Source organism: Sarcophilus harrisii, chromosome 3 (genome assembly GCF_902635505.1).
Source record: "Sarcophilus harrisii chromosome 3, mSarHar1.11, whole genome shotgun sequence".
Taxonomy (NCBI): Eukaryota; Metazoa; Chordata; class Mammalia; order Dasyuromorphia; family Dasyuridae; genus Sarcophilus; species Sarcophilus harrisii.
In genome coordinates, this window is record NC_045428.1 from 437,113,929 (window position 1) to 437,402,286 (window position 288,358).

At 35.9% G+C, this 288,358-nt stretch overlaps 4 protein-coding genes across 6 annotated transcripts; 3 read left to right on the top strand and 1 right to left on the bottom strand.

Annotated features, from left to right (window-relative positions):
• The first annotated feature begins 23,937 nt into the window (after nucleotides 1-23,937).
• FLT3 (fms related receptor tyrosine kinase 3) lies at nucleotides 23,938-148,700 on the top strand. Of its 3 annotated transcripts, none has more exons than XM_031960750.1 (24): nucleotides 23,938-24,039; nucleotides 76,180-76,301; nucleotides 79,985-80,190; nucleotides 87,670-87,785; nucleotides 91,253-91,370; nucleotides 105,507-105,634; nucleotides 106,371-106,510; nucleotides 106,610-106,763; nucleotides 108,119-108,287; nucleotides 121,526-121,632; nucleotides 122,286-122,385; nucleotides 124,019-124,194; nucleotides 126,968-127,074; nucleotides 127,171-127,303; nucleotides 127,395-127,499; nucleotides 130,572-130,682; nucleotides 132,239-132,386; nucleotides 134,955-135,037; nucleotides 136,605-136,732; nucleotides 139,962-140,084; nucleotides 143,684-143,795; nucleotides 144,737-144,836; nucleotides 145,825-145,930; nucleotides 148,354-148,700. In XM_031960750.1, the coding sequence occupies exons 2-24, from the start codon at nucleotides 76,194-76,196 to the stop codon at nucleotides 148,477-148,479; spliced, it is 2,904 nt and encodes a 967-aa protein (XP_031816610.1). In that variant the 5' UTR covers nucleotides 23,938-24,039; nucleotides 76,180-76,193; the 3' UTR covers nucleotides 148,480-148,700. The 3 variants fall into 3 exon arrangements, with proteins under 3 accessions (XP_031816610.1, XP_031816608.1, XP_031816609.1); XM_031960748.1 differs by lacking the exon at nucleotides 23,938-24,039 and adding an exon at nucleotides 71,735-72,075; XM_031960749.1 differs by lacking the exon at nucleotides 23,938-24,039 and adding an exon at nucleotides 71,735-72,075 and having other exon boundaries at nucleotides 121,529-121,632.
• Nucleotides 148,701-156,400: 7,700 nt separating this feature from the next.
• Nucleotides 156,401-168,701, top strand: URAD (ureidoimidazoline (2-oxo-4-hydroxy-4-carboxy-5-) decarboxylase). The gene is made up of 2 exons (XM_003764473.3): nucleotides 156,401-156,697; nucleotides 167,469-168,701. The coding sequence occupies exons 1-2, from the start codon at nucleotides 156,523-156,525 to the stop codon at nucleotides 167,819-167,821; spliced, it is 528 nt and encodes a 175-aa protein (XP_003764521.1). The 5' UTR covers nucleotides 156,401-156,522; the 3' UTR covers nucleotides 167,822-168,701.
• An 11,797-nt stretch (nucleotides 168,702-180,498) lies between these two features.
• CDX2 (caudal type homeobox 2) lies at nucleotides 180,499-186,087 on the top strand. The gene is made up of 3 exons (XM_003764472.4): nucleotides 180,499-181,012; nucleotides 184,735-184,880; nucleotides 185,851-186,087. Exons 1-3 carry the CDS (start codon nucleotides 180,499-180,501, stop codon nucleotides 186,085-186,087), a joined length of 897 nt encoding a protein of 298 aa, XP_003764520.1.
• A 37,327-nt stretch (nucleotides 186,088-223,414) lies between these two features.
• Nucleotides 223,415-229,554, bottom strand: PDX1 (pancreatic and duodenal homeobox 1). The gene is made up of 2 exons (XM_003764484.2): nucleotides 228,883-229,554; nucleotides 223,415-224,284 (listed from the first exon to the last, which is right to left on the bottom strand). The coding sequence occupies exons 1-2, from the start codon at nucleotides 229,277-229,279 to the stop codon at nucleotides 223,818-223,820; spliced, it is 864 nt and encodes a 287-aa protein (XP_003764532.1). The 5' UTR covers nucleotides 229,280-229,554; the 3' UTR covers nucleotides 223,415-223,817.
• Between the last annotated feature and the right edge of the window lie 58,804 nt (nucleotides 229,555-288,358).

Here is a 288,358-nt window from a genome sequence, read left to right on the forward strand (position 1 = left end):
TAAGACAACTCTGAGACATTACTTCACACCTTTGAGATTGGCTAAAATGACAGGAAAAGATAACGATAAATGTTGGAGGATATATGGGAAAACTGGGACACTAATACATTGTTGGTGGAACTGTGAACAGATCCAACCATTCTGGAAAGGAATTTGGAACTGTGCTCAAAAAGTTATCAAACTGTGCATACCTTTGATCCAGCAGTATTTCTACTGGGACTATATCCCAAAGAGATCTTAAAAGAGGGAAAGGGACTCAGTGTGCAAATATTTGTGGCAGCCCTTTTTGTAGTGGCTAGAAACTGGAAACTGAGATGATGCCCATCATTTGAAGAATGGTTGAATAAGTTATAGTTTATAAAGGTAATGGAATATTATTATTCTATAAGAAACAATCAGGATGACGATTTCAGAGATGCCTGGAGAGACTTACATGAACTGATGAGAAATGAAATGAGCAAAAGCAGGAGATCATTGTACACAACTATATCAATATTATACAATGTCTGATGGATGTGACTCTTTCCAACAATGAGATGATTGATGCCAGTTCCAATGATCTTGTAAAGAAGAGAGTCATCTACACCCAGAGAGAAGACTGTGGGAACTGAGTGTGATTCACAACATAACATTCTCATCTTTTTTGATGTTGTTCACTTGCATTTTATTTTCTTACTCATTTTTCTTTCCTTTTTGATCTGATTTTTCTTGTGCAAAAAGAGAACTGTATAAATGTTTACACATATTGGACTTAACATTTTAACACATATAATATATATTGGATTGCTTGCCATCTAGGGGAGAGAGTGGGAAAGGAGGGAAAAATCTGAAACACAAAACTACTTAAAGGTCAATGTTGAAAAATTATCCATACATATGTTTTGAAAATAAAAGGCTTTAAAAAAAAAAAAAAAAGAGGTTATCCAACTCCAAGTGTAATGCCCTTAAATTTTATTACACTTATATTTAGCAAATCCAGAAGACATTTCACATTAAGAATCAAAAAATTTTATTGACTGGTTATGAGATTAGGGTGAGGGCAAGAGGAGGACTACAAAAGAGAAAAGATAATTGTAGAGGGCTGGAACTCTGGAGAAATATACTTGAAACAAGGTGTTAACTCAGTGGTATAGATGAGATGATGGTTTTTCTAATTCACATACATACTTAGTACTTAGTATGGTGATGTAATGGCTCTGTAGTTCACACATATTCAGTATGCTGTAATGATGTAATTGTACTAAGGGCTGAGAAGGACTAGAAATGAAACATTCTATCTTTGCCCCTCCTCCTGGTGGCTCTCTCGCCTCCTACACTCTTCCACTAAGATCAAGACTGGGTCAGACTGTGACAGACACAGACAGTGAAGGAGACAGACTGTGAAAGAGACAATAAAAATTTTAAACTTTATTCCTGTCTATCCCTGTAGTGACATTCCTGTCCATCCAAAGGACCTCCAGAAAGTTAGCCCAGACATTACAGATAATCAAGATAATTTTAAAAATACAAACTTGGCCAAAAAAAGGCCAATGGTGATGTTACTAATAGTAAAAATAACCCACTATGAAACATGCTGCCTGAAAGAGAGGTGATAGACTCAGAGTACAGATTGAAAATAGCCACATTTGCCCCAAAAGGCAAAATTTTGAAAATGATCAAACTGCAAATTTGTTTTGCTCAACCACACCAATTTGTAAAAAGGATTTTTTTGTTGTTTTCTCAAAGGGGGTAGAAAGAAAAAAAAAACAAGAGAGAATACAAGATATTCATTTGAAAGTGAAATAAAATTTAATTTTTTAAAAAAGAAGTAAAACACAGTGCTTTTTGAAGGAGAAGAGATCATTTGTTCAGTATCAAGTAAAATTAGGGCATCTAAATCCTCAAAGCAGCTAAAAGTATGAGACCAAAAAACAGGGTAAAAGATTTAAGATTTAAGAATAATTAGCATTGAGGTAGGAGTTGTAGTTCACTAAAATGGGGACACTTCACATACAGTTCTATGAATTTTAATCTCTAAAGGCAGATTGCAGTTATCAGACAGCAAAGTTACAGTATTACTGATAAATTCTCAGAGTCTATAGAAAAGCTACTTTATCTGATTCATTTCACTCATCAAACTGCTCCTCTATTCAATGGACTTAAAATAATTCTATTTTCATCGTATATCTAAATTCAACCACAAATATTTATTTAGTGACTATTTATGGCACAATAATAGAGCTGAGAGATGCAAAGATTAGAAAATGGTACAATCTTGATTCTCAGTTTATATTCTACTAAAATAACACATCAAATAGATAGATACATATATGTGGAAAGAGAGAGAGAGAGAGAAAGATGGATAGATGGATAGATAGAATACATAGTAGGAAATCTTGAATGTGCTTATGATTTCATTGACATGGGGAGTTCCCAGTAATTTTTCTCTACCAGTGCAGGTTGTCACCTTCTTCTTTGTAACTTAGTCATTGAAAACAACTATGAAGAGAAGGAAATAATGACATTGATAGTCAATACAGCTTTATCAAGAACAGGTCATGTTATATAGCAACCCTCTTGTAATAGGGTTATTTAACTGCCAGACTTTAAGGATGGCATAGTTAAATTTCAGAAAACCAAAAAAGTTTCTCATTTTACCTCTCTGTACAACATAGAAACAGGAATAACCAGTGTGGATAAACAATAGATTTGGAATCAGTATAATCACCAGACTAAAAGACTAATCATTAATGGATTGATGTCACATTGGAGACAGGCCTCACTCCTGTTGAGTATTTTAGATATTTGTGATTGGTGCTGTAGTGCTAAACATCTGTGTGAATATTTTGGATAAAGTAATAAATGGAATATTTATCAGTTTAAGAGATAATAAAAAGTTAGGAGGCATGCATGGTTAACCAGGGAAGAAAAATTAATATTTAAGGGTAATTATTATCTGAGGCTGTGTCATAGAATATTAGTCAGTATACTAAATATGCTGGGAATTATATAGAACTTACAATTACATTTGTATTTAGAAGTCTACCAGTTCTCTTATAGTGTGTCTTGATTAATCATGGCAAAGAATAATACTGTGCCATGAGTCACAATAAATTTGAGATATAAGGATTAGAATGTTGCACCAATCAAATTTTAATAGAGATAAATGTAAAGACTTTTTACTTGGGTTCAAAAGCATCATCTTCACAAATGCCATGGCTAGACATCAGTTTATCTAAGATCTGATGGCTTTACGGGATTTCAAGTTCAATGTGATTTTAAACTGCATTAAGAGAGGCAGATGGTCCAGAAGAAGAAAAGTCATTTCTACCACACTCTATTTTGATCAAACCATAGCTGGAATGTTATAGTTAACTTTAGGAATCACATTTCAGAAAGGACATTAATAAACTAGAAAACATATGTAAAGAACAACCAGTATGATTAAAATTGTTGAGAACATGCCATATGAGGATCAACTTAAAATTGGGAATGTTTAGCCTTGGCAAGAAACTATTGAGAGGATATATATATGGTAGTTGACTTCAAATATCTGAAAGGCTTTCATGTGGAATAATAATAAGCCTTTTTCTTCACCCTGGAGAACAGAACTAGGAGCAAAGAGTAAAAGTTGGCAATGAGGCAGATTTAAGCTTTATGTAAGGAGAAAGTTCCTAAGAGAAATCTGAAAGTAGAATAGACTTATCTCAGTGGACTTCTCTTTCATGTAAAGTTTTTAGTGAAAGGCTGTATCATCACTTATTGGGGATATTGAAGAGAAAATTCTTGATTAGGTACAATTTAGATTAATTGATTTGTGAGAATCCTTTGAATTCTTGAGATTCATTGTGATTCTGAGTTGAATCGTGAAATAGTGAGTGGGTATCAGCAAGTATTCTTTCTAGATGTTTGGAGATAAAGAAAAAAAATCATATGGGATTAATAGCTTCAGGGAATATGAGGGTCAAGAGAAGGTTTTTGAAGAATACAAACAGAACATCTTTGAGAATCTCAGGGAAGAATTAGTATATATGAAGATACTGAAGATGAGAGAGAAAATGACCAACTTCATGAGAGAGCCAAAAAGAGGTGAGAACAAATGAAGAGGTTGAAAATCAGCTTTAGCAAATTAAAAAAAAATTACACTATTATCTCAGAGGAGTAAATAAAAAGAGGGTAGATAATGGTGATAAGAGATCTGCTCATTTCTCAGTAAAATTAAAAGTGAGAGGGGAAGGATGTTAGGGTGGTAGTTATGGATTAAACATAGAAAATATTTGAGATCCCTGTAAAGAATGTGATGAGTCAGAGGTGAATAAAAGGATTTCCATATAGTAATTAGTGAACTGTTGAGGTTGAATAGGATGAATTTGTGGTAGACTGTTTAAATTTTGTCATTTCCTCTAAGAGGATCCCTTGTGGTGACCAGTGTTAAAAACTTAGCCAGATATATATATGAATGGAAGGATAGGACTCAAGAAATTCAAAGGTAAAGCAAGTGCTTTATTGAACTGATTAACTAAAGAATCAAAGCTGTGAAGGAAAGAAAGTGAGAATAGGATTGATGGATTGATATCATAGAGAAGTACTTATTAAAGTGAAGTTCATGACAATGACAAATGACAAAATAAAATTTTGAAGTAGTGAGCCCATAGTAAAGAAATTGTGCTAAAAGAGGAGAATTTTCAAGTAGCGGTAGAACAAAGTCATAATGAATCATAAAGTAAGACTGCCCTTGTGGGTAGCTGAAAGAGTGGACGTGAAAATATTGGAATTAAGTTTTGTGAGCTGGGAGACCAAAATAATAATTTAAAGGGTTGTCAATATAAATATTAAAAGAATTAAGAATGAAGTCAATAGGAGGCTAAGATGGAAGGATGTGCCAAGCTTATTGAAGAAGAAAACAAAGTGAATTAGAAGTCAGAGTATATCAATAAAGATATGAACAAACTGATGCAGTTCATGGGTGTGAATGATCTTCAAAGGTGAAGTTGCTGAGTGATGATGAAAGGCTTAGAAGAGTCAGTGGGAAGCAAAAATATATTCTGATTTTTCCTGCCATTTGTATCAGGGTATGAAAAATGTGTCAGTTTTTAAGAGAATGGCAAGAGACTGGCTATCTTCAGGAGAAAGTCAGGTTTCATTGAAAACCAGAAAATTAAAAAAATAAGCGTGTAGAAGAGATCTAAAGATCACAGTGGGTTAGATCTAAAATTCCAGAAGGCACAGTGAAAGAAGGGTGAGGTGAGGAGGTGGAAAGGAGATTGGGGCAGATAGACTGGGGTAGGATAAACGAGATGGCAATGGGAGTGAAAGAAGGGAAAAATAGGTGTGGAGAGGGGATTTTTACAAAGGCTAAGAAGTTTTCCCTAGCTGAACCCTAAAGCAGCAGATAAAAGGTAGAGCTCACCTTGCCATTTTTCATGTTTCTGAGAGTTATTTGACATTTCAGTAATTGCTTACTTGGAAAAAGGTAGAAAGTTTGCTAAGTATGACTACCTAGAACATGGATAAGAAAGAATATAAACAAAACGTGAATTTGGAGAAATAATTTCAAAATCTTAATATTTTGAAAACATTAAAACCTCATGTTCAAGAAAATTAACTATTAAACTTAAATTCCCCCTCCCTCCAATTTTAGTTCTTTTGCCCAAGTAGTTTGAATCTGGGCATATATTATTTTTTTTTTCATTTTTGTGAGGCAATTGGGGGTTAAGTGACTTGTCCAGGATTACCCAGCTAATTAAGTGTTGAGTGTCTGAGGTCAAATTTGAACTCAGATCCTTCTGACTTCAGGGCTGATGCTCTATCCATTAAGCCATCTAGCTGCTCCCAACCAATTTTCAAAATTACTTTAAACATGTTATTCATTTCATCTTATAGGTGACTTATGTCCTAGATCATTAGACAAGTCTTTAGGTGCTCATTCCTAATAACCATATTTTATATTGTTTTTTATAATATTTTTATTTTATAATAACCATAATAATAGCTAAACATTTATATAGCATTTAAAAGTTTGCAAAGAACTTTGTGTTTTGTTTATATGGTAGGCTTTCAGTAGTTGATTTGTATTGGAAAAAGTAATGGGGGCCATGAGTATTGAACCTTGCATATATTTTCAGATTTTTCTTGACTCATTAATTGCCTTTACTGATTTTTTTTCTGTTTAGCTTTTCTTTTTCTTTTTAAAAAATTTCTGATATGTGAGATGGCTCTGTGAAGAGTGAGAGGAGAGGAATATAAGGAAAAATGTAGACAATAGAAAAACAAAAAAAATCAACAAAATTTATTTTTAAAAATGGTTGAATCGAATTATTCTGATATAGTTCTCCTTTTCCTATGTGTAGGTGATCTTATTTTATGCATGTATGTAAAAATTTGTATATATACACACAATATATACTCACACACATACATGTACACATGTGTGTATAATTATATTTGTAATTATAGTTATAGTATTACTTTTATAAGGAAGCTAGGTGACATAGAAAATAGAGTGCTGGGACTGAAATCAGGAAGAAACATCTTTCTGAGTTCAAATCCAGCTTTATACATTTACTATGTACCTCAGGGCAATTTATTTAATCCTATTTGCCTCAGTCTCCTCATCTATAAAATGAGCTGAAAAAGGAAAAGGCAAACCACTCTGATCTTTGGCAAGAAAACCCCAAATGAGGTCACAAAAAGTTAAGCACAACTGACACAACTGAAGAAGAAAATAGTTATAGTTTATAAACTATACATATACATATATACATATAAAACAAATATATACTTTATAAAGAAATGTATAGTTCCTATATATAACATATATATTTATATCCTAACTGTAAATCTAATGACCCAATACATATTTTTATTTGTTGTTCAGTATTGTTCCAATGCAATTTCCTGATACTTGTAAGAAAGGATTGTGTCTTTTGAACAATCTGTAAAATCTTATAATCTTGAATAATTTCATGCAAAAAGATGCTAAAGAAATGTTTGTTACAAGTTGATGTTAAAATGATATCTACTTTTTTAAAAAATACAGGCTCGAATATTTAAAATAAATAATGTAATCCATAGTTCTTATCTTTTTTTCTCAAAGAAAATATTTTTCAGTGAAATAGTTTTTTCTCATCATATGTCATCTTGAATTGGTAGTTATTAAGAGGATAATTGTTTTAATCTAGTGATCTCACTACTAGAATTGTTTCCTAATTGACAGGAAGGGAAAAGATTATTTGTTTAAAAAATTCTTGATATTTTTTGTAAAGGTAAAAAACTCAAAACAATTTATGTATCCAAGAATTGGAGAAATGACAATAAATTGAGGTATGGAAATGTAATGGAATACTATTGGAATGACAAATATGAAGCATTCTAAGAAACATGGGAAGATTTTCGTAAAATTATTCACTCTGATGAATTCTAATGGACATGGCTCTTTTCAACAGTGAGGTGATTCAGGCTAATTCCAACAGACTTAGGTTGGAGAGAGTTATCTTCATCCAGAAACAGGAATATGGAGTTTGAATGTGGATCACAAATAGTATTTTCACCTTTTTTGTGTGTTCTTGTTTGCTTGCTTTTTTTCCCTTTCTCATTTTTCCCCTTTTTGATCTGATTTTTTAAAATTAAACCTTTTTATTCACAAAGCATATGCATGGGTAATTTTTCCAACATTGACCCTTGCATAACCCCCTGCCACAAATTTTCCCCTTCTTCCCCCATCCCCTCCCCCACCTGACAGGCAATTCAATACATGCCAAATATGCAGGAATACACGCCAGATCCAATATGTGTATACATATTCACATAGCCATCTGGTTGCACAAGAAAAATCAGATCAAGAAGGAAGAAAAAGAAAAACTGAGAAAAAAGAAACAAAATGCAAGCAAATAATAGCAGAGAGAGTGAGAATGCTGATCTCTGTTCCACTCTCTCTCTCTGGGTGTAGATTGTTCTCATCACTGCACAAGTGGAACTGATGTCATTGTTGAAGAGAGCCACTTCCATCAGAATTGATCATCATATAGTTGTCTTGTTGCTGTGTATGATGATCTCCTGGTTCTGCTCATTTCACTCAGCATCAGTTCATGTAAGTCTCTCCAGGCCTCTTTGAAATCATTCTGCTGGTCATTTCTTATAGAACAATAGTATTCCATAACATTCATACGCCATCATTTATTCAGCCATTCTCCAGTTGATGGGCATCCATCCAGTTTCCAGTTTCTTGCCACTACAAAAAGGGCTGCCACAAACATTTTTGCACCTGTGAATCCCTTTCCTTCCTTTAAGATCTCTGGGATATAAACCTAGTAGAAACACTGCTGGATCAAAGGGTATGCACAGTTTGATAACTTTTTGAACAAAGTTCCAAACTGCTCTCCAAAATGGCTGGATCCATTCACAACTCCACCAAACAATGTTGATCTGATTTTGTGTGTGTGTGCAGTATGATACATGTGGAAATATGGTTAGAAGAATTATGTGTAATCTATATTGGATTACTTGCTGTCTAGGGGAAGGGATGGGAAGAAGGAAAGGAGAAAAATCTGGACACAAAGTTTTGCAAGGGTAAATGTTGAAAACTGTCTTTGCATGTTTTTTTAAAATAAAAAATATTATTAATAAAATAAAATATTTAATATTTTAAAATTTTTAATATTTAAATAAAATTATTAAATAAATAAATATAACAAAGAAAATGAATCACTCAAGACAAAATAGCATCTGCACTTGACTACAAACATATAATTAACTACCAATATCACAATAATAAAATTTTAAAAGTCTTAAAAATTTTTGAAGGGTATGCAGAAACAGAATAATTTTGATACTGTCCTATAAAAATATTTTAAATGTGTTAATAAACTATAAATAGTACATGTTTATATTTTCATATGTAGTCCATCTTCTTTTTAAGATGCATATTTTAACTTTTGTTTTTATTGAAGGTCACTAAATTATTTGTCAATTCATTAATGCATCCATGATTTTCATTATTTGTTTTCTCTCTACCAATGCAGATTATAATTCAACCTTTCCTTTTAAAAATTTTTCTTTTTCAGATTTTTTCTCCTTCTACATTCTCTCTACCCACTAAGAATTCATTTCTTTTTTTCTATGTAATTCTTGTTCACATTTTTCCATAAATCCTCAGTAGTTATCTACCCAGTTCACTAGAGGCGGTCTAAGTTTTTTTTTTTTTTTAAACACTCCATGGATAACATCAAAGAACTCAGATTGTCCATCCATTACCCTTTGTTATGTGGCTAGCTTACTTCTAGCCTACTCTTTACCTTAATAACTCAAGGGTTTTTGGTGAATAAGAATCCAGCTATCCACTCTCCACTCTCAAAAAGAGTAGCTAGACAAGTTCCTAGGCAGGTTTTAAGTCTTTATCTTTTAAACTCTTTATCTCTTTCTGTCTTAAGATTCATTAGCCTGATTTATGATTCAAAATTCCTTTTTAATTACTATTGTATCCAAAGATGATTAGTCTGTTGTTTAGTGATGCTCAATTTGCCAGAGTACTCATGCCCTCATTTCTCGTTTCTCTGGCAGAAATACTGGAGTGGTTTGCCATTTCTTTCTCCATTTACAGATGAAGAAACTGAGTCAAATAGGGTTGAATGATTTACCCAGATCACATAATAGCATCTGAGGGCAGAATTGAACTCGGAAAGATGAGTCTTCCTAACTTTCGGCTCAGAACTTTATGTCTACATCTAGCTGAGTAGCCTGGGTCATTTTCAAATCATTTCAAGATAAATGATTGTAAAACAACCAGTGAGGTACAAAATATTCTGAGAATCTAGGTTCAAATACCGTCTCTGGAACTTCCTACCTGTGCGATTTTGAGAAGCGACAATCTCACTGAGCCTCAGTTTTTTTCTCTGCAAAATGAGTGTAAAATGAGTTGGATTCCCAGCTCTTATCATCCATGATTCTATTATGGCATAATTGCATTGTTTCAGAATGTAAGATTGACAGGTTGAAAGAACCATTGATATATTGATGCTAATTTGGAATAACATGGAATTTAGGAGATATGATGTGCTTTTCAACATTTAAAAAAAATTGACAAAATCCCCCTTGTCCAATCCAATTCTAACAACCTATTATATTCCAGGCGCTGGGCCAAAACCAAAGATACAATTTTTAAAAAGAAAGAGTCTCTGCCCTCAAGGAGTTCGTTCACAATTTAGTGGGGAGGAGTAGTAACAACATAGAAAAGATTAGGAAAAATATTATTACATGGAGTTGAAACCAGGTAAAACTGCAGGTATAGAGTGGAGTGAGCCTGAATAATCCAGTTTTTGCCCTCTATAAAGAACGGTTTTGAGAAGAGTTTAAGAAGAGATGACTGACATCACCTCCCTGATGTCATGGTCCTCTTTGAGAACAAGGAAAAACATCTTCTGTGAGTAAAGATGATCCACAAACTGGCACTGGTTAACTTGAAGACTTACTTCCTCCCTCTCTCTCCTTTTCCCTCCTCACCTCTCTTCTTTTCTTCCATACCTTTCTTCCTTCCCTTCCTCCCTCTCTTCTTTCTTCTCTCCCTCTCTCCTTCCCTCCCTTCCTCCTTCTCTTCTTTCATTCCCTCCATCCTCCTTCCTCTTTTCCTTCCTCTGTTCTTTCCTCCCTCCTTCCCTTCCTTCCTCTATTCTTTCTTCCCTCTCCCTTCCTCTTTCCTTCCCTTCTTTTTTCCTCCCTTCTTCTTTCCATCCCTCCTTCCCTCCCTCTCTTCCTTTTTTCTCTCCTTTCCTCTGTCCACATATCATACCCTTACCTACAGATGCTCTTAAAAACATTTTTTTTCCTCTTTTGCACTTTTAAATCTTCCCAAGATATCTTGAGGTATACTGGCTGGATGTCTTTCTTAAGGACCAGGTCCTAAACCAAAACTAATCTGTTTCTAATTGGCCATCAATAGATCCTAGAACAAGCCCATTAGGTCATTGTTTAGGACCTGATTGACTCAGATTAAATGTAAATAACACATATTTCTGCTTAGACCGAAAACCCTGAGGGTCTTCCTGTCCCAGATTAAGTAATTAATTAATTTAGATTTTTTTCTCAAATAAGTGAAAGGAGATTCTTTGCCTCATTTGCTACCTAGACTTAATCACTGAATAGGTAGGGCCTCAGAAAAAAATTGAGACCTATTGAAGACCTAATCTTAAAAAAAAACCAATCAGAGAACTTGGTCTCTTCCAGAGAATGGATCAAACAGAATTCGGTGACCCTTAAGATGAAAAAAAAAAAAAAAAAAAAAAATAGAACAAAATGAAAAGATTGAAAAAATATAAAATACCTCCTGCCCAAACCAACTGATCTGGAAAACAGGCCAAATAGATAAAATCTAAGAATCTATGGATTCCCTGAAAACAAAGAAAATCTTTGTCACAGACTTCAAGTAATCATAAATGGAAACTTCCCAAATTTACTAGATAAGATGGCAAAGTAAAAATAGAAAAACCTCACCTCTTGAAATAATTGTAAAATGAAAACTTCCAGCAATGTTGTAACCAAAATCCAGGACCTCCATATAAAGAAAAAACTCCAAGAAACAAAGAATTTGAGTACCAATTGGTCATAGAATCATACAAGAATTGACAGCAGCAAACAAAATGAAAGGAAAATTCGAAATAGATTATTTAAGCTTGCTTTTGAACATATATAGTTTAGCTAAATTGGAGCTTCTTTCAACCCACAAACCACCCTTGATTGGTTGCTTGTGCCTTCTGCCATCTTTTTGGCTGTGCTCCTGGCTGCTATTCCCAGTGTGGACACCATAAACTGATCAGGCAAAAGGGAGAAGTGACTGGCCTGCTTTAAACTGTTTATGTGTCTTTTTAAACCCAGGCTCCAACTTCTAGTCTTGTGGTAATTACTTCCAGTACCTGAAATTGAGAACAAACAATACAGAATAAAAGCAATTACCTCCAAGTCCATTTTTGGGTGGGGTAAAAGCAGGGGAAGGGCAAATCTCTTTTTCTTCTCTACAATGGGTCTACAATGGGAGCAGCAATTAGAAAAAAGATGACAGAAAGATAGCATAAAACTCTTTCTCTGCCACTTTTTAAAGATAAGTATACTCCAAATTAGACAAACTGGACATACTCAAAAGTTAGCTTACATTTCAAAGGCAAAAGATTAAAATTTACCATTAAGAATTACTTATGGTCAAGACTGAGTATAATATGTAGGAATAAGGTGACTTTTAATGAATCTGTAGCTTCAAAACTTCTTGATGAAAAGAGTAGTAACTTTATAGTTACTAGAGTAGTAGTAACTTTGTAGTTACTAGAGTGGTAACTTTGTAGTTTTGTAGTTACTAGAGTAGTAACTTTGAATTGTAAGCACTTAATTCAATAGAAACCTAGAAAGGTAAATCTATTTGAACAATTGGAGGGAACCAAACATTGATGAAGTGCTTACATTTTCACAAGGTGAAACAAAATAAATGTCCCTTCAAAATTTCAATATGTTCAAGAGTCACATAGATAATTAAGGCAAACAGAAAGGTTGAAAGTGGTTTTGTTCTGTTTTTATCATATAAAGAGAAGAAACAAAAAAATACACTTGAGAAGAAATGTGGAGGAAGGGGACTGATCTTATTATTTTTCATAATTATGTAAATGAAAAATGTAAAAAGGTGGAACATTGTATGAACCATATTCTTTTCTTTTTCTGAACCAGACAAATAAATGTTGAACACAAGTACACAAAGGTCTTTCTATGTTAATATATTAAATTCAATAGGGAAACAATTGGGAATAGGGAAATAGGAGAGTGGGCAAAATAGCAAGAAGATGGGGGAAGAAAATAGTCACAAGTAAAACAAACTTTAATTTCAGAGGGTAGATTTTAAAGAGATTAAAAGGAAAGGAAGTATAAGCACTAATCACGTATTTATTATTATGTACTAGGCACTATGCTAAGGATGAACCAGTGACTCGGGTCTAGGTAGATGGAAGAAAGAAAAAGTAATGATGAAATGAAAGTTTATCATTTCAGTTACAAATCACATTCCTTTTCTTTTACGATTGTCTTCTTCATAAAGAGTAGAACAGAAGCCAGAGGAAAGAAAAAGCACATGATATGGAGGAAAATAACAATAAACAGTTACAAGTGTATGAGTAGGATATCTCATTCTGAATTTTTGAGTCCATCACCATTCTCTGAAATGATCTTTGTTCATTGTGTTGATCAGTTCACAATGCTTTAAAAGCACTATCAATATGTTGAGATGAAATATACTTGAAATATCAAGATTCACACAGAGTTTGAATGAGGACCATACCAGCATTTTGCTTTGATAAACTCTAAAAAGGATTATAATGTCAAACAATAAAAATAGATAGCTGGCAGAAATAAAGAAACTATCTTACGTTTGAAGGCACAATGGAATGCCATGTTCAGGGAACAGCAGGTAAATCAGAGTAGCTGTAGAATTTGTGGAAGAAAGTAAGTACAAGAAAACTGAAAACAAAGAAGGGAACATGTTGTGAAGGGTTTTAAAAGCCAGAGGATTTTATATTTTATCCAGGTTGAAATAAGGAGCCACTGAAAATTATTGAAAAGGAGTGGGAGTGGAGGTGACATGTTCAGACCTGTCATTAAGGAAGATTACTTTAACACCTTTATGGAGAATGGATTGGTTTGGGGAAAGAATTGAGACAGAGAAACCAACCAGAAGTCTATTTCAGTAGTCCTGGCATAAAATGATGAGGACCCATACTAGGGCAGTTGCAATGCCAGAGGAGAGAGGAATTAATGATTTTTTTTTAAAGAAAATTTGATAAACTGAATGGATGTCCATCAGTTGGAGAATGGCTGAATAAATTGTGGTATATGAAAATTATGGAATATTACTGTTCTGTAAGAAATGACCAACAGGATGATTTCAGAAAGGCCTGGAGAGACTTACACGAACTGATGCTAAGTGAAATGAGCAGGACCAGGAGATCATTATATACTTCAACAACAATACTAGATGATGACCAGTCCTGATGGATCAGGCCATCCTCAGCAACGAGATCAACCAAATCATTTCTAATGGAGCAGTAATGAACTGAACTAGCTATACCCAGAAAAAGAACTCTGGGAGATGACTAAAAACCATTACATTGAATTCCCAGTCCCTATATTTATACACACCTGCATCTTTGATTTCCTTCACAAGCTAATTGTACAATAATTCAGAGTCTGATTCTTTTTGTACAGCAAAATAATGTTGTGGTCATGTATACTTATTGTGTATCTAAGTTATATTTTAATATATTTAACATCTACTGGTCATCCTGCCATTTAGGGGAGGGGGGGGGGGTAAGAGGTGAAAAATTGGAACAAGAGGTTTGGCAATTGTTAATGCTGTAAAGTTACCCATGTATATATATCCTGTAAATTAAAGGCTATTAAATAAAAAAATAAAAAAAAAAAAAAAAAAAAAAAAGAAAATTTGATAACACTCTAGATATGTAGGGTGAATGAAAGTGGGAAGTTTAGTTTGGTCATTTAGATTGAAAAATTGAGTGATTGGGAAGATAGTAGTGCTCTTGGCAGGGTCAGGAAAGTTGGAAAGAAAGGAGGGGTTGGTTGGAAGGTAATTGGTAATTTAAGACCTGAATTGAAGAGAGAGATTAGAACTAGATATATAAATGTAGGAATCATCTGAATAGAGATTATAGTTGAACCTATGATTGCTGATGGAGATCAATAAGCAAGAAAGTTATAGAAGAAAAGAGTAGAGGGAAGACAGAGCCAAGATGGTGGAATAAAAGCAAGGACTTGCCTGACCTCTCCCCTAAACTTTTCCAAATATCTTTCTAGACCTCTTAGCTCATACATAATAAAGGGATAGAAGGAGATTTATAAGGGTCCCTTTCCTGCCACTTGGGCAAGACTCTGTTGTGTTGCCTATACTCGGTTCTGGATCATAGTCCTAGATTTTACTTCCAGTTTGAGGAGGACCACTACCCCAGCAGAGCTTGCAGCTGCAGGAGAGCAGAGACTCTCATTATAGCTCCACAACTGAAAAGACTACTTGTGGATGCTCACAAACCAGTGCATAGTACAGGAGAGTAGTAAGCACATCTCTTCTTAGAACCTGCCATCTTGGAAGACCCAAAAACTTATAAATCCCAAAAATTACTTCTGAAAACAGCTGCACAAAAAACCCCAGAAGTTTGGTGCCTTCTTCACATCAGAAGCAAAGCCCCATTTTAACATAGTTAAAAGTTAGGAAATAGGTTGGAAAATGAGCTAACACAAAAAAATTCTGACCATAGGAAGTTAACATGCTGACAAAGAGGATCAAAACACACACTCAGAGGAACCAAATCAATTCCAATTGTTCAATAATGAAAACAACCTGCTACACCCAGTGAAAGAACTATGGGAAATGAATGTGGAGCCCAACATAGCATTTACACTTCTTCTGTTTTTGTCTTCTTACATTTTTGTTTTCCTTCTCAGATTATTTTTACCTTATTTCTAAATCCGATTTTTCTTGTGTAGCAAGATAACTGTATAAATGTGTATACATATATTACATTTAACATATACTTAAACATATTTAACATGTATTGGACTACCTGTCATCTAGAGGAAGGGGTAGGGATAAAGAGGGGAAAAGTTGGAACAGAAGGTTTTGCAAGGGTCAATGCTGAAAAATTACCCATGCATATGCTTTGTAAATAAAAAGCTAAAAAACAAAAACAAAACACGCTCAGAAAACAAAGCCAAAATTCCTGCATACAAAGTCTCAATAAAAAATATGAATTGGTCTCAGGCCATGGGAGAGCTCAAAAAGGATTGAAAAAATTATGTAAGAGAGGTATAGAAAAAATTGGGGAGAGAAATGAGATTGATGCAAGAAAATCATAAAAAGAAAAAAGAATCATCAGTAGTAGGCAAAAAAGTAGGCAAAAAAAATATATTGAAAAAAATAACACCTTAAAAAACAGAATAGACCAATGGTCAAAGAGTCAGAGAAGAGAATAATCCAAGCAGAATTGGCCAAATTGAAAAACATATACAAAAATTTACTGAAGAGAACTTTTTAAAAAGTAGAATTGACCAAATAGAAAAGGAAGTATAAAAGCTCATTGAAGAAAATAATTCCTTAAAAGTCAGAATTGGGCAAGTGGGAGTTAATGACTTTATGAAGCATCAAGAAACAATCAAATAAAATCAAAAGAATGAAAAAAATAGAAGAAAATGTGAAATACCCCGTTGGAAAAACAATTGGCCTGGTAAATAGATCTAGGAGAAATCATTTAAAAATTATTGGACTACCTGAATGTCATGGATATTTTAAAAAGGAGCCTCGTTGTTATCCTTTAAGAAATAATGAAGGAAAACTATCCTGATATTCTAGAACTAGACAGTAAAATAGAAATTGAAAGAATTTACTGGTCATATCCAAGACAATTTTATAGGACTTATGATGAAAAAGTTCTATTCATCACCAGAGAAGACACTGGTAGAGTTGAATGCAGATCAAAAATACTTTTTCTTTACTTGCTTTATTTTTCTTTTTGTGTGTGTGTGTTTTCTTTATCAATTGTTTTTCATGACTACATATGTATTACTTAAGTCAAATTGCTTGTCTTCTCAGTTGCATGCCCCCTCAATTTGAGGGGGGATAGAGGGAGAGAATTTGGAACTCAAAATTGGAAAGAAAAGCCTGCTAAAATTGTTTTTACATGTTGTTATGGGCCAGAATTCTGTACTTGAAACAAGGATTCTTACAAGGTGCTAAGTGGAATTGATAATACAATGGTTATCTATCTAGTTTAGCATGGTGATTAATAGTTCTCTAGTTCAGTACATGTACTTAGTACTTAATATAGTTCCACAAGATTGATGCCTATTCTATAAGATTCACATCTATGATAATGTAATTATAATAGAGCATATAAACTGTAACAAACTCAGCCAGGGTCAGACTCAGAGAAGACAGAGGACTTGAGGCAGGAGCTCAAGCTCGTGGAGCCAAGGAGACAGATTCACTCCATCTCACACCACTGTGGTGGCTGGCCTCCTGCGTTTCTCCACTGAGACCAAGGCCCTTCTGAAGGCTATAAGAAAGCTAGCTGGGCCCCAGGCAAAGAAATTAGACAGGCAAGGTGACAATAAAGAATTTGGACTTTATTCTCTGACTATTCCTCTGGTGATTACTCTGCTAAAATGAAAGCTGGTCCCAAGACCTCCAGAAAACCAACCAGAACACTACAACATATAATTGGGAAAAATAAAATATTAAATAAGAAAAAGAAAAGAAAAGAGGGTCAAAAACAGAATTATTCTATTTCATTAAATGTCATTACCCCCTTTTAGTAAATACATAATCTTATAGTATAAAATATTCTTGGTTGCAGAATTTGATCATCTTTTTGCCTTTTGAAATAAGTATGAATGACTAGAAAGATCTAGTAAAGTAAACTGACAAGAAGCAGTCAGACAGGTAGGAAAAACAGGAGAGTGGTATCATGATAGCCTAGAGACAAGAAAGTACCCAGGAGGAGAGATTGATAGTGTCAAAATGCAAAAAAGTTACTTTAAAAAAAGATAAACATTGAGGGAAAAGTCATTAGATTTGACAATTAAGAAATAATTGGTAATTTTGTGAAAAATAGTTACAGTTGAAAGATGAGATCCAAAGTTTTTTGCACTTATAAAGGATTTATGAGTGAATGAAAGGAAAGGAAATAGAGGCAACAAGGAGTTTAGCCAAGGAGAGGAAAGATATAGGTAATTGTGATGGTTGACTCAAGAAATTGGGGGGGGGGATGTTTTTTCAAAATTTTTAGGATTTTAGGATGAGAGACAGGGACATAGTCTACTAGAGAAAATGGAAGAAAAAGAGATCAAGGATACAGATATAAGGGTTTCCTTGCCTTGGCTCTCTTCATGGGAGACAGGAGTAATGAAGGAGATCTGAGAAAGATTCTGAGAGCTGTGCAAAGAGAATGAAGGGAAAAAAGGGAAGTCTTGGTAAATGATCTCCATTTTTTCAATGAAGTGTGAGTCAAGATTCTCATCTGAAAGAGTGAAAGGAGAAGATGCTATGGGAAGCTTGAGAAAAAATGAAATGGTTTGAAATAGTGGCTGTTGTGACTGGGATAATGAATCAATTACCAAGATATGTAAGTATTGTCTTGCTGCATTGGGGTCCAGCTGAGATTAAATAGCATAAAATTGTCCAAAAAATGAAAAAAAGAGACCATATTAATATTTTTTAGATGTAGCCAAAGCATTTATTAGGGGAAAATCATATATATCTAATCACTTTTATCAATAAAAGAAAGGAAAAACAAAATATTGAATTGGTCATTCAATAAACAAAATCAGAACAGCAGAAAAATTACAAAAAAGGAAGAAAGAAGGAAGAAAAGAAAGATGAAAATAGCAATCTTAAAAATCATGAGACAAAAATTGAAATCAAAAAAAGTTGATAAACAAAACTAAGAACTTTTTTGAGGAAAACTAATAAGATAATTTGTTAATTTGATTTTGAAAAGAAAGAGGAAAATCAGATGATCCATATAAAAAGGAAAAAATTTATAGGAAATTATTAGAAACTCTTTCATTCTATTACATGCCAACACAAACCAATCATGTTATCGAAACCAACAAATAATGGAATAGAAATTACCCAAATAGAATAAGAAATTAAAAGATCAAACAACCTAATCTTAGGGGGGAAAAACCTTAAAAAGTCATAAATGAAACCATCACCACCGTAAAGGGTGGAACTTTGGAGGAGTAAACTTGAAACAAGCATAATTGAAACAAGGTGTTAACTTAGTGGAATTGATGAGATGATTGTTCTCTAGTTCACATATATATTTAGTACTTAGCAACGTGATGGAATAGTTCTCTAAGTTCACACATAATCAGTATGCTGTAATGATGTAATTACAATAAGGTATATAAAGGCAAACAAGGACTGGAAGATAGACATTCCATCTTTGACCAGCCTCATGGTGGCTGTCCTGTCTCCTGCACTTACATACTAAGATCAAGACTGGTCTCGAGGTCCTCCAGAAAGCTACCCCAAATATTACATATCACCATACCTCCTTCTCTTCATCAAAAACTCTCCAAGTCAGATTGACTTAAAAGTGAATTTTATCAAATATTCAAAGAACAATTAATTCTAGTTTGACAAAACAGAGAAAAGAAGGAGTCCTACCAAATTATTTCGTCTAGGGAAAGATAAAACAGCAAAGAAAAATTAGTGATCAAGATTTTTTGAACACCTACCTACAAATGATTAGTAAAATATTACTAAAGAGGTTTCAGCAACGTATGTATACTAAGAATGCAGAGTTGATTCAATATCAAGAAAACTGTAACTAGATCATATTGATAAACAAAATCACATAATTTTACTTAAAGATGCCAAAGAGACTTTAACAACATACAATACCCATTTTTGTTGCCACTTCAGTCCATATCTACTATTCAGTCAAAATTCTGGTAGGTGTTATCTGATGACCTATACGAGAATTCATTTCTTTCCTCAGTGAGTTCAGTATCCGGTTTACAATCTTTCTCTTTTCCCAAAATTCTGCCCTCAAATTGAAAGAGAAATAGCATTCAGATTGAAATGCCCTCAAACACCCTACCCTCCCAGTCCTTCAACTTATTCATTTCCTTGTGATCTAATCTTCTACCCCATCTGAGCTACACAGAGATGGTACTCCTGCTCTTGATATCACCCCCCAGATATTCCATTTTCATAGTCATAAATCCTGAAAGTCCCTTATCACAATCTGTTTTCATTCTTTCTCTTCCTCTGCCTTTCAAATACAAACTTTTCCCCTGTCACTCTTACCCTTAATCCCTCAACCCCTTAGCTCTTTCTCTGGCCATCACCCTTACCCTACCTATATAGTCCTCTCTTTCCCATTATGACCCCTTAATGAAACATTTCAATTATATACTATCCTCTTCTTTCAAATCATTTGCCCCTTAATACTTTCAAGGATCCATATCCTACCAAACTTCAGTTTTGGATTACTCCAACTATATACTACCTTTCCTCCTACTCAGAAGCTGTAGAAAATCTTGAAATTGTGCTGAGTCCACTATAAATTTATGTTACATGGTCTCAACTAGATTTGCATTGTGGAAAAGTAACTCTTATATCTCTCCAGATGACTCACTTCCCATCCCAATCAGCAGCTTTTCCAAACTCTTTCATCCCTCATTAAACTTCTCATAATTACCTCTACCCTGAGAGTTTCATATCATATTTTACTAAAAAAAACTTTGGCCATGTCCTGATATCTACTTTTCTCCTCTTCAGCTCATCTCAAAAACACTTAGATGATTTCTTTAATGAGCTCTTTCAAACATATCTCACATGAAGAAGTGGTCAATGTCTTGGCCAAAGCAAGTATCTTTACATAAACACGTTATCCCATTCCACAGTATTTTCTCCAACATGTCCCCTTTATCATTCTTAGTCTCTTTTATATTTTTATTTAAATCATTTTAGTTTTTAAAAATATGTGTTTATAATGTTAAAAATGTTTTAATGTTCCCAATTTTCTCCCTCTTTCTACCCCCTCTCTTACCCATTGAGAAGACAAGCAATATGACATCAATTATACACAGGACATCATCCAAAACATACTTGCATATTAGCCATGTTCCCAAAAAAGCAAGAAAAATAAAGTGGAAAAATGGTACTTCAATTTGTACTCAGAATTCATCATCAGTTGTCTTTCTGGAGGTAGATAGAATCTTTCACCTCAGTTCTTCAGAATTGTCTTGAATTATGTTTTGATCAGAGTAACAAAGTCTTTCATAGTACTGTTACTATGTATAATCATCTGATTCTGCTCACTTTACTCTGCATCAATTTATATAGATCTATGCAGGTTTTTCTGAAGTTACCTCTCTTGTCATTTTTTTTAATAGCATAATAGTATTCCATCACAATCAGCCATTCCCCAATTGACAGGCATTCCTTTGATTTCCAATTCTGAGTATCATGAACTCTGTAGAATACAAGCCCAATGAAATAGGCAATCTGGAGTTAATACATGATATGCCATGAAATTAATAGTTTCTATTTGCCAAATTACACTTTTGAGTTTTTGTGAGACTACTGGGGGTAAGTAACTTTCCCAGGGTCACAGAGCTAGCAAATGTCAAATGTCTGATTCTGAATTTGAACTCGGGTCCTAATGTCTCCAAGGTCAATGCTCTATCCACTGCAAATTATAGTTTTTAAGGAATTATTTTCCTCAGTAAGTTTATGTGCCTCTTTTTTCAATTGTCTAATTCTGATTTTTAAGGAGTTTTTTTTTCAGTGAAATTCTGTGCCTATTTTACTATTTAGGAAATTATACTTTTTAAGATCTTATGTTTTTCAATGTTTTTATGCCTATTTCACTAAGTTGTTCATTCTTTTTTTTATATAATTTCTTGCATCACTCATTTCTTTTTCTAATTTTCTAATTTCTCTAATTTCTTTAACTCTTCCAGGAATTCATGTTAGGCTTCTGTCCAATTTGCAGTTTTCTTTGAGATTTTGTTTGGAAATGTTTTCATATTGCTTATCTTCTGAATTTGTGTCTTGATTTTCCCTACCACCTTTACTATATACTTTTTATGGAGATGTTCTTTTATTGTTGTTGTTAGCTCACTTTATTAGCCTATTTCTTATCTTGAATTTTATGTGAAAGTTAGAATCTATTCATTTCTGAGTCAGGAGATGTTATCCCAAACTTTAGGATTTTTCATACTTCTGATTTCAAAGCTACCAATGGGAGTCTACAAATTTTTGGTCTTTCCAAGGTGTTGTGATCCTAGAGGGGTATGGTCACTGCCCTCCTGATCTGCACTTGAGTCTTAATCCAGAAAGGACTCCTGATACTCTTCAAAAAACTAATGTTTTATTCTGTGATTATTTGCATTTTTTCTCTTGACATATTTTGTTTATAAACATTGATTGTATGTTATCTAGTCAATTAGGGTATAGTACATGAGAACAGGGACTGTTTTTTTTTTTTTCCTTTCCCTTTTTATCCTCCATGCTTAGCTTAGTACATGGCACATAATAGGTGCTTAAATAAATGTTTGTTTACTGACTAACTTATTAAAATATATTAAAAGAATAAGAATAAGCACACCTTTCCTTAGTATAATAAGCAGTATCTATTTAAAACCAAGGACAATATAGTAGCATAACAATTAAGCTTACCAAAGGATCACTTCATAAAGACAAAAAAAAAAAAAAATCATCTAGAGGGAAAAAAAGTATTATAAATCTCTAGAGAAATAACGAAAAAAAATTAGAAGGGGCCTATCAGTATCAAATCTCAAGCTTCATTAAAAATAACTATTAAAAACTCATACTTGTTTCAAAATGAGAAAACTGATCAGTGAAAGAGATGAAGAACACATGATTCTGAAGCAAACAAGTATATTGGCCTAGTGTTTGATAAATCCCAAAACCATAAATTCTTGAGGTAAAGATTCACTGTTGGACAAAAACTGAAAAGTATAATAAATAATAACTAGCATTTATATAGTACTAACTATGTGCCAGGCATTGTGCCAAAAACTTTACTAATATTATCTCATTTTGGTTCTCATAACAATGCTGGAAGGTAGATGCTATTATATCCTAATTTTATAGCTAAGGAAACTGAGGTAAAAAGAAGTTAAATAACTTGCTTGAGGTTACATAGCTAAGTGCCTGAATATGAATTTGAACTCAGGTCTTCCTGATTCCAGACCGAATGCTCTGTCTACACTATCATTTAGCTATATCAAAAACAGTCTAGCAGAAGTTAGATTTAGACCAACATCTATATACTATAACATCAATAATTTCCAAATGCATACATAATCCCAATACAAAATATCACATGATAAAGAAATCAGAGGAACAGAGGATATATCTTTCATAACTATAGATAGGAGAAGATTTCCTGACCAAACAAGGGATGTAGAAGATCGCAGGAAATAAAATGGGTAATTTTGATAACAAAGTTAAAAAAATTTTGAACAAACAAAAATAATGCAAATAAAATTACAAAAAGAAATCCTTAACTAAGAAGCAGTGCTTCATTATAGCAAATTTCCCCAAGATATATAGGTATCTAATTCAATTATGAAAGAACAAAAACCATACCTCATTAGAGAATTGGTGAAAGAATATAAATAAACAATTCTCAAAAGAATAAAAGCAAGTTACCATTAAATTTGTGAAAAAATACCTCAAATCACTAATAATAGCAGAAAGGCAAATTAAAAGAACAGCAAAATACCACTTCAGATTGGCCCCAAAAAAAGAAGGAAAAGGAAATTACAATTATCAGAAAAAATGTGGGAGAACAGGCACTTTAATACATTGTTAACGGAACTATAAATTGATCCAAACATCTTGGAAAACAATTTGGGACTATAATGAAAACATTAAAATACCTTCTCATTCAGTATTCCTATTGCTATGAATAAATCTCAAAGAGAGAAAGTTCTCATATATAACAAAATATTTTTAGTAGCACATTTATTTTAGCAAAGAACTAAAATTTAAAGGTATCCAACAATTGGGTAATGGTTGATAAATGATATATGAATATTACAGAGAATTATTATACCAAAGGATTGGTTTTGGGAAATAAGAATATTTATATTAATAGATATAAAATGAGATGAGCAACAATAAGGAAACAGTTTATATAATTATAACAACATTGCAAAATCAAATGACATTGAAAGACTTATGAATTTTGATCAATTCAATGACCAGTCATGATTCCAAAGGACTGATGATGAAACCATCATCTTATCTCTTAACAAAAAGGTGGAAGAATAGAGTTGTATAGTGAGACATATTTTTGGACATGACCAATGTGTGGTTTTGTTTGTTTGTTTTTACTTTTCTATGATAACTTGTTACAAGGCAGATTTTTTTTTCAGGACATGAGAAGAGGGAGTTCATGAAAGTGATATCAAACAAGAAAAAAGAAAAAAGTTTCAATTTAAAGAAGACATGCAGAAGAATCCAGAGTGTAACATAAACAAGTGAGATAACTTTGGAACTAGCTTTAATGTATTACACAACTTATGAGATTTGTGGTTTCATATATAATCTTTTAAAAATTAATTTAATTTTGTATTACATTTTAAATTCTGAACTGTTTCCCTTTTTCCCTCCTCCCCTCCTCATCACACCATAGAGAAGGTCATCATTTGATATATAAATAGATGGGTAGACAGATAAATAGATAGGTAAATGATAGATATATGTGTATATGTATGTATGCATATAAAACCATACTATGCATTCTTCTATTTATCAATTCTTTCTTTGGAGGTGGTTAGCATCTTCCCTTATAGGTTCTTTGTAGTTGATTTGAACATTTGCAATGTTCAATTTAACTTAGTTATTCACCATTATTCTTTGAAAAATATTGCTGTTCAGCCCTATTTATAGTGGCTAGAAACTGGAAAATGAATGGATGCCCATCAATTGGAGAATGGTTGGGTAAATTGTGGTATATAAATGTTATGGAATATTATTGTTCTGTAAGAAATGACCAGCAGGATGAAAACAGAGGCTTGGAGAGACTTACATGAACTGATGCTAAGTGAAATGAGCAGAACCAGGAGATCATTATATACTTCTACAACAATACTGTATGAGGATGTATTCTGCTGAAAGTGGATTTCTTTGACAAAGAGAAGATCTAACTCAGTTTCAATTGATCAATGATGGACAGAAGTACCTAAACCCAAAGAAAGAACACTGGGAAACGAATGTAAACTGTTTGCATTTTTGTTTTTCTTCCCAGGTTATTTTTACCTTCTGAATCCAATTCTTCCTGTGCAACAAGTGAACTGTTCGGTTCTGCACACATATATTGTATCTAGGATACACTGTGACCTATTTAACATGTATAGGACAGCTTGCCATCTGGGAGAGGGGGTGGAGGGAGGGAGGGGAAAAATCGGAACAGAAGTGAGTGCAAGGGATAATGTAAAAAATTACCCTGGCATGGGTTCTGTCAATAAAAAGTTATTAAAAAATTAAAAAAGGAAAAAAAGAAAAATATTGCTATTACTATATACAACATTTTTTGTGGTTCTGCTCATTTCACTCTTCTTTATTTAATGGAAGTCTTTCCAGGTTTTTCTAAAATCAATTTGCTTGAAAAACCTTAAGAGACTTGCATGAATTGATACTGAATGGAATGAGCAAAATCAGAGCATTGTACTTCATAATAACAACATTGTGTGATTATCAATGATGATAAACTTAGCTCTTTTCAGCAATACAGAAATCCAGGACAATTCTAAAAGACTTGTGATAGAAAATGTCATCTGCATCCAGAAAAAGAACTATGGAATCTGAGTGCCAATCAAAGCATACTATTTTTGCTTTTTTAAAATTTGGGGTTTTTGTTTGTTTTTCTTTCTCCTGGTTTTCCCCTTATTTTCTAATTCTTCTTTCATAACAAGACTAATATGGAAAGATGTTTAATATCATTGTATATGTATAGCTGATAATGCATTGCTTGCTGTCTTGGGAATAGGGAAGGAAGGAAGGAAGGAAGGGCAAGAGAAAAATTTGGAACTCAAAATTTAAAAAAAAATGAATGTTGAAAACTATCTTTTTATGTAATGGAAAAAACCCTATTAAATGAAAAAAAATCAGTCTGTTCATCATTTCTTATAGCACAGTAATATTTCAATATTTCAATTCAATTCAATTCAAATAATTTCAATCATATACCAAAATTGTTTAGTCATTCCCTAATTGATGGACATCTCCTTAATTTCTAGTTCTTTGCCACTACAAAGAGAATAGTGATATATATCTTATCCTTTTTCTCTGATCACTTTGGGAAACAGGCATAATAGTGGTATTGCTACATCAAAGGGTGCATACTTTTATAACTCTTTGCGCATCATTTCAGATTGCTATCCAAAATAGTTGGAACAGTTCACAAATTCCACAATAGTGCATCAATGTCCCATTTTTTGCATATCCCCTCCAACATTTGTTATATTGTCTTTCTATCATTTTAGCCAATCTGATATGTATGAAATGACATCTCAAAGTTGTTTTAATTTGCATTTCTCTAATCAATAATTATTTAGAGCATTTTTCATATGACCATTTGTAGCTTTGATTTCTTTATCCAGAAGTTGTCTGTTTATATTCTTGGACCATTTATCAATTGGATTACACCTCTTATTCTTATAAATTTGACACATTTTATCTGAGAAGCTGTCTATAAATCCTCCTCTTTTCCTTTTGCCAATATTTTGCTTTCTTTTTCATCTTGGCTACATTGATTTCATTTATACAAAACCTTTCAATGGGCAGCTAGTTGGTGCAGTGGATAGAGCACCAGCCCTAAAGTCAGTAGGACCTGAGTTCAAATCTGACCTTAGACACTAAATACTTCCTAGCTGTGTGATCCTGGGCAAGTCACTTAATCCCAATATCCTCGGGGGAAGAAATTTAAAATAATCGAATATATAATCTTTCCCTCCCATATTCTTTGCATATAAAAACATTCAGATTTATTAGTGTTTGTCAAATTTAGAAACAGTTTTAAATCAATGAAAGTTTTAAAATAAAAAGTGATATTGTTTTGGCTTCTTTGTGGAAGATAGGTTGGAAAAGAGAAGTCATGGAGACCAAGTTGAAGGCTATAATAATAGACCAGATGAGGATTTTAAGAACCTAAACTAACTTTCCCACTTCTGATATTTATGATTTGGGGATCTTACTTTTTTTATACCTTCCAATCTTTTGTATGACTGGAAAGGATAGTTTGATTTAGCAGTTTTGCCTTCTTAAACTTTGAAGAAGAACATAATTCAGTACAAAACTTGGCATGAGACCTAAGCCAAATTTCTTCAAAACATTTATTTATTTCAAAAATGGAAGGAGGATAACAAAAATGACTCCCTTTGAGTCACAGTCACAATATTGGACATTCCTATTCCGAAGCCTTGTGAGCCTGAATGTTTTTAAGAGGACTCACAAAAACTCATTGGTAATCTAGTTCAACCCACAACAAACAAGAATTTCTGCTATAACACATCTAAGGCATAGTTATTCAATCTTTGCTTGAAGTAGCCCCATTGATGATGGATCCAAAACCTCTGAAAGCAGCCCATTCCTCTTTTGCACAACTAATTGTTATGAAATCTTCCCTATATCAAGCATAAAATTTTCACTTTGTGTCTTCTACCCATCACTCCTTGTTCTACCATCTGGAATCAAACAGAACAAGCTTTATCCTTTTTCTACATGGTCTTTCATGTTTTCAAGAAAAACAGTTATCCTATCTTTCCTGAGACTTCTCTTCCTAATTTCCTTCAACCACTTTCCTATGGCATGGACAATTGAATCCCTTTATCTTATTTTTTAGCTAGTGGCTAGGTTAAGAAGATTATCAAACACTGGAGTTTCCAGGGTCCATATAAGTGAACAGCAACTAGCAGGAGAAAAATTAAAGGGTCCTAAAGTGCATCCAAGCCCTTGATGTTAGAAGGAAATATCTCCTACTAGGGTTACATTTCAGGGGTTTAATTTTTATCTATTTTTATTTTTTTAAAAAATTTTTATTATAACTTTTTGTTTACAAGTTATATGCATGGATAATTTTACAGCATTGACAATTGCCAAACCCTTTGTTCCAATTTTTCCTCTCCTTATCCCCACCTCCTCCCGCAGATGGCAGGTTGACCACATATGTTAAATATGTTAAAGTATAAATTAAATACAATATAAGTATACATGTCCAAACAGTTATTTTGCTGTACAAAGAGAATCGGACTTTGAAATAGTGTACAATTAGCCTGTGATCTATTTTTATTTTTAACTTGAGCTTTCCTCACTAGCAATAGTTTCCAAGGAGCAAGGAACAACTCAGGGATGATCCCACAGAGTATTGTACAATTACACATTGTACAATGTAGAGGGTGGGAGAGGTGAACAATGACATAGCTCCCCATTTATTACATAGAGATGAGTATCTGTCCTCACAAAGGACTATTGATTAGGGGGTGTCAATGAAGTGTGATAAGGGTACAATTGTAAGATCTGTTGATTGCTTTAGACTCTGTATGAGTATAAAGAACAAGAGAAGTATTCATGAAGGGAGACAGACAATGCAGCTGCTGCTTTGTATGAGCTGCCTGAAACTGGTGAACCTTCCTATATCTCTAGAGAGATACCTGAATAAGAAGGCTTAGAAATTTGATTTATAAACTACCTATTCTTGGCAAGATTTTTCATCAAAACACGAAAAAGACTGATATATAAAAGAAGATATGATATGACTGCTGAGATGTCAGACATCCTATTTTCAAAACTGTGCCAAGAGAGCCATGAGTGTAGGTTGTGGGACAAACCCTAAAGCAAGTAGTGCATCTGGAGGTAATCTAAAAACAGTTATGAATATTCTCAGGAAAGAATTTTCATTTACCTAAGGAGAAAGTCTTTGAACTATGTTTGGACATGTCACTGAAATATTATAAAAATGGCAGATACTTAGTACAGAAAAATGAAGGTACTTACAGCAGAGTTCACAGGATCCTGCCTTTGATGTTCTCTGTACTTTAAATATGGGATGCCCCTCTGCTAATTACTTGAGTGCATGTGGGCACTGAATGGCTAACTCACTGGTATAAAAAGCATAGAAATAATTTGTGTTAACACCTAATTTCCTTCCTAGAGGAGAGTGAGAAGATTTTAGTTTTATAAAAAGATTGTAGAGAATTTACAGAAAATAGCAATCAAAGGAAAATGGATGCGGGGTGTGTCAACTATTATAGGCTGGCCTAAGGGTTTAGGTGTACTCATGATGACAAACTTATTCTGACAACTACAGATGACTTAGTAGGGAGAATGTTCCCCCACTTTCTCTGAAATGATCTGGCTGGTCACAAAGGAAGAGACAAAACATATGGAACAAAAATAATCACACTATGAAAATCCAGTATCTTGGATCGCTGGGCAATTTGTTTAGATATAAACAACCAAGACCAAAAAGAAGGCCTTACTAGAGATATCCAGTTCAAAACTGCTGTCTTTCTTAATGCTATTCAGTTTCATAATTACCTCAATGATCAAGAGATGCTTAACCCAAGTTAAGATAATTTAGTCAAATAATTTAGTTTTGGTACTGTTATACAAAAGTCAGCATCTGAGGGAATGAGGTAGTCATTTTATGTCTTGCTGACTATAGATATTTACATGTTGTCTCCTCCATTGAACTGTGAGTTCTGTAAGAGAAGGAAACTTTTTTGTAACCTTGCTTTGTAGTTTCGGTGCTTAGCACAGTGCCTGAAACATAGTAGGTATTTAACAAATACTCATTTATTTTATTTGACTTGAATTATGGACAAAAATGGGAATATGTGTTCTGAGTGCATTCAAGAGTATAATCCATCATTGGTCTTCCAGATGGTAAAACTCACAGGGCCATAATCAAAAAACAGATTTTGATCGGGACAAAGGCTACTCCCTACCTATGAAAAAATAATCCTTATCCTAGTAATGTTTCCTGGGTCAATTTCACATAGATTCACAGGATCTTATACTACAGTAACAGTGAAAATTATGAATGTAATATTTTGCAGGTCTCGTCAGTGGATTCTGAACCATAATTATATTCTAGTTTTATGAATAACAAAGTATCACATACCTTTAAAAGACCTGAGAGGAATCAAAAAAGACTGCCCAAATTAGTGCCATGTCATTATACATCTGGAATACATTTAGATTATGCTCATAACTTAAAAAAAAAAAAGGAAATTATGTCCCTGTAGAGTTCAGTTCTAACCAATATTTCTATAGTGACTGCTGGAAGGAAAGCTTTCCCCGGTGACTTTGGACACTAAGATCAAGAGAAACCTCACTATCTTGAGGAATATAAGTTCTGTTTGATCTCAAGTCAAAGATTTATTTGAAAAGTCCAGAATCCATACCCAATGTATTTAAAGCCATTGCTGCCATTGCAAATTGCTTACTTGGAGAGTTTAAGTAGTGATAAATATTTGGCCAATGGCAATTTAATGGAAGACCAGTCAAGTGATATACAGTAGGAACTTTTTGTACTCTGAGAGTAGTATGGTAGTTGTAAAGATCTAGCAGGAACTTTGAAAGTGCTTGCTAGTTAAGTTCTGGCAATATCATGGTTTAGGTTGGCATCCATATCAGTGGTGAAACCATTCTTGTGAATCTAAGAAATAGATGGGTATGCATAAGGTTGTAGTCTGGCCTATTTGAAACCATAATGATGATTGTTTTGACAAAAGGAAAGTAAACTGAGTAGTACATAAGATAACAGAAAATATCTTAGTAAATCAGATACCAACATCCTTGCCTGATGGAAATGTGTAGGTATAGATGGTACTGACTATTTAAGTGGGGAAAACTCAGTGTGCAAAAAAGACCTGAAGATGTAAATGCTTTCATTATGTATCAGTACTGTGTTAAGTGAATAAGTGTTTATTAAGTGGTAATGTGTGCTTAACATTGTTCTGAGTACTAGGATTACCAAAAAAAAGACAAAAATAGTTCTTGTTCTCATGGGGTGCAAGTGGGAGGGAGGAGGGCAACATGTAAACAACAAAGGGCAAACACCATACATACAGTATAGGATAAATTGAAGATAATTTCAGAGGGAAGGTATTATCACTAAAGAGGACTGGGAAAGGTTTCCTGCAGATGCTGGGATTTTTTCCTCCTGGGGCTAAAGAGATACAGTCTTTTAAGGACCATTCTGCTCACCTTATAGTGTGAAGAAGAGACTAGAAAGAATATCTAAAATTATCTGCTTATCCAACTCTGGCCTGTTTACCACAGGAGGCAGGGATACCACCCTGTGGTCAAAACACAAAAAATGTACAAAAACTTTTACAAAGATGACTCTATTTACCATTCATACATGGAATGTATACACACAGACAAAACAAAATCCAGTAGAGTTAAAAAACAAACACCTCTAAGTATGAGAGAACTTATCAGATATCACATCTAAATAACAGCTCTAAGTGAAACAAGACTGGCAAATGAAAGCTAGTTTACTGAAGTTGGAACTGGATACACATTTTTCTGGAGTGAGTACAGTGATAGGGAGTACCAAGAAGTTGACATAGGGTTTGCAATTAAAGTCAAGCTAGTCAAAACTTGTATTCGTACAAAAAAAAAAAAAAAAAGGTTGAGTGACAGGTTCATGATTATGTGATTGCCATTTGCAGGTGATTCATGCCACTATCATCATCAGTGCCTGTTTTTCCATCATGACGTACCTTGATGAAACCAAAGAAAACTTATATGAAGACCTGGCCACCTTATTCTCAATGTGCCAAAAGAGTGCCCAGGTTTACAGTTCTTGGTGACTAGAGTAATCTCAGATTACTAGACTTGGCAAGGAGTCCCCAGGGAGAATGAAGTTGGAAACAGCAACACTAATGGTCATTTACTACTGAAGACTTATGCACCTTATGACCTTCTTATCGCCATTACTGTCTTCCCTTTACTTAAATACAATATAACTTTAAGGTTGCCTTCACTAAAAACTGGAAATTATACTCCTAGGGTCTGAGCTGCAAAGCTAGCAGATTTGCTTCTATTTGATATACAAACTAAAACCCTTGAACTCTGTTTACACTGAAATGCTAACCCTAGGTATAGGTATTATCCTTAGTCTGTCTTTGATCTATGTCTCAGTCATGAGTGACAGAACCATGACAGAGCTGCTAGTTGGTATCAGTCCCCATGTCCTCCATAGGTTTAGATTCCTATATGCTGGATTTGGAACCTATTCTTACAATAATTTCTTGCTCTGGAATGCTCTTTATATCTCATCTCCAGTGTCTGTAGACCTTTCTGTCTGAATCTCAATGCTGGCCTGGGCTTAAAAAAAATACTGTCATTATTTTTTCTAGGATTTATGAAAAATTGGTTGAGGTATGTTTTCTAGATTTTAATGGGTTATATTTCTTTTAGCTAATTTGCTGTCTTGACTCCACTCTTTGTCTATGCCTGTCAGTTCACCATAACTAGAAATAGGTGTTTTCCTTTCTTTTCAATGCTATGCTATTGATTCATAAGAATGCTCATAGAATAGTTGAAATAATTAAACAATAAAAATTATTTTTATTATCATTTATATAAAGCCTTAAGGTCTGTAAAAGGCTTTAGATATTATCTCATTTAACAAAGCAATCCCAATCCAATTATGATTCATTTTATAGGTGGGGAAAACATTAGGAGATTTTTTTTTTTAACTGAGGCAATTGGGGTTAAGTGACCTGCCCAGAGTCACACAGCTAGGAAGTCTTTAGTATCTGAGACCAAGTTTGAACTCAGATCCTCCTGACTTCAGGCTGGTGCTCTATCCACTGCGCCACCTAGCTGCTCTAGGAGATTTTTTTTTTTTTTTTTAAGGTTTTTAGAATGCATTTTATTAAGTCATTCATTCAGCAGTGAAAAGAACTGGAAAAAGGCATGGCTTCTTCTTTTTAGTTTTACTTTATAAAGAGATCAAAACAAGGACATTGCTTGTAAGTTGTTTCCAGAACACAAGTTTGCAACTGCTGCAGCAGGCAGTTTCCAGATAAGACATGAGGATTTTTTGAGATGTATATCAGCAGTTAAGTTTATACATTCAATAAAATTTAGGCTAAGTCAAAACACAATCCTAATGAGAATCCAACATAAGATCTGAATAGGATTCAAACATTTCTTATAGTAAAGTCCAGTTCAACTGCTAGGAGATATTAAGTGACTTGCCTAGAATCACAGTTAGATATTATCTGGGGTAGAATTTAAATGCAGGTTTCACCTACTCCAAATCCAGTACTTCATGTAGTGAGTCAACTAAATGCCTAATTCAATCCAATCATGTAACATAAAATGAGCAATATGTATTCTTCATCCTCTTGGTTTTTCTTTTGTGAAGTCATAGGCTAATATCTTTTCCATAATCATACTTCTCATTAAGGAAATTAATATTTTAGGACTTTGGTTTGCAAATGGAACTGTGCTAATTCTATCAAGCCCTAGAACAAGAATATTAGTGAACCTCACTATGTGTAGTGAATTCTTCTTCTATTTGAACTTTGCACAGGGCATTCTTCTTTGATGAGCATACATTTTCCTAATGTTTGTTTCATCTTTTTTGTTTCGGTACTCACTGGACATCATTTACCAACATCAATGATTAATTACTTTATTATGTTTTGTATTTTCTTAACATATGCAGGGCAGACATCTAACTGAAAAAAAACTTTTTAAAGCTTCTTTTAAAAAATTTTAGGTTATACGTTTAAATTCATTTTTGCATGTTTTCATGATTTGTGTTGGGAGAGAAAAATCAGAACAAAATGGAAAAAAACCATTTGAAAAGGTGAAAATAGTATGTTCTGATCTGCATAGAATCTCTCTAGTTCTCTCTCTGGAGGTGGATGGCATATAGTTATTGGAATTGTTTTGGATCATTGAATTGCTGAGAAGAGTCAAGTCTATCATAGTTGATCATCATACAATCTTATTGCTGTGTATAATGTTTTCCTGGTTCTGTTTGTTTCACTCAGCATCAGTTCATGTGAATCTTTCCAACTTTTATATATACATAGATCATTTTGATAAAGATTTCCTACATAAAGGCATTTGCTTTCCTAAGTTATAGATGTTTGAAAGATTTCCCATGATGTCTCCAAAGTAATTGCTAAGTCTTAGAGATTTTCTTAAGCTTCAGATAAATAAAGTGATTTGTCCATGGTCAAAACACAGCTGGAAATTAAATTCAAATTTTTTATCTGTAAATCTATCTTTCTGCCCAAGTCATGTCAATAACAACCTCTGACAGCATCACAACCTCTTGTTGTGTCCTAGGTACCATGCTAGAGCTGGGAATGCAAATACATACAAAATAACAATCTTCAAAAATACTTACATTCTAACAGGGGAAGACATATATAAAAGGGACATGGAAAGTATGCAATAAAAGGGGGTCCTAGGTTTTTTCTGAAACTATCCCATTCATCATTTCTTATGACACAATAGTATTCTTATCACATTTATATATTATAATTGGCTCAGTTATTCCCTACTTGATTTCCCCTCAATTTTTTGCCAACACACAAAAAAATGATTCTATAAATATTGCTATACATATGTATCCTTTTCTTTGATCTCTTTGGGGTATAAATTTAGTAGCTGTATTGTTGAGTCAAAGGGTATTCACAGTTTAATAGCTTTGGGGGCATAGTTCCAAATTGCTTTCCAGAATAAGTAGACTAGTTCTTAACTCTGCTGATGGTACATTAATAAACCTCTATTCTCACAACCCCTAAAGCATTTGTTATTTTCTTTTTTAGTTACCTTGGCCAATCTGATAGGTGTAAAGTGATAACTCAGAGTTGTTTTAGCTTTAGCTTTCATTGCTCTTGTTATTAGTGATTCGGAACTCTTTTTTTTCTCACATGGCTTTGAAAATTGCCTATTCTCCTTTAACCATTAAAATTTTTTTTTTTCTTTCGTGAGACAATTGGGCAAGTGTTAAGTGTCTGTGGCTGAATTTGAACTCAAATCCTCCTGACTCCAGGGCTAGTGCTATTTCAACTGCACCATTTAGCTAACCCAATTTTTTTTTCAATTCGGAAATAACTCTTATTCTTATAAATTTGATTCAATTTCCTATATATCTTATAAATTAATCCTTCATTCTTAAAAAAAAAAATTCCCATTTCCACTTAACTAACATTAGATCTCTCCTCTTCCACTCAGGTAAACTTAAAAAAAAAAAAAGCCTATACCATGTGAACTTCATTTTCTCTTGCTATCTATTTTCCAACTTTATCACGTAATCGAACATTTTCTCTCTACGGTTGCAAAGGTCTCTTAATTATAAAATATAATGACTTTAATTACTCATCATTTTTTACCTCTCTGTAGAATTTTACATTTTCTTTCTATGTCTTTTAAATATTTAAACAACTTTGTTAACATTCACATCTGTTATGACACATCATATAAATGTAAGCACAGAATTATATAGTACAATATATATTTTCTGCATGATCCAAAATATTTGGTGGCCCCAAAAAACTTTCCTCTTTTTAAGGGCACAAAATAATTTATTAGAATAAGGAAACGAGTTTCAGGCTTACTTTGGGGAACATTTGTCCCCAAAATGAACTTTTTATTATTATTATTATTTATTTATTTTTAATATACATTACTTAATGAATTATATTGGGAGAAAAAAATCAGAACAAAATGGAAAAACCAGGGGAGAGGAAAAAAACAGAAAAAAGAAGTGAACATAGCATGTGTTGATTTGCATTCAATCTCCATAATTCTTTTTCTGGCTGCAGATGGCATTTTCTATGCAAAGTCTATTGGAATTGCCTTGGACCCAAAAAACTTTCTTTAAAATTCAACAGCTTATCAAAAATTAAAATCATATTCTATTTAAAATGAACTGTTAGCACAGAGTCAGACTTCAAAATATATAAATTTAGTATAGCTTGAAAAGTTGCACGAAGATGTTTGAAGATAATCTAATACTGTGCAACAGATACAAGAAACATTAGATTTTAAAGCTTTTAAGCATAACTCATATAACAAAAGTTGTCGGGAGGATCCAGGGAAAATGACAGAGTAGATTGGTAAATTTGGGGCTCTCCAGATTTCCCCCACAAATAGAACAAATTTATGCCTCAAGGCAAACATAGACTGGTAAAAAATCAAGATTGGGGAAGAGCAGAGGTCCTCCTAGTGCAACCCAACAAGATCTGAAGAAAGACCCCCAAGCCAGGGTAACCTGAATTGGCAAAGAAAAAAGAACCCCAACTTAGAAATTTACTATGGGAATAGGGAAGACTGGGGTTCATCTTCAGAAGACATAAATAATAATAATAATAATAATATTGAAAGCTTCAACCCCAAAGAGTGATGTGAAATATCTCCTTGCCCAGAGAGAATTTATAGAAGAATTCAAAAAAGAATTTAAAAATGAAATTAGAGACACTGAGGAAAAAAATTTTAAAAATCCAAGAAAAACAAGAGATTATGAAAAAAAAAAGTTAAGCAACTAGAAAAGGAATATAGAGTCTCAAAGATGAAAATAATTCTTTGAAAATTATAATGAGGCAAGGGGAAGCCAGTAAAACTTTGAGAGATGAAAAAATAACAAAACAGATTATAAAGAATGAGAAAACAGAACAGAATGTGAAATATAAGAAAAATGACAGATCTGGAGAACAGATTAAGAAAAGAAAATGTAAAAATAATTGGACTGCCAGAAAGTTGTGACCAATAAGAGAACCTTGGCACAATAATGCAGGAAATAATCCAAGAAAATTGTCCTGAAGTGATAGAACATTAGGGGAAAATAAAAATAGAAAAAAAAAAATCCATCAATCACTGTCTCAAAAAAAATCCTTTGTGGAAACACATAGAAATATTATTGCCAAATTTTGAAACCTTCAGATCAAAGAGAAAATTTTGTGAGAACCAAGAAAAAAAAGCACAATTCAAATATGCCAGATACAATTAGAACTGTACAAAACTTATCAGCAGCTACAATAAAAGACTGCAGGTCCTGGAATCATATCTAGTGAAAATTAGAAAAACTAGGCCTGCAACCAAAAATATCATATACAGCAAAATTATCTATAATATTGAATGAAAAAAAATGGACATTCAATGAACTTGCATATTTTCAGGACTTTCTATCAACCAAATCTGAACTTAATAGAAAATTTAGCATATAAGAGCCAATATTAAAGCTCAGTTTCAAGAAACTCAACAAACAAAATGTCTAAAAATGGTCAAAATATTCATTTTTTTTTCATGGCAAATATATACTTTATGTTTAAGATTCACATCAACAATAGGGTAGTTCAGAATTAAGATAAAATTTATATTATATAAATGAGGTGCAGAGGAAAAATACACAGAATCATTAGAGGGGAAGGGGAGAGCTTCTAGTTATGAAAACCTACTCACATCAGTAATGGGCTTAATAGGAAACACTACATATATACTATGAAGGGTATAGCACCCTCCAAAATCTATAAAGAAATAAGGGGAAGGGATGGGCAGATGGGGAAGCAAAGGGTGAGGAAAGAAAACTAGGGAGGGATCCTTGGATCAGGGAGAGGTCATGTAATAGCAAGGCAAGCTATGGAGCAGAATTTAAGCAAAGAGTAAGGATGGGAAAGACGTGTGTGTGTGTGTGTGTGTGTGTGTGTGTGTGTCTGTGTCTGTGTGTATGTGGGTGTGTATGTGTTTACATTTGGATACATAAATATATCTTTTCTTAACTATAGCTTGCCTGGGAGTGATGGAGGGATGAAAGGGGAGAAAGAATAAAATAAATAAGATGCACAGCAGAGAACAAAAGAACAATTCACAAGGAAGTAAAGAAGAAATGGATATTCATGAATATAATATTCTTCAAATATATAATGAATATTATATATATACTTTCTTGATTTGGTAATTTGTTATATATTGTGAATCCTCCCTGATGTTCTTTTGGGCATATGATAATATTCTCTTTTGTGTTGTTTTATTTTGTTTTGTATTCCTTTTCTGTTTTTCTTTTTTTCTCATTGTGTTTTTTTTTAAATAAAATAAAAATAACAAATCCCCCTCCAAAACAAAAATCATTTAAAAAGAAGAAAAAAAAAACAAAATAAATTTTTAAAAAGGAAAAAAAACCCTAAGTTGTCAACAGAAAGATCAATTGTTTTCACTAATGCTAAACTATTAAATTATTGAGTCCAATGTTAACAAAGTGTTAAATTGAAAATTTTTAATATTAATTTTACAATTTTCAACTTATTTATTCTTGCAAGTGACAATATTTAAATTTAAATAGTACCAAATAAACTTAATTACACATCATTTTCTTATTTCTGCTTTCATAAAATTATCTACACCCTTAGTTTAGTTATATACTCAGAAGAAAAACAATAAAAACTATGGTGAAAGTACAGTGGTACCATTTTATAATGCTGGTATAAGGGAGCCTTTCTGTATTTTTTGACATGTTTCTCTTGCCATTCCTTTTATCTGTTTGATTACTTTTTCTCAAGTTCCCTTTTGGAATCTTTCAGAGTGGATTTAGCTCAGTACTTGGCATATAATATGTACTTGACATATTCTGTTGATTAAATAATTTAATTGTCACAAAAATGCTATAATTAATATTTTGGTATATATGTGACATTTCTGTCTCTAACCTTTTTTTGGGGGAAGGAGGAAACAAGCATTTATTAGGTGACTTCTGTGTTCAAGGCCCTGACTGTATGTCATTTGTTTACAAATATCATTCCATTTGATCCTCACAACAACCCTGTATTATTCTTATTTTATAGATGAGGGATATAGAGATTAAGTAATTTAGCCAGGGACACGCAGCTAGCAAGTATCTATGGCCAATTTCAAACTCGGGTCTTCCTGACTCCAGTTCCAACATTCTATCCACTGTATTATTTAGATACCTCTATCTTCTTGCAGCATATACATAGCTTTCATATTTTTGGCTTAAAAGGCATGAATATTTTAGTCATTTTAAAAAAACACAATTTCAAATTGCTTTCCAGAATGAATGGACCAATTCATAGTCCTAAAAAACAATATGTTAATGTTCCTGTGTTCCCGAAATTACTCCAACATACACTATTTTCATCTTTTATTATATTTGCCAATTTGTAAGCTCAAAATTGTTAGATTTGTATTTTTCTTATCATTAGTTATTTGGTACAATATTTCATATGGTTATATATCTTTTGCAACTCACCTTTTCAAATCTGTTAGTCCATAAACTTTGACCATCTGCCTATGGCTCTCTTGATAATGATAGCATCTCAGTGAAGTATGAATAAATAATGTGCTCACTTTTTTTTTTTCTAGAACCATATGGGTTCAGTAGCAAGAAAAAGATGAGGATAATTGGAGACATCCCTGGAGGCAGTGAGAGACATTGGTATTTTTTTCCCATTATATTTTTTCCCCCAATTACATGTAAAAATAGTTTTCAACATTAATTTTTGTAAGATTTTGAGTTCCAATTTTTTCTCTTTCCTTCCCTTCTCCCCTCCTCTCCATAACAGCAAGAAAATATGATATAGGCTATACATGTACAATCATGTTAATATTTCCATATTAGACATGTAAAAGAAGAATCAGAACAAAAGGTAAAAATCACAAGAAATTTTTAAAAAATGAAATAGTATGTTTCAAGCTGTATTCAGAGTCTAGAGTTCTTCCTCTGGATTTGTATTACATCTTCTATTGCAACTCTTTTGGAATTATCTTGGATCATTGTATTTCTGAGAAGACCTAAGTTTATTCATAGTTGATCATTGCACAATGTTGCATCACATGATGTTGCTGTCATTGTGTTCACTGTTTTCCTGTTTTGTTCACTTCACTCAATATTTGTTATTTTTTTGTGGGGGGGGGTCTTTTTTCCCTTTCTTATGATCTTTTTGGGATTTAGATGCAGCAGTGGTATTGCTGGATCAAAAAAGGTATACATAGCTTGGTTGCTATTTGGACATAGTTGTAAATTGTCTCCAGATTGGTTGAATCAGTTCACAATTTCACCAACAATGCATAAATATTCCAATTTTCCCATACCATCTCTAATATTTATCATTTCCCTCTTCTGTCATCTTAGCCATTATGATAGGTGTGAAGTGGTATCTCAAAGTTGTTTTAATGTGCATTTCTCTAATCAATAGTGATTTAAAAATTATTTTCATATGACTACAAATAGCTTCAATTTCTTTATCTGAAAACTGTTCATATCCTTTGACCATTTATCAATTGGGAAAGGGCTTATATTCTTGTAAATTTAATTCAATTTTCTATATATCTTAGAAATGAGGCCTTTATCAAAAATACTGACTATAAAAATTATTTCCTAGCTTTCTGCTTCCCTTCTAATCTTGATTTCATTGGTTTTGTGCGAACTAAAATTTTTAAATTTAATACAATCAAAATTATCCACTTTGCATTTCATAATACTATTTCTTATTTGGTATAAATTCTTCCCTTCTCCATAAAATAGGTAATCTATTCTTTCCTCTCATAATTTGCTTATGGTATTACTCTGTATGTCTAAATCATGTGCCCATTTTGACCTTATCTTGAACTAGTATATCAGTCTATTCCTAGTTTCTGCCATACTAATTTCTAGTTTTCCCAGTAGTTTTTGTTAACTAGTGAATTCTTATCCCAGAAGCTAGAATCTTTGGGTTTATCAAATAGTAGATCACTATAGTCATTTGCTACTTGTGTTTTATATACCTAATATATTCCACTGATGTACCTTTCTATTTCTTAGCTAGTACCAAATAGTTTTGATGATTGCTGCTTTACAATATAGTTTTAGACCTAGTATGACTAAGCCACCTTCCTTTGTATTTTCCCCCCATTAATTCCCTTATTATTCTTGACCTTTTATTCTTCCAAATGAATTTTGTTATTTTTTTCTATCTCTATAAAATAATTTTTAGTAGTTTGGTATGGCACTGAATAAGCATGCTAATTTAGATGGAATTGTGACTTATCCATGAACAAATGAAACTTTTCCAGTTGTTTAGATCTGACTTAATTTGTGTGAAAAGTGTTTTTGTAACTGTGTTAATATAGTTTGCTTTATTTTGGCAATGTTTATTAATGTTATTAATATTGTTTAATTATTTAATTAATTAAATTAATAATATTAATATAATTTTATTAATAATATTTGGCGTATTTATTAATATAAAATTAAATATTTTATATTGTCTATAGTTATTTTAAGTGGAATCTTTCTTTCCATCTCTTGCTGCTGGGCCTTGTTGGTAATTTATAGAAATGCTGATGATTTGTGTGGGTTTATTTTGTATTCTGAAACTTTGCTAAAGTTATTAATTGTTTCAAGTACTTTTTTAGTTGATTCTCTGGAATTCTCTAAGTATACCATCATATCAAATACAAAGAATAATAATTTTGTTTCTTCATTGCCTATTCTAATTCTTTAAATTTATTTTTCTTCTCTTAATGCTAAAGCTACATTTCTAGTGCAATATTGAATAATAGTGATGATCATGGGCTTCCTTCTTTTATCCTTGATCCTATTGGGAATGTTTCTAGCATATCCCTGTTATTGTAATATTTGCTACTGTTTCAGATAGATATTACTTATTATTTTAAGGAAAACTCCATTTATTCCTGTCTTACTAGTGTTTTTAATAGGAATGGATGCTGAATTTTGTTGAAGGCTTTTTCTGCATCTATTGAGATAATGATATGATTTCTGTTAGCTTTGTTATTGATATTATCAATTATGCTAATTATTTTCCTAATATTGAACCCTTTATTCCTGGTACAAATCCTACCTGGTCAAAGTGCATTATCCTTGTGAAAATTGATGTAATCTCTTTGCTGAAATTTTTGCAACAATATCCATTAGAGAAATGAATCTATAATTTTCTTCCTCTGTTCTCTTCTTGCTTTAGGTATCAGCACCATATTTGTGGCAAGGCTTTTGATACTGTTAGTTGTGAGGACTTATGGAAAATTATGTCAAAATTTGGTTGCTCAGAGAAATTCATCAACATAGTATGTCAATTTCATGATGGCATGCTTGCCAGGATTCTGAACAATGGACAATGCTCAGTCACCAGTGGAGTAAAACAAAATGGTGTACTTGCTCCCATGCTGTTTAGCATGATGTTTTCAGCCATGTTGTCAAATGCCTTCATTGAGGACAAACATGAAATCAAATTTAGCTATCACACTGATGATAAGTTCTTGAAAAAGCTATAAGCTAAAACTAAAGAGAAGAGAATGTTGGGGCATGATTTTTTTATTTGCAGATGATTGTACACTCAATGCATTGTCCAATTCATCAATATCCTCTTTCTTCAATTTATTTATGTAAGCATTTAGAGATATAAAATTTCTCATAAGAACTGCTTTAGCTGCATCTCATAGATTTTGGCATGTTATTTCATTAATGTTATTCTCTTTGATTAAATTAATTTTTAAAATTTTTATTTAGGATGTACATGTTTAACCTATAAGGTTGCTTGCTATCTTGGGGAGGAAAGAGAGAAAGAAGGAGGGAAAAATTTTTGGAATACAAAATCTTAAAAAAAATGAATGTTGAAAACTATCTTTACATATACTTGGAAAATAAAATAGAATTGAGAAAAAAATCAACAAACAAACAAAATGTATAAATAAATATATTTTTAATTTTAACAATATATCATTTTTCCAATTACAAATGTATTTTTCTTTTTTAAAATTAGTTAATTAATTTATTGATTGATTTATTTTAACATACATTGATTTATGAATCATGTTGGAAGAGAAAAATCAGAACAAAAGGGAAAAACCATGAGAGAGATTAAATAACAGAAAAAAAGAAGTGAACACAGCATGTGTTGATTGACATTCAATCTCCTTAGTTCTTTTTCTGAATGCAGATGGCATTTTCTCTCCAAAGTCTATTAGGATTGCTTTGAATCACTGAACCACTGAGAAGAACCATGTCTTTCATGTTAATCGTCACACATTCTATTTTATTTGTTTGTTTGCTTGTTTGTTTATTATAGCTTTTTATTTACAAAACATATGCATGGGTAATTTTTCAACACTGACTCTTGCAAAACTTTTTGTTCCAACTTTTCCGTTCTAACTTTTCCCTTCCCCCTTACCTAGATGGCAGATAGTCCAATACATGTTAAATATGTTTAACTATATATTAAATCCAATATAAGTATACATATTTATACAGTTATCTTGCTGCACAAGAAAAATTGGATCTAGAAAGAAAGAAAAAAATAAACCTGAGAAAGAAAATAAAAAACCAAGCCAACAGTAACAGAAAGAGTGGAAATGCTATGTTGGATCATCACACATTCTTGCTGTTATTGGGTAGAATGTATTTCTGGTTTTGCTTGTTTCACTCAGCATCAGTTCACATGAATCTTTCCAGGTCTTTCTAAAATTAGTTTGTTCATCATTTTTTATAGAACAATAATATTTCATTAATTTCATATACCACAACTTACTCAACTATTCCCCAATTGATGGGCATTTATTCATTTTCCAATTCTTTGCTACCACAAAAAGAGCTTTTGCAAACATTTTTGCATGTATTTTTCCTTCCATAAAAATGATTTTCAACATTGATTTTTTTCTAAGATTTTGGGTTCCAAATTTTTTGCCCTTTCTCTTTTACTTCCTTTGTCTCTAAAGATAGCAAGCAAACTGATATAGATTATAAAATTTTTAACATATTTCCATATAAGTCTTCTTGTGAAAATCAGAACAAAAGGTAAAACCACGAGAAAACAAGAATAATAATAAAAAAGGTGAAAATAGTATATTTTGATCCACATTCAGTTTCCATGGTGCTTTCTCTGGATTCAGATGACATTTTACATCCAAACTCTATTAGACTTGTCTTAGATCACCATATTGCTGAGAAGACTTATATTTATCATAGTTGATCTCCTTGATGAAATTATTGACTGCTCATACACGTTGTTTGACTCATTCTTTAGGATTGGATTATTTAGTTTCCAATTAATTTTTAGTTTATCTTACCATGGCCTTTTATTACATGTAATTTTTATTGTATCATGATCTAAAAAAGGATGCATTTAATATTTCTGTCTTCCTGCATTTGACTGTAAATTTTTATGTCTAAAATATGGTTAATTATTTTGTAAGTGCCATGTACTGCTGAGAAAAAGATATATTCATTTCTATCCCTATTCAATTTTCTCTTAAGGTTGATCATATCTAACTTTTTCTATTCACCTTTTTAACTCCTTTTAATTTGTTTTGTGGTTAGATTTATCTAGTTCTGAAAGGAGGAATTTGGTATCTCCTACTAATATAATTTTGTTACCTATTTCTTCCTATAACTCACTTGATTTTTTCTCTAAGTATCTGGAACCTATTCCACTTGGCACATATATGTTTAATATTAATATTATTTCATTGTCTTTGATGCCTTTTATCAAACTGATTGTCTTTTAACAAATTGTAGGTTCTTTCTTTATGTCTTTGAATTAGATTTATGTTTGCTTTTGCTTTGTCTGAGATCAGAATTTCTTCCCCTGCTTTTTTTTTTCTTACTTCAGCTGAAGAACAATATATTCTGCTTTAGATTTTTACATTTACTCTGTATGTGTCTCTGCTTCAAATGTGTTTCTTGTAAACAAGATATTGTAGGATTCTGGGTTTTAATCCACTCTGTTATCTGGTTTCATTTTATGGAAAAGGTCATCCCATTCACATTCACATTCACAATCATGTGTGTAGTTCCCTTCATCCTAGTTTCCCTTCCTTCTGACCACCACCTCCTTCAAGCTGTCCTCCCTTTTATTAGCACCCACTTTTCTTTCCCCTATCCCATACTACTTCCCTATAGGGCAAGATAAATTTTTATATCTAACTGAATGCATATGTTATTCCCTCTTTAAACCAAATTAGATGAGAGTAAGATTCAAAAAATGCTCATCCCCTCCTTTTTTTTCCTGTACTGTAATGGATCTTTTATTCCTTTCTGTGTATCACAACAAAGTCAACTTATGCCCATACTCTCTATCTAGGGATACTTCTTTTAACTGTCCTAAAAGAGAAACTATTCCCAGAAGTTAAAGTATTACCTTCCTATGTGAAGATGTAAACAGTGAAATCTTGCTGAAAAACATATTTGTTTTTTCTGTTTACCTTTTTTTTTTATGCTTCTCTTGAGTCTTGTATTTGGAGATCAAATTTTCTGTTCAGCTCTGGTCTTTTCATCAGGAAAGATTGAAAGTCCCTTATTTCATTGAATGTGCCCTGAAAGATTATGCCTTATGGGTCAGAACTCTGAACTTGAAACAAGGATTCTTACAAGGTGTAAGTCAGTGGAATTGATAAAGACAATGGTCTAGTTTAGCATGGTGCTTAATAGTTCTCCAAATTCAGTATGATTGATTTAATCTTACAACAAATAATGGTTTCCTAGTGATATAATGATTGGTTTATACTCAGTGTAGAGCATATAAGCTGGGAGATCAAGCTCTTGGAGGGAAGGATAGAGAGATTCAATTTCATCTTCCATCAGGCTCCTGGTGGCTGACCTGGCCTCCTACACTTCTCCACTGAAACCAAGACTCCTGAAGGATCTCAAAAAAGCTAGCTGGGCCCTAGGCAAGGAGACAAGATTTTGAAGGAGACAATAAAAGATTTGGACTTTAATACCTGGCTATTCTCATGGTGATTACTCTATTGAAATGAAGGCTGCTTCCAAGACCTCCAGAAATCCAAAAAGAACACTACAATACCCAGTTTTGCTAGATAATTCATTCTTGGTTGTAATTGAAGCTCCTTTGCCTTCTCGAATATCATATTCCAACTCCTCTGATCCTTTCGTGTAGAATCTGCTAAACTTTGTGTTAATCCTGACTGTGACCCCTTGATATTGGAGTTTTTTTCTAAGTGATTGCAGTTTTTTCTCCTTAACCTAATAATTGTGGAATTTGGCTAAAATATTCCTTGGAATTTTAATTTTAGGATCTCTTTCAGGAAGGGATCACTGGATCCTTTTTTATGTCTGTGTGAACAGAACTTTTATTGAATGAGAATGGTATCATGCGACAATTTGCATGGAAATAAATGAAAATAACAAAAACTGAAACTTAATGCAGTGTAATTATAATTACCAAGAAGAAATTGTACTTCCCTCCCTTCTTTGCAGAGCTGGGAGAGTATGAATGTAGAATTATGCTTACACTGTCATTCTCAGTTGATGGTGATTTTTCTAAAATACTTTTTCCTTTCTTTTTCTTTTTTTATTGTTCCTTTTTGCTCATGATCTTGCAAGATTGGGTGTCTGGAAGCAGGCACCATCTTGTTCCTTTTTGTAAAGGAGATGGCTTCTTTGTAAAGGCTCCTTTTGTAAAGGAGATGGCCATCTTGCTTGGTGGAGGAGCAAATATTAAGTTGAAAATTACAGTGATATAAAAACAAAAGACAATAATTTTTAAGGTTTCAATCTGTATTCAAATATCATCAATTTTCCTCTGGGTATGAATAGCATTTTTTATCATAAGCCCTTCAGAATTGTCTTGGATCATTGTATTGCTAAAAATAGATAAGTCATTCACAGTTGATACAGAAGATTCTTTGAATGGCTACTTTACCTTCTTGTTTTAAGATATGAGGTCAGTTTTCCCTGATAATTTATTGAAAGATGCTGTGCAGGCTCTTTTTTTTTTTAATCATGACTTTCAGGTAGTCAAATAATTCTTAAATTATCTCTCCTAGATCTATTTGTGCTCGGGTGGCCTAACCCAGTCAAGCTTATTGTACCTGGGTCCTTGGGCTGACAAGTTTGCCTTCTGCATTGGAACTGGAGGCCTCTCAGCTGACCTACTGTTCCAACTAGTTTGTTGAGCTAGGACCAAAGAGCCTCAGTTGCTGATCCACTGTGCTGTGACTGAGCCTTCCACTGGTTTGTTCAGATACCATCTGTGCTGGGCTCTGCTCCCTTTTTACCCAAGTGAGACAGACCTTTCCTGAAGTCTTTCTAGTTATTTTAAACTGAAAAACTATTTCACTTTTGTCTTTTTGTGAATTCTGTTGCTCCAGAATCTATTCAGAGGCTTGATTTAAGTGGGGAGAGCTCTGAAGACTGATCTTTATTGTTCTTTTGGAAACTTTCCAACTTCAAAAATTAATCTCTAAATGCTTTTTAAATTGTAGTATTCATACTTATATAACCAATCTTCCTAAGATTATTTTCTTAATTGTTATTTCCACTTCCTACATAACACATTGGAAACTGATGTGATAAAATTCAAACATGATTTTATTTCCACTAATAATAAGAATAGATCACTGTAGAAATCCTTAGCTTTTTTAAAAATTTCATATTATTTATTATTTTCTTGGTGTGACATGTGCTATCAAATTTTTTGAAGTCTCATTTTCCATTTAGTCTTTTTTTTTGTTATTTATGAGGTAATATTACTCATATTCTTTCATCATTCTTCTCTGTAATGGTTTCTAAATGAATTTGTATTCTAAACCACAGTTGCCTTTGCCTGCTGTGTCTCTGTTTGGTGAGGGCATCAAGTGTTTCTTAGTTATGATAGTTTCTGAACTCTCTCTCTCTTTTTTCTTAATAATGACAAATGTTTTACACTAGTTATATACTTTTCTAAGAAATGTAGTTAACAAAGTTAGTATCTATTTTTAACTCAAATTTTTTATGAAGAGTTACATAGTTCAGGTTGGGCCTATTTTAAATTTAAGGCAATGTCTTATTATCAATTCATTATTCTTGATATTGATTTCAATCTTTGTTTTCATTTCAGTTATAGTACACACAAATTTGATTCAGAAATGACTCCCATGTGAGAAATATAGCATTTCTTTGTCAAGATATAGTTAAGTTCATTTTTGGTAAAATTATTTGGTGCTTACCATATTAATCACCTTCCATCTCGGCATTATCTCCCCCCTGAAAATTATTTCTCCTCCTAACTTCTCCTTTTCTGCCAAAGACATCATCATTCTTCCTATCATTTATATTTCCAACCTTGGAGTCATCTGTAGTCTTTACTATTCCTCACTTTGCCCTTTCCATACCAATCATTTGCTGTGCTTTGCTCATTCTATTTCTATTACATCTTTTCTATCTGTCTTCTCCTCTCCAATCTCATGGTCACTACCCTAATTTTGACATTTATCTCTTATTTGGATTCTTTCAATAATCATCAAGTGGATTTACCTACTTCCAGTATCTTTCCTTTTTAGTGCATCCTTTACAGTTACCAAAGTTATATTCAAAGAGTGTGGGTCTTTCCATAATACTTCCCTACTCAATTATGCTCTTGGGAAGAAATGTATACTTCTATATACTTTTACTTGGATTTTAAAGACTGTAATAATATAGACACATTTTTCTTTCTGGAGTGATTTCCCATTACTTGTCTTCATGCTTTCTCTATTCCAAACAAATTGGTTTACTTCCTGTTCCCTATCCATATAATATGCATTTCTTGCCTATATGCTTATATGAGCTACATGTATGAGCTATCTTCAATTTGCCTGGAATACACTCCTTCCTCACTTCCAAATCTTAGAGCCCCTAGCTCCCTTCAAAGTTCAACTCTATTTCCACACACTAAGCCTTTCCTTATTTCCCCAGTAATTAATCTTCTCTTCTCTTCATCCCCAAATTCCTTTGATAAGATAGATCTTTTGCATTTATATCATATATATTATGTCATTTCCTCTCCAGTAGAATATGAGTTACTTGAGGACAAAAATGTTTTTTTCTCTTATTTTTATGTTCCCAGCATCTGGTTGGGGTAACAGTAAGTGCTTAATAAATGCTTGTTGAATAGAATTTAATTTCTACTAAAAATTATACGCCTTATACCTCTACTTTGTTTTGGATCTAAGTTTGTTATGATCATACTAATTCTCTTTTAGTCTCTCTTCTCCACCCCTTGCCCTCACCACAAGGACAGAAATAGCTTTAGCTTCAGCAAAGTAATTTAAGTAACTGGTAAGATGTACTTTCTGTACTTCCCTATTGTACCTCAATACAATGCCAAAGACCCAGAAATAGCTTCTGTTTACCAACTTCTGAAAGACTATTCTACCCAGTCTTCTGCAAACTCCCAAAGTGAAAAAACATACTCCAATTTTAAGCTTAACTTGATTTTTTATTTTATTACAGCTATATAATAGATGAAATACCTGAAACAAATGTGCATACTTGGCATAGGATGTTATGTTTCCATGACTTTGGAATTTTCATGAAGACTTCTAAAGCTGAAAGGAAAAAAAAAATTAGATGCCTTTATTCCATTGTGATACAATTATCATCATCATTACCACCATATTATCATTCTTGTACCAATTTATCAATTATTTTGGTAATAGGTATTCCTAGAGAATTCTAATTGCCCAAAGTATAATACAAGCATCAAACACAAGCTTGTCATCAAAAAAGGTAAAAAGTTGTAGGGACTTTTCTATGATTCAGGCAGTGAAAAAAATCACTCAAAACAAAACTTAGGGATATTACACTTCTTAACAAAACTAGATTTGGAAGAACCCCGAGAAATTTTTTAGTACAACCCCAACCAATAATAACAATAACAATAAGAAGTACACTCAACGATGTGTTAATAGCCTATGTGAATTCTTCATGGGATTAGAGCCAGGGAAATCATACTGGCCTCATCTTCCTGTTTGTTCTTGTTTTGGAAGGATTCATAGACCATTGGCTTTGGCTTTGTTATTCATCCTGTGACCAGGTGATTCAGTTGTTGACAGTAGACTGCAATGGGAGCTAAGGGCATGGCTCCAATTTCCCAAGGCTGGTTTACTTCATTTCTTTCTTTGGGCACCCAAGTGTACCCCCGGTTCCAGTTAGTGGGTTTACAAATATGTACCTTTGGTTAAGCCTTAGGACACTTGGTAACTAAGAATGAATCAGCCCTGATGCCAACAATAACATAAGGGTATCAGAGTAGATGAATCTTTCTGGATTTGGTATTCAATTTCTATGTGAACCAGTATTACAAAAATAAATCCAAACAACAACAAACAACTCATGGGAAATGCCCTATTAATGTTGGATGAGTAATACTCTTTGTTTATATATGAATGCAAATCATCAAGGCTAATCTGTTTAGCTTACTCCTTCTGTCCTTACAGAATTTGTTTTCCTTAGCAAAATTAGGTCAATGTATTTCTTTATGCTTACAATTCCTTCTTGTCTTAGACTACCTGTAAGTTTTTCCTTGTAAAAACTACAAAAAGTTATATGGGATAACAAAATTAAGAAATAATTCTAATTTTTCCATGAATATACCTTAATTTAATGTTTAAAGCTAATTCACATAATATTTAGGTTTCAATAACAGCTAAGTGAAAAAATAAAGTTGAAAGTGGGATTATTTTCACTTTTTCTTCTCTTGTGTCAAAGTCTGGATTTTCTGGATTTTAAATATTTAAAAGGAGAATCATTGTATCTATTTAAGTTAGTCATTTATGTACAACCCATATTTAATGTTGACAAAATAATCTTTTTATACAAAGATCATTACAATGCTTTCTAAATGAGATCTATGATTATTCCAAAATGTGGTATATAGATATATGTATATATATATATATAAACAAAAAAAACCCAATAGCAATAATATCAAACCAACCCAAATGATTGAAGATTGTCTATTATCTTTATAGAAGAGCAGTACAAGATAGACAGCCACTGATGCCTTGCCATCTTCTTCACTGAAGGTGTTACCCTTTGATCAGGGCACTCCTCTACTCAGCAAACCAAAATGTCTATTTATTCCACTTAATGAACAAAGTTCAAATTCTCTTGTCTGAAATTCAAGGCTCTCCCATTAGCCTACTTTCCTTGCAATATTTACGGCATAATTTTTGTGCTCCAATCAAAGAAAACTATTTTGTGTTTCCTTGAATATGCCTTGCATTCTCTATGCCTTTACTCATAATTTCTAATGCCATAATCTTCCATCCTCTAACTTCTTTGTTTGATGAATTCCTAAATCTTTTAAAATCCAACCTAAATATCATTCCTTCATAAAGCCTTTTCTTGATATTTATTCCTTTTTAAATGAAAGTTAATTCACTTAGACTTCATGTATCACTTTCTTTTCATTTTTTTTTTTAATAACTTTTTATTAACATAACACATGCCTGGGTAATTTTTTATATTATCCCTTGCACTCACTTCTGTTCCGACTTTTCCCTTCACTCCCTCCACCCCCTCCCCTAGATGGCAAGCAGTCTTATACTTGTTAAATATGTTACAGTATATCCTAGATACAATATATGTGTATCACTTTATTTTCAACTTTTTAATGCAGGGATTCTCAATGTGTAGGCTTTGGGTCCCTGGAAAAGTCAAATTTATTGCAAGGGGTCTTGCAATCTATAAGCTCACAAAACTTTGTTATTATTTATTTTATTTTATATAATATAATATTTATTATTATGCATTTTCCCAATCAACAGTGACTAATAGTTCCAGTATTACTATATTAGGATCTAAAAAGTTTATTTATGTTTAAAAGGGTCCTCATACTTGAAAATGCTGGGAACAATTGTTCTTTTTTTTTTTTTAATAATGGCTTTTTGTTTTTCAAAATACATGCAAAGATAGTTTTCAACATTCATCCTTGCAAAACCTTGTGTTCCAAATGTGTATCCCTCCTTGTCTACCTCTCTCCTCCCTTTGATAGCAAGTCACCCAATATAAGCTAAACGTGTAATTCTTCTAAACATATTTTCACATTTATCATGCTGCACAAGAAAAATCAGATCAAAAAGGGAAAAAATGAGAAAGGAAAAAAAAAACAACCAAGCAAACAACAACAACAAAAGGTGAAAATACTATGTTGTGATCCACATTCAGTCCCTATAGTCCTTTCTCTGGATACAAATGGCTCTCTCCATCACAAGTATATTGGTATTGGTCTGAATCACTTCATTGTTGAAAAGAGCCAAGTCCATCACAGCTGGTCATCAAATGATCTTGTTGTTGTTGTGCACAATGTTTTCTTGGTTCTACTCACTTCACTTAGCATAAGTTCATTTAAGTCTCCAGGCCTTTCTGAAATCGGCCTGCTGATTGTTTCTTATAGAACAATATTCACATACAATAATTTATTCAACTGGAATTGATGGATCCACTCAGTTTCTAGTTCCTTGCCCCTACAAAAAGGGTTGCTTCAAACATTTTTGCACATGTGGATCCTTTTCCCTTTTTTATGATCTTTTTGGACTACAGACCCAATAGAGAAACTGCTGGATTAAAAGGTGTGTATGCACAGTTTTATAGCCCTTTGGGCATAGTTCCAAATTGTTTTCCAGAATGATTGGATCAATTCACAACTCCACTAACAATGTATTAGTGTCCCAATTTCCCCATATTTTCTCCAACATTTATCATTATTTTTTCCTGTCTTCTTAGCCAATCTGAGAGGTATGAAGTGGTACCTCCGATTTTTCTTAATTGCATTTCTCTAATCAATAGTGATTTAGAAAATTTTTTCCATATGACTAGAAATGGCTTTAATTTCTTCATCTGAAAATTGTCTGTATGTTTTGAGCATTTATCAATTGGAGAATGACTTGTATTCTTATAAATTTGAATCAATTCTCAATATATTTTAGAAATGAAGTCTTTAGCAGAACCCTTGGATGTAAATTTTTTCCTCAGTTTTCTGCTTCCCTTCTAATCTTAGATGCAATGGTTTTGTTTTTTAAAATTTTTAAATTTAATATAATCAAAATTATCCATTTTGCATTTTATAATATTTTATAATTTCTTTTGGCCACAAATTCTTTTCTTCTCCACAGATCTGAGAGATAGACTGTCCCTTGTTCTCCTAATTATAGTATTACCTTTTATGTCTAAACCATGAATCCATTTTGACCTTATCTTGGTATAGAGTGTATAGAGAGGTATTGGTCAATGCCTAGTTTCTGCCATATTATTTTTCAATTTCCCCAGCAATGTTTGTCAAATAGTGAGTTTTTAATCCCAGAAGTTCGAGTCTTTGGGTTTATCAAATACTAGATTATTAAAATAATTGACTATTGTGTCTTGTGAACCTAACCTATTCCATTGATCAACTACTCTTATTTCTTAGCCAGTACCAAATAATTTTGATGACTTCTGTTTTATAATATAATTTTAGGTCTGGTACAGCTAAACCACCTTTGTTTGCATTTTTTTTTTCATTAATTCCCTTGAAATTTTTGACTTTTTGTTCTTCCAGATGAATTTTATTACTTTTTCTAGCTTTATGAAGTAATTTCTTAGCAGTTTGATTGGGATGGTCCTGAATAAGTAGATTAACTTAGAATTGTCATTTTTATTATATGGGAACTATTGTTCTAATATATTCATGTAGTACTATATACTGTAGTTATCTCTGTTCCTATCTATCCCATTCTGGATTATAAGTACCATTCTCTGCTGAACTGTAACCTCCATGAACTTTGTTTCTTTCTGTTGAACCTAATGTCATACTCTGCACACAGTAAATGTTTAATAAATGTTTGTGCAATAAATGAATGAATGATCTCTGGATATTATAGGAAGGGCTATCTTACAAGATATTACTAACAAGTAGAACATTTCAGCAAGAGACAACATGAAGTAATGAATACAGAGCTAGCCTTGGACTCAAGTTCAAGTTCTGTCACTGATATATATTGTGTATTGCACTAGAACCAGTCTTTAACCTGTGAGTGACTGGAGCCTAACAGAGCAGGATAGTGAAAGGAGAGTCAGGGATCAAACAGAAGTTTAACACATTTCAAAGTGAGGAAAACACTTGTCCAAGGAAGTCCTCCTGAGAAGAAGGGCTTAAATTGCTGGGGCAAAAGCAATGCTTTATATACATAAAAGGGAGGTGGACTATGACAATAATTCTTTTTTTTTTATAATTATAACTTTTTATTGACAGAACCCATGCCAGGGTAATTTTTTACCACATTACCCCTTGCACTCATTTTTCCCCTCCCTCCCTCCACCCCCTCTCTTAGATAGCAAGCAGTCTTATACATGTTAAATATGTATGACAATCATTCTTAGTTTTGAATAGCACTTCTCCCAACAATCTCATGTATGAAAAATGCAGTCGTTTCTGGTACATGTGGAAACAATCTACAAGTTGATTGTGTCATAGTTAGGTACAGAACCAGAGTTAGTGTGACAGTATTTGATTTGGTTCACTAAGCAATAGCTCAGTGAATTATTAGAAATAGGGACTGTGAACAATTAAGAAATGTGATGGATCACCTGCTTCTGGCTCCCAAGTCCCTGGGAAATAGTGTAAACTCCCTTAGTGAATACCTGGTTTTGGTCAAAGCAATATAGTTTTGGAAGAGGATGAAATCATCCAGAGTGCAAAGAATTATTATGTCAAGCTCAGGGCACAGCCTGCTTGCTGGCTCTAACTCTGGAAAACAGAGTATCTCTAAAATGTTTTGACAATATTAACTGGTATGATCCTGAACATGTTATTTTATCTCTTAAGGCTGTGGTCAACTCTTTAAGATTATTGACTATATATAAATTGCTAATCTGTATCATTTCTAGTCCAATAAAAGACAATTTCAGCACTTTAATTTTCCCTATTCTTCTATCCATAAGCACTTTATTAAAAAGTTGGGTAAAAAATAGTTAAATGGCTAAGAGAGAAAATAACAAAAAGAACCAAAGGACCTAAGATTCAAGATAAACCTTGAATAATTTAAAGTTGATTGTAAATAGAGAAGAACTATAATCAAATTTCTTAGTACTTCCCAGTTTCAAGCTCTGAAATAAAAAGTATCCAAGAATAATTCTGATCATGGGTACTGCAAGTATTACCTTTAGGTAATTGATAAGGCTTGGTACCATTAACCACCTATTTGTAAATGATAAATACCAATCTGCATTGTTCCAATAGGTCATCCAATGATCTTTTACAATTAAAACCCTTCTGTCAACTTGTCACCCCCAACCCATCACCACTAATTTAACTGCCTTCATTTATTATTATAGACTTTAGGGAATTCCTTATTTCAACCAAATACCATGAAAAAAAAGATTTCTTATTTCCCTATTTAACCTATCCTCCCCTACATTCTCATTTCCCTGTGATAAGACATCTTGTTCATTCTCCTTTAACTCTGCTAAAACTGTCCCAAGTGGAAAAATTTCTCATATTTTGTCATCCTATTCACTCCAATAATCAATGACCAATGAATCCACCAGTCTTTTCAACTTTTCCAGTTAGTACTATTGTAAATGTCTATTTTTTTTTAAAGTCTTGTTAGCCATAGGGCAAGGGAAGAGCAAATATGGTAAATATGTAATTAGATTGCAGCCTATTGAAAGTATATCACCCTCTATGGACTACTCTCCCAGTTTACAGTTTACATTCACACTAGTGAATGTGAAATGGTGAATGATACTTCTGATTCTAGAATACCTATGGGTGTCTATTTCTTACACAATAGCTTGAGCACTCACCAATGTGCTTTTCAATAGTCAATAGCTCTTAAGGAATTACTTAAATGGCATAGTAAGAACATTAGCTATAAAAACATTCGTTCCAGAAACCTAGGATGCACTTTCCTACTAAATAAACAGAGAACCCTTGAGAAGAATGAACATATACTTAGAATGCAGCAGTAGTAAACTACATGCTTTGGGAATATATATGGCCAAAGCTACTGAGTTGATTGTCTTCCAAGTCTTTTCTCTCTTCATACAATGCCTTTTGCTGCTTAACTCTCAATTGCCTTTAATTGAATATAGCCAATTCTTTTGCTTCTTGCCAGAGGTCTCATTTTAAGTGATAATCTCTCTGTCTTAATATTCACCTGAAACATGTATCTTTGTTCCTTCCATTGTTCTTTATATTCTTCAAAGTTTCTCTTTCTGCTATATAAAGTTTTTTTTTTTTTTAATATGCAATAACTCCATTGATAGATGTATGACCATTAAGGAGGATGTAAGGAAAATCCCTATTCTCTCCTCTCCTTCAATGGTGTCCTCCACAGACTGCACACAGTTTGAGTTCACCCAAATTACCAAAATTTCTAACCTTTGACTGTTCTCTAAGATTATTTAACTATTTAAAGGTTTAACTATTTTAAAACATCAGAGGGTATGACCACTTGATGGCCCACCCTACTGCCCCTTCTGTATCAATTAAAGAGTCTCTGAGTTATGCTCATACACTGTCACCATGTCAAAACCTTGCTATCTATGACTATACTTGATGAGTACATTATATGAGCTGATTTGGGTTTGAGAGGATGGAAATCAAATCTCCCTTCTTTAGAAAGAATTACAAAGTACAGGCTATATAAAGGAAGTTATCAAAAAAATGTATGAGTGAAAGAAGTAAAAAGTGAAAAGAAGAAATGAAAGAAGATGAAAATGTGGTCTTACAGTCAGGAGCAAGGCATAATCAATACACAGTCCATGTAATTCATTGGTATTGAGCTGTTAAAAGAAAGCCCACAATCCTCTCCCCTGCTCCCCAACATAATAGATAGATGTTTTATTGTGAATATATGAAGTATGGGGATGTTTGAAGAAGTGATGAACAAGAGTTGTACAAGGTGCATAGGTACAGATGACTCATAATCTGAATCATTATATAATTACATCAGTGTGATTGGATCACAGATGTAGCTGAGTACATATTTTAATAATTATTTCTCATTTACATATATTTATATTTCCATATATTTCTTTTGTTTGTCTTGTCTTTTATAGTATAAATTTAAACTCCTTAAGTGAAAACAAAAAAACAAATTTTTTTCTTTGTTTTGTCTTAGGTGGTTTTTAGCACTGGGGCTGGCTCTGATTTAGAGGAACATCAAAAGACCATTTTACCCAAAAATATTCTTCCCATTAGTCTACCTCAGTGATTAAAATGTCCACTAATTTTGTGTTTTTAAATGCCCACTATTTAAAATATTATTTTGGATTGCTATTGTTTTTTCCCTTCAACAGCATTTTATTTTTCCAAATACACATAAAGATAGTTTCTGACATTCATTGTTGTAAGATGTTGTATTCCAAATTTTTCTCCCTCCTTCTCAAGACAGCAAGCAGTCTGATATAGGTTAAAGATGTACAATTCTATTATACACATTTGTCATGTTGTGCAAGAAAAACTAGGCCAAAAGGGAAAAAAAGAGAAAGAAAAAGCAAACAAATAAACAAAAAAAGGTGAAAATATTATGCTTCAATCCATATTCAGTCTCCATAGTTCTCTTGTGTATATGGATAGCATTTTCCATCCCAAATTTACTGGAATTGTCTTCAATCACCACATTAAAGAAAAGAGCCAAATCCATCAGAATTGATCATCACATAATCTTGCTGTAACTGTTATATACAATGTTTTCTTTGTTCTGCTCACTTAGCATTAGTTCATGTAAGTCTTTCCAAGCTTTTCTGAAATCAGCCTGCTCATTATTTCTTATAGAACAATAATACTCCATTACATTCATATACCATAATTCATCCATTCCCAAACTGATGGGCATTCACTTAATTTCCAATTCCTTGCTACTACAAAAAGGGCTGTTATAAACATTTTTTATTATTTGTGGGTCTTTTATGGTCTCTCTGAGGTACAAACCTAGTAGTGACAGTGCTGAATCAAAGGGTATTGTTTGGGCATAGTTGCAAATGGACAGATCATTTCACAACTCCATCAACAATACTTTAGTGTCCCAGCTTTTTGTTATTGTTTTTTAAGTATTATGAAAATATTACCTATTGAAAAACTTGGATACCATTGATTAGATCAGCTAAATGTCATCTAACCCAGAATGAAGTGGGGCCCAATATTAATAAGTTAATTGGAAGGAGACTACTGAAGAGAAAAGAATACTGAGAAGTGAGGAGTGGTAGAAGATCCCGCATATATATACAAGGGGCAGTATGAATATTCTAAATGTCTAACTAGAAGAGAAAAGGAATGAAATAGTAAACCAAAGTCTAGATAATGAGAACAATGGAAGTAAATTTCATCTACTTAGCATTTTGCCTTGGGTCTAACAAGTACAGGCAATAATCCAATTAGAAATAACTGACTTACAAGTGAGCCATACATAGGGATAGTTATTGCTGCTTTACATTATTTCTAGAAACCTTTCCCCAAAAGCAATGCCCCTATTTACTCTAGCTCTTTCCTTTCATCAATGTCTCTTTCCCCTGATGTGATCCACCTCAGTCCTTCCTCAGATCCAGACCCATGCCTCTTCCTTCTTTCTTGTTTCTAGAGCCCATACCTGTACATATTGCTCATTCGCTAATGTCTTGATCACCTCTTTTCCTTGATCTACCTCCTTGCATAAAAGGACACAAAAGAGCTTGGAATTCAGAAGAACACAAAGCTTAGGATCATGAACAAATTTTCTAAGGGCACATGGGGTTTAGAGTTAGTTTTAGCATTATTTTAATTAAATTACATATTTAAAGACTTTTGCAGGTTAGCATAACAATTCAGTCGTCATTTCTAATTTTATTTCTAGGGGAAAATGCATTCAGAATTCCAAATAGACCTTAAACAATGAAGTTTTAGAGAGTAACTTTTGGTAAGCAGGAGACTGATATAGTTAGTATCTGTGTATAAGCATCCAAAGAGTATTCTAAGAACATTATAAATTGTCCTAATTAAATTTTTTTTTTCTGACAGAACTTTCTGAATGCTAAATCAATAACACCTATGATTCCATTGATATATAAAAAATACCTCTCTCTACCTCAAATTCTTTGGAATTTATATTAATTCTATAATTAATTCAATATTAATTCTAAGTTTATGTGAAAGCAACAATTAGAATATTTCAAGTATAATTGGAAATTTCGGCACTCGGGACAAATTCATTTGGGAAGGTAAATAAGGAAGAACAGTATTTTTCCTTTTTTTTATAATAGCATTTATAACAATGTCTAGAACATAATAAGTACTTTAAAATTCAGACTTAGAGGCAATGAGATGACATTGGAAAAAAGTCCCCATCTTTTTATCATGTTAAAAAAAAATTCCATTCAAATTTACTTGACTAAATAAACTGAACAATATCCATAGGAGGACAACCAGGAGTGTAAGGATGTTAAAGTCACACAATATTGAGATTCAGATGAGGGAACTGAAGATGTTTATTTTAGAGAAGACAAAATTTAGGAGTGACATAATAGTTATCCTTGAATATTTGACAGGCTACCATGTAGAAGAGAGAGCATATTGTTATTTTTGTGGTGGTTGTTATATTATGTTTTTGTTTGGTTTGGGGGGCAATCAGGGTTAAGTGACTTGCTAATGGTCACATAGCTAGTAAATGTCTGAAGATGGATTTGAACTCAGGTCTTCCTAACTCCTGCTCCATTCACTATGTCAGCCACTAGCTGCCTCTCTGAGTATACTTGTTCTATTTGGCCTCCAAAAGGCAAAACTGGAGGAAGATGATGAGAAGCAGTTTTAGACCTCATAAAAGGAAGAACTTCACAAGAAATAGAAATAATTGTCCCAAACAGGAACAGACTGCTTCAAGAGGTGGTGTTTCTTCTCACAAGCATATTTGGATAACTAGAACTCCAAATCAAATGGAGATGTATCTGCTGGGTCCTGAGGGTGAAGCACTGGGAAGGAATGGTCCCTCTCCAATATCCTTCCTAGCCCCATGTCACAGTTCACTTTATTGCAGGTTATTCCTGCTGTGTTTCCTGGCCCTGGAATGCCACCCCTGAGAACTTTATTGCTACTTGTTAGGGTCTTTATTGCTACTTGTTAGGTTAGAGCCTTTCCTCTAAAATTACTTTCCATCTACTCTGTAGATATCTTATATGTATGTATTAACTTAAATGTGGGCTCTCCCATTAACTTGTTAGCTCCTTATGGGAAGGAACAGTATTTTTCCTTTCTTTATAAAGCATTTATAACAATACCCAGCACATTGTAAGCACTTAACAAATACTTGTTATTATTGCTGTTGATTATCCCAGGAATTAGAATTTCTAGTTGCAGCTCTAATTATTCATGTACTTCCTAAAGTATGATGTACAAAACTGGACACTCATCATACAACTTTGCTACAGCTATGGGCAATGTTTTTCTGGTTCTGCTTATTTCATTTTTCATTAATTTGCACAAGTTCCAGAATGGTTGAATCAGTTCAAAATTCTCCCAGCAGTGCATTAGTGTCTCAATTTTCTAATATCCTCTCCCATGTTTATCATTTTCCTTTTTTTTTTCATATTAGCCAATCTAATAGTATAAGGTGATACCTTAGAGTTGTTTTAATGTGCATTTTTCTAATCAAAAGTGATTTAGAGCACTTCTTTATGTGACCATAGATAGCTTTGATTTCTTCATTTTAAAACTACCTGTTCATATTATTTGACCACTTAACAATTGGGGAATGACTTGTATTCTTATAAATTTGGCTCACTTCTCTATATTTCAGAAATCAAATTTATAACAATACAAGTCATTCTCTAATTGATAAATGTTTTAACGAGTTTGAGGAAGATATTCAGTCTCTGCCATTGGCTTAAGCCTTCACTAATCGTATTCTATTAGTTTTGGGGTTCCTTGCACCTCAATTCCATTCAACCATTTAGCAGCCAGATTGGATTTATGGAAAGTATATTTACATCAAAAGTATAGCAAGAATAAAGAGAGAAACATTCCCTCAATACCTAGAAAACTAATTCATCCCTTCATCTCAATCTCTGGTGAAAGGAAGGATTAGCTTCACAATTTAGCTTAGTTCCATTTAGTTTCTAGTCCAAAATTCTCTTTGAGTTTGAGTCTAGGAACCTTGACTTCTCAAGACTTTCTTGCTGGCCTGACAGCAATACCCAGCCTCAACTCTTTCCTTTAAGGTCACCATGGCTGGAATCCAGGTCCAGTGGGGATTTTCCTGCCTTTGTCTAAAACTAAAAAAGACAAATAAAACAGAGTAAAACAAAACTTTATGCTCACTTTTCAGGCTATGGAGCAAAAGGGAAAGAAGGTTCCCCCCTCCCCTACCCCTTACTAGTTCAATTAATAGTATTCATACTGTGGGTAAACAGGACTTTCACTCTTTCTGGATAGGCAATGAAATTTTGAGGGGACCTCAGGAAAAGTGACTGTTGTAGTTCCATTTTTTTTTTTAAGCAAAGCCTGTTCTGGTTATGTTGCCAGTGGGAAAAGGCTATTCCTATATGGTAGAGGAAGGCAGAACATCTCCCAGAAGCAGGGTGCTCCCAGGATTTGTTGCATTGTTAAACCAAGCTTCCACTGATTCAATGACTGGGACTTTTAGAGCTGCCATCACTCCATGATTCAGTCTAACTCAGGGATCAGAGCAACTTCAGTAAACTGAAGAAGCAGATATTTTACAGGGGAGAGAGGGGCCTCAGTCACATGCATCTGATAAGTTTCTGAATATCGATGTCACAGAAAGGAAACACCAATTAATTTGAAAATCTGCAAATATATAATCTGGAAGTTTTCAGACATAGATAGTTCTGAAATGAGAAGTGGAAGTGTATGTCTATGGGGAGGAGGGTTGGGGTACTCAAAAAAGGGAATAAATACTAAGAGAAAAAGAAGGCATGTTTAAAGAAGAGACAACTTGTTGCTAGAAAGATTAGTCTTAAAAGACCAGAGAGTTTTCTGAACTACAGAAGTACATTCCTTGACATACTATTTCTGTAAACAATTTTAGAATTAAATACAACCATGTACAGACTCACCTGGGCACACTGCTCCTGTGTTTTATCAAAATGACTTTTGCCAAAATGATGAAGTTAAGAGAATACATAACCTGTCATGAAAACTCAGTAAAGTGAAACATTCCAACAGAGAGCAGGAAGTAAGTCTCCCCCTCAGAATATCATCATTATTCAAGCATGGGATAGTGAATTCAAGATTACAAACTCCCTGCTTAATTAGTTGTGGAATATGGAAGAAGAAAAAAAATTAGGCCAGATGATATCTTTTAGGTTCATAGTAGTGAAGATATACAGTCAAAAAGAGGTCTTTGAATTCATTTAAATAGTCTCCAGAGAAAAGCATCCCATCACTAAAATCTTTGTTGGTCAACATTATTTCACTATTGGGACTTTTGTCTCATTTCCATTGGATTGATTACCACAGGGTCAGGTGCTGCTAGAGTGTCCATCTAGATTGGAGGTTCTTAATATTTTTTTGTGTCATGGACACCTTTGGCAAACCTATAGACCCCTTCTCTGAATGATGTCTGAGATACATAAAATACAACATGTAGACTTGTAAAGGAAAACTTTTGAAAAATATTGAAGGACAGTTATCAAAATAGTTTTATAAATCACAACCCCCTTGAAATTTATCTACAGCCCCTCAAAGGAAGACCCCATGATAAAAATCTCTGCTTTAGTCATATATCATTACATTGGACCTAATTTCTCTTAAGATTCTTCTGAGTCTAGAAAAAGTTTGGATTAAGAAAACCTAAATCTAGAACAGTCCACTGAGGACAAAAGGGTCTTCTGTCTGCCAGATCAGGACTGCCCCTTCAAGGGGGTACAAAAATGGGAAATGAAGCATAAGTTATTAGATGACTTCTGCCTCAGGCTTTGAACCCCTATATAGACTGCCTCTACAACAATAATTTCTTTTAATAATAGCGTTTTATTTTCAAAATATATTCAAATATAGTTTTCAACATTCACCTTCCAACTTTTTTTCCCTCACTTCCCCCCCTAGACAGCAAGTAATTCAATATATGTTAAACATGTGTAATTTTTCTATACATATTTTCATATTTATCATGCTGCACAAGAAAAATTAGATCAAAAAGGAAAAAAAATGAGAAAGAAAAAAAGGCAAACAACAAAAAAGGTGAAACTAGTATGTTGTGATTTACATTCAGTTCCCACAGTCCTCTTTCTGGATACAGATGGCTCTCTCCATCACAAGTCTATTGGAATTGGCTTGAATCACCTCATTACAGTAATACAATAATTCTTATCTATAATTTGATCTTTTAAAATAGGACTGTTTAATGCAACATATGATACTTAGATAAAAACAAAATCACATACACCACAAACTTACATCCTATTCCCATGAGTTGACAACAAATGATTTATTCCTTTTAGTCTGTCAAGCAGAAAATGAAAGCTCACACAGGTGCAATAGTATTAGGTTGGGTACATTGAACTAAGATGGAAACTCAGAACTTCTTACTCTAAAGTGAGTGCTCTTTTCTATTTTATTTCTTTCTATATCTGCCTCCTTCCCATAACAGCTACATTATAGGGACAAAAATTACAGATAGGGTTTGAAAACTGCATGGAGAGCAGGGAGAAGGGTGAGAGAGGAGAATTTTTACATTGGGAGTTCTTTGCACTGATGAAATCACAGGTACAATCCAAAATAAATACTATCTATGGGCTTCTTTTTGTAATCTCTGACTTTATTTGGAATTTTATTCCTTCTTTTATCTGTATTCATTTAATTTGTTATTTGTCGTTATTACATGAAAAGTATTGAGGGAGACATCTGTGTAAATGGATAAACTAATAGCCTCTGTCTTCAATACAGTCAATAAGTATTTCTAAATCCACCTTAAATACATGATCAGCTATCAGTAATTATGATTGTCTTAATTCATTGGAGTTATTCTTGGACTTTATTGTACCAGAAAGGAGATAGAGAGAAATAGTCAAAGACAATATGACTTCACTGTCCCCTTCCTTTCTTAGCTTTCATTTAAAAATTTTCTCCTTCAAAATTTATTTTCTTCTAGCTATATTTAGCAAGAAATTTCACTTTTACTGTTTGCTCTTTATTCTGTCAGAAAGATTATCCTTCAGGCTTAGGAAAAAGTAGAAATAAGAGATCATGCGAAGGAATAACTATCAAATAAGCTCTTCATAGGTAATAATTACCTAGTTACAGTTGTATGCCAGCCTAAATTCTTTGCTGTTAAGAATCCAAATAGAACAGAATCCTCATAGGGCCATTATAAGGTTCTTATTGAAATCAGTATGCAAAAAGAGGGAAAAGGATGTTTTTCAATCTCACTCTTGTTGTCTTGCCTTTTTTTTTTTTTTACATCTCATCTGATATTCCCTTCTTTATTTCTTCATCTTGCATTCCCATTCCAAGAATTATCCCATTCCTGCTCTTGTAAGAAGTGATTGCATTTTATAGAATCTCTCTTTTCTGATATATGTCATTTACCATCACAGTGATTTTAGCATCTACTCTATAAAGAACACTTTTAACCTCTGAAGAAAGTTCAATGACAAATATAAAGCCCATTCTTAAGTCTCATGGAGAATACAAATTAATAACTAGTACAAATAGTATAGTTCCATAGAGTCTTCCCTATCTGAGTTTCTTTGAAGATAAAAAATCTGGCTGATTCTTTGAAACTTATTCAGGGCTAACATGAAGAAAGCAAGAGAGAGACTACAGGGTCTATATCCCAAAGAGATCATAAAAAAGAGAAAAGCACTCATATAGGCAAAAATGTTTATAACATCCCTTTTTGCAGTGGCAAGGAACTAGAAACTGAGTGGATGCTCATCAGTTGGGGAATGGCTGAATAAGTTATAGTATATGAATGCTATAGAATATTATTGTAGTATAAGGAACGATCAGCAGATGATTTCAGAAAGACCTGGAGAAACTTATATGAACTGATGTTAAGTGAAGTGAGTAGAATCAAGAAAACATTTACACAGCAATATTATGTGATGATCAACTCAGATAAAATTGACTCTTTAACACTGAGGTGATTCAGGTCAATTCCAACAGACTTGTGATGGTGAGAGTCATGTGCATGCAGAGAAAGGTCCATGGGAACTGAATGTGGACCACAACATGGTATTTTCACCTTTTTAATTATTGTTTGCTTGCTTTTTTTCTTTTTTTCATTTTTTCTCTTTTTGATCTGATTTTTCTTGTGCAGCATGATAAATGTAGAAATATGTATAAAAGAATTGTACATGTTTAACATATATTGTATTACTTGTTATCTAGAGGAGAGGGTAGGAAGTTGTAAGGGAGAAAAATTTGGAATACAAGGTTTTTGCAAAGGTGAATGTTAAAAACTATCTTTGTATATATTTTGAAAATAAAAAGCTGTTATTGAGAGAGAGAAAGAGACAGAGACAGAGAGAAAAAGACAGAGACAGAGACAGAGGGGGGGGGGGGGAGGGAGGGAAGCAGGGAGGGAAAGAATGAGGGATGGAGGGAGGAAAGAAGGAAGAAGAAGCAGGAGGAAGTAAGGAAGGGAGGGAAGAAGAAAGAGAAAGTGGGAGGAAGGGAGTAAGAGAAGAAGGAAGAGAAGGAGGAAGGGAAGGGATGAAAGAAGGGAGGGAAGAGGGAAGGAAAGAAGAAGGAACAAGGGAAGGAAGAAGGGAAAAAGAGAAAGGAAGGAAATAGGGAAGGAGGGAAGAAAGGAAAGAAGGAAAGAGGGAAGGAAGGAAGAAGGGAAGGAAGGAAGGAAGAAGGAAAGAGGAAGAAAAGAGGGAGGGAGGAAAGTAGAGAGGAAGAAATGAAGGAAAGAAGGTTGCCCAGTCATCAGTGGGACAGATCCTACTCACAGAAGTTATTGTTTGTCCTCTGTTCTCAAAGAACATAACATCATGACATGCAAGTGAGTTGGATTTAAGTGAGGGAGAGCTATGCAAGGTCACCAGCCTCACTTTCTCCTCCAGAGCCATCTGGGCCCAGTGGCCAGATATAGATCAGGATTACTGGAGTTGGCCCTGGATGCAGGGAGACCTGGGGGTTGGGACTTGCTTCACATACTGTCCTTTAGCAAGGCATTTTGTTTTACCTGGTGTTAGGTCTGAAGAATCCAGACTTGTCCATAAGGTAAGTAGGTTTAACATTTTCTCTTAGTCTCATTACCTTTCTCCCTGTCTCTTATTCTACTCCAGGGATAATTCTACTCTTGGCTCTAGCCCAAGATTTACCCCAAAGGGAGAAAGTAAAAGAGATACTCAGTATACAAAAAGGAATAGGGTTTAAGACAGGTGATTTATTACTATTTGAAGAAAGCAATTATAAGCTGAAGAAAATCATAACATGCCGCAAAGAATTAATAGAACAAAATTCAGTAGCTTGATTTATTACAAGTAAAGTTGAATAAACTTAGAGGCTAATATTCAAATTTCTTTGGAACTTAATATCCCCTCCCCAATACTAATTAGTGATGATACATTCCACTCTTCACTGTCAGATTAAACACAGTGAGGGCCTGGAGGGACAAGGGGAAGAAAAAGAAAAAGTTTCTCTCCCTGATAGAAGGCCATACTATTTAGGCATGTTTTAGCTTCTCCTATCCCTGTCTTTCCCTAGAAGTGTTATCTTAGCTGATTTTTCAAACTCTCCTCAGCCCCAGAGTTTAAGAGTTGGGCAAAAAAATTATGTTGAAAGAATGGCAAGTCATCCTGTGAAGGAACGGAAATCAATCAATAATCAATAAACATTTATTAAGCATTTTCCATATTCTAGGCACTGTCTTAATTGCTGAAGATACCAAAAAAAAAAAAAAAAAAAAAAAAAGCAAAAGATAGTCCCTGCCCTTAAGGAATTTACAGTTGAATAGAGGAGACAACATACAGAGAAATATACTGAAAGCAAGCTTTATATGAGATAAATAGGTAATAATTAACAGTACTAGAATTAAGAGAGATTGGGAAAGGTTTCCTATAAAAGGTAGGATTTTTAGCTAGGACTTAAAACCAGAAAGGTCAGTAGTTGGAATGGAGGAGGGAGAGTGTTCCAGGTATGAGGAACAGCCAGATAGAATATCAGCAGTTGAGAAATTGAGTGTTGAGTGTCTTGTTTATGAAACAGTTAGAAGCCCAGTGTCTTTGGATCAAAGAGTATGTGTCAGAGAGTAAGACATTAGAAGATTGGAAAGGAAGGAGGAGGTTAGATTATGAAGGGTTTTGAATAGTAAATATAAGATTTTAAAATTTGTTCTTAGACGCAATAGAAAACCATTATATTTTATTGGCGGGTGGAAAGGGAAATATGATTAGACCTGTATTTTAGGAAAGTTACAGTAGGTACTAAATGGAGAATGCACTAGAGTGAGAAGAGAATTGAGGCAGGGAGACCCATCAGCAGGTTATACCAGTAATCAAGGCATGTGATAATGAGGGCCTGCTCTGGAATACAAAGACTATTTTAGGAACCCTATGAAAACAGACTGGTCTGGGGAAGAAAAAAATGCTTCCTTAGGTCCCAGAGTTTTCCATATCCTCTCAGACTTCTTTAACTTAAGTAGAATTAAATGGTAGTGATGGGGATCAGGAGTTTGAATCCCCCAAATATATTGGGGTTCTAGGTTGGTGTCATGAGGTGTCTCAAAAGGATTTGTAGGCTTAGACCATCTTTAAATCAACAAAGATTTTATTATTTTGCCATTGACTGATTAACAAAGGGGAGGATGCCATAAGGCAGGCAAAAGTTCTAGACTGCACTTTAACAATTCCGTTTTTTTTTTAATAATTATAACTTTTTATTGACAGAATGCATGCTTGGGTAATTTGTTACAATATTATCCCTTGCACTCACTACTGTTCCGACTTCTTCCTTCCCTCTCTCCTCCCCCTCCCCCAGATGGCAAGCAGTCCTATACATTCACTTTAACAATTCCTAATGAACCCAGCTATAACTAGGAGGAGGGAGAGAATGACCTGATGCCATAAGATAGCTAGATTTCTAATGAACTAGATATAAGATGAGCAGTTTCTGATGAACTGGGAGATTTGAGTTCTTTATAAAAGTAGCCATAACAAAGAAAAAGACAGCATAAGACAGGCAAAGTCCCCAGAGATCTTGCTGCCATAATATAGATGGTTCCTAATGAATCTGCAATGAAGAATAAGTAAGAAATGAAGAGAGAAATAACCTGGGGGGGGGGAGGGGAAGGAGGGAGTTTGCCATCATAGCTTAGTCTTCTGATTGGATATAGTAATTGTGGAATCACAATTTTGTCAAGGCAAGTAATTCAACAAGGGCCCACTGCAGCAAAAGCCTATTTAAGGACAACAAAAATTCACTTAAAGACAAAATAATCCTGTCAATCCTCTATCTACTTGCCTTGGAGATTAAAGGTGGAAATTCAACTAGGGCCCAAAAGCCCACTTAAATTCCATTTAAATTCAAGGAAGGCCCTCTCCTGTTAAAGCCTGGCCTATAAGGAGGGGCACAGGAATGCATCTGAATGCAGATGGCTCTCTTCATCATCACAAACATCAATATTTTCCCATTTTTTAAAATAAAACTTTTTTTGTTAACATGTACATTTATTTTTTTAAAACATATTTCCATATGAATCATATTGGGAGAGAAAAATCAGAACAAAAGAGAAAAATCAGAAGGAAAAAACAAAAGTGAAAATAGTATGCATTGATCCATATTCAGTGTCTATAATTCTATCTCTCAATGCCTAACGAAGGAGGGCACTGGAATGCACCTAGGTACAGATGGCTCTCTCCATCATAACAAATATGTTATTATTTCCCCAGTTTTTTTTTATAAAACTTTTTTGTTATACATGTACATTTATTATTTTTTACATATTTCCATATGAATCATATTGGGAGGGAAAAATCAGAAGAAAAAACAAAAGTGAAAATAGTATGCATTGATCCATATTCAGTGTCTATAGTTCTGTCTTTGAATATACAAGTCAGTACTTTTTCAATGCTTTTTGGGTGGAAAACACCCAAAGTTTATTGGGATTTCCTTGGATTATGAACCTCTGAGAAGAGTCAAGTCTATCATAGTTGATCTTTGTACGATCCCACTGTTGTTGTGTACAATGTTTTTTTGATTCTGCCTGCTTCACTCAACATTAGTTCATGTAAACTTTTCCAGATCTTTCTAAAAACTGCCTGTTCATCATTTTTTATAGAAAAATAATATCCCATTACTTATTGTTTCTTCAGCCATTCTCCAACTGATGGGTATCTACTCAGTTTCCAATTCCACAAAAAGAACTGCTACATTTTTGCATATGTGGCTTCTTTTCCCTTTTTTATGATCTTTTTAGAATACAGATCCAGTAATGACACTTTGATATCCCTTTTGGCATAGTTCCAAATTGCTTTCCAGAATTATTGGATCAGTCCACAACTCCACCAATAGTTGGGAGGACCTGGTCTTTTTGCTGGTCATTCACACTATCAGCAAGGACATTTGAGAAAAGTCAAGGTAGAGGAGGAATCTAGTCCCTCAAGCTCTGCTAGAAAACTTTTTTCTTGGAAATGCTTTTGTCTTTCTATTCCCAAGAACTTTTCTTTTTCTCAAAACTTTGAACTCCCAAGACACTTAAGTTTTCCCTACTAATGGAGGGGAGGGGATTCAAGTTCAGGAGCCAGTGTACACCTTGGAAGACTAAATGAATTTTGTCCACAGGTATAGAGGTTATAGGCATGTGCCATCCTATTTAAGATATAATAACTTAAAAAAAAAAAAGGTTTTATTGCTTATTTTTACACCACTATTTTTTGATCTAATTTCACTCTCTCCACTAAGTTCTCCTTTATAATAAAGAAAAACAATAAAACAGTAAGCTAAACTATTTGATACAATGATCAAGTCTGTAATTCCATATTTACTACCATAGTGTTGCTTCCTATTACTGAGTAGGAAGGAGGATCAGTTCATTGGAATCTCTGAAATTAATATTGATCACCATTTTATCTGACTTTAGCTTCTTTTTAGTGTTGTCTTCATTTATGTTATTGTCATAAAAATGTATATTATTCTCTTGATTTTGTTTTTTCCCTTGCATCATTTCCCCTAATTCTGCCTGTTTCTCCCATAATTCTGTACATGTTTCTCTGATTTCCATCATTTCTTATAATCCATTAATATACAACAACTTCCTCATCCATTTCACAATCCATGGACATTTAATTTGCTTCCAGGTTTTTGTTACCACAAGAATATAGTATGAATGTGTGTGTGTGTGTGTGTGTGTGTGTGTGTGTACTTACACCTTCAAAAATACAAGAGAGAATTTGGCTTCTCAACAATCCATGTGCAAAAGACCTATTTGACTTCTAGTCGAACTTGCTCAATGAGGCAACAATGGGACTTAATCATAGGTTACATTTACAAAATTGTAGAGTCTAGAATAAGGAAAGCTATATTTCTTTTGTCTTCTGCCTTAATCAAACCAAATCTCCAGTGTTTTGTTCAGTTTGGTGTATTTTAGAGAGGATGTTGACAATCTGTAGCATGTCCAGAGGAAGGTAACCAGAAGGGTAAGGGGGACTTGAAACCATGCCCTACAAGGATCAGTTTAAGGAACTGAGAAAAGGCTTATGGGGACATGACAGCTGTCTTCAAGTATTTGAAGGGGTGTCACATTGAGTGATGGAAGAGCTAGGAGTAGGAGATTTGAGCTCAATGTAAGGAAAATTTAGAGCTAAGCAGAAGTAGATTGAACTTTGTCTGGACCTTTTTTTGGAGATAGTAAGGTTCCCATCATTGGAAGTCTTCAGCAGTTTAAGTGACCAGTTGTATGAGGATTTCTACTTATGTATAGGTTGGACTGAGTGACCTCTGAGATTTCTTCTATCTCAGATTTTATGTTTCTGTGATGTTTTGAGACAATGTTTATAGATTTCCCATGTCTAATTTTTATACTTCTCGAATATCTGAACAAAAGTATTATACAAATTAGAACACCACCAATGTTGTATGAGAAAAAAAAATAATGTAGGAAATTGGATTTTTAGAGCCAGAAAGGACTTTATAATTCATGGAAAGAATATTAGATTTAGACTCAGAAGCTCTGATTTTAAATTCTAGCTCTTACATTTCTTACTTCTGTGACCTTGGACATGGTATTTTGAACTAGTTTGTTCATATTTAAAATGAGGGGCTTGAACTAATAGTCTTTAACATAACCTTCCATTTCTTCGTCTGTGGTTCTATGATGCCATGAACCTCTAATTTTATAGATAAGTAAACTGAGACCCAGAGAGATTTAATTCTACTTGGCTTGGAACTCCATGTGGATAGAGATTGAATTTTTTCTAAGTTTTTGTGTCTTACCCAGTGCTTAGATCGGTGGTCTGTAGATATTGAACACTTAATGCATTTTTTTCTCCCATTTATACAACTGCATAGTGAAGGTGTGGTGTTCTTGTTCTTTAAAATATAATGGTTCTCTCTGGGGGAGCAGGTTTCTTGGGGAGGTTTTCTGGAGTTAACATTTTGTAAGGATTCCAACATGAAAGAACCAGAATTATACCATATATTTATCTGCTATACCATGTATTGAATTCTCATACAAATTAGAAAAATAATACTCAGATGAGTTGTCTGATGCCACAGCATAGCATAGATTACTATGATTTCTAATTTACTTTGGAATGTATGAAGATCAGGACTTTGATTTTTTTTTGGGGGGGGGGGCGGGGCGGAGAAAGGGTAAAGATTTCCCTTTTTGATCATACTTAGCTGTATCACTTGAGTACTTCTCTTCCTAGTAGCCCAGAGGGTAGTAGGAACAGTAGAAGGAACACAGGCTCTGAAGTCAGAGATCCTGCATGGGAAGTTTAATGCCCCTGTGATCTTGTGCAAATTGTTTCAATTCCCTTAGCCTCAGTTTTCTTTGAAAAGCGTTTTACATACATTATTTAATTTTAGCCTCACAACAACTCTTTGAGGTAGATAACATAGATACTTTAAAGGTGAAGAAAATGCGTCTCAGGGCGGTTGAGATTATAGTTACAGTTAGTAAGTATCCAAAGTATGATTTTAGACTTAGATTTTCCTGACTCCAAATCCATCATTAGATCCATTGTGACAGGCTAAATATTCACTCTACCTTGCCCACCTTAAGTACCAGCTTTCTAACAGAGAAACCAGAAACAGTAGTGTAATGCATAGTGATGGATTGGAAGTCAAAAAAATTTAGTTTCAAATCCTGTCATAGACATTATCCGTGCGACATTGGTAAGCCCCTTTGTATGTATGCCTCCGTTTCCTCATTTGTAAAATGGAGATAATCAATACCTATCAAGAAATTATTATAAGACACTTCTGGGATACTGTAAGATGTATGCAAACTTTAAAGCCGCGCCCACAGGCTTCCCATGCCAGCGCCACTTTCTTTGCACTTGAGGCTCTGCCGGGCAGGTCGGACACTTCCCCCAACAAAGTATTTTCAACTTCCAACTCCAGCAGTATCCCTCCTGGCCCAGCCCCTGGCCTCTGCACGCGGTCATTACAAGGAGCCACACCGAAGAAGGGTTTCCCCCGCTCTTTTACTCTGCCGCAGTTACGAGGGAATTTGTGGTTGGTGACGCGCAGCCTTAAGAGCCACCTGCAGCGCTTGGCGCGCCAGACTGGGGAGGGATCTGCGGGCTCCAGGCCCGCAGCCGCTGGCCTGGGGGACCCCTGTGGCACGGGAGGCCATGCTGATGTTTTGGCTCCTAGGCGGCCGCGGCCAGCTCCGACTTCTCGGTAAGAACCTCCCCTACCAGAGCCACGCTCCCAATCTCCTTTCTTAGCTCTCCCTTCTTCATTCACTCCACCTCCGCCAGGTCTCCTTTCTTTCTCTCCTGCCTACTTTTTGCCTGCCGCCCCAGTCCCCATGCGCACTCTCTATCCAGCTCCATTTTGCGCTTTCTTTCAAGCGTTCTGCCCCTCTTCTTTGCCTTCCTTTCTTCCCAGATTTTCAGGCGTCTTCCTTGCCCCTCCTCTTTTCATCTGACCCTCCTCATCCGGCCTTCTCCTTTCCCCTCCAATCGCTTCGAACTTTTCCTCCATTTCTTATTTTTTCCTCTCGTTCATTCCCTTTCCTTCCTTTGAAACTCACTCATCTTGCTCTTTCCTCCATCCCAAAGCGGAGTACTCTGATTCCCGGCCATCTCCTCCCAAGTCCCATTCTGTTTAACACCGCCCCCTCCTCCCCATCCTCGTCAGTCCCCTGAGAGACTTCCATCTCTCTCGGTTCCATACCCGCCTGGGGGCACTGTGTGGCCGCGGGAGTTTGGCATCCGGAGTCTGGTAGGAGAAATCGGACTCCGATGTCAGGGTGAGATAGAGCGAACTGTCTCGCTATGGACTTCATGGGAGAGTACAATCGGGAATTGCGTAGGGGCATTCATCCCTCCCTGATGATTTTGGTAATGGAACGAACTGTGGGGAAAAACGTGCTCCTAGAACTCTTTCACCCCAGACCAAAAAAAAAAAAAAAAAAAAAAAAAAAACTTCCCTCAAAAGATTTAAAAAAACAATTATCAGTGAAAACGCTTTGTATACATAGAAATAAAACATACAATTATAATTTAAATATTAAATTATTGTTTCTCCAAATCTCAGTAGTTTCACTCGAATAAGATGAAGCAGCTGTAATGGAAGGGGTTTGGAATTGAGAATTTGGTTTTGAATTGTCTACTATCTGACTGAAAGACTCTTAATTTTCCTGGACCTCAGTTTCCTCATCTGTAAAATAAGGAGGTTAGACTATACTATTTCCAAGTCTTTTCCAGTTTTAAAATGCAGATTTTAGATGGAGAATTCTTTTAAAGAACTGAATTTAAAAAAAAAAAAACTTTCTTTCTCTCATTTTCCTCAGAAAACGGTGTAAATTGCTAAAATCTTTTTTTCTAATCTACTCCAAATCTCAGGAGTTAACTCAAATTGAGACCCTAGGGAAGAGAGATAATGATAAGCCCTGCTCTCAAAGTTAAGTTGGGGGAGGGCACCCTGTATTCATTTAAAAATCTGCTGAATTAAATGATTCTTGGGAATGAGATGAATTAATTCTTCTGTAACATCTGGATTCAATTCAACAATTGTTAAGTGATTATTAAGAGGTTATGTTATAGTGTGGATAAGAGGCCTGTTTTGTTCTGAAGATCTTTCTATTCAATCCTGATATAGTGGAAAGAGTGTTTGTTCAGAAAGCATTGATTCAGTCCTACCTCTAACTCATGAATTAATTGTGTAACCATGGGAAAGTAATTTAATTTCTTAATACTCTAATATTCCTGAAAATCCTCTTAAAAAAAAAAAAAAAACCCTTACTAAATAAGAGATGAATTACCAATCTTCATAGATGGATAGAACTTCCACACTGGGATTTAGCCACATTAATGAATTAGGTCCAGACTAAGTAACTGCTGCTGCTGCTGCTGCTGCTATTGTTACTGCTACTGCTACTGTTGCTGTAACTGCTACTGCTACTACTACTACTATTACTACTGCTTCTACTAGTACTCCTATTGATCCTCTTCTTCCTCTTTCTACTTCTGCTGTTGCTGCTGCTGCTGCTGCTGCTACTACTACTAATACTATTACTACATTCAAGCCTTTGTGATCCTTTTGTGGAGGTTCAATATAGTAGCTCTTGTCCTCAAGGATCTTAAAAAATCTAGTCTGGAAGGAGATATTCATAAAATCTTAATTTAGAAAAATGATAAAGTACATTACAGAATGGATTGTGATTTAAGGAAGGATCACTTCTAGTTGAACCAAGACATGGAATGTAAGCAATCCAAGAGGTAAACATGGAGGAATATTACATTTAATCTTGAGCTGGGGCCTTGAAGAAGGCTTTCAATAGTTGGAGATGGGGGAAATTACATAAAGCTATAAGGTAAATTGTAACCAAATTGTAATGTAGGGCAAAATAATTTTATATTTTATCTACAGAATTGTAGAATATTAGAGGTAGAAGGGGTCTTAGATCATTTACATCCTCACTTTATAAATGAATAAACTAAGAAAAATAAAGTGATTTCTTAAGGTCATCCAGGTAATACATGGTAGAGCCTTCCATATAGGTCTTTGGTTGCTGTTCTGGTTCTTTTTCCACAGTAGCAGAATTGAGTAGGTAGGTCTTGGTAAACTGCTGAAAGGCTTTGATCTAGGGAGTTATGTGATCTTACCAATGCATTTAAAAGATTTGGAGACTATGTAGAATTCTTGGGAATAAGTCTTTTATAGGAAGTTTTCCTTGAATAAATTAATTGGCTATCTTTTCCTTCTACAGAGTAAAAATGAGTTGAAATCTAACCTTAGATATTTCATAGTTGTATGATTCTGGCAAGTAATTTAACCCCTATTACCTTCAGTTCCTTCAATTGAAAAATGAGACACCTGAAAAGTTTAAGTTGGAAGGTATTTCTAAAGGTTATCTAGTCCAAGAGTATCATTTTTATTTGCTTTAGAAGGATCAGTCTAACAAATTATTTTACATTATTTACATTTCTATTTTTTTTTTTTTTTTTTTTGTGCAAGCAAGACTTGTCTTTGGTAGATTGGTGTGATATCAGGGGCACCATTTTATTTTTCTTCAAAATACCTTCTACACCATAATAGCTGTAATTTCACCTGTAGTGCTTCAATTCTTAGATCAAAGCTTTGGCTTCCCAATTAAATATTAATTCCCCTGGGAAGAGGCAGGTCTGTTATTAGATGTTTATGCCTTTATCTGAGTGCAGGAAAGCCGAGCAGATTGGAGAGGCTATAGGATACTGAAGACTAGTTTTACTTACTAAGCATATTTTTCTAGTATCTAGTTTGATTGCTAGGTAGATAATGCTTTGATTTCTCTTCAATCCAAAATACCAAGTGACTATAAGATTCCAACACAAAAGATACATCTGAAAAAAAAAACCATAACTTTTCAACTACAGACCTTGTGGTTGCCTAGAAGAGACTTTCCCCCTCTCCCCTTCCCTCCTCTACCCCCTTCAGCTTCCATCAAATCTTTAGCAAATAATCAATTAAATAACCCTCTTTGGCCCAAAAGTTCTCTTGATTTCATGTACTCAGTGATGGAATGCATGAAATTATCATAAGTGTTGGAGTCTGATCACTATCTTGAGTATCTGCAAATATCAATAGCTTTTGGAAAATTTTCAACTGTTTTATAAGACTTAGTGGGACCAGAGTAAATTAGGGAGAAAAATATCTCCAGCATTCATCCTAAACATCATTATCATTAACAGCAGAAATTTGGAACTTGCCTCAATCTCTCCTCTTATCTGTTTCTTATACTATAGCCAGATTAGCCAAATGTGTTACTCATCCTGGTCTTCATAACAAATCAATCAATCAACAAGTATTATTTGGTACTTATGATATGTAAAGACAAAAAAAATTTAGTCTGCTCTCAAGGAACTTACATTCTAACAGGAATCTATAGTTCTATATTTTATGTCTTATATAAGGCATAAAAACATACAGAATAAATACAAGAATTTGGAAAGGGACTTCACAATGGTGTTTATTGGTGCTAGTGGAACTATTTAATATTCTAAATTGAGGAACTAGTCAACCTAATAGTAAAAATATCTTTTATTTTGCTGTTATGATCATCAGGTAATCTGTTTCTATAAGTTAGTTAACATGCCTTTCATGAAAAAATTTTCTATCTAGATTCCTTTTGTGTGTGTCAATAATCATTAGTAATATTGGTCTATAGTTCTTTTTGCTTTACTCTTTTATGTTTTAAGTATCAATACTATATTTTTCTCAAAAATAATTAGGTAGAGTGCTTTCAGTTTTTGTGTGTCATAGTTATGAATTTTAATGCTTTTAAGTTTTATTTTGCAGTTATTATTTCAACAATGGCATTTGGATCCACTGCAAACCAAGATCTACCTGTGATAAAATGTGTGTTAAATAATCACAAGATCAATGATTCCTCAATAAGGACATCATCAACAACATTTATGGTAAAATAATATTAATAGTTTTTTTAAAAATCAGACAATAGAAGACATTATTCCAGAGACTCTGTTTAGGCTCTGTTCAGCTCCAAAAGCTGTATGGATTTGATCTGTACCTAGACCTAATACCTTTGCATATTAGTTGTTAAGTATGTCATCATGGCACTGTGGAAAGAGAACTACCTCTGGATATAGAGGACTTGGGTTCAAATCCCATCTCTGACAATTATTACCTGTGAGACCTTGTACCAATTATTTAACCTATCTAATCCTCATCTGTAAAATGAACAAAATCACTTTTAAGACCCTTCACAGTTCTAGAATATGAAGTTCTATAGGCACCTGAAATTCAACAGATACAAAACGAGCTAATTATCTTTTTTCTGCTCAGCTTTCCTATTAAGCTAGAGGGTACCAATATCCTTCCAGTTGCCTAGACTGAAGAACTTGATGTCATCCTCAACTCCTCAGTTTGCACTTACCTCACATAATGCAATCTGTGGTCAACTCTTTTTGTTTCTACTATCATGTTTCCCATCTACATTCTACACTCACACTAGAACAAACCCTTAAGACCTCTTGCCTGGATTGTTGAAAGAGATTTTTAATCAGGCTCTTTGCTTCAAGTCTCACCTCACCCTAATCTATCCTCCATTTAATTGTCAATTGATTTTCCTAAATCCCAGATCTGACTCTGTCCTCTAATTAGTGAACTACAGTGACATCTATTCCCTCAGGATCAAATACAAAGTCTGTTGAGCATTTAAAGGCCTTCACAGCTTTGCCCTTTCCTACATTCCCAGTCTTCTTATTACTACCTGCTCTGAATATTGCAGTCTAGCTGGAATAGTTTTCATTGCTTCTTTCTTTTCCATAGTTTTTTAACTGACTAAAGTTTCTCCAACCCTAGAATGTTCTGCTCCCTCATTTCAGCTTCTTCTCTTTCTTGGGTTCCTTCAAGTTTCAGCTCAAATATTACATTTTCTAGAGGACTTTCCCTCTCCTCACTTAGTGATTTCTTTCTACCTTGTATATATCTTTTATATATGTGGTTATTTACATCTTTTCTCCTTGAGGACAGGGACAGTATTTTGTTTTTATTTATATTGATAGGAGTTAGCTCACAGTGCCTGGCATCTAATAAGCTTAGTAAATGTTTCTTGATCTTCAAATTAATCCTATAATGCTGTAGTCATTACTTGAATGAGTGAGAGAGATACATTTGGTTTCATTTATGAAGTATAACATTCAATTAATCTGTAGAATTTAAAAAAAAAAAACACCTGTTTAGTTGTGCCCAACTTTTTAACATCCTATTTGGGATTTTCTTGGCAAAGATACTAAAGTGGTTTGCCAACTTATTTTACAGGTGAGAAAACCAAGATAAACAGGGTTAAATAACTTATCTGGGGTCACATAGCTGGTAAGTATCTGAGGATAGATTTGTACAATGGTCTAACTGACTCTAAGACCAGAATCAATCCACTGAGTCATGTAGTTGTCCCCCAAAAAACACTATATTAAAAAATTCATTAATACATTGGTGACATTGCAAATTCAGACCTATAAAACCACTTGGAAATTCAAACATTAATATTGAGTCCCTTCTCTTACATTGAGAAGAGTAGCTAAGAAAAGATAAAGATAAAAACTCAGAATTTTAGAGGTACTAGAGTCTTCTCTCCCCTCTTTATCTCTCTGTATCTGAATCTGTTTGTCTGTTTCTTCAGTCAAATATTTCCATCTAGCTGGGAGAATGTGTTCTATGAATCCAGAAGCCTGGGTTGTTGGGGGGTGAGGATAATCGTCCCTGCCACAGAACGAACATAGGTCCACTACTTTTCTAGAACAAAGATTAATAAATGAGACAAATGATGGAACTACATATAGTCTTAGACAGTAGCCTGGATCAGTGAAAAGCTAAATTATTTGTCTAGGGTCATACAGTGTGTCAGAGATGGGACTTGAATCTAGATCTTTCTCTCAGACCAGCTCACTATCTTCTTCTATACCTAGCTGCTTCATGTACATATATATATATATATATATATATATATACATATATATATATATATGTATATATATATATATATATACATACTTAAATAACTGAGTGAAAAAAAATTATTACAAAGATAACTTTTCCTTTAAAAAATTGAACCATATAAAGGACAAACCTCAGAATCAGGAAAATCTGGGCTCAAATTCAGTCTCTGGAACATATTGACTCTATGCAAGTTCCTTAATCTTGGGCAAGCACTTAACTTTTAAATGCTCTAGAGTACTCTCTTAAGGCCATCATTTTCAGAATTCACTCATCTAAATTGGTAGAGGGCTCCGGAATTCTTGGTTCTTTTTTAAAAAAAAGATGTTATTTAAACTAATAAAATTAGAGATTAAAAACAAATAGTAACAGATAATAGTGAGACCTGATGTCCTGAGCAGCTATTTCTGATAGACTAAATATTAAATTATCTAGTTCTTGAACCAGGATAAAATGTAGAAAGAATTCTGTTCTTGCCCTTGCTTCTAGAACGGGGCCATTTGTATACCAGTAAGACAGCCTGCTCTGTTTTTGGATTGTTTGCCCTGGTCAGGCTTATTCTGGACCTCACTGACTTTAGCCCTTATACAAGCCCTATAAAAGAGCAATTGCTGTTGAGAAGCAGAAAGAGAAGCATATGTTGATCAAGTACAAATGTTAAACAAAAAACTTAGGCAACTTACGAGAAGCCAAGGTAAATGGAGTTAAGTAAGTTCTCCAAAATAAGACAGCTAGTAAATGTCTAAGGCCAGGTTTGAACTCAGAAGGAGAAATTTTCCTGACTTAGATGTGACATTCTATCCATTGTACAACTTATCTGCCCCAAGATATTTTACAGACATGATGAGAACATAAAACTACAGATATATGTTACCATATATCCATACCAAAATACACATCCAGCCCGTGTTCAAGAAAAAAGAGATCCAACCTTTTTTTTTTTTTTTTTTAAATGAAGTGTTTCTTTGCTCCATACCATAAGGAATAAATATAATATATTTGAAGCCAGAGACATGGATTCAACTTCTGACCCTTTTACAAATTTGTTGATTAGCAAATCACTTAACCTCTCTGGTTTTTATTTCCTCATCTCTAATAGAAGTCACTTGAAATGATTCATTCAGAGATAGCAATCCATGAATTTATGAAGCCTCTTTCAGCCTTGAATCTCATGATTCCGTGAGACTTGACAGTGGATGCATTGTAGGTAGTATAAAACAGAAACTACTGCTTCACCCACTTTCATTGCCCTCACTAACATCTGTGACAGCAAAATATTAGATCCAAGAAATTATTATAGATTTCTAATTCTTGTTGACTCGGTTTCCATGCTATTCTTAAGCACTGTAGTGTGTGTTTCTTATCAATAAACTACCATTTGTTTACCTCTTTTGAATATTGTAATAATTAATTAATGCTTATGAAATTATTTGAAGATGCAATTAAAAGTAGTTTTTAAACTTTTTAGCTTTTTATTATATTACATACATGTTATATATTATACTATATGCATATATATTCTAGACAATGAGGCTAAGTGTTTTGTGATATGAAAAATTTAAGTATTCAATACAATTGTTGTTTAAGATATGGCCATAGTCTTAACTACTGCCATTTGTATGAATTTGTTTATTTTGCAATGCAGGCATCAAATCTAATGAAAGACCTTGGATGTTCCTTGAGACCTGAAAGCCCAGGAATTGTATATGAAGCATCTGAGAGAGTTGAAGTAGATATTTTTGCAGCCATTACATTGCAAGTGATTTTGAGTATCCCAGGGAACATTTCATGTACTTGGTTCTTTAAGAATAGCTCAACTGATTGCCAACCTCAGTTTGATTTACAAAACAGGTAAGCAGAGAGATAAACACACAAGAACAGCCTTTCTTGCCCCCAAATGTAGTTCATTTGTAATTTCTTAAAGTTTCTTTTAATACCTGCATGAAACTATTTCACTGGAGGGAGGAATGAAATAGAAAGTCCCTACACCAAACAGTGATCTCTATATAAATTAATAAAAAGTATTATGGAATTTCCTGGTATTCAGAAAGATTAAGCAATATATCTATGGTCAGTCATAAAGTTAGTGTCAGAAGCAGAATCTGAACCCAGGTCTTCTTTATTTTCTTTGAATCTGAGTCCAGAAGTCTACCTATTACTCTATTGCCTCTCATTGAATAAAAAGTGATATATAAATTTAAATTCTAGAAAACTAGTGCATGATCTAGACAAATTTAAACTTGTATACACTTTATAAAAAACCTTCCAGATTGGCCAAGAGCTGGAGGCAAGAGCTTTCCATGGAGTAGACTTCAGGCCAGCAGGGCTTAATAATTGTTCATTACTTTAGATTTGTCTGTATGTGTAGTGAGTGGTGTGAACCTATTCAATTTCAGTGCTAACTGAAGTGAGAAAGTGAGTCAAGTGAAGTAGCGAGGAGCCAGAAGCAAGTGGATGGTTGGATGAAACTAAAGGAGAAACTTAGGGCCACAGAGGCAAGAGGCTTATCCAGAGAATATCATCAGTGCAGTAATATTAAAATCCAAAGGACAGAATAAACAAGCCTCGACTAAGGTCTGTCGAGAGCTCAAGAAACTGGATCTCCAAATGGTTACAAGACTTTGAAGGCCATTTAGTTCTCATTTTACTGATGAAGAGACTCAGGACAAAGACCATTTTGTCCTTTTCAGTCCTATATTCTAGAGCTAACAACACGTTTCCAGTCTTGACTATTTCAGCACATGCAGATTTCGTATGTGGACAGCTCCCCACCACTGCTGAGGTTTTCTGTATTGGAAACACCTATATTTGTATAGTGGCTGACAAACTAAAAGTTGATAAAAGAAGACTCTCTGGTTTGTTCAGAGAATGTGCTGGAATATCTTATTTTTTTAAGTGATTGTTGTCCCTAAGTGACAAATATTTGCAACCCTTCATTTTAGTTACATTCATAGGTAACTCCAAAGGATAAGGCTACTGCTGTTTAAATCTTTTGTAATATATGATTTTTTTTTTTTTTTTTACAATATGTCAGGAAGGATTTGGACTCTCTGTGACAAACTTTTCATTTTTATTCTTCCTCTAAACCAAAATTTAATTGTTTCAGAGATTATTTTCCAATTGAAATGTAACTTGCTGTAGTGGAAAATATCCCTCAGAAAGAGTTAAAAGACTGCTTCCATCTAGCTGTGTGAATTTGGGCAAATCCCTTCATATCTCTAGTCCTCTGATTCTTCATTTGTAAAATGAGAATTACAAGATGATCCCTAAGATCCTTTTCATCTCTAAAATTCTTTGAGTTTTACTTCCCTTTTCTCCCCATTACTGCTGTCACTCCTTAAAGACCAATTGTGACAGATGTGAAGGACCGATAGGATCCAATCCATCTGTATCATCTTATTAGTACTAACTACTCCACCTCCCTCTCCAAACACATAGGGAACTATTTGGTGTATTACAGCAATCATTCTATAGAGAAGAAAATACTTTTGTAGGAGTACAATGCTCAATAGTGATCTAATGACTTGAGAAAGGAAAAGAGCTTCCATCTCTGAAATGTATTATTATCCACAAGGGAACAACCTAGACAGCAGAATGTGTGTGTGTACACACATACATACATACATTAACATTTTCATATATATGTATGTATAAATATATATTGTGGTTGTGAATTGCATGTAGAGAAGAGGTCAATCAGTGTTCAAGGTAAATTAAATCAGTAACTTTTTCAGGCCAGTGCACATGCTTTTGAAGTTTTGTTCCAGATCTTTGGACACATTCACTTTCTTTTCCTCTTTTGAAGTACTTTTCAGATTGATGTGGCATAGTTACTTTTTTAAAATTTGAGTTAAAATGAAGAACTTTATTAACATCTGAAGGCTTATTGCTTAAAGGCATGCTACTAAAAAATCTTACTGACATGTCCACAATCTTTTCATCAGATTATGGTGAAAAGCAAAAAAGAAAACTGAGAGTTCTTTCCCTTAGTGTGTGTGTGTGTGTGTGTGTGTTTGGGTGGTGAAATGTTTACCTGAGAGAAACTACCTGCATTAATTCTTGACATTGACTTCAGTTGGATTGAATTGAGTGCTTTTTCTTTACACATAGACACACAAACACAGACACACACACACACACACACACACACACACACAATTTTACTTTGTTAAAAAACAAACTAGTGGAATCAAAGAATTTTAGAATTAGCTTTTATTTCATAGTTACTGGACTAGTCTTAGAGATATTCATAATCTGTTCATGAGTTCACAAAGAGTTCTCCTTGTAGGACTGCAAAACATCCTGGGGGGGTATGGATGACTCAAACCCAGAACATCACCACTACATGATAAAACACATGTCCTACTGACTTACTAGCAACATCATTTTTGAATATAAATGTCAGTCTATAATAATTTTGCATGTATATTTATGTATGTGTAGTGCATGATGTGGATGTCCTAAAGACCAAATAGAGTGAGTGCAATTCCAAGTTTATTTAATTTACTACTAAGGAATAACTTGAGAGTCACCACTGACTCTGCAACAATACTCTTCTTTTAAAATTCACTCAAGATAATAATCACCACTGCTAGTTTTGAAAAGGTGAGACTACTTGGACTAATTCTTAAGAAATGTCAGACAAATGTCAGAAAAGGAATAAAGAAAAAGGAACAAAAGGAGCAGTGAGAAGAGACAGAAAAGTAAAACAAAAGTGAGGACTTTATTATTTCATAATGACTGTCATCTATAATATCTCCCTACTTAATTTCTAGTGGTTTGTGTCTAGGGATCAAGAAACTTTAAAAACTTATTTTATGTTAATAGCAATTCTATTCTGTGACTAAGGAGTTGTAGTTAAGATTAAGGAGCTAGTGGCAATGATTCTTTTGGACAAGGAACAGCTAGGTGGTGCACCAAATAGAACACTAAACTAGAACTGTAGTCAAGAAGACCTTACTTCAAATCTGGATTTAGATATTTAATAGCTGTGTAACCCTAAGTCACTTAGCCATGTTTGCCTTAGTTTCCTCATCTGTAAAAAGAGCTAGAGAAGGAAATGACAAACCACTTCAGTATTTTTGCCAAGAAAACTCAAATGGGGTTATGAAGAGCCAGACACAACTGACATGACTCAACAACAACAAAATCTTAGTTATTATTATGATTTATTGTTGTTATTAGTTATAGCTCCTGAACTTATTCCTGAACCCATTACCATTACCCATTTGCCCATAATAGTCACAATGTGTGACAACCTGTCATTATCCACATAGGCTGACTTCAGGTTTACATTTACATATCTAAGCAAGGGTAAGGAGTCATCTGATTTGTTAATCTGGTATCTTGTGAGATACAGGAAAGGTCTTCTAAAGGTCCCATTTGCCTGCAGGTCACCAGAGGAAGTGGGAGTGAAACTACTTTAAAGACCCCTGCTAGTCCAGTCCTCACTTCAAATGAGCTATAGTCTTTAGAACTTCTTTGTTATTAATCAGTTAGGTATTAGGTCAATAAATACTTAATAAGAACAAAGTTGTCACCTGAAGGAATGGGTAAAACTGACTTTTTAGATTTAGGGATTTAGGAATATTTACATTATCTAACAGGATGAAAAAAACATTTATGTAGGGCTCTTGTAGTCAGGCACTTGTGTTAAATATTGGAAGTAGATCCTATGTATAATGGGTATTGCATTTCTTGCTTTCTCAGTGGATGGAGAGGGAACTGAAGAGAGGGAAAAAATTGGAACTAAAAATAAAAATAAATTAGAATGGGAGGTATAAACTAGTGTTAAACATTCAAGTTTCATAGAATTTGTGAGTTTTTCCAGTAAGATGCAAATTAACTATGTAGGTCTATTTCAAAAACAAAGATTATGTAAATTTTATAGTTTATTTAAATAACATCTGGTAAGGTTTGAAGGGAGAACTAAATGCATAGTTATACTGTGACAAAGGAAAATGTTCCTTGAAAAGAAGTGTACAAAAACTTTTGATTGTTAAAAATTATTCTGGACTTTATCTGATTGTTTTCCTCTAGAGAAATATTTCTTTGAAATTTTAATAGGACTTAGTGGGAAAATATTTCATGTTCACACAACACCTAAGGAATAATTTTGGTGAATAATAAAATGAGATTCAACTTCACTATGCTTCCTAGTCTTATGATTAGATAGCCACCTTTATTTCCCTGGATGTATTTATAGGGGACACACGATTGTGGGCAAGATCTGAACATGAGTAGCAGTGAACTGAATTTGAGTGTATCTAGTTCCAAATCATTACTGTTAGATCAAGTTAGGTCAATTTGGACAAGTAGATCTCTAGTTTTCTCATCTGTAAAATGAAAAGGTTAGTTTAATTAAGTGCTTAGTTTGTCTTTTTTTTTTTTTTTTTGTGGAGAATTATTTTGTAGCTCTTCAAAAACTTGAGATTCCTCTGTTTGTGGGAAAGAAGATTACTTCTGCTATGCTGAAAGTAGTGCCATATATGTATGTAAGCATGCATGTATGTATATGTGTGGAGGGAGGAGGAAAGGAAGAGGCAGCTGCTCTTAAAACCAATGGGATCTTTTGATCAAAACACTTTTATCTGTAGTGGTAACTTTTGGGAATGGGGTTATGGTGATTACTTCTTCCCCTTAATCGCTTGATTAGGGCTTCACAAATGACCAGTTGACCTGAGTTGAATTGCTGGAAATTCCTGAACTTTACGACTAGTAAGGTAGCTTCTAATAATAAAATGCAATTATTCTGTTCAATGTCTCTAAGTTTTCTTACCCTAGAAGAAAACTATGTCTAGATTTAGGGATACTAAATATCATAAACCAAACCCCCTATTTTACAAAGTAACCAACCAAGGCCAGGAGAATTAAAGAACTTGTTCAAGGTCTTATAAGTTACAAGTGTCAAAGCTGATTTCAAATGTAGGTTCTTTGCAAATTATCCAAAATCTTAATTTCTACATAGGTAATCATAATCACCAAACAATTATCTCTCTTTCCAAAAGCTCATTTAAAAATAGATGAAATTACTTGTTAATGAGGATGCTAGAATAGTCATGTTAGAAGATAGATTTCTGTAGCTCATACTCAAAAGTAGTTCCGCTGTGCAACAATGAGAAGCTCTACAATTAAGAGTATTATATTTATTAATAGTTCTTTTGTGAGTGCTCAGTTGATTATATTATTAGAGAAAGAGTATATCTTTTAGCTGTAGGGAATGTGGTAAACCCAAGTTTTTATTTTTTTATCTTTATGTCTTTTTTATCTACTTCTCTTCTTGTACTTTATATTCCACCCAAAATAGACTAACTCCATCTTTCATTCATATTGTCTCCTTTCTCTGGAATTTTGCTAAAACCATTTCTTATTCCTGACTAGGCTATTGATACCCTTCCTAATCTCCTGGATCCTGAGAATTACTTTCCTTCTTTCAAGGTTAAACCTAAGGCCACCTGTTCTATAAAACTTTCCTTGAAAACAATCTCTTCTTCATTATAATGTAAATTTCTTGATAATATGGATCATTTTATTATGTATTTTTTTCACTCACCCCTAGCAAAGTGCCTCATACATAACAAATCCTTAATATATGCTTCCTGACTCTTGATTGATTTCTCCCTACTCCAATTTCTCGTTCAGCTATAAATAAAGTATTTCTTTAGTTATTATGAACACAAAGTTGTCAAACAACACAGTTACTGCCCTCTGAAATGAGGGATTTTGAATTTCTACAAATAAATATTGTATAAAGTAAAATGTAATAAAGGCTAAAGAAAGATCCAAACAAGAAAATTTTGAAAAGGAAGAGATCAATTTTAGCTAGGATAAAGTATAGGTGTGTGTGTGTGTGTGTGTGTGTGTGTGTGTGTGTAGTAGTAGTAGTAGTAGTAGTAATAGTAGTAGTAGTAGTAGTAGTAGTAGTAGTAGTAGTAGTAGCAGTAGTAGTAGTAATAGTAGTAGTAGTAGTGTAGGTTGGGGTGGAATCAGAGAAGGATTGACAGAGGTCTTGATACTTGTTTGGGCTTTGGGAGAAAAGGATTTCAATAAGTAGAAATGAAGCCAGCAGCAGTCCAGACATAAAGTACACAAATGCATGGGAGTAGGAGATGGCAAGAAAAAATTAAGGAATAGCTTAGTCCAATTTGGCTGAAATATATAATAGCATTAAAGATAATAGTATGAAATAAAACTTTAAGGTAGTGAAAAGCCTTAAATGCCAAGGTAAGGAGTTGACACTTGATCCTAGAGGCCATAGGAACCCTGAAGGGTTTTTGAACAATAGAAGGACATAGTCAGATCTATTAATTTTAGGAAGATTATTTTTGGAAGCTGTGTATAGAATGGATTGGAGCAGGAGGGAGCATAAAGGCAGAGAAATTAGTGAAGGGGCTATTGCAATAATCCAGTTGAAGAGTGATAGAGGTTTAAATCAGGGAGGTGGCAGTGTGAGGGGATTGGAAAGTAGAGAACAATGTGAGCTATTGTTTGGTAGAATTAGAGTATTTGATAATTAATTGTATATAGGCAGAATGAAGGAAAGGGAAAAGATGAACATAATTTGAGATTTCAAAGCTAGATGAGGAACAGTTTCAGTAGCATTAGCAGTGCCATTACAATGGAGTAGAATGAGAAATGAATGTGAAGTTAGAAAGTAGGGTACATAATCTGAATTTTGCCTGTCCTTCCCCTTAGCACTTATTTCCTATCAAATCGAAGTCATAATTTGGGCACCTGTCTCCTTGTCCCCCATTTATCATTTTTCAATTGTGACTTGCTGAGAGCAGAATCTGTATCGTATCATCTTTGCATTTCCAGCACAAAATATGATCCCTTGTACATAGTTGGCTCATAATACATAATGAATTGTTCAAAACTGAATTTTGAAGGCAATATTGGATAGTAGAAAGAAGTATTAGTTTGGAGTCAGATGACCTGTGTTTGAATCCTGGCTCTGTCACTTACTATCTGTGTGTTTCTGTCCACTTCACCTCTTTATGGACTTTAATTTCATCATCTGTAAAATGAGTAATTTAAGCTTAATTACTCTTAAAGCAGAATTCCTCTAACCCTTTGAAATTATATACCTAGAGCATTTACACACCTTAAAACTCCACCAAGAGCAGTTCTGATGATGGGGTATAAAGATAATGATCCTATAGATAAAAATGAATTGGAGAGAGCAAGGTCTTTCCTCTTTCATAGAATACTTTGTGGTCACTATTAGAGATTGAACATTTACCCTAACAGACCAAAGCTCTGATTTAGCATCACTTTTTTTTATAGTTCACAAACTTTCCATAATAACAAATTTTCTTTCCTGTTTTTCAGAGGAGTTGTCTCCATAGTCATTCTGAAAATGACAGAAACTCAAGCTGGAAAATACCTACTTTCAATTCAAAGTGAAGCTATGAATTACACAGTGATATTTACAGTGAGTGTAAGAAGTAAGTTGGGTTTGATAATAGAGATCCAAAAAACTTTGAGAGAATGGTTTCAATGTCTTGATTTATTTTGTTATTCTCTAAAAGACTTATCTTTTGCCTAGAGAATTGGATGCAAATTTTTAAGATTGACAAAGTTGGATTGCTTGTGCACTCTGGACTCACTTGGAATAACCTATGCTAAGTTCTGAGTAGGATTCAAGTCATTTACTGAAAGTCAACAATATACAACAATTGTAATATGTTAGTCATATGAATGATCAATCAATCTCATACTTACTTTGCTATTATGTGAGTTGTTAGCTGAAAGGATTCAACACTTATGCTTCATATGCTTCAGAGCTTGATAAAATTTATGAACATAGGCCTGAGACCTTAGAACTTGAGTTGGAAGAGATAATAAGGATCATCTAGGCCATCCCCACTATTTTTACAGATGAAGAATCAGAGGACCAGAGGAAAAGTGACTTGCCCCCTTTGAGGAAGGCTTGTGTTAAATTTACTTGTCTTTTTCCTCTTTAGATCATCAATAATGCATCTTACTGTTCAGAGACAAAAAGAACTTTTCTCAACCTTTGTCTTCCTTCTTTCTACCTCCAACTTTACTGGATGGAACAGAATCAACCATTAGCCTAGTAGTCTTGCAAATGGGTGGTTCCATTTGTAGGCACACAGATGCTTTCCCCAAAGAGTGCTACTGGTATGGCAGGACTTCTATTTGGTATGGTCTCTGACTCTTCCCCATTCTGACTGAGACATGTACTTATGTTGCTCTGAGACTAAATGACATTGCACATCAACATTTTATTACCTTTCCACCTGCTCATACAAAATAAAGGATGAGAGATGCTTCTTATGTCTTAGCACAACTTTTTGCCAGTGCAGCACTCCAGACAACTTTGATTTCTTAGTGTTTGGGGAATGTCCGTGATAAAACAGTGAGCAGATTTTTATGAACTTAAAATCAGGAAAGTTGGGGGTCAAATCCTGCTTTATTCACTGATGATAGATTAGAAGATCTTTCAAGACTTCTTCAGTTCAATTTAGCAAGCATTTATTAAGTTCCCACTCTGTACAAAGTATTGCACAGAATGCTGTCAATATAAAGACAAAAATGAAATGAGTTGTCTTCAGGAAGCTTATATCCTATAAGAATTGAATAAGACTGAATGGAATTGAGTGAAAGTGTACTAGATGATCTCTAATATCCTTTCTAGTTTTAAAATTAATGTGTATGATTCTGAATATTTTAAAAGCTGTCATGTGGAAGACAATTTCAAATTACATTGAGTCTTAAAAGATTAGAACTAGGATTGATACTGGATATTACAGAGGAACACACTGGTTTAATGTAAAGAATAATCTTTTTTAAAAAAAATAATGGCTTTTATTTCCAAAATATACGCAAAGATTGTTTTCAACATTTTAGCCTTGCAAAACCATCTGTTCCAAATGTTTCTCCCTCCCTCACTCCATCTCTTCCCCTAGGTAGCAAGCAATCTAATATATGTTAAATATGTGCAATTATTCTACATAAATATATATATATATATTTCCACATTTATCATGCTGCATGAGAAATATCATATCAAAAAGGGAAAAAAATGTACCTTCTACTAATTAAAATATGTTCCCTTGAAAGCTGCCATGTTCCCATTATTGGAACTATTGAAATTAAATGAATGTATAAAAAAAGATATCTTCACTAGCATCCTGACACAATAGATTCCAATTCTGGAGGGAACAGGAGGCTAATTGCTACAAAATTAATGAAGGCCAGCTAGGTGATGTAGTGGATAGAGCAGCAGGCCTGAAAACAGGAAAAGATGAATAGAAATTTGGTCTTGGACATTTACTAGCTGGGTGACCCTGAGCAAGTCACTTAACCCTGTTTGCTCAGTAAAATGAACCGAAGAAGAAAAAGATGAACTACTAGTATTTAAAAACCAAACCAAACCAAACCAAACCAAATGGGGTAATGAAGAGTTGGTCGTAGCTGAAATAACAATTAAGGAGGGAGTTCTATATAATTTCATTTCTTCCAAAAGAACAAGGGAAATGAAACTAAGAAGCACAGGAGCAGTCAGCTATTTGATTGTGCTCCTTGATCTATGTGGTATTTGGCTTTTACTGATCATTGTTTTGGCTTTGGACTCTTGATTATGGTGGGACTCAGAGGACTCAGCTACTGAATACTAGGGAATAATAAGAGCAGCAACAACAATAAATGATGTTATGTAAAGGCTTTATGATTTCAAGGTTCTTTATATAAATGTGTTCATTTGATCACTCTAGCAACTTCCCTGGGTCAAGGCAAACATTTTCATTTCCTTTTTTTTTTTTTTGGTAAATAGTGTTTTATTTTTTCCAATTACATGTAAAGATAGTTTTAAAAATTCATTTTTATTACAATTTTGAGTTTCACTTTTTTCTCCCTCTATCTCTCTTTCCTATCCCTTCTCCCCAAGGCAGCAAGCAATCTAATATAGGTTATATATTCCAATCATGTAAATATATTTCTACATTAATCATGTTGTGAAAGAAGAACCAGAACAAAAGGGGAAAGCCACAAAAAAAAAAAAATTGAAAATTTGCTTTGATTTGCATTCAAATTCCATAGTTCTTTCTCTGAGTGTGTGTAGCATTTTCTATCATGAATCTTTTGGAATTATCTTTGATCAAAGTATTGCTGAGAAGAGCTAAGTCTATCATAGTTGATCTTTATACAGTGTTGCTGTTATTGTATACAATGTTTTCCTGGTTCTGTTCACTTCACTCAGCGTCAGTTCATGCAAAATTTTTCCAGATTTTTCTGAAATCTGCCAAGGCAGGCATTTTAAACACCATTTAATAGAAGAGGAAACTGATGTTCAAAATCTCAAACAATTTACTAGTGGAAACCCAACTAAAAAACAGAGGAGCAAGGGCTTTTCAGATTCCAAGTCTGATACTGTTTTCATTACATTACAGATATGTCTAGGGTCTTTCTTTGCCAACTCTATGATTTTAGGTATCTATCTCAGCATGGTTTTTTAAATATAGTCTGAAAGTACAGAAAGGAGGGAGGAACCTTGACATTTTTTTTTTCTATTTGGAAATGTCCATTTTGAGCTTTATATTACTGGTATTTCTCTCTCTTTCTTACTTAGCAAGTCTAAAATTCCCATCCTGTTATAATCCCATCCCATCTTCCCCCCACACTCATTTTCCCTTATAACACTTTGAGTATCAATCACCATAGAAGTGATATTGATGAGAGAACAACTATGAAACTTGGGGTTTCAACCTGTGTTAATTAATATGATAAATGAATTGTATGGAATAAAGTACATGATGCAGGGTTTTAAATATTTTTATTACTTCTGAGGACTAAAAAATCTTTTTTAAATGATCAATTATAAATAAGCAATAATACTTTTGGAAAAAATCTTGTCATATATTTTAAAATATATATTGAATTAATTTAACAGGAAAACTCAGAAAACCATACTTTAGAAGAATGGAAAATCAAGATGCAATAGTCTGTATATCAGAAGGCTTCCCAGATCCAGTGGTAGAGTGGTCTTTTTGCAATCCACAGAGTAAAAGGTAAGATGTTTGCAACTCATGCTGATAATTATGCTTATGGACTTCACAGATTACATTCTCTATTACAATTTTTTAAATGTGCGAGTCAAATGTTACAAGTTTTAGCCAATCTAATAATTTAGTACCATATTCATTTTTAAGCAATAGTTTATACTACTGTAATGAAAAGATGATGTGTCCAAAATATTGAAGTTAATATAATAGTCAATGGTGCTTTCTTTTTATCTCTACAAAGGCTGACATTTCTAAGGGTAATAAAAAGCAGGAAACTAAAATATTGTTTGAAATAAACAAATGGAAATACATTGAACTGTTGCTATTTTATTTGATGATAAAATGTTAAATACACCCAAGAAATGTCAGTTATGATGATGATGAGATGGGAAGACCATATACTATTTTAGGATAGATAGAAACTCCTCATGAATCAATTAGTAAGCATCCTGTGTTCCAGAAACCATGTTAAGCACTGAAGATACAAACACGAAAGTATGATGCCAGCATATCATGAACCATGATCTGAAGCACGAACCAGAACATCTGAACCAACCTATACACAGTGTTAATGCTTTTGTTTATGATGAGAAAGATAGGAACTAGATTAAAAAGAGAAAACTATTTAATTATTAAAGCATCTGGCACAAAGTTCCAAGAAAGTGGTCCAGAGACAAAAAAATTCTCTGGATCCAGAATGTATCAGAAGAGCATTAGGGATAAGATCCAAGGAGCAAACAGAAAAATATGATCCATGGCCAAGCAATACTTCTAGGATGGAACAAAATTTGTATAAGTAATGCATGCTCAATCACAACCAACCACATCCTGAGTTCTTTGAAATTTTCTTTGTTCTTAATGAGGTTCAGCTGTGGACAGCTCCCAGCTGCTACTAGCATTCCTGAAACTGCGTAGGCAAATAGATGGTAAAGAAAAACCTATTGTATTAGTCTGAAAAAACATTGTAATTTTAAAAAATTATTTTCATGTATATAGCTCTTATTATAAATGAAAATATAGATGACTACTAAAGTAAAAGTAAATTCATGAAAAAAAATCATAGACATAATTATTGTATAGGTAAAATCTACTTTGGCACACTGATTATGTGATTTATTTACTCAAAAAATCCAGTGGCCCTTCTATTGTCTCAAAAATGCTATATTATTCTATCCAGTTCTGTCCTATCCCATTCTGTTCTATCTTATCCTCAACTTGAATAGAAAGTTTGCTATAATATGGCTCCAACCTCTCTGTTCTTTATAAATCAATTTAAAGAATATCAGATTTTTAATAGTACTTTTCTGGTCTTATTTCACATTAGCCTTTATGTGTTATGTTCCAGGGAAACTAGATTACTAGCTATTCACTGAATTTAGCATTCCATCTTTTATGTCCATATATTTATAAAATGTATTCTTCCTCATATCCACATTTTAGAATCCTTACTCTTCTTCAAACTTCTTCCACATAGAACATTTAATAAGCATTTCCTATGTGCATGTCATGGCGCAAAGTCCTGGAGACACAAAAACAACAAAAACAGGATAGTACTTAACACTCAAGGAGCATATTTTCTAATAGGAGAATATAAAACATAAAGGAGATCTGGAAAGGTGGGAAGGGTCTTACAAAGGGACAAGGCAACTGCTGTGGAGGTGAAGCCAACCAGAGAGTAAACAGTGTTCTCTGATCATCTGCATAAAAATGTTTTCTTCCTCCTCAAATATCCCAAGATTTCATTGTCTAAAGAAGTAATTCTCAAACTTTTTGCTCTCAAGTCCCGTTTATATTCTTAAAAATTATTAAGAATTCCAGAGGAGCTTTTATTTATATGGATTACATCTGCTGATATTTACTATATTATTAAATAAAACATCTTAGTATTATTATGAAAAGTTTTGACATCACAGATGCTTCCTGAAAGTGTTTCAGAGATATTCAAGAGTTTCTGGACCACATTTTCAGAAGCACTGGTTTAGGTCTTGCCTCCCCCCCATCACTCCATATCTTATATTTATACTTATCTCTCCATATTATATTTTGCTAGGAAATACACTTTCCTAGTGTGGCTTCCTTGATGGCAGTGCCTATTTCATTTTTTTTAATCTTTATATTCCAAGTACCTAATACAATGCTTTTCACATATTAGGTGCTTAATATATTTGTAAATGGAATTGAATGATACCCACTCACTCTTTTGTGGTATTTTAGATATTTAATTACCTTAAGTTTTTTAGGTTTATCATATGAGGAATGATTTAAGAAAATACAGTTGTTTGCTTGAAAAAAATTATGCTTACTCATATGATCATAGACTAAGAACTGGAAAGGTCCTTTGAAGCCATTTTATCTAATTTCCTAATTTTACAATGAGGAAACTAATAGTCAAAGAATGTGACTTGCCCAGGATCACACACCTAATAAGTATTAGAGATATTATTTGAACTCAGGTCTTCTTTTTTTTAAAATAGCTTTTATTTTTAAAATATGCAAAGATAATGTTCAACACTCACTCTTACAAAACCTTGTGTTCCAAATTTTTCTCCCTCCCTTCCCCTCTTACTAGAAAGCAAATAACTCAATATAGGTTAAACATGTGCAATTCTTTTTTAAAAACAATACCTTTTTATTTTCATTTTTTTTTGCATTTTTCAGCATTTATCCTTACAAAATCTTGTGTTCCAAATTTTTCTCCCTCCCTTCACTCCATCTCCTCCCCTAGACAGCAAGTAATCCAATATATGTTAAACGTGTGCAATTCTTCTATACATATTTCCACATTCATCATGCTGCACAAGAAAAATCAGATCAAAAAGGGAATGAGAAAGAAAAAAAAGCAAGCAAACAACAACAAAAAGTGAAAATACTATGTTGTGATCACATTCAATCCCCATAGTCCTCTTTCTGTATTCAGATGGCGCTCTCCATCCCAAGTCTATTGGAATTGGTCTGAATGACCTCATTGTTAAAAAGATACACATCCATCAAAGTTGATCATCATGTAATCTTCTTGTTGCTGTGTACAATATTTTCTTGGCTCACTTCACTTAGTATCAGTTCATATTAGTCTCTCCAGGCCTTTCTAAGATCATCCTACTGATCATTTTTTGTAGAACAATAATATGCCATAGTATTCATATACCATAATTTATTCAGCCATTCTTCAATTGATGGGCATCCATTTAGTTTCTAGTTCCTTGCCACTACAAAAAGGGCTGCTACAAACATTTTTGCAACATGTACAAAATATATTTTTTCTAAACATATTTCCACATTTATCATGCTGCACACAAAAAAAATATCAAAAAGGTAAAAAGATCGAGAAAGAAAAAAAATCAAGCAAACAACAACAGAAAAGGTGAAAGAACTATGTTGTGATCCTTATTCAGTCCCCATAGTCCTCACTCTGGATGTAAATGATGCTTTCCATCATAAGACTATTGGAATTGGCCTGAATTACCTCATTGCTGAAAGAACTCAGGTTTGCTTTATCATTATTATGATTATTATTTATTATTATAACTTTATTTACAAAACATATGCATGGATAATTTTTCAACACTGATCCTTGCATAGCCTTATGTTCTAACTTTTCCCCTCCTTCCCCTCCCCTCCCTCCCCACTAGATGGCAGGTAGTCCAATATATGTTAAAATCTGCTAAAGTATATGTTAAATACAATATATGTACACATATTTATACGGTTTTCTTGCTACACAAGAAAAATCAGATTTAGAAAGATTAGACTGGATTAGAAAGAAAAATAATCTGAGAAGGAAAACAAGAATGCAAGCAGACAATAAGAGATAGAGTGGAAATGCTATGTTGTCATCCACACTCATTTCCCATAGTTCTTTTGCTGGTCTTCTCTTCATTACTGAACATTTGAAAATGATTTGGTTCATCTCATTGTTGAAGAGAGCCATGTCCATTAGAATTGATCATCATATTGTTTAAGTATATAATTTTTTTTTTGTTTTTGTTTTTGTTGTTGTTTAAGTTTTGTTGTTTAAATATATAATGATCTTCTGGTCCTGCTCATTTCACTCAGCATCAATTCATGTAAGTCTCTCCAGGCCTTTCTGAAATCATCCTGCTGGTCGTTTCTTACAGAACAATGTTCCATAACATTCATATACCACAACTTATTCAGCCTTTCTCCAATTGATGGGCATCCATTCAATTTCCAGTTTCTAGCCATTACAAAAAGGGCTACCATAAACATTCTTGCACATACAGGACCCTTTCCCTTCTTTAAGATCTCTTTGGGATATAAGTCCAGTAGTAACACTTCTGGATCAAAGGGTATGCACAATTTGATAACTTTTTGAACATAGTTCCAAATTGCTCTACAGAGTGGTTGGATTCATTCACAATTCCACCAAAAATGTATGAGTGTCCCAGTTTCCCACATCCCCTCCAACATTCATCATTATCTTTTCCTGTTATCTTAGCCAATCTGAGAGGTGTGTAGTGTATCTCAGAGTTGTCTTAATTTGCTTTCTCTGATCAATAATGATTTGGAACACCTTTTCATATGACTAGAAATAGTTTTAATTTCTTCATCTGAAAATTGTTCATATCCTTTGACCATTTATCAGTTGGAGAATGGCTTCATTTCTTATAAATTATAATCAATTTTCTATATATTTTGGAAATGAGGCCTTTATCAGAACCTTTGACTGTAAAAATGTTTTCCCAGTTTATACCTCAGGTCTTCTTGACTTCAAATTCAGCATTCTATCTACTACGCCACATTGCATCAATCATTGTCTTTATTTAAAGACGTACATAATTATTGTCTTTAAATATAAAAAATGTAAAATCACAAATTTAAGAATATGAGTTTGTATGCATACCCTTTGATCCAGCAGTGTCACTACTGGGCTTATATCCCAAAAAGATTTTAAAGGAGGAAAAGGAACCTGTAAGTGCAAGAATGTTTGTGGCAGCCCTTTTTGTAGTGGCCAGAAACAGGAAACTGAGTGGATGCCCATCAATTGGAGAATGGCTGAATAAATTGTGGTATATGAATGTTATGGAATATTATTATTCTGTAAGAAATGACCATCAGGATGATTTCAGAAAGGCCTGGAGAGACTTACATGAATTGATGCTGAGTGAAATGAGCAGGACCAGGAGATCATTATATACTTTAACAACAATACTATATGATGATCAATTCTGATGGACGTGGCCCTCTTCAACAATGAGATGAACCAAATCAGTTCCAATAGAGCAGTAATGAATTGAACCAGCTACACCCAGGGAAAGAACTCTGGGAGATGACTATGAACCACTACATAGAATTCCCCATCCCTCTATTTTTGTCTGCCTGCATTCTTGATTTCCTTCACAGGTTAATTGTACACTATTTCAAAGTCCGATTCTTTTTCTACAGCAAAATAACTGTATGGACGTGTATACATATATTGTCTTTAACTTATACTTTAACATATTTAACATGTATTGGTCAACCTGCCATCTGGGGGAGGGGTTGGGGGGAAGGAGGGGAAAAATTGGAACAAAAAGTTTTACAATTGTCAATGCTGAAAAATTACCCATGCATATATCTTATAAATAAAAAGTTATATATAAAAAAAGAATATGATTTTGAAAAGTCTTCAACAGTCACTTACTCCAAACTTGTACTGAAGCCCATTTCCTATTTACCAACATCCCCAGTGAATGTTTATCCAACCTTTTTTTGAAGAGCTGTGGCAAAGAACAGTATCATAACTCCTGAGGTAGCTCAATCCACTTATAGATAGCTCCAATATTTAGAAAACTTCTCCTGAATTCAAAACTAATCTTGTTCTCTCTATCTTCTACCCATTGCTCTGAGTCCTGTCTTCTGTGGCCAAGTGGAAAAAAAAATTAATTCTTTTCCCATATAACAGCCCTTCCACACAGCTCCCATACTCTTAAGTCTTCTTTTCTGTAGGGTAAACATTCCCAATTCCTTAGGCTGAGCCTTTAATGGTACAGTTTGTAATCCCCCACTATTCTGTGTCTACTTGAGATTCATTTCATTTTGTCAATGACTTTCTTAAAAATACATGGTGCTGTTCACTGATCTCAGTATTTTAAATGTAGCCTGACCAAGCTATTACTTCCTATGTTTTTGGCAATATGATTTTTTAAAAATGTCTAAAGATTATGTTAGAGGTATTGATCAACCTGCCATTGCTGGGGAGGGGATGGGGGGAAGGAGGGGAAAAATTGGAGCAAAAGGTTTGGCAATTGTCAATGCTGTAAAATTACCCATGCATATAACTTGTTAATAAAAAGCTATATTTAAAAAAAGACTAGTTTAGGGTTTTTTGATTTTCTGTTTTTATCATATCATTGTGGACTCATATTTGATTTGCAATCCATTAAGACTTATAAATCTTTTTTATAGGAACATGTTGTCTAGACGTGCCTTTCCTGTATTGCACTTAAGAAACTCATTTTTTGATCCGAGTGTAAGACTTTATATTTATTTCTGTTAAATTTAATCTTCCTTGATTCAAACTTACATCCTAGTCTGGTAAGAGCTTATGGAGCCTGACTCTTATCCATCATGTTGTTCATTCCTCCTGGCTTTGTGTCATTTGCAAATTTGATGTTTATTATCTGTGTTTTCATTTAAGTCACTGATATGTTAAATAGAATGGGGACAAGCTTTCTTCTAAGCTAACATCACATCATTAATGAGTATTTTAGGGATCTAGTAATTTAACTAGATTTGAATCCATCTAACTATCCTATAAAGAAACATATGTCCTACAGAACACATTTCTATATTTTCCCACAAAAACAAATGCTTTACTAAAATCTAGAAAAATTCTATCTATCATAATCCTCTGATGTCTTGGTCTCTCACATTTGGCCAAACATAAAATAAGGTTGTCTGATGTGGTCTCTTTTTAATGAATTCAGGCTGCCTTTTTGTGATCACTGTTTCCTCTTATATTCACTCACTAACTAATCCTTTAATAATATAGTCCAGAATTTTTCTAGGTTTCAAAGCCAACCTCATTGGTTTTTAGTTTTTAGATTTCATTCTATTCCTCCCTTTTTAATATTGGAACCCACTTGCCCTTCGATAGTGTTGTTGTCTCTTCTGTTCTCTATGGTCTTTCAAAAATGTTGGCTCGACTATCAAACCTTCTAGTTTTCCCAGTATGTAGAAGTTGACTTGATGACATGAACATGAAGAAAGCAAGGTATTCTCTTATTGTCTCTCTATTTCTATGTGATTTTATTTTCTTACAAATCATTTCCATTCCCTCCTTTCAAGTCAAAGGAAGCCTTGTTTGTTTGTTTTTTTCTGTGCAGCTCTGAAGGTTAAAACTGGGCCTCAGAGATAGAAAATATAGAGAGATGTGTGTATTCAGTATAATTTTATAACTGGAGATGTGATTTCATCAATTCAGGAAGCTGTTTGTGAGGAATTCTATCTACCCATGTGATAATGTGTTTACTCTGAAATTTATAGTCGTACAGTTGAGTGGGTACACTCAGAGATGAATTGACTTATGCAAAGGCTTGAACCTAGATTTTCCAAATTCTCTAATGCACCATACTTCTCAATATGGGAAGAACATATTGTCTCCCAAATTACTCCTAAGTAGAATGAGCTGAATTATGAGGTAGAAAGGTTTCCTTTACTTAAAGGGTTGAATGGATGAGTGGATGACAATCTTTCAGGGATATTATAATTTCAGGATTATTATAAAGGAGATTCTGGTATGGAACAGAAAGTTGGACTAGGCACCTCACCAAAGCTCTATGCGCTAAATATTTTTTATAACCCTAGGCCCTATCAAAACTTAAATGTACTGTATCCCTTTCTCAGGCCTTATCATATAGGCTTGGCATGATGATAAGCTAATTCATAATTATATGTTAATTGATGGTCATTACCACTCTCAGTAACTGATGTAGAGTTTTCAGGAAAACTGATGGGGGAAATATTCTTGTATAGGAGTCTCTTAGAGTCCCTTAAATTATACTCTGCATCCAAAATGCAAGGTGAGCCCTGAACTATTTTACAACATTTTTCATTATACAAATGAAATATTTAACATGAAAAAATTTTGAGACAAAGAAGCTGATTCTCTGAATGCCTTATTTGATAAGAGGAGGTGATTTTAGGCTATAATATCTTTATGTAAGTATGACACTTAAAAAAATGGAGAAATAAATTACTATTTAGTCAATGATATTTGTATTTAGCCAATATTAATTATTACAAATTGAGAGCTAATTTTATTCAATGACTATTTATTAAGAGCCCATGATGAGCAAAGAATCATATTAGATATTGAGACAAAAAATAAGAATACATAACAGGAACTGGAAACTGAGTGGATGCCCATCAGTTGGAGAATGGCTGAATAAATTGTGGTATATGAGTGTTATGGAATATTATTGTTCTATAAGAAATGATCAGCAGGATGATTTCAGAGAGGTATGGAGAGAATTACATGAACTGATGGTAAGTGAAGTAAGTAAAACCAGGAGAACATTGTACACAGCAACAGCAAGATTATATGATGATCAATTCTGATGGATGTGGCTCTTTTCAACTGAGAGGTGATTTAGGCAATGATCTTATGATGGAAAAAGAGCCATCTGCACCAAAGAGAGGACTGTGGGAACTGAATGTGGATCACAACATAGTATTTTCACTTGCTTTTTTTTTTTTTCATTTTTTTCCTTTTTGATCTGATTTTTCTTGTGCAGCATGATAATTGTGGAAATATTATAGAAGAATTGCACATGTTTAACATACATTGGATTACTTGCCATCTAGGAAAAAGAGTGGGAGGGAAGGGAGGGAGAAAAAAATTGGAACATAAATCTTTGCAATGTTGAAAATTATCTATGTATATGTTTTGAAAATAAAAAGCTTTAAAAATTTTTTAAAAAGACAGCACCTGTCTTTAAGGAACTTATATTCTCTTGGAGCAGTAAAGTATGAAATGATGAGATTGTTCACACTTCTGAGTCATCACTCAGAAATAGGAGGAAGCTGAGATTGACTAAGATGGATTGTAGAAGGTAATCAACAGAAGTTTTTCTCAATTTTTTTTTTCATTCCTTAATATACTAATAAATTGGTAGGCATATTTGGTACTGAGAATGATGTTCTATATCAACTAATGAAAATCAGTATCAGGCAATGTGGTTTGTGCTGGTGGAAAATTCAAGTGACTTATGGATGAAGCCTTTGGGGGGGGGGGGGAGAAACATGAACTCCTTGTGGGATGACAGAATGGACAAAAGACAGAGAATCAGTTCTTTTAGCCTCTGGGGACAAAAACTGTCAAGGATCCAAGAAGTAAAAGAAAGACTATGTAGAGAAAAAATTTTAAAAACTTTTAAAATACTAACGTAAGTTTCCCAGTAACTGTCTCCACTACCACCACCACATTCTCTGACAGCTTTCAGATGGAGGGGCATGAAGGAAGGAAGTGGCTTCCAGTGCTCAGAACTGAAAGGAGGAGGAGGAAAGGGGGCAGGGCCTTCTTTGAGGTATTTGTTCCTCTTGGACCTGAGTATAAAGGACAGTTCAGGAGAAAGCATGTGACCTGCCTCTGCACCTGCTGCAGCTATCATGGGCACTATTCATCCCCATTTTCCCCCAGGACTAGCGGTGGAAAGAAATGAAGGAGGAGCCTGGAAAAACCACAACTGCTACTTCTACCACTAAGTTTTCCCTGGAGGCCTGGGTTGAAGGATTAGAGGAAGAGATGAGCCTCCATTACTGCTTTAGGGTTAAGAATAGGGAGGAAACAGAGTTATCACAGCTACACCCATTACCTCTCCTATTCTTCTTCCCCTCCCTAACTGCTGATGGAGTGGGAGAAGAAAAGAGAACATGAAGGAAGGAGGGGGAAGGGGCCACAGGGGAAGGTTAGAGAAACCCTGAAATGAAAATCTAGACAATCTATTAATGACAGTGATGAACGTCTGGCAGCTTTCATTTGAACTACAGTTCATTCTTCCTTCTTCCTTTCCACTGGACTAGGAGAAGAAAACATAGCTTCCCTTCTTACTACTATTACTGCTGGAATGGGAAAGAAAGTATCATCTTCAGCAGAGTATCAATGAATCAATGAATAGTATCAATTAAAATAATGGGTGGGGGGGAGTGAAGAACTGCTATTTCCAGATTTTTCCTTTATTATAATCAGTAAACAACTTCCACTTCTTTGAAGTTTACAAATCAAAAGTTTCTACTCAATCCAATGTATGTCCACCCACTATTGTCCACCCACTTCCCACACTCCTGATCATTCTTGCTTCTTTTTCAAGGACATCAGTCTGTGGGTCAGTGTCTTCCTCTCCTCACAACTCATCTTATAGTAGAGGACATCCAACTTTTTTTTTTTTTTTAATTTAATAGCCTTTTATTTACAGGATATATACATGGGTAACTTTACAGCATTAACAATTGCCAAACCTCTTGTTCCAATTTTTCACCTCTTACCCCCCCACCCCCTCCCCTAAATGGCAGGATGACCAGTAGATGTTAAATATATTAAAATATAACTTAGATACACAATAAGTATACATGACCAAAACGTTATTTTGCTGTACAAAAAGAATCAGACTCTGAATTATTGTACAATTAGCTTGTGAAGGAAATCAAAAATGCAGGTGTGCATAAATATAGGGATTGGGAATTCAATGTAATGGTTTTTAGTCATCTCCCAGAGTTCTTTTTCTGGGTATAGCTAGTTCAGTTCATTACTGCTCCATTAGAAATGATTTGGTTGATCTCGTTGCTGAGGATGGCCTGATCCATCAGAACTGGTCATCATCTAGTATTGTTGTTGAAGTATATAATGATCTCCTGGTCCTGCTCATTTCACTCAGCATCAGTTCGTGTAAGTCTCTCCAGGCCTTTCTGAAATCATCCTGTTGGTCATTTCTTACAGAACAGTAATATTTCATAATTTTCATATACCACAATTTATTCAGCCATTCTCCAACTGATGGACATCCATTCAGTTTCCAGTTTCTAGCCACTACAAAAAGGGCTGCCCCAAACATTCGTGCACATACAGGTCCCTTTCCCTTCTTTATAATCTCTTTGGGATATAATCCCAGTAGTAACACTGCTGGATCAAAGGGTATGCACAGTTTGATAACTTTTTGAGCATAGTGAGGACATCCAACTTGATGAATTCTCTATCTTTTGTGTATTCTCAGCAGCATCAGTGACTCATGGTGAGGTCATAGTTACAGATTGGCATGTGCCATTTGGAACAGATGGAATATAAGTGAGAACACTGGCAGCTTTGCTCTTGTAAAGCTTCTGATGACTGTCCTATCTGTAATGAAGACACAAAAGTTTATTTTTATCACCATCTTAAATAATTTTCTCTGAAATGATGCATCTCTTGTTCATATTTTAAAATTAACAACATTCTACAACATAGTGATTATGGAGATCACTTTTTCCCCCAACAATTTGCCAAAGATCAACATGCAATGAGGCATAAAACTAAAAGATATTATCATTGTCATAGAGGATATCCTGCATAGAGTCCAAATAGGGGAAAGATTCCTTTAACATCAAAGATCTCCAAATGCTCTTATTTGTGACTATATGATAATTGCTTTAAGTCGTGCACATTACCAAAGACACCTTAGTGAAACAATCATTTTGTATTATTAAAGCTTTTTATTTTTAAAACATTTGCATAGATAATTTCCAACATTCACCCTTGCAAAACCTTGTGTTCCAAAATTTTTTCCTCCCTTCCCTCTACCCCCTTCCCTAGACAGCAAATAATTCAATATATGTTAAACATGCAAATTCTTCTATGCATAGTTCCACAATTAATCATGCTGCACAAGAAAATCAGATCAAAAAGGGGGAAAAAATGAGAAAGATAACAAAATACAAGCAAACAACAATTTAAAAAGTGAAAAAACTATGTTGTGATGCATACTCAGTCCCCATAGTCCTCTCTCTCCATGCAGATGGTTCCCTTCCTCATAAGACCAGTAGAAGTGACTTGAATCACCTTGCTGTTGAAAAGAGTCATGTCCATCAGAATTGAAACACTGCTGGATCAAAGGGTATGCACAATTTGATAGCCCTATGAACACAGTTCCAAATTGTTCTCCAGAATGGTTGGAACAATTCACAACTTCATCAACAATGTATTAGTGTCCCAGTTTTCCCACATCTCCTCCAACATTAGTCATTATATTTTCCTGTCATCTTAGCTAATCTGAGAGATGTGTAGTAGTACCTCAAGTTGAAACTTACGATCATTTGAAAGTTATCAGTCTAACTATCTATACTGACAAACTATCATTTATTAAAAGCCTACAATGTGCCAGACATTATATTAATTGTTGGGGTTACAAATACAATAAGTATAATGATCCTTGCACTCAAGAAGCTTACATTTATTTATTTATTTATTTTTAAAATAACTTTTTATTGACAGAACCCATGCCAGGGTAATTTTTTACATTATCCCTTGCACTCGCTTCTGTTCTGATTTTTCCTCTCCCTCCCTTCACCCCCTTCCCCAGATGACAAGCAGTCCTATACATGTTAAATAGGTTACAGTAGATCTTAGATACAATATATGTGTGCAGAACCGAACAGTTCTTTTGTTGCTCAGGGAGAATTGGATTTAGAAGGTATAAATAACCTGGGAAGAAGAACAAAAATGTAAGCAGGTTACATTCATTTCCTAGTGTTCTTTCTTTGGGTGTAGCTGAAGAAGCTTATATTTTAATAAAGGGAGATAGCATATATGTTTTATATATACACACATAAATACATAAGAACATGTAGAAGAAATACAAAGTAATTAAGTCTAAAGTAGTTAGGTGATAGCAGTTTAGAAGAATAGTACACAGTAGAAGGGTGATAGCAGGTTAAGGAAATCAGAAAAGCCTTCATATAGAAGGGCATTCTATTTTTTTCAAATAGTATTTTATTTTTCCTAATATATACAAAGATAGTTTTAAGCATTCACCCTTGCAAAACCTTTTTTTTCCAAATTTTTCTCTCTCCCTTTTCCTACCCTTCCCCTAGACAGAATATGTGTTAAAGAATGTACAATACTTCTATACATATCTTCACCCTTATCATGCTACACAAGAAAAATCAAATGAAAAAGAAAAAAATGGGAAAAAAAAGCAAACAAATAACAACAACAACAAAAAAAAGATTTTAAAAAATCTATATTGTGATCCAAATTCAGTCCTGAGAGTCCTCTTTCTGGATGCAGCTGGCTCTCATCACAAGTATATTGGAATTAGACTAAATCACCTAACTTCAACATTCATTTTTGTAAAACTTTGTGCCCTAAATTTTTTTCTTTCCTTCCCCTACCTCCTTCCTCCCCAAGACAGCAAGAAATCTGATGTAGGTTAAGCATAAGCAATCCTTTTAGACATATTTCCATATTTATCATATTGTTAAAAAAAAAAAAATCAAACCAAAAAGGAAAAAAAAAAAACACAAGAAAGACAAAGCAAAAAAACAAAGGTGAAAATAACTACGTTCAGTTTCCATAGTTCTCTCTCTGAATGTGGATGGCATTTTCCAACCCAACTTTCTTGGAATTGCCTTGAATCACTGCATTGTTGAGAAGAGTCAAGTCCATCACAGTTGATCATGACATAATTTTGTTGTTTCTGTGTACAGTGTTCTCTTAATTCTGCTCACTTCACTCAGCATCAGTTCATGAAAGTCTTTCTAAGCTTTTCTAAAATCAATCTGCTCATCATTTTTTTTTGTACAACAGTTTAATATACCATAACTTATCCATCCCAAATGATGGGTATCCACTCAATTTCCAGTTCCTTCTTGCTGTTTTAAAAAATACCTTCCTTACATATGTAAGCATTAAAGTAGAGACTGTATGATTGCTGATCATAGACATTGTGGAAAAAAATTCCTGTTTAGGTATTGGTTGGACCTGGTGACTTTTGAAATCTCTCCCAAAGCTGAAAATCTATAATCCTTTGATGTTCTTAATTATACTCTTTCATATCAGGGAGTAAATATTTATCCTTTTCCTTTGCTTAAATACTCAGTTGAATTTTTAAAACATTTTTATAGTTTTTAATAGAGTCAGTCAAATGTTATTTGTTTTTTTTTTAATTGCAGCTGCAAAAGAGGAAGTCAAGCTGTCATTAGAAACAAGGAAAATATACTTCATGAATTATTTGGAACAGACATATGGTGCTGTGCAAGAAATGACTTGGGCGAGAAATGTACAAGGCTTTTTACACTAGGTAACATTTTCATGTACATTGTGCTGAATTGATTATTACTGGACATGACCATTGCTTAGAAAATAGTCTAGGTTAAGATCAACATGAAATTGTTTATGCTCTCGTTTAGCTTCAGAATTCTAATAGTTATCTTTACCTTCTGAAAAATAAATGCTGGGATTAAAACATTGTTCATGGAATTGGGTTGGCCAAGGATCAACCTTGCTAAGCAAAGAGAAGCTCTTCACAAGATGGTCAGAATGTGAATTTTTTTGTCTAAGGCAACCCATGAAATTGATAAAGAACATAGTAGAAATATTGTACATGTTTCCTATCATAATGGGGATGCTTACAAGTTAGTCTAGAGGATAACCAATTATTTCTTGTTAAGAGGCAGCAGCATGGCTCACTGAATAAAGAGTCATGGTTTCAGAGTCAAGAAAACCTGAATTCAAATCTTATCCCTGACATATACGCACTCTGTGATTCTAGGCAAGGAACTTAACCTCTCAGTGCACTAGGGACATCTCTAAAACAATGGGTGGCAGAACACCTGGCCAGGTGTCATCTGAATTGGTTAAGGCAGCTTTCACACTGGGAATTCCCAATGAAATCATATCTAGATTTTTTTTTTTTTAAGGAGTATAAGAGATGGTTGAGACGATGTCAGATTGTCCTTCAAAAAAGTCCAGATATGGTATGTGAGGAGAAATCTTTTTTTTCTCCCTTGCTTACATCTGATATTTTCATTTCCCAGATTTAAATCAAAGCCCTGAAACAACTCTACCACAATTATTCATCAAAGAGGGAGAACCCTTGTTGATAAGATGCAAAGCTGTTTATAAAAATTATGAATTCAGGCTTGCTTGGAAATTAGAAAACAGGACTTTAAAAGAGGTAATAAATCAAGTTCATATTATGAAAAAATAAGTGCAATGTCCTTTTCATATTGAATGGAAAACAATAAAATATCAAACTTGTTTGATTCAAATCTAGGGCAGCCATTTTCAGATGAGTGCCTATTCAGCCAACAGAAGTATGATTCGGATTTTATTTGTTTTTATGGAATCAGTAGGAAGAAGCGATTCTGGGTATTATACTTGTGCTTCATCAAAACATCCCAGTCAATCAACTTTGGTTACTGTCTTAGGTAAGCCAAGTTTCTACTACAGCATTAGATTATATTCTTATTCACCTGTCTGTAGTCTTTTAAGGGGGTCTACAAACTTAATATGAGGATCACAGAAGCAGAAGTAGCCGGATTAGTTGAACTGGCTACAGATCCCTACTGAATTAGGTTAAGACCATAGTTAGACATTAGTTTGTTAGAACTAGAACTTTTCTTTGGCATCCCCTGGTTATCCCAAATTAGGCTAGTCTAGTGAGTATATTGAAAAGAATTGTTGACGAAAAGGATGAGCATTACCCAGAGAACCAAGAAAGATAGGAAAAAGAAAACAGTAAGAAGTGATTCAGAGCAAGGAAAGCACAAGTAAGTTTGAAGTGATTCTTCTACTCCTTGCCAAATTGGTTTTGTGGTGTTTGTGAAGTGTCTTTGCTTCACTTTGAAATATTTCAAGTTAGAGTACAACCTTGAACTATAATGAAAATGTAAACAAATATATCAGTTTCTTAATTGCTGATAAGTAAGAGCTTCAAAAAAAAAAAAGAATAATTTCTTAAAACTGCTGATTAGATTTGCCCTTTCCTTGGCTCTTCAATTCAATCCACACTTAATGTGTGCCTAGTGTGTTTATCAGCCTCTGGGAGTACAAAAACAAAAAAGAAATGGCCCTTTCCCTCAAGGAGCTTATATTCTATTGCTCAACTGATACAGATAATCAGTAAATTAAATCTAGGGAAATGGAGGGAGAGGGCATGTTTAGAGTATAGATTTAGGATTGTGGATCAGGAATAAGACATATTAGAAAAAATACATTCTGCATTGGATTAGCTGATATGACCCATAAACTGCCATCCTAGGAATTTTCTTGCTTTCAAATTATGAACAAAAAACGTGAATTTACTGGTCACCACATGTTTTTGTGTAGTTTTCTTAATCATACAATTTTTTCTCTTTATAAATAGCTTTTTATTTTCAAAACATATTCATAGATAGTTTTCAACATTCATTCTTGCAAAACCTTGTGTTCTAATTTTTTTCTCCTTCCCTTTCCCTACTCCCTCCCCTAGATGGCAACTAATTCAATATATGTTTAAACATATGCGATTCTTCTATACATATTTCCACAATTATCATTCTGCACAAGAAAAATCAGATAAAAAATGAAAAAAATGAAAAAAGAAAACAAAATGCAAGCAAACAATAGCAACAAAAAAGTGAAACTTCTATGTTGTAATCCACACTCAGTCCCCAATAGTCCTCTTTCTCTGGCTGCAGATGGCTCTCTCCATCACAAGACCATTGGAACTGACCCCAGTCATCTTGCAGTTGAAAAAAATCATACAAATTAAATGCATATGCTTTTATTTTTTTTTAAACAGAAAAGGGATTTATAAATGCTTCCAACTTAAATGAAGATTATGAGATTGATGAACATGAAGAATTTTGCTTCTCAATACAGCTTAAAGCATATCCACAAGTCATATGTACATGGACCTTTTCCCAAGAGTCAATTCCTTGTAAACAAAGTAATCTCAAGGATGGATTCAGGTGAGACAATTGCTGTTAGAATGGACTCCATGATTCAGTTGCTATTCTGTTTTCTTGATGATTTTAGGAAGGCTTGTAGTTTGTGTATCAAAGTGAATTCAATTACTACAAGTTTTTTTTTTTTTTTTAATTTATTAGAAATCGAAGACGGAAAGTTAAAACACTTAAAATGAATAATAAAAAGCCCATTACAGTCCTGTACGCAATTCAAACAGCATAAGACACTCCATTAAGGCAAATGAAGATCCTTAGTTTGGGTAGATTTCTTTTTCATATTCTTAATCACAACATTTCTATATCTTATTTGAGGGGTGTTTACTATGATTTCTCCTTTAAACTCCTTTAATTTCTCCTTTAAGCATTCTATGATTCTTCTCAAACTTGTACTGGTCTCAGACTCAAATTTGTGTTTGTTTTTTCTTTATATCATGCATCTTTTAAACTCCCATTACCAACACCCTTATTTCTCTTTATGTATTAATATGAATAAAGAGACAACAGGCAGTGTAATATGGCTTGGGAGTTGCATGCAACTCAGTGTTATGAGGGTTTTCAGATTTCCCTGTGGCACTTCTCTAGAACATTTTCAGAGAACTGAGGAAGTAAAACTCCTAAAACAGGAAAATATAAGTGGGGAACATTACATTTAGGTGTGTTAAAATAAGTTTCAAACCATAAAACAAAGTTTTCAAATTATTCAGAAATAAGAGGAAATGCAAAAGCTAGGTTCTTGTTAAAGTTGAGTCTGCAGCTCCATTCTGACTCTTAGCACAGGGATATTTGATTCCTCCTTCTCCCTTACACTTTCCCTTTCTAGCTATGTTACCACCATTTCATAAGTACTTAGCTATGGTTTTTGTGGTATAAGGTGACATGTTGAATGACAGTGGTGTTTATGCTTTTACTTTTGTGCAAATGACATGTCAGTGCAGATCTAGGGTGAACTTAAGCCCTTTGAAACTGGTTCTGTTTAAAATGTTGGACATGCTTTCCTTCATTTATAGAAGTGATGCTGACTCACTTTTCATAAAGTACGTTTCTGGTGCATCTTTTTGATCATAGTGGTGATAGATTTACGTTAATCTTTCCATTGTCTCTCCTCTAGGCTCTCCATGACAAAAGTTCATTAGCAAGACTGCAAGGCATGCAGTATGTGCTAAGTGAGCCCCATGATGCTAACAATTCAAATGGGAATTACATCCTGACCATAAGCATTGTTTTCTAAAGCAGAAGAAAGGAGTCCTTCCTTTGAAAGTTATGTGACCTCCTTCTCTGAATTAGAGATCTGAGGAAATAAGGGTATAGAATATCACATATGCCATTAGACATGTGCTATGTTGGTTTGCTTTTGCTTACCTGTTTTGTTTTTTTATCTCTATTTTTAAATCTTACAAGAAAAGGCTTGCTGGGTTGAAAGGAGGGATGTTTTCAGAAATGAGAATACAAAAGGCATCAGTTAAAAAGAGGATTTTAAAAAGATTTTTTAAAAGGTTGCCCTCCTATTGCCTAGGGGACGATTATTGTTTCTTGCAAGGGAGAAGTATTAGAGGGCTGATCCCACAGATTAGGAATCATAGCTCTTGTTAGCAGCGGTATAGTTGTAATAACTGGTGGGAAGACTCTCTTGGCCACATGGACCATAGGTTGGCAACCCTTTTTAAGACAAGTTGAATTGATTGGCTTCTATATGTGTATGTGTGCATATAGAACACAATGGGAACACTATCTCTTCTTTTCTTTGAACATGAGTCAGATCAGATGATCCCTGTGCAGAAGACCAAGGGCTGACTCTTGCTACAAGCATGGTGTATCACTTCACCTCCCCTGACATTTTCTGTAAATGAAAGGGTTAGGCTAGATGTTCTAGATAGGTCTGGAACCTATGATCCTTCACACAACTCAACATCCATCATGCTTACCTTTGTGTGGGTTGACAGTGGTAGAGAACTACTTGAAATAATTCTATAATAAAATGTGATTTTTATCAATTAATTTTTCACTCATTGAAAGAAGACATATAATGTTAATGTTTTTGATTTGTCACTGGGACAAATTTATCTCTCAGAAATTTAGTTTTCTAAACATGTAAAATGTAGGGAATGTCATGACATTTTTCAAAGCTATCACTAAGTTCTCTCTATCTTCTCCTGTTTCTTAAATATCTTATATTGTGTCCAACCTTGATTTTCTTTTAATATGCTCTGGATAGCTTGCTTTTTTTCTTTGTTTGGGGAAAAGAAAACCACATGAAATTAGTGTAGCAATATCATCATTCCATGTGTTTTGTAGTTCTCCAGTTTTCAATTAAATTATGAAGTAAATTTTGAAAATTACCATAATAGTTGTCCAGAGCAACAGAGTAATGTATCATATCTTGAGGAAGGGATCTCTACTTAGGTATGGTATTTATAACCACAAGCAATAGGCAGCTGATCTTCATACTTCCCTCTTCGTCTTCCCTAAAATATAATCAAGAATTATGAAAAGAATCTTCAACAGAAATAATATTAAAAATACTATTCTCAAGCTCTATTTCTCATGCAATCCAGAAAAAGAAGACGATGTGACTTAGAGGAATGTGAGTCAAGAAATTTGAATCTAAGGCTTGTTTCTACTTATATCAGTCAATCAACAGACATTTATTAAGTGTTTATTTATTAAGTGTCAGGCTCTGTGATAGGTGCTAGAGATAGAAAGACAGAAAGTCTCTTCCTTCAAGGAGATTACATTCTATCTGGAGAGAAAATGTGTACATATATAAATATATGCTAAATAAATATAAGGTATTTCAGGACAGAGAGAACTAATATTGGGAAAATTGGGATTAAAAAGGATTTCACATAGAAAGTATTGCTTGAACTAAATTTTGAAGGAAAATCAGGATTTCCCATGGAGGGAATGCAGTCTAGAGTGATGTGATCTTGGACAAATCATTTCTCCAGGCCAATTTCTTAGTAAGGAATTGAATCACAAGATCTCTAAGGCTCTTTTAAACTTAAACTTTAGTCAGTGGAAATTTTAAACAGTAGAAGATTTCCTAATTTCTAGAATTTAAGAATTAGCTCATAGCTTTGTATGGTGCTCAACATAGGCTAAAGAGAGAAGCCTCTTCAGATAGATGATATTCAGTGTCACTAGAGAGTAAGTCATAGAGACGTAATTTCATTATGGCTTCCTAAGGTTCTGGTGATATGCAAAAATCTTGATTCTGGTATGTTATTAGTTCTGTTATCAGAGGCTTTGTTTCTCCATTACTCAGTATAGGCCTTTCTAATCTGATTGAACTCAGTAATAAATCATCTTTAAAATTTCAATTAGTATTTTGATAGTTAAATATTCCATTACTATTTAACTATACCCAAGTTTCCTACAGCTTCCTTACCTTCATAGATTCACTTCTCTGGTTTTACCAGTTATTTCCTCAAAATACCACAATGAAGTTAATTGAGCCTGACCTTCCTTTGAAAAATCACTCTGCTTACACTTGACTAAATTGTAACGTTCCAGAAGTCCTAATATTCTCTTTCTAATCAAATAAATGTTTGTTGAATCAATGTGGGATGAATGGTGTTTCAAAGATTTGCTAGTTTATAAAATTGAGGTCTGCACATTTTATCAGGAGCCCCAACAATTAGTTAAGTTCATTTCTGACTAGTGACTCAAAACTATTTAGAATAATATTACAATTTAATCATTTCTCAACCAATATAACTTGAGTCTTGATTAGCTCTCAAATTTTACTGTTCCTTGAATGATATTCATTTCAAAGGCATTGTAGATCTAGATCTGGAAGAGAATTCAGAGGCCATCTAATCTGATCATTTCCTTTTACAGATGAGAAAACTAAGGTCCAAGATTCTAAAGTCACTTACCTAATAAGTCATATAAATTCAGTCATTTTTTTTTTAATCATGTTCAATTTTTCATGACCCCATTTGGTGTTTTCTTGGCAAAGATACTGGAATGTTTTTCCATTTCCTTTTCCAGCTCATTTTATACATAAGGAAAGAACAGGGTTAAGTGGCATAGTCAAGTTACATAGTAAGTGTTTGAGGTCATATTTTAACTCAGGAATATGAGTCTTTCTATTGCTAGGCCTGGTACTCTATCTACTATGATCATATAAGTAATAAACATCAAAAGTAGGATTTGAAAGAGCCAATACTCTTTCCTTTGTACATTGATACTAAATTACATCAAAACTTTAAAGCTGACAAACATATCAATTGAATGCTGATGGTAAAAATCTGTATATTAAGGGCATGAGACACACATAAACAGACACAATCTTTCTGGTGATCACAGAACTTCAGAGAATTGATGAGGGTAAAAACATGTAATGAATGATGTGTAATTACAGAAATATCTTAAAGATTTTTTAGGGAGTAGAAATGGGTCAGAGAAAACTTTTATGAGTTAATACAGAAGGGTTTTCTGGAAGAGGTAAGCATTGAACTACTAGTTGAAGAAGGAAAGAGATGAATTATGATGGGGTGATGAAATACTAGGAGAAGCTCAAGAAGAGGTTCCTTCCTCATAACCTCTTGTAACTCTGGTGCCATCCACAGCAGTAACTGATTTCAGTCCTCATGCCTTTTCTTTTCTGTATCCCTTCAGTGGTGTATGATCAGCTATATATCCCATCCAGCCATTCACTTAAGAGTATAGAGAGTAACTTATACTGTATGGCATTTCAAGCTATAAACTGTGTACTTATAAACAAAGTAGGAAGGATCCATAGCCTCATTTAGGTTAGGGATTCTCCTGACTTTGGAACCATTTGTCTAGTTTCCAAACTTCTTTTTGCTTGCTTTCTGTTGCCTGGCACGTGCTCAGGTCTTTGCTCTCTGGCATCTTGAGAAGTCTACTTTCCCTTCTTATCTCCATATTATTTCTATATTTAAATCAGAGTTAGTTCTTTTTTAGCCCTCCTGAACACCAAGCAAGCATTTAAGTTTTTTTTGTGTCTGGATTCCTAATTTCCTTGTCTAGGCTCAAATAGAATAATCTTTTAGCCTTCCTCTCCCAAGTGCTGAGCCACTAGACCACAGCTCTTTAGCCCTATAGATCTTTTTCTCAGCTTGTTTTCTCTACTTAATTCCATTCATTCTCTCTGTCCTTTCTTTCTGATTGAAACTTTAGGCTTTCTCAACCCATTTTTATTATATTCTCAGTTATATATTTACACTATTGCTTAGAAAAAAAATGCTTTGCATATTGCAAAAAACCGAGTAAGGCTGAGAATCACTAAGACAGGGGAAAACGATATACTCATAACACTAGGCTAGAAGAGGAAGGTTGGTTTAAACATGAGGAACAATTTAGGTAAAGGCTTTGAAACTGGAACGTGAGGGCGAGGCATGAGAACACCACAAATGTCTTGTTAGTTAGAAAAGAAAGCTTACTTAAATTTTTTTCTAATGCTAATTATTTCTCATTTTTTATTCCAAGTGTTTGAACCAAAAAATCTACATATTTTCTTTGTAAAATTATTATGAATTAAACCCTTTTCTCTGGTCACCATCTACTATGTTAAAAATATATTGTTTCTCCATTGTCTTTGCTTCTTCAGACTTTCCCAACAACTTTTATTTTAAAATGTTGAACCATGTCCTTCTTAAATTGTGGATACTAGAAATGGGCATAGTTTTACTAATAGTATGCTTAATACCACATTATGTCAATATTGTGACCTTGTCAGTATGGGTACTTCTTCCAGCAGTTCAGAGTGTAATTCACACCTTTTTAATTTGAGACATTTTTTATCATTTCTTGTTGTGAGACAGGAGCCACCTGCTAGTGGCTGCTAGAGATCTAATTCAGACTTGTAGAATGGATTTCTTCATGTGAAAGGATGGTGATGATGATGATGATGATGATGATACAAGGAGACTGAGAGGCAGTTGCATTCTCTGACCTCTCTCCTCTTCCCCCTTGCCTCCAATTCATTTCATTCCCAATTCACAAGGAACATCTGTATTAGTAAAGGCTGCTTTGCAACTCCTTCAAGTGTTGATTCACAGCTGTGCAGGCTTTTGGAGAACTGACCTACCCCTTCACTTAGGCATGGTCTTTAACAATTTCTACTTTTAAATGCTTCATAAACATCTATTTTTCAAAATCTATCTGACATATAATCCCTCAAGTGACACACTTAGACTAGTCATCCTTCACTCTCACTACAGCCCACATATTTTACGTTTTCTTATTATATATTTCTGGGGCCAAGTAAAAATATTTGATTTGATAGAGGAAAATGTCATCTTAAAGACTTTCTTCCAACAAGATATCCCTCATGCATATATTAGAACTGCAGGAGTCCTTAAAAGATGGAACACCATAGATAACTTTCCTTGATGCCTTTCTTGATCTTTCACATCAATTGAAACTCAACAGAAAGAAGTATCAAAGATATTTGCTAATATCAGGCAAGAGATCCAACACATAGGGATTCTTTCTGGAAATGATGAATCTTCCATATGCCCTTACCTATAGATGATTTTATAGAGTTTGCATCAAGTTCCAGTACATTATAGAACCTCCTGGATGAGATCCATAACTGTCCAAAAAATTTACTTTCACAGTTTATAAGAGAAAAACCAAATGGAGAAAATGCCTGGTGTCCATATTTTGACATACAGTTAGATGGACACTGTATAGGACTCATCCTTTAGAATCTGTACCTGTAGAATGTACAGTAGTCACTGAAAATAGTCAATGAGTTGAGCTCAGTATTAAACAGAAAAAGGGTATTAAGCAAGGCTGTATTGCCTTTAGAAAACTGCATGTCTCTTTTAATGACTTAAAACTTTTCCCTGAACAGAAGTCCATCTTTTTAATTCTAATATTCTATCATTTCTACGTGTCATGGAGCATTATAGTTTCTGAAAACTGGAAAGTGAGTATTACTCAGGGAACAATGGTAACATAGTAAGTCTGAATAGGCTGCAACATGTTACAAATAAGGAACAACAAAGAACTGAAGGAAGGGTATCATCAAGGATATATGTGATAGAAAAAGAATATGGACTAGTCACATGATGAGAATGAGGGATGGGAATGAATGTTCTACACTAGTGTCTTCTAAATGTCAGGGTAAATCAAAGGAGGTTATGAGCACATTGTAGGCAAACATTATGGTAAATTTAGTGGATAATATGGACAAAAGTCACATAGTATAGGCAAGGATGGTAATGTAGCTGTTTTTGTAGCCGTTGTAGCTGGAAACATTACAGGAATCTCATCCACCTTGGGATCAGGGATTCATTTGAGGATTGTTTATGCTACTTCTTATGTGTTAAATCATGTCTGGATTGTCAAGTAATGTACTATGGTCTATCTATGGCCATTCCATGTCTCTTTATTCTTCCTCTTGTGTGTTACTCTTAATTTTAATTCTTTTTTGATTGTGATGGTCTATCACAAGGAGAATATTGATACCAAAAAAGTTTGGTTTTCATTTCAGATGACTCCTTGAGACTGATTGGTTTCCTAACTTAATCTATTTAACTCTTCCTCTTATTCAATTCTGGACACAAATACATTGTCCAGCTGCAATGTCTGTCCAGATACATATACAAACCACTAGTTGGCATAGGAGAAAGATTTGAAGTCAGGAAGTCTGGAGTTCACATTCTGCCTCAGACACTTAGTAGTTGTGTGACCCTAGGCAAGCGACCTAATCTTTCTTTACTTCATTTTCCTTATCTTTAAAAATGGGATAATGATAGTACCACCCCTTGCACAGTTGTTGGAATATCACTAAATAGACTTTATTGTCAAGGGCTTGATATAATTAGCCTAATATCATCTGCAGAGAAGAACATCTGGAAGATCTCCCTAATGATAAAAAAAAAATCTTTCTCTTTGACTTGTTCAACCTCCATGATAGTGACAAACATCTTTGTTGAACTTGATTCCTTGTTTTATGTCACTTAACATTGATAATCAGAAAACCACTAGATAAAGTTTTCTCTTATTGCATTTGTTAAGGAATCTCATATGATCTTAAGATATGCCCAGGAGGAGAGCCTTTAAGGTTTTATTTTGCTCAAATGAGTAAAAAAAAAATTAATAATCAATAATCATTAAATACATTGAGATCTTATATTCTCTGCCCTTTTCATTGTGTCACTGTGAAAATATAGTCTACTATAGAAAATTACTTGTGAAAATCTGCTGATTCCTTTTTCATATTATTATCAAGGTTACCCTTGCTATGTATGTAATTCATTCTCAGAAAGGTTTAATAAAAAAAAAAAAATAGGCTTATGGGTTAGTAATTACTGATGTCCTCTTTACTTTTTTTTTTTTTTTTGGTAACAAAACCATATGGAATTTTCTCATATAATTTGTGAGGATTTGGATGTTTTTTCTAATGATGCAGATCTATCCATACCTGCCCTTCTTAAGTAACTTTTATGCATGTTCACCCATAAGTTCACTACAAGGTGTCCATGTGAGGGGAAGAGAAGTGGAATATATTGAGAAATGTAGATGATATAAAGCCACTCTACCAAACTCTTTTCATGAGATAAGTATATTTAATGCTTAAAACAGAGCAGAGAAAGAGAGCTATAGTCCAATATCACTACTTAATTTTAATGCAAAAAAAATTATATTCTAAAAAAGTATTGGAGGCAGGAGATAGAATGCCACGTTAGGGAATAGTCAATAGGCCAGTTCAGGTAGAACATAAGACTATGTGAAGGAGAATAATGTGCATTGAGCCTTGAAAGACAAGCCAGAATTAATCTAGTCTAAAACTTTATCTTGAAAATGACCTCAATTTTCAGAATAGGTGTTTTTGTATTGTTATATGCTGGTACAGAATATAAACTTAAGTGGAAAAATTTCCATTCATCAAAATTTAAAAAAGATCACTTTTACCTTTCCTTGTAATTTCCTTACTTTCATTTTATTATGTCACAATTGATAAAGAATTCCTAAAGTGGCTCTTCAACATAAATAATTGATTCATCAAATGATGAAACCAAGAGGTTTGGGATTTCCAAACCCAGAGTTTTTCTGAGGTGGGAGAAAAGAACAACAGACATAAACCCCCGCCTCTTTGACCATTAAGAATTAAATATGGTATCTTTTCGTAGTGCATGACATATTTGGTTAACCAATTTTCAATTGTAGTTCTGCAAATTCCTTCCTCAGGAATGGAGTAAAGAATGTTTGCAACTGTTGAGCAAAATATAACATGAGGTCAGAGGAAAGTATCATCCATATCTTATTAGCTCTGTCTAATCCAGAAGAGAAACTTAAATAGCTCAAGACAGACCTGAGCCAACTACATTCAATTAGCCTCTCTGAATCAGGAGGCTGATAGAGATAGAATCATTCCCTGGCTTCCTGATCATATGTCTTTTGGTTCTGTGTAAAACTGCCTACAAACTTGTCAGCTTTTAGTTCTCCTATTTCAGAAGGTCTCAGCTTCCTCATTGCCTTCTCTATTATTCTCTCAATTCTGATGGGACTTTGATAATTCCTTGCTCTTTGAATAAGTTATTCATTGTTTTATGCTAAAATTACCTTGTGAGCTACCCAAAACACTCCCAACCTCTCTCAGCAATTCTCTAAGTCACCAAAGGGAAAGTGAAAATGACCTGTGTTTTGATCATAGAAAGGATAAAACCCTTTCTTAGCTAGAACAAGAATACATTTTCTTAGTCACAAAGATATTCTTTCACCTTCAACTCGAATTTCTTGATCTCATGCTTACTGCCAGATGGCCAGTTTTAGGAAAGAACCCAGGGGAAAATTGAGGCTTTGAAAATACCAAAAACCTAATTGGCTAATCCCCTTGAAAATCCCAGGGAGGTTTGGGAAGCCAAGAGTCATTTTGTGCTATGCTCAGTCATGATAAAAGGTAGAAGGATTGTTTGGGGGCTGAAAGGGAACAGAATAGTAAAGTGCCCTGTGTGATTTCACTACTTACAGAGGTTTCTTAGATCATTTTTCTAACCAAGGAAAAGAGGAGGAAAAGTTTCCTTGATGCAGAATTACATGTCATACTGCACACCTCTAAGGCTGGGATAGTAGTTTAATATAGTGTAACTACTATCCAGGCAGAACTCCCTTGGAAAGAAAAGGGTGGACCAAGAGAATAGGGTACTTTATAATGGCATGGAAGAGAATGGTTGTAAATTTGGCCCCAGCAACATAGACCAAATTCCTGAAAGGAAATTCCAAACCAGAAATTGATTTTTGGAGTTGTAGCCAAAGGAAAAGACCTTTGGAAAGGTCTTGTCCCAATCTGTGCTACAGCAATGAGGCAGCATGACCTCCTAAGGGTCTGTGTAAAACATAGGATAATTTTTTTTCCCAGTCAAGACCATTAAAGACCAAGACTATGATATCTCTCTGTACCAACTCCCCCACCCAAATGACTAATATTTGGTCTACAAACATTTGGAAGACCTGAGCTGCTATAAAAATTGGTTTTTTAAGATTACAGTTTAGCCAACCTAAGGACTTCCAGAAGTCTCTAAATTTGGTACAATTACCACCACTTATACTTAAATAATTCTGTCCATAATCTGCCTAGCATAGGGAAACCCGGTGTGTGGATCATAAATTTGTTGCTGTTAATATCAAAGCATGAAGGCTAATAATGCCAAATAGATAGATAAATGAATGGATGAATAGATGATAGATAGAGATTTTTGTGTTTGTGTGTGATTTACTAATGTAGGGAGCTCCAGGAAGAAAGCTCCCTCGAACAGTGCAAATCTATAACTATTCTGCAACTGATGGTCTTAAAGAGTTGACTGAAGGGGCAGCTAGGTGGCATAATAGATAGAGCAAGGCCTTGCTCAGCAGGATCTGAGTTCAAATCCAACCTAAGACACTTACAAACTGTGTGACCCTGGGCAAGAGTCAATTGCCTCCAAAAAAAAAAAAAAAAAAAAGTTGACTAAGCCACTGAGGTATTAGGTGTGGGCTTATACTTAGGCTCAGGGTTATAGTTAGTCTGATATTGAGGCTGGTCCCTTATCTACTAAGTCATGTCTCATAAATATTGTAGTGATAGAAATCCATTTTTTTTTTTTTTGATATTCAGTCATTTTCAATCGTGTCCAACTCTTCATGATCCCACTTGGAGTTTTCTTTCTTTCTTTCTTTTTGCAAGGCAAGGCAAGGCAATAGGGGTAAGTGACTTGCCTAAAGTCATACAGCTAATAATTGTTAAGTCTCTGAGGCCATATTTGAACTCAGGTCCTTCTGACTTCAGGTCCAATGCTGTATGCACTGTGGCATCTAGCTGCCCCAGTTGGAATTTTCTTTAGAGATACTAGAGTGGATTGCCATTTCTTTCTCCAGTTCATTTTACAAATGAGGAAACTAAAGCAGAGTTAAGTGACATGCTCAGGGTTACACAGTTAGTTAGATTTGAACTCAGAACAAATCTTCCTGACTAGGCCCAGCACTATCCATTGCACCCTCTAGTTTGCCTTGTTTTATTTTCTTAGTAAACATTTTTATTTTTACCTTTGTAGCAATGCTGAAGAGCTATTCACCAAAGCTCTATTTGTGCTTGTAATAGATTTAGACTCAGAGGGTCTTTATCCTGGTTTACACTCACTCTGATGAATCAGGTTTCCCAGAGTAAGGATGAGTGCCTCTACTTCATCAGGGTTCGAGGAGTACCACTGAGGAATGGTGGGATCCTTCTTTAATACTATTTGCTCAAAAATCTCCACTGGTGTGCTTCATTATCATTGATGATTGATATCCATTGGTCAGCCAGACAATTTTAGAAAGAGGCATTTACTAAGGTGGTATAGAAGAAACAATTGATTAAAAAAAATTGCCTTCCCCAAAGTCTAAGATACTTTGTGTCACAAATACATATGGAATCTAGAGAGAAGTGGACTTAGATTTAAGAAGCACATGTAGTTAAGGAGTAACAACTTCTGGTTGCTAGAAATCTTTTTCTCCCATTGGTGGAGTATTACTCATGAATTATCCCATATTTGTGGTGTAGCTTTACTGCTGGGCTTTTTGTAATCCTATGAATCTTCATTTTGTCTCCATCTCTGGCTCCCAGTGCAGAGTCAATCTGGGGATGCTGCTAGTACACCCAGGGGAAATGCTCCACATCTCTGAAGTTCATAAGATCCTTCTCAACTGAAGGAAGGGAGGTGGGAATCTGCAACTAAGTTTGAAGTACTTTCCTCCTTCCCAACCATTTCTCAAAGATTTACCTAAGACTCTCTCTCCTCTCCACTTGCTTAAATTTCTTGAGTTCTGAACTAGTTCCCAGTCTCTCTGATCATGCTACACAGGGTGTTAACCCAGTCTCCTCAGCCCCTTATGCAACATCACTCCAGATGATTGAGAACTTTCTTCATGCTTAGCCTGAAACCTATTTTTTGAGTGATTGTGATGTGGCTAGGTACCTGCTTAGGGTACCTTATTTCTTTTTTTTTTTTTAAACAAATTTAAAGTGGGATTATTTGATTGACTTAATTAACCCCCGCCCTTATGCTCCTATGATATTACAACACTCTACAGATTCTGAATTTCTTTGTGGTCAGGCTGAATTTTAATCTCAAAGGAACAGCCAAGAATCAGAGAAGAGAGAGCAAGAGCCATTCTGATCCACTAAGAAACCTCTCCATTGCAAATAGGGCTGAGCTAGAAGCAGATTCCTCATGGAGTTTATATAATCCTCAAATCTCTTGAAGTCATTCCCACAATTCTGAGTTCCCATGAGAGATGAGCAGAGGCATTTTAGCTCTTAAGATTTCCTTGGCATATTCAAGGAATGCCTGTCACTGCCCCAGTAACTATGAGGGGGAAATGTCAAGCCATGAAGTTTCCCACTGAAGACCCAGACATATATTTACTGTGTTAAGAGAACTAGCCACTCTACTATGTGACCTTGGGAGAAGCCTTGGTTTTAATGGAAGTTTCTGTGAAACAAAAAGTTAAAACCCACATAGATACTATCAGAGCTACTTCTCATTTCTTTATGCTATTCCCTCCCCCCCCCCCCAATATACAGCCTTTAAAGGATATGACTAAGTTGGTAATTTTTGGATGGGCTATAAGTATCTCATTTCATTCTTTTTTTTTTTTTTAATCTCATTTCATTCTAATGTTGCTCCTGTAGCTTAAGACTGGCCTGAATTAGACATAGCCTACACACGATAATTGGCAATCATTTTTTCTTCAGCATTTCATATAATTATCTCACTAACCTTGTCTACACTTCTTTTTTCTAGCAGTACATCAGAGTTTTGTGACCATAAGCACCAGCCAGGAGTGTATACCTTCCATGCAGAAAATGGGGATGCTCAGTTCACAAAAACATTTACACTTTATGTAAAAAGTAAGTTGAAAATGCAGAAAATTTAAACACATTAAGACTTTGTAATTTAAAAAACAAAAATAACGGTGAAAAGATAATGCTAGAAAGCTATTTTGAAATACCAAGGTGCTTTGAAATATGTTAGTGAATTTTATTAAATTTCTCCCCTATCTTGTCATGTAAACTCTTTAAAAGATTCATACCATATGTTTTCTGAATATGACAACTCATTACAGTGTCCCTAATATTCCAGTGCTGGTGTTGATTAAAGGTGAAACTGTTTCAATACAGTCTTCATGTTGCTATTTGTTCCCATTCCTTTGGGTTTTGAAAAGAAAAGAATACTGAAGCATGTACCTTTTGAAGCTCATATAGCTCCTGAAACTGATTTGAAGCTCAGAGAAATGAAACAAAGATTTTCACAGCAGCTCCCAGCAGAACAAAGCAATGTAAAGCAAAAGGCTTGCTTATGACTCAGGAGTGGGAGAGAGAGACAGAGGAAGTCCAAGCTGTCCCAGGAGTAATGACAGAATATTCAAAATGCCCTTCCCTTCTGGAGAAGGCAGCTGTGCCTCCCAAGATCACCTGTACCCTTATGTCTTTTAGAACCCAATCTAGATATATAATATTATATGGACCTTTTTTTTTTTTTTCATGTTCATTGTCTTTTACAGGGAAACCTCAAGTAAAAATGGAAATATCAATAAATCAGACTTCTTGTTACTCTGATGGCTACCCTTTACCATCTTGGACCTGGAAGAAGTGCAAAGACAAGTAAATGAAGATATTTTCTCCTGTTATGATGACAGAATTGTTTGCAACTGCAATCTACATTGTTCATGTGATCAATAATCAAATAATCAAAAGCATTTATTAAGAACCTTCATACATGTACTAGGCACTGGACTAGGGGCTGGGAATCCAAAGTTAAACAGGTCCAACCTCAAGGACTTACATTCTATTGTTATCTTTGAAAGCAGGTGGTCTAGGGATACCATTAATTGGGGATTGGTTAAATAAGCTGTGGTATATGATTGTGATGGAATAATACTGCTCTGTAAAAAATGATGAGCTGGTTGATTTTAGAAAAACATGGAAAGACTTGCATGAAATAATGAAGAGTGAAATGAGCAGAACCAAAAAGAACATTGTATATGCAACAACAATATTGTCTGAAAAATAACTGAATGACTAAGTTATTCTAAGTATTACAAATGCTCAAATATAAAGAACCATGAGGGAAGATGCTATCCACTTCCAAAGAAAGAACTAATAAATAGAAACATGCATAGTATGGTTTTACAACACACACACACGTGTGTATATACATACATATTTGTATATATGTGGAAAATAATATATATACATAGGAAATAAAAATAATAGTGAAAAGAAACTATTTCATAATATTAAGGTACTTTGAAATATGTTAGTGAATTTTATTAAATTTCTCCCCTATCTTGTTATGTAAACTCTTTTAAAATTTCATTCTTTGTGCAAGGTGGGGAAGGAAGGAGGGAGACAGCTTGGTACTTAAAATGTAACAAAAAAAAATTAATTGTTCAAAAAAAAAGAGAAAGAGGTCAATATAGTATAGTCAAAAGAGCACTATATCAAAGGTGGATATGTGGTTTTTACCACTCTTTACTGTGTGACCTTGGGAGAGACATTTAATCTTTATGGATTTTAATTTCAGTGGAAGTTTATGTGAAATAAAGTTAAAACTTACCCAGCTAGAATCAGAGCTACTACGCAATCTTCCTTATGCTATTCTCCTTTTTTTTTTTAAACTTTTAAAGGATTAAGACTCTAAAGGAGGAATCAATTGATACTGCAGAAGCTATGATCTATTAATTTGTATTTTCCTCCCAAAGTCTTATTGATGTCTTTTATTTGTACCATAGGCCTTCTCCTATGCATCCCTCCCCTTACTCATCAGTAGAATCCTCCCTTATAAAGAACAAGAACAATTGAGCAAAACTGAGTGGTATAGTACCTAATGAAAGAGGCAACATTCCACACCTACAGTCACCCAACTTTTTAACTGTGAAAAGGGAAACTTGTTTTGTTATCTATCCCCTAGGATCATGATTGATCATAACACTGAATAAGAGAGCAGATGTGGTGGCTTGTTTTTGAGATAGATAAATTCCAGGGAGCAATTTTTTTTTGTTACATTTTAAGTACCAAGCTGTCTCCCTCCTTCTTTCCCCACCCTGCATAAAGAATGAAATTTTAAAAGAGTTTACATAACAAGATAGGGGGGAAATTGAATCAAATTCACTAACATATTTCAAAGTACTTAATATTATTGTTTTGCAAAGATTCTGAACTGAAATCTAATGATGCATTGCACCTGACACCCATAGCAATGGCCTAATTTCCTCTGGGTACCATTTCTTTTCAGTTGCACAGAAATCACTGAAGGGATTTGGAATAAGAGAGCTAACAGGAAAGTGTTTGGACAGTGGACATCGAGCAGCACCCTGAATCTGAGTGAGCAGTTCAAAGGACTCCTAGTTGAATGTTGTGCCAACAATTCACTGGGCTCCTCCTGTGACTCAAAGCTTTTCAACTCCCCAGGTACTGTGCCATTTCCATTATGATGCAAAAGCTACAGGAACTCCCTACAGCTCAGCTTGTCTACCCAAGTTGGTTCAGAATTAAAGGGACTTTACAAAGGAAAATAAATTCAATGTATGAAGAGGTTTTGTGAGTCAAACACAAATTCCCAGTAACATCAAGTGCTTTGGAATTTCTTGGAAGAGATCTAAAATACTATAAACAAAAGGAATCTTGTTGCCTGGGAATTCTCTATAAGCCAATAAAATCTCAGGTCTAGTTCTTATGTCTAAATTGCATTTTATTTTAGTATGTCATAACATTTTTGAATCTCTATTTTGCCATTCAATATACTGCCACTGAAAATCTGATAAACATGACATCTCTGCCTTCAGGGAACAAAACAATACCTAGAAATTGCCATAATGCTAACAAAAAACAACAGAAATTGAAAAATGACATTTTCCAGATCTAAACTCAGCACTTTGGCAACCCAGTTCTATTTTTCATTCTTGTTAACATTCTCACTTGCCTGCTGTTTTCTGATGTGTTTTAGATGCCTTCTTCCTCCACCCACCCACCCATTTAACTTCAGCAAACTTGGGTCTTATTAACTTGCAATAATATTTAATGTGGCTGATTGCCCAAAACATAATTTCTTCATTTAACTCTGCATATTTTAGATATCCATATAATAAAAGATCTTACTAAAACTTCCCTAAATTGCTTAGTATATATGTAAATAAATGATTTTCATATAGAGAATATATATATATATGTGTGTGTGTGTGTGTGTGTATACTTACACACATACATACATACATAATTCTATTTCCATACATAAGATATGGTGTCAGTGAGAAAATAGGTTTCTATCTTTTTCATAGAACTGTATGGTTAAAAGGGACTTCAGAGTTCACCTAATTCAACCCCTTAACCTATGCAGGAATGTTCTCTACAATCTTTCTTAAAAGGGATCATCTAGCCTAATTGAATATTTTCATCCCTTGAAAGAATCTGTTTTTCATTTTTAGACTGCTATGATTGTGAGAAAGTTCTTCCTTATATTATGGCCACACGAAATCTTTTACCTATCAATCTCAGTTTTTGCCCTCTGAAATGAAAATTATGAATCTCTCATCCACACCTAACACCTCAAATCAGAAGGGTGCTTGATGTGTTATTCTGAATATGTCGACTTATAATCTATGTGGTTTGTGACTATTTACAAGAATGCCTCATAGTCTTAGGTAATCAATAGGGAAGAAATAAATATTTATATGATGCCTACTACTACCAAGCACTGTTCTAAATGCATTACAAATATTATCTTATTTGTTCCTCACCATAGAGTAGTTAGGTGCTATTATTATCCCTATTTTACAATGAGAAAATTGAGATGAAAGAGGTTAAATGACTTACCTAGGATTATATAGCTAATAAGTATCTGGGGCCTGATTTGAATTCAGGTCTTTCTAATTCTGGACCCAATACTCCATTTATAGCATTACCTAGCTGCTTGTGATATTTGTTGAATTTTGTTGCTTTGAAATATTTGTTTATGGAGGTGAGATTGATCATCGTTATTAAAATAAACAGAAGATTCGTGCAACATAGAATCTTATGGCTGGAAGATCACCAATCCTTAAAGTACCAATTTCCTTTAGAATTGTATTCCTGACTTTGTCTAATCTATTCTTGAATCCTTCCGCCTCATAAGAGATCTCACTATCTCATAAAGGAATCCATTCCATATTCACCATCCCCTAATTGTTGGAAAATTCTTTCTTATGTTGATGTGACATATATTTCTCTATACTTTTGCCCTATATCATTGGCCCTGATTCTACCTACGAAACCAAACATATCTAATCCTTCTTTCACAGGACAATCTTTCTGAATTTTGAGAACAGTAATGATACCCAATCCCCAACTATTACTTGCTTTAGCCTGAATATTCCCTGTTTCTTCAAACTCACATCATAGCTTCATATTATGATTGTTCTTTAGGATGCAATTTAGGAGAGATGTTGACAAGACAATTGTCTTGTCAACATCTCTCCTAAATTGCAGCCCAAGGAATTGAAAATAATTCACCAGATTATGGTGACTGGCTTCTCACATCCCTCATTCTGAACATATTATTTCTTTAAATAATATAGCCTTGGATTTCATTAGATTTTTTTGGTCAGCACTGTAGATTCATTTTGAACATATAGCATCCACTCTACCTCCCCACTCAGGACTTTTCCCATGAAACCTGCTATTGAATCTTGGCTCTCCCATATCCTATACTTAGGCAGTTATTCTTTGTTTTGGTCCAATTGCCTAATCTTACATTTGTTCCTATTCAATCTCCTCTTGAAAGGAAGTTTGGTATTGTGGCTTAAGAGTAGCTTCAAAACCAGCATCATCAGAGTTCAAGTCCAGCCTTTGACACATGTGACATAGAGCAAGTCATTTAAAACCCTCAGGGCTCCAGGCAGAAGACAGCAATTCAGGTGATGATCTGCACTGATAGAGGGAATTTCTTCACCTAGGAGTTTTCTATAAACCAATGAAAATCACAAATCCAGTCCTATGTCTAAATTTCCTTTGATTAGTTTTAGCCTCTCATTCTGCCTTGTCATAATCTCTTTGGATCTCGTTTCTGTCATCCAGTGATTGGAGCTATCCCTCCCAGCATTCTGTCAGCTGAAAATTTAATAATTGTGCCTTCATCTAAGTCACTGATTAAAGTGTAGAAACAAAACAACAACAAAAATCATTGTTTAGTAACTTTATTTTGTTTCAGGATCTCTTCCTAATACCCAAGACAAGATTTCCTTCTATACCACCATTGGATTTTGTCTGCCCTTCATTGCTGTTTTACTCACACTCATTTTTCACAAGTACAGAAAGGTAAAAACCAAGAAGGTAAAAAACAAAAAAAAGTTGTTCTCTACTTTTGCAACATTCTGCATTATTCTTAATGGGTTCCATTTTCTTTATTTGAAGCAATATAGGTATGAAAGTCAACTGCAGATGGTGCAAGTGATGGGCTCATCAGATAATGAATACTTCTATGTTGATTTCAGAGAATTTGAATATGACCTTAAGTGGGAGTTTCCAAGAGAAAACCTAGAATTTGGTAAGATATGTAGACTGAAATTAAATAGCACAATGGAATTGCTCTCCTGACCCCAAACTAAAACAGATATGTACTCATGTTTGCTCTTCAGGACAAGTCCTAGGCTCAGGTGCCTTTGGAAAAGTGATGAATGCTACAGCTTATGGAATTAGTGAAACTGGAGTCTCAATCCAAGTTGCTGTCAAAATGCTGAAAGGTACAGTAAAGCTGAATGTCCTCACCAATGGGACTTTTGCATTTTAAGTTAGATCCCTAAATTATTTAATGTACTTGGATCATGATAAAGAGAAGTGATGGGTGCTAGGTAGCACAGTCTGGCCTCAGACACTTACAATATGTGTGACCCTAGTCAAGTTGTTTCCCTTAGTGTCCCACAGTGATAAAATGGAGATAATAATAGAACTTACAAGCCTGGGTTGTTATGATGATAAAATGAGGTGATATTTGTGGAAGCCATTGCTTCCAACTCCCAAACTACAAACTACTTGGCAAACCTTAAACATTAATGTTACTAATGTGAAATGCTTTGTGGCCCTTAAAATATTCAGAAAGTATAAGATACCATTGTGATTTTTTTGGTATTCATGAGAATCTGTATTTGCCATGGAGCTAGGTGGGAATATACTTGCTGCAAGTACATGCTACCTCTTCTGTTACTGTCATAGAAGTCAGTCTTGAGAAAGTCACAACCACGGAGCTCTAATGCACATGCTCAAGTTTTAATTCTGATAGCTGAGGGGATTGGACAAGACAATCTGTAAATGACTCTTACAATTAGACATGGCTTATGTCTATAGTGTCTACTACCAGAGAAGCTGAGACTGGTGGCATTCTTGATCTGGGGAGTTCTAAGCTACAGTGGGCTAAGCCAGTTAGTTGTCCGCACATAGCTGGGCACCTAAATTATAAGTCTTTGGGAACAGGATGGTATGAGACAATAGCCTGTGCAAGGTGTAGCAAACTGGGCCTAGATTTGAAACAGAGCATGTGAAAACTCTTGTACCAATCAACAGTGAAGTTGGTCTTGTGAGTAGCCTCTGTACTTTTAGCCTGGTGAGACAAGGAGAGTCAGTCTAAAACAAAAAATCCCTTTTAGCTTTAAATATAAGTTGGAGAGGAGAGAAATAAAAACTCAATTTCTCAGAGTCTCAGTCTCCTCATTTGTAAAAGGATATTAATCCCTGTAATAATGACTTGATATAGGTTATTATGTATAATATACGTAAACAACCTTGAAAACTTTAAAGTGTTACAAAATTGTCAGTAGTAATAATAACATTGTTATACTGGTGTTGCAAAGTTAAACATAGGAAAGGAACAAAAAGACATGATTCTGCCCAGAGAAGAGATTAGAAAGAAGTCTTAATACTAACATCTGTTTTATTTTATTTTATTTTTTTTATTTAATAGCCTTTTATTTACAGGTTATATGCATGGGTGACTTTACAGCATTAACAACTGCCAAACCTCTTGTTCCAATTTTTCACCTCTTACCCCCCCACCCCCTCCCCCAGATGGCAGGATGACCAGTAGATGTTAAATATATTAAAATATAAATTAGATACACAATAAGTATACATGACCAAACCATTATTTTGCTGTACAAAAAGAATCAGACTCTGAAATACTGTACAATTAGCTTGTGAAGGAAATCAAAAATGCAGGTGGGCATAAATATAGGGATTGGGAGTTCAATGTAATGGTTTTTAGTCATCACCCAGAGTTCTTTTTCTGGGCATAGCTAACATCTGTTTTAAAGAAGAGATGGTAGACAGAGCACTGAATAGAGTATCATGAGACCAAAGTACAAATCCTTGCTGAGACAGTTAGTACCTCTGGGATTCTGGGCAAATTATCACTTCTCTAGATCTCAGTTTCCATTTCTATAAAATAAGGGGGCTGGACTCAATGACATCTGAAGTCCTTTCTTGCTATAGACATGTGATTTGCACAAAAAGAACTAACATGAGATTTAGAGAGGCATCTTGGTGATATAGTGGATAGTGTCAGGAATCTGGAAAACTCAACTTCATGAGTTCCCAAGAAGGAAGACAATTAGAGGCACTTCTTCCTTAGAAGGACAACATTTTTATACTCTTCTCAATGAGAAGGGTGGAATTTAGCAAACTCTTTATAATTGATGTTTAGCTGGCCTAAAACCAGGATAATATGCTCCTCTTCTTATTGAATTGCAGTTCTACTAGGAGGCAAGAAGGACCAGTTCAACTATGTGACTAGAGGCCTTTGAGCTTTATTGTAAAATAGGGAACTCATTTGTCAAAGGAATGTTTCATTAAAATCCATAGATCTCTATAAAATTCATTCTAGTTGCTAACTTCACTGGAGACATTTGAAGATGGTAGGGACAGCTATTATAGTATCATCGATCTGGACCTGGAAGGGGTATCAGAAGCTATTGCTTCCAACTCCCAAACTACAGATCTAATGGACAAGAAGGACATGTGGGTCTTAGCTCTTTAAAAAAATTAATTTCTATGGAATATTACTGTTCTGTAAGAAATGACCAACAGGATGATTTCAGAAAGGCCTGGAGAGACTTACACGAACTGATGCTAAGTGAAATGAGCAGGACCAGGAGATCATTATATACTTCAACAACAATCCTATATGATGACCAGTTCTGATGGATCAGGCCATCCTCAGCAACGAGATCAACCAAATCATTTCTAATGGAGCAGTAATGAACTGAACTAGCTATACCCAGAAAAAGAACTCTGGGAGATGACTAAAAACCATTACATTGAATTCCCAGTCCCTATATTTATGCACACCTGCATCTTTGATTTCCTTCACAAGCTAATTGTACAATAATTCAGAGTCTGATTCTTTTTGTACAGCAAAATAATGTTTTGGTCATGTATACTTATTGTGTATCTAAGTTATATTTTAATATATTTAACATCTACTGGTCATCCTGCCATTTAGGGGAGGGGGTGGGGGGGGGTAAGAGGTGAAAAATTGGAACAAGAGGTTTGGCAATTGTTAATGCTGTAAAGTTACCCATGTATATATCCTGTAAATTAAAGGCTATTAAATAAAAAAAAAATTAATTTCAACTTTTTATTTTTTGATTTCAAATAATTCACCTCCCAACCTTTTGTTCTCATAATCTTGTACTTAGATAATTTAAATGAACCCTTCTTAAATCAGGAAAGAAAAAATAATTTTTAGTATTTTTAAAGTTATTTTAATTTAAAGATTAATGTTGTTTTGGTTTAGAGATGTATGTATATTCTTCCATTAACAGAAAAGTCTGACCGCTCAGAAAAAGATGCTCTCATGTCAGAGCTCAAGATGATGACTCACATTGGAAGCCACGAGAATATTGTGAACTTATTAGGCGCTTGCACACTGTCAGGTAATGATCATCTATTCCCATTCTATCAAGAGCATTAAGGGATTGACTTATGAAGGTCCTATTGAAGGAGATGGTATGTAGGACCTTCCAACACTTTTTTTAGATTTAATGCCCATTATGTGTATGGCACTGTGCTAAGCATTAGGAATACAAAAAGAGACAAAAGGCCAAAGGTTCAGACAAGAGGCAATGTATTATAGAAATAGATAACTGAACAGAAATGTGTTTTATATGGACATTATCACATAACCCTAAGCCATTTAAACCAAGCATGGGACTAAGAGTTTGACACCTCAGCTCTAGAGAATTTCAACTGAGATAATATCTGTAAGGCACTTAACATAGTAGCTGGAACATAGTAGGCATCTAATAAATAATACATAGAAAGTGTAGCCAGAGCAGAAGCTGAAAATTTCATCAGTTGAAATTCTCTAGAGCTGAGGTGTCAAACTCTTAGACCCTGCAACCAGCAAAGCTCCTAAGTGAGGCCCAAACCAGATGCAAACATAATTGAAAAATATTTAACAAAGCAAATAAAAATACAATAAAACATGATGTTAATTTGTGGGTTTCTAAGTCAATATGCAACCCACAGAAATCCATTTCTATTTGGGTTCAACACCACTCTCTGAGCATTTACAGTCTGGTTCATTCCTCCTTGGGAATATCCAAGACATATGTGCCCTTATCCTGTCCAATCTCAGTACTGCATACCCAAAGCATGGGAAGACATCTATTCCTCCTCCACAAAGAAAGTGCAAATTCCCAAAGAAAAAAAAAGTCTTTTTTTAAACAACCAATAAACAATATGCAATAAGTTCCTATGGTGTGTCTAACACATTCCCTAACACAAAAATGAAACTCAGACTTATTGTTGCAAAGATAACAAGGGCTAAAATGGAACCTCAGAAAGAATTGGACTATGAACTATGGGGTTCAGTAAAGTTGAAGAAGAGCTAAGCAACTTGTTATTTTCCTGTGACAGAAGGGATATAAACCCTTTGTCATCTTAATTCAGAGGTAGCAATCAGTGTGAATAACGAATCTCCTGATGTGGTCACATCATTTGCATTCTTGCTGCATATTTCCACTGGCCCAGAACCAATCACCACATTTTGCATGATTATAACTTTGGATAATGTGAATTCAAATACATAGGATCATTCTTGAAGAGTCTGAGGAAGACCTTGGAGTCAGCAATGCCAGAGTTCAAATCTTAACCCAGAATCCTGGGTTAAGCTCTTAGTACCTCCAGGAAACTCTCTTAAGACTTTAAGTTATAAAGCTTTTGTTGATTTGCATAGATAAAGGGAGTTTCCACAACAGGAAGTCCCTATACTAATGAAATCAGTGGCCTAGATTCCCCCCCCCCCCAAAAAAAAAACTTTATTATTCTAACCTATTGTTGTATGTTATATACACACCTATATGTTTATGTATTCATGATTAAAATTGTAACCATTTTAACTGAGATAATATTTATAAAGCACTTTACAAGCTTAAAAGCAATATATAAACATTAACTATTATTAGTGTTGTTGTTATTGATATTTCAGGACCAATTTATTTGATATTTGAATACTGTTGCTATGGGGATCTTCTAAATTATCTAAGAAGTAAAAGAGAAAAATTTCACAGGACATGGACAGAAGTCTTCAAACAGCACAATTTCAGCTTTTATCCCACTTTCCATTCAAGTTCCAGGTAAAAGATAAGTAGTAGTTTTAAAAAAGCACAATAGAAAATTACTAATACATTGCAATGTAAAATAAATGTCAAAGAGCCATGTTTCCATCTCTGTACCTCCTTGGTGGGTTAAAAGTCCAAGATTGTGCTCAATGATGAGTTTGCTGAGCAACTTTTGAAAAGTCTTTTTTTTTTTGCCTTTTTTTCTCCTTTTTCTTTTATTAAAAAAAATTAGGATAATGATTTTTTCTGCTGTTTAATGTGATACCTGTAACAGATTCTTCTAGTACCTAAATTATGTCCCTAGAAGCATTCTAATCCTTCCAGCAGTGCATTATGTCTTCTAATTATTACTTAGGTTGTAGTAAGAAAGTATTGATTTGAATTCCAAAGTATGTAACATATTCTTAGGTATTGAGGTTGTTATAAGAATTCGTTTTTCACACACAGATTGGACTTTTTATAAAAAGATATATTTATTGCAAAATGATAGGGAAAAGAAGCTTACTTGTATCTCTAGAAGTTTACAGAGACAACATATCATACACATCTTAACATCTTATCAATGATAAAGACCATGTAATGATGACTAACCTTCCATATTCTCTATCAATCTGAGGGTAGGAGAGAGAGAACCCATATTCTTATATGAACAAAAGCTATTGAATGATTCTAGGAGATATTTTCCAAAATATATGGAAGGTACAGTCTTGTTATTTAAGCATTTTCTGATGCTTAAGTTATTGCAGTGTATTGGAAAGGAGAATCAACCTTGTTCCCAGAAAGCCCTAGGTTTTAGAACATACTAGTTGTATGATTTTGAACCATTCACTTAATTTTTTAGTCCCATGCACCCCATCCCAATCCCAGTCAATTCTCTACCGTAATAAGTTCTGAGAGGCAGTTCTAGCCTGTGTTCTTAGAGGGAGTTTCCTTGCTGGGAAATTTCTTCTAGGAATGAAATCAATCACAGTTCTCATCCTCCTCCAAAGCACCTTTCTGAGGTCCCCTTTCAGTTATGTTTTATTAATTCTTTATTAAAATTCTATAATCATGATTATAATGCATATCAGTGGGAAAGTTGTTTTTTTTTTAAGTGTAGAGACTTTTAAATTCTTTTTCAGTTTCAAATTCTCTCCCTCTCCTTCCCTTCCCTTCCCTCACCCCCATGTAATGTGAGGGCAAGAAAAATAAAACCTATTACAAATATGTATAGTCATGCAAAAAAATTTTTTTTCAGTAGCCACCATCTCCCTCCCTCTCTCAAAAAAAAAAAAAAGAAAAAGAAAAAAAAAGTTCCATTTGTATTCTTAGTCCTTTAGCTTTCCTGAGTCATTTGGAATTGTGGTGCTTCGTTGTGTTGATCAAAGTTAACTAATTCTTTCAGAGTTGATTATCTTTACAATTGCTGATACTGTATAGATTGTTCTCCTAGTCTGCTCACTTCACTTTTCATCAATTCATACAAGTCTTTTCAGATTTTTCAGAAATTATCCTCTTCATCATAGCACCACAGAAAGCTTATTATTCTTATATGATGAGAATGAGTTCCACCCCAGCCACCCTTCTATGGCATTTCTCAGGTCCCTTTTAATTTTAGGAGCCCTTACTAATCCTTTATTATACACAGTTATATTGCACATGTAATTTATATATCAGGGAAACTAGTTGTTAAAATGGCTGGACTGCTAGGACTCAAGTTAGGAATATTTATCTTCCTGAGTGCAAATCTAGCCTTAGACAGTTACTAGCTATGTGACTCTGGGCAAAGGTATATAATCCTGTTTGCCTCAATTTCTCATCTGTAAAATGAGCTGGAGAAGAAAATGGCAAATGACTATAGTGTCTTTGCTGAGAAAACTCCAAATGGGGTCACAAAACGTTAATACAACTGAACAGCAACAACAGCAAAATACATACATAATCACTTATTGAATACAACTGTGTTAACCATTATTAGATTACAGCTTTCCCCCTACTCTCTTCCTTTGGAAAAAGACATCAAAATTATAAAAAGGGGTCCATTTGAGCATTGAGCATTAAGTTAATCCCTAATGTAAAAATATGACATCTATATGCATGGGGAAATTATGATTACTTCTTATATTATTGGGAAAGTGTTATAAACTCTTAAGACCAAATTCAAAATGAGAAAAAAAAATTAACCTGCTGGTTCTTTTCTACTTCTTCACTATATAGAAGACTAGCCTTTCAAGAGCTCAAAACTTGTAACTATGAGAAAAATTTCTTCTGGTTCAGCAAAGAATGTCGAACTCAGGAATCATCTAAATGCTTTAAATCATAAAAAGAGGATAAACAAGTAATTTGCTTTTCATTTCAAAGGTCAGGTATTCTTTGGGTTATGTTGGATCAAATGGCTCTGGAGGGAAAGTGAGGCAGGTGACCTTGCCCAGCCCTCCCTCACTTAAATCCAATTCACAATATTGATGGCATCCCCTCCCTGATGTCATGGTCCTCCTCCAGAGCAAAGGACAAACAACATCCTCTGTAGCATTTAATTACAATTTACATTGGTTCAAAAAGAGAATTTAAATAATGGAGTATGTTTTGTTCTTTGTTTAATAGAATGCCTGGTTTAGGAGGACTTCACATAAGCCAAGACTTTGATCTGACCTCTGGATTCAATGGGAATTCATTTTATTCTGAAGGTAAAGCATTATGAAAAACCCCATGAGGACCAGCCAATGCTGAGTAATGAAAATATTTTCTCCTAATAAATTGAAATTGAAAAGGAAATAAGTCCAAGAGCTAAAAGCTGGCCACAGTCAATGTGGAAATGCTATTACATGTCTGGAGAGGTAGCATGAAATGATAGAAGAAAATGAAGCTGAAATCAGAAAAATTGTATTCTAGATGTAGTTCTGCCAGTAGTGCAGTGTTGGACAAGCTTCTTAATATCTCTGAACTTTTCATTTACAAAGTGGGGATAATACCACACAATATTCTTTTGAAGATCAAATGAGACAATGGAATAGAGCAGTTTTTAAAACTGCTACAAATTGAGCACCTTATTTATTGTCCTCTTCTATTATAATAGCTAGCTTCACATTAAACACCCATATATTTTATAAAGTGGAAAAGTTTATGTGCATATATATATTACATATGTTTAATATATATGTACACATACATATAAAGATTGTGTCAAACTTGCTCAGTAAATTTTGTAAATTGTTTTATCCATCAGATATTATTATTATTATGCTTAAAATTTTATTTTCAGTTGATTAAAGTGACTAATCAGAAACAACATTATTTCCAAAGTTGTCCTTTGCCTCATTTTAAAAATATGTCTAAGACTTTTGGAATAACATCAACCAACATACTTCTTAAAGAAGCAAGGAAAGAAAGTGTCATTCTAGCATATGTTAGAGTTATCATCATCCATGTCATGTCATATTTTGCTTGTGTAAGAAAGCATCCTTTTCTATTTGCATTGATTTTGCCTCCTATGGATGTTAGGTATCTTGTGAGCAGTCATATCTACATGTGTGTTTTAATTTACTTGCAAGCTAAACATAGGTTATTTCTTAAATATATTTAGTGAAAATGATGACAGACTTTTACACATCTTTAGGTATATTTTACTTCTACTTCTAACTTCAAATTTAAGAAAAGAGATGAGTAGGAGAAAATTTCAGAGAAGAAACTTCATCTTGTAAATGAGTTAATTAGTTTAATTAGGTCAGTTTTCAGGAGGCAGATCGGTGTGAGAAGTGATGTCAGAAGAATTGGGTGCAAATCCTGCCCAAGATATTTCATTCTATCTGTGTGATCCTTGAAATCAGGTGGCTTCTCAGAACCTTAATTTCCATATATATATCAAATGGAAATAATCATGTTTTTTCTTCATCTTCCTCACAGGATAAATTGTGTGGGAAATAATTTGCAAATCATAAAAGTCTCACCAAATATGAACTATCTTTACTATGCCATTAAAGTGGTTTGTTATAATTAATATAGACTTGCCAGATCCTTTTAATTACCTTTTAATGCAATGTGACTATTAGTATAAATTTGTAAAATCATATTGAATTGCCAAAAGGAAAAAAAGAAAAGGCAGAGCAGTAGGAAACTCAACAGGCCTACTTAAAGTTTTTTCCCAGTCCTAGGTGAAAACTATCTAATTCTGCCTTTGATAAGATGCCAAATGTTCTCTGGCAGGTAATTTTTTTGGTGTTTTCTGTAAAAATGAGGTCTATTTGTATTTTATAGAAGAAATTGAATATGAAAACCAAAAAAGACTTGTTGAAGAAGAGGACTTCAATGTGCTTACATTTGAGGATCTTCTCTGTTTCTCTTATCAAGTTGCCAAAGGAATGGAATTTCTTGAATTAAAATCGGTATGTTCCTTCTGAAGAATTTGCAAAGGAAAAAATGATAATATGGAAATTTGTTTTAATGCTTCTTTCTTGAGTTTTAACTTGGAAATCTCCATTTCTGTCTATTCACCCGCACCTCAAAACCCCACCACAAAAACAAAACAAAACCTGCCTTAATTCTATGCATTGTCTTAGAATTAGAAATGAAATTCTTTTAGAAGGCCACTTGCTTTAGGAATTGGATCAGGGGACCCAAATCATAAAGTTCAGTGATATGTTCAAAACCACCTCCGGAGTCATAGAGAATTCTGTCCATTCATTCAATAAGTATTTATTGGAACTTTGTGGAATCAAAAAGATCAAAGATCCTGCATCTTCAAGCCTTAAATTGATTTCCCTCCTTTGATCCTTCATTTTATGCTCTCTCTCTCTCTCTCTCTCTCCTCTCTCTCTCTCTTTCTCTCTCTCTCTCTCCAATTAGAATTAAGTGATTTGCCTTTGAACTCAAATCCTTCTGACTCCATGACCAATGTTCTATGCACTGGACCACTTAGCTGTACCAATTTTGCATCTTCTCAATCTTTATCTATATTTCCCTTTAATAATGTCTTCAACATCAGTATTTTTTTTGAGGATTTAATATTTTATTTTCCCCAGTTACATGTAAAGACAATTTTTATATTCTTCTAAAAAATGTTCTTCCCTATCCTTCCTCCTTCTTTGAAAACAACCAGCTATTCATCAATATATTTGTTATGCTCACAATTTGACTTTAATCACTCTTCTCACAGACTTTACTTTCATTATCTTCCTTTCTCTCTTCTTTTATTTCACCCTTTCCTTTCCTTTTCCCCTCCCTTTTTCTTTTCTCCCCTTTTCATTCCTTTTTCTTCCCCTTTTTTCCCTTCTTTCCTTCTCATTTTCTCCTCTTCTTATATTGTTTTGGACAGCATTTCTAGTATTTAAATTATCTAAATTGAAAAATGTAGGTGTCCTTTAACCTCTACTTATTTTCCCTTCACATTATGGCAATGGACTTTTTAAAATTTTTGCTTTACCCTATCTCCAAAACAACACATCATAAATTTAGAGTGGGAAGGTACTTTAGAGACCTTCTATTCCAATTCTTGTTTACAGATAAGGAAATTGAGACCTATGGAGCTTAAACAAGTTAACCTAAGTCACCCAGTAATAAATAAATGCAAAGCCAGGGTTCAGATTCAGTGGTCTGATGCCTGCCCCCTGCTGTCCAGACTCTCTCCTTATCTCTATCTATTCTGTCACCTCATTCTTCATCTTCCAGTCTGTCAGCACATCTACAATACTATCAGGAACATGTCTCTAGAGACTGCTTGACCCAGCCCCATGCCTTAATTAGGGGACATGGAAATCATTCAAGATTGATAGCTTGTCTGTCCTTTGTTCACATCTTTATTTGGTAAAATCCAAAATAAGCCCATTTTATAACAGAACTTATTTCTCTGATTACAGTACTACATATTTGTTTAAAGTAGATCCTAGACCTTTGTAGTGAAAGGCCTCAAGAGAACTTGGGTTCAAATCCTGCCTCTGACATGACCTATCTATGGGCATGTCACTTTATCTCATTGGACCTCAGTTTCCCCTCATATAAAATGAATTAGATAGCTTTATAGTTTTTTCCAGGGCTAGATCTATGATCCTGTTATCCTAGTGGGCTGAGTTCTGAACTTGGCCAGGATTTGAATACAATCTTGCATTTTACTCTTAAGAATGGTGTTACCATAGATAAATCACTTAACCTATCTGAACCTCAGTGCCCTCACCTGTAAAATGTGTATAATAGCACCTGTTTCCTAAAGTTGTTATGAGGTTCAAATGAGTAAAGGTGTTTTGCAGGCTTTAAAGCATTACATTAATGTCATATATCACTGTTAACTTTCTTAAATGCCTTTGTCCCTCTGCTCTCAAATTATGTATTCTATCCTAACTTTTGCCTGAATCTGTTTTCCTAATTAATCTCCCCCCCCCCCATTTTTACCAGATAACTTGATTATACTTTCTCTTTAGTGTGCTGATATCCATACCCATTCCCCTTAGGAATTCAACTCCAAATTTATGTTCATTTTTCTAACAAAATATATCTGTCTTTCCTGGCATCTTCATATTTCTGCTTCTTCCACCACTATATTCCTTTGCTGTCCCTGATATTGCCACTTCTCAGGTACCTTCTTAGAGTGAAAAGTTAATAGATCTTCTAAGGCACCATCAATTATATTACATACTCCCCATTGGCTATTTGACCAATCTGAAAACAGTGGGGCCCTCTTTCCTTTCCTTGCATGACTCAATAGGGTCTCTGTGGATGACCCAAGTTTACCATAAATGAGAATGAGGAAATGGACTACATATGTTGCCCCCATTCATCTGTTAAACTTTATGCTGCATCATGTGCAGAATTGGAAAATTAATGAGTTGTGTGATGTCACCATATTTAATATTAGTCTTGAACCTAAAAGAAATTTGTTCTTTTTTTAAATAGAATTTGTTCCCCCTCAGTTACATGTCAAGAAAAATTTTCGCATTATTTTTACAAGATTTTGAGTTCCAACTTTTTCTCTCCCTTTCCTCTCCCCTTCCCTTTTCTGAAGATGATAGGCAGTTTGATATAGTTTATACATGTTCTATCATGTAAAACACATTTCCATATTAGTCATAGTTATGAAAGGAAAAAAACAGGAGAGAGAATGGCATTAATGAAAAAATATTCTTCTATGTGCATTTAGAGTTTATCAGTTCTTTAGCTGGTTATGGATAGCAGTTTCCTTCATGAGTCCTTTGTATTTGTCTTAGATCATTGATTTGCTGAGAAGAGCTGAGTCAGTGATAGTTGATCACACATAATGTTGCCTTTACTGTGTACAATATTTTTCTGGTTCTGCACATTTCATCTTGCATCAGTCCTAAAAGTCTTTCCAGATTTTTCTGAAATCTGTCTGTTTTTATGTCTTCTTGCACAATAGTATTCTGTAGCATTCATATACCATAGTTTAAGCCATTCCTCAATTGATAGGCATCCCCTCAATTTCCAACATTTTGCCACCATGAAAAGAACTACTATAAAAATTTTTTTGCACATGTTTTTCCTTTTCCCTCTTATATTATCTCTTGGGATACAGATCTAGTAGTGCTATTACTGGGTCAAAGGGTATGAAGTTTGCTTGTTCTAGAAAGTTTGTTTTAATAGTAAATCACATTTTTTTTTTCCTAGTGTGTTCATAGAGACCTTGCAGCCAGGAATGTACTTGTAACTCATGGAAAAATGGTGAAGATATGTGACTTTGGATTGGCCAGAGATATAATGAATGACTCCAACTATGTTGTCAGGGGCAATGTGAGGCTGATGTTTTTATTTATTTTTATTTTTATGTCATTGTTCAATTTCATTCAATTAAGCAAAAATATATTAGGTATTTGCTGAGTACAAGACACTGGAGAGATAGGGAGAAAAATGATACTTTCTGTCCTCAGAATGCTTACTATTTAGTAAATGAATGTGTTTTATTACAACCACTTTTGATTGATAATACAATCAACTTTACTATTTAGAAATGAGCTCTTCTCCCCTTCCCCTCTAGTAACATGCAAACATAATACCTAATAACAGCTTTGATTCCTGTGCCAAGGAATCTTTTTGGCTTTGAAATTACACAAACAAACAAAAGCACCAAAACAGTTCCTATCTTATTGGCTAGCCAGAAATAGGCTGATTCTAACTGAAAAACTAACCTAAAACACATTTTGAAGTTCCTTTTCTAACATTTCGGGGACATTTCTTTGAAAAATCATATTTACTGGTATGCATATCGGTTCTTTTAGTTATAAAATGAGGAGACATAATTAATATCCAATTATCTTACAAATATGTATATCATTACTAATAAAGGAATGAATGAAAAAATACTTAAAGTGCTTACTCTGTGCCAGATACTATGTTAATGCTTATCATCAAGTCTCTTTTTCTATTTCTCCCCAAATGTAATCAATTATAAAATTATTCTATTTTTTTCTGATAGATATGAAAGATACTAGAACATTCCAGAGGCTTGAACTTCCAAATCCATCTACAAACAGTTGCCAAATTTTTGATTCTATCTCAGTAATGTCTTTTATATCTATCTCCTCTCCCCTTCCATGACCAAATTCAGATCTTCATCACCCCTTACCTGGATTATGACAATTTTCTTCTAACTGGTCACCCTGCTAAAACTCTCTCCTCCCTCAAATCTCTCCTCCACACAGAGACCAAAACAATCTTTGAAAAGGCAGGCCTGGCAATGTCACTCCACTGTACAAAAATCTTCTGTGGCTCCCTATTGTCCAAAGGATAATACATAAACTCTCCTCAGTTTGTAGCCTTCAATTATCTATCTCTTCCAGCTACTGTTCCAGTCTTATGTTTTACTACTCTTAGTCATTAGTCTACTATTTTTCTTTGGGAGGCAGTTAGATGGCACAGTGAATAGTGTTAAGCCTAGAATCAGGAAGATCTGAGTTTACATCCTATCTCAGACATTTATGAGTTGTATGATCTTGGGCCTATCACTTAATCTTCATTTACCTTAATCCAATGAAGAAGGAAATTGCAAACTATTCCAATAGCTTCCCCAAGAAAATCCCATGGACAATATTAGTATGGTATGGTGCATGAGATCATGAAGAGTCAGACACAACTGAACAGTAAGAAAACTCTTCCTTGAACTCAGCATTTGCCTTTTTTTTTTTTGTCATTCTCTGAATATCACTTTAGCTAGGATTTGTCTTGTCTTCCCCAAGTACCCAGTTCTTAGAATTTTCCCTTCCCAAATCAATTTGCATTGCTTGTTTATGTACCTATCCCACTGTAGCTCTTTAAGGGCTTTAAGGGCAGGATAGTTTCACTTTTGTCTTTGTAACTCCAGTGCCTACCATAATACCTTGCACATATTAAGCATTTAAAAAAATGAATTAGATACTTGTTAAATCCAATAGGAGCTTTGTGACAAATTAGAAATTTTAAAGAATAGTGTATATTGTGTGACTGCTATTCCTGAATTTTTCTTTTTATTGAGTGAAAAGAGGATCCAACATACAAGAACTCCATACAACTTCAAAAAAATCTCCTAGCTACAGGGATAATTCTTCTTCCCACTAGACTCAGTCATCTTTACCAGTCCTGTGTAGTTCCCTGATCCCACTATGAATAAAGTCAGTACCGTGTATATTTATAAGCCAAATACAATTCAATCATTCTGATCTTACTAACTGATAAATTGTCATTAAAGTGAATAAATATCTTACCCACAAAACACAAATCACTCTTCTGGTTTTGATCAGGCAATTAGAATAACCCAGTCAGAAAATCCATTTACCCAACTTTCAAAACTGAATTAATTTTGAAAGATTTGAATATTCTTAGTAAGTTATACAAGCCATAAAAGGAACACATATTGCAGTGGAAAGAGTATTCTTCTGCCCCTTCTGCCTAAAAGGAAAGATTAAAAAAAAGAAGTCTTTATTTAGGATCTAAGATCTTGTGACTTCCTCCTTAACAGATATCTTCCTCATCTGGTTACCTGACTTGACTCTCTTAATCTGGCTCAAAAGTCCTTTTTCATCATATTTGATGTCAATAAAGCCACAGAAGCCCACATGTTGTCAGTTCTGGAAATTATGACACATGCCACTCTTACCACAGTTCTATGTATGGCAGCATTTCCAGGATGATCAGTGTTTCTAGAAGTTCAGTGGCAAGCTATTTCAGTAATCACTTACTCCTGATCAGTTGATTGGCTGACGAGCAATTGTCTACTGACAAGCCAACCAGATTTTATGCACCTTTGTGCTTTTACATTTATTTGAAAATTAATGTGTTTTTCAAGAGTACTGATTCTACTATTAATATAAAAGGGGGAAAGTTATTGTAACCCTAAATTCTAGACTGTAAACTAAGCATGAAATTTTGGGGGAAAACTTTCTCTTTTTTTCCTCAATTACATGTAAAAAAATCTTTTAAAAATGTGAGCTCCAAATTCTATCACTTCTCCTCTCTCTATTCCTTGAGAAAGCAAGCAATATAATATATATGTGTGTGTGTAGTCATGCAAAAATGTATTTTCCACATTAGCTATATTGTAAAAGAAAACACAGACCAAAAAATCTCGTTTAAAAAAACAAAAATCAAATCAAGAAAAATAAAGTAAAATAAAGTATACTTCAATCTATATCCAAACTCCATCACTTCTTTCTCTAGAAGTAGATAGCATTTTTTTTTATCTTAAGTCTTTTAAAATTGTTTTGGACCATTGTATTACTGAGAATAGCTAAATCATTCACAGCTATCATTGAATAATATTGCTGTTATTGTCTAAAATGTTCCCTTGGTTTATTCTACACCACTTCATTTAAGTCTTTTGAGGTTTTTCTGAAAGCATCTTGCTCATCATTTCCTACAGCACAATAGTATTCTATCACAACTATATACCACAACTCCTTCAGCCACTTGCCAATTTATGGGCATCCCTTCGATTTCTTATTCTTTGCCACCACAAAAAGAGCTTAAACATACATTTAAAAATTATTTATTTTATAGACTTACACATATTTTTATATGTGTGTGTATGTAAATGTGTATGTTAAAACCATATTATATATACTTCTTTGTTTATCAGTCTTTCTTTGGAGGTGAATAGCATCTTTGTTCCTAGGTCCTTTGTAGTTAATTTGAGTACTTATAATACTGAGAAAAAAATTCATGGCTATTCTTTGAACAATATTACTGTTACTATATATGATGTTCTCTTGGTTCTAGTCATTTAATTCCTCCTTATTTTGAGGCATGTATTTTTAAAGAGTGGAATTATCAAAACAAATTTGAATTTATTAAAACTATTGTTAAATAGAAAAAAATTAATGTCAAAGTTACTTTTTGATCTCCTCTTTGGTTTTCTACAGGCTCGGTTACCTGTGAAATGGATGGCTCCTGAAAGCCTATTTGAAGGCATATACACAATTAAGAGTGATGTCTGGTCCTTTGGAATATTACTTTGGGAAATATTTTCTCTTGGTATGTTTTAATCCATGCAAAAAATGTTCAAAGCTCTGGCAACCGAAAGACTAAAATAAAAATAGCTTTTGAGAGATATTTTTGGAAAAAATTATGCATCTGTAATCAAAAGATCAGATTTCAGATTCTGGCTCTGCCCCTTACTACCTTGGTTATGGCCTTGGGCAATGTTCTCCATGGGTCTCTGTTTTCTCATCTATTAAATAAGGAAGTTGGCTATGGGTGAAAGTATCAATGGTATCACATTCAAATAGAAAAGATCACTGCATTAGAGAATCACAAATCAACATTATCTAGGTTATATTGTGGAATAGCTGTGTGTATATAGTGGATAGAGTACCCAATCTAGAATCAAGAAGATGTGTCCTCCCATGTTCAAATCTTCTTCAGACACTGACAAACTGTGACTCTGAAGAGCTAGAGAAGGAAATGGCAAACTACTCCTGTATTTTTGCCAAGAAAATCCTAAATGGGATCACAATGAGTCAGAGGCAACCTAAATAATTGAACAACAATAAAATGTTATATTGTATTTTTATTTATTTTGTTAAACATTTCCCAGTTACATTTAAATCTGGTTAAATCCCAAAGGGTGAATTTGACACCTCTGAGGTTCTTAGCTCTGGTTTCAGAGGACCTTAGTTTAGAATCCCACAACTGACTCTTACTATGTGATCTTAGGACAAGTCACTTAACCTTCCTGTGATGTTAAGGAGTTGGTGCAAATGGCTTCTTGGGTTCCCTACAGTTCTAGATCTATGATCTTTCGCATAGGAGGCTTATCTCCCTGCATTCCAGTTTTAGGTTTCTTATGTCTTGTATCCCTCCCACTCAAGGAGCCCATTCCAACAGAAGAGCTAGAAAGGGGAGAGGAGGATCTTGTTTGATTTTAATTATGTTCCATTTGAATACTGATTTTATTTCCTTGATGTTTTTCTCAGGTGTGAATCCTTACCCTGGCATTCCAGTTGACAATAATTTCTATAAACTCATTCAAAGTGGATTTAAAATGGACCAGCCATTTTATGCTACAGAAGAAATGTAAGTGGAAGCTTAAGTCGAGCTTTAAAGGATATCAGATTTCATTTCAAACAAGCAGTAGTTTCGCCTTAGAGGGCCAGGAAAAGTAAAATGCTGAGAAAGTACAACAGACAAAAAATGATTTCTCATGAAAAAGAAAAACCTTATCTTTACACTTGGGTTCCTTAGATAGAAAACGATTTCAGCATAACATATAATCATTTTTTAGGTGGTACGATAGGTTAGAACACAGGACCTGGAGTCAGGAAAACTTGGGTTCAAATCCAACCTCAAACATTTACTAACTGTGACCCCAGGCACATCACTTAATCTTATTTGCCTCAGTTTTCACATCAGTAAAATGAGTTGGAGAATGGAATGTCAAACACTCCAGTATCTTTGTCAAATAGGGTCATAGAGAGTCAGATATAACTGAAACATGTCATAACAAAAACATATAATTTTAATTTTGCTGTGAGGTCCTAGTATAGAAGAAGGAAAATGATCTCTAGATTTAGAAGATCTCTGTTCAAATCTCATGGTTGATGCTTGGTATCTGTGTGACCATGGGAAAATCATTAAACTTCTCTGGACCGGTTTATTCACCTGTAAAATTAGGGGGTTGGACTACAGGGTTTCTGATGTCCTTCCCTTTTCTAAGTTTATGATTCCTCACTTGTAAGAGGGCCAAATCTCTTTATCTCTTTTACTCTAACCCTGCAGGAGTGACTTGATGATCCTGGATAACTTCAATTATAATAGGCTTACTTCCCTAGGGGTGATCAAACTTTACATCAATCAACATTCAAGATCTCTGCACCAGACAACCATTTATCTTTCCTTTAAATACATCTCCATTCTTTTTGTCTTCCCTGTTACAGTTATAAGTTTTCACAGAAGAATTTAGCTTGAAATTAGCTCTCCATATAGCCAAATGACAGTTCATGAAACGGAAATTAACAAATTTGACTTCATCTTGATCCTTCTCCTTGTTCCATTGTTCCTGCAGCTACTTTATAATGCAATCCTGCTGGTCTTTTGACTCCAGGAAGAGACCATCCTTCCCACATCTGACTTCTTCTCTGGGATGTCAACTGGCAAATGCAGAAGTTGCGGTATGTAATGCAAAGGGAATCCTGTCTGACTTGAGTTTTCTCCTTTTTTTCGATGTAGGTGGAAAGGGAAGGAAATTCACTGTTACCAAGTTATTGATTGTCTTCATTCCCAGAATTTTTTATTTTTTCTGAGAGTACACAAGATCTAGTCATGGATACTTTTATGAAAATAGCAATTTTTCCTAAAGAGTTAGCTAATAATTTAATCATCAATAGCTAATAGGGAGTCATAGTCATGTCAGATGAATTAAAGTTCAGTTCTTACTGACTGAAAAATCAGCTACTTTTTTGCTGTTTTTTCTTAGTCCTTTATTCCAAAAGAGAAACATCATGATGCATAGAAAGTTGATTTTGGAGTCAGGAATACCTAAGTGTCGTACTTATGATTCTCTAGTTTTGTGACCCTTGGCAAGTTACTTAGTGCATTAAGCAACTCTCTATAACTATAAATTGAAGAGAAGATACCAACTTACATTTGAGGAAGGGGCTTCTTTATCCAATATTTCCCTGTATAATGAAACCACAGTTCTAGATGGAGATAAATCCCAATCTCTATCCTTATCCCTTTATTCCAATCTGGTTAGACTAACTCATTATGTCAAAAGTTAAATTCTTAAAATTTGGAACCATCTAGGCTCTACCCTCTTGCCTGGTGACAGAAGAAAATTTTCCTTCTAATAATGTTTCTGTTGTTCCTTCAAATAAAACTATGTCTTAATGAGCCCTGCACCCTGGAGATCAAGTTTTTGTTTGGATTTCTTCTTTTTTTTTTCCCCTTTATTAATTGATTTATTTTTTTCTGGTTATACAAATATATTAACTTTTTAAATACACATTATGAATTATGTTGGGAGAGAAGAATTAGGAAAAAAGGGAAAAACCACGAGAGGAAAAAAAACAGAAAAAAGAAGTAAATATAGCATGTGTTGATTTACATTCAATCTCCATAGTTCTTTTCTGATTGCAGATGGCATTTTCTATCTAAAATTTATTGGAATTTTCTTAGATCTGTTTGAATTTCTACCTTCTTTTCATCAAGTTGTAGTTGAAGAATAATTTTTTTTCTCAGAGTTGACCCACTTTGGCATATATTGAAACAAAAGATCCTTGCCAGTGATTTGAATCAGAAAGTTTGAAGAAATTTTGCATTTTAAAGTCTCTTTCTTTCATTTGCTTTAACATGAATTTGTTAAAGAACTATCAATCCAAGGTCGTCATAAATAAGGAATCTGAAAGGAGCAACACTGCATCTGCCCCAGGCAAAGACTATAATGTGAATTATAGCATGTGTTTAACTGTGCCAGTAGTAATATATCTGAAAATGACTGGGAACATTTTATCTCCACCTCCATGCTTTAGTGCCATGCTCTTTTATAAAATGCTTGACAGTACCTGACACGTAGCTGGTACTTCATAAGTGCTTATTCCTTCTCCCTTCCTCACTTTCATGCTTTGAAATTTAGGTCCCCACTTTAGTGCCATCTTATTTCCCATAGTTGTTAATGTTTTCCCTTTTCCCTTAAATTACTTGTATGTATTTTGCATTTTCCTCTTTGTGTATATTTCCCATCTTCCCCCACCTGTTCCCTCCTCAGTACAATGAAAGTTCCATGAAATAAAAAGACTTTCATTTTCATCTTTCTATTCCTAGCACCTAGCATGATTCCTGGCTTGTAGAACAGAATTAAATTGAACATTAGATAATTTTAATTAATATCTTAAAGAAGGAAGAATGAAGATTCAGAAATTTTCCCAAGTCTACTCAGAAACTTATAAGTAGAGCCAGAATAATTTCTGGATCCCATAGAAATTTTTTCAGAAAAGATCTCCCTCTTCCATCTCTTTACTCCTGTTAATTATAAAATAAACTTCACCAAAGGAGAGGAATTACCTCCATTTGTTGTCATTCCCAGAACTGTAGTTCTGCAAAAGTTTATTGTTATGTCAACTTATTGGTAGAGCCAAGTTTAGAGTAAAGAATTTAATCCTATCGCAATTTATGCTAAAATTATTTTCCATGTAATATAACATGCTATGCATTTTAAGAGAGGTCATGAGACATAGTAGATAGAAGACTTTTCTTGGAACCAGGAAAATTTGGAATCTAATCCTGACTAATGCATACTAACTTTGTGTCCTGGGAGCAAAGACCTTGACCTTTTAATATCCCAGCCATTCCTCAAGACTATAATCATAGATGCATGGCTTCCTTTGTAAAGGGAGGAGGGAGTTTCCATACCCTGGAAGTTCCCCTTCCTAGTAGATGAAGTCATAGATTTGGACAAAAACAAAACAGAAGTGATTGATGTGTTTTCTTTGAATGAAAAACAAGCAATGTGGAGTCTTATCAGTAAAAGCTGTAGTTGTCTTCCCCTTCACATGTTGGTCCAAATCATAATGTTCTTCCTCCTTCTTGTATTTAGATGTATCAAAATATTGAAGATGGAATCTCTAAATCTATGTCCAGTTACCAAAAGAGGTCATCTGGCAGCAGTCACATCAGTCCAGGCCAGCAGCCCCTTCCTCAAACTCAGAATAAGGATTCTTAGAAAATCAACTAAGTCTTCCTGACTTCGCTCTCAAATCTTTATGCAAGCTGCATGTTGCCAAAAGGAGGCTGGTAGAATCACTAAAGTGAAATGAATCATCAACGGCTGCCATATTGGAATGCTCTCAGATGTTCAGACAGGGTTTGTTCTTCTTTTTGTTTTTGCTAAGGCAATTGGGGTTAAGTCACTTGCCCAGGGTCACACAGCTAGGAAGTGTTAAGTGTCTGAGACCAGATTTGAACTCAGGTCCTCCTGACTTCAGGGCTGGTACTCAATCCACTGTACCACCTAGCTGCCCCATTTGTTTTTATTTTAAAGGGATATTTTGTTGGTTTTTTTAGAAGACAAAAATGGAGAAAAGAAAGTTAAGGAAAACTGATCAATTATAACCTGGTTTGTATAAATATTTGCAACCAAAGCTCTTCCCATGATGCCTATGTGAAAATTACATACTTGAATTGTCTTGTGTTTTTGTAAATATCTAAAAACATTTTTATTAAGTAAATAATGTGATTTTTTAACTCAACTTTGAAAATTACATGTACTTTAAGGTTATCTTTTTTTATATAGCTATTGTATGAGTATACTTTATGAGACAAAAATAAACTTTCTACTTTAAAAATGTTTGTTACTGAATTTTTCCAATTGACTGATTTAGAATGTCTAATTTTCATTTAATTTGAACATTTCTATTGCCTTGTATTCGATGGCTTCCCTTCTAAGCTGATCTCCTATTGAAGCTCCACACTTACCTGAATCGGCGGCCAACCTGTAGAGCAACCATTTATCATTATCGGCCAACTAGCCTCTGTGCTTTACTTCCTACTAAGAGATGGAAGAAGAGTCCAACAAGATAGAGTGATACATCCCTCCCACTACACACACACACACACACACACACACACACGCATGCACAAACATGCATGTGCATATACTTTGTCTCTTTCTGTCTGTTTCTATATGTCTGACTTTCTCTCTCTCTGCCTCTTTGTCTCTCTCTCTTTCTCTGTCTCTCTCTCTCTCTGTCCCTCTTTCTATGTATGTGTGTGTATCTGTCTCTCTGTCTCTCCCTGTCTCTGTCTCTCTCCTCCTGTCTCTCTCTGTGTGTCTCTCTCTGTGTGTCTCTCTGTCTCTTTCTCTGTCTATCTCTCTGTCTGTCTCTTTCTCTTCTCTCTCTGTCTCTGTCTCTCTTTCTCTCTGTGTGCCTGTCTGTCTCTGTCTGCCTCTGTCTGTCTCTATCTCTCTGTCTTTCTTTTTATGTCTCCCTGTCTCTCTGTCTTTCTGAATCTGTCTCTCTCCTCTTGTCTCTCTCTTTCTGTCTGTTTCTCTTCTCTCTCTGTCTCTGTCTCTCTGTCCCTCTTTCTATGTATGTGTGTGTATCTGTCTCTCTGTCTCTCCCTGTCTCTGTCTCTCTGTCTCTCTTCTCTCTCTGTCTCTGTCTCTCTCATTGGTCCCTCTGTCTCTCTTTATCTCTGTTTCTGTCTGCCTCTTTCTGTCTCTATCTCTCTTTCTTTTTATGTCTCCCTGTCTCTGTCTCTCTGTGTCTCTGTCTCTCTCCTGCTGTCTCTCTCTTTCTGTCTCTGTTGCTCTTCTCTCTCTGTCTCTGTTCCTCTCTCTATCCCTCTTTCTGTCTCTTGTCTCTGTCTCTTCCTGTCTGTGTCTCTCTGTCTCTGTCTCTCTCCTCCTGTCTCTCTCTCTCTGTGTCTCTCTGTCTTATCTTTCTGTCTCTCTCTCTGTCTCTGTCTCTCTTTGTGTGCCTCTGTCTCTTTCTGTCTCTATCTCTCTGTCTTTTTATATCTCTCTGCCTCTTTCTGTCTCTGTCGCTCTGTCTTCCTCTCTCTCTCCCCATCTTTCTCTCTCTCTCATATCATTATGACTCAAAAGTTTAAAGTCATTCTTCACTCTCTTTTTCATTTTTCCACATAAGTGGAATCTTGTCATATTTTTTTCTTCTAATATTCTCTCTAACTTAACTCTCAGTCTCATCAGCTTTATTTTCAAAACAATAAAAACGCTTTCCTTTGGCCAAACTGGTTTCCTTCTTGCATCCTGCTTACATCAAGAACACTTTACATAAATAAAACTTTACATAAATAAATAAAACTTTACATAAAGAACACTTTAGCCTCCCTTACTCATTTACCCAATGGCCCTTCCATCCCTGCCACTTGTCTAAATCCCACCTCTGTGAGGTCCTCTTCCCACGGCCCCAGACTCCAGCAATCTCTCTTTGAGCTCCTTACCAACTGAATGATTCATTTGACACTCAGCTTAAATTTCCCTGGGTTTATCCTTTTATGCATATGTCCTGTCTCCTCATCTAGGCTGAGGCCCTGGCACAGAGACTCCATGTCTTATATTGACCCCCCTGGTCTAGCTGTGGTGGAAGTGTTGCCTTGTCTTGGTTGGCAGAGTTCTCAGACCTTTCAGTCTGAAAACTTGCCTCCACCCTTGCAAGCCTCTTTCTAAACAGTCACCCAACTTTTACCCTTTCTGGCATGACTCTCTCTCCAGTGTCTCTCTTAAATTTTATGCTTTGGAGAAGTAGTTTTCCTTTCAAACCACCCTGCAAGTAATAGGCGAGAAAGGGCTCCAAAACCAGTGAGTTACCAACACTTCTTCCAGTTGGGTAAACAACTTATTGCTCCAAGAGAACTGCATAATATCTTCTTTCTCCCTTGGGAAATGATTTTTTTTAATCAATGATTTTTTTCTTTAGATCCAAGTCCCCCAGAAAAGAAATTACTTTGGAAAAATAACACAGTTCTCTATGTGTGTAGTGGGGAGAAGAGTGGAGGGGATGGGAGATGTTAACAGCACAGCATCTATCCCATACAATCTTCTCTCCATGAGCCTAGAACCTAAGGATCTCCCACCTGTGGTTTTCTCCCTCTACAGCTTCTATTCTCTGTCTTCAGCTCTCCTGCTTACCCAGGAGGCTTCTGCCCTTCTCTTGGGTTCTTTACTGCCATGCAGGACTAGTGAGTACACACTGTCTTTCAAATGATTTTAGCTTAGAGTGGGAAGGTAGGTTTGTAAGTCCCATCCACCTCCTCTGCCATCCACCATGAGGAGGGTATTAAAAAAAGATACTTAGAGAGGTTGGAGGATGCCGTAATAAATTGCACCTGAGATGCCTCCAAGCTCTAACTCCATGATCCAAAAGGTGAACAGCTAGGTGATGCAGTGGATAGAGCACCAGAAAGAATCATCTTCCTGAGTTCAAATCTGTCTTCAGACACTTAATAGCAATGTGACCCTGGGCAAGACACTTAGCCCTCTTTGCCTCTCGATTCCTCATCTGTCAAATGAACCGGAGAACCACTCCAGTATCTGTCAGACAGAACAAATCCGTCCCTATGTCTAATGAAGGCTTTCATGAATGTGACCAGTAGGTGGAGCCCCAGGATTGCTGTTCGAAGAACTAGTCAGGCTCGAGGGGTCAAGGAAAGTGGAACTCAAGCAACTGACAGAAATGATGTTTAAAATCAATCTTCTTAAATACAGGGACTAACGTGATTTTCTCTTTTTATCCCCAGTGCTTAGCACAATGCTTGGTGGTGTACCATGCCTTATAAATACTTTTTTTTTCTTCCATTTGTTCATTCCATTTTTCACTTAAAATGATTCAATTTAGCCTCCACTGACAAAAAGGTAAATGGTTTAAAATAGGCATATTTCTTCTGATTTTTGTTTGGGATCAGACAGTATTTTTTCTTGTTTTTTATTAATAAAACCTCTTGTGAAGAAAAATGTTTGTAAAAGTCAAGGTTTGTGATTTCTTTTTTGAGCAACCCAGAAATCAGCATGTAGACATACATATATATAAGCCTAACTCTAAGGATGCTGCTGCATACAAAGCTGCCCCAATTAGCAAGTAAAATTGCATTATTTCCAACAGAGAAATGAAGTGATTTGATATAGGTCACATAGATTATATTTCACTTATTTCACAAAATGCTATACAGATTTACAGATACAAGAAGTCCTCATAAATCACAATGAGAACTTGTAAATTAGTTGCCTGGAGTTTAACAATGTATTTACCTGAAAAAAAAAAAACAAAAAAAACTGTTCTTTTAAGTGGTGAATAGATTCCTAAGGCAGATCACAAAATTTGTAATTATAACATATTTGAAGCATACTATCATACACAGTAATAATATTCTAGAATCTCATCACCATTTATCACAAAATATCCATAAAAAACGTCCAGAGGTTCATTCTGAGTCACCAGAAACATTTTCCCCTCTCTGAATTTTTGGCATGGGAGATATGAAGTCCTGTCCCTCCAAGCAACTATTGCTGACTGTCATTGGGTCATAAGGACATCTATAGTTAGAGGAAATATATCTAGGAGACACAGAATAGTGTCAGCCCTTCTTGTTGTTTGTCCTTTGTTTTCAAAGAGGACTGGGACATTAGGGAGGTGATTCCATGATGCACAAATGAATTGGATTTAAGTGAGGTAGAACTGTGCAATATCTCCTGCCTCACTTTCTCCTCCAGAGCCATCTGGGTCCAATGGCCAGATATTGATCAGGATTACTGAGGTGGCCCTGGATATGATTGGAGAACTTAATTAAAGCTAAAATCTTTAACAGATCTTAGTTTGACTAAGGCAATAACTATCAGTGATTAAGTCTGGACAAGAATTCCCTTAAACCTTTAAAATACTATTCACAAAGATTCTTCTATTTTTTTTTTCTTAAAGTCATCCACTTAATCCTTAATTCCTCAGGGAAACCTGATCACTTCCCCAAGATTCACTGAGCCCAGGGTTTACTAACCTTTTTTCTTTTATTAATTCTCAGATGAGATCAGGTTTAAAAACTGAAGAATCAAAGAGAAAAAATACTTTCAAAAGTGTCCGCAACTATATGGAACTCAACAATGTGATATTTCTTTTTATCTTGACACAATGAGTTTCCTTACATCTCTTTCCAACTTAAGAAAAGAGGGTTGGATTTGGAATCTAAAGGCCTGCCTTAGAATCCTGACTTTTCCATTTATATATGCCCTATGTTAGAAGTTCTAGCCTCTCTGGGCATCATTTTTCTCATCTGTAAACAAGAGGGATGGACATCACCAAATGCTTTATAAAGTCTTTCCCATATAAAATCTTATAAAGCAAAATAAAATGCTAAGACATCTTGTGGCATTATAAACCATATGGAAATGTTTTTCTTGAGGCATCATTCTGGAAGCACAGAGATTTCTCAAAAGATTTTAAAAATAGATATTTTTATTAAATTGTCTCCTTATATTTTTACCCAGTGACCATTTTCTCTTTCAAATCCATGTAATTGTAATAAAATAGATTATTTTTATTGCCAATAAGAGAGGGGTTTGTCTTAGCTTGGAATTTTTTTTACCATTTGCCCTTTGATTCTGGCCTCCTATTGTGGTAGATCTAGAAGAGCTAGTGAAGAATCAGGATGAGAATTTAATAAAGGGACTTTCCATTTCCCTTGTCCCTCTAGTTCTTCATTGCCTCTGCCCCATCTTGATTCAGCAAACCTACTATAGGGCAATTCTTAGCTGAGATGAAAACCTAGGCCTGGATAGGGTTTAGCCTGGTGGTTAATAATGGCAGTGGTGGTCACAAGAGAAAGCAAAACTGGATGGATGTAGGAGTCAGTGACATTGAGGTGGTAGAGCTGTGAACCAGCCCAAGTCATTCTGGAAGGCAAAGTTGGAACTGTGCTCTAAAAGTTGTTAAATTTATCCAGTGATAGATACTCTTCTAGATCTGTACCCCAAAAAGATCAAAGAAGAAATAGAATAGTAATAATAGCTAGCATTTACATAAGCTTTAAAGTTTACAAAGCATTGTATAAATATAATTTTATTTTTCCTCACAATAATCCTGAGAGGTAGATGCTGTTATCCCTATTTTACAGATGAAAAAACCAAGGCAGACAGATGTTAAGTGACTTGACCAAGTTCTGTCTTGGTGAGCATGTGAGGGAATTTGAACTCAGGTCTTCCTATCTCCAGATCCAGTGACCTGTGCCTATCTAGGAAAAGGGTATACACATACACACACATACACACACACCCTTTGCAATGACAAAGAATTGGAAACTGGGAAATAGTCAAATAATTGATGGTATACAATTGAATACAATTGTCCCATAAGAAATTGTGAAAGGGAAGACCAGAGAATCTTGGGAAGACTAGTATGAATTGATACATAGTGAAATGAGCAGAACCAGTGGAATAAGTTATACAGTAACAATATGTTGTAAGGACAAAAGACTTCGTAATTCTTATCTATGTAATGATCTACAGTGATTTTAGTATCTAGAGATGATTGATTCATAATGAAATATGATACTAGTCTCCTGACAGAGAGATACTCAGTAGAGATCAAGACTTTTTTTTTTTAACTTGACCAATGTAGAAGTTTTTCTTATTTGACTCTACACATTTATAACATGGATTTTGTTTTTCTGATAAAAGAATAGGGATAGGGATAAGATTTTCATTGATTGAAATACTAAGATTTGATTTTTAAAATGTATCTGAAGAACTAAACTGGAGTCTGATAGTATAGGGAGCCAAAGACTAATCTGAGAAGTGTTTTATTCTAGAGGCACCTGAACATGGGAGTAACAGAGTTAGGCTTGTTCTTTTGGCAGGCGTGTGGACAATTAATTGGCAGAGGAAGGTAGGAATCCAGTTAAGCTGTCTCAGGAGTTAGGCAATAGAGAGAGGTGGGTCTAAAATAAAAATACAGCTGATAAGCTTTTTTTTGTTGTTGTTGTTATTTTTGATGTTCAGTACTAAAAAGAAAAATTCCATTTTTCTTTTCTAGGTTAAAGGACAACTTGCTTCTTTCTCATCCTCCCTTTTATTTACTTGCAAAAAAGAGGGACTCATGGTCTTTAATGGCTAATGCCAATTCTTTTATTTGCAATATTATATAATGTGTATTAGGTTAGATATAGTTCATATAAGTATATATGTACATGTATAATCCACACATTGGGGATGGAGGGCAGAATAAAATCTATGACTTCACTGATATAGGGAATGTAGAAGAAGTTGTCTCTATAAATTCAGGTCTACAAATAATGTGCAATTTAGAGCTTTGAAGAATTACTTGTAGCATTGAGAAGTTAAATAATTTGCCCAGGATCACACAGCCTGTACATGTCAGAAGAGACACTTGAACCCAGGTTTTCCAACTCTGAGATCAGTTTTCTGTCCACTGCTATACTAAGCTACTTCATATATATGGACACATACACATACACACAAAGACAAAAACTAAAAGAACTTACAACTGATTAAAAAGGGAATTTTCCCTTAAAATAATGAAAGGCCAATCTCAAAATCAGGAAGATCTGGACTCAAGCCCAACTTCCAGCAGTACTAGACATAGGTAAGTCATTTAACCCTGATCAAAGAACCTGAACCTAACCAAGTCTTGCTTTCTTGGAGTTCAAGCTGCTTCTTCACAGATATAGAAATAGATATGGAAATGGATATCAATATAGATCTATGAAATGTGTGTAGGAGCCCATAGCAGGTAGACATCAAGTGTAATAGACTCTATCAGATCATAGACCAAGCTCACTGCCATAAATTGCTTTTCTTTGGTTTCCATGAGGAAATAATCTGTAGCATGATGATATAAAACTATTACTGGCACCAATAATAGGTATAACTCATTCTCTGTCATGCTCTGAATGACAAAGCCCAAAGATTACAAATAGTCTTGTCCTTCTCCTCTCCCCTAACCTCATCCCAAACAAGCTCTTATTATGTCAACAGGTTGGCAATGTTTAGCTGCACATATCACCTCTGCCTGACTTTCTGTCTCTCGCTGATGTTTGTTCATTACACAATATTTCCTGTTTACCTTCACCTGAGGGCATTTAAAGCATTCCAAGCTGGTAGTACATGCAAACAAGTTTTTTACCTGCATATTCAGCAAATAAAAGTTAACTTCACAAGTTAACACTTGTTAATGACACTCATTCTTTCTCAGCCTCCCCAGTGGGACTTTGCTGTTTTTCCTGCAGAAAGAGAGGGATGGATATCCAGCTGGTCAATTCCATGGACTTTGGGGAATTTGTTGATGTTTTGGGGAATATTATAGAGAAATGCCCCCTGATTGCAGCAGCCATCTGGTCCCATCGCCCATTCATGAACTTGGCTGATTTAGAGAAGCATGTGTTTGATTTTATAGACGCCCTTCCACAATCAGGTAAGTTTTTGCTATACTGAGATATTAGTGAGTTTGGCTTAAAACATTTTTATCCTTTTTTTTTTAAGTTAAAATATATTTTTCTTAAAGTTGAATAAATTTCTCTTGAGGCTTAAGAATATGCAAAGTGCTACACAGAGTGTGGAATTACATGTAATTTATAGTCTGAGGTCAAGTGGCTCTCAGAAATTTGAGATAAGCATTTACAAGAATAAGGGAGCAGCAGCTGCCTTCCCTCTATGACTGCATGGACTAAAGGCTGCTGTCTGGTTCTGTCTTTCAATTCTAAGGTTAAAGGTCATGCTCAAGTACTTCATTCCTTATTTCACAAAATGATTTTACTGGGAAAGTCTTTAGAACAAGAGAAGAGCCAGCTCAGGGTGAAATTCTCTTAAGAGCCCAGAGGAAAAGAAGACATGAGAGATCTTTTCATTGAGCTGGGTTAGGCTGAGCAGGGCAATGAGAGAGAGTTAATTTAGATCTACTCTCTTCACCAGAAGCATGGGTGGAAAGAGATGAAGAGGTTATGGGACCTAGTGGAGAAAAGATAGGGAAAATAATGCATACTTTGGAGGAAAAAGAAAGAGGTCAGAGTCCTTGTGATTCAGAGGATGACATAGACACCTGGTTAATGCCAAATATTTCAGGAGCTAAATCCCTATTCTTTAGTCTATCCTTTCTTCATCTTTAGGAGAGCTTGAAATAAATAAAGAGGTGATTGGTGAAAAGGAAAGTCTAATCCTAACCACAGAGGATTCCAAATGATGATCTAAGGTTAGGGAAGGGTCTTGTTTTTTATCATAGAGCAAAGCACAGTAGGGCGTGCATGTGCGCGCACACACACACACACATACACACACACACCAATCTTTGTTTTGGGCAACTAAGAGTGGTTCTGTTAAATAATAATTCCAGTATTAATTTAATGGGGCAGCTAGATGGCACAATGGATAGGACATAGGGCTTGAAATTAGAAAGATCCATCTTCATGAATTCAATTGGCTTCAGACATTTGCTAGTTATATGACCCTGAGCAAGTCACTTAACTCTACTTGTCTCAGTTTCCTCATCTGTAAAATGAGCAAATGTCAAACCACTCCAATATTTTTACCAATAAGACCCAAAAATAGTCACAAAGAGGTTAACATAACTGAAAAAGACTAAGCAACAAAATTAACTTAATTTAATAGAGCTTTAAGGTATGCAAAATACTTTGCTTACAACCATTTTATGAAGAAAATAATAGAGAATAGGGAATCAATAATTAATTTCATAAATAAAGGAAACTTCTATCAATGGAGGCTAGCACCTTTTCTGTAACTTTTATGGTCAAATTTTCTTTCTTTCTTTTTTTTTTTTTAATAGCCTTTTATTTACAGGTTATATGCATGGGTAACTTTACAGCATTAACAATTGGAACAATTGGAACAACCTCTTGTTCCAATTTTTCACCTCTTACCCCCCACCCCCTCCCCTAGATGGCAGGATGACCAGTAGATGTTAAATACATTAAAATATAAATTAGATACACAATAAGTATACATGACCAAAACGTTATTTTGCTGTACAAAAAGAATCAGACTCTGAAATATTGTACAATTAGCTTGTGAAGGAAATAAAAAATGCAGGTGGACATAAATATAGGGATTGGGAATTCAATGTAATGGTTTTGTGGTCAAATTTTCATAAATCTTAGAGATTAGCTTTGATCAGAGAGGTTGTGATTTTTCTAGCTATTATAAGCCAAATATAGGACTTAAGTCCAGGTCTTACTGCTTCCAAAATGAGCTCTTTCCTCACTATACCATACAGCTTTTCAGATGTGAGGGCAATCTGAATATATTAGTCACTGAATTGATAACCAGGGTTAATTTGGCTGATCTAGCTAGCTAACTCAGTGTTCTCTTCTACAACTTATTCTGTATGAAAGGAAGTCCATGTAGAAATGAAACCTTCCCTGACAACTGCCCTTCGGTCAAGGGGATGCAAATGGCTCTGTTCCCTTCCTAAGCTATTTCCAAGGTCCAAGAAGGCGATGGTACCAATATCCTCATTTTACAGACAAGGAATGCGCGCGCTGTGGCTCACAGGTATTTAGCTATTTATCTATCACACTCAGTAGTGTCAAAGCTGTGTTTTGAACCCAGGTTACCTGCAGCCAAGTTCAATTCTTTTGACAATAGTGGGCTAACTCTGAATTTGGAATCAAAGAACCTGGGTTCAAATCCTCTTAAGAGCCTACACGTAGTAAATAGAAAAATCAGGATTTGACAGAACACATCCCTCTCTGTGCTTTAGTTTTCAGGTCAACCCTCTAGTCAACAAACATGAGTGGCTCCCTATTACCTCCAAGATAAAAATAAAAAATGCTCCATTTGGTATTCAAGGGTTTTCATAACATGCTCCCTGCCTTCACCTCTTGTCCTCCATTTTTTTAGTCTTCTCACACCTTACTCCCTAACAGCTAGTGACACTCTGGTTGTTCCATGAATGAGACACACTGAATCTCAGGTCTGGGCATTTGCTCTGACTATACCCTATTCCTGGGATGTTCTCCTTCTTCCATTCCAATTATTGACCTCCCAATTAAAATGTAAACTTTCCCCAACCACTAAATTCCAATGCCTTCCCTCTGTTAATTATCTCTTATTTATAATGCACATAGTTTGCTTTGTATAATTGTTTACATGCTATCTCCCTCATTGGACTATAAGCTCCTTGAGAACAGGGACTGTATTTTGTTTCTTTTAGTATCCAAAAAACTCAGCTGCGGCATCTAGAATTATAGCAGGTGCTTACTACATGTTTCTTTCTTTCTTTTTTGGGGGGGTGGGTGGGAGTGAGGCAATTGGGTTGCCTACACTCACACAGCTAGTAAGTGTTAAGTATCTGTGACTGAATTTGAACTCAGGTCCTCCTGATTTCATGACTGATGCTCTATCGAGTCATTTCTTGAATTGAACTGAATCTGTAAAATGAAGGGATGAACTGAATTGCGCTAATGTGTCTTCAAACTCTAAATCTTTGTATGATTCATGCTTTCAGTAAGTATTACAAAATCGGGGCAGGGCTTGATAAAGAATTAATGTTAGTAGATTTATGCCATGTTTAATATGTATTGGACTACTTGCCATCTAGGGGAGAGCATGGGGGAAGGGGAGGAGAAATTGGAACGCAAGGTTTTGCAAGGGCTAATATTGAAGAATTGTCCTTGCATATATTTTGAAAAATAAAAGGCGGTTTAAAGTTAATTTTTTTTTAAAAAAGAATTAATGTTAGTTCATTCTACAAAGACAAAAATCATAGGTTGGTAGAGCTGAGAAATTTCAGAAATCAACTAATTCAAGACTGTCAGACTGAAATAGGCACAGTCATACATTCCATAAAGATCACAAAAGGTAACATAACTTAGAAAACCATAGATTAACATTATTTATGTTCTTTGGTATTTATAAATTTTTGTTAAATGTTTTCTAATAACCATATATTTAACACCTCTGATCTAGTCTACATCCCTCATTAGATAGATGGAGAAATTAAAATCCTGAGAAAACATGGCAAATCAATGACAAAAGTAGTACTAAAACCCTTGACTCCCAGTTCTCATTCCAGTAATCTTTCCATTGTATTATTTTGTTTTTCTTTGTCATGTTCTAATGGAAAGAATAATAACCTTAAGGCCAGGATACATGCATTCTAGTTCTAGTCTCATGTTATGACTTCCATTTATATAATACTTTTAAAATAAGTTCACTGGTATATTTTGTTTTTATATCATCTTTATTTCCAAATATATTCCTCTAATATATCCCAAATATTTCCCCTAATCAGAGAGTAATACCTTTGAACAAATAATTTTTTAAAATTGTAAATGCAAAGAATTCAACAAAATCAATCACTATATTAATGGAGTCTGACAGCATGTGTAATGTTCCTAATCTATAGTCTCCTACTTCAAAAAAAGATTGGTGATCATTATAATTATTCAGCGTTCAGTTTCATTTTTGGTTTTACAATTTACATTGTTATAACCACTGTGTATATATTTTTCTGGTTTTGCTTACTTTATTTTATATCAGATCATGTAAGGTTTCTATGCTCCTCATATTCTATTATATTCATAATTCTTTGGATGCAGTAATATTCCACTATATTCATAATTCATAAATTTCTTAACCATTCCCTACCCAATGGACATCTCGTTTCTAATTCTTTGTTTTTACAAATAGTGCTTTTGGGTGTCTATATATATGCACATATATGTATGCATATTTATATATCTGCATCTGTAAACCATCTATCTTTAATTTCCTTCTTGTGTATGTGTACCAGCACATATACAAAGAGTCTGGACATTTTAGTCACTTTCTTAGTATAATTCAAGTCTCTTTCCAGAATGATTAAATTCACAGTTCAACCAACAATATATTCATGTGTATATATATATATTTTAACAACCCTTCTAACACTGAATACTCCCTTATTTTGTCAGTTTTACCAATTTGCAGGATATGAAGTGAAACCTCAGAGTAGTTTTGATTTGCATTATCTTATTACAGCATTTAACAATAAAAGGGAATCTCAAGGCTGGTAAAGTTGAGGATTTATTTATTCTTTCAATGAAAACTTAGTGAGCATTCTTGCATATTTTACCATATCAGAAGCCAGTGGAGATTATACAATTATGAAATTTAGAGCTAGAAGTAACATCATGAAACATCTGTTTCAAATTCTTCTTTTATCAAATGTGAACAGCCCTTGCCCTCAATGGATTTACAACTCTATGGTGGGAAATAAGATATGTACACCAATGACTTCAATACAAGATGGGATGTGAGAAAGGTCCTAAGAGTAGTGCCAATAAAGTGGCATAGGAATACAAGGGAGGAGGGAAGCTCCTGGTTGGGTGATCAAAGAAGACTGGGACTTAAAAGGTACAGAGAGTTCTGAGAGTGGGGGAGGGGATTTCAGGCACCGAACTGACAAAGAACAAGGCATTTCCAGGCCATCATGAGTTTCCAGTTTAGCTGAAACCCAGAGAGCCTTGAATTTGGAATTTTCATAAAAACTCATATTGTAATAACTATCTCTGCATGAATATGTCCACATATTTCTGTATATTTCAATATATGTAAACAGGTAATATCACCAGAGCAACTTTAAATACGTGACTTTTTCCTGTATTTGACTGAAATGTCCTGGAAAGCAAGGGAGGGGAAAAAAACCCTCCTGATTGATTGATTGGAAACCTGAAGTGAAGGGTAAAAATCCAGTTTCTAAGGAAATCAAAACTGGTAAATTTGGTTAAGCTATGTTGAGTAATAGCCAGTAGGTGGCAGGCCAGGATCAGTATTGGTCTCTGACCTGGCTAGTGACTTCAACACAAGTTCTTTTAACTAACATTTCAGTTCAGAACCAGACTGGCTCAGAACATGATAACAATAATATAGCCCTTACTCTGCACTAGGTACTATGCTAATAAAAGGCTAAAGTTATATAGGGCTTGATAAATTTACAATTATTTTTGGCATCTTATCTTTTTTGACACTTGAAGCAAGGCTGTAAGGTAGCCAGTTCAAATATTATTATTCCCATTTTTATTTATGAAAACACACACACGGATGAACAAGTACCTAGGTATTTAAAGAATTGTTTAAGTTTGAAGAGAGGGAGATTATGTTTGTCTGTCAGAGGATCAGAGAAGATTTCCTGTAGAAGAAAATCCAGATGAGAAACTAGAACAATGAAGGGTATGGAGGCAGCATGGTAAAATGAAAATAGTTTTGGACTTGCACTCAGGAAAGCATTGGGTTCAATCTTGCCTCAATTTATTAATTGTATGATTCAAGGTAAGTCATTTATTCTCTCTGGGTATCAGTTTCCTCATCTGTGAAATGAAAAGATTGTTCAGGATGGCCTCCTAGGTCCCTTCTAGCTCTGGATCTATGACTCTGTGATGTAAGAATTGGTTGAAAGAACTAGGCATGTTAAGCTTGAAGATAAGAAAAATTTGAAGGAGATCTATACTCACCCATATACATATATGTATATGTGTTTTTATATGTACACGTGTGTGTATGTAGGATAGCTGAAGACCTTTCAGATGAAAGAGGGATTTGCTTGGTTCCTGAGAGTAGAAGCAAGAACAAAGAATTTATAAAATTTACAGAGTTCCTTTTAGGTTTGCTATCAGGGAAGACTTCCTAGTATTTATAGCTATCCAAAAGGGGAATAGACTGTCTCATGAGTTGTTCGTTAAAGACCATTTTTAGATGACCATTAATGGAATATTATCCTAAGAATTACTTTCATGTATGGATTGAACTAGTTGTCAAATTGAGGCTCCTTCCAGTTCTAAATTCTGTGATTTTGTGAAGGAGATGGCATTTAAGCTAGGCCTTAGGTAGGAATTTGATCAGTGGAAATGAAGAAAAGGGAATCAGTACATTCTAAGAGAGAAAGGGTTGCTGTGGGCAAAGAAAGAAAGGCCAAAATGTCCTAGATAAGAAGTTATAACCCTGGGTTACAACAGTTTATTAGTTCTCTTGTACCTATTTTGATTTATTGTCACTTCCACTGTTAGCAACACCATCAGAACTCAGGACTTTCCAGGACTTGAGGGTGAGATGGGATAGTGTTAAGGTATCTGGGGCAGCTCATAAAGATTTAGAAATTTGCAGAAATCAGAATATTCTTAGGTCATTTTGGATAACATCTTGCTTTACTGGTACCAAATTTAAAAGAAAGTCTCCAGTGGCAGATTTATAGGAGGAGATTAATAGGAAACATATAGGAAGATTAGATAAAATGGGTTGAGATCTCAATCTTTGGAAGGAGTACCACCTAATGAAATTTCCTATTCATATAAAGAAAGCAAAATAACTTGAGAGATTCTATGTCTGTTTTCTCAAGGAGTTGTGGTTAAACTAATATATATGCCTACAACAATTTTCTCACGGGGCCCCTATACTGCCAGTGTCCTTCTTTATCCTACCACTATCCCCCTCTTCTTTTCTGTGCCCTTTCTATACCTTTCGTTTTTTTTTTAGATAAGAATAATCCCTATAGTTCCTATCTCTCATTTCTTTCACCTGTTTCCTTATTTGAAAAGTTTTTTTTCTCCCTCTCTCCTTTCATTCCTCCCTTCCTCCCTTCTTTCCTCCCTTTCTTCCTCCCTTCCTTCCTTCCTCCCTCCCCTCCATTTTTCCTTCCTTCCTTCCTCTCTTTCTTTCTTTTGTTCTTTCTTTCTTCCTCCTTTTCCTCTTCTTCCTCTTCCTCCTCCTTCTTTCTTCTTCTTCTTCCTCCTTCTTGCTTGCTTCTTCTTTTCTTCTTCTTCCTCCTTTTTTTCCCTCTTTATTTTATTTACCTCTCACTGCTCTGTGATACCCTCCTTTTCTCTTGGAATCTTCTTTGCTGTCTCTTTAGAGATTTTCTCTGCTACTGTCCTACCTAGTCCCAACATGAATCCTCTCTTTTCTTCAAGCAACTTAAAGGAGTTCTGGTTTGAGAACAACTGACACCTAAGAGGGAGGGAAAGTGTCCTCTTAGAGATTCCTCTGGGGAACAGACAGTTATATTAAGAATAGTCCTAGACTGAGTCAATAGACTGGATTTTGATCCTAGGTCTGGTAATAACTCAGTATGACCTTGGACAAGACATTCTCCATGAACCTCAGTTTCCCCATCTATAAAATAAAGAATTGAGTGAAATAATCTTGAAGGTATTTTTTCAGCCTCAGTGATTCTATGATCCTCTGACTGGATTGAACCAAATTCTACTTCTGCCAATAACTTGGGAGAGTACAATGGAAAAGAGCTTTGGTTCTGGAATTAAAGTTTAAATTCCTGATCTCAGTTTCCTCATGTGTAAAATAACACTGTGCTAAATAATTTCTAAGCACTTTTTAAGCTCTAGTACTCTATAATTTAGTAACACTACCTCTCAAGACTTCTTTAGCCCGAGAGAACTTTGTAACAGGTGATTGCTCCTTTTTCCACTCTAGCCCCCAGACATTGCTGCCACCAGATGTTTGGTAACAAGACAAGCTAAAATGGTGACTGCCATTTGTTTTAGTCTGTGACAGCCAACCAGTGCTAGGGAATGAAAGTGGAGTTAAGTGCCAAAATAAAGGGCTTAAAAGGACACACATACATATCCTTTTACACATACATACACACATACTCAGATGAACACATTTTCAACCCTTGATAAATATTAACAAAGAGATATGTTAACCAGTACAAGAGAGGATCAAGAAAAGAAAGGAAATAGATGGAAGGATGAAGGAAGCAAAACCAAAGTAGGATTTGAGAAAAAGGAGAGTGGACTCCCAAATATGGAAATTTACATCATTGACCAATCTGAGGCTTGAAGAAGGGAGGGGAAAGGAAGGAAATTCATTTTAGTCTACCTTGAAACACACAGAGGAAAGTGGAGCTTCTCAAGAACCCTGTTATCCAGTGTAAGCCACCACTAGAGTCCTTCAGAGAGAGGCTGCTTCAGAAAAGTTTCAAGTGTCCTCCTGTTTCTTGCCTTCTGAATGGGTGAAGGAGCAGCTGGAAGGAAGGATGTGATTTGGAACTGAAGATGAAAATAAAATTTTAAAAAAGAAAAAATCCTGAAACCATTTGAAGCCAAATCACTTCCTTCACACCAAAGTATCTTTAATCAGCAACCAGGGTTAGCTAGATACAGAAAGGGCTTGGCTCTTCCATACCATATGCACCCTGCATCTCCACTGAATCTTCATCTAGCCCACACATTCAAGGACAGCAAAGTCTAGTTCAAATAAATCCAGTCCTTCACACAATGGTTGATAGCCAGTGCTACCTATACATTTTGTATTCCCACATTGTACTTTGTGCTAAACAGGAAGAGTAGCAAATGATAGGGACAAAGCTTCCATTCTATATAGGTTTATCTTACTTTCTTAGTAACTTCTTCTTGAGCAGGTTGCATATAAACTGTAGAAGAAATAGGGATAAGAAAAGCAGCCATCCACCAAAAAAGGAAACATGTGGGAGGAAGTTTGTTCAGGAAGGATATTTTTATTATGAAGTTTTATAAATACACATCTTTTGATGTCCCCAGAGTCAGCTTTTCATGGCAGGTAGGTGTTTATTTTAGGTCCTCTGGAGTCATAATGTAATCTCAGAATTTGAGGAAATGGAGTATGTGCAATTTTCAAATCCTGCCTGAGTAAAATACACGGGTCTGTAATTAAAAGTTTGCACACAGAATCTTATTTTTTAAATGCACAAGTGAAGCCATCTATTTAAAGGAACCTGCGGTTAATCCTTTTAATAATTCTCTCGAAAATCACCCCAAATTTATCCTTTTTTTTTGTTAACTTCTCTTTGATAATCTATTGTACTCCCTCATTCCACCCCGTTTTGCATAAATGAGGCAACCTGTATTAACAACCACAAGAATGGAGTTGTTAATGATCTTTAGTCTTAAGTGGCCCTCATTTTTCCCCCACCTCTTTTTTTTCCAAAGATCTTAAATTTGAGTTCAGATAAAAAGCCAGAGTTTTTGTGCTGCCGTTCCAGCTAAAGGACACCTCAAGTTCTCTAAACTTAAAAAAAAAAAGGAAATAAATTGAATTGTTTTGTTCTCTGTTCTGCCGGTACATTATGTCTTAACATATCCAACCTAGCCCCCACTTTTCTAATCAAGCACTTTACATATATATATATATATATATATATATATATATAGTCCTCTCCCCTCCCAGGTGCAAACTGTGTCATAGAGCCACGGAAGGGCTGGCCAGGCCAGTTGCCTCAGGGCAAATATGAAAAATTCCTGCGATTTCACTTCTATTGATTCTGTCTTTTAAAGTTGGGGGCAACTTGCTCCCAGCGAAGCATGAATCTGGGATATCTTTGGAAAGGGCGGGCATGGCCGAGGGACTAGGGTGCAATTCTTCTGGGAGGAGGGAAGCGGGCTTTAGTTCAAAGGGCCTGAAAATTAAAGCTGGAAATAGGTTTTCTTGCAGTTAATCATCTGCATTGCCCTTTGGCTGTCTGATTCTAGAAATGAAAACTGCCACTTGGGATCACAGGTTCCTGGGGTGTTTATTTGCTAAAGGGAATAGAGGCCCCATGTTTGATCAGATACTTCAGGATGGTATGCCGAGGTCAGACTTTATCCCGGGCCCTATTCCTCTTGGAACAGAATTAAATCCATATAATTCTGGAGTAGGGACTCTTTTGCCCCGAAATTAACCCCCCCCCAACTCCCCAGCTTGGTCCCCAACCTCCCCCAATCGCCCCCTATGAAGCGGCTTTGAAAAGGTCTAACGTGTTGAGAGCTTCTTATCTGGTCTGTGCTCCCAGGCAAGCCATAAATTCCGGGTCCTCTCTCCCTGGCTGTAACGCCTGAAGGTCTGAGGACTCTACCATAGCCCCCCTCCCCCTTCCCCTCATTCCTTATAACAGACTCCCTCTCCCCCTGGAGCGAACTGAAACCACTGGAGGAAGAAGGAAAGAGAGATCTAGGATATTTTAAGAGATAAGAGCATCCGTTACCGAAAATGTTCCCTCTTTGCAATTCCCTCTCTATTCAGCCTCTTCTTCCTCCTCCACCACGCCTTCCTAACCCCGCTCCATCCCCAGCCCTTTCTCTCAACTCCAACCCTTCCTTCCCTCCAGCCTCAGTCGACTCTTCCACGATTGATGCCCCGGGGAAACAGATTAAAGCCAGTCTGGGGGGGAGTCGCGGGTTGGGAGCCGGTGGCTCAGCTAACTTGCCGCCTATGTCTTTCAGGGAAAGAAGGGATCCTGAGGTGCCACCCAGACTTAGCTGGCCGGGAGTTGCAGCAGGGAACGCTGACCCCAGAGTCCCAGCGGGAGCAGAGAGGGGCAGGCCTAAGTAACCTGGGCCCGGAGGAAAGACGCCGGCTGGGCCAGCTCAACTGCGAGTACAAGGCACGTTTTGGTTTCCCCTTCGTGATCGCGGCGCGGCTCAGCGACAAGGCGACTGTGATGAGGGAGCTAGAGCGCAGGCTGCACAATCAGCCTACCCAGGAGCTGCGTGCTGCACTGGAGGAGGTGCGCAAGATCTGCCACCTCCGCTTGGAAGACATCCTGCGGTCCCGAGAGGACCCCGCCAAACTATAGAATCCTAAAGGGGCGGGAGTAGGAGGGAGTGGAGGGGGGTGTCAGTGCGAGGAGGGCAATGGAGGAGTCTAACTTCAAGCTAGAAAATAACAACCCTCTTCATCAGAATGGCATGCCTTGCCTAAGTGTCTATCCAAAAACAGGATGTGAACTAGCAGGTGGTGAAAGTGTGCGCAAGCATGGATTGAATTGGGCAGTCGAGGGAACTAGCCAGACACATGCAGCACTTTAATTCAATGGGTTACCATAGTTTGAAATTTAGGTGAGTTTTGCACGGAATTAACCCAGTTTATAAATAATGCGTGGAAACAAGAGGCAGCATGTTTTTAGTAGAGACCTGTCTTCAGAGTCTAGAAGTCCTCATCTGAACTCTCAAACATCTTTATTTAATATACATGCCTGACTGTGTGACCTTGGGCAGCTCACGAAACCTCTCTATAAGACTATAAATTGCAGTGGTGGCTGATCTTCGTTGATAGACAAATTTCTCTCACTGAGAGTTCTCTACATTAATGTCTGAACAGTTTCTAAAAGTGCCATAAATGCTTATATAGTCCCTTTAAGAAAAACCATGCAAGGTAGGTGGTAGATATTTGTTACCTTTTTTTTTTTTTTTTTTAAGCAGATGAGCATGCTGAGGGTTAGTGAGTTTGAGCCACACGGTTAGTAAATAAGAGGGATGGGACAAGGGACAGAGCCACTACCCAGGGGTCTCAATTCTCCTTCACTTTGAGCTTGTTGACACCAGACCCTACAAATGAAGCTTTTATCTTATCATGTATTTACTAATCTGCTCCCAGTAACCCTGGAGCAAAAATGAGACTTGAAGTGGGGGGAGTGTATATATATATATATATATATATATATATATATATATATACTCTTGTTCATTTATGTTTTCTTCTCAAACTTGCTATACACATTAGGTGTTTGAATTTTGGGGGAAATGTTGCTCTCCCTTTAGGCATCCAAGAACACCTGCTTTAATAGAAAAGGGCTTGTTCGTGGATGGTAAGAGATTATTTTAGAAGATAGAGGAATAATGATGAGAGAACTGGTGGAAGAAATAGCTCCCCTGAAGACTTTGTGCGGGTTGGGTGGGGGACTCCTGGGAGAACTGCAAAAAGCCTTTCTTTGGGCTTAGTAGCTTTAGAGAGGGTTCTCTTGAAGAATGGCTAATACTTCAAGACTTTGGTAGATCTTGGATAGCTGAGTTGTATGGTTTCTGTATGTCGAAATAAGGAACCAACTCTTTCTAAGCCATTGTTCAAGGACTGGTACCACAGCAGACTATTGAAACTTTCTTCTGCTGTCCTCTAAAACATCAAATGAAATCAATCATTCAATGATTTTTGTTGAGTTTACAAGATAGTGAGCTAAGTTTTGTTGGAATATATTTTTAAAATCTGTTCAAAGTCATACAGCTAAGAACTTAAAGGATTTTACAATCTATATAATATAGAAAAATTGTTTTCCAGAAAAGTATTTATTGGCAGACTAAGTGACTCTCCCGCAACCCCTTAATTAACCATTTTTCAGACGCTGATTGCTATCTGGGGATTTAAAACTGGAATAAGAAAAACTCATTAAAGATGAACAATTAATGTGTTATCCAAAAGGTGTTTTATTTTTCCTGTTCTTCAATCAGTCACCAAGTAAGTATTTATTAAGTGCCTTTGAGGAGACTCACAATCACACTGAGCTATGTGCTTGGCAAAGACAATGTCTTTGGGAAGAAGGGCATTGAGGAAAGACAAACTCGAATGTGGCCAATGTGCCTGACATTTTCATGGCTGGGCGGGATTTTGTTAGAAAGGGACCAGAAACCTAAAGAAGCAGCCTCCAACCTTAGGCCTAGGAATGAAAGACATTTCATGGTCACAAAATCATTGGAAATTTAGACTTATACTTCAATTACTCCCCAAATAACAATATTACATAACTCAAATAATCAATTGATTCCTAATGCCAGAATTTTGCTTTTACTTGATTATATATACAGTTAACATTAGGATTCCAACATCCGAGGCAGGAAAGATTCCAACAATATACAAGGACTTTTATTTTCTTTTTCAATCTTGAGGAGAAGTTGAGAGTGAGAGAATTTTTTTTTGTTTGAGAGAATAGATTTTTGTTTGGGAAAAAATAAAATTATATCTTCAAAACCCCATGACAGTTTGGTTTTTCTCTATGAGAGATACAAGTTAACTATCATTTTCTCAGTCTGACAGCCCAGTCACTGAGAGATTCACTGGGTTACCCAAAGTCACACAGCTAGCTTGTAACAGAACTACGGCTTAAATCCAAGAAAATCCAGTTCACAATATCACCATCACCTATCAATATTTCCACAATATCATACTTATCCACAATACATACATATCCACAATAATAAAACTAGATAGATTAGTTGCAAGATTGTCTTCTTTCTTTCCCACTTCTCTGTAAATTGGCTCAGCTATGTTTCCACATGGATCTGTGTGCAGGACTTTCCCCAACACTAGAGCCCCATCTTAGAGCTATGGGAATCAGCAATGAGACTAATTAGCTCCAACTATATCATGGATGGGCCTGAGTTTCCGAGGGGTGGGCATTCCTCAAGCCAGAATTTTAGAAGGGCTTTCTATAAGTCAGCCTGACAGGTGAACAGTTGCCTCCAAAACATGTAGGGAATTTCAAAATATGAAGGTGGTCAAACCATTTTTAAATTTGGGTTGAAAACCATCGCTCTATGTTGTATATGGAAATTAATTCATACCTAGTAATATTATTTTAAAGCCTAACCATTATATAGAAATTTTTCTCCCCCCCCCCTTTTTTGGGAGTTGGGGGACTTTCAAAATAAAGTGCAAATGTAAAGATTCAAGCTCGGTAACATCCCCTTTCTTTTTAAAAGCAAGGTTATAGCAAGTATCTGGACCTCTCAAAGCTCCGACCTTGGGTTTCCAATGATGTTTTATGAGTTTAAAGCCCATCCAGAACAAACTGTTTATTCATGTTGACATACCCAGTAAAAAAGACGCTGAATCCATTCCTTTCGGAGGAACTAAGAAACCAGGGAGATTATGCCTACTCCTGTCCCAGGAATTCAGATCTTCTCATCTTAGTGGTTACCCAGCCAGGAGGTAACCCGGAAAGAGCGAAGACAGGTGAAGGAGGCCCCCAGAATCGCACTTAAACCTTATTCCTAGGCGTTACCCTCCCGGTTGCAACACTACCGCTTCGTCTTAAAGAATCTCTGGGAAAGTATCCGTGGAAAGCTTAGATAACAGATAGATTCGTTCATTACCTTGTCTCCCCTCTTTCCTTCCCAACTCTTCAGTCTCTTAGAAAAAACTGAGATTATTTCTCTCTAGTTCTTGCTAGAGGCGCCAAATACCGAGAATAGTCTTTAATGACTAAGGACATATTCTTAGAACACACTTTCTTGCTCATATCCAAAAGACCTCCTGGTACAGTCCCATCGTGTATGTTTCACTCGTGTCTGTTTCTATTATTTTTTCCTTTATCTGTTTTTGTGTGTGTAGTATATACAAGGATTGTACATCACGCGCTAAATAAATGAAAATCAATTAAACAAAACAGTCACAATAATAACAACAGTAATCGCAAAGTCTTTATCATCTAGCTAAGAGAAGTTTACTTGAGCATATGGGACTATAATTATTTGATTCATGTTCGTGTCGTTAAAAAAACATAATTCATAGGAGAATTCTCTAGGGGGAGAAAGTGATACATGTGTGGGGGAGTGCGGCAGTAGGGAGTGGGGGAGAAGGACTGGATTTATCTTTTCATTTTGCTACTTGGCAAACCCCCCTCCTTCTCCTTAAGCCTGGATTTCCCGTTGCTCTAATCTCGAGGAATAAGAACTGATTAAAACAGATATTGGTGAAGACTGACCTCCGAAATCAAACGATTAATAAAAAGGGGATATGGACAAGATACTCTTAAGGCCCCTTTCAGATCTAGGTCATAAGATTTTATGATCCTAATTAGTGCTCAAAGAAGACCAAGTAAAGGAAACTCAGAATAGGAAAAAATATCAGTTTGACGGATTCGAAAGCAAAATATCGCACCTACACACTGGAAGGTAATAAACAAAGTAACAGACCAGTTAGCCCTCAATTTCCGCTCCTCCGATATAATTTCATCTTATATACTTCAGTTTCCAAAAGCACTAGAATATCATGTTCATATGATTCAAATTGATGAGTTCTTTCGAAAGATGGATTATCCTCCAGCTGCAAAATAGAAGCATATTTCCTCTGTAGACAAGACATTACATGAGAACTGAGGGCAACCACAAATGCCCAATGGCTCTAGATTTAACATTCTTCAATAAACCTCAGATAACTACAGTTACACAGTACCTCTGAGAAAGAGTCAACAAGTGTGGAGAAGAGAATGGTACTTAAGACATGGCCCATGTTTTCTAATAGCAAACCCAGACTGCACTTTCAAAAAATTTCAGTGAAAGGTCTACATACCACTCTGTCTCTTTCATTTTGGAAATGAAAGGTTCTCAATAGATAAATTTTTTTTTCTTTTCTTTTCTTTTCTTCTTCTTCTTTTTTAAACATTTATGCAGAACCTACTATGTTCCAGGCATTGTGCTAAATGCTTTTTACAAATATCTCATTTGATCCTCATAACAATCCTTTGATGTAGGTGCTCTTATGATTTCCATTTTATATTTGTTGAAACTGAGACAAGCACAGCACTCTAACCATCAAATCATCTGCTGCATCTAATCAGAAAATGATTAATCAAAAAGTGTAACAAAAAGATTATTAGAAAAGGAATAAAAAAGGAATAGCACTTCAAGATGTCAAGCTATATTATATATTATATAACAAAACAGGAATAAAATGGATCAATATAATGAATATGAAAAAAATCAGAAATAATTTATCTTAATGTTTTAGTGTAAACTTCAAATCATAAATTACCTAGGAAAGTATTTTTAGAAAAACTGGAAGGCAGCCTATTAGACATTAGGTTTAGACCAACATCTTACACCACATATCATAATCAATTAAAATAGATATGTAAACTGAATATTAATGGTTATTCCATTTAAAAAATTTAGAAAAGAATCAAATCAGGTATCATTCATAACTCTGGCCTAAATTTTAACCAGCCAAGACGGTAGTGGTGATTCTAATAAATAAAACATAATGCAACTAAGATAAAAAAGAAGATTGTGTACTTAGGGAAAAAAAACTCTTTGCATCTGTTATCTCTGATAAAGTCTTATGTGTAAGATGTATAGGCAACTAGAAGATATATTATATATGTATGTATACATATATGAATAAAACTATTTCTTAATGGATAAGTGACCATATGGACAAACAAAATAATGATATACCTTAATAGTAATATAAAAGGACACTCCAAGAAGCTAATTATCTCACACTCATCAAACTGATAAAAGACTGGAAAGTAGTAATAATCAATGTTAGAAGAATTTCTTAAAGTCCCAATAATACACTGATGATAGAGTTGTAAATTGGTCCAGTCATTCTGGTGAGCAATTTGGTGTCAAGAAAAGAAAGTAAACAAAAAATCCATATACTTTGACCCAGAGATTTTTACAGCTGAGCACATAGCTCAAGGAGATAAATTACTAAAAAAAAAAAAAAAAAAAAAAAAAAAAAAAAAAAAAAGGAAAGATGTATATCAAAACATTCAGTACTATGTATGTGTGGAAGCAAAGAACTGGGAACAGTAGATGAACATCAACTGGTGACAAGTTGTAGACCTTTTATGTAATGGAATATAAGAGCACTTGAAGAAATTATGAATACATTGAATACAGAGAAGTATAGGAAGACTTGGATGAACTGATAAAAAAATGAAGTAAGCATAATCAGGAAAACATACAATTTGTTCCACATTGTAAACGAATAAAACAACAATAAAACTATTGAAATAATGAAACTTGGCATTTATATTGGGTTTTAATGTACACAAAACAATATATTATCTCATTGGTCTTTTGATGTTATTATCCCCATTTTACAGATGAGGAAACTAATGCCAAAATAGGGATGTGTCCAGGATCAAACAGCTAATATCACTACAGCACCTACCTACTAATCGAAACTGAATCTTGTGCCTTTATGATGACTAAATTTGATCCCCTTAAAAGATATATGTAATTTTTTTTAGTTCTTCTTTCTATCATTTTTTTATTCTTTGTTATAAAGGATGGCTCTCTGGGAGGAGAAGGACATAATGACGTTTGGGAAAAGGAGATGATGTTAAAAAATCAATAAAATATATTTTTTAAAAATAAAAGGAACAATGATCTGGGGGCCAAGATATGTGTTCTAATTCCAGCTCTATCACTGGTCAGCAGAGTGGTGTGGGCCAAGACCCACACCTTTCAAGACATCAGTTTTCTCTTTTGAAAAATAGAGGTTCACTCAGATGATATCAACAACTGGATTATTATTTCTATTTCTCCCTTGGAAAAGTCTGAAATGCCTCAGGTGAAAATAGCTATGGATTTTCCAGTTATTTGCTATTAAATGAATAAGTAGTTCTTACTTGGATAATACCACCCCAGTGCTTCTGAAGAACATATTTTCATATGGGATTGAAAAACAAAATAGCTGGTAAACAAATGTTAATTGGCTAGTAGTCATGTCAGTGCCACAAGGTGACACCTGACTGAAGAGTTGGGTGGAGGTCATACTTCTGAGTTATTTCTGCTTTGCTCTATTTTTCTGGGGGATCCAGATGGGAAGGCTGATCTATATTAAGCAAATTACATGAGTTCTGGTTAAATTCTCTGTTTAGAGTTTTGTGATGATCTGGTTTACTTTTTCTAAGACACAGCAGTAAGGGAGTATGAGTTATCCTTAAAACCACATTGATAGAAAGAGGAGAAAGGTGGAAGAAACATAGCTACAAGGAAGGTTTTTAAGCTCTGATGACACAAGCTCTTCTAGATCGTTTTATGTTATTTCATTGAGGGTAGCTCATTAATATCCTGGAACAGTGTTTCTGGAAGGAATAGCAAAAGACTTAGATGGGGGAATAAGAGGTCTCTCAGGAAACATCAAGTTCGAATCTGAAAATGAGAAACATGTGTTTCCTTATACTGTTTCCTCTTTCTCAGCTATTTGGCAGTAAAACTGAATCTGCTGAATACTTCATCTTTAAATCTGGATATTCCTCTCACCAACCTATCCTACCCCAAGTAGAGATGATAGGCTGTAGAATAAAGGTAGTTGCTGGTGTAGTAAACAAAGCATTCAACCAGGCAGACCCGAGTTCAAATCCAGCATCAGACACTAGCTAGCTATGTGGCCTTTGATAAGTGATTTACTTGTACATGTCAGTTTCCTCAACTGTGAAATGGGAATAATAATGGCATCTACTTTACAGGATTGTTGTGAAGATCAAATTGGATAATATTTGTAAAAGCACCTAGCTTAGTACCTGGCACATAGTAGGTACTACATAAATGCTTATTCCCTCCTCTCTTTGCTTGTGGAGAGGTGGAGGAACATTTTTCCTTCCTAGTAACTCTTGTAAATCAAATAAGGACAGATGTGTGCAATTGGGACTCTTTCCTATTGTTCCTAGATGATACCAAATCTGTTTCCCTTGAAGACTAATGCATGTGGGCAGGTGGTGGGCTTAGGGGAGACAGCATTGGGAAAGAAAAGTTATATTGATTCTGTTAATGTACATTGTTTAACAGATCTACATCCTCATAGTGAATGAGAAGTTGAGTTTTTGTTAATGGTGTTAGATTATAGATTATTAGTACTAAACAGACTTATGCTAATTTTTATTGAAGGAGCTTTCCAACCCTGATCAGTGCTTGGAAACTCCTCTAATTTCAAAGTGAAGAGAAAACTTGGAAATTTTATAATAATTTCAAAGTCTAATATGGATAATTCAGAGAACATTTCACTACCCTTTCCCTTTTCCCTAATTTTCTGGGTGATTCAAGAAAATACAAAAAGGTAGAGACTAAATTATACAGGTAGTTAATTGTGCTTATCTAAATGGAGTCTTTACAAGTATTTTAAACTTAAGCTCTAATCTTAAAATAGGTGGCAGGGATATCAGGTTCTCCTACCTTGCACTTGGGAAGCTACAATTGCTATGAGGATCAGGGGTCTAAGAGAGCAGGCACAAACATTATAGACCTTTGGAGTTATGGAGGCCTATCCGAGTCAATGATCTGTGGATTCAAGGAGTGTCTCATCTCTCAACCCTAGCTTCTCATTCTCTTCCCTCCCCCTTTCACTCTGTACCCCCCCCCCCAATACCTCTAGCCTATGCTTTGAAGAACGGGAGCCTCAAAAGTGGATAACTTTCAAGACCAAAAGTCTTTTGGACATTTGAAATGTTATGACTTAGCAGAAGTCATTAAAAAAAAAAAAAAACACACATACAAAAAAATCTCTTTGGTAACAAATATCAACCATTAACATTTTACCTTGATCCCCAACCTCTATTAGGAGTGAGAATTGTACCCCTATTTCTCTCCACCCTGAGTCCCTCTACCGTCTTCAACACTACTAACGCCTGCTTTTGGCCTCAGTCACCCTCAGACTTCTGTAAATTAAATGTGGCCCCAACTTAACTCTGCCCCTTTTTTCTTTAGGAAATAAGTTGTTTGGGGGTGTCCCCTTCTGTTGATTTGAGTTAGCATGAGGTATTATGTCTCAGACTGTATTGGGAAGCCCCATAATGTTTTTCCCTCAAGAATATTAAACACGAAATTATGTGTATATAAGGATGCTTATTTCTTCTTGGTCAGTTATATCTGACTCTGTGAACCCATGAATCATACCATAGTTTGTTTGGATACTGGAGTGGTTTGCCCTTTCCTTTTTTTTAGTAGAAGACAAAAAAAAAAAAAAAAAAGCTATGGCTTGCCCAGGGTCACACAAGCTCCTGTCTGAGACTGGATTTGAACTTATTTTTTTCAGGACTTCACACCCAGTGCTCTATCTACTGAGTCACTTAGTTCACTGATGCTTATTATATGAAGCATTTTTTTCAACAAGAGAAAAAGGCTTTATCTCCTTTGTTTTGCACCAAAATTTCATTACCACTATCTCTCCCAGGCAACCCTCTTCCCCCATTGCCTATTTTATTCCTTCCTCACCCCTTCAGCAAGTTTGGCATCCACCTATATATTGCAAGGCTAAAAGTGTTTCAAGGCCAAATTCATTTATTCAACACAGGTTAAGTGGAGGACGAAATTTGAAAACGGAAAGTACATCAGAGACAGCCAAGATATTCCTTTAAACATGATCTAATGGTCCCAGGAATAAGAAGCTTCAGATTGTAGAGGTCCTCAGGAATTATCTAGGAAGTTTTACATTGCAACATCCATTGGGATCAGAGAAGTCATAGTTCTGGGGAAATAGTTTTTCTTAGTGAGGAACAGATAGTGGGTGATTTTTTTGTTTTGGTTTGGTTTTTTGCCCATTCTCCGCATTCTTGCATCTGAGAGATGAACTCAGGTTTGCTATATTGTTGCTTTCTCCACTATGTCTACCAAAACATATACTGGTGAGGAAAAATAGGGGTTGGGGAGGGAAGGGTTGTAGAAATCCAAAGAGCCCACTATTCAGAAAAGAGAACTAATCTCCAGCCTTTCTGTTGGAATCAAGGATGTCAGGATTTGCTCAAAAAACAAAAACAATTTCACCTTTCAGTCACCCTTCTGCTGCTTCTCTATCTTCACTCTCCCGTCTTAGAGTCTGAGAACCCTAAAATTGTCTCTGGATATGCAAGTGGTTATCGGAGGAGCAGTTTTCCAGAAAATTTTTGGAGCGGGGACAAAAAAGACATTTCTTCGTTTATGAGACCGGACTCAGAGGAAACAAGGACACTAGATTGTCTAGATTATTGATTTTTCTTCAACATCCTTCTCTCTCCTCCCTCCCCCAACCTTCAGCACCTGGTCCTTAAGTCCAGTGCTGTCCGAGACATCCCCTTCATGCTAAGGGGATTACTTAAAATGGACATAAATTCCAGATTAGTAGGTCAAGGTATCGTTTCTGAAAGGGTTCGTTTTGTTTAAGGATTGACTTCTGGGAAATGAATTTTTCCCCATATCCCCGCTGCAGATGTATAGCGCCAGGTTCCCTGCCCCCATCCTCCCCACTCTTCGGTCTTCTTTTTGGACGGGGCGAAGGAAGCCCTCTTTCCGGAATGGAGAGCCCCCAGCCTCCTGAGCTCCGACTGAGAAGCCCCAGCAATTAGACTGCGGCCTGCCGAAGGGGTCATAAAAACGCAGGAAGCGACTACTCCAGGGTGAAGGAGAATGGCTTTCCCCAATAAACCCGATTGTTTTCAAAGAATGTTCTGGATTCCAAAGAAGAGCCCTCCGCCCTCTGCCTGCACAGCGCGGGTGGATGGGGGGGCCCGAACAACAGAGATAGATTGTGTCCAGGAAGAAAAGAAAGGTGTTTGCTAGATCAAAAGTCTGCAAAATGTACCATCTTCCCCTCTTCCCTTTTACCTTCCAGTCTTCCTCCTAGTATTTAGAATAGGTTGAAACACTCGCTACATTGCTTTTTTTTTTTTTTTTAAATTATTTTGATTGTGAGGGAAGATGAAAATGCAGCATAATACTATTTTGTGACTGCATTCTCTCGCCACACTTAGTAGGGAATGAGTTGGGGTAGTTTGGGTTATGGTCAGCCAGTCTATTTTCCCTGCGTGATAAGCTGGGTTGCTTTGGGACAAAATGAGATAGATGAACTCTTTGCAGAAGAAAAGTTCTTAATACTTTTGGATATTATTTCTTCCCTTCTGAATGGAAGGGTGAGGTAAGATAAAGGCTAGAAGCGTTAATTTTAAACCAGGAGGTATAGTCGCTAGAATGGTGGAGTGAGAGATAGAGAACTCAGGTTTTAGTCCTCGCTCCACTACGAAATTTTCTATATGATCGTGGACTAAAGGCTTTGAGCCTCGATTTACCTGATATGTAAAATACGTGACAACTAATGTCTTCCTATTTTGCAGAATTATTCTAAGAGCCTCAGACAAGCTAAACTATGGGTCAGGGATTTAGAAAGTAAAGATTAAGGCTTTTAAAATTATTGTCTGAAATGACCTAATAATGAAGAATGTACAAGAGCTTCAAGGCACGAACTCTCAGCTTAGCTGAGAGGAAAAGTTCTAGTGAAAACAATCAGCAAATAAGCAGGTCGGACCTAGCTCTGTAGTCCATTCACTCCTCTTCAGAGTGGTTTGAACACCCTATAGGTAGCTACAAAAAGATTTTCTTTAACGCTGCCTAGGGTTTCTAATAGAAGACGGTGTCCATCAGTCGAAATCATCTCAAATGAATACGAATTCCCAGCCAACATGCAAGCAGTTTCCATTGCCAGTGCGTTGTTTTGAGGATCTACCAATGATACTAGTTAACTAATTCAGGACTCGGGGCAGGAAGTCCAAGAGGAATTATCTCTGTTTCAATTTTTAGTTCTCCACAGTCCGGAGGAGATTTCTTCACCGACTTAGGGATGGGAGTAGAGAAGTGGAGAGGGGGGGGTCCCTTAGGGAAAAATGTTTATTTTGCATCGGGGAAGATTTTTGGACATTTAAAAAAATTCAATTCTACTAAGAAGATAGTTACCTCTTTGGGAAAAAAAACAAAAAAACAAAAAACAGATATCACATTGTCTTGTAATTTGGTAGCAATATAAAAATCCCTAACGGGAAACCTAATGATCTAAAAAATAAAATCGTTCCCGTCTACTAGAACTTTACAGATACAAGTTTGACTTGAAGAGAAGACGTAACCCAGAGCCAGCGCTATGATTTATCTCGTGCCACCAGCGGGTCATTTCCTTGAGCTGGAAAATAAATAATTTAGTAGTGACAGGTTTCTACGGGCGTGTGTCGCCTTTGCTAGAAGCACAGGCTGCCTCCAAAGAAAAGATTCTCCCTTGGTATGTCACCTCTAGTTGCTCAGAGTACCTCGTCCACCATAAGAAGAGAATAAGAAAGGAATCATCAAAGAAATGCTCCTACCCACTCCACCCCCAGTTTTTTGTAAAGGCAGAAAGAGTTTATTCGTCACCCTTGGTGCATAAACAGGAACGCTTTAGCCTCCAAGCCTAGATCCCAGACTCCCACCAAGATATTTCCCTCTCTCCCTCCCTCTCTTTTGCAACCCTCTTGATTTAATTCTTTGAACCTGTGATTGGAGGTTAAAGTGCACCAGGTTGGAAGGAGGAAGCTCTTAAACAATAAAGGTTTGAATATTTAGCTGTGATCTGGTCGCTGCCCTCTCCCTAGCTCCCTCCTTATCTTTTTAAATGCAAATCTTGTTTAGGGGGGTAGAATGCTATATGCGCCCTGCGCCTCGACGTCTCCTGCCATTGGTGTCTGTGCCATTACTAATAGAGTCTTGTAAACACTCGTTAATCACGTAAGTGCTTCTGCTCGGAAACTCGACTTGCTAGTCGCAGGAACTTCTCCTCCTCGGCAGCCAAGTTTCTTCCACTTCGCAGAAGAGAAACTCAAGGAAGAGCTGAGCGTGGCTCAGGCACGACCAACTACCCCCCCCTACTCCACCCTTTCCCTTCCCCACTCCCTTTTCCCTTCCCTTCCCTCCCCACTCCCAACCTCTAGCATCCCCACCCAGGCAGCATGGTGAGATCTGCTCTGGAGTTCCTGCCACCATGTACGTGAGCTACCTATTGGATAAGGACATGAGCATGTACCCCAGCTCCGTGCGCCATTCTGGCGGGCTCAATTTGGCGCCGCAGAACTTCGTCAGTCCCCCGCAGTACCCGGACTACGGAGGTTACCACGTGGCGGCTGCGAACTTGGACAGCGCCCAGTCCCCGGGTCCCTCTTGGCCCTCTCCTTACGGCGCTCCTCTCCGGGAGGACTGGAATGGCTATGCTCCCGGAGCCACCGCTACAGCCAATTCAGTGGCGCACGGTCTCAATGGAGGTTCCCCTGCCGCAGCTATGGGATACAGCAGTCCGGCCGATTACCACTCACATCACCACCCGCACCACCACCCTCACCATCCAGGCACTGCACCCTCCTGCGCCTCGGGGCTACTGCAGACACTCAACTCCGGGCCGCCGGTGGCCACTGCAGCTGAACAGCTCTCTCCGGGCGGTCAGCGGCGCAACCTGTGTGAGTGGATGCGGAAACCGACGCAGCCCTCCCTGGGCGGCCAGGGTAAGCTGCACATTGAGCGGGGTTAGGGGTACAGGACTTCTTAAAGTGGAGAGGGGGGCAAAATCTGCAGGAAGTCCGGCTTCAGGGTGTAAGCCCCAGAGCTCCGGGAGCCTGCAAGGCTGAAGCGCTGAGAAGCGTCTCAAACCCCCAAGATTTGGGGGAGAGATGGAAATTGGGAACAAATCCTGGGTCTTCTAGTCCTGAGATCGGGAAGTAATTTTAGTGTAATAATTTTGCCTGTGGCATACTGAAAACGTGTCGGAAAAATCCAGGGATCAAAGTAAAGAATAATTAGGGAGAACCATCCCCCCCCCCCACCCCGATTTGGTAGTCCAGTGTTTGGCTTCCTCTTTTCTGACTTGGAGGAGAGGCGTCTACAGGTAAAGCTAGGATGAATTCTGAATATCTGAGTTAAGTATAGAATTTCTCGGGAACTCTTTCCCGCTGTTATTTTTTCGATTCCTTAGAGTCTGTATCCTTCCCCCCTCTTCCTTTCTCCACAACCATATTCTCCCAGAGCATGGACCTGAATCTAAGGGAAAGCTGCAAATCCAAATAATTCCCTCTGATTTTCTGACTCTATAAAAGACTGAGAAAATAAACGAAAAACACTGAAGTCTCCTCCAAGCATAGGATGATTTCTCAGTCTTTTTAGATCTAAATTGCAATCAAAGAGGCGGTATCTAGCCCAGGATGGTCATAAGACCATAGAATTAAAGCGGGTAGAGACCTTAAAAGTCATTTGATCCAACTGCCTGCCTCATTTTACACTTGCAGCGACTCGGACCAAGAGAGGTAGTTAGTTATGTGACTCGCCCAAGATCAAACAAATAGTAAATGTCATAACTGGGATTTGGATGCAAGACCTTTGGTTCCAAATTGAATTTGTATCCTCCTCATGCTCCCGGGAATGTAGAATAATTGATACTATGACTGAGGGTATGGGGTGGAGAGAATACTGAGCCTTGTGGGTTCAAGGCTAGGAGTTAAACCTCCAGTATGTGAGGGAAGTAGGGGGACTCTGCTCTGTAGCTTCTGACTGAGAGCCCCGCCCTGGCTCGGGTAAGGTCCAGAGGAGCAAGGAGGTGGGGTGTGTGTGGAGGATTCAGCTTGTCCTGTTCTTTGAACCTTTGTTCTGAGGTGCTGGTGGGGGAAGGGGAAGCGATGAAGTTGTAGTGAAGTGGCAAGGCTTTCACTTCTCATGTAAGAGAGAGGGATGGAGTCTTCTGGTTGGGTAGTGCCAGGCAGAAGTAACTATTGCCAATTACTCCTTTCTCCAGCGTTTGTTCTTTGGAGATTCATGGGTATTGGTTTTGGCAGGGGAAGAGGGATAAGAGTGTGGGAGGGAAACTCAGTGACCTTTCCTGAAATATTTTCTTCGGAGCCCCATTCCTCTTCCTCTTCTCACCTATAATCAAAGTAGCAGCCATTTAGATTTTTATAACCAATTACTGCCATATAAATCATTGGAAGCTGTCAACCGGACGTTGGTTTCTGAGTCACTGGACGGACACACACCTCGGCGAACAAAACACTTTCCTTAAAACCTAGATTGGAAAAACTAGTTGAAAAACCGAACTCCTTTCACGCGGGAGACCTAGAACCTAAAGTGATTACCTTTATGGAAACACTACGTTTCCTATTTGACCAAATAGGAATCCCAAAGGTGAAAAGACCAAAACTTGATTGAGACAAGACTTTACGGAGTAGAAGGCCATCTCCTTGTATATCCTGAGGAGATTGAGGGTGGGGAGTAGGGGTGGAGAAGGAAAACCGCGGGAGCTGGAGCTGCCCAGGGACACTGGAGGAGAATACTGTGATGTCCCGCGTTGAGGTGGCAAGGACACCGCCCGGCGCCTTCCCTCCCTTGTGATGTTAATGTCCTCGGAGCCCCTAGCCTGCTAGTTCTGTGGCCCGCTCTTCTGCTGAGCTTCATCTGTCAAAACGCGGGGGAGGGGGCTGGTTGCCGGCTTTGCTTTGATATACACCTTCCCAGCTTTACCATTGTCCCTTTTACTGTCCGGAAAAAGGGTGGTGACTTTTCGCAGTCAATAATGAATTCTGACATGTCCATCTCAACCTCTCGACCTCCCCCTCCCCCTAATCTTCCCACCCTGGTTCTCAGGGAGTGAGAGGCTGCGTTGAATACGGACACTCTGTGAAGAGAAGGGGAAAATGGGGAGAAATGGGAAGAAAGGCTAGGGACACAGTCGGCCGCAGTTTGCGTAAATCAATCGCTGCTTTCCCAGACTTGGAACTGAGTCTCTAAAGGGGAAGGCCTTTGGTTCCCGGAGTAGCCAAACACACGAGCTCCCGGGGAGAGAATTGGTCCTTCTAGCTGTCAAAGCAAATGGGCGTGCTTCCAGGTTTTAGGTTTCTCGGGGTTCCCGAGCCCTGTTTTCCTGCCTTCTGAAGGTGCGGGTGGATGGTGTAGTCTATTCACATGCGGCCTCCAGAACCCGTGTTTATGTTAATATACACGGTGGGGGTGGGGGATGAAAGCTCCCGCCGCCATTTGTTCAGTAGTGGTAATTCAAACAGAATGCTGTTGTTATTAAGGCATTGAAAGGGCTTTTCTTTGATAAGATCGCCCTGTTCTGCATTGTTTGTGCTGGTGTTCTCCTTTCTGCGGCCCGCGGAGCTCCCTCTGATCAATCCTGTATCTTCCCGGGACGCTTTTGTTGTGGTTTGCAAAGGATTTTACCTGAACAAAGTCAGCCTCCAGGTCATTAAACACCTACAGGCAGATCTGGGGACCGCTTAGATCTTCCTAGAGGACTGAACTGCTGGAGCTACGGAACCTGTTCCTCAAGGAACGGATCTAGGAGAAAAGTCTTGAGCTGTGGGGCAAGTGGGACAGATGACATCTGCCAAGGGGATAAGACAGAAATCGAGAGAGGGCTGGTTTGGAACAACTATTTCAGTATCATCATCCTCTCTATTTGTCATGGCCCTTAAGGAAAACAATCATTCTGAGATTAAATATGTTGACTCAGGCCAATAAGCATAGATCGCCTTTCGGGATAACTGGATTTTCAGGAGAAAGAAAGAAAAGGGTAGAGGCGATAAACTGGGCCAAAAATCTATCTGCTTAGGTTTAAAATGTCCCTTTGGGAATTTTAATATCAAAACACCCGGTTTTACTTATTATAAGATTATTCGTTTCTGGAAAGTCAGGCTGAATATAGAGCATTAGAATGTTTTTCAGCTCATAGGGGTCAGTTCTAAGAGTGGAATCTTCAGGAAGGTATACTAAGGAGCTTTTTCCTTTCTCCGGTGTGCAGGAACCTCCCTATTATTAAAGTAGGCAACGTAGGTAAAGGCAAAACCAACTCCAACTCCACTAACACCCCAGCTTCACCGAACCTAGTAGGAGCTCTTTTCTTGAATTCTATAGTGGAGTTGTTAATTGTGACATTTCCTAAAATTTGTTTTTATGTCATTTTTCCCACTCCGTAAAAATCTTGGCATTACTGAGCTCCCCCTTCCCCTGACCCCATAAAGCATGCAATTCTTTTTCCTTTGTATATGAGTAGTTTGGTGAATTAGATCTCCTCAGGCCTTCTCCTGCCACCTTGTCAGATTCTGCTAAGTTTATTCAAGTGGCCCCACGCATCGGTTGAGGAAGAAAAATAGCCTCTTGGTTAAAGAGATTTGTCATTATACTTTGACTGATGGGCTCTAACCTAGTTTTCCTGTCCTGACTTCTCTTTCCTTTGCAGTTAAAACCAGGACGAAAGACAAATACCGAGTCGTGTACACTGACCACCAGCGATTGGAGCTGGAGAAAGAGTTTCACTATAGTCGGTACATCACCATCAGGAGGAAAGCAGAGCTGGCTGCCACATTGGGACTATCTGAAAGACAGGTGTGTACCCTTCTCATAGTGGAAGTGATGGTGAATCCCTGAGGAGAAGAAAGTCAAGTTCTGGGGGTCCCAGTGAAGTAGGTGGGACTAGCTGGATGGGAAAGGGTAGAAGATCAAAGTTTCCTTCTGCCTTTGTATTTCTTGCTCCACCCCTCCCTACCCCCACCTTCCTTTTCTTTTGTATTGATCACATGTTTCTGTGTGTGAAGGGGGTGTGAGAAGGAAGGTTCTCAATTTTATCAGGAATTCAAATTAGAATTTACTGAGAACATACTGTAAACATATGTACATGTTTGTACATATATATATATATATACACAATGTATATGTATAATATGTATGTATATATGTCTATGGGCATATATTCAATTGTGTGTATATATATATGTATATATATATATGCACTCAGCATTGTTAGAAACATGGAAAATTACAAAGAAGTGTAAGATAGTCCCTGTCCTCCAGATGCTTACAATCTAATAAAAGACTGAAGCTTAACACAAGAAACCACTATGTATAGATACCAAAAAGTCGGCCTTATTTGGTTGCCAAAAAGTCACATATGGAATTTCATTTCCATAGTGTATAGCACCCACAGGCTGGTTTGGTCCTTTGGTAGGCGCAAATCTTGTGCCTTTCCCAGTTTTGAGTCATTTCTTGCAAAAAAAAAAAAAAAAATTTGAAAAAAAAAGTTAGCTTTAGTAGAAAGAGAGGGAAATATGAGAAGAGTCTGGGAAAGGAGAAGCCCTTTTAATTGTGATTCAATTGGGATTAGAAACACTTGTAGGAAACTATTGGGAATGGAAAAATCTTCTGAGGTAGTGAAGTAAGATTACAGAATCTTCACTTTAGGCAGTAGGAGACGAGCTTGGGAGATAGAAACTTTGGGGATCCCACTGTGGTCCTCTCATTCTAACTTTGCCCTTCTCATTTTTCTTTCCCTTCTCCCTCCCTCCTTCCCCATTTTTAGGTTAAAATTTGGTTTCAAAATCGAAGAGCCAAGGAAAGGAAAATTAACAAGAAGAAATTGCAGCAGCAGCAACAGCAGCAGCCACCTCCACCTCAGTCACAAGCTCAACCTGGTGCTTTGAGAAGTGGCCCAGAGCCACTAAGTCCAGTAGCCTCTCTGCAAGGCTCAGCCCCAGGGTCTGTCCCTGGAGTTCTTGGGCCTGCTGGAGGAGTGTTGGCCCCCACCATCACACAGTGACCCATGATTGCTGAGACAGCCACAAGACTGGAGTGGTTCCAGGTTGGGTATGGGGAAAGGTACTGGGAAGGACTAGTTTTTACTCTAAATTAGTACCATCCCCATTGTGACACCCACCTGTCTGTCCTCCTAGGGGAAAAGGGGACCCAGGATACATGGACTGGGAAAATCCCATAGAAGTTAGCCTCTGATATCTGACTTTTCAAGATTCCTTCCATTCTGGGGAAGCAAAAGCTTCCAGGACTCTATGGTGTTGGTGAAGCTGAATAGGCATTGCTTTTGGCCTTTTCTCTCTGTTCCTTAGCACCTTCAGCTGCCAACATCTAAAGGCTTCACTCCCAACAGGAAACTGAGCAGATCCATGGACAGAAAGTGTTTGGTGCCATTCATGACTTCTCTCACTCCCTCCAATTACAAAGAGGCCCATTTGTCCTGGGTCAGAAGATTTGGACTTAGAAGTCAGAGTAGAGAAAGACAGAAAACTGTACTTTAGAGTTAGCTGAACCCAAAGTGATTGGTGTCTCTTTCCTCCTCATTCTCCTTAAACCAACACAGGGAGGGACACTTCTCAGGAGGTATTGTAGCTCCAGACTTGGGAGAAGGCACAGCCTGGAGAATTGGACATTGTTTAGAAAGCCTGTCACCCTAACCTCCCAAGGCTGAATGTATATTTGGTCATAAATGCCAGAGCCAACCTGGATTTCCTGTCATTTTCACAAACTTGAGGCTGGCCTAGAGATTTCTTTGTTGTTATTACTGTTCTGGAGTTGTTGGTCTTTCACACATGGGAACCCTATCACAATATTCTAAAGTTTTTCTGGATTGAAGAATGGGAAAAGAAGTGATATGGTAGAAGAGAATTGGGGGAAAGGGGAGTGGAGAAAGGGAAAGAACTTTGAAACACATTTGAATATTTTCTAAAAAAAGAAAAAAGGGGGAGATAAATGAGCTTGCCAGACTTCAGACTCCTATTTATCTGCCTAAGATTTTATCTGGAGTTATCTTTAAAAAAAAAAAATTAAACATCTTCACTCCAGTCAGGAGCTAAAGCTGAAAGAATCAGAGGGATTAAATGACTGGTCTCACTTTTTCCTGGAGGGTCCGCTTTAGGGAGCGGATCCTGTACCCTCACTGCCATGCATAGCCTTCCCCCCACCCACGGAATTTGTTTTAACCCTGAGTCTTGGGGCAAAATGCATTTAAATTATCAGCTTCTTAGTCCCAGATCTTTGGTGCTATCTGGGGCCACCCCTGCCCGAGGAAAGGGACCCAACCTGGGCGGACCTCAAACTTAACCAACTGCCTAGTCCACTCGGCAGGTCCTTTTATCGGCGACCACCCGTGTCCCTTCCCAGCAGGTCTTTTACAAACCAGTTATCTGAAAGAAAAACATCGACTGAAATGCAAATTTTTCACCTTTATCCTGCTAAATACATAAAGTTTCCCACAAATCGTAGTCATCCGTCTTGCTGGTAGTTTCAATTCTCTAAAGTTTTCCCTCTTTTCTATCCCGTCCCTTTTATGTTCCTTTCCTCCCTCTCTCCGGTGAATTAAAAGGTATGCATCGGAAAGACCTTTAATAATCCCGGCTTATTTTCTGGGTTTTCCCTTCTACACCTCAAGATGTTGAGTCCTTTGCAGAAACAAGCGCCAGATTTGGGTAAAGGGTTGACCGAGGTGCCTGGCGTGGCCCGTAGCAACAACCCAGCGCTACACCTTCAGGGCGGGGAGACTGGGAACTGCATTCCCGTCTGGATGAATTTCCAGCCCCTGATCTGCAATCTTCTGTGTTGCATATTCTGATAGTCCCTGAGGCAGAGGGAGGAGGCGCCTGGTTGGTTAAAGTATCTCAGGTCAGCCAGCGGAGAGGAAGCTCTCCTAAACCTTTTTTAGTCTCAGTCGGCCTCCTGGACTTCAATCTGTCATACACTCAGGGAATAGCTGGCATCCCCCTCCCTCCCCCCATTTTTATTCATAATGGATTCGACGAAATACGAAACCAAGCAAAGAAACAAAACAAAATAAAATTCTGAAATGTTGCGGTAGTTCCAGAGTTAGGGTAGGTTCTTATTTCTTAGCCTATTCCGAAGAAAAGGTTACCGGGGCCCAACCCACACCCAACGGGATTTCTGGTGTAATATGGATTGAATGCGCTTAAAATGAGATAGCCGTTTGTTCGAATCCTGTCAAAGACCCTTAGTAGCAGAACAACACTAGGCAAATCCCTTATCTTTTGTGGGGTCTCAGTTTTCTCTTCTGTAAAATAAGGTAGTTGGACTGAGTGGTCTTTTAAAATCGCGTCTAAAATTTAGGTAAGATAATGATATGCGGGTTCAAATGGGCTTCCTTGGTCCTGGAGATGGTTGCCTCAAGGGCCCTCTCTGTTGAAAATGGTGTTTTTAGCAGCCTAGATGCAGTGTTGGTTGGGCTTCTTGTGAAGGAATTTTTAAAAAATGATTTTTCAATTATATGTAAAAATTATTTTAAACATTTTGAGTTCCAAATTCTCTTCCTCTCTTCTTCCTCTCCCTCCCCGAGATGGTAAGCATTTGATATAGATTATACATATAATCATACCAAACATATTGAAGGAATGGTCTTGTGGGGGGAAAAATCCACTTTTTAAAATTACGCTCTCTTGCCTAGTCCTAGGCCACGTGTGTTAGGCAGGAAAGAGCGTAGGAAAAGAAAGACGCTGCCCAAAGTCCATACAGTCTGGCACTTTGGGGCTGGCAGCGCAAGGCCAGAGGGCAATACAGCCTAACCTGCCAGTCCCCGGGGCGCCAGGCTGTGGTGAGGACCTCCCTAGGATGGACCCCGCCCACGCCGTTGATCCCAGGGCAGGGCCTTGGGGGTTCGCTGCCTATGTGGCCACAGCCGTTGCTATGCGTTGCTGTGAAACGCCTGTCAATAAATCCTGTTTGGATAGTGGAGCAAGAGCACAAGGTTTGTTTGCTTAGTGGTTAGAGGTTCAAAAGTCGGCATTGTCCCACTGCAAGCGATTACAAGTTCTTCCCCTTCCTTAGTACCACCTCCTCCCTCCCGTCCCCCACTCCCGTCCTGGGCTCCCCAGGTTACCCTTAGAGGAGAAAAGCTAGGGGACCAAGTTCTGTGAAATGCAAAAACCCTTGGCTACCGCTGAGCTCCGGCAGCAAATTTCTCCAACTACAGGAAATGCAAAGAAATTATGGCCCCCAGGGCAAGGTAAACTGCCCCACGTTTCCGACACGGGGCCATAAACTCTTTCCCCCTAGAAATAGAAGGAGGCCACCCGCACCGAAGGTAACCCTTGGGATCTGGAGCTAATATGGAGCTGCCACCTGGAGGCTGCATTAGAGAGGATGGAGCGCTGGGGTGGCCAAGTTTATATTTCAAAAGATGACGCAATTTACGAAACGCCTCCGCACCCACCCCCAATCCCCGCACATCTTCAACTCCCAAGCCGAGTGGTTCGGAATCTTTTTGCTAAAGCTTCTTAAAAGGCGCACGCTTTGGGAGAAGTGGAGAGGATAGTGGTGAGGAGAGGTTGGGACCTTGGGCGCCTACACAGCTCCGCCAGGTATGGAGGTGGAGAACTGTTCTCTGATCTCGAAATAGGTTAGAAACATTCCTGCAGTTTGGACTGCTTTGAGTTTCTCCCTTCTTTCTCCACCTTTCTCCACCCTACCCCCCCCCCCCCCCCCCCCAAAAAAAGGCCTCAAGTAAATTAAAGTTTTTTTTAAAAAAGATGGAGGAGATTTAGGACTGACTAGGCAACAATGAAAAGGACCTGGTAAGATTTGTTGAGCCCCCCCCCCCCCCCCCCGCCCCGAAAAATGGGCCACTTCTGTTAAATGTTGTCTTCAAATTCAGTAGGGTTGAGTTTCCGCATTAGAGGGATTTGCTACGTGGAATATTTAACTGAAGTCGGGCTTGGAAATAATCACCTTAACTTAAAAAAAGACCTTTTTAAATTAATCGCAGTTTTAACTGTATGGAGAGTGCATAGCATAGTAGATAACTTGATAAGAAGTGTTGGGTTCAAATCCTACTTTTTTTTCTCCCGAGGCATTCAGAGTTAAGTGACTTGTGCAGGGTCACACAGCTAGAAGTGCCAAAGGTCTGAGGTAGAATTTGAACTCAGTTCCTCCTGACTCTAAGGCTGACGCTTTAAGCCCTCGTATCAGCAGTGTGACCTTTCGGTACCCCAGGCAAGTCTAAGACTATAAATTTCTGAACAGTTACAGATCAGCTGGAGTGATCTGAATGGCCTCCCTGGGTGATTTTACAATTATTCGGTGAAATCACAGTCCTGGATAAAAGGGGAGGGGGGGGGGGGAAATCGGAGGAAAGGGGAGGTGTAAATACTAAATGCTTGTTACAGGGAAGAGAGAACTGGATTTGAAGTCAGAAAAAAATAGAGTAGATATGAATTATCTGTGTTATTTTGACAAGTCATGCAAGCTCTTAGAACTTCAGTTTCCTCATCTCTATATCTAGGATAATAACAATACCTGAAGATCAGGGATTTAGAGCTGAAAGGAGTCTTAGCTATCCTAGCAAATATCCCTGTTTACAGATGAGCAATCAGAGGCCTAGAGATGCTATGAAGGTTTTCCAAGGTCTGCTATTTATGCTATTTGCATAAATAGCAAATTGACTACTAGGCTGTGAAAATTCTCTCTTCCATGGATAGTAAAATGGAATATTTGCTATTTTACCCAGGATGACTTTTAATTTTAAAAAAAATTCCTTTTTACATGTTTCTATTACCTCTCCCATTGACCCTCCCCAATTAAAGTGAAAATGAAAATCTGGTAATAAATACTTTTGTCTACCTGATCAAATTCCCCCAATATTCATGTAAACATGTGTCTCATTCTTCATTTTATGTCCATAACATCTCTGCAGGATGTGTCATGTTTCGTCTTGTGGTCTAGTGCTTTTTCATTGCACTATTCAGAATTCTAAAATCTTTCAAAGTCATTTTTTTTTTCTTTACAAAGCCTCATCATATAAATTGTCCTTGTTCTGCTCATTTCATTTTGTATCAGTTCAAAGAGGTTTTTCCAGTTCTCTTGGAAACCATCCATTTCAGCATTTCTTATGACACGATAATATTCTATTACTATATTTATCTTGTGTGTTTTATTTAGCTTTGCCCCAATAGGAAGATATCCCCTCAGTCTCCTGTTTTTCTCTATTAGGAAAAGTGACTATATCTATTTTTATCATATAAGATCCTTTCCTTTTCTTTGATCTCTTTAGAATATAGGCCCATTAGCCTTATTCTTTCAAAAGATAATAAATATCACAAAACATAAATAGTACCTATTACAGTTTTAAACATGAAGAAAGTAAAAAAATATATGATCTGTACTGAAAGCACACTGAGAAAATTATATTGATAGAAATGGTAGTACAAAGTCAGGACATTGGTCCTTTGGTTTTGTAGCTATACTTCATACTCTTTATATCAGAAACAGTCCTGGTAATGGAAAGAGCTTAGATTAGACAGAAGATATATATGGGTTCTAACTTAGACTCTGCCCTGTTGTGATTATGGCTATTTAACCTCTGTGACTCTTCATCCTCATCTGTAAAATAGAAATAATCCTTCTCTATCTCTGACAGCTAAACCATTCAGTGAATAAAGTGCCAGGTATGGAATCAAGAGAACTTTTCCCGAGTTCAAATCTGGCCTCAATCACTTACTAACTGGGTCACCCTGGATAAGTCACTTAACTCTGCCTCATCTGTAGCTAGAGAGAGAAATGTATCTTTGTCAAGAAAACCCCAAATGGGATCATGAACAGTCAGACATAACCAAATAACATTTATAAGGATTAAATGAGGTAATAAAGGCTACATACATTTTTTTTTTTTAATATTTCGGGAATCCCTAATTTCATGGATATGGGTTTTTTTCCTCACTCAGAAAGCTGAAGGACTTTCCAATCCTGGGTAGACTGTTTTGAGAATTTGCTTCCACAAAAATATCCATCAAGCACTTACCATATTTTAGTCACTGGGTATACAAAGACCCAAACAGAACAGTTCCTACTCTCAGGAAGCTTATATTTCATGGAGCTGAGAGTGAAAAATACCTGGTGACCTACAAATAATTATATCCTGCCTAATAATAATATTAACTTCTGATCCTTTAATTTAAATCTACACAAATTGACCAAGAGCTCTAGGCATTCAATTATTTTTATAGTACTATGAATTTGTTACAAATACACAAATAGTTACAAATGATAGTTGCTTAACAATGTTTATTGAATTGAGTTACATTATCTTTTTTTGATCCTCACTATAACTAGGTGAGATAGACAAAGATTATTATCCCATTATGTAGATAAATAAGCAGAGCATTTTCTTTATGACAACATGGTATATATAATTGATAGTTTGTTCGAATTTGAGTAGGGAAGACCTGAGTTCACATTCTGTCTCAGAGGAACTCTGGCTCTGGATGAGTCACCATGAACCTTAGCAGATTAATATAAAATGCACCTACCTCATTGAGTTGTTTTAAGGATTGAATGAAATAAAGCACTTTGAAAACTTTACAGAGCAAATACATATTATTCACTACTACTGCTGATTAGTACAAAGAGCCCTAGGTTTGATATTATAAGACTCAAGTTTGACTCCTAGCTTTGCCATTTGCTACTTACATGATCTTGGACACTTTAAGTAATTCACCTCTCTATACCTCAGTCTCCTTATCTGTAAATGAGGAGCTAATTAGATTAAAAAATTTCTTTCAGCTCTAAAATCCTGGGACTTTTCCAACATCCCATTAAATTCAACACACGTTTTCTTTCTTTCTTTCTTTCTTTCTTTCTTTCTTTCTTTCTTTCTTTCTTTCTTTCTTTCTTTCTTTCGATTGTGGAGGGATTGTGTGTGTTTGTGTGTGTGTGTGTGTGTGTGCGCGCGTGCTTATTTTTATGAGGCAATCTGGGTTAAGTGACTTGCCCAGGGTCACACAGCTAGTAAGAGTCAAGTGTCTGAGAATGGATTTAAACTCAAGTCCTTCTGACTCCAGGGCCAGTGCTCTATCCACAGTACTGCCTAGTTGCCCCATTTTTTCTTTTAAATAGTATTTTTCAATTACATGTAAAGACAAGTTTTAACTTTTTTTTAAATAAAATTTTGAGTCCCAAATTTTCTTCTGCTCTTTCTTCTCTTTAAGACAGTAAACAATTTGATATAGTTTATATGTATGCAATCATGGAAAACATATTCCCTTATTAGTTTTGTTGTGAAAGATAAAATAAAACAAAGGGGGAAAACATGAAAAAAAAAATGAAGTGAAAATAGTATGTAAGCTTTGATCTGTATTCACACCCCATCAGCTCTTTTTCTGGATGCGGATAGTATTTTCCATCATGAGTCTTTTGGAATTACCTTTTGGAATCATATTTCTGAGAAGAGCTAAATCAGACATAGTTGATCATTGCACAATGTTGCTGTTACTGTGTACAATGACCTCTTGGTTCTGCTCATTTCATTTTTCATCACTTCATGTAAGTCTTTCCAGGTCACTACATTCATATACACAACTTGTTCAGGTATTCCCAACTGACAGACATCCCCATGATTTCCAATTCTTTGCCACCACAAAAAGAACTGCTATGAATATTTTTGCACATGTAACCCTTTTTAAATGATCTCTTGGGGATACAGACCTACTGGTGGCATTCCTGGGTCAAAGGGTACGTATAGTTTGATGGCTCTTTGGGCATAGTACCAAATTACTCTCCAGAATGCTTATATAAATTCACAACTCCACCAAAGGTCAAAAACACTTTTATTAAGAGCCTCATATGTGAAAAGTACTGTGCTAAGAATTGGAGCTAAAGACAAAAATGAGATAATCACTGACTTTGAAGAGCTTTCACTCCAGGGGAAGGAATAATATATATTCAGGTAAATATAACGAACACTAACCACTTGAAGGAAATTAAGAAATATTTCTTATAGGAGATGGCTTCTATGACAATCAAGGAAGTCTAAGAGGCAGGGAGGAAATGGGAGTGCATTCTAAACATGGGGAATAGCTTGTGCCAAGTCTCAGAGCAGGGCGGTAACACAATAAATACCAATACTTGTAGACAGTAGGTTGTTTAGCTAAAATTAGAACTGATTATTACATATTTCAAACTAGATGTCCCATAAGGATCTCAAATATAACTTGTCTAAAACAACCTATTATTTGTCCCCACAATAAACCTTCCCATTTTTTAACTCCTTTATTTCTGTCAAGAGGACTACTGCTCCTAAGTTTGAAAACTTAGTATTTTCCTTCTCATTCTTTCTCACCCCTCAATCCAATTAGTTGTCAAATCTTGTCCCTACTACCCCTTCAGCATCTCTCAAATCTGTGCCCCAGCCCCTCACCATTCACACAGCCACCATCTTAGTTCAGATCATCATACTTCTCTCATAGCTATTGCAATGTTCTCCTAATGGGTCTCTCTGACTCAAGTCTCTGATCCACCCTCTAAATGACCTTCCAAAGTCATTTTCCTTAAGCTCAAAACTGACTTTTTCTTGCTCCTACTTGACAAACTATCCTGGTTCCCTGATAGTAGGATCAAATATAAACATTTCTGTTCAATATTTAAAACTTTTTTTACAACCAATACCAACTTCCTTGCGCAGCTTCATTAAATATAATTCCCTTTCCTGCACTCTAAGGTACAATGAAATTGGCTTTCTTACTGCTCCTGTCATAGGATTCTCCATTTCCAATCTCTTGGCTTTTGCTCAGGCCATTCCCAATGATGCCTAAAATGCACTCTCCCCATATGAAACTATGCCCAAAGACCTATCAAAATGTGCACACTCTTTGATCCAGCAGTATTTTTAACTGGATTTATATCCCAAAGAGATTTTAACAGAGGGAAAGAGACCCACATGTGCATAATGTTTGTGGAAGCCCTCTTTGTAGTGTCAAGAAACTGGAAACTGAGTGGATGCCCATCAATTGGAGAATGGCAGAATAAATTATGGTATATGAATTTATGAAATATTATTGTTCTATAAGAAATGACCAGCAGAATGATTTCAGAGAGGCTTGGAGAGACTTACATGAACTGATACTGAGTGAAATGAGCAGAAACAGGAAATCATTATACATGGCAACACGATTATACGATGGTCAATTCTGATGGACATGACTTTTCAACAATGAGATGATTCAGGCCAGTTCCAATGATCTTGTGATGAAGAGAGCCATCTACACCCAGAGAGAAGACTATGGGAACTGAGTGTGGATCACAACATAGCATTTTCAGTCTTTTTGTTGTTGTTTGCATGCATTTTATTTTCCTTTTCATTTTTTAAATCCTTTTTATCTGATTTTTCTTGTGCAGCAAGATAATTGTATAAATATGTATGCATATATTGCATTTAACATATATTTTTACCATGTTTCACATATATTGGATTACTTGCCATCTAAGGGATGGGGGGGATTGGAACACAAGATTTTGTGAGGGTCAATGTTGAAAAATTATCCATGGCTATGTTTTGAAAATAAAAAGCTTTAATAATAATAATTATATATATATATATATATATATATATATATATATATATATATATATATATATACACTCTCCTTACTTTCTCCTCTTAGAATTCTCAGTACAAGTATTACTTTATTTTTACTTTTTAAAAAATTAAAGCCTCTTTTATCTCTCACTTTGACTGTCCCCTACTGAACAATTAAAAAAATACAAATCCTTCATTATAAATATCCACATTCCAGCCAAAACAAAAACAAATATAAACCCTCCTGCTTTAGCCAAAAGTGTCTGTCTCAATCTTCATTTTAGCTGTATCACCTATCTGGCAAGATGGAGCAGTGTGTTTCATCTCCAATCCTCTGTGCTTATGATTTATCATTGCATTGTTAAGGGATCTAGTCTTTTAGAGTAATTTTTCCTCTCAAGCATTACTTTCTATATAGGACTTTTTTTGAGCCTGATAGTTGCTAGGGAACTTCCTTCCCAAACTACCTTTACTTTGCATATGTTCTTTACATATTTTTTGCCTATAAATTCTTTGTTACTTCCCTTCCCTATCTCCCCATTTCTTACACCAAGAGAAGAGAAAAAATAGGTCAAAGAGACTTCCCTCAATCTACTACAACACCTTTAAGTATTATTAAGGAAAGGAAGAAAACTCTTTAACTGAAATATATAGTCATTGTTGTTTTAGATCTTCCATCTTGAAGATATCTACAAGCCAAATTTTTACTTTCTCTTCTATGTTTTACCTGAAGCCATCCCAATAAGCTGTGGCAATGATTCTTTAAGACTGGCTTTAAACCAGGCCAAAAGTTCACTCTCCCTGGCCAGTTGGCCCAAATTATTATCTTGACAGTCAAGATTTTTCTTAATATGAGTGAGAAATATTAAGTTAGCACTAGTTGTGTTAAAGAACTTTTGCTTTGTTGGGTGGGAGGGAAGGACGAAAGAACATGTGTCCAGTTCTCTTGTAAATTATTTGGATTAGCTTTTGTTAGCTTTTGAGTTATTCTTCTTAATGGGCATTCATTCTAAATAACCTTTTAAATCCCACAGCTCTCAGTCTCAGGCCGTATACTCTATCCTCTTTTTATTTTTCTGGCTCCTCCTCCTCTTCCTCTTTTTTTTTTTTTTTTTTTTTTTTTTAACAGAAAAGTTATATAACATAGGAGGTGGAGGAGCTTTGAATTATATATATTAGCTAGCTGTGTTTTTTGGGCAAAACCACCCCAATGACAACTGTCATAATAAGATCTGGACTTTATATCGATAGTACTTTCATTGTAGGAGCCTGGGATTCCCTTCCAAGCTTAATTTCAGTACTTGCAAATTAACTATGGAAGATATTATGAATATCAAATCTCATTATGACAGTTGCATACATCAATCATGTTAACTTTCTTCTTGGATTTCTACGTCATGAAGTGATGAATTAATTTACAGAGGAAAGAATATAGGTGACCTTTTGGCTCATGTATTCCTGGGAGCAGCAGATGTAAATTTTATGCTCCTTTTTGCAAAGTGAAATTTTTGTCACTAACCAGCAGTGGATAAAGAAAGACCATGTTAATTAGATGCAGTTTGTTCTGCAGCAAAATTCTTACCCCACAAATCTTGTCTTCTAATTACACTCCTCAACTATATTACATAAACTGACTTTCTCTGTACAGAAATGATTGCTAAATCTTACATCGATAACCCACACATACAATTATTATAAACAAAAAGAGTTCAGGTCGAGCCTAGCTTTCTCAGGACTTTCAAGCAATAAAGTTATCTTTATATAAAAGTTAGATCATATCTCTTCAGTATTTTCTTGGTAAGGAGGAAATCTAGACATCTAGTGCAGCTAAAGGTTTCAATCCTTGGCTTAGTTTTCCGTCTAGAACAGGAGTTTTTTTCTAATTATTCACTTGTTATCTCAGAACCTTCAGCATCACCAGTCTGCTATCTTAACACTTTGTGTCTGAAGTATAACAATAATAGGTTTTATGCAAGTGATAGTTGATAAATTCTCTTCCAACTCAAGTAAAGCAAACAGTGAGAAACAATGTAGGAGCCACCACTACTGTTGTGCAAACACACAATCTCTTGTTGTGGGGCACTTAAATAATTTCAATTTATTGATGATTAGTGGAATCAGTGACAAGTATTAAGTGTCTAAGCAACAGATTAGGGGCTATTTAAAAGCTAGGACTATAGTCACTTACAAGTCTGCTATGACACTTAGAGTGTTATTCCACATTGTGATAATCTATATCATCTGTGGGAAAGGGAAAAAAAAAAAAAAAAACAAACTTGTAAAGGATAAGGGCTCAATTCTTTTACCATGACTGGGAATCCCCTTGGTAGAGCTAAGCTAGGGTGTGTTCATAGCACTGAAAATGAAAAGAAACAAAAGATGCATACTGAATCCAGGGAATATTTTACAAAAAAAATAACAATGGAGTTATAGATGCTTGCAGGAGCAAAGAAGAAAAACCCCAGTTATCTGGATTCCATAAAAAAGTCAAGATAGTAAATATTTCCCAAACCATTTAGTAAAGAAAAAATTTATAAATTGGGGGGGGAGGAGGAGGTTGGTAGCGAGGCTTTTACCAGTGTGAGAAATACACATAAAAATTTCATGAACTAGATTGAGATTACTGTGCCCTGAAAATTAAAGGATGAAAAAGAAAAGTTGTTTATCCTTACCTATCCTTACATGTTCAGATAGGAGCAAATGTTCCATTAATTGCTTAAAATTCAACAATACTTACACATCTTAAGTATACTATTTTTACTCTCTCAAAATATATTGAACTAAATTACAGTAGGATGACCTTTCCATCATGAAAAGCAAATTGATATTATGTCTCACAAAGTCACTCAAATATTCTTTTTTTTTTTTTTTTTCCTTTTTTTTTTTTTTTTTTTTTTTTTTTATTTAATAGCCTTTAATTTACAGGATATATACATGGGTAACTTTACAGCATTAACAATTGCCAAACCTCTTGTTCCAATTTTTCACCTCTTACCCCCCCCCCACCCCCTCCCCTAGATGGCAGGATGACCAGTAGATGTTAAATATATTAAAATATAACTTAGATACACAATAAGTATACATGACCAAAACATTATTTTGCTATACAAAAAGAATCAGACTCTGAATTATTGTACAATTAGCTTGTGAAGGAAATCAAAGATGCAGGTGTGCATAAATATAGGGACTGGGAATTCAATGTAATGGTTTTTAGTCATCTCCCAGAGTTCTTTTTCTGGGTATAGTACTCAAATATTCAAATCTTTTGACCTTGATACCATTAATAGGTTTATACCATTTCCTTAAAGAAACCAGACTATGTGAAAGAACTCATATGTACAAAAAGATAACATAGCACCACTCTTTTGTTTAAAAAAAAAAAAAAAACTGGAAAAATATAGAAACAATTAGATAATTGGTGTACAAATTTTGGCATGTAAGCACAATAGCGTATGATTACACCTAAGAAATGAGGAAAGGATTCCGCGAAATCTAGCAAGACTTGTGTGAACTGATGCAAGGTCAACAAAACAAAATACCAGGGGAATAGCTTAAATGTGTACTAAAATATTGAAAGACTAAAGAATACATCAATTCAATATACAATACCAACTTCAGAAGACATAATGAAGCATGTTTCTCATCTCTTGGTCAAGAAGTAATTAGACTGTGTGTAAACTAGGAAATACAGATTTCTACAGACAACCAATAAAACCCATTTATTTTAGGTGACTATTTATTTGTTACAAGGGAGGGCTCCTATTTGGGAGAGGGGGAAGAAGGAAGAGAATGTGGTACATTAGTAATAGTGATTCAAAAAAAGAGAGAGAAAAAATATCAACAAAGCGCCTAAAAATTACACAAAATTAACCTAAAGGAAGTTCACAAGAGCAAGAAATATTGATACTGCCGTGTTCAATTTGATAAATTAAAAAAAAAAACACATTTGAACGTGTTGTATTCATGGTTTCATATTGCAATTCTTTTTTATTGTTGTTGTTCTTTTTTTATGGGAGTGTTCATCTTTGTTGATGACTGTCAAGTTCAGTAATTCAAGTTCAATATTCAATAAGAATATTTAATTAAAATTAAATATCTCACATTTTTTTTTTTTGGTAGGGGGAGTCATAATCCTTGGACAGAATTTTGAAGAACATCCCCATTAAAAAAACAATGCAAGAGGAAACATGGTGTTCAGGCAGTGCTCTAGACTTGTGTTTGAGTCCCACTTTGTCATGTAATAGCTGTGTGTGCTAGTCAATTTTCATTGAGAATGTTTTTTTGTCCAACAAATGGAACTAAAAAAATTGGCACTAGACACCTCAGAGGATTAGAAGATTGTTGTGAGGGAACATTTGAAGGCATATAAATATGTTACTATTGTTTGTCTTTGCAGGGTTCGTTGTGAAATCTTAAGAAGTTTCTTCAGATTGACTATACATTTATAGACCAGCTCTAACCCTGCAGTTCTCACTTCTGTGATTCTTGGCAATATGTGGGGTTAATTTGCTGAGGATCGAGAAGCTCATAGGATCGTACCATCAGAGGACTACTAGTCTAACCTCTTCATTTTGTTTTACTTCATTTTATTGAGACTAGAATCCCTCCATCTCCCAAGATGGAAATGCTGGGACCACTCACAACCTGATTCCACTGCTGATCAGCACAAAAGTCTTGCCCTGCTCTATTTCTGACCTAGGTTTATTCATGGGTAATATGGTAGTCCCCAAGAGCTCACCATATTGGTGAGGAATTTTGTGTAGACATCAAGTTACAACTCTACTGCAGCTCAGTACTCCAGAGCTTAAGATAAACACCAGCTCTAGCCTTCTTAGTAACAAGAACTACAAGCCTGCCTACTACATCCTGCTTATCCTATCATTTTATAAATGGAGAAACTGAGGCACAGAAAAGCATCCACCATCATACAAGTGAGAAGTAACATAGTGGTTACATTTTCTGATACTTCAGCCTCCCTTCACCCTCAATCTATTCCTACCCTTTTATTATTTATTATCACCCCAATGTTAATTCCTTTTTTAAAAAACATGTTCTGTGATATGTATACATACACATATATGTAGTTGTTGTTTAGCTGATTGATCATGTCTAATTTTTTGTGACCCCATTCAGCGGATTCCTGGCAAAGATCTGGAGTGGTTTGCATTTCCTTCTTCAGCTCCTTTTACAGATTTGGAAACTGAGGCAAGCGATATTAAATGACTTGCCCAGGATTACACAGCTGTTAGTGTCTGACCTCAAATTCGACTCAGGTCCTCCTGACTCCACTGCACCACCTACCTGCCATATACATACATACATACACACATATGTGTATATACACACATATAAATGCATGGAGAAAGCAAAAAAAAGTTGAATTATCATAATACAAATGCATTTACTGAGCATACCTATGAAACTGAAAGCAATTTGCTTACAAATAAAAAGATTGGCTCTGTTCGGGGACTGCTTCTACAATCTCAAATATACTACAAAGAGAGCAATCTTCCTTTTCTAATTTCTGCTTCCATTTAGTTTGCAGGCCAGCCAAGTTATAGGCCTGTACCTTTCCTTAATTGCACCATCTGACTTTTGCACTATTCTCTTTTAGCAATTTACTCAGTAGGGCTAGAGCTCTTACTTTTTCTCTACAATTTATAAGCCCGGCCAAGCTTCCTAAACATTTGCAACATGGAAGTGAAAGGTGTCATATTCTCAGGTAAGCCCCTCTAAGCTGTCTCATTTGGAAAGTAAATGTCTGGGCTGAGGAAGCCGAAGAATTCAGTGCCCATTTAGAAACTTGAATTTGTTGGTATTTTAAATACGGTGATTTAATTTTCTTTTCCCAAGGAGATCCAGAATTCTCTTTTTCTTTGTCAAAAAGCCCTCAAGATGATCCTACTGTGATTTTCAGCTCTTGGTTCCAACTCTTTACCTCAATAAATGGTACCACTCATTTCTCTCTAACTTTTCTCGGGCTAAGTCAATGACCGAGACCTCACTATCTCCCCGATGTTCATCAGGATTCTGGGAATTTTCACAGTAGCTACGGGATATTTAAATATGTGTTGACTTTGGGCAAATCACTTACACTTCTCCCAAAGAATCTGCAATATGGGAAGATTAGCTAGAAAGTTAAGAAGATTATCCAGAAGAATTTAGAGATCTAGTAAGGAATTATTAGATGGTGTGTTCCTGCTTCTTGTAAAATGGACTCATAGTGGGAGAGAGAGGAAGAAGAGGAGGAAAAGAAGAAGAAAGAGGAAGAGGAGGAGGAAGAAGAAAGGGAAGGAGGGAGAGAAGAAAGGAAGGGAAAAAGAGAGGAAGAGAGGAAAAAGCGCCTCCACCTTTACAGATCAGCACAAGGAGATGCCGGGGGCGGGGACGGAGGGGTGTGTGTGTGTGTGTGTGTGTGTGTGTGTGTGTGTAACACAAGATTGAGCATCATGGAAATTCCCAGCAGGTGGCACTGTAATCCCAGGCCTTTGGGTAAATCGCTGCCCCTAGTCAGCCTAATCCTCTGAAATCAATGACACCATTTCTCTCCCCACCTGTAGTGGAGTGGACATAAAAGCACGAGGGACGGCGTTTGTGGAAGAGGGGGATTTTGTTCTTGGTTTATGCGAGAGGAGAGAGGGAGGAGTAAGGGCTGAGAGTAGGGGACGGTGGGGTGTAGCCCGGAGTGAGGTTCACAGTTGGATTTTCCAGCCTGTAAAAGAGAAGTTGGAATTTTTCTATTCGGCTTTAGTCGCACCTCTTCCTCGGCGCCTTCAGGGGACGCTGCGAGGTTTAAGATTGCGGGAGCTGGGCGCCCCAGACGATCTGCGGGGCGTCCGGCACCGAAGTGATTGAAGCTTGACTAGGACTTGTTTGCGGGAGATTTTCTGACATACCTACCAGACTAACTGTCCAGGAGTCATTTTCCCAACTCGTGAAGGAAGACTTAATTTTTAAATTTTTATTTATTTATTCGGCTGAGGAAGGACAGGGAAAATGACCGTAGGGGTTCTTAACTTTTTTGTTTTTTTGTTTCATGGACCTCTAAGGGCAGTTAAATTTTATGGAGCCCTTCTCAGGATATGTTTTTAAATGCATAAAATAAAACCCCTAGAATTACAAAAGACGCCAGTTACCTTGAAATAAAAATATTAAAAAAAAACTTTTTAAAAGTTTATAGACCCCTCATGTTAAGAGCCATAGTCTAAAAAGGAAGAACTCCGTCAAAATATGGAACCTTTTTTTTTTTTAAATTTAAGGTGCAGTTTTTTTTTTTTTTTTTTTTTTTTTTTTTTTTCAGCTATAGAGAGAACATACTAGCCTGCATTTTCTAGCCTCCACTGGGCATGGCTCATTGACCATTAAAAAGTACCAGGGTAGGGATCTTTTGATATTCTTCTGCAGTGTTAAATCAGTGATTTCAAGGGGGAAAGCAGGGGTCCGAGGTTGGCGCCCAGCAGGCTAGCTTGTTATCTTGGCTAAAGAGCCTCACCCCACTTGCCTCTCGCTGGGCTTGCATGATTTCCTTTGGTTTTCATGGGTTCCGGGAAATTCCCCCTTCTTCACTCTTTCTATGCTTTCATATTAAGATTGTGGAGATGTGGGAGCTGATACTAGAGTTCTGAGAAAACTGGCTGTGACATCTCACAACTGGTGAGGAGAAAATTCTTTTTTTTTTTTTTTAAATAATAATACCTTTTATTTTTCAAAATACAGGCAACGATAGTTTTCAGCATTCACTCTTGCAAAATCTTGCGTTCTATAATTTTCTTCCTCCCTACTTCCCCTTTTCCTTAGACAAGTAATCCAATATAGGTTAGAGATGTGCAATTCTCCTGAACATATTTCTACATTTATCATGCTGCACAAGAAAAATCTGATCTAAAAGGGGAAAAAAATGAGAAAAAAAAATAGTAAGCCAGCAACAACAGCAACAACAAAGGTGAAAATACTAGGTTGTGATCCACATTCAGTCTCCATAATCCTCTCTCTGGATGCAGATGACTCTCTCCATCACAAGGCTATCGGAAATAGCCTGAATCATCCCATTGTTGAAAAGAGCCAAGGAGGAGAAAATTCTTAACTGCAGGTATACTTGAACTCAATTAGCATTTCTTCACTGGCTGGTTTTTCTTGAACTGACTATTCCTCTTGACCATGTTTTATGAATCCTAGAGGAGTTCAGTTGACAAAGACCAGTTATTATAATTTATAATCATAGTATAAAGGGGTCTCAACTACCTACTAGCAGTTCTTTTGTTATTTCAGTATTTTTAAAATTCTTCTTTCATTTTGAAGAGCATTCTGAATGACCAATTGAAAAAAAAAATTCTCGACTATATAAACAGTAGGGTTATGTTTCCCGCAGCAAAGAAAGTTGCAAAACTCAAAAGAAGCAAGCATGTACTTAGTAGCTAGCCAGCCTTGAAAAGAAGGCCCTGCTTATGAAGCATAGAGGCAAAAGAGATAAGTCACCTGAGACTCAGCACAATTGAAAGCAAAGATTCTTAAATGAAGAGAACTATATAGGGTCTAATTCATATAAAATACAATTGTGCAGGGTGTCCTAGGTTTGTTGTGATAAAAAGACATATTCGTCGATGTATTGAGAATCTTGGAGTCTTAAGGTTATTTTATATTCTCTTCTTTTGTGCATACTATTATGGTATGGTCTTTTAAAAATCAAATACTATTTAAAAATTTTTACTGTTTCTTTTGGGGAGTGGAATTAAAATCACTTTTATTTGCAAACATATTTCTGGCCTGCTCCTATCCAGAGAGATTTTTCTTATAAGAAATAATAAAAGAAAGCAAAAAAAAAAAAAAAGCAATTAAAATAACACATATTTGAATTTGACAGTATAATAATTGTTTTACAGGAATAGCTTTCAATCCCAGCATACAGAAAAGAGACAGAAGTACATTTCTTCCTTTCTTATGGACCAAACTTGGTGATCATATTTATGAAGTTATTCAGTTTTATTTTGTTTTGTCTTCTCTATGTTTATTGCTGTTGGAATTACAAATTGTTCTCACTTCTCTTTGCAGTGGTTCATATCAAAGATATTTTTGAAAGTCTTTAATTTTTTCCAAAATATATTTTGATGGGAATTTAATTTCTTTTATAGGCCATATTTTTACAATGAGGTTTGACTTTGAAAGCTAATTATTCGAGTGTTCTCATAAATTCCATTTCCCTCCCTCTAAATTACTATTGTTGTTTTTGTTCATCCATTGGTTCTCAAAAGGACCAATGATATCATGAAAGTGATGTTTTGATTTGTGAGTGGATTGAATTTAAGTGAGACATGTGAGAGTAATGAATCCAAGACTATGCAATGAGATGTTAGGAGGTTTTGTTTATTTAAATTTCAAATTAAATTGTAAAGTTTTTGCCTTATTTTTTTTTTAAAATCAGATTATACTGGCAATATAACCTTTCATAGCTCTGCTGCAATAACTTAATTGGTAAAGTATGGAGTGATTCTTTCTCTCCTTCTCCTTTAAAATAATAATTTGGGAGAGTCCTGTGATTTTTTTTCCCAAGACAAGAAAAAAAAAAAAAAACAGATAATCAATGAGGCACAATGGATTTTGAAATCATAGTCATAGGACTATGCAGAACATCCCTTCCAAGAATCTCCTATTGGAGAAAGATAAGCGTTTCCCAAGAGAGAAGGGAGAGTCCGGAGACTGAAAGGCCAGAAAAACTTAAGATTTCTTACTCACTCTGGCATATTAATGTATGTATTTTTTTCCTTTAAAATTTTTAAAAAAATAATGGCTTTTTATTTTAAAAACATATACAAAGATAGTTTTCAACATTCACCTTTGCAAAACCTTGTGTTCCAAATTTTTCTCCCTCCCTTCCCCCAGGCTCCCTCCCTTAGATAACAAATAAGCTAATATATGTAAAACTGAGCATGTGCTCTTAATGATGGTAATGGTAGAGTATCCATGAACTTGTTTAAAAATAATTTGATAACAACATTTCAATATAATTAGTTTATTTTGGAATCCCATGTAAATTTTTTTGGTATTGAAACTTCAATTCTACAATTAAAAATTTAGTTCTACAAATTTCACTAAACTGTCATGGAATTGTGTCCATAGCACATAAGGGGGTTAAAGAACTTCTGCCTGAGTTGACTAGAGATAAGTGGAAATAGGAGGGGACACTATTTGGGGCATAAAGAAATAAAAACAAAGATTAGAAAGCAGTTAAAATTAAGAAATAATCAACTAGCACAGAACTTTCATGCTTTTTTACATGCCCCTCTAGGAATTAATTTGCATTAGTATTTAGTTGTGTAGCTTGGAGCAGGAAATGCAATATGGCATAAAGGTATAAGGTCAGTCTCAGAACTTCGAAGACCAAGTCTTGTCTTTGGTACATGTCATGACTGTCACATATGACTGTATGACATATGTCACATATGTAATTTTATTTTACTCAATGACTCAAGAAATTCTCTAAGACTATGAATTAAAGGCCATTTGTTAGCTCTGATCAGCAGAACAGGTTTCCACACTGGAAATTCACACTGACTAAATTGTTGTTCCAGACAAAAACATCATAAACATTTGGAGCTAATGTTAGTGCCGACCTCACAGGGTTACTATGAAGATCAAATGAGAAAATAGGTAGAGGGCTAATAAACATCAAATTTTTACAAAAAGGCTATTATTATGAAAAAATATTAATTCAACAAACAATTATTAAATGCAAGGCACTGAGTTAGGCATTATAGGATCAAAAGATCAATTCAGTCAACAAACATTTATTAAGTGCCTATTATGTGCTTGCTCTGGGCTAATTAGGGATAGGAAAAAAAAAAAAAGGCAAAAAGTCACCTAATCTCAAACCACTGTCAATCCAATGAAAACATTCAAACAACTCCATACAGAATAAATTGAAGATAATCAACAGCGGGGGAGGTGTGCTCATTAAAATGGATTGGAAAAAGCTTCTTGAAAAGGTAAGATTTTAGCTGGGACTTGAAGGAAGCTGAAGGTAGGAAGCAGAGATGAAAGAAAGTTGGAGTAAGAAGCAGGGGAGAAAGAGAAGGAGGAAGAGGGAGAGAGGGAGGGGGGAGAAGGAGGGAGAGAAGGAGGGAGGGGGAAGGAGGAAAGGAGAAAGGAAAAAGGAGGGAAAGAGAGGGAAGGAGAGGGAGGGAGGGAGGGTGGGAGAAGGAAAGAAAGAAAGGGAGAGAGGGAGGGAGAGGAAGGGAGGAGGTAAAGAAAGGGAGGGAGAAGAGGGAGAGAGAGGGAGAGGGAGGAAAGAGAGAGGGAGGGAGGAAAGATGGAAGAGGAAGAGGAAGAGAATTCCAACCCCTGGAGAATAATCATTAAAAATGCCTGGTATCTGGAGATGGAGTGTCTTATGTGAGAAACAGCAAAGGGGCCAGTGTCATTGGAGAGTACCTGGTTGTTATTTGTCCTAGCTTTTCTTTTTTTTTTTTTTCTTTTATTTAATAGCCTTTTATTTACAGGTTATATGCATGGGTAACTTTACAGCATTAACAATTGCCAAACCTCTTGTTCCAATTTTTCACCTCTTACCCCCCACCCTCTCCCCCAGATGGCAGGATGACCAGTAGATGTTAAATATATTAAAATATAAATTAGATACACAATAAGTATACATGACCAAACCGTTATTTTGCTGTACAAAAAGAATCAGACTCTGAAATATTGTACAATTAGCTTGTGAAGGAAATCAAAAATGCAGGTGGGCATAAATATAGGGATTGGGAGTTCAATGTAATGGTTTTTTAGTCATCACCCAGAGTTCTTTCTCTGGGCGTAGCTGGTTCAGTTCATTACGGCTCCATTGGAAATGATTTGGTTGATCTCGTTGCTGAGGATGGCCAGGTCCATCAGTGTCCTAGCTTTTCAAAGAGGACCAGTGATTTAGGAGGATGATGTCTTGACTTGTTCCAGAACTGGATTTAAGTGAGACAAAGTTGCATGAAATCATAGTCTCATTCTCCCTTCCAGAATCACCAGACAGATGACTCGGGATACAGTAGATAACCTTGAAGTCTTCCATGTCTGACCCAAACTCTAATCATCCATGCTTCAGCCATTTTCATGGTCATGGAAACAAATTGTTCTCATCCACCCATTCTGCTGGGGAAATTTTTCACATGCTCGGGGCAGACACTCTAACTGACCAACAGGTTTGAGTAATATGTAAAAAAACTGGATAGGTAGAAGAGAGCTTTGAATGTCAAACAATATTGAATGTTTGTTCCTGGTGGTAATGGGACACCCCTGGAGGGTTTATTCAGTGACTGGGAGATGACATGGTCAAACCTGTACTTTAGGAAAATCATTTTGACAACTAAGTGGAGGATGAACTGGAATGGAGAGAGATTTGAGGTCTATTGCAATAGTCGTCTTGGAGGCAATGAGGGCCTACACTATGATGGTAGTTGCACCAGAGGAGAAGAGACATACATGAGAGATGTTACATAGGTAGAAATGATAGAACTTGACAACAGATTAGGTATGGGGTGTGTGTGAGAGAGTGAAGTCTCCAAGATGATGTCTAAGTTTCAAACCTGAGTGAGTGGATGATGGTGCTCTCAACACTAAGAGGAGAGTTGGAAAGATATTGGAGTTTTGGGGAAATATAATTTATTCAGTTTTTGAACATGTTGAGTTTTAAGATATCTATTCATGAGGGAGATAAGAGCCTTGAGTTTAGGAGATAGGTTAAGACTAGGTAAGAAGATCTGAGAATCATAGCATAAAGATGATAATTGAATTCATAGAAGCTAATGAGATAACTAAGGGAAAACTGTATAGAGGGACAGAGCTTAGTATAGAGTTTTGGGGGATATCCACAGTTAGTGAAGATCCAATAAAGGACAATATTGGGAATAGGAGAACCAGGAGAGAGTACTAGAGAGAAGTGTGTGTCAAAGAGAAGGAGATGATCTAGCATCAAAAGACTTCAGAAAAGTCAAGAAGGATAAAGATTAAGGGGAAAAAACCATTAGATTTGGCAATTAAGAGATCATTGGTAATTTTGGAGAGACCAGTTTCAGATGAATGTTGAGGTCAGAAGCTAGATTGTAAAGAAATAAGAAGTGAGAAGAAAGGAAGTCAGTGCTTCTACTGTAGATAGGTTTTTCAAGGCATTTAACTACAGAGGAAAAAAGAAATATGCACTATTGGGGATGGATTTATTAAATGAGGATTTTTCTTTGTCCAGTGATTGCACCACCCAAATAAATCAGGTAGAAATACCAAGTGTGGAGTTGGAGAGCCATGGATAAAAGGTTATTTTATGTAATTGACTTAATTTTCCTCATTTGTTTAGTATTGCTTTTCTTTCCATCTAATTTGTCATATGACAGTTCTTGGAGGAGACTTTATGAATTTATGTGATCTTGAAAAATATTTGAAAGAGGTATCCAAAAGCAAAGATCTTGGTTCACTATAGATAAAGGTTAAACTCCAGATAAATTTGGATTTCAAAGCTTTGGAAGCTAGATGAACACATGCCACTAGAAAAGCAATTTTTAAATGAAATGACTTCTTGAGAGTGTTTGGGGAAATTCATATGTTTTGGCTTGTATTAAAGTCATGCTAATACTGATAAAACTCTTTAAGTAGACCATTGCTTTGGAAAACTAGGTCAGCCCTATTGCTGACTGCCTTATTATTAATAAACTTCCCTTCCTTCAAATGGAAGGAAGTCTTTGTCCTCTTCTTTCTGGTCTCACAAGCCTGACTTTGACTTTCCAGTTCTGCAGCCATCTCATCTAGGTCTTTCCTAATACTCTCACTTTGAGTAAACTTCCAGCAGTTCCTGGAGCCTTAAATCTCTGCACAAGTAAGTAGGTGATTAATTGTTGTTTTTTTTCCCCAAGTTTTATAGCCCTCTAGAAACAATGATAGCCTTTCCTAAGTTCTACAGCTTCCTGTACCTTGGAACAGTTTCTGAAGAAAAGGGCAATAGGAAAAGCATTTAAATAAACATACAATTTAGGCAACTCTTTCCTGTTCAAAGAAGAGCTAAACAGTACTGAAAACTGTTTACTAAAAGAATATATTATTATAGCCCATCCAGGAATAATTCAGAAATCAACTGCTAATCAGGGTACCCTTCATCTTTATTCCCTATAAAGCTCCATAAATTATTTAATAGGGATTAGGGCTGTGATTTTATTGGTATAGGGAATTCCCTGGGGAACTAACTTCATTCAGATCTCTCAAATTTTTAACAGTCTTTCTTTTCTTTAAAAATTTCAATAATATTTTATTTTTTTCCAATTACATGTAAAGACAATTTTTAAACATTCACTTAAAAATTTTTGAGTTCCAAATTTTCTCCCTCCTTCCCTTAACACACCCTATCTAATCCAGTAAACAATTTAATATAGGTTATGTATCAACAAAAAAGCTTACAGTTATATAGAGCACTGTCAGTGTAGAGATTTCCTTTGATATTTCAGTAGTTCACAAGATATGAGTTCATCAATGCAAGCCATTCAGATTGCAAGTCTTCCAGGAGCATTTTCATGAAAAGTCTTGGATGAAACAATTTATCACTTTAGACCAATGTTTGATAGGTGAGACAACTGTGACAGCATGGATAAAGAAATAGTACTTCATTGGTTGAAAGTCATCACATTTATTTGAAATGGGACGTTAAAGCATTAAATAAGTGCTCATTAGGTGCTAAATCCTGTCCCAAGCAATGGAAATAGAAAAAAAAAGAAAGATCAGTCTCATCTTTCAAAAAACTCACATGATTGGGAGAGAGCACATATCAGAGAGTTCAGCTGCAGAGCAAATGGCAAGGTCCAGTAGACCTTAGGTGAAGTAGCAAGGATGATGGCAAAGTTCAAAGGTGTTTAAGATGCATTGTTGATGAGTTATTCCAAAAGCCTCTGGATGGGTGGGGTTTAGGATGAGGCAGTTGTGGGGATGAAAGGGTTCTGCACTAATTTAATAGGATCTACCCTACAATACTCCATGGAAGTATCTGAGTGATCAGGATTTGGAAGGAGTTGTGCTCATAAAACAATAGCTGTTACTATTTTCAGTATCTAGTTTATGACTGTCTGGCTTCTTTTTTGAAACACATTTTACTTATGTTTTTTGGGGAAGGGAACAAGTCAGCATCAACTCTTCCTTTTTCAGTTGGAGTTCTAATCTTGGAAGAGCTTACTTTTCTTACTTTCAAAAACTGACGAAAAAAAACCCACTTTATATTTATAGATCTCTTGGAGCTTCAATTGCCTCATCCATAAAAATCAGACTAAAAATTTCTCCTCTGGCTGCCCTGGCTTTCTCCTATAAATTTTGTTGTTGTTGTTGTTTTAGCATTTAGCATTTCTATAAGTACTATAAGTGTTTACAAAGTATTTTACAAATATCTCATTTGATCCTTACAATACTGGGAGAATTAGTTGCTTTAATTATAATCATTTTACAGATTAGGGAATTGAGGCATACAGTGTTTATGCAGTGTCACACAATTTTAAAAGTGTCTGGGGCTGGATTATGGAGACCTTTTCAACTCCAGGGCCACCTGTGTTCTACCCACTGTGTCATCTAGTTCTCCTAGAAGTTTTACGATGATCAAATCAGATTATGTATGTGAAAGTGATCTGTAAACTATGAAGTATTTCATAGGTGTGTGATAAGAAAACTTTGCTTATATCTGTCAGTTGGAGGTGTCAAAGGCTGCTTTATTTATCTATCTAAATTCATCATAGACTAGAATTTGGCGACTACAATGCAGAGACTAACAGAGGAAGAAGCTACTTGCTGACAGAGTTTTCTAGGATGCTGAGAGGTTAAGTGACTCTATTGTAGTTTTAGAGGTAGTATGGCAGAGTCAGGCCTCGACTCAGGTTCACTTCAAGGTGATGATCTCTCTGTCTCTCAAGATACAGATAAGAACTTTACCAGATTAACCAAGCCAAGGTTTGAAAGAGCATCCTATTGATTTGAAACAGAAAAAAATAAACCAATGGTTATGAAAGCACTAATTCTTTGAATTATTTAGGATTTAAAGTAATAACAATAATAATAGTAACAAATATATAATAAATTAATAATTAAAATATTAATATATGAAACAATATATAATTTATACACTTATAGTTATATTCTATATAATATACAATTATATAACAATATATAAATATTATATAAAATATAATAAAGTAATAAAATAATAATGGAATTTATACAGCAAATTTTAAGGTTTGCAATGCACTTTTAAAATATCATCTAATTTTATCCTCATAATGATCCTGGAAAGTAGGTATTATTATGTCTCATTAACAGAGGAGGAAACTGAGACAAATTAAATGACTGGTACAAAGTCAAACAGCTACTGCACAGCTGAAATAGAATTTTAACTCTGGTGTTCCTGACTCTGCTCTACTAGGTGATGAAATAGATAAAGCACTTGGCTTTTAGCTAGGAAGATTCCTTTCCTTAAATTCAAATTTGACCTCAGACATTTAGTAGCTGTGCAACCCTAGCAAGTCACTTACTGCTGTTCGTCTCAGTTCCTCATTTATAAAATGAGATGGAGAGGGAAATGACAACCATTCCAGTATCTTTGCTAAGAAAATCACAAATGGGATCGCAAAGAATCAGACACAACTGGAAATTACTAAACAACAACTTCCTGGCTCTAGGTCCATCAGACCTAGTGCAAGAGGATTTTATCCTATCTAGATGTGTTTAAACAATGAGCATTAATAGAGCACCAACCCTAATGTTAGGAGGACCTGAATTCGGATCTGACTTCAGACACTTAACGCTAGCTGTGTGACCCTGAACAAGTCATTTAACTTGTCTCAGTTTTCTTGCTTCCAAAAACAAAACAAAAAAAGTAAAGCATTAGTCATATTCTTTTGGGGGAAGTAAGGTGTGGGGAAAGCAATGACAGTTAAGTGACCAGACCCACACAGCTAATAAGTGTCTGAAGCTGAATTTGAATTCAGGTGCTGTGCTCTGTCCACTGTGCAACCTAGCTACCCTATTGATTTTATATTCTAAGGCATAAAAGAAATGGAAAAGTGAACAAAAATTAAAAGTCCTTTACTTCCTATTCCATTTTTTATTGCTCTTGTGGAAATCTGTGTGTATGAGGGAAATTTGAGAGTACCCTGTGGCAAATACTTATTTGTTTTTGAGACATAAAGAGTTATGACTATTAATAGAGAGAGGAAGAGAAATTAAGCTGATATTACTATGAGGTGCTAAATGTGGGAAGTTGCTTAAATGTTCTAGGGAATTAGTTATTAGCATAACTATGCTTTGAAAGCAAAGACATAATGAGTGACTCTCTAAGTGTCAAGATGACCATACCGATACCAGAGTTCAGATAATTGAGTAACAAATTCTATTTTTTTGGTGGGGTGTAGAGAGGAGCTCAAAGAATTCCCCCAATACAGTGAGATTCCTCTGTAATGTCTGAACTAGCTTTCTGGAGGTCCTCTGGACGGGCTTTGGTCTCAGCAGTATTGTCACCATGAGGAGAGTCAGGAATAGAGTCTAAAGTCTTTATTCTCACAGTCTGTCTCCTTCACAGTCTGTGTCTGTTACAGTCTGACCCAGTCTTGATCTTAGTGAAGGAGTGCAGGAGGCGAGAGAGCCATCAGGAGGATAGTCAAAGATGGAATGTCCCATTGTCAGTCTTTCTCAGTCCTTAAATACCCTATTACAATTACATTATTACAGCATACTGAGTATGTGTGAACTAGAGAACTACATCACCATGCTAAGTACTAAGTATATGTGAACTAGAGAACCATCATCTCAGCAGTTCCATTGACTTAACACCTTGTTGTAAGTATCCTTGTTTCAAATATATTTCTCCAAAGTTCCAACTCTCTACATTCCTCTACCCTTTCCAGAGTAACTGAGGGATCTTAATGGAATGTCTTATCTGATTATTTATATTTTGAAATGTTTATTATTTCTCTCACACACATTAAGAGTGACAGATAGATTACATGAAATTGCAGTTATTTATACTCAAGAGTTCTGTAGATGTACATATGAATTCACTCAATAAATATTTTTAAATGCCTCCTAAGTTTATGACAAAAATCAGTCTCTCATATTAAAGAGGCTATTGATCAATCAATTAGCGAATATTTATTAATCACTACTGTGTACCAGGCCTTATGCAAGGTGTTAGGGATACAAATACAAAAGTAATATAGTCCCTGCCCTCAAGCAGATTACATTTTATTGGGGGAACATAGTAGACACATTCACAGATAAATAAACACAACATACACACAAGTATAACATAATCATTTCAGAGAAGAAACCAATAAGGGGGAGAATGGGGAAAAGGCCAGAAAGGGAAGATGATGCTTGAGTTAAGTTTTGGGGGAGCCAGTGATTCCTAGAGATACAGGTGAGGTTGAAGAGCATGCCTGACATGAAGAATAGTCTTGCAAAAACTCAGAGAGAGAAAATAAAATGTCATGTATAGGTAAAAGAATTAGGGTTTAGGCTGTGTGATGGAATGACACAAGAACTTTGACCTGCTCCATTTCTAATCTGGGCTGGTTCTTCTTTCCTGAGGCAGCCTGATGGCTCCCATCTCCCATTGGCTGATCATGTTAGGGCCAGACTTAGGACAGTCACCTAACTTAGCCAATTGCAGTTTAGAGGATGAAGGATTGAGATCTGTAAGCCTCTGACTCCCTGACAGAAGAGAATATGGGCATGTGCCATCACACTCAGCAAATGTTTGTGGAAATGTATGGTAATGTATGGTTATAAACATTACTTTATAAGTAACCTACTTTTGAGTGATTACCCTTTAGTCAAATTGGATTTCTCTGGACAACTATCACATTTAAGAAGCCATATTTCTACTGGGCTCGTCACTCCTTCACTCTTTTCTCATAGAAAAGTTCTTCCAAAATATGCATTTTAATCACATATGAAATATTAGAGGACAAATACCAACCATATATTGCTTTTGAAAATAATTATGTGATATTCTTTCTACATTCAACCTTACTAGGCTGAACATGGCTGCATGTATTTTGGCTCTGTCTTTATATCCTCTGTTTAGGGAAAATAAGATTAGTCAGTAAATGATTTTTGGGGCAGAAAACTGCCCCATTAGAAGCCAAATAACACTCTATTGTTACCTTGATAAGACCTAGAAATTGAAAACCTTAGAGACTATTAGACCCATCTGCCACATTTTATGGGAAGGGAGGGTGGAAGAGAGAAAAGGAAAAAGGATTTATTAAGTGCCTCCTGTGTGCCTAGCACTATGTTAAGAGTTTTACAAATTTAACCTTATTTGATCCTCTAAACAGCTCTATGAGGAGTTGAGATAATCTAGGCAGACTTGCTCTGGGTCTCACAGTTAGAAAGTTTTTGAGATTCCACTTAATCTAGCTACCTCACAAATGTTAAGTGACTTAACTGGTACAACTAGAAATTGAACCCAGGTCTTTTGTTCCAAACCTAATAATTTTTCCACTATGTTATGTGTTTCTTAATCATTCAAGAGCAGTTTCTCATAGGTTATGCCAGGAGAGCACGAGGTCTGACAGATTCTCCCAACTTGGAGATGTCCTACTTATGGTCTGAAGGACAGACTGTGTCTTCTAAGAACTATCATGAATATGAATATTGATAAGTTTACCACTAACTGATAAATTCTGTAGTTGTGGATACATGTGAAACATGAAAAAGTAGTTATGTACATTTATATAAAAGTTCACAATTATAAAGTGTTTTACATATATTATTTTGTTTTTCTCCTTATTAATAAATTTCTGTGAGGAGTACAAGTATAACTGCCTCTATTTTATGGATGAGGAATCTGAGCTTCTGATGAATTAACTCCCTCTGAGATCAAACAAGTGGTAAATAATAGAGTTTCGAATGAGATTTTTTATTATAAATTTATAATGCTTTTTAAAAAATCTTGACTTCTTATTTCTAAAGGTAGAAGGGGAAGAAGTTTTTGGAAAACTCTGAATGCAGAAAAAGAAAAAACCTGATAATGACATTTTAAAGAAATAATCACACTTCATATACTTACATGTAATACAAACTTACATCATTTAGTATTGAAAGATGACATTACAGGTGTATATAGATATGGCTCAAATTTTGGAGATACAATCCAATCTTTATGTGTCTCAAACACATTGTGACTGTCCTTTGGTTTGCATTCATGGTTATTTGCAATAATTGAGGCTATTTTAAAGTCTCACCTACCTTTTTTTTTTATTCAGTGCCTTTGCTCAGAAGATTTTGATAACAAATGAGCTGACTGACTAGTTTATTGTTGAGGTTTTCTTGTAGCAACAGCTCAGTGATTCAAGAGCTACATCATTGAAATCTATAGTGAAATGTCCCTTTCCTGTTCTCAGTTGCCCAGTTCAGGTTGTGCCTAGACAGTCCTTAATCTTTCCCCACTATCATGTCAAACTTAAGAGGTATGTTAAAGTGAAACAATGAGAGCTAATATTTCAATAGAACTTTGAAGTTTATAAAGTCATTTTCTTAACAATAATCCTGGAATTATCACCCAAGTATCATTAGCATCATTGTACAGAGAAGTAATCAAGGTTCTGTGAAAGACCAGGAAACTAGTAAGTGTCCAGAGTCCAAACCAGAACAAATGAGAAGAAATTCATAATACTGCTCAAAATGCTTATTGATAAATAGTATTCCTGTCAAGGGAAAAAGACACTTCAGAAATAAACCATAAAATAATATGTAGCATTTATGTAATCCTTTATGCTTTCATAGAGACTAATTTATTTATTCCTCAAAATAATAGGAGGCACAATTAAGCCTATTTTACAAAAAATCTATTAAACCTGTTTTACAAAAGAAGAAACTGAAATTCAGATAAATTAAGTATTTTATTCACAGCCACATTACTAAGTGGCAAGGGTGGACTTCAAACTTGGTAGACTAGTCCCAAGTGTATATTTATGGCTTTGATTAGAGAGGAAATCCTAGGGAGTTTCTGGTGAAAGAGGGTGGAGAATTTGGAACATTGAATGGTCGGGATTAGCTATTTAATGCATTTATGGAATAATCAAATATCCAGTTTCTATTCTGAAGACACAGATATTAGATGCCAGTACTTGTTTAGAATGCTTTTAGCATTGGAAAAAGAACCAGACTAGGAATAATTAGACCAATTAAAAAATTATAGATGCTCTCTTACTCTACAGAGGTCAAAGGCAGAAAGAAAGGTCCCATATGCATCTGAATATCCACAGAAGTTGTGTGTGTGTGTGTGTGTGTGTGTAAGTGTGCAAAGTACTGGATACAAAACATATGCCAATAGATTGGAGAATGACCATAATAGAATACTATTAGTACTAGTTAATACTATGAAAGAAATGCCGGCTAAGAGAAGGGCGGGGGAGGAGGGAAGGGGGAGGAAATACCTGAATAAATTGATTCAGAATAAAGGGTTATAATAATACATATTGTGTATGAAATAATATAGAACACCACTGAATGGTAACCTATCTCTAATTAAAATAACCATAACAGATGATGAAACCCTTCCTTTTGAATCGAGAAATGTGGTACTATTAATATGCAATGCTGTATAGATACATTGCCAGACCAGGTGGTTGTGCTAATTTTGCTTAACTATTCTATATTACAAGGCAAAGTTTGGGGAAGGGTGAAAAGAAATGAAAGATGTGAAATTTTAAAAAGACAGCAATTCATCTTTTAAAATATCTAAGAAAGCGAATACTGGATACCAGTCACCTGGTGCTTAATTTGACACCACTTGCACCGAAATCAGTTATCTATAAGAAAGGGAAAATAGTAAACCTCAAAATACCAAGCCTCAAATATAAAATCAGCCTAAAATGCCTTCCAATAGTAAGAACTTAACACTATGCTGTTGGAAACGTTGAGGAATGTAGTTCCTGGAAGAAGAAGTTCTGATACTGGCCGACCACATCTGCCTTTAGCATACTAAAATCCTAAAATGGATCATTGGCTGCTGCGCTAGATTTCTGGAAGCGTGAGCCGGGAGTGATAAAACAGAAGATTCTCTCTCTCTCTCTCTCTCTCTCTCTCTCTCTCTCTCTCTCTCTCTCTCTCTCTCTCTCCTCCCCCCCCCCCCCCCCCCCCCCCCCCCCCCCCCCCCCCCCCCCCCCCCCCCCCCCCCCCCCCCCCCCCCCCCCCCCCCCCCCCCCCCCCCCCCCCCCCCCCCCCCCCCCCCCCCCCCGCCTTTTCCCTCTAAATCCCAATCCCGTGGCTACGGTAACATTTCCACCCTAAATGCCTTCAGTCCCACTTCATCTATCACTCTCTGAGGATTTTCAGGGAAGCAGGAGGAAAAAGAAAAAAAGAAGTTAAACTTAGAACCTGGATGTGTTCCCTCACAATCCAGTCTGCACTGAACTGACAAGTAAGAGACGCGGGGATACCTGCTCTTTATTGTCTTACCTAATAAGACTCAGCACCGTCGGGGAATTTCTGGAAAATCCTTTGGATTCTTTTTCCTCCCTTGGGATCAATAATAACAGGAAATAGGGGGCAGGGGCGGAGTTCGAGATTTCCCTCATAGGATTTTGAATGAAGGTGAGAACTGGTTTATGATCCTGTTCAATGAACGCGGGGGTTTAGGTGATGTATAAAGAACACTAAAGCCTTACCACTCACAGGGGCCAGTTTGCCTATGCTTGACCAAGCTCACATTTTCAATGAAGAAAATAGAAAATTAAGGAGCAACCATTACATTTCCCCTCAAATCTCTAATCTTCTGAAGCTCATATTCTCGAAGGAGGTGGGGAGTGAGGTGGGCTGAGGAGACAGTTTTATTTAGGTACCTTTTTTTTTTTTTTTTGAGTGAATAGAATTTTTTTCTTCTTCTAGGTTTTCTTTATTTGCAAAAGCAGACAGAAGGCAATAGGGATCCTGAGAGAATGTCCTGGGTCCGTGCGGACAAACAAACAAACAAACAAATAAATAAATAAATAAGTCGGAAACAATAACCCGAGGAATGCCCTGTTGGAAATAAGGCAAACCGAAACATAGGACCGTAAGTAGATGAAGAACTAGAAATGATTTCAGGTTATATCACCTCCAACTCCCTCATTTCCTGCATAATGGAACTGAAGCAAGATCGCTAGAGAAAGGGATTCCAATTTACCAAAACAGATCTCTACTGAAAGATCCTTGGGGTCAGCGACTTCTTTTTCGACTTTCTTTCGAAGCTCACAATCAACTTCGGAAAAAATCCACAGACTTTTTTTTTTTTTTTGGGGGGGGGGGATTGGTTTTGTTTTAAGGAACAATTTCCTTACCCAATTGCGCTCCTGACCGAAAGTGGCTTGTGGACCGTCCTCGGACTGAGAAAAGAAAGAATTCTAACATTTATGTAGAATATAAGGTCCGGCTATTATTATTATGATTATTATTAGTTTAATTAACAGGACTATTTTAGTGGTGTGTTCTCTACACGACTAGTTAGAGGTATCAGGACAATAATGGACGAGGGAAGTGAAAAATATATGCAATTAGGAGATAATGAGTTGGCCTCCAATTCATGTTTGAGATTAGTTGTTAATACACACAGGGGCTGTTATACACACACACACACACATATATAGATAGATATAGATATAGATATAGATATAGATATATAGCATGGAGAGAGAAAGACAGAGAGAAAGAGAGAGAAATGACTTCCTTATTTAGATGTATGAAGAAATGGAACAATTAGAATTTGAATGGAAGTAACAAGGTCTTGTACTTCAACTTATTTATTAAGAATTTAAAATAGATCATTTTATTTATGCCTCACAACAATCCTGTGAGATAGGCTGTGGAAGTTATTATTAGTCTCATTTTGCGGTTGAGAAAATAGATTCGGAGAGGCTGACTAGTCAAGGATGCACAACTCGAAATTTTGATTCTAAACTCAAAGCTATTTGTATTCTATCACAAGAAATCTTCTGTGTATTTTCCTGCCGGCGATCTGATGGATGAGAGAGAGAGAGAGGTGACCCGGACCCTCATTGTTTCTTTTCCTTTTTGTTTGTTTGTTGTTGTTTTTTTTCAAATCCTGAAATCAGGCTCGAAAGTAGGACAGTCCCCAGTTCTCAACGAAGGGTGAAATTACTCTTTTCAAAGGCCTGGAGCTAGCAACCTTGGATGTTTGAGCACAAACCCAGAGATTTGGGTCCTTGTTCCCCCAGAATTAAATGTCAGCCCCCAATCCGGAAATTTGATCTCTCTCGACACTAGCCTCCTTTCTATAGTCCTAAAACACTCGCAGGAGGAATCCAGGATGATTGCGTTCAGCGCGAGAAAAGAGCTAAAAATTCTAACTCGCTTCTGACACAAGTCACTCAGCTGCTGGTAATTGTATTTTGTATTTGATACCTTTAGCAAAGGCCAAGTTCCTGTCTGCTTCCCTGAAGGGTTTTAGGGCAAAAGCGAAATCACCTTGCCTTTGATACATTGACATGGGTTATCAGAAAGGCTTTCTCCAACCTCGGGGCGGGGGGGGGGGGGGGGGGGGGGGGGGGGGGGGGGAAGCCGGATTCGTTTTGGGTCCGAGAAGAGTCAACAGTTGGAGTAAATTTTTCCCCATCCCATTTCCATTCCTTAACATGGTCATTGATTTAGGTGCTTAGGTGTTTTCTTGCTCTTCAGTCTCTGCCCCCTCTCCTCCCTCCTCTCCTTTAATTCCCACAGTCGGGCTTGGAGCTCTCAGGAAAGGCTGACTTCGGGGTTCCACAGCAACAGTCAGAAGTCCTTTTCCTTTTTTATAAAAAGGAATCTGGGGAGGTCCTTGGGACATTATCGAGACGACAAGACTCAAAATTCTTTTTAGACGCTTTAGGAAGGAAAGTTGTGCTGACCTAGCTATCGTGGTCTCTGCATTCTATCTTCCCACTCACTGTCATTTCTCCCTCGAGCGCGCTTTAGTTCTTCCGTGGGGAGTTCTCCTAGTCCGGTTCCTCTATTCAGTGCTGAGCGAAGGAATTAGAGTTCTACCGGAATGCTCTGGATCTAGACTCTGTGGCTGTCTCGTGACTCGCAAGGATTTTGCGGTTCTCGGACGTCCCTAAACCAGAGCTGAGAAATGGTGGAAACTGGAAAATTTTCTTCTGCATCCTCACCTCCTTTTTCCCTTCTTTCCAGCGCAACAGCCTACTTAACATCTAGGGGAAAGAACCGTCTCAGGTTATCGGGATTAACCCGGGGAAGCTGAAGAGGAAGATTTAACTGGAGCATCTCCGTCCGAGTCCTGGGGGCCAGCTGGAATCCCTCAGTTACCAGTTCAGGTGCTGGCTGCGTCCACCCGCTACTTGGGAAAAGGAAGAGATGGGGAGGAACTCGAGACTATGGTAGAGGGCCACTTCTGAAGGGCTAAAATACGGATAATTTAAAACTTTGGTCTCAGGATCTGTCCGACTAAAGGGCTGTGATCCCAGCACCCCAGAGTCGCAGATTATTCGCCGTCTAAATGAAAGCACCGAAGAAAGGCAGAGGAGGAGACTTCGGGGTCCTGAAGTCAATTTTCTATCACTGCTCTTACTAGCTGTGAATTCCCTTTGTTCTTGGTGCGCTCTCTCTCTTACCCCGTAGGCAGATAACCAGGGCCCTGGGGCGGGGGATACACAACTGTTTTAGTCTGACTATTAGCCCTAGGTCTGCAATCTATAATCCAAAGAGGGATCCTGAAAGGGTGCAAAGAGAAAGGATCTGGGTTTAAATTTCACCCATGTTGCTGCCAGTGTGACCTTGTACCATTCACTTGACCTCACTGGGCTTCAGTTTCCACATTACATAAAATTAGGGAGTTCGACTAAATAATCGCTGAGATCTTTTTCAGCTCTGTATCTTTGAGCTCCGATGCTACTCTTCTAGAGATAAGGGACAAGATAAAGAGAGAGGGTCCTAGAAATCTTCAAGTGCATTCTAATCCAAATCTGTTAGCAACCAGAGCGGAGATTTAGATTATTCTTGAAATCTGGAGACTTTCAGAATATTTTTTTTTGGAGGGGAGGGCCTTGAAGAGAGTATGGGAACTTTTTCTTTGTTTTTACTGTTTAAAGATAGCCTTAGTGGGCCGGTTCATCTTGGAGGCTGGTCTATCAAATGGGAAGACAATTCTCTACAAAAGTGGGTTTCAATTTCTAGAAGGCTTCATTGTGTCATTATATACTTACCTCTTCACTATTCATCCATGGATTATTTATCTTGTGGTTTAGCCAACAGGCAATGTTAAATTTCATACCAATTATATTCCTTTATTTTCCTATCCCCTCCTCTCCTATCTTTACCCTGATTATTCAGTATTCCAGGAGTGTATGGGACCAGTTTAGCCCAAGTAATCTATAATTAATCCTCACAAAAAAGTACCTATTATAAAATTTAATTTAAAAAATAGCTGCTAATGCTCCATCTCTTAGTATGGAAATTTGACTTTATTTTTTTTTTCCCTAACAAAATTAAACTGCTCTTTAAGACTGCTTTGATAAGCTAAATATCTTTAAAGATGAGAGGGGAGCAGACTTTCATTACTACCTTAAAAATGTCTTATTGAATGTTTTTCAGAAACATTACCTGATGTCTTGTGTATCTGGCACCACAGAATGCACCTCAAATCAACAGAGCCTTTCATAAAGTACTACTAAATTATTTCTTTTTTAAAAAAAAAAGAGGCAGAATGACATAGCTGATAAGAGATCTGGACTAGGAGGCAGAAAGAGCTGGATTCAAGTCTAGATTCTGATTCTTAGCTGGATGACTCTTGATAACTTTAACCTTTCCTTGATACTAAGATTCTTACCAGCTGAGCAGATATTGATCTGAGGTGATTGAGGGAGTTTGGTGACTGGAGTTCTCTATGAAAATATAACACAGATCTGTTCTTCTCTTCCCCCTAATCCACAGCAAGATAGCATAAAGATGCTGAAACTTGATATATATATATATATATATATATGTGTGTGTGTGTGTGTGTGTGTGTGTGTATACACACTATATATATATGTGTATATAAACATTATATATGTGTATGTATGTCTATCAATGCAAATACCGGGCTTCCATCTCTAGCAGATATCCACAGCCCTCCTTAGTGACACACTTAAAATTTTTCATGAACTCAAGAAAAATCCAGGTTTATCTTCACCAGGGATTCCTCCAATGCTCTGCTTTGGGGTATAACTAGAAATCATTAAAGATAAAGATTCAACTTAATCTTGTTCAAGGGGTGTTTGCTTAGGAGCCTCCCAGTTGCCCACTCCTGTCTTTTCCTCTGCTGGTGTGCTCTGTGTTTGAGAGCAGGAGACAAGAGAGAATGAAGAACAGATACAGAAGAATCTTCTGTCCGTCCACCTCCCCTCCTTTTACAACACTTTCTCCCTCATATTCCGTAATTTCTTCATCTTCAGGAAAAGGGATAATAATTGGATGACAATTTTTGAGATTGCTCAAATGAGTTTGTTTTTTAAACTTCAAATGCAACACTTTTTCTATAACCTGATACACCAATTGCGTTAAAAACCACGTCGGCCACAGTTTTCCACTGGTGCTAAACTAAAAACAATCATCTATGAAAAAGGTTCATTCTATGTCTAAGCAATCATATTTTGGACAGCAAAGGTTTTAAGATGAATAATATAGCTATTAGGGACATGTAGATTTCCCGATTCCCTCACCTCCCCTTCCTGCAGCCCTCTGCGTGGGCAGTAGCAAACATCGGCCCATAAATGTGGCAGATCACAGTTTAATTTAATTTACTTTTATTTCGAAGAGTCTGCTCTTAAGGATAAGGTCCTAGCAGACTCTCTGGAGCTTGGCTCCGGGAAGCCTGTTAAGAAGTTTCAGAGGCATCTGCCAGGCTTGTGACTCAAAGCAAAACCATATTGCTCCAATCACTTCAAGGCAGTTTCAGAAAAAGAATCTAAAAATTTTAAATTAAAAAAAAAATTCAGTTTCTTTTTCTCTCTCTCCGGATGTTTGTGCGCAAAAGTTTGCGAACACAAGGCTGCGCGGTCTCTCTCCTTTCAACTCAGACAGTGGCTGAGTTCCGCAGTGGAGGGTAGGGGGTGGCACTATTTCCTGACTCCTGCCCCACAACAAGTAGACATCCGGAGCTCGCTAGTCCTGATCTCCTCCTTCCTAGAGGGTTTTGAAGTGCGCCCAAACTTTCACCGAGATTCCTGCGGCCGTGCGGCCTGGGCGTTCGGGCACTGGGGCTGGGGCTGGGGAGAGATGCTAAGGCTGGGAGGCATTCTCCCCTCCCGGGCTGAGGCAGTAGCAGGGGAAGCGGACTGCCCGGTCACCCCCAGAGGTTGTTGTAGTAGCTCCTCTTTGGCCCCCTCCCCAGAGGACACTACGCAGTCCTGCTCCGGCTCCTTGCCGCCAGCCCCTGCTCCTGCCCCTGTCACCCCACCTCGCTTCTTATCCTCTTCTTTTTTCCACTTCATCCGGCGGTTCTGGAACCAGATCTTGATGTGCCGTTCGGTCAAGTTCAGCATGACGGCCAGTTCTACTCGGCGCGGGCGAGAGATGTACTTGTTAAAGAGGAATTCCTTCTCCAGCTCTAGCAGCTGCGCCCTCGTATAGGCAGTCCGCGTGCGCTTGTTCTCCTCAGGCTCTACCACGTAGGAGCCGCCTGTCAGAGACCGGACGGACTCACGTTAGTGACATTCTCTTTTAGCCCTTACAGCTGACCCACACTATCAACACAGATCTGGTTATGTGGTGGTTTTCGTTATTGCACTTTCCCATACAACTACCGCTAATTAAAGCTACTACTAAGTTACTATGTATAACATTTAAATTTGCAAAGAACTTTCCATACTATGTAACTGGCTCCAACTTCGCAAAATCCCTGGTACTACAGACATTTCTAATCCTATTTTATATAGGAGGAAAAAGAGGTTATTCCTGTCAATATTAAATTCGTTTATATATATATATATATATATATATATATATATAATTTTTTTTTTTTGACAATGTGATTTTATTGACTTAAAGAGTTCCCGGTGAGGGAATGCAGACTTGAAACTTTCCATTTATAATCCCGAAAAGAGATGGCTGCCTGGAGGCATTGAGAATTTAAATGATTTATTCCCTCAGTCTCACACTGGCAGAGAGCGTCAGATCGGATTTGAACCCTAGGCTTTCTGATTTTGGAGATAGATTTTCTACCCATGAACCCACTCTATCTTTTGGGATTACTAGGTTCATACATTCATCCATCTATCTACTCGGTTTTCATTAGTTTCCAGTCCAACCAAGTGATTGACTACACTCGAAGTTCTAGGGTTAGGCTCATTTACATGCCGTAGAATTGTGCAGCAATGGATGGCGTCCTATATAATAACAGCTTCCAAACCCAACCAAATTCAACTCTCTTGAGCCGGGACTGGGAAACCGACACGGAGAAAGTCTAGACTTTGAGAGCCAGGCCTCATCTCTTTCCTGGTTCCTCTGAGGTCTGGAGGGATGGGCTGAACGAGGAAGCTGAAAGGACTGCTGTCTAACTTCTATCAAACGTCAGCGTTCCCACAAGTGGTCACCGGATTAGGGCGAAAGCTATATCTAATGTAATTTAGGGGAATGGTGTCTCAGTAGCTCAGGTGGGATTTTTCTTACTCTATCGAATTAATTAACAAACTATTCTTTTAGCATGAGGGCGAAATTCTCCATTAAAAGGTTCAAGAGGGGAAATGGGTCTTACTCCGTGGGGATTTGGCTTACTTCCATTACTTCCATAGTTTTTTCCTTTGAACTGAAGTAGGAGGGAACTAGTATTGAAAGAGAGGGAGTCAGTTTAGTTTTACTAATAAGAAAAACTGATTAAACTGTCAAGCTTAAGAGGGAATAGAAAGTGTAAAAAAAAATCTAAAGAAAAACTGAATAACAATTTCCCCATCTTACATCCAGAAGGAAGACCAAACACACACACAAAAACAAAAAAACTGCAGGAACCTGGCAAAGGGAAGGTGCCTTGCTTTTAATGGGCTTTGATTTCCAAGTCTCACAACTTGGAAGAAGACTCAGGCCCAGGGAAGAAGTAAAACTATACCTCCCCTCTACTCTCCCTCTCACACTACTCCTTCCCCCCAAAAACTCCCCACCTCCTTAGTGGAAGACATAATTCAAATCAAATTCACATTTCATTGTTACTAGAATCTGGAGATGCCATGATCCTTTCCAAGACTATCTATAAGAGAAGGCCTGTTAGTCTGTGTGTGAGCACCACCCCCTCCTCCAAAATGACATCCAATGCAGAAATACTGAGCTTTTATGAGCTTCAGTATTTCTGTGATCCACTTCACCCTTAACTTGATGGCTCCAGCAGGTTTCTGAACTGCACTGCCACAAAATGGCAGTCAAAGTGTTTTAAAGGCTCTCTGCAAGTTACTCCGACTGTCCAGCTCTCACTTTGGGTTATTAATATTCTCTGTTTACACAAATTCAAAAGCAGCAAACAAAATTTCTATTCTCCTACTTTGTTACAGGGAACCCAGAGCTCAGGAGATGCTATAGGAAGGGATCCTAGGGGACATCAGTAAGCAATATAGGTTCTGTAATGTAGCATGACTAATTATTGTCAATAATTTCTCCTTGTCATGGCCATTTGGAATGGTGAACATGACTGACCTCTAAATTTTTTAGCTCTATGAAACTTTAATATTACAATATAATAGAGGTAGGTTGGAGTCCATTACTGCCTAGAAGCCAGGAGACAATTTTTGACCACTATCCTTTAATTACCTTCTGTTTCTTCGCACCATCCACTTCCATCACACTCTAGCCATTTTCTAAGCTCATAGATTTCTTGTTCTTATGACATTCCAAGAGGATAAGGCCTAAGATCAACTCCCTGCATGTAACTTGAGAGAGAAAGGGGGGAGGAGAGAAAGAGAGAAAAAGAGGCGGGGAGGGAGAGTTCCTACATGGTGGTCTATTCTTCCTGTGACTCTGGTTCATCCCTTCCAGTGGAAATTTACTGATTTATTTTATCTTGAGTCAGATTTTGTGTCAAGATCACTGGCAGGAAATACGGTTAGAGAGGGAACTCAGATGGAAGGACTGGATCCATCTCTGATCAAAAGATTTATCCCTATTCTCCCAATGGTTTCCTTTTGCTCCTTCATTCCTTTTTAGTGTCTCCCATGGTGCAGGAGAAATTGTCCTCCATCTGAGAGACTTGTTTTTTTTGTTTTTTTTTTTTTACTTTGACTTTGCCCTTGCCCCTGATTCCAAACTTCACTTCAAAATCATCTTTACCCTACTGTTTCCCTTCATGGGAGGAATACTTATTCCAGGACAGTAACAAGGCAGGGTCCCATGGTTTTAAGTTTCTGAACATCTTCACACACACCTCCCCTCCCGCCCCCCCCCCCCCGAGTACATATTGGAAAGGAGCAAGATTGGGGGAATGGGATGGAAGTGCAGAGTGGGTCTGAAGGGAAGGTGACTCTGAGGATTTACATGTCCATAATTAGAGGGGAGGGCTTGGAATTCACAGCCTCCTCTCATTCCTAAGAAAAACTTCCCATCTTCCAACCCATTGAATTCTGAGGTCTGAAGTCTTTCTGCGAAGTAGGAGAACTCTGTACATCACTTTCAAGAAACTGGGATAACTTTTCTTAGAACATTCCCACTAGAAGAAATGACAATAAAACCCTAAATCTTCATTTCATTTTAGGCTAATCCTAGCTGCATTTCTTTGACTCTTTCTCCAGGCCCTGTAGGAAAAATAAAAGAAAAAGTCCCTAAATATGTGGCATCCCAAATGCCAGTATCCCGCTTCTATTGAAATCCTATTTTTCCCACTTAGCCTTCCCTCTCTCAGGCCAGGCCACCATGCCAAGCCTGGATGAAAGGAGCCAGTGATTTCTCTATGAGCTCAGTAGAGAGACTGTCCCCCCTTCTCTGAACTGTCTATTTGAAAGAAAGGATTAATGAAATATTTGCAGTGCAGGTGTGACCAGAAGTGCACCAGTCCAGATGCGATAACATTGTGCAGCTACTGAGACAGAGACTGGCTGTGCGGCAGCTGAACTCTCAACCTGGGCTTCTCAGGGGACGGGGGAGGGGTGGAGTGGGCAAGAGTGAGGGACAGAATGACCCGGGGCTCATACAGCCCTGCCCAGAAGCCTAGTCGCTCTGGGGGAATAGCTAGGTTACTTGCCACCCCACCACTGCTTCCTTCTTAATTTTCAGCGAGGGAGATCTTGACCCTGGCACCAATTTTGTTGTCCCGGAAGCCTTGCAAAGGGGTGAGCACAGGCTTCTTGACACCTTTCCCCCCGTGATTGAACCTCCCTAGTCTATCTCAATGACACTCTCAAATTATCTATTGAGAAACAAGTATGGTAAGGCTTTATTAATTTTAGGATCAGAAAAAAAAAAAAAAAAGCTCCCAGATCTTCCAAGCTGCTTCCAGTACCATTCTCTGACTTTTCTGGAATAGGACAAAATGCAGGGAGAACACAGTGCCCAGTTCCTGTTTCTTTTCCCTGACTCTGGACCCCCTTCCAGCTTTCTTTTTCATCCTTGAATGCTGTTTTTCTTTTCCTGGTCCGAACTCTGGAATAACCATTAGTCATGGGTAAAATTCTCCCTCCCCTAGTAAAGTAGTCTTAACCAGAAAATGCTAAAGTAGGCAACATGGTGTAAGGCCTGACGTGTCACCTACAATCAATAGGTGAGTGTGTTATTAATTACCACTGTGCATCTCAGCATTAACTTAGTTATCACCAATCTGTGTTATTGTCTGCTACTGTTGTTTGATTAGGGCTGTGAGGGCCACTACCTGGTAGGGCCCTGCATTCTTGCACAGCACCTGGCCTGCGGCTTTGGGCCTCTTTTCTCCAGATATGGGCAGGCACGTAAGGGAATCACGCTGACCTCTAAGTCCATTAAGAGCTTGCTATCTGGAGAAAAATGTCTGACAGTAAATGGGGAGATCAGACTATGAATGGGGGTGGGCTAGGTGGATGTTTTGTTTTTGTTTAGGATCTACTGAGATTCAAAATCTTTTCCCCCCCTTTAAACAGGAAATGCGCAAAGGCCTCATATCGTTTTTGCCAAGACCCAGAGGGGATGTCGTGCTAGAAGGAGGCGATGGAGGTGTAGACTAAATGCAAACTGACGGGGTTATGAAATGGTTGAACTAAAGCCTGATGGAAAAGAATCAAGTAAGGTGGACAGGAAGGAGAACGTGAAACAAACAAAAACAACTAAGCTTACCGGTCCATTGCCCTTTCCATGCATGAGACTTGGTCGATTTCATCCATGGGAAAGGCAGTTGAATTCTGCTGGGCTCCTCCAGAGTCGCGGACTCAGTCCCATCTGCGAAGGGGATAGTTTGCTGGTGCGGGTGAGGAAGCTGAGAGGGATGGTGGAGATGGAGATGGGAGACCCCTGGGTCCTCTGTGATCGGGGGCACTTCATAAGGGGAAATATCCGGAGGGCTGCCCTGCTCCAGGGCGCTTAGGGTCCCTGGGTAAGGGGGTTGCGGCTGCTGACGCCCCATGTAAAGACACGCCGGGGGGCTGGGGCTGTAATCCTGCACCTGGCACCTCTGAAACACGCACGATTCTTTGTAGAGCTGGGTGGCAGCGTAGTACTGCTCCTCGGCATTCATGACTGGAAAGGGACCAAGCGATGCAAGGGAGTTCTACGTCGAGTATTAGTCCCGCAGTTCCCCTATGTCACTTAGCTACCCCCCCCCCCCGCCCAAAACCCTTCGGCTCCTCGCACTTGCCCAGCTCACTTTGACAGCTTCGTGAGGTTTTCACCAGAACCCAGAGAGGTGACCGAGGCTCAATGCTCAGCGCGTCGGTTCCATAGGCTCCGCAGCAACCCACGTGGCCCCGCCTAGGGTCCTCATTGGACCAGTCAACTCCCTTAAAAAGGATATTCCAGGTAACTGAAAACTCCAGCTTCCTCGAGTTTGTTTCGTTTTCCACCTTCCTCCCACTCAATCTGTCGCCCAAACTTCTTCATTATAGGTGCCTTATCTGTACGTCCTCAGGTTGCCTCTTTTTTTCACCCAGTACTCTTGTCCATGCAAGGGACAGATCAAACAAACAAACCGCATTGCTTGTACGTGCGCATTCACATACTCCTAGAAACAGCTTGGCGTGGAATGTTGTGGCGTGACTGAAAGAGTCCGTCAGAGATCGATTCTAGAACCAGCTTCGAAACTTACTTACAAGTCATTGACCCTCTCTGAACCCCAGTTTTTTCACTTGTAAGACGGAACATCAATATTCACATCATCTTCCATAGGATGAAGAAAACGTTTCGCGCAAAGTCATATAATGATTTGAGCTTTTATTAAACTCCATGTAAACAATATGAACACCTTTCAATAAAAGTCCTCGTTTCCAATTACTGAAATAGGCAATGACCCCAGATAGTTTTAGTGAATGAGAAGAGTACCCCTTTTTGAATTCGATGCTCGTTGAGATCTCTTTGGCGTGCAAAATATCAGTTTCAGACATGTTGTGTTTGTGGAAAAGTCATTTTTCCTTTTGGGGATCTGAGTTGTCTTTTGGTCAGCTTAAATTTCGGTTTCCATCAGAGGACCACTGATGAAAAACAAAATAACACAAAACACCGGTTAAAACTCAACTTCTTTGAACCCAACCGGTGAGCAGGCAATGGGTAAACTTTTACGTATTGACTCAATGAGTAACTACAACTTTTGTTAGCACTTCTTAGGCAATTTTGCATGCAAGTTCGTAAAAAGATCCAAAATATGACAACTGGTCACAAAGACTGAAATGTCTGCACATACTTAAAATAATAAAATTACTCGTTTTCCCAATCTGAGAGAAAGTGCTCCCCCCCAAAAAAAATTTACACAGTCTCAGAGTTAATGAATGCATAGAACCCTTTGAGGTTATTATTTATTGTCCGTACCCTTTTGTGGAACATATCTTGAAATGTACAACTGCTTAATAGGGAAAGAGAAATCTGCGGCGTCATCCCAGAGTAATTGTTCCTCGATAGTTGAATCCTACAACTATATAGAAGGAAAAGTAGAGTGTAACCCCCTTCTCCCCCCGCCCCCAAGCTTCCCAAACACATTTTCTGGAAGCTTATGTATTGAGCTTTTTCCAAGTTTCTAAGTTTCTTTGTATTTACAAGGCTTAGTTTAGTGCCTGAGATTTAGTAGGCTTATTGAATATTTGTTGGCTGACCGATGAAGTATTACAACAATACCTCTGTAATGTAAACTTAAAGAGAGGGAAGGAAATTTTGTTGGGTGCTCCTGAATGGCATATGTTCATTCTGTACAAACCAATTCATAGAAATATTTGTTCTAAATGGATTAGATATTAAGTAGACACTTTGTATTCTGAGGCTGCCAGATTTTATTTCGTGCTTTAAAAGTCCCATAGGAAACTTAGTCTTTTAAAATTTCTATTCTCTTAAGAAGCCTCAGGATTCTCGATTATGTTTCATTTCAGATTAGGGAAGGGCATAAGAAAAGGCCTTAAAATGCTTGAAAATTGCAGTGTTCCTGTATGAAAGAATGTTAGTGCTGAAAGGCAGTTTAGGGACCATCTAATCCAAAAGTTCTAAACTTGAGATCTGTGGATAGATTTCAGGGGATCCATGAACTTGAATGGGGAAAAAAATCATATCTTTATTTCAGTGTAACTTATTTCCTTTGCAATCTAATGGGTTTTATTTTGGGCATTAAAAAATATTATTCTAAAATGGAATCATAGGCTTTACCAGACTTTTGGAGATCTAAAGTTAAGAATATCTGCTATAGTACAACCTATCCACTACTCCCTATTCCATTGGTAGCATCTATAAAGTTAAGAAATTGAGGCTCAGAGGGTTAAAGATATTTCCCAGTCACCCATGTAGTCAGTGGCAGAGTGGCTGTTCTAAAGAGCTTTCTACCTGGCCAAATACTGTAAAGGCATATAAATTAGGCACACTTTAAGTGTGTACGTGTGTAACTTTCGATGTATTCCTCAGGGAAAAAGGCCATCTGTGGCAATCTCCTGGCAGAGATAGTGAAAGGAGGTAAAGATTTGCCCCCTCCGACACTTTTAATCTCTTTTTCCCAGGGAGTCAATAAGGCCATTGTTTGGTATTAGCTGTAGAAGACCACAATGCTATCAATAGAGTGACCGGGAGTGACCACATTGATTATTGAAGGGGTAGTTTGGGAGACTTCTCAGCAGCTTGGCTGAAATGTATTGACCCTTGGAGATAATCTGCTCTAAGTTGGTGCTGGTTGACTTGGTGACAAGGCTATGGGGAGGCGGAGAGCTACTGAAAAGGACAAAGATCATTTTCCTACCTGTGCTCACTCACTCACTCAGCCACCCGATTACAGGTTCTCCCTCCCTCCCTTCCTCTCTTCCTGCCTGCCTATCTCCCACCCTTCCTCCCTCAGCCTGTCTCCCTCTCCCTCTCTCTTTTCCTCTCACACACACTTCATATTTACTTTGCACTTCTCCTCTAATTACACATTTCTGTAAATTGGCCTCCATTTAAATGCTTCATTTACTTCCATTTAATATTTCTTGCTTGGTCCTCTGCATAAAGAAGGAACTCAGCAAAAACCAGCTCCAAGGTTGCTCTCTTTCCCAGTCAGAAACATGACACATAGAGGTTGTGCAAACACCAGGGGTTAAAAAAGCTAAAGGCATTTCAATTAAGGGCATGTTCTTCCTTTCCCACTGTTAAGATATTATAATACCTGCTAGAGAGAGGAGAGTTAACCAAGGTGTGTGAAAGGTGGGGGAGGGGGATTCCAAAGAGCAAATTTTAAGTTGGGAAGATAACAGACCCTCTTAGCAAAGCTTTTCTACATGTCAGATACCCAAAGAATCAATCTAGAAAATCCGCTGAGCAGAAAATATATTTTTACATTTCTTAAACTTATGGTTCCATGATATCATAAAATCTCCTGGTCCATTATAGTTAAAATGGATTTCCGCTAGGAGACAGGGAGCATGTTCCCGCCCCCTCCCCTGGCCTCTCTCCCTTCTTAGGAGAAAGATGAACATTTGACTCAATGCTAAGCCATTAGCCAATTCTCTTCCCAAGCCATTTAACAGCAGCTCTTATGGATAAATAAACAAAAAGGGCTGTAAACCAATTACAGTGTGGATAGTGAAAAAGTATTTTATTAGCAGGAATTACTGATAGACTTCACTGATTTTTCAGCTCCTCACCTGTTCTCTCTCCTTTTCTTCCTTTGTCAAAAGATGTGATCCAATCATTTTGGAGAGTAGTTTGGAACTATGCTCAAAAAGTTATCAAACTGTGCATACCCTTTGATCCAGCAGTGTTACTACTGGGCTTATATCCCAAAGATATTATAAAGAAGGGAAAGGGACCTGTATGTGCACGAATGTTTGTGGCAGCCCTTTTTGTAGTGGCTAAAAACTGGAAACTGAATGGATGTCCATCAGTTGGAGAATGGCTGAATAAATTGTGGTATATGAATATTATGGAATATTACTGTTCTGTAAGAAATGACCAATAGGATGATTTCAGAAAGGCCTGGAGAGACTTACACGAACTGATGCTGAGTGAAATGAGCAGGACCAGGAGATCATTATATACTTCAACAACAATACTATATGATGACCAGTTCTGATGGACCTGGCCATCCTCAGCAACGAGATCAACCAAATCATTTCCAATGGAGCAGTAATGAACTGAACCAGCTATGCCCAGAAAAAGAACTCTGGGAGATGACTAAAAACCATTACATTGAATTCCCAATCCCTATATTTATGCACACCTGCATTTTTGATTTCCTTCACAAGCTAATTGTACAATATTTCAGAGTCTGATTCTTTTTGTACAGCAAAATAACGGTTTGGTCATGTATACTTATTGTGTATCTAATTTATATTTTAATATATTTAACATCTACTGGTCATCCTGCCATCTAGGGGAGGGGGTGGGGGAGTAAGAGGTAAAAAATTGGAACAAGAGGTTTGGCAATTGTTAATGCTGTAAAGTTACCCATGCATATATCCTGTAAATAAAAGGCTATTAAATAAAAACCAAAAAAAAAAAAAAAAAAAAAAGAGATGTGATTTTGGAATAGAGAAATTTGGGTTCCACTGATGGATTCTGAGTGGAGCAGCACAAACCAAGTCATTCATATTGCTCAGTGGCACTGGAATACCACTCTGATGGGGTTTAATATGATTAATTGTTTAAAATTCAAAAAATTAAATTTATCTCACAGGTAAAAGAGCTGCACCTGATTTTACTTAATGAATGTTTTCGTAACCTTTAGAGATTCATAATATTTAAATAAGATTTACAGGTGGAAGGGGCCTTAAAGAGTCTATTTAGGTAAAAAAAATACATATTAACCCTTTCTATATACCAGACACCATGTTAGGAACATGGGATTCAAAGATAAAAATTAAAAGCAGTTCCAATAGTGCTACCATATATAAACACATAAGTAGATCTGAAACAGAAACATTTTAAAATACAATTTGGTCACCTATTTCAATTCGTTTATTTTACAGATATGAAAACTGAGGAAAATGAGGATAGAGAAATTTGTCTAAGATTGAAAATATAGAAATTGAGTGATCTGCTCTCTAAGCTGCTTGATTATTTGTTAGTTGCTAACATTACACCACTTCAAAAATGTAGGTATATCCCTTCTTTATTTCAGTGGAGAGAAGGACTAGATCATGAACATGTCTTCTTATTGCAGAGACCAGTTCTCTATCCACTACACCGTTTTGACTCTCATTTCTAGTTCCAAATATAGAAAAAAAAGTTTACTTTCCTCTGAACCCCCTCTCCCCCTCCCTTTTAAAGCCTTGGTTAATTTTAGGCTTTAGTCTTCTAAACCTCATTTCTTACAGTTTTGTGATATCCCTTTGTTGTTATTATTCTTTTTTTTAATTATGTATTCCTCCTATTTTGGGGGGTGGGATATAAGTCTTTGTTAAAACTCAAGCCTTTCAGATTTCAGTGTGAATACCTAAGTTTGGATATTCTCGCCTCCATGTCTCAGGGGTCATGTCTGCCTTGCTGGTTGAAGAAAAATCACCTATTGACCAATCTCCAGGGGATGACTTTTAGCTTTAGTTACTATGCTGCTCTTTGAATCACACACACAGACACACAGAGACAGAGAAAGGGAAGGAGGGAGGAAGGGAGAGAGAGACAGACAAGAGACAGAGAGAGATGGAGGGAGGGAGAGAGTTTATCATTAGCTTATTCCTAAGATCTTGTCAATTTGATGGGCTCTATCAGACTTTTCAGATTGTTGGAGTAGCCAGAGGATCACTTCCAGATCATTATGATGAATCAGGATAAGAACTTAGCACAGTTGTCTCTACTGGGCCTGTATCCCAAAGAGATCTTAAAGGAGAGAAAGGGACCCACATGTACAAAAATGTTTGTGGTAGCCCTTTTTATAGTAGCAAGGAACTGGAAACTGGGTTGGATGTCCATCAATTGGAGAATATGTAAATAAGTTATGGTAGATATGAATGTTATGGAATATTATTGTTCTATAAGAAATGATCAGCAGGGTGATTTCAGAAAGGCCTGGAGAGACTTACATGAATTGATGCTAAGTGAAATGAGCAGAATCAGGAGATACATGGCAACAACAAGACTATACGATGATCAATTCTGATGGACATGGCTCTCTTCAATGATGAGATGACTGATGCCAGTTCCAATGATCTTGTCATGAAGAGCCATTTACACCCAGAGAGAGGTCTGTGGGAACTAAGTATGGATCACAGCATAGCATTTTCACTTTATTGTTATTGTTAGCCTGCATTTTGTTTTGTTTCTCATTTTTCCCTTTTTAATTTGGTTTTTCTTGTGCACCATGATAATTGTGGAAATATATATAGAAGAATTGCAGATGTTTAACATATATTGAATTATTTTCTGTCCAGAAAGGGGAAGGGAGAGAAAAAATTTGGAACACAAAGTTTTGCAAGAGTGAATGAATGTTGAAACAAGAGGATCCAAATCAGTTCCAGTTGATCTGTAATGTAAACCAGCTACACCCAGAGAAAGAACACTGGGAAATGAGTATGGACCACAACATAACATTTCCACTCTTTCTGTTATTGTTTGCTTGCATTTTTGTTTTTTCTTCTCAGGTTATTTACCTTCTTTCTAAATCCGATCTTTCTTGTGTGACAAGATAACTGTATATATATATATATATATATATATATATATATATATATATATATAGTATTTAACACATACTTTAACATATTTAACATGTATGGGACTACCTGCCATCTAGGGGAGGGGATGGAGGGAAGGAGGGGAAAAGCTGAAACAGAAGTTTTTGCAAGGGTCAGTGTTGAAAAATTACCCATGCCTATGTTTTGTATATAAAATGTTATAATAAAAAAAAAGAATTAAGAAAGAAAAAAAGTGAATGTTGAAAATTATGCATATTTTGAAAATTAAAAAGCTTTAATAAAATAAAAGAAAAAAGAACTTAATGTGTTTTAATGGAATTTAGGATGATGTATTTTGAAGAGCTCAATATTTTTCATAAATTAGAGCTATTTTGCAATGATAGAGATTCTTTCCTAATGTATTCAGGATTTGAGTTTGGATTCTTGTGATTTATTTTTTTGTTTCCCACCATGCTTCCTTCTTCCTACTTTGTGCATGAAAGTGAAGAGTCTGAAACTCGGCTTTGAAAGGGACACAGTTTTCAGGCAGAAGGAAGGACCTTGGTATTCTAAACTTACATTTTCCACTGACTCATAGGGAAGACAATATTAGAAAATGAAATAAAGAATGGAGTCAGTTTTCCAGATTATTCAAACAACTAATTTCTAGGTACTTCATAAGATTTAGAGTTGGAAAGAACTTTCAATATCATTTAGTCTATATACCTCATTTTATAGATAAGGAAATTCTGGTCTCCCACACTGTAAATAGCAGAATCAAGATTTTCATACAAATTTTTGATTCCCAGATCAATATGTCTGCATATATTTGTCTCAATTTTCTGCATAGTTTAATTGAACTTATTTTTCTTTTCTTTTCTCTTTCTTTTCTTCCCCTCTCCCTCCCTCCCTTCCTTCCCCACTCCCTTGTTCCCTCCCTTCCTCCCTTCTTTCCTTTCTTCCTTCTTTCCTTCCTTCTTTCCTTCCTTCCTTCCTTCCTTCCTTCCTTCCTTCCTTCCTTCCTTCCTTCCTTCCTTCCTTCCTTTCTTCCCTCCCTCCCTCCTTTCCGCTCTCCCTTCCTTCCTTCCTTCTCTCCTTTCTTTCTCTTTCCCTCCTTCTCTCTCTCTTTCTTTCTTTCTTTCTTTCTTTCTTTCTTTCTTTCTTTCTTTCTTTCTTTCTCTCCCCCTCTCTCTTTCTCTCTCTCTCTTTCTTTTCTTCCTCTCTTTCTTTCTGTCTCTCTCTAGTCTCCCTGTGTTTCTCTATGTCTCTGTCTCTATCACTTTCTCTATTTCTCTCTCTCTCTCTCTCTCTCTCTCTCTCTCTCTCTCTCTCTTTCTCTCTCTTCCCCATATTAAGTGAATTGCTCAGGCTAAGCAGTTAGTAAATGTCTGAGGCTAGATTTGAATTCAGATCCTCCTGACTTTAACTCTTGGTTGACCAACTAGCTGCCCCATTTGAATTTATTTTTAAAATCGGAATTATTTGGATAATTAGCTTAATCCTGCTTTTCACTTTGGTAATTTCCAGTTCACCCTAGTCAAGTTCTTTATCATCCCTAGAACTCTTATGTGGAACTCACTTAAATGTCATAGCATCACCCTCCCTGATGTCATGGTCCTCTCCAAGAATAAGACAAAGAACACTATATGCTATGGAATGAGATTCTGAGGTGTCAAAATGAGGTATAGAAACACTGGAATTGAGGGTGGGAAGATGATTAAAGAAACTACTCATACTCAAATTCATCCCTGGAAAATGTCAGCTCCTGCCATAGCTAGAGACTTGGGACTGGCTCTCTGGAATATGGTCTCTGGGAAATAGCCCATCTTCCTTTTTATCTTTTGGTTCAGGGCTTCTTAAATTTTTCCACTTGTCACTCCATTTCACTCGAGAAATTTTTATGTGACTCCTGAGTATGTAGGTATATGAATCAAATATTTACTGATAAATCATAATTTTGTGATCTCCCACCTTCAGTTATGAGATCCCACATGGGGTTGCAACCTATTGTTAAGAAGTTGGGTTCTAGTGGATTTAGTAATACATAAAATGATTGTGTTTATTACTAAGAGGACAGAATAAGAATGAAGAGAAGCAAAAAAATTAAAAGTACCAATTTTTACTTAATATCCTTATCTTGTTTAACCTATGTTGTTCTTGACTTTTATGGAAATGTTTTGTATAATTTCACGTGTGGTTTATTAATTATAAGTGGATAACCTAGAACTCAAATCTTAAAAATCTTAAAAGAAAATGTAAAAAGATGTTTTGAATATAACTGGGGGAAATATTAAATAAATGAATAAAATTTTTAAAATGTTGTCCTGGAATTGATGAATTGACCCAATCTTGTTCTAACACTAATCCAGTCTTTCAATGTTTTCCTCACAGCAAACTCATTCACAAGGATTCCCAAATCATAGTGCAGGTCATCTGGCACAGTATGTACCATTTCCCTTTTGACCTTAGGTCAAGCTAATTTGCTCTATTTCTCCCATTCAAATTTATCACTTTCTCCCCTCCCTCTTCTCAGCTGATTTGTGCCATTTCCTTTGTTCTCTTCCTACATCATTCCAGTAAAGTCTTTATCTTTCTGCATGGGGTAAAAACACATACCCACTTCATGGGAGATTGGGGGGGAGTGGAGTGGGAGGGAGGGAGGAAGGCGGAGAGTTTTCCTGATCACATCTTTTACATGTGTAATCTGTTGTTAAGGAAATGACTGGTTTGAATAAAAATACATGGATAATTGTAAGTAGACCATAGATTTGGAGAAAGGAGTCCTCAATTTAATAGTTCTATTTTGTCTGTGTCTAGGGGTTTCAGTTCTAGAGACTTGCAGTGCTTTATCTATCCTATCTATTGAATGGGGATAATTGACCATAATCACTGTGCCACAGCAAGCATATGTTTATAAGTAATTTTGAATTCATTTGAATTCAGTTCTATTCCAGGACCTACTATATGCCAGATACTGACATATAGTTGTTGGCAATTCCCCTGTCCCCCAATACTCCTGGTCTCAAGAAACTTACATTCTACTGGAGTATATAATATGAGTACAAGGTAATATGAAAGATTTACAAAGTTATACGAAGCAATTTCAAAAAGGAGAAAGAACCAACCAAGGTTGGTAGATGAGGGAGGATCAGAAAAGGTGTAGCATAGGAATTATAATTGTGCTGTTCTTTGAAGGAATCTCAGAATTCTAGGAGCCAGAGGTGAGAAGGGAATACACTCTTGGTATGGGAAAGGTTATCACCTTGTAAAGGTATAAAAACATGAGAAGAAATGTCATCTAAATAGAAGGCCTGTCTTCCAGGAATTGGGAGAGGGAGAAAGAGAGAAAGACAGAGAGAGAGATAGACAGAGAAAGAGAGACAGACAGAGAGATAGCCGCACACACACAGAGACAGAGAGACAGAGACAGAGAGAGAGAGAGAGAGACAGAGACAGACAGAGACAGAGACAGAGACAGAGACAGACAGAGACAGAGACAGAGAGACAGACAGTCAGAGACAGAGACAGAGAGACAGAGAGAGACAGAGAGACAGAAAGTCAGAGAGAGAGAGAGAGAGAGAGAGAGAGAGAGAGAGAGAGAGAGAGAGAGAGAGAGAGAGAGAAAGCGAGAGAGAGTGAGCACATATAGGAATACAGGAAAGGTATGTGATAATCACAAAACAGAGGACTTATATCTTTTATTTTATCCTTCAGACAAGTTGGAGCTACTGAATATTTCTGTGTAAAGGAGTGCTATAGTTAGATCTTATTTTAGAAATGTCAGTTTGGCACCTATGTGAAGAATGATTGCAAAGGACGGTGACTGGGAGCAGGGAGTTCAAGTAACAGGTTATAGCCATAGTTTGTGCAAGAGAAGATAAAGTGAGAACTAGAAATCATATGAATGAAGAGAAAGAGAAAGTCAAGTTGAAAAGACTTAGGAGCTTATTACTGTCTTGCTTGAATTATTACAATAGCTTTCTCATTGATCTTCTTAAATCAAATCTTTCCTTCCCTCTCCTTCCCTTCAAATCCATCTTCTGTACGCATTTCCAAGTGATATTCCTAATTACAGGCCTGACCATGTCACCTTCCTCTTCCACAAATTGCATTAGGATCAAAAAGATACAGGTCTATTTGATATTTAAAGCTATTTATGACCTGGCTTTGATTACTCCTTCAAATTTTATTTACCTTAGACTCTCCAGTCCATCCAAATTGGTCTATGTGCTGTTGCTTTCAGATGCCGCTCCGTTTTCCATCTTGGAGACTTTGTACAAGTTATTCCCTGTGCCTGGAATTATTTCCTTCCTATCCCTGCTTTGTATGATCTCTAGTTTCTTCCAAAGTTAGCACAATTCCACCTTCTATGTGAAACCTTTCTGATTTCTTTCAGTTGCTAGTTCCTTTTCTCTCAAATTACCTCCCTGTAGTTATTTTGTATACACTTTTCTATGCATAGACATATAAACATGTTGTTTCTTTCCCCTAATAGAATTAAGCTCTTTGAGAACAAGAAGTGCTCATTTTTATCTCTATCCCTATTGCCTGGCACAGAGCAGTCACTTAATAAATGTTAATTGATTAATTGACTAAATATATGGGTTGAAGGAGAGAGAAACATTGAGGGTGACTTCTAGGTTAAGGATCTGGATTATTAGAAAGTATCTAGAATAGAAATAGAAAATTGGGAGGAGGGGTGGGTTTGGGGAAAAACATGAGAGTTGTCTTGGACAAAATGAGTTTGGAAATAGAAATTGGGGCTCATTGAGGGAGATTGTCAGAATTTTAGTTAGTTGAAATGAGTATTATTCATTATAATTTCCTAGCAAGGGACCTCAATAGAGAGAATTCTGCATTTTGTGTTAGGAGACCTGAGTTTGAGTCTTGTTTTATCACCTTATTGATTGTATGTCTTCACCTGTCTGAGTGTCATTTTTTATCTATAGATAGAGCTGCTCCTACTTGGTTCCTTAATAAAGTTGTTGTAAACAAAGCACCTTATAGACCAAAACATGGACTGTGATTGTTAGTTGTTATCATAATTCAACCAGAGTTTTGGGGCATAGAAAATGTTTGCAACCAAGTAAAATTGAGTTACACAGAATAGAGAAAAATCTATTTGTATCTTTGTATAGGGGGAATTCACTTTGTGATCTTTAGCAAGTGGCTTTTGAGCGGTCCTGCATGAATTGCTAACCAAATTTGTGAGTTCATGGAGCACTTCTTAAATATTCAGCACCACTTAGTGCCAATGAGATGCCAATCAAATAAAGTCAATAAATATTTATTGTGCTCCAGGCTCAGTGCTATGTGCCACAAATATACAAATAAGCAATAAGATAGACAATTAGTCTCTGTCCTCAAAGTGATTGGGGGGGGGGGTTAGTAGAGAAAGCAACATATTAAAGAAAGCTGAGAAGGATTTGGAGGAAAAGTCTTTAGAACTAGGAGCAGAGTCAGACAGAAGGAAGAAGGTGGGATTGTAGGATTAATATAAGCACTTCTTTAAAATGGAGATTCTGGGAGGGCCCACCAGTTAGAAGAAGGGGATGCAGAAGCTGAGGGATCTTCTGGGATGAGAAAAATGAAGATGCTAGTTCTGGCAGCATAGTTGTATAGACCCAAAAGATACTTGGAGGAAATATTTGAGGTTTACTCTTATCCAGGATTTTTTGGAGAGTGCTTCTTAGATTCCTCTATATAAAGTAGGGAAAGCTGACCATACGCTGGGTCAGGCCAACCATAAATGCATTGCAGAGGAGAATGAGAAAGGAAAAGTTGTCTAAAAGAGCAATGCATGGCTCCTCTCCAGGTTTAAAAGGGGGTGGGGATTGTGTAAACCACTGTAATACCACAATAATAAAGTGATTACAATTAATTGGTACACAAACATTTGCAAAAAAGTGACCTCAACCTAATTTTCCAACATTATTTCAATAATAATAATAATAATAAGTACTTATATAGTGCTTTAAGATTTGCAAAGTGCTTTATATGTGTCATCTCATTTGATTTTCACAACAACCCTATAAAATAGGTGCTATTGTTGTCCCCACTTTACAGAAGAAAAAACTGAGGCTGAGAGAAATTGTGACTTGCCTAGGGTCATATAGATTCTAAGTGTCTAAAGTAGAATTTCTGACTTTGAATTCAACATTCTATCCACTATATTACCTAGCTGCCTTTCAAATTATCACTTTACAAATTCTGCATCCCAAACTGATTTCTAGTTTTTCTCTAATTTCAAATTTTCTCCTACCTACATGAGTTCTATAGGCTAGCTCTCTTTCCTAGAAAGAATTATATTCTCATCTCTATTTATTTATAGTTCTTTCTTTCTTCAAGGTTCTGCTTATATGCTTTTTTTGCCCCATTATACTTTATATTGTCTATTTATCTCCATATATGTAATTCCACCAATAAATTGTATGTAAGCTTCTTGAGTTTGCAGATTATGTAATTTTTCATCATTATGTAACCCAGATTTGAGTAGGCCTGAAGAAGGGATATTTCTAAGACCAGGATACTACATGCAAAGATGGAGATAGAACTTCTGACTGGCTGAGAAAATACTAAGTTGAAACACTAAGTACTATGATAGTGAAGAAAGGATTTCTTTAGGTAGTTGGAGGATTTCCAGATGGGTGGTTAAGAAAGAAAAGTGTGAACTTTTGAATGGCTAATGGGAGCTCCTAGACTTCCTAACTTGTTCCTTGATTTTAGAAATTTGCAACCTAGATACTGCTAAAAGTAGCCATCCCCTCAGAGAGGTGATTCTCTTGGGTAGTTTGATGCAAGGTCTAATTTTGCACTGCCAAAGAGCACATATAATCTGTGTATTCTCTCATCTATTCTAATCTCTCTACCTTTCCTGATTTCTAAGTACTACTTTGATAAACAGATTCACTAGATATTTATTACAGGAATTTTATGTAACTAGCATTTGGTGAGAGGAGGGTAAGTTGGTAAAAGTATCTTCCTCTTGAGAGTAATGCAGGAAAATCACACCAGTCCTTGGTCAAAGTATTAAACTATTAGACTACAGATATTTGAAGAGTCATGGATAGATATAATTCCAGCCCAGTACCTTCTTGAAGGTTGATAAAGGAAGGAGCAAGCACTCAGCCGTGGCCTTCCTCCTCCCCTAAGGGTAGAAATCACAATCTCCTTTAGAGAAGACTAAGGCTAATCTCAGATCAAATATCTATCCATGTTATACTTAAAGCTGAGTCATCTTTACATATTAGATAGCCATGTACATGTCTCCATTTTTATCCTTAACATCTAATACAGCACCTTCTATAAAACATAGGCATATAATAAATCTTGTTGCATTGAATTAGACTGATTCTCTGTTATTTTGAAAGGTCAGAATTTGTACCAGAACAATGTCAAATGCCTAGAAGTGACTGAAAATAGTCTTGACTTACTCCAATTTGGAGAACAAGCAACATTATGAACTTGTTGACAGAAGCCCCTTGTGGATTTATGGAAAAGTGATGGAAGAAATGAATCTGAGACTTGGGTGGGACAAGGGGCCATTCTGACTTTTCACAGCAGTTGTGGAGGGAGTGGGTTTTCTTTCAGATGTCTAGGACCATGTTACTTCTTTTTTGTGTTTCTCAATCAGTTTGGTGCAATGTCAAGAACTCTGCATACGAGTCAGAATGCAACTAACTTCCAGTTCTGCACCTTACTGAGTTGTGTTACTTTGGGTCAGTTACTTCAGCTCTCTGAAAATGGTTCTTTATCTCTAGAGTAGGAATAACTAGAAGAGGTGTATTACATATTTCACAGGGAGCTTGGATGAAGCAAATGAGATAATGTATGCAAAATAAATTGTAAAGTATCATATGATTATAAGCTAAATCGTGGAAGGCATTAAAAATCCATGGGGGACCAGAATAAGGAATGTTATTTCTGTCAACTTGTCCCATAGAAGCTTTTGATGAGACTATAGAAGATGATCTTAAATTGTAATTTTTATTCAATTACAAAAAGCAATGATTTTATATAGATAGATCAATTTATAATGACAAGATAGTAACTTTTCAAAAAATGATTTTAATCTAGATTCCATTGAGAAGGATGTGAGAGGCAGCTAGATGACACAGTGGCCCTGAAGTCAGGAGGCTTTGAATTCAAATTCAGCCTCAGACCTGTGTGACCCTGAGCAAGTCACTTAAACCCAATTGTCTCACCAAACAAACAAAAAAGGAAAAATGTGAAGAATAAGAATAATAACAATAACAAAGAATGAGGATTCCATAACTACATTCTCTTAAAACTAAAATATTATCACAGTTAATCATCGATAAGCATTTAAATCTAATATCTATTCACAAAAATTTAAGGAACATGGCTTTAATAAATGTTGTTTTAACCAAACTCATAACCTCTAAAGATAGCTATTCAGAATATGGAGACCTTATGGAAGTAATTAAAACCATAAGGAACCAAAAGAGGTCCATATCAGGCTTACAGTTCAGTCTTTTCCTGATCATTCAAAGATCATTGTGTTTTCAAAAGGTAAGTGTGCATATTATTCCTTTCATCCAATTATATAGATCAATCATCTGATCCATCTGTCTAAGAGTTTACCAAAAAATAAAAACAGAATGGTAGATATCCCCATTGGACATAAAGACAAGAACAAGATGATAGTGATGATGATTATAGTAGAGACAAGGATGTGTTGATTGGCACTAATATATGTGTTTGATAATGACTGTGTTTGGCCTAATAATTCATGCCTTGACTCAAGTATAAGCTTTTCACCTGTGGGCAGGGGAAGGGAAGGATTTCAGAGGGGCATGGAAGAAATTCCTTACATTTAAATATTTGAAATACATGTTCTCTGGAAGGCAGAATCATTAACTAACAGCATTATTACCATGATTCATTTTCCCCAGTGATGTAATTTTTCTTGAAACGTGCTGTGGGGAATAGAGAGAATCATTCTGTATAAACATGTTTATTTCTCACTTTTAGTTCATTTTCAGACTTTTTAATGTGTACTCACACATTCCCACCTACATATATAGAGTACATAAATATGTTGGTGTCTACATAATGGTGAAATAAACAGGTAGATACTCATAGAACACATATGTGTGTGAACTCTTGAAATATATAATAATACCTCCTTGTATTTATATAGTATTTTATCACTTACGTATAATAATAATAGCAAACATTTATATAGTGTTTTAAAGTTTGCAAAGCATTTTATAAATTTTACCTCAATTTATAAAGTACTGACAAAGAACTTTAACATACAGTATTGCATTTACACCTCATTATGATCTTTTTGTAGAGAGGAAGTAATATTGTTAATTATTATGTAAAATGTGTATTTTACAAATGAGGAAACTGAGGTTTATCAAAAGAAAATGACCGATGGTTTGAAAAACTTAGATATGATGGAACATGAACTGACATCTTCTGCTTCTTGACCCAGTGCTCCAGAATGCTTCTCAAATACATAATGATAAGGTAGAATAAAAAAAAAAAAACAACCCCCACAACAAAAGTAATAGCATCTGATATTTATATAGTGCTTTTAGTGTTGATATATATATCTATATGTATACAAACATATATATATATATATATATGTATATATATAATCTAATTTGATCCACACAACCATCATGAAAAGAAGGTGCTGTTAATATTCTCATTTTATAAATCAAGAAACTGAGGCTCAGAGAAATTACTTGCCTGATATCTCATAAGTACTAGTCACCTAGTATTTGTCAACATCAATATTTAAACCCTAGTCTTTTTGACTACAAGTTGAACATGCTGCCTGAAATTCAAATATATCCCTTTGCCACCTTAATACACCCTGAAATTATTCCTTGCAGGCTACTTCTTTTCTTTTCTTTCTTTAAATGAATAAGGACTTATAAAGAGTCAACAGAAGATTATTTTATTATCGTGCTTACAATGATTACCTTCTTTTGAAACAAAGTGATTTAGCCTGGGTTGTAATCTGTCTTCAATTTGGACTATGTAAAGCTGATCAGGCCATTTACAATCACAGTAGCTAACACATAAAGGGAAACCGGGCAAATAACGATGGGCAATAAATCCAGGGCAAATTGATTCATCTCCAGGCAGTGCCATTCATTTGGGACCTAATGCAGCACTCACTCTGCAGCTACCATGACCAAACAGCTTCCTTTAAAGGTAAGTGAATTTTCTATAATTTTCAGCTAATTCCACTTAATTCTGCCCACATGAGCATGCGATAAGAGAATGTTAAACTAGTTAACAGCAACAGGATAAATGGGGAGTTCGGGAGGTGACCGGTGTTTGATTTCCAGGCACAAGTGATTCAGCACAGAGAAATCCAGATGATTTTTTCCTAGGGGCAGATCCTTGGTAATTTGCCTCCTGTGACCCTCCTTCCAGAGTAAAGGGCAGCAGAAAACACGGGGCTCCCATCTGTCACATTGACAGTAGTAAGAACAACAAGTCCAGTAATGAAGAGTCAGCTTCTTTCCTCTCAGTCCAGACACTTTACAAAGGCAACATGGCTGTAGAATCAGGAAGAATAAAAGTGATAGAATCAATGAGTTCCATTATGTAGTCACTTAAATAGCTCCTGCCTGCTGGGATAGTAAAACAAGGTCTTCTCTTATCTCAAAATCAGAGCAATAATTTGAATATTAAATTATGAATCCAAAAATATTTGTATTTTCTTTTTTTAGAGGATATTCAGGGGTGTGTAGAACACAAGTTGGGGCTTATTTCTTTATTTTGAAGTGTTTTGTTGATCTTTTATTTTCTAAAACATTACTTTCACTCTTCGGTGATTCCTCCAGCCCCAATTAAACCTTTTCTTTTAGCAAAGATGTATAGTTAAGCAAAAAGGAAAAAGAAAATGTATACCATCATCCACCACCTTTTTGACAAGACCTTTTGCTATTTATTCATTGTGACTTTTAGTGTTTTGACATATGTAAAAGAGTAAAGCACAAGGCTATTGTTCAGTCATTTACAGTCTTGTCTGTGATCCCATTTGGGGTCTCTATTGGAGTGATATTGGAGTGATTTGTCATTTCCTCCTCCAGCAAATTTGACAGATGAGGAAACAGAATTAAGTGACTTGTCCAGAGTCACACAGCTAACAAATGTCTGAGGCTCGATATGGATTGATGAAGATGGATCTTCCTGATTCTAGGCTCAGCACTCTATCTACTGCTCTACCTAGCTGCTTCTCTGAAATGACTATAAAGTATAATTTCCTTTTGAGAGAATGCCCTGTGTTTTAAATTGATTTTGAACAGATATTTTAAAATAGAAAGCTCTCTAAATGAGCTAAATGTAAAATATATATGTGACTGTTCCTCTTGCTCTGGGGATCCCAGAGTTTGGTTATCTCTGTTAGGCACTGGAGCCCGTGAATGCTGTCTGCAAAACAGTTCAATCTCTTAAACATCAAGAGAGTGAACTATATTTATCCCTGTGGAATGAAAGGATGAGAACAATTTATTTCAAAAGCCACAAAAGTGGCTGAAGCAGGCACTGTGGAGCTCTTAGAACAGATCCCAAGATCATCCATTGCATCGTAGGCCATCAACAGTTAGTTGTCTTGATTTTTGCCTTGCAGCTGGATTTCAATGCTGATTTCTTTGTGCAACTTCGTTTTAATTAAATCCAATTCACATACAAGTCAAGAAATCATCCATGGTATCATTGTTCATCTTCAAAAATAAAAGGTGAACAACAAGTTCAATAAATGTCCATTGACTAGGACTGGAAAATGTATATTTGGGATATGAATTCACTTTTTGCAATAGAGATTTGGACTCAGGGCCTGGGTTCAGCACTGTTTCAGGCTCATAGCCTTATTATTATAGTACTACATATTATATAACATATAATGTATATTACTTATTATTTATATTACTTAGTTCTTGGTCACACTGTCCAACATAAAAGGTTGCATCATTTTCATTGACTTACTTGGGAAAGAATTATGTATGGGGCTCTTTCAATTAAGTGTGTGTGGGGGGGATCTTTTCTCTCTTACAAATACAGCATTGTAAAACACAATCAATCAAAATGAGCTGTTTCATTTACAAAGCAATTTATTAAACTGTGTTAACACAGTCACCTTCAAACCTTGAAGTTTCTAAAAAGTTGGAATTAGAGATTGCCACAAAGCCAGATAAACAGCTCTGTTTTCCTAACTTCCCCATAAAGTGTGATAGGTGATAACAAAGAAGCAAACAGAAATCTATAACCCTCAGTGTAACCTGTCCTACACTGAATTTGGTTTTCTGTTGAGATAGTGGAGCAGGATCATATCATACTTTTGTGAGCAGTCAGTATGCTGACATCCTAGCTAGATGTTAATCTTTGGGACCCTCTGATTTTAAATTTCCATCTCACTTTTTTCATAGATCATAGAAACAATAGAAATCACATTTACATAATGCTTTAGACTTTAAAGGTACTTATATTTGTTATTTCATTTTGAGCTTAGCAACTAGTTCATGAACTAAGAATGTGCAATCCTATATATCCATACATATTATCCCCATTTTGCAGATGAAGAAAATGAAGTACAAAGATTATAAGTACTTTGCTTAGGCTCATACAGAACCAGGATTCAAACCCAGGTAAAAGTCTCATCTTCAGATGTAATGTTCTATTTATGTCAGCAAGAGTGGATTTTCCCTTCCCATTTATATGATTCAATCAAACAGAAAAGAACAAAGAATAATAAGAAGCTTTACTGAACCTAGTATATGATCAGTTCATTACCTCCACATCCACATAGATATCTTTTCAATAAGAACAAAAGATTAGTTGAATATTAAGTTCTACATTACTAGCAGCTCTCCATTTAATGAACAAATGAAAGAAAAAAGAAAAAACTCTGTCTTAAGTGATGAAGAATAGAAGCAGAAAAAAGCAATACAGTTCCTGCTTTGAAGGTACTCACACACATTCTAATAAGAGACAACACATACAGAGTTTGGTATTACATCTTCTTTGATGTCATTTCCATGAATAAAACTATAACAGTTTCTGGTGATGAACCAAGTACATCAAGGACTTCAATTGAGGGAGTTTTCTTTCTTAGGGTTTCAGTAGCCTACTTGTGGCTGCTGAGGAGATAGGATCTTCAGTACCCCATGAGGTAGTTAGCAAGGATGTATCTCCATAGAAGTTGCTCCCCTTTTTATGACATCTGATTGGCTGTGGTTTTGGTGGTGTTGGTGATGGTGGGCTGCTTCTCCAAAGGAATCGTTTCCATGGACGATGGCTATGAGGGCTGAGTGCAAAGGTAAATGGAAGGTTTCACATTTAGGTGGATTTGAGTGACTACTTGAGAAAATGAGTTCAAATCCAACTTCAGATGCTTATTTGTAATGTGCAACCCTGGGCAAGACACTTAGCCTCTGTTTATGTTGGTTTCCTTAAATTACTAAGTGTGAACTGATTATATTGATTTTTTCCCCTTGAATTCTGCCTTATCTGTGAATTGTATAATTTCTAAAAAACTAAATTTCTCAAAACTGAAGAACGGATTATATGGTAGATGAGAGTATTGGACTCAGATGGGGTATTCAGGGGAGATCAGCACAACTGATATGAGGACTGCTTATTCATCTTTGGTGTCTACCTGGCAGCCAACTCCCATTTATGGCTCCAAGAATCTGTAGCCTGGACACTAATGGAGCCTGGTAAAACATCTTGGCAAATGGACTAAACTAGGATGAGGGTAATCGATAGATCTCAAACTCATCATGAGTTCCATGAATGTCTATCCAAAGCACATGAAGACTTTCCCAAATAGAATGGATGGGTATCAATTTGTTCCAGTGGCTATGAAGGAATCTGAAACAGGCTCTATGGAGTACTCAAAGATTGGCCAGAAATATATTATACCAACATCATCCACTGAATCTTGGGCTATTACCATTCATCCTGACTTTTGTCTTGCCACTGTACTCTGATGACTCAGGAAGAGGCTGACAACTTTGTGTAACTGTCTCATTTAAATCCAAGATATTACTTTATGATGGATGAACAACAACAACTAGACTTGCAGTCAGAAAGATCTCAGTTCAAGTTCTGTTCCAGCCACTAATTAGCTATGGACCAATCATTTAACTCAAGCACAGTTTCTTCCTTTATAAAATAGGGGTAATAATAGCACCAGTGTGTAAAGCTCAGGTTGCTCAGGGTTTTTGTGAAGATCAAATGATAATCTATAAGGTTCTGTCCTGGACCCAACCTCTACTTAGCTGTCAACTTGACCTTCCTAACCCTCAGGTCTGGTCATATTACTCCAATATGAATTGCAGTGGCTCTCTGTTATCCTCAAAATCAAATATAAAATTTTCGGTTTGACTTTTAAAGCTCTTCATAGCACAGCTTCTTACTTTCACATCTTTTTATGCTTTACTCTTTTACATATTCTGCCATGCAGTGATACTGGCTTCCTGAATATTCCTCATACTAGACACTCGATCTCCCAATTGTCTGTCTCCCATATTTATAACTCCCCTCTTCTTCACTTTGTGGCTAAAGTCTCACCTTCCACAAGAAATCTTTCCCAGTCCTCTTTAATCTAAAAGCTATCATATAGCAAAATAATATCTATAGGATATGTATATATATATATATATATATATATATATATATATATATATATATATTGTTTCTACAAAGTTATTTGAATGCTGTCTGCTCTCATCCCCACCCTTACTCTATTAACTATGAAATCCTTGAGAGTAGGATCTTTTTTGGAGGGGTCTTTCTTCGTAACCCCAAAGCTTAGCTTAGTGACAGTTATATATAGTAAGTGCTTAATAAATGCTTGTTGGCTTGATCTAAAATGAAATAATATATATATATATATATATATATATATATATATAAAATATTTTGCAATTCTTTAACCTTGGTCTTTTTTTTTCTTTTTTGAGGCAATAGGACTTACATGACTTTCCTGAGATTACACAGCTAGAAAGAATTCTTTAAGCACTATATACATGGTAGTCAGTTGTATTACTCTAAAAAATATCTGAGTTCTCACAATACTGGGAACAAGAGGTCATAGATTTAAAGCAGGAAAGATCATCTTGTCCAACTCTGTCAGTTTTAGCTGAAGAAACTGAATTGAAGTGACCAAGTCACTCAGCTAATAAGTATAAGATCTGGGATTCAAACTCCATATCTCTTGACTAAATTTAAGGCTCTTCCTATTTCACTACACAGGCTTCCTAGTATCAGGTATTATAAGGACATAAACGGGAATTAAAAGTCAATCTTTACTGATTAAAGGGTTCATAATGTCATGAGAAACTATTAAATCTTATTGTGGGAAGGGATCTTGGATATCATCTCATCTTATTTCCAAATTTACTAGCCTCTCTATGCTTTCTTTTGCTGGCTCTGATAATTTATTGATTTTCACAGTCCCTCTCTTGACACTTCTTTTTTTTAGTCCCTGTAAAGAATGGAAATTTCTCAATGAAGAGATGGGCATAACCAGCAATCAAGTCAAATAAGGGTTTTATAAACAAAGTAATTGCAGAAGTGAAATTTCATTCCATTTCAATGTGAATAGGTAAGAACTGTCCTTTAGCATCTGCTAACTCTGTGACCTTAGCATCCTAAACATCTTTTTAACATGGGAAAATATGCAGGATCTTCCCAAAGCAATAGCAGCTCAACAAATGTTTGTTGAATTGGACCAAACAACAAGAGTCCATCAGTTTGCCAGCTGTTGTTATTAAGACAGGTGTTCTGTCTTCCTACCTAAAGGAATACTTTGCCTCAGGTTGGGCTATTTTAGCTGTCAATATAAAGATTAAGCATTACCAGGAGTACCACATTATCAGAGTTAAAGAGCACATGTGGCCTTTCCATTAACAACTGTTCAACTACCAAAGTGGAAAGAGACATGAATTATCAGGTACAATTATATTATTAAATTGTTTTGATAATGCTATTTGGGGGAGGTGTTTGGAAGGATTTAACATGTGCCAAAACAAAATGTGCCCATTTTAAAAAGCATTAGCATGAGGGAAATGGGATATAATAGAACTATTCTGTTGATCAGTGCTCTATGATCTAGATCAAAGCTTCTTAAATTGCAGTTCACTAACCTATATGTGATCTTATAACTGAATGTGGAGGTCTTGAAATTATGATTTATCATCAGTAAATGTTTTATTTGCATACCTATTTTCTATATCTATGTACTCAGGGTAATGGAAAAACTTCTCAGGCAAAAAGGGGTCATGAGTGGAAAAAGTTTAAGAAGCTCTGAATTCTAGACAACCGATTCTGAGATTCTCTAAAATATGAGAAAGTATATAGTTTCTGGTAATGAGTTAGCAACTAAGATGTATCTATCTCTGTAAAGAATCACTTTTCTCTAAATCTGTTGGATGGGGAAGGGAAGAGGGTCACAAGTATTGTTTTCCTGTGGTCTTCTATGAGTGCAGATTGATACTTGCTCTGCAATTTATATTCCCAGATTTGAGAATCTCAGTGACTTGTCTAGCTCATAAGGTTACTTAAGCAATTATTTTTATTGAAGTTTAGAGCTAATCAGGACCACAGAGGTCATCTATTCCAAACTTCTCCTGCATTGCTCACATTAGTTGGTTGCTTGAGAACTTTGCTTTTTTGATGATATTTGCCAATTTTTAAAATGAACTTCAGATTGGTATGGGAAACTCCTGATGAGTGAGATGTTAAGAGGCAACTGTTTTGCAATTTATTGTCTTAGAGAGTTGACTAGGAAGTTATATGATTTGCCCAGAGTCATGCAATTAGGACATGTCAGAGGTGGAACTTTAAATCCAGGTCTTTCTAACTGAGAAACTAGCTCTATATTCATTCCACCAAGATATCTTTACCAGATAATTGTGCTTACTGGGTGTTTATATAATGTCTTACTTATTTGAGCTTATTTGAGAAGTGTTATGATTGCTATTTTACGGATTAAGAAACTGAGGTTCAAAGGTATTAAGTGACTTACTCCAAAGTTGCATAGCTAATAATTTTAAAAGATAAAATTTGAATCCTGGGATTTGTAACTCAAAGTCTATCATTCTATTCACCAAATATCAGTGTCTGGGGATATCATATTCTAAGCTTTTTCCCTTAAAATTGATCTCTTTAATTTAAGTCCTGGGGGTGTTTTTGTTAGAGTTTAAAACAAACTTGTTTTTAGGTCTTCACTTAGTTTAGTAACCTCATCTACTCTCTTGTTAAAAATATGAAAAAGCCACATTTTCAAATCTGAAAACTGTACCTTTCATAGGGAACCTGTTTGTTAACCTGGATGGGTGATGAGCATCAAGTTTATCATACATCTATCTCTGAAGGGAGAACTCCCATTGATTAGTGGTTAAGGAAAAAGAATATTTGCCTAATTCTCCCTGTCTTCTTCTCCACTGATTTTTGTAGTTATCTACTATACTGTTTAATACAGGAGTGAGATTGCAGGAGGGCTTTGAAAGGCAGAACTGATGTTGAACTTTTAAGATGATTTGGTTCCTTTTAGATTTGTCTCTCAACTGTTAGGTAGCCAGGAAAGCCATCAATCAATAAACATTTATTAAATAAAAATAATAAAATAACAAAACTACAATAATTAATATAATATGTTATAAAATTAATTTATTAAATAAAATCAATCGATATAAATTTATTAAGCACCTGTATATGGCAGATACTATGCTAGGCACTAGGGATTGAAAGACAAAGGTGAAGTCAAATGATGTCAAAGAGCTTACGTGTTGGGGGCAGGGCTTAGCAACATGTTAACAGATAAATCAAGGCAGTCAATGTTCAAAATAAATAAGCAGAGATAGGTAGGGATTGAGAGGTGAATCCTGGATGAATTAAGACTCCAGGACAATCAGCTCTGTCAGGCTGCTCATATATGTTATCTCATTTGATTCTCACAACAACCCTGGGAGGTAGGTTATTATGCCCATTTTACAGATGAGGAAACTAATGGAGACAGAAGTTAAGTGAAAGGATCACTCAAGTAAAGAACATCTAAGATGGGATTTGAACTCAGGTTCTCCTGGCTCCAAGGACTATGTTCTATCTATTGTGCCACCTAGTTGCCCTTGGAGATTGTTTTGAATCCTGACTTTACCATCCAATATGTTAGCTATCCTTCCCAGCTTTGTGTCACATGAAATTCTGATAAACATTATTGGGGTTTGGCCAATGATCCATGATATTTTCTGAAAGAATTTAAAAATCAGCTATTTCAAACCAAGTAAAAACATTTATTGAGATTTATGTCCTCGGGGGCGGGCCAAGCTCCCTAAAGGAGTCAGTACCTGGTAAAGCAAAACGAGGATTTTTATAGGGTAAGTCATGCTGATGACATCATAAGATACATAAATTTTGAAGTTATAGAAGGGATTTCCTAATTTGGGGAGGTTCTAAAGCCCATTTGGGGGTATGTGACTTAATTTATGGCAATATATTATAATTAGTCTGGCTTTATCATAAGTTTATCTAAAGGGCAAAAAGGAGGATAATGTGCAGAGGACACATTGGGAAAGTCCCTCTGTGATTTGCGGTCCAACCTGTTGGTACAGCTTTCTGATTGGCTGTAAACTTCCAGCTCCTAGTTAATGAAGGTCTTTTTTTTAGAGAGTCCTCATAAAGGTTCTATTATGTATAGCTCTCTGCTAGGCTCTGACAACTGGAGCCTTTGAAGGGTTCGTAGCCAGCATTTTATAGGGGTCAATTTTGGTGGGACCTCTGATAGATTAACCAAACTTCCATGGTTGCTTGAGCGGGTGATTTTGTCCCAGGGTTTGGCTACTGTAACTTTTCTACCATTAGAAAGGCCTTCTGCTGGAATGGGGATTTCTGAACAGGTTTACTTACCCTTTTTATAAATAATTGTGTAGGTTCATCTGATTCTTTCAAAGCTATTTTCTGTGGGGGGGTCACTTGTTTTATTTTGTTTTGTTTTTACAGTAATTACAACATTCTATTCCTCTCAAATTTATTAAAAATTTGTTTAAACCCATGCCTAATTCCATTAATTTGGGCAGGGATGGAAACTTCCACCATACTTATATAAAATGCTCCATAATTATAAAACAATATATAAATTTTAATATTATTATTACTTCTCTATACTTCAGAAGATAATTCTATTATTTTCTCCTAGTGTGTAGAGTACCAAATTCAAAATCAGGAAATGCTGGGTTTAAATTTCAGCTATTAGTTGTATGATGTTGGGCAAGTCACTTAGCTTATTTGAGCCCAAGCTTCTTCATGTATGAAATGAAGAAAAGAGTAGAAGCTACCTCTCAGTTCTGTTTGAGAATCAGATGAGATATGTGAACATTTCACAAAATTTAAGTAGAAATGTTAACAATTATTGTTGTTATAGTTATGACTGAGTTCAGCCAACTGAATATTTTGTTTCTGAAATTCTGAGGAGTAGTAAGTGGAGAGTGGTAGAAAGAATATTGAATTTGGAGGCAAATAACTTGAATTTAAATTCTAACTCCTACTTCTTATCTAGAGGAATTTGGTTTAGTCACCTCATCTTTATGGGCATTATTTTATATGACAATATAAAATATGGACAATATTTTATATTTCAGCTTGGAAATATTGGAAAGAGTCCTGTACTTGGAGCCAGAAAACCTATAATGTAATATATGTAATATAATTTAATCATTTAATACAGCTAAAATGCAGATTTATACAAAAGGCTTTTAAGGAGATTCTATAACAATTGTGGTGAGGTGGGAAATATTTGATGACAGACATCTTTTTAAAGATCTAGGGCAAGTGCTACCCAAGCATATTTTGGAAACCATATCCCTTTTATGGTACTGTCTACCAAATTTTTTGAGCCTTGAGTGTATAGCAAAGTAGATGAGGTTGACTAGCACTCACTTGTAGATCATCCCTCACTTTGAAATTTTATTTGTTCCTATATTTAATCTTATCATCCTAACCTCTAGAAAAAGTCAAGGAATATTTGAGATATCTCTCTCATAGTAATTAATTAATTAATTAATAAAAATAATCTCTGCCTTAATTCATTTAAGAGGAGAAATCACTATGAAGAAGAGACTGGCCTTTCTTATCACCATCCCAACTGCTGCCCAACTGCTACCACCAGGCAGATAATCACAAAAGCCTGAGTGGGGCAATACCTCACAGACCCTGGTCTTGCTTCCAATGCAGCCCACACAGTCATCATCTGGGGAAATGAGCCATCTTCACCAACTGCTAACCAACTATCACACATAGGGGCAGTCAATCAGCCTCTCTGAAATAGCAAAATACCCTGAGAGAGAAAGGGAAACAAGGGGCATCATGTACCAGGCAAGTGAAACCCCCATTGCTTTGACCACTGATTTCCCTCAAACTCCAATGGAGATACCCAAGGACTCTAACTCAAGAGTCTTTGGAAGAGCCATTCCCCTCCCACCTCAAACCACCACTTCCAGCCCACTTCCTGCAACCATTGTCCTGGGAAACAGTCCCTGTGGAGTTACCCATTTCAGAGGAACTACCACCTAGCAATTGTTCCTACAGAACACATTTATTGAACACATAGAGAAAAAAGTTCTTGCCACCAAATTCCATGGCACCACCTAATAACCCAACATCAAGAACTGATATGATTTTATAAGTTGAAATTACTTTGAAGAAGAGGCATTGTCATCTGCTTTGCTATTACACTCTAAATATCATAACATCTTTCCACCTATATACAGCTGGAGTTTAATAATGTTTGTTGAATTGTGATAATGATGTGGGATCATAGGATTTTGAGTTGAAAGGGACTTTAGAGATAGATAATCTAATCTGACTATAAGATTTTACATATGAGAAAATTGAGAAATCACCTAGGTGATTTATAAAAAACAAAAGTAATAAATAGCAGAAACAGAGTTTTAACTCAGGTCTCTGGTTATGATTTTAGAGCTCTGGGGAAAAAGACATTAAATGTAGCTAAAGAGCAAGATGAATATATATATTTATATATATATGTACATCTATCAATAAGTATTATATATACATATGTATTTATTCAGCATAGAAAATATTGGAATCTGCTTACAAGTATATAGAGTAAACAGTTGTTTCTGTGGTTTCCATTGAGGGAGAAAGACAAGGCCCACACACTACCATTACCAAATAATTACTAGACTCTAACATCTTAGTAGATATTTGAAATTCCAATTTTTGAGATTTATTCCTTAAGAATTACTTCATCTATGTTTTCTTTGAAGGAGTTGATACATTAAACTAGTAGTTGTCAGTAGAACTTCAGTATCAACTAATTCAGAAAATTGATTTCTTCTAATACTAAAGGTCCCTAGGACCACAGAAATAGAATCTTGTTGGTTGGACAGGACCTTGTCTATTCTACAATCAAAACATGGATTCCATTTATAATAACCCTTAGAAATGATCATTCAGAGCCTGTCGAAGAGCCTCTTCTACTCATACCATCTTGGGGATCAGATGTTTAGGTTAAAGAAAAATATTTCAATGGCTCCAGGATCTCAACACTCTCCTCTTCCCCAAGAAAAACCCTGAAACCAAGTAAGGGTGTCATCTCACCTCATCCTACTAAAACTGATGGAATCTGAGCTTTTGAGGGCAGGGCTCATTTACTCTTTCTCTCTCTAACTCCAGAGCAGCACTTGGAATATAGCAGGAGCTGTTTAGTAAGTACTTAAAGATTGATTGATTGACAGGGCTGACTTTGACATGATATGGATGTGAAACAGTTAAATCGTGGGGTTGCAATCCTAGTTTAAAACCATTAGCCAAATACTCTTATGTCAGTCATGAAGTTCTGAGCATTACCTAGACTACAAAACATCTAATAGAATTTATTGTTGTTCATAAGATTTGGAGTTAAAGAAAACTTAAAATCATCTAGGTTTGCATATTTTCCAACTTTATGGAAACTGTGAATCATTCAGTCATTCCTCCAACCAACAAATATTGTTAAATTGTACCTTTTAGCTAAGAGCACAACCCTATCATTTTACTGATAGTGAAACTTAAGCCCAAAGAAATTACAATGGTAATTGTATAGAGACTTGGATCTTATATTGTTTCTTAATTTTTTAGTGTACACGTCTTGTTTATTTAACTTAATTTTGAATACCAGGAGGTTAGGAAACATGTCTTTTGTCTATGTGTGCCCACAAAACCCAAAAAAGGGAATTATTTGTGACAAGCAATAATTTTGATATGTTGAAAATTTGATCTTGAGTAGATGAAATCAGATTATACTGTGTTCCCTATCTTTAATCCATTTGTCAATCCAGTACTGGACTTTATGCCATGTGTGTGTTTCATTGCCTCTTTTGTTATATTTTTATTCTGTAGATTTAAAAAAAAATAGCCATTGATCCTAAGGAAAATGCAAAAAGTATAGCTCTAAAAGAGCATTCTTCAATGAAAATGAGAATTATTGCAGTAGTTGTTGATATAGGGAAGTCAAATGTTTCAAGGATCATTCATACCCCAAAAGAAACAGAATCAGTCACTAAGAAGCACTAAGGAAAGTGAGGTTGAAAACAAAAGAGACAGTGATGCAAGAACTGACAAAATGCTGCTTCAAAACAACCTAATAAATCATCAGAAAACAAATAAAGATCTTCAGAGGGACCTGGCAATTGGAGGGGATGATACTGATTCCTCAACAATTCAACATAGGCTTCTTAAAGATGGAAAAACAGCAAGACCAAAACTAACAAAAAATCAACTGCTAGCTGTTGTCATTAAGGAAAAATGTTTGTAATGGGTAAGAAAATACAAAGATTAGAATACTGAAGATTGGAAAAGAAAGATAATTTCTATTGATGAACCTGCTTTTTCATTCAAGGATATAGCAAATCTATTTTGTCAAAGAAGTCCATGTGAGCCTTTAAGATTGGAGCGTTTTCATCAGACTGTAAAACATATACCCCCAAAATGTTTTAGGGAATTTTATTTTCAAATTTTCAGTGGGCTTGAAATTTTTGTCCTTATTGAGAGAATGATGAAATATGATAAATATATAGATATACTGAAAAAAGGGAATTGTTCCAGAATTATAGAAATTCCCAAATAGAGATGGTATACCTCTCTATGGCCTTGCCTTGGGCCATATGTGATGAAAAGTTTAGAATTTTCCCAAGTAATGAAGGTAAACATGCTTAAATGCCTGGGAACTTATGTGTTTTAAATTAATTACTAATGTGTTAAAAATCAAGGATAACACTGAAAAAATGGACATTTCATTAAAGTTACATTAATACCTAATATGATTAATTTGGTTTAAGGATGAAGAATTTTAAAATGGTTCAGACTCTTGTGAGCTCAGTGTCATATGATATTAAACAAATGACTGTAACAAAAGGTGGATATTTTATATAGAATGCATTACAAAAGATGTAAAAATTGTAAGGTTTATTATATGCCAATAATTTAATGTTTTTACTTTGTCCTAATGAATATGCACAATGCTAAAACATAAAGTAAGGGCTCAATGAGGGGCAAACTGGCAGTGGCATGGATAGAACACATGGCCTGCAGTCAGGAAGACTTATCTTCCTGAGTTCAAATCTAGATTTGAAGAGCACTACTAGCTGTGTGAGCTAGGCAAGTCATTTAACTCTGTTTCCCTCAGTTCCTCATTTGTAAAATGACCTAGAAAAGGAAATTGCAAACCATTCCATTCTTTGCCAAGAAAACCTCAAATAGGGCTATGAAGAATTAGATATGACTAAAATGACTGAACAACAATAAAAAGGGCTTAATAAATGTTGACTTAATGCTGATGCTCTATCCACTCTGCCACCTAGCTGCCCCCTAAATTCCATTTTTGTAAAATCATTTAACTTCTCTCATACTCAACTTCCTCATCTGTACAATGGGAATAATAATAAAACATATAGTACCTGCTTCATGGAGTTTTTGTGAGGCCCTAATAAGAGAGTGAATTCATCTTAAATAGCATCTTAAAATGTTATATAAATGGGAGGGATATTTATTATTGCTTTGTGCAAGACAGGGATATTGCAAGACATGCAATGATAAAAAGTAATATAGTTCTTGCCATCGAGGAACTTACAACTGATATCATGGCCATTCATGTGGTCAGCAAAGAGATTTAGCTCTTATTTACTATTTTCCCTCCTCCTTTTACTCTTTCTGAGACCAACCAAGAGTTTAGCTGAGTAGGTGGGAAGGAATCCTGAAAACAAGAAAAACATGATGGTTTGGTGTTTGAAGGTCCAGGGGTTAAGGAGGGGTGGGGAGACTGGGAGGGAAAGGAGGATCAGGAAATGGAGCTTTTCCAAGGATTGATTTTTAAAATCCCCACATCAACATATCTTTCACAGAGCTGGTTAATAATCAATTTTCATGAGAAAGCAAAACTACCTTTTTTTCCATAGGATACAAGACTAAGAATTTGAGTATACAATATATTCTGACCTTCTGGATATACTTAACCAATTCACATTTTAAATGGATTTAGAGTAGAAAGTCTTTACCTGGGATTACCAAATCAAAAAAAAAAAAAAGGTTTTGAAAACTACATTTCAATATATTTTTTCCCCTAATCTTACGCGTTTTATGTTTTCATTTAAAAAATTCTTTTGAGAAGGGGTTCATGACAGAAAAAAGTTAAGAACCCCTGATTGAGAGGTTCCAAATAGCATTCTTTTATTTTCCTTTACTTTTCATGGATGTCATACATAAAAAAATTTATTCACATTTTGCAGAATAGTCTTTATTCAAAACTCAACTTATCCATATTCTTGAAGCCATATATCATACCAGACATATGCTTTAATGCTTTAAATCTACTCATTTAAAAAAGAAAGGAAAATCCTGCTACTGATTGCACTACCAAAATGGGAAGAACAAGTGGGATGGGGGATAAGGTGCTGGCCTTGGAGTCAAGAAACCTTGAATTCAAATTCAGCCTTAGAGACTTACTAGCTGTGTGACCTGGTCAAGTCATATCTCTTTTTGTCTTAGTTCCTCATTTGTAAAATGGGCTGGAGAAGGAAATCACAAACTAGCATCTTTGCCAAAACAAAAAACAAACAAACAAAAAAAAAAACCCAAATGGGGTTATGAAGACCTAGACACAATTATAACAATTGAACAACAAAAACAAAATGCACCATAGACCTAGCCCTACCTTAAATTTTCATTATCCTTTCAATTTTATACTTAGCATTCAAATTCTTTCCTACTTTGAAAAACATGAAAGAAAATTTAAAAAATAACAATCTAAACAATATTATTTTTCCTACTGACTATTTCCTTCATTCTTGGGCTGTTCGGCTCTGATTTGTCAAGTGGAGAATGGAAAGTTGAGTACATTGTGTGACTTAGCATCTCCCTGAGTGTTCATCAAGCTCTCAGGTCCCATCCAGCAGGGAGAAAAGTGCTTCTTTTAAAACAAATCAGAACCTTAAACCCTTTAGAATAAAGAAATATTTTAAATTCTTCAATTTTTGCACAATTGCTCAAGACTTGAAAGCTAGGAATTATAAAGAAGACAATCTTCATGTTAAAGTTTTAAAAACACAAAGAAGTTGGGATTTACTCAGAATCACACAGAGGCACAACTTGAATTAGAATTCAGGATTCATGACTTCAATATTAATATACCGTCACAAACTATTTTTTTTTTGAGAAAAAAACCCCATAGTTTACAAAGGCTGGTTTTAGGGACACACGATTGTTTTCCAATTTTGTGTTCTCTGTCTCTGTCTTTCTATCTCTGTCTCGCAGTGTATATCTATTTTTCTGTCTCTCTATCTCTACCTCTCTATGTCTCATCTGTCTTTTTTGTCTCTCTGTCTTTTTGTCTCTTTCTGTCTCTGTTTCTGTATCTCTATTTCTTTCTGTCTCTCTCTGTCTCTCTCTCTCTTTCTCTCTCTCTCTCTGTCTCCTTGTCACTGTTTCTCTCTTCACATATACATATGTATCCCCCAATTACAAATTTAAACAATTTTAAACATTTTTTAAAAGTTTGAGTTTTGAATTTTATCCTTTCTTTCTCCAGCCCCCCCCCCCAATGTGGTATAAACAATCAGATATAGGTTATTATATATGCAATCATGTAAAACATTTCTATAGTAATCATTTTGTACAAGAAGACTCAAATAAAAGAAAAAGAATGAAAGAAAGCGAAAAACAACATACTTAAGTCTGTGTTCAGTCAATATCAGTTCTTTCTCTGGAGGCGGGTAGTATCCCTCATCATTAACCCTTTGGGATTGTCTTTGATTATTGTTGAGAACCTAAGTCATTCACAATTCTTCATTATACAATATTGCTGTTACTGTATACAACATTTTCCTGGTTCTATTCACTTCATTTTATATTAGTGTATGTAAGTCTTTCCTGGTTTTTCTGGAATCATTCTGCTTGTCATTTCTTACAGCACATTAATATTCAATCACAATCATATATTACAGCTTGTCCAGCCATTCTCCAATTGATAGTTATCCCTTCAATTTCCAATGTTTTGCCACCACAAAAACAACTGCTGTTTTTGTACATATAGGTCCTTTTCCTTTTTCTTCAATCTCTTTGAGATACATATCTAGAAGTATTTCTGGATCAAAGATTTGTACAGTTTTATAGCCCTTTGGGCATAGTTCTAAATTGTTCTCCAGAATGGTTGGCGTCAGTTCTTTTGAGCCTTTTCTCACATCTTTCCTAGATTTCAAACTAAAGGACTTTCTCCCAAACCAAGTTCTATCTATTCTTCAAAACCCACTCCATGAAACTTTTGCAAGTCAGTGAAACCTCCAGCTTTCTCTCACTACTCTGCACTGACAGTGTCTATTGTCTGTTACTTATTTAACAGGAAGTCAGGAAAACTTGAGTTCAAATCCAGTTTCAGACAATTACGAGCAATGTGATCTGGACAAGTCACTTAACCTCAGTTTTCTCATCTGTAAAATGGGAATGTTGTGGGGTTGGTGTGAGGATCAAAAGAGATAATAATTGTAAAGCACCTGGCATATGGTAAGCACTAATTAAATGTTAGATATTATTTTTTCTGATTTTTCTTATTTTTCACAGTTATTTAACTTTCATATCATCACTCAACTTCTTATGCCTAGATACATTGTATCCCCAATTAAATTGTGAGCTCCTTGAAAGCAGGGAGAAAAATCTTAAACATTTTTATGTTACTAATATAATGTTACTTATCAAAGGCACATCTATCCTTCTTTTGATGAATTCCTTTATCAAATCGGGCTTGTGAGCATCTGTGGTTCTCTTAAAGAAACTTCTCCATAGTATCGTGATTTATTGAAAGGTACAAGTAAGTCCTACTCTATGCTGCTAATTGGTTTAGTGAGAGCACAGCATAAAAGTGAAACAACATTATAAAGGATAGTTAATACCATAGGAATAATGTTATAAATGGAAGATACTCTTTTTGGTAGAGGAACTGTGGGAAGCAGTCAGGAACAAAGAGAGCTGTAAGATCAGAAGCATAGATGAGAAATCAGGTAGCAAATGGAGTAGAAAAAATACTATGTAGACTTGGGCTGATCTTGGTTTAATTGCTGAAAAATGAATGATTTTACCCTAAGAATTGACAATATTCTTGTAGTGTTTGGTAACAACTATGTGACCATGAAGATGTAGTCAGTAGTGGAAAATAATTATCTAAATCCTGATTGTTCTCTTTTCATATTTTATTTTTATCAAGGAAACCTTTAATATGTGTATAAACTATACCCATAAATATTTCTATAGGATGCAAAAGTAGGGGCCTACACCCATAGTTGCTGATGGCTGCGCCCATTATTTCCTTTCTGATGATAATACTTCAGTTTATCTTTCCCATTCTTTCAAGATTCCCTCTGAGATAACTTCAAAATTGATTCTTTGGTGCTTTAAAAATGTTTAATCCAGCACAAATTCTTTTCTCATATGTTTTGTCCCATTTAGCCACTCTTTTTGACTTGCAGGTTCAAAACACAGAGTTAGAATGAACTGAAAAGGATATTTAGTCCAATCCTTTTATTTTATAGGTCAAAAAAATGAGGGACAGGGAGACAAAGTGACATTCCCAAATTCACACAACTAGTAAGCAGATGAGCTGGAATTTGAATCCTATGCTCTGATTCCAGATCTAGGGCTCTTTCTACTACATCACATTCTTACTTCCTAAGTGACATTTCCACTTTGACATGTAATCTATTTGGTACTGAGATATGGAAATTCAGATAAAATGGTTCCATTATCATTGATGATGAGAATAGATCACAATAGAAATAGCAACAGATCTGTTCCACTTCACATCTATTTGATGTCCTTCCAATTTTATTTATATATACTCTTGGTATGATCTAGCTTGAGGGGATCTCATGCTGATGAGATACACTATTACTCAAAAGCAGATGGCTTAGCAATCCACAAAGAAAAAAACCAGGTGGGTAAATAGTATGTGTTTCTCAGATTATGACTTTTGGTAGAGTGATAATCTATTGACTTGGTCCATTGGAACATATATTTGGGACAGACATTTTAAATGGACAATGAGTTCTGCCTATTCTCAGAAGGAAAGAAAGATGCCTGATTACACTTGGGAAACTTTGTAGTACTTTCAATTACCTGAAGCTACATCTTTCCCCAAAAGACCATTTCATTTTAATATTTTCCTGATGATACTATGTAATGATCAAGAGCCAAGTGAGGTCTTTTCCAGCAGTTTGCAGTCTTTACCATCTCCATCTTCCCACTAATCTTCAATCTCTTCCTGACTACTGGCTGCTTCCCCACAGCTTTAAAATATGCTCATGTCTCTCCTATACTGAAAAAAAAATCCTCCCTTGATTCATCCATCCCTGATAACTGTGGTCCTATATCTCTTCTTGTGTTTGTGACTGAAGAGCTTGAGAACTATCTGCAGTCTAACTTCTGACCTCATTGTTCAACTGAAACTGCTCTTTCCACAGTTACTGAAGATTTTAGTTATCAAATTTAATAGCTTTTTTTCTCATTCCTCATCTGTTTTAACCTCTCTGAAACCTTTGACCCTGAAGGGGGTCTTTTTGATATTGTCTTCTTTTTAGGTTTCCATGACATTGCTTTTTCCTGGTTCTCCTATCTGACTGCTTCTTTGCAAATAGTTACTCACTCAGGATTACACAGGTAGTAAGTAAGTATCGAAGTCAGATTTGAACTCAGGAAGATGAATGTTCCTAACATCAAGCCTGGTGCTCTATTCTTGCACTACCTATCTGGGTCTGACCATGTCACAATCCTATTCAATAAACTCCAGTGGGTCCCTATTATACCTAGGGATAGTGTTCCAGGAATCGTAGCAGCCAGGAAAATCACCAAGAATAGGGAGATAGAATTGCTTATACTGTCAGTGGATCAAAAAGTACCTGGAGGAGAATAAAGTATAACAAAATTGGAAAGGTAGGAAAAATGTGCTCTTCTTGAAAGGAATGACTACTGTTGTTGTTTTTCTTTTCTTGGAGAAGAGTGTGCCTTTCTTTGTATCCCTAGAGCTTAAGCAGTGCCTGACACATAGTAGGTATTTAATAATGCTAGTTGACTGATCAAATCACAGCTATAGTTAAAGGCCAAATAATAGTAATAAAATAAATAAATAAACAGCAGTTTGACTAAAATGGTAGGCTTGTTTAATGACATTCCATTTCTTGTGCTGTGCTTTTGAACAGGTTATCCTCCAAACCTGTGATATATTCCTTTTTTTGTCTCCTCCTTTTTAGAATCCCTACCTTCTTTCAATACTCAGCTCATGTATTACTTCCTACTAGTTGTATCCTTTTATTCCCCAAATTAATAGTGTTCTCCCTTCTATAATTACTTTGCAGATATCTTGTTCACTTTTTACATATCTCTAAAAAAATAACAACTTATGAACTAAGTGGGGCAGCTGGAGTCAAGATAAATTTGAATTCAAATTCAGTCTCTTAGGAACGGTTTAGTTCTGGGCACATCATTTAATTCCTATTTGCCTCAGTTTCCTCATCTATAAAAGAAAGATAATAATAGCACCTATGTCCAGGGTTTTTGTGAGAATTAAATAAGATAATAATTATGAAGTATTTAGTACACTGCCTGGCACATATTAGGTGCTATATAAATGGTAGCTATTATTATTATTATTATTATTCCTGCAGCTTACCCCCTTTACATTTAGTGACAGCAATCTGCTTGCTCTTCCTTTTGGAAGTCACTACATCTCCATTCTCCTGCATTTTACTAGCTGTGTCACTCTGATGGGGTGAATAAACCCCAGCAAAATATTTTGTCCTTGGGAGCAACCCAGTATCCAGTGAGAAGCAAGCTTACTCTGTGGAATTCTCTTGCATAGGTAAGGGCTATCCTGTATTGACATCCACAATTACTGTATACAATCTGGAGTTTAAGTTGTAGATGTCAATTCCCAAGGTTATCTTGTATAAACAGGTCAGCCATGACTACCAGTTGATTTACGGACACACATAGTCAGCATAGTTAGCACACCTTGCTCTGGGTCCTTTCCCACAACAGATCCCACCTTTCTCCTTGTTAACTGAAAGTTCATTCAGAACTTTGCTAAACATCATTAACAAAACTTTGCCCCTTGACCTGGAGATGATTTGATTGGTATAAATATTTTAGTGTACATAGTGACTTTCTTGTTGTCTATGACCTACTTGGTAATCCTTGTAATGAATACTCTGGGTGAGAGGGTATGGATATCTTAGTCATTTTATTTGAATAATTCCAAATTGTTCACCAAAATATTTGTACTGACTTACAGCTCTACTTACAATATACAATGTACCTACCTCATAATAACTACTCCAACATTGATGATTTCCAGTCTACAACATGTAAAATGAAGCCTTATGATGATTTTGATTTGCATTTCTTTTATTACTATTGATTTGGAGCTTTCTTTCATATAGTTAATAGCAATTCATTTTTTGAGAACTGATTATTCATATCTTTTGACCATTTATATTGGGTAATGGCCTTTGATTATGAATATATATATTTTAACTTTTTGTATATCTTAGATATCAAACCCTTATCAAAAATTTTTGATTCAGATGTTTGTTTGCTTTTTTTACTTCTTTTCTTCTTTTGCTTCTTTTCTTATTCTAGGTGCATTTATTTTATATAGAAGTTTTTCACTTTCATATAACCAGGAATGTATTTTGTTTTCTGTAATTGCCTCTGTTCTTTATTTTATTGTGAATATATCTCCTACTTATAAAGAATATGATCTGCTTTTCTTCTAATTTTTTTTATAGCTATTAAGGTCACAGATCCATTTAAAATGTATTCTGGAATATGGTATAAATTGTTAATCTAAACCTAATTTCTTCCAGTCCGATTTCCAGTTTTCCCAAAAGTTTTTTTTTAATCAAACAAGGACTCCTTTACTAAGTAATTTATGTTTTCTGGTTTATTAAAACTGAATTATTGCATTCCACCTCATTCCAACTAATATATCTCCTGTTTTTTGTTGTTAAACTCCTCAAAGAAACTATTTACAATAGGTATCTCCATTTTCTCTCCTCTCACTTTTCCCTTTCTTCCTTTCCAGTCTTCTTATTCTTTACTTTCTGACATGTACTCTTCAATCTAGTGACACTGACCTTCTGGCTGCTCCACAAACAAGATGCTCCATTTTTTGTCTCCTGGTATTTTCTCTGGCTGTCCCTCATACCTGGAATGTTCTCTCTCATCTGCTCCAGGTTTCAATCTCTCCAGGTTCCTTTAAATTCGAGCAAAAATCCTTCCCTTTATTTGCTATCTTCCCAAAGCCCTCTTAATTCCAGGATCTTCCCTCTGTTTATTACTTCCTATTTATCCTGTACATACCTTGTTTTGTATATATTCACAGGCTGTCTCCCTCATTAGATAGTAAGTTTGTTGAGGGCAGGAATTATCTTTTGTCTCTTTATGGTATTCCTAGTGCTTAGGACAGTGGCTAGCATATAGTAATCTCTTGGTATATGTTTACTGATTGATTCTTCCTTGTCTACTCTATTCCACTAATCTATTTTTTTAAACCAATACAAGAAGACTTTAATGGCTGTTGCTTTATAATATAATTTGTGTTCTCAAAGTGATGTTGTAAATTTTAAATAAATAGCTAATGAATGAAGAAATGATCCCTGATCTGGCAGGAGTAATAGAAATATAAACTTGAGTTTTAGATATGATAGTATTTATATAGCAGGATCATGACAATCACTAGTGGAGTGAATAATCATATGAATCAATGAGATTGTGGATCCATCTGAGTTTCTAAGTAGGTAGTATTAATGTTAATATTTGTCCTAAAACAATGAAGTCAGAAAATGTGTACTTGTGCTATGTGACCTCATGGGGGGGGGGGAGCAGAGTTGGCAGTTCAGAATGGGAGATTAGAAACCCTGACTCTGAGGGGAGGAGTCTAATAATGAACTATAGAAGCTTTGTAGAAAAACTGGGTTGAAAAAGCATGAGGAAGCTTGAAATCTTGAAGAAATGAAACAAGTTTAGAGCTCTCTCCTAAAAGATTGGAATCAACAATACCTCAGAACTGACGGAGGCATTGTGAGGCTAAGCAAAGAATACTGAATTAGAGTTCAGCTGGCTGCAAGGAGGAATATTTTCACACTGAGCCCTGGGCTCAGGCCAGAAGAATCTCCCCTTCCTCATGAACAAAGGTAAGAAGTAGATTTAAATTGGAATATTAAAAACCAATAATTTTCTTAAAATGGTATCAAGGCAAAGTGAAATCTGACAATAATAGTTATGGCTTTGATATTATTTCAAATTCATTCTCATAGCAAATATAGGAAGTACTAGAGGTATTAATTATGTCTGTTTCACAGCTACATAAACTGAGGCTTCTAGGAATGAAGGACCAAAGTCCTATTCTGGACTCTTCTTTTTTCACTTTACACTGTCTCAAATTTTGATATTCTTAGCTCCTAAGGAATTCAGTTTTATTGTTATACTGATGATTTCTGCCCCAGTCTTTTTATTAAGACACAATCATGCATCTTTTAATTGCCCCTTGGTCATCTAGAAATGTCCTATGGCCTGTAGGCATCTCACTTAATATATCCAAAACAAAACATCTCTTCTTATCCTTGCCTTTCTCTTCTTTGAAATTTTCCTATTACCATCCCTGAAGTCACCTGAGCTTGAGATCTCTGTATTGTTTCTCACATGTGGTACTCCATTTCTCCCCTCTCATTGGCTAACTCTCATGCTTGTAATGCTTTCCCTCTTCACCTGGCTTCCTTTGAGATTCAGTTCAAATAACACTGAATTGATAATTAATTTATAAAATTGTGAAAGGGGGCAGGCAGTCCTGTTTTTTTATCTATACACTGAGACATACCATGATTGGCAACAAGAAACAGTGGCAATCACACTTTAACAAACACAAAGGATGCAGAGACAAGTGGTGAAAGAAGTACAGATTAAGACAATGGACAGGGGAATGGACTAATGAAGGGAAATGGGCGGTATGGGAAAGAGAAAGAGGAGAGATTGAGAATATGACTCATGTAAACATGGATTAGATTTGGGAGCATTAGGCAGGATAGACTCATTGGAGAGAGGAAATTATTTTGGGGGGAGAGTTCAAGGTCTTATTTTTACAGGATTTTGGGGAAAACAGACCAACTTCTATCTGTGTCACCTTGGAATTAGTTCAATAGCATATTTAAATCATCTCAAAGTTATCAGCAAAACTTCAAAGTTACATCTCAATTATCAGCACTTTTTTTTTTAATGTTCTGGAATTGTGAAGATCTGGAATTTTTTGGTGGAATATATGTATCATAGGAGTAAAAACTTTAACAGGAGTGCCTAGGTGGTTCCTCAGATTCAGCATATATTCCCAGGGTGTGATTTTAGTTAATATATTATTCTGTCATTGTTTTCAATTATGTTCAATTCTTCATGACCCCATTTGGGGTTTTCTTGGCAAAGATACTGGAGTGTTTTTCCATTTCTTTCTCCATATCATTTTTCATCTAAGGAACTGAGGCAAACAGGGTCAAATGACTTCTACAGGATCACATAGCAACTAACTGTCTAAGGCAAGATTTGAACACAAGAAGATGAAAATTCCTGACTTCAAGTCTGATCTTCTATCCACTGCCACCTAGTTGCACATATTACATGTAAGGAAACAGGCAAACAGAATCAGTAGGACACAACTGAAAATTTACAAAGATTTTTTGTTTTGTTAAGGATTAATTCTTCCCTTAATCTATTGTTCTTTTAATTCTCTCTTCTCATTATTCCCCTTTCCCATGGTGTGAAATGTATTTCTGTACCCAAATGTGTATATGCATTTTTCCTCCTTTGACCAGTTTAAATGAGAATAAGGTTCTTGTGTCAGGTATTTCCCTCTCTCTCTTCCTTGTTTGTAAGGATATCTATTATTAACTCCTGATTATGTGAAATAATTTCCCATGACCTTCCTTTCCTTTTATACCACTCCCAGTGTATTATTTTCTCCTTTTTCTCATTCTTCTCTTAAGATCATCAAGATATAAAAGAACTATTCCTAGGCCTTGTCCAATAAGACTCTATGACCTGGGGACCTGTGAATTAACTTTCCATGTTCAAAGAGAAGTAGTTTGTTTTTGTTTATTCCTTTATGATTGTTCATTCATGTTTACCTTTTTATGTTTCTCTGGAAGATCTGAAGTTGGAGCTATGCCACCCTTGAGAATTTTCATTTTGGGATTAGTTTTAGGAGGTGATCTGTTCTTTCTATTTCCTCTTTGTCCTTTGGCTCTAAGAGTACTGGGCAATTCTAAGATTTCTTGAAATGTGATGTCATAGGCTCTTTTTATGATTACAGTGTTGAAATAGTTCAATTATTCTTAAAGTATCTCTCCTTTTCTAGGTCAGTTGTTTTTGCTCTGTGATGTTCACATTCTTTTTTCCCCTATCTTTTGAAATTTTTATAATGCTTGTTGTCTTATGGAGTCTTTGGTGTTTCTATCTGGTCCTTTCTAACTTTCAGGAAATTTGTTGCATGGGCAAGGTTTTGTATCATTTGTGCCAGAGTGTTCCTTCTAATTCTTTCTTCCACAGCTCTCATTTCTCTTCCAATTTCTTTTCCATTTCATTTCATGGATAAAAAATGGTTTTAACTCTTCAAAAAAATTTGCTTCATCTTTTATAAGAATTTTAGTTGAATTTGCACCCAGGCTGTGTGGTTTTTTTTTTTTTTTTTTTTTTTTTTTTTTTTTTTTTTGAGGCTTTGTAGATGTTTTGGAATCATTCTTTTTTTTAATTTTTTTGGAATCAGACTTTTTTACTTGCTCATTCTTCTAGCTTATTTCCTGACTTTGGACTTGATATCAGGGCTGGGCTCTGAAAACTTCTGGAAGGAAGTTCTGGATTAGTCTTGCTGTTAATTTCTTATGATATTAAATGTTGTGTTGTTCCAGGAATTCAAGGACAGCTCAGGCTGGGCACCTGCCAACTTACAGGGCTCTTAAAGTGATTTGACCCAGGACAAAGTCTGATTACTGTTCTCTTGGTCTGAGTTCTATAAATTCCTGACCAGGCTTTAGATCTAGAAATAGTAGATTGCTGCTGGACTAAGTCCCTAACAGCCAACTGGAAAACTCTACTGCTTCAGAGTAATACAATTTTAAACTTTTGTTAGGTCTGTGATTTCTGCCCTGGTTATTCCTCTACAGGTTCAGACTGAACTAGAAACTGGATATATAATATCCTTCTCTTTTCCTGGGAGGTCTGACCTACACCAGAGCTTCTTACTTTTTGCATTTCCTCCTTATCAGTACACTGACTATGGAATGCTGCCACTAGAAGCACATTCTTTCCTCAGTCTTCTCTGCATTTAGAATTTGGAACTGGGGAGAGGTGACAAAGCTTCTACTTGGTGCCTTTTCCCATTGAGATGCCTACTGCCTATGTGTCTTGGGAATGCCCCAATAGGAACCTACTCTTGCACTGGTACCCAGTTTCTTCTTACTGATACAGTAAAGGGAGGAGTTGTGCTCTTGGCCAGCTCCCATCCCCAGTGTCTATAGACCTCTCTATTTCTCTATTTACCTAGGTTGGAAAAGTGACTCACTTTGAATTTTCATTATATTCCCCCATCAAAATATAGTCTAGTACATTTTCTGTATGGAGGAGTTGAAGAGATGGGGAATTCACTGCACTGTTTCTTGCTATCCATCATATTGGCTCTACCTTTCAGACATAATCTTCTAATTAGTATCTCTGCTTCAAATCTTTCTTTACTCCAATTTACTTTCCACTTACTTGCTAAGATAATTTTTCTCAAGTGTACATCTGACCATGTGATTTCTCTGTTCAATGAGGTCCTATGGTTCCCTAATAACTCTATAATCAAATAAAAAGTTCTGTGAGGCATTTAATGCTCTTTATAACCTGACCCCTTTCCAGTCTTTTCTTACATACACCTTACTCCCATTTACAAACCATAAAACTCAGAACACTTTCAATTCTTCAAAACTATACTACTGTCTTCTGATAACTTCCTTCAAGACTCAGCTCTAAAGCCCACCTTCTGTAGGGACTGCTCCTAGTCTCCCTACTTGGTAATACCTTCCCATTCCAGATTACTTCTATACAATCTATATCTTGTGTGCATATAGCTATTTACATGTTGTTCCTTCCATTCATATATGAGTCCCTTGAAAGAAAATTTTGGGAGGGGGGTTCCTTTGTATTCCCAGCACATAGCAAATGCATCAAACATCATAGATTCTCAATAAATTGGTTTTTCTAGTTGACTGACTGATATAACTTTTCCAAACTATTAGAAGTGGAGTTTCAAAGCAGGTAACCTGACTCTAAGGCCAGCATTTCCCCCTCTACATCACTAAATAAGATTTATCTCAAACTGTTGTAAAATAGATCTCGAAAGAGTTAATGGTGAGCTATACTGAAGATTTTTATATTATAGCAATAAGGAGGCAGATTTTGGCTCAGTATAAAGCAAAACAATCTAATAATTAAAACTATAGCAGTCTGGAATGGGTTTCCTTTTGGGGTAATAAAGTCTCCATCACTGAAATGTGAAAACAGATGCTAGATGACCACCTTCCAGGGATTCCTGAAGTGAATGGGAAGTTGGACTCAATTTTCGTTAGAACTATTTCAACTCAAAACTCCACTGTTTGGGACAACCTGTTATTCCAGACGTGAAATTCAGACCCAGATCTTCCTGATTTGGGAAACAATACTCTACCCATTATAGCAAGATGCTTTTCAAATGATTACCATTCTTCTTAATGTAAGCCTGGCTATATTCTCCTTATTTCTGCTGAATCTATTTTAGAATCTGCACATAGGAAAGTTGAATATTTTAGTAATTGTTTGATGCAGTGCACTGACATTTTGATTTCCCCACATAATGGCTGCAGATTGAGTGTCCAATTGTACATATGAAAATTGCTATAATCATATTTATTAGATTATGCAATTCATTGAGGCTTTGAAATAAAACAGTATTTTTATGTATGTGCTTAAGTCACTTTTGAGCTATTTGCTGTGAAGGTATTTTTTCCTTTTTGTTTACATTTCTTTTAAAAATTTTAATAGTATTTTATTTTTCCAAATACATGCAAAGATAGTTTTCAACAAACCATGCAAACCATGTGTTCCAAATTTTCTCCCCTTATCTTTCCCCTTCCCCAAGACAGCAAGCAATCTGATATAGGTTAAACATGTGCAATTCTTATAAATATAATTTAGCTATTTAAATTCTAAATATATTTCCATATTCATCATGCTACACAAGAAAAATGAGATCAAAAGGGAAAAAGTCACAAGAAAAGAGAAAAAAACAAGCCAACCACCACCACCAACAACAAAAATCCACATTCAGTCTCCATAGTTCTTTCTCTGGATGAGGATGGCATGAAGGTACTTTTCTTTTGCATTTCCCCAGCTGCAAGTCATAATAGTCCTTGGCTATTTTTGTTCATCTTCTTCCATAGACCTTAAAGGATTCCTTAGAGCAGAGATATAAAAAATGTGGACATAATATTACTGGAAACACTCCCAACTGGAGGGTGAATCAGATGAAAATACAATTAGGGAATATTTAACAAAACACAATAAAATTGTTATTATTTAGTCACTTTTTCCTTTTATATCTGTTGCTTTGTGACCTATGCTTTTCTTGGCAAAGATTCTGAAGTTGTTTGCCATTTCCCTTTTTTCAATTTTTTTTTTTAAAAGATGAGGAAACTAAGACAAATAGCACTAAATAACTTGTCCAGGATCACATAGCTAGTGCCTGAGATCTGATTTGAACTCAGATCTTCCTGACTTCAGGGCCCACGATCTATCCATTATATCACCTACTTGCCCACAATAAAACATAGAATATGTTAAAATGCATTTTTCCAATTGGGTATGAGGCCTGTAGTGATCCCTATGTAGATTTTGATGGCTAGATTTCTATTTGAGTTTTATGTTCCTATCTTTGGATATCCTTCCTCCAAACTTCCCTACTTTTGGGGGGAAGGCACCACCATTTTCTCAGTCACCCAGAAGTGATTGGGTGTTGTCCATAATTATTCTCTCTCCTTTGTCTCACTTTCATATCCAATGAGTTGTTATATCTTGTTGATTTTTCACCTACTGTGTCTTTTGCCTATATCTCCTTCTTTTTCCTTATAGTCATTCTTCATAGTCAGTTCTTCTACTTCTAGTCTCTCCACTCTTCAATCAGTCCTCCACTCAGCTGCCAAACTAATCCTCCTAAGGTACAAATCTGGTCATTTTACTACCCTGCTCAAAAACCTGCAATGGCTTCACATTGCCTACCAATTATACAAATATGTTAGCCTAGAATTTAGATCCCTCCACCATCTGGCTTCAACCTATCTTTCCAGTTTTATTTCATGCTAAAGTATCTACATGTGCAAAAAAAAAAAAAAAAAAACATTTGTAGTAAATTCTTTTGGTGGTGACAAAGAATTGCAAATTGAGGGGATTCCCATTAATTGTGCAATGACTAAAGAAGCTGTGATATAGGAATGTAATGAAACACTATTGTGATATAAGAAATGATGAGAAGAATCTTTCAGAAAAAGCTGAAAAGAAATTTATGAATTGATGCAAAGGGGAGTGAGAAGAACCAGGAGAACATTGTGTACAGTAATAGCAACATTGTATGATGAACAGCTATGACTGATTTAACTCTTTTCAGTAACACAATGACAAGACTTCTCAAGACTCATGATGGAAAATGTTATCTATCTTGAGAGAAAGAATTGATGGAGTTTGAATACAGTTTGAAGCAGATCATTTTCACTTTTTAAATTTTCTTTAATTTTTTTTCCTTTTGTTTTTTTCTACTTTCACAACATGACTAATATGGAAGTATGCTTATCATGACTGCACATGTATAACCTATATCAGATTGCTTGCTGTTTTGAGGAAGGGAAAGGGGAAAGACACAGAAAAATTTGGAACTCAAAATTTTATAAAAATAAATGTTGAAAATTGTCTTTACATATAATTGAAAAAATACTATTTACATTTAAAATATTATTTCATGCTAATTGCTTTTATAAATCCTGCATTCTAGCCAAACAGGATTATTAGTCATTTTTCAATCCCTGTATCCTATCTTCCCATTCTCTACATTCATATAAACTGTTCCCCCATACCTAGGATATAGACCTTCTTCCTCACCACTTCTCTCAAAATCCATTTCTTCTTTCAGTGTTCAACTTGGGTGCCATCTCCTTTGAAAAGGAGTTGGCTGCTAGTGTTTTCTCCTTCTTCAATTGTCCTTATATTATTTTCATTTGTGTATGGATTTTATCTTCTCTTCCCTCCAACCCACAAGAGAATATAAACTTCTTCAGCGCAGAGATTATTTTATTTCTGTCTTTATATTCTCAGTGCTTAATACAAAGCCATGATTTTTTTTTGGAGGGAACGGGTATAGGATCTGGACCTGTGTTTTATGAGGTGATATTTCTTGTATATAAATGGTGATACTTAAGTATAATGGACTATCATTGTGCCATAAGAAATGATAGGCAGCAACTAGGTGATGAAGTGGATAGAGCACCAAGTTTGGAGTCAAGAAAACCTGAGTTCAAATCTGTTCTCAGGTACTGACTAACTGTGTAACCCTAGGTAAATCACTTAAGTCTATTTGTCTCAGTTTGCTCATCTCCGAAATGATCTGGAGAAGAAAAGGGCAAAAAACCACTTCATTATCTTTGCCTAGAAAACCCCAAATGGGTTTGGGAAGAGTCAGATAGCCCGAGCAACAAAAACATAAGAAATGATGAATGCAAAAATTCAGAGAGGCATAGGAAATCTTATAAAAAGTAAAGCAAAGTCCAAGTCATTATTAATCAGAGAAATGCAAATTAAGACAACTCTAAGATACCACTACACACCTGTCAGATTGGCTAAGATGACAGGAAAAAATAATGATGATTGTTGGAGGATGCGGGAAAACTGGGACATTGATGCATTGTTGGTGGAGTTGTGAACGAATCCAACCATTTTGGAGAGTAGTTTGGAACTATGCTCAAAAAGTTATCAAACTGTGCATACCCTTTGATCCAGCAGTGTTACTACTGGGATTATATCCCAAAGAGATTATAAAGAAGGGAAAGGGACCTGTATGTGCACGAATGTTTGTGGCAGCCCTTTTTGAAGTGGCTAGAAACTGGAAACTGAATGGATGTCCATCAGTTGGAGAATGGCTGAATAAATTGTGGTATATGAAAATTATGGAATATTACTGTTCTGTAAGAAATGACCAACAGGATGATTTCAGAAAGGCCTGGAGAGACTTACACGAACTGATGCTGAGTGAAATGAGCAGGACCAGGAGATCATTATATACTTCAACAACAATACTAGATGATGACCAGTTCTGATGGACCAGGCCATCCTCAGCAACGAGATCAACCAAATCATTTCCAATGGAGCAGTAATGAACTGAACTAGCTATGCCCAGAAAAATAACTCTGGGAGATGACTAAAAACCATTACATTAAATTCCCAATCCCTATATTTATGCCCACATGCATTTTTGATTTCCTTCACAAGCTAATTGTACAATAATTCAGAGTCTGATTCTTTTTGTACAGCAAAATAATGTTTTGGTCATGTATACTTATTGTGTATCTAAGTTATATTTTAATATATTTAACATCTACTGGTCATCCTGCCATCTAGGGGAGGGGGTGGGGGGGGGTAAGAGGTGAAAAATTGGAACAAGAGGTTTGGCAATTGTTAATGCTGTAAAGTTACCCATGTATATATCCTGTAAATAAAAGGCTATTAAATAAAAAAAAATTTTAAAAAAATAAAAAAAAAGTAAAGCAAAGTGAAGTAATCAAAACTGGGAAAACAATATACACCTCTTTCTGTTCTTTGCAGAGATGGTAGATTATGAGTGAAACATCGCATATGCTGTCAAGCTTGGCTCATGTGTTGACTCTATCTTTTTTATTCTTTGTTATAAGGTATGATTTGATGGATAGGGAGGAAAGGAGAAATATATTCAGACATGAAAGTGACATAACAGCTAAAGTGATCAATAAAAACAATTTAAAACATTTTTCAAAAATGAGTCTAAATCTTAAACAACTGTTACTTTGGAGTTTTATCTCTTCCCCTTTGACAGGATAATATGCTTGTTACCCAAAGCAGTTCCTATTTAAGACAGTTCTAGGTTGAGGTTAAGTACTGCAATAAAGACTTATGTCTACATTTAGGAAGATGAGAATACAAATTTGGCTTCAGATACTTACTAGCTATTTAGTATGACCAGTATGACTATGGCAAGTCAATTAATCTTTGGCTGTCTTAATTTCCTCATCTGTAAAATGTGGCATTGGTAGTACTAACTAGTACTTACCTCCCAGGATTGTTTTGAGGATCAAATGAAATAATATTTGTAAAGTATTTTAAAAACCTTAAAGAGCTATGTAAATGTCAGCTATTTCTTGTGGCCTTTCAATCACGGTAAATATTTTTTCAAATTAAATAAACCCTTTAAAGGAAGTGATGATAATGAAAGTTAGTATTTTTGCCCTATTTCATTCCTCCCCTTTTTTCCATACAGATAATTCATTTGATTAGGTCATGCTGACTGTTAAAATTGTTCACAATGTTTTCTTCTTATAGTTAGATTTTATTTTAATTTGATGTTTATTTTAAAAGTTGCTCTAATTTAGGACAGTGCCTGATGCATAGTAGATGCTCAATAAATGCTTGTTGACTCATTGATTGATTAGTGCAGGTATTCTAAAATTTTTGTGTGTGTCATAGATACCTTTTGGCAGTCTGGTAAAGTCATTGGACCCCTTCTCATAATTATGTTTTTAAATGCATAAAATAGGATATATAAGATTACAAACAAACCCAATAATATTGAAATACAGTTATCAAAATATTTTTTAAAAAAATTCGCAGAGGCATTTTTCCTTTTGCTCTGTTTTTTCTTTCACACCATGACTAGTATGGAGATATGTTTTACATGATTATACAAATATAATCTATATCAAATTGTTTACTGTCCTAGGGAGAGGGAGAGAGTGAGAAATAAGGAAAATTTGAAATTCAAGATTTTATTTTAAAAGAATATTTTAAATTGTCCTTACATATAGTTGAAAGAATAAAATATCATTTAAAAATTCACAGAACCCAGATTTCCCATAACAATAACCAGTTATTCCTTTTCTGTATAGATTGAATCAATTTCATATTTTAGCAAAGTTTATGAGGTAGAAGAACTCAAAAACATCCCTCAATCTCAAATGAAAAATTCTACCATATTCAGTTCACACAATTTCAAGAAAAAGTATTCTTTTCTTGGAAGAAATATGAAATTTATTTCAGAATTCACCTGTTAGTTTGCATTAATTTATCAAACCATGTATGACAGGGGTGTCAGGTTTTACTAGTAGACATTGTACACATTTAGACCTCTGAACATCCCCTTAGAAGGTCAATGTTACAACTAAAAATCAATTCTATAAGGCTATATAACTATCCACACTGCAGAAAAACACATCTGCCTGATGAAAAGAAACCAAAAGACTTGCAGCTTTTTCCTACATCCCTGATCCCTATTTTATTTTTTTAAATTGCCTATACATTTTTTCCCTAAGTGGCTTGGTGCTTCATGCAAGAACTGTTATGGATTCATACACTTAGTACAAGACCATGCTTTTTTTTGGAGGGTTGAGAAAGGGTCTGGACCTATGTTTTGTGAGAGATAGTGTGAATCTGTATTAGTAGAGTGAATTTCTGGGGCAGCTAGCTGGTTCATTGGATAGAGTGATGAGTCTGGTGAGGAATTCTCTTCTTCCTGAGTCAAATCTGGCCTAAGATTATTTATGTGCCCCGGTTTCTTAATCTATACAGTGGTTTGGAGAAGGGCAAGCAATTCCAATATTTTTGCCAAGAAAACCTCAAACGGGGTCATGAAGAGTCAGACATGACTTAACTTGATAACAAAAAAAAGAGAGAATTTCCTCATTCCTTCTATTGTAGAAATCCTAGGTCAGGTTCAAGGAAAATTTTTATATCTGGAATGCCTTCCCTCCCCCTTAAAAGATTTTATTACAAAAAATAAACGGTCTTTTAATAGAGAATAAACGTACGTTCACTTCCTTTTAAATACAATAGCTTTTTAGGAAGGAGTCACATCTCATCTGTTCTTTTCAAAAAGCACAGACTGATCTAACTTGCTGTGTCCACATTAGCTAAAAACAAAAACAAACAAACAAACAAAAAAACACCACCAAGAACAAAAAACACAGAACACTCCAAAAAATCTACAGAACGTTGTCAGATTCTGTTCTCACAAACTTTTCAGGGAATTCTCTCCTAGGAGTCAGAAGCAAAGTATGGCACCATCTACCAGCACACACTGGTACTGCATCAAGACGTACAAAATCTCCGCAATACAAGTAGGACTTGATCGGCAGAATTGGGTGACCTGGGATTTTAACAGGAAGGGAGAAAAAAGCCATCCTTCATTGACCCCAGCTCAGGACGCTATTTTATGGCTCCTCTTTATACCCAGATATTTCCTCTACTCCCCCTCACCCCCACAGCTGCTTGCTCCATTTCTAACACCTCCTATTTGAGATGTTGAGAATTTACCTCCAAAGCTGGACCTAGATTCTTCATGACGCGATTACCTCCCGTCCAGAACTGATTTCATTGATGAAGACAATTCCTGCTGAAGAATGTAGTACAACGTAGCACACTGAATTTGGAGACAGGAAAACCTGAGTTCAAATCTTGCCTCAGACACCTAGTAGCTAAGTGATATTAGGCAAGTCTAAACATCTCTGGGTCTTAATTTCCTCAATTATTATTATTACATGAAGGGTTTGGGCTCAATGACTTCTAAAGTCTCTCTTAGTTCTAAATCTATGACCCTATGCAACTTTCACTACCAATGCAGATATATACTTGCTCTGCAATCTATAATGTGAGAGACTCAATGGGTACTGAAAGGTTAAGTTGTGAACCCAGGGTTACCTGGGCTATAGCCTTGGGTACTTGCCCCAGGTCTTCCTGACTTCAAAGTGGGCTCCTTAACCACCGTGTCATCATGTCTCAGACTTCCCTGTTCTATATCTAATTCTACATAAACTACAGGATGAAGCTTTTGCTCATTAATGAATATAGTCAGTTCCCCCATCAATCATGAGGATTCTCAGATCCCATTATTTCTCTTCCTCCTCCTCTTTCTCCTTTTCCTCCTCCTTCTCCTTCTTCTTTTCTCCCTTTTTCCGGCTACTTCCTTCTCCACCTCCTCATTCTCCTCCTTCATTTTCTTTTCTCTTTCTCCATCTTCCTCTCTCTATTCTCTATCTCCATCTCTTCTTCCTCCTTCTTCTCCTCTCCTTCCTCTTCCTTCTTCTCCTCTTCCTCCTCTTTTATTTTTTCCTCCTCCTCATTCTTCTTTTTCCTCTCCTTTTTCTTTGTCTTTTTTTCTCCTCCTCCTGCTCCTCTCCTCCTCCTCCTCCTCCTCTCTTTCTCCTCTATTTCCTTTTTTTCCTCCTCCTTCTTCTCTTCCTCTTCCTTTTCCTCTATTACCTCCCCTGGTCCCCCTTATTCAACTTGCCCAGGGTCACACAGATAGTATGTGCTGAGAATGGATTTGAATTCAGGTCCTTCTGACTCCAAGGCCAGTGCTCTATCCATCCATGTCTTCTGCTTTGAGTTTCTGACAATTTCTTTACTCATAGGAGACTGAGCTCAAGTGAATTAACCATGCTACTTCTTCATAACTGTTTTCTTTGAAGCACTTATTAAGCACATAAGATGTGCCATCCACTAAACTAGACACTAAAGATAAAGTATAAAGGCAGCTAGATGGTTCAGTGAATAGAATGCTAGGTCTGGAGCTAGGAACATCAAGGTTCAAATCCTGCCGCAGACACTTCATAGCTGTGAGACAATGGACAAGTCACGGAACCATTCTGCCTCAGTTTTCCTCACTTGTAAAATGAGGATAATAATGATACTTACCTTTTGGAGTTGTTGTGAAGATCAAGTGAGATAATTTTTATAAAGCACTTTGCTATCCCAGACTGGCTACTGTTTTAAGAGGTCTGGTAGAAGATGATTAGTGAGTACCATGTATCTAGCTATGCTATCTTTGTCATCTTTTTCCATTGACTGCTAAAGTTTGACTATTTCTTTTAGTTCATCAAACATACAGGAGCCCCAAAGCTATTCAAGCTAAGCCAAACACCTTAATAATTCACTCTCCAATTCAAATCCCAGAGCAACTCAGGAGCTGTGACAGGTTAATCTCCCAAGGGCAGATATCTCAAAAGAAAAATGAGAGGGAGTGGACAGCGCCTGCTGAATCAATCAGTGACTCAGTCTGACTGCCAGCGTCTGTCAGAGGCTGTGCTTATGGGGCATATGAAGAATCACTTTAAAATCTATTCTAGCCAAAATGGAAAAAAAATAGGCAAAGCAGTCTAAAATGAGCATTTGCATGTGCAAAAAGATATTTAATTTACTAGAAACTATGTGGCCCCTACAAATTGTCCATCTTCATGGAATAGGATTTAAATGAAATTAGGCCAGACCAAGAATGTCAATAATCGTAATGGATCATATTACATAGTCCTTTAAGCTTTGCAAGGTACATACATTATCTCATTTGGTCTTCTCAAGAATCCTATGAAATAGGTGCTATTATGATTTCCACCAGTCACATAGTTAAGTATCTGAATCCGACTGTGAACTCAGGTCTTATTGATTCTAGATCCAGTGCACTCTATCCACTGGGCCACCAAGACATATTCTGTGTGTGTGTATGTGTGTGTGTGTCTCTGTGTCGTTCTCTGTCTCTGTCTTTATCTGTCTGTCTCTCTTTGCCTCTCTTTCTCTCTGTGTTTCTCTCTCCTTTCCTCATCCTACCTTGCTCTCCTCCTTACAAAAAATCAAGCAGAAAAAGGCTGTTTTTCCTGCCTTGGTAGCCTTGATTTTCTTTACCTGTTGGCATGAAATTTATTTGTGTAGAAGAAATGTCATTAAAGACTTAATTATTTCATTATTTTATTCATTAATAAGCTTCCTGCATCTTTTGCCATATAGCTAATACTAATACTAACTCCAATTTACTGGAGCTTGGAGAGAGATTAAGAGAAATTGAAAGTTTTCAAGACTGGCTTAGTAAATTCATCCTTTGACCTGCAGCTTCTGGGGCTTTTGGGACAGGTAGTTCTGATCTTAGAGCCCGAAGGGTGTTATCCAAGGTCATTTTGGGTACTTCCAGTGTCCTACACAATAGGACACAGGGCCCAGAAGAAGTATTGTAAAAACAATTCACACTCTTATCATTGTCAGGACAGTAGAGACAGGGAGACTGCAGGAGTGGGGGCTGCTCTCCAAGTGGTTCCTGGAGGCCTGTTGTACTGATGATATAAGGGTTACCCTGGAGTGGGTAACCTATAAGATCCTACCAGCACCAGTTAGCTCTTGGTTCTGCAATTTTCCACTTTTTCCCCCACTGTAGTTCAAATTTATTGGTTTTCTGAACAAGAGACAAGGCCTCTCTGTTTATTCAAGTTGAGGATTAGAAATGATTAGAGGCTTAAAGGATTTGAAACATGCTCATTTTTCTTTTCCTAACAATTTTAGCCCAAAGATAGGGATGAGAAGCAGGGAAGAAAACGGAAACTTTCATTTTAAGCTTTCTCACAATTTGGGGGTCTGCTTCCCATACATTGAACAAATATTATGGGGTTCCCCATAAGGCAATTATAGTCTCTCACATGAGTTATTATCTCTGAGAATAGGAGCAAAGGTGGTAGATTATTTCTTTATAGATTGCCTTCTTGGGACCTCAATTAAGTTGTTATTATATGTGTATCAGAACTATATTTAATGGCAATTAAATACAGAGGCAGCATTTAATGTACTGAGGCAAATTTGGGGAACAGCAGAAGATGCCTGGATTAATTTCTTGCTTTTGACATTTACATATTATTTATTTTTACATTTATGTCCATGACATCAAATTACTTAATCTCTCTGAGACACTTCCACATTTGAAAAATAAAGACAATGCTATCTATAATATTTACTTCAAAGAATTAATGTGATTAAATGAGATAATATACATGAACATCTTGGAAACTACAAAGTACTATATAAATATTGTCATTACTGTTCACATCTCTAAATATAAAACCAAACAAAACTTAAAAACTGAAAGCAACTTTTTTCAACTTGTGGTTAAATTTCACATTGTGGTTAAAAAACAAAATAAAACACCACAACAGAACAAGTTAGCATCAAGGACAGATTTTACAAGGCAAAGCTTAGCAATTTTACTTGTGTTTTTCCATTCATAAAATCCACTCACTCTCAGAACTGTAGTGTTGTGATTCCTAATTGGATTCTACTATATGGCTACATTTTAGGTGGACATGATGAAATATGCAATGAGAGAGATCTGGACCAAAAAAAAAAAAAAAAAGAAAGAAAGGAAAGAAGGAAGGAAGACAAAGAAAGAATGGATGAAAGAAAGAAGGAGGGAAGTAAGGGACAAAAAAAAAGAAAGAAAGTTTTCAGATATAGTGGAGAAGGCACTGGACATAGAGTAAGATCTGTGTTCAACTTCTGCTTTGGCACTTACAAGTTATGTGACTTTGAGCAAATTACTCACTCTGTTCTGAGTTTCCTCACCTGTAAAATGAAAAGTTTAGACACCTGGCCTCTGAAAGGTCTTTCAGCTGTATATGCTTCAAGGAGCTTATAGCAGTCTTATATGAAGGAATAGAAAAAAACCCCTGTAACTTAGGTATCCCTGTATCCTAGGATCTTGAGACAGCTTCTTTTCTTCTGACTCTCAAAATACAAGGAAGGGGGAAACCCCGATACTTCTGAAGCAGCAGTAGCATTATGGCCTCACCTAGGAAAGTGGAAAGCAGGCAGCAAGGAGAGCTGTAGACCTGATGAGAAAGATGGCAGGGGCAGGGGCTCTATGGTATGTTGGTTCTGTTCAAAGTACTTAGCCCAATGTCCTTGATCCTTTTTCTCCTGGCACAGCTATGGGGATCAAGAACTTTGCAAGGGGTTTAGATATAGAAATCAATCCACTTGCTAGTAATTATCATTCCACCATTCCACACATAAGACACCCTTATTATGTTTCTATTGTGCTGTTCAAGACCATACCCATCTTTCACCTCACCCAGTCCCAATGATTCAATAATAATCAATAGAAGACAATAAAAAGTCCCCTTTTACTTCAGGATCTAATGTAAAAATTCTTGATTTTTTTTTTTTTTTTGTTATTGGTGTTGTTTAGTACTTTTTCAGTCATGTCTTCCCTTTCATGACACCATTTAGGATTTTCTTGGCAAACATATTGGAGTGGTTTGCCATTTCCTTCTCCAGCTATTTCACAGATGAGGAAACTGAGGCAGTTCCTAACTCCAGATCTAGCATTCTATCCACTTTGCCACCTAGTTGCCTGTAACTGGCCCCCTCCTATCTTCCCAGTTTTCTACTTTTAGCCACATATCTTATCTTTGGATTTTTATGACTTTGGAGGAAAAAGTGAGGCTGAGGACTTTTCAAAGCTCTACCTTACTTAAATCCAATTCACAAGCAAATCAAGGCATCACCTTAATGATGCTATTGGTCATCTTCAAGAACAAAGGACAAACAACAATACTTCAATCCAGTGACAATGGTATCCTTGCAGTTCCTTGAATGAGACACTCAGCTCTAGAATCCCTAAATGTCTCATTCCTAGAACCCTCTCCTTTCTTACCTTCATCTCCTCAGCTCAGCTAAATCCCTCCTTTGCAAGGAGACTTACCCAGTCCACTTTAACCTTAGTGCCTTCCTCCTGACATTGTCAATATCCTGTATTTATATTAATTGTACATAGTTATTTCCTCACCTTAGTCATGAGTTCTTTGAGATCATGGACTACCTTCTGCCTTCCTTGGCACCCCTAGCTCTTAGCATAGTTCCTGGAATATTAGTAGGTGCTTAATAAATGCTCCTTGGCTAAACTTGACTTGTTTACTTATTAGCTGTTTAATCTGGGACAGATATCCCAGAGCTTCAAGTTTCTCATTTATAAATTGAAGGAACTGGACTAAATGACTTTCCAGTCTTAGATAAATTATAATTTGAGTCCAGCTACCCAAATCACTTTTACTCTTTGGGTCCAGTCATTTAAATCATCCTTATTCAACAGGGCATTTTAAACGGGTTCAGGTAATATACTTGGGAGAGTTGTGAGCTATATATATAGCCTGCTGCTTGGTTTCACATTTCTGCCTGAGAGTATGATTTGGCCCCAAGAGAGACAATTTAACTTGTTTGGGCACTTAGTCATAGATCACTTCATAGAGTCTTACCCCAACCTTAAAGTCTAAGAATATTGAGGAATGACATAGGTTTGTAGGAAGAAAATGGTTCTACAAATTTTAAAAACTCCTGGCAATAGAGGCAGCTTAATTATTAGGGAGAAATGGCAGTAATCTACAGAGTATATTTTGAGAAAATAGGTAGTTTTTCCTGACCTCCATATATCCCAAGGGAAAATCTGATCTACCGGCTCTAATCATGACAAAATGATTATAAGCACTTAATTTATTTGTATAAAGCACTATACTTGATCTCTCTTCCTTCTCTTTGAAAAAGCAAAAATATTCCTGAAAAGGGTAATACAATGGAACAGCTAAGTAGTAAAGTGGATAGAGTACTAGCCCTGGAGTTAGAAGGACCTGAGTTCACTTGACATTTACTAGTTGTATGATTCTGAGCAAGTCACTTGCTTCCCCCCTACAAAAAAAAAAAAAAAAAAAAACCAAAGATAGAAAAGAGAAATACAACAAATGGTGTCCCAGAGAATATCATCTAGGAAGGAAGGAAGCATTTATTAAGTATCTACTATGTATCAAGCATGTGCTAAACACTTTATAAATATCTCATTTTATTCTTACAAAACCCTGGGAGATAGATCCCCATTTTACAGATACGGAAACAGTGGCAGATAGGGGTTCAATGACTTAACCAAGTTCATACAGCCACTAAATGTATAAGACTAGATTTGAATTCATGTATTCCTGACTCTGAGTCCAGCACTCTATCTACTACATCACCTAGCTGCCTTGAGTCTAATTCCATTGATTTATAGATGAAATCAAAAAAGGAATGATATCCAAGATCATTTCAAGTGTGGAACAAGATCAGGATAAGAACTCGGGAATCTTGACCTCTGATTACACACTCTTTCTATAGTATCACACTGTCCTTCTGTTAAATGATACTGCTTTGTAGATTGCTTTCCTCCTAGAAGAAAATGTGATATCTAGAAATTCAAAAATATTCAAGAGACTATGAAAATAGAGAATGTGAGAAAGAGCACTAAAAAAGATGAATTCTGAAGGAAATAAATAAGAAACAACAAGGATTCCAAGTCATACATAGCATATTTGATGTTTTAAGCAAATTATGACAGTTCACACAGGTACTGAGACTTAAAAGATTATAAAGGAAAATGATAATTGTTCCATCTTTGGAACAAACCTTTCAAGCTCCTATTTCCCTCAACCTCCATCATTTCTACTTATTCAAATTGCTCCCGGCATTCAAGGCCCAAATCAAGTGCCACCTCCTACTTTCAATCTTCCTTGGCACCATTCCCTTTCTCTTTATTTTTTTTTTATTCATAGTGTTTTGCTTGGACTTCTACCTTATATGTATCACATTCTCTCTTTTATCGTAAATATTTCTATACATAGTTTACTCTCACGTTGTATTGTATCTTTTAGAGTTTGTATCATGACTGTCTTTGTATATAATGCACCATCACTACCACTACCACCATCATGAACATCATCATCATCATCATCATGAACATCATCATCATCAAGCTAGAGAGTCTTGGTAACAAGGTGCCAAAGACAATTGTTTTTTTTTGAGCTTGATATCCTAGACACATTTGGGTCATGCAGGTAAAATAATAAGAGCAATAATAATAATAGCAATAACAATAGAAGCTAGACTTATAGCAGTTTAAGGTTACAAAGTATTTTGCATATGTAATAGACTTTACTTCACAGAGAAGGTGTTGATTTTATTCACAAACCAACTTTCACTGCCCTGTGAAAAGAGATCAAAACCCTCTGTATTTGAAAAAACACAAAAACCTCACACCATAAAACAGTTAGAGGACAATGGCAAATTATAGATTCTACAAAGTCAAATTTGACAGAAATAAAAAGACAAAAGGGAAATCCTTGGAAACAAAATGTAAGTGCTTTTGTGTAAATGCACAAAATTCAATGCATCTAAAACAAAAATTTCCCATATAAATTGAGAAAAATCTTTGCATTAGATATCTTTGATAAAACTCCAACATTTAATATCTAGATACAAATATATCATTTAAATTGAGTCATTCATCAGTAAAGAAATAGTCCAAAGACATGAGTAGTTTTGAAGAGAAGACACAAGTTTGTGTGTGTGTGTGTGTGTGTGTGTGTGTGTGTGTAGACTCACAAACACTATAATAACTACCAGGGAAAAAAAGTCCAAAATATACAGAAAAAAATGCAAATTCAAATAACTTTTATTTACCACTTTATGCTTCTTAAGCTAGCAAATATGGGAAAAGATGTGAAAATAGTATTATAGAGACTATGGGGAAATGGGCTGCTGTTTCACCGCTGATAAATTTGTGAAATGGCTCAACAATTCTGGAAAACAAGGATGATGCAAGAAAAACAAACAAATGTATTCATACATTTTGATCCAAAGATCCATTATTTTAGATATCTCAAGGAGGCTACTGACAACAAGTTGGATAAAATGTTTATAGCAACATTAATCATGATAAAAAAAAGTTGGATATAAAATACACAGGGATGGATAGCTTAGTGAATAGAGCACTGGCTCCAGAGTCAGGAGAACCTGAGTTCAAATCTGTTCTCAGACACTTAACACTTTCCAACTGGGTA

What these genes read in the sequence shown, in the direction of transcription:
- FLT3 (XM_031960748.1), top strand. Translation starts at nt 72,027, where the DNA reads ATGCTGATGTTTTGGCTCCTAGGCGGCCGCGGCCAGCTCCGACTTCTC. An exon ending in AAAACAGGACTTTAAAAGAG is followed by an intron (nt 106,511 to 106,609) that starts GTAATAAATCAA and finishes ATTCAAATCTAG; the next exon opens with GGCAGCCATTTTCAGATGAG. An exon ending in TGGAAGAAGTGCAAAGACAA is followed by an intron (nt 122,386 to 124,018) that starts GTAAATGAAGAT and finishes ATTTCTTTTCAG; the next exon opens with TTGCACAGAAATCACTGAAG.
- URAD (XM_003764473.3), top strand. Translation starts at nt 156,523, where the DNA reads ATGGATATCCAGCTGGTCAATTCCATGGACTTTGGGGAATTTGTTGAT. An exon ending in AGACGCCCTTCCACAATCAG is followed by an intron (nt 156,698 to 167,468) that starts GTAAGTTTTTGC and finishes TATGTCTTTCAG; the next exon opens with GGAAAGAAGGGATCCTGAGG.
- CDX2 (XM_003764472.4), top strand. Translation starts at nt 180,499, where the DNA reads ATGTACGTGAGCTACCTATTGGATAAGGACATGAGCATGTACCCCAGC. An exon ending in GCCCTCCCTGGGCGGCCAGG is followed by an intron (nt 181,013 to 184,734) that starts GTAAGCTGCACA and finishes TTTCCTTTGCAG; the next exon opens with TTAAAACCAGGACGAAAGAC. An exon ending in TGGGACTATCTGAAAGACAG is followed by an intron (nt 184,881 to 185,850) that starts GTGTGTACCCTT and finishes CCCCATTTTTAG; the next exon opens with GTTAAAATTTGGTTTCAAAA.
- PDX1 (XM_003764484.2), bottom strand. Translation starts at nt 229,279, where the DNA reads ATGAATGCCGAGGAGCAGTACTACGCTGCCACCCAGCTCTACAAAGAA. An exon ending in ATGGAAAGGGCAATGGACCG is followed by an intron (nt 224,285 to 228,882) that starts GTAAGCTTAGTT and finishes GGTCTCTGACAG; the next exon opens with GCGGCTCCTACGTGGTAGAG.